The sequence below is a fragment of the Neofelis nebulosa genome, chromosome 3, assembly GCF_028018385.1.
Source record: "Neofelis nebulosa isolate mNeoNeb1 chromosome 3, mNeoNeb1.pri, whole genome shotgun sequence".
NCBI classification, from domain to species: Eukaryota; Metazoa; Chordata; class Mammalia; order Carnivora; family Felidae; genus Neofelis; species Neofelis nebulosa.
Window position 1 is genome coordinate 105,886,529 of NC_080784.1, and position 243,224 is coordinate 106,129,752.

The following is a 243,224-nucleotide window of genomic DNA, read 5'->3' on the forward strand; positions in this document are numbered from 1 at the left end:
TCCCTACCCCAGGACCATGTACCTAATAAACACTCCATAGTAACCAATGAGTGAATAAATATGTTTCTGGTGATAATAGCTATCCTATGAGGGAGGCAGTGAGTGGCATATAAAGAAGGATAATTATATTTTTAAGCAGTAATTTTGCAGCCAAAGAAGGAAATTAAAAGCTGTAATTGTTTATGTTCTGAGTAAAAAGCACAGATGGAGTTTCTACACTCTAATATTCTTCACCTTTTAGAATGGATTGGTTAAGAATATGAGTTAAATATGAGTAAAATGAGAATATGAGTAAAAATGACAAGTCTGAAATATGACAGACACTACCAAACTTAAGACCAAAACTAAAATTACAGTAATTAAGAGACATTCACCTCATAGTTTCCCTTTACCTGCCAACTTATCATTTTCAGTGAGATTAAGATAAGTGTTAGCTCTATGGGAGAAAAACTTTCACATAGATACTAATACACGTGACTTTTCCCTGGAAAAGGCCCTATAACTTTTAAGATCCTTGGAGAACTTTAGTCTTGGAATAGATTCACAAAACAAATCAATCCTAAAGAGTTTAATGTCATCAGTGACTAAGGGGCACCGTCTCAAACTTACCTCCTCCGACATGGAGAAAACAATGCTGCCACAGTCAAGGTCAGAGGCAATAATGTTGGAGCACTAAGTGTCTTTCTAACAAATTTAGACTTGACAGTTATTGTGTCTTTCTCCTGTCCTAGTGGATCAGTCCACAGGAACGTGGCACATTTACTGCAAGCTGAGGGAATACATACGAACCTATCTGCCTGCATTCTGGGATGGATGCCCTACACACCAGGTCGTACGGTATCCTTGTGACAGCTGTTTGGCAACACAGGGGAAGGATGTCCAGAGGAGATTGGGTGAATGCTAGGCCAGACCGCTCAACTTTCTATTAGTCTCCTTTTATAGCCTTGAGAGCTAACCACAAGCAGTTGCATGCTTTGATAAAAGTGGATCATAGAAATGGAAATAAATGCCATATCTGGCACGCCCTGTAGACTCGTTTCTTTGAACGGTTGTAAACAGTTGTCTTTTATGGGGTAGTAATGTCTAGCAGGTATTTTTAAAGGATTTATGTTTTATCTTATAATATAAAATTAAGCCATCTTAGGTAAAACAAGTAACATCTGAATATTGGTATTTCATTGTCACTAACCCATAAAATCATCTAGAATAACTTGCTTCATTTTTAGAACCTAAATTTTCCTGCTTATGAAGACAACAATAATAAAAGTCATCCTTTTGTTCCTGTGTTAACAGGAAAGCTATTGCACAGATAATGTAAAATATCACTTTGTTATGAATTTAGCCCTGAATGAGTGATGTGGGCCTGGGCTGGAAGAGTACAGGACCTTATAGGGTGCCTTCTTGAGAGCTAAAATTAAAAGGCTAATTTATCTTCCTACCCTTGTTTATCTTTTGCTCTGATTTTAGTATTTAGCTCTCTTAACTTGTTATATTATATTTTATTATATATAATTACATATATGTTTTTTAAATATTATATATATAATAATAATAATTTTGTAAGATATCTGCCCAAAACCCTTTTAGAGAAAAAGTGAGGGTATAATTAATCCAATTTTACTGAAATTGTATAATCAGTTGGATTTTCTTGAGCACGCACAAGTTAGTCATGGGGATGATGAAACAAAGGAACGGTACGAAATCCTAATGCATTGCTTAGGAACACCAACTTGTTAGCCACTTAAAATGCATAAATCATATACAGATAAACAAGGCTCACCTTAACGTTTGGGAGAAACTTTGAAATAAAAAAGTGCTGAAAGTAGAATTAAATATTTATTAATACACTTTTATGCTACATTCTAGGTGCCAGACACTAGCCTGGTTGTTTCACATGTATGATGTGTGTTCTGTTGTTACCACAATCCTCATTTGAAAAACTGAGGATCAGAGTGGCTAAGTGCCTTGCCTAAATTCACATTGGTAAAAAGTGGCAGCCAGGATTTGAAGCCAGGCAGTCTAGCTGTAAGGTCTATTATGCCATTATGTGGCATTAGTTCTCAAGATAGCAGAAAACAATTGTGTGAATAGCTCTGTGATTACCAACCCTGGAAACTCAGTAGCATCGCCTTGGGGAGGGAATATGGGAGGCTAAAAACATATTTGAATGTCTGGGACCCACTCAAACTTCATCATGTATATTTTCTAAAAGACCCATAGGTGATTCTCTTCTTGCAACCTGGGTTAAGAACTACTGAAATGGATGAACCATCAACTTCACTTTATAAACTAAAGAGCAAGAAAGACCTTTTTATTTAATGTATTTAGCTTTGATAGAGAAAACATGAGTTGGAAAAGGGCAGATATAGATGGAGAATCCCAAGCAGGCTCCATGCTGTTAGCACAGAGCCCAATGCAGTGCTCAAACCAGGAACCCTGAGATCATGACCAGAGCTGAAGTCAGAAGTTGGATGCTTAACTGACTGAGCCACCCAGGTGCCCTGCAGCAAAAATTTTGAAGAGATAGTCTGTATTCTGAGCAGTCTCTTCAAAAAATTTGGAATAGAGGAAGGATTAAAAAGAGCACAGTGTCATAGTGATAAAACAGTCATGAGAATAATCATGATTTCAAAAAACCAAGTCACATACAGACCCTAAGCTTGTCACTCGTCTTTCAACAAAAGACAACATTTGTAGCTGTGGGGAGTTATTTACCTATATTCAAGAGAATGCAGAAATATAAGTCCAGAATGAATGAAGGCAGATACCGGTTACACTTTCCATTAACAGAGATGGGAAGAAATGCCATTGTAAAAATGCCACCCTTGCAGTTAAAAGTATAGCTGCCACCTACTCCATTTTCACTGCATAAAAAAGAATGTCCTTTGTAACCTACGCTTTGTGGCCAAAGCAATGCAAAATATCTTTAACAACTTTAGGTTTTGACAGAAGATCACAGAGATGAAAGTTAATTTACTGTGTCCTCAAAAATGAGACTTTATTTGGAGGAGAGAGAACACGAAAAAAGGAGCAAGAAAAAGATTAAATGAAAGAAGCTTAGTAAAGTATTACCAAACAATGAATTAAACGAACATGTATTTTTCTTGAGAGGTATTGATTTCACATGCAGACACATACATGATGCAGTGCTTTCGACCCTCCCTTTCAACCTTTTCAATTATTTTAGTTCCTGGAGTTTCCCAGATGGAAAAAGGATTTAGCAAATTACAAAAACCACATATGTGAATTGCTCACTGGATGCCTCATTGTATATCTCATTCACATCAACACTGGATGCCTCATTGTATATCTCATTCACATCAACACTGCTGGGTACAGTCGTGTTAGGTTCCTGAAAAAAAAAAACCAAGTTCCCCCCCCCCCAAAAAAAAAAGGTTGTCCATTTCCCAATAATGGTTCAGATGCCTCAGATCCTTTGTGGCAAGTGGATCTAACAAATTAAATTAATATCATACACCCTCAAAGCCTGCTGATGCTTATTCTTGCACTAACATCAAACTGATTTACTAATGAAGTGACTTCATAAAGTAGTAGTTATAGTTCCTACTTATATTTCACTACCAGGTTCTTAACTTTAGGGAATAAACTGCTGTTTGTGTACAGAAACTCACTCTTTCACCTAATTTTTATCTTGACTGCCATATGGCATATAGTCCTTAGCCCCTGTGTGGCTTATTTTTTTCTATCTCTTTGGGCTTTGTAATTTTATGGAGCTTTTTTACAGTTTGAAACCGTAAAATAGCTCCTCAAGAATTTGGACAACTAACCCCACATGAATTTGAATAAGCAAAAAGGACATCATTCTGTATAGTCTTCTAAGGATTTTCATTTGTGAGATGTTATACTAAGTTGCTTGATGCTAAGGGGAAATCTACCAAACATTATGGAAAGTGATAACAAAAAAAGGAATAATAATAATCTGGAATTACAATAATTTGGACAGGTTGTAAGTTGACATCTTCCCCAACATGACACAAGCAGTTCAAAAAAGCAGGCTAAACAAATTAATACTCTGCATAAGGTTACAGAGCAAATTTCTTTAAAATAAATATTTTTCGGCATTTTAAAAGCAGCTGCTGATCTACAGGGGATGCTGCTTTGAGGGAACTGAAGGGTGTGTCTGACAAAAGTCATGCAAAGAAGTCACCAGGGCTCAGCTTTCTCCCTTAAACTGCACTCTGTGGTGTCTGAGCTTGCCAGGCAGACCTGGGGCTGGCAGGTGTACATGGAGTCAGCTTTGCAGAGGGCTCCAAGGTCTCAATTTTGAGACACAGTTTCAGAACACTGCCATTTTAACCTCATTTCCAGTTGGCTTTTCTTTTTTTTTTTTAAGTTTTTTTTTTTAATGTTTATTCATTTTTGAGAGAGAGAGAGAGCGCGCGTGTGCACAAGTGGGGGAGGGGCAGAAAGACAGGGAGACACAGAACCCAAAGGAGGCTCCCTGCTCCAAGCTGACAGCAAGAGATCCCAATGAGGGACTGGAACCCACAAACCATGAGATCATGACCTGAGCCTAAGTCAGACACTTAACTGACTAAGCCACCCAGGAGCCCCTCCCAGTTGGATTTTCAAATCCAGCTTTACCAGCTATTAATACACTGACTCTCATCATTTTGTTTTTTTTGTTTTTTTTTTTTTCAGTATGTGTGTCCACTTTCTACCACTTAGAACTCAGAGAAGATTCATTGACTCCTAACTTTCAATGGTCACCTTAGGCAAACTGTTTTGCCTCCCTACATTTTCATATGTACAATGAGAGATTGCTCAATACTAGAATCGCTTCCAGCTACTGCATTTACAACTTTCCTAGGTAACACATTTTTTAAAATCCAAATTCAACCGGTTATAATCAAAACTGGCCAAATGTGCATTGCTTTAAAAACAAACACTAAAAATGGGGCACCTGAGTGGCTCAGTCGGTTAAGCGTCCGACTCGGCTCAGGTCATGATCTCATGGTTGGTGAGTTCAAGCCCCATGTCAGGCTCTGTGCTGACAGCTCAGAGCCTAGACCCTGCTTCAGATTCTATGTCTCCCTCTCTCTCTGCCCCCCACTCCCTCTCTATCTCTCTCTGTCTCTCAAAAATAAATAAACATTAAAAAAATTAAAAACAAAACCAAACACTAAAATTATATCCAGGTCTTCAACAGAGATTGTGCAAATTTGTGAGAATTTAAAACTGAGATTAAAAATAAACTTGTCATTTATACTATTTCTCTCTTCTCCTTTAAGATAGATAGTAGATTGGGGCTCCTGGGTGACTCAATTGGTTTAACATCAGTTAAGCATCTGACTCTTGATATCAGCTCAGTTCATGATTTCACAGTCATGAGATTGAGCCCCGCATCAGGTTCTACACTGACAAGCACAGAGCCTGCTTGGGATTCTCTCTCTCTCTCCTTTCTGTGCCTCTCCCCAACTCATGTGTGTGTGCATGTTCTCTCTCTCTCTCTCTCTCTCTCTCTCTCTCTTAAAATAAATAAATAAACTTAAAAGGAAAAAAATATTTTAAAAAGATAGTAGATCAAATATTTTCTTTCCATTAAAGGAATTTTACTAACATCATTATTACTTTATTATCCCATCTAGCTACAGATTCATCTGGAAAATTCAAAAGGGAAAATTCAAAAAAAGGCTGTATGAAAAGATATGTGGATCCAGTACGTATTCATGAAATAAAAATCCCACAGCCTGTCATGTCCAAAGCTGGATTGCTGTGAATAAAAAACTCAAATATAATTGTACACCCCACCCAAAAATAAAACAATCTAGTTAAAAAATAGGCAGAATATGTGAACACAAATTTCTCCAAAGAAGACATCCACATGGCCAACAGACACATGAAAAGATGCTCAACATCACTCATTATGAGGGAAATGAAATGCAAACCAAAACCACAATGAAATATCACCTCATACCTGTCAGAATGGCTAAAATCAACAACACAAGAAACAAGTGTTGGTAAGGATGTAGAAAAAAAGGAGCCCTCATACACTGTTGGTGGCAATGCAAACTGGTGCAGCCACTCTGGAAAACAGCAGTGGAGATTCCTCAAAAACTTAAAAATAGAACTACCCTATGTTGTAGTAATTTCACTACTAGGTATTTATCCAAAGGATACAAAAATACTAATTCAAAGGGATACATGCAACCCAATGTTTATAGCAGCATTATCAATAATAGCTAAATTATGGAAGCAGCCCAAGCCCAAGTGTCTATCAACTGATGAATGGATAAAGATGTGGCATGTATATAATGGCATGTATATAATGGCATGTATATAATGTATATAATGTATATATATACATATATATGTATATATACATATATAAAATGTATATATAATGGAATATTACTCAGCCATAAAAAAGAATGAAATCTTGCCATTTGCAACAACATGGAGCTAGAGAGTATTATGCTAAGAGAAGTAAATCAGAAAAAGACAAATACCATATGATTTCACTCATGTGGAATTTAAGAAAAAAATGAACAAAAGAAAAAAGAGAGAAAGACAAATAAAGAAACAGACTCTTGACTATAGAGAACAGATCCCCAAGGAGAGATGGGGGGAGGAGTGGGTGAGATAGGTGATAAGGATTAAAGACCACACTTACTTATCATGATGAGGACTGAGTAATGTATAGAATTGCTGAGTCACTATATTGCACACCTGAAAGTAATGTAACACTGTATGTAACTATACCGGAATTAAAACTTAAAAACTTAATAAACAACAGCAATTGCAACAATCGCAAACTATTCCAACAATATATTTTTGCATAAGAAAGGAAAAGGATATAAAAGAGAAAGTAGTTCATCTTTTGAACACCTAGAGGTGTTAAATATTATGGCAGAGACATTTATACATTCATGCAATTGAAATCCTTTCAACAGTTTTGTGATGTAGACTTTTTATACTCCCATTTTTATAGAGAAGTCAAGTCGGAGAGGCTAAATACGTGCTCAAGAATACACTGTTAGTAAGATCTAGAGCTTGAATCCCGACCTGATGACCTCGGAACCCAAGTCTTTTCCAAACCATTCCTGCCATGTGCTGCCTTGGGCGGCAATGGGTGGTGGTGGTGGACAGGGCGTGATAAAGTCCCCTGCACAGTGTGGTGACAGGGCGATTTTCCACTTCTGGCAGGATAAAGCGCCTTTATACTCTCATCTTCTGTACTCTTTTTCAAAAAAACATCTATTTAGTCATAGGCCTCACATCCTCAGGAACAAAGTATCCCATCATTCTTAGACTGTTGCTTCCTTAAATGTTAGGTGGAATGAGGTCACACATCAGGCCCATGGCAGCTGCTCTTTGTTTAATGTTTGATAATGCATTTGTCTTAAGGTCAAATGGAATTATTACCAGAACCCTGCTGAAATGTAAAAGACAAATGGAAAAGTGACAAAAATCAGAGGTTTGGGTCAGAACTAAATAAAATAATAATAATAATAATAATAATAATAATAATAATAAATAATACAGAATGGATTTGATGTAGAAAAGGCAAAACCTGTAGACAAAAAAGGCAGTATTAAATGTACAAGAGTCATAAAAATTTGTTTAAAATGGAGATTTCAGTCATTGCTGCAAGGCAAAGGAATCAAATTAAAAAAAACTTGTCTTCTTTGCTATAGAGGGAAAAAAACGAGTAAGAGATGACATTAAAAACACAGGGACTAAATAATTTTACTCCTTCGTACACTTTACTTCTTATCAAAAAAATAACATACATGTAGGAAAGTATTGTTGAATCACATAATGTATACAACATGTATGCATTGGCCTACATATACATAAATACGCATCTCAGTGCTTTTTCATAAACGGAACACACATAGGTAACCACCACCCAGGTCAAGAAATAGTACATCCAGAGCTCTGGAAGTTCATCTTCCTGCCCTGGCCACTTGCTTCTCCCTCCCCTCAAAAGTCCCCCTTCTAATACCATGTATCAGTTTTGCCTGTTTTTGATCTTCATGTAAACAGAATCATACAATGTGTCCTTGTGTCTTTGTTCAACATTATGTTTATAAGATTTCATCCATATTGTTGCAAGCGTCAATTGTTTATTCATGTTCATTGCTAAATAGTATGTCATTGAATGAATAAAACACAATTTGTCTATCCATTTTATGTTTATAGATATTTGGATTGTTCCCAGTTTTGACCACTGGGAAAATGCATATTCATAAACATGACTTTCTGTTGCTTATATATCTGTTACATATATACCTAGAAGTAGAATTGCTTAATCATTGCCTGTGCAACGGCTCAGTTTTAATATTTGTTGCCAAAAGGTTGTCTAAAGTTGCTGTGTTAATTTACATTCCCATTAATAGTATATAAGAGTTCCAGTTGCTCTATGCTTTTTTTGAGTTTGGTATTGACTTTTTTTTAAATTTTAGATCTTCTAGAGGGTGTGGAGGTATCTTATTGTGCTTTTAATTTATTTAAATTGCAATTTAATTGTATTTCAAATGAGGTTGAGAACATTGTCATACGTGACTGGCAATTCAGATACACTTTTTTCCGAAGTGCTCTTGTAAGTCTTCTGCAACATTTTCTTATATGCTTTCCATCTGTTTCTTATGATTTATTGGAATGTTTTTGTGTATATTTTTATTCTGAGTCCTCTTTTGTGGCTTGCCTTTCTACTTCCTTAATATACTTTTAACAATGAAAGTGTTAATACAATATTATTTATCAGTAAGTTCCCTTATGATTAATGTTTTCTGTATCCTGCTTAAAAAGACTTTCCCAGGGAGTGCCTGGATGGCTCAGTTGGTTAAGTGCCCAACGTCAGCTCAGGTCATAATCTCACGGTTCCTGAGTTCAAGCCCTGTGTTGTGCTCTGTGCTGACAGCTCAGAGCCTGGAGGCTGCTTCAGATTCTGTGTCTCCCTCGCTCTTTGCCCCTTTTTCCCACTCATGCTCTGTCTCTCTCTTTCTCTCTCCCAAAAACAAATAATCATTGAAATATTAAAAAAAAAAAAAAAGACTTTCCCTACTCCAAGTTCATGGAGACATTCTCCTGGGTTATATATAAATTTTATTGTTACATCTTTCATTCACACTTAGATCTCAATATCACTTCAAATTGATTTCTGTGTATGGTAGGAGTTTCCTTTGTCTTTTTAAAAAAAATATGAATTATTGTCAATTATCTAGCACAAGAGATAGAAAGATGGGAAATGGCACAAAAATGAGAAAATCTATTTAGTTGTAAAGCAGTCTCAGAATACGATATACATTTGGAATGGTTGGATTTGAAGGTGGGATCCTTATTTATAAAACAGATTGGCAGCTGTCACTATGAAGTCAAAAGCTTTCTTCTGAAAGGATAAGAAAAAGAAATAGAGTGACTTTTTTTGGACACTCGAGAGTACAAAACCCCTGGTCATTCATAGTGCTGAGGGAGTAGGCACCTTCCTATTCAGAATAGCTCAGTAGCTTTAGCCAGGGCTTTGGAGTCAAAAAGGACCGGGCTTCCATTTCGGTTCTGCCGTTACCTGCTGTCACTGCTCCAGGTATTCAACTCACTGTGTGTTCGCAGCTGCACAATTAGAATCACACCCATGCCACGGGCTTAAAGGGTGGAGGCAATTAGAAACCATACATATTTCGTTCATCATTGTGTCTCAGCACATCCAACAGCTTGTATCATGTAGTAGGAACTTAATACTGCCTTCCCATCAGTCTTACGCTATCATTATTAGTTATTTACACTCTGATTAGAATAGATTTAGAAGCTTTGCTGAGGAGGAAGCAGCAAGAGATCACGAGGTAACTCGGAAAACCAGAGACTATCTACTTTACGATCTTGTCAAGACAAAATTAGATGAGACAGCTTAATGTTGACACCCAAGAAGAAGTAGAACATCATCATTTTGAAATGTCCTTGAAAGGCCAGAAATAGAGTAAATAGCATGCCTTTGTAAACTCAAATAGTGTTAGAAAGACCACTTTAATTTCCTGATATATGGCAAAGCAAGATTGATAAAGAGAAAACTGCACATTTAACCTCTTTAATCATCAGTGAGGGCTTTCATTTCATCTCACCAAACATTCCTGGGAATACACTAGATTCTTCTTCCTCAAAGTGCGGTTCTTGGCCCTGGACTGGCAGCAGTATCACCCAGGAGCTATTAGAAACAGACTTGGGCCCTTCCCCAGACCTACAGAGTCAGAACCTGCATTTTAGCAAAGTCTCCAGGAGATCCTTATGCATTTTAATTTTAAGAAGCACTGATACGGACAGTTAAAGTGCTTACTGATCTCATAACCCACATTTAAAACATAAATTTAGGAATGGAAGCGAGGAGAGAAAGGTTGGGGTTTGGGGAGTCAGACTGAAGAAATGGCAATCATCCTACATAAGGTTAAAGTTATTTGCTAAGGTCATTCTGACTGCATATCTTGGGAACTAGGCACTGCATGCTCTTAGCCAAGGTTATTTATCATTCCATTTATCCCAGTTTTTGTTTATTTTCTCCACTGTCTCAAATAAAAATCACAGTGATTGGATCCCACTTCTGCTTTTGATTTCAATCTTAGCAAAAAGAGAACTGCAGACCAAAGGAAGAAGGAAAGGGAGGAAAGGAGGGAGGCAAAGTGTTTAAAGGAAATCTCACCTGACATACAGTCTTGATTTCTCACTCTGCCACAAATTCAGCCAAAAGTCTTTCGCCTTTTCAGTTTCTGACTTAGAAACCTAAACTCTCTATCTATACTTTCTGTGTCCTTCCTTTGAAGAGAAAAACCAGCATGAATGGATTGGGCTGCTGAGTCTCTAAAAGACTGTGTTTTTTGTTTATTATTTGTTTTGTCAGTTGGTTTGTGGAAGTAAACTCTGGTGAGTTAAATAAATGGAATGGGTGGTTCTGATCACAGAAGTGATCTGTTAACTTAACAGTTTGGTAATTTCTAGATGGTTAAGTTTATTCTGTTAAGTGGGTATCCCAAAGACTTACCATTTATGATCAACTATCTTCAGTAGAAGATGATTGTAAAATAATCATATTAGTAACAATCACTAATATGTATGGTTTGATTAATATATGCCAGGCACTGTGCTAAGTGTCTTAGATATATTCCTACATTTTTTTTTAAGTTTATTTATTTTTTTGAGAGAGATGGCAAGGGGAGGAGGGACAGAGAGAGGGCGAAAGAGAGACCAAATCCCAAGCAGGCCCCATGCTGTCAGTGCAGAGACGAATGTGGTGCTCAAACCCACGAACCATGAGATTATGACTTGAGCCGATACTAAGAGTGGAATGCTTAACCAACTGAGCCACTCAGGCACCCCCTACATTTAGATTTCTTAATGATATAATTAGATGAGTTAGGGGGCCCTTATGTCAGTGTTCATTTATTGAGTCCAAATATTAAGAGAAAGTAAAAGTCACTATAGTACAAAATATTCACTAATTAGTTGACTACTTATAGAATGAATTGCACACAAATAAAATCATTTCCATTTAATGCCAGCATCCCTATACAAGAGCCAAAGTTTCTGTTCCTCAGTTTCTTGTTAATTATGTCAAACAACCAGAAACATAGTGAAAGCCAACAACAAAGCATAATTGTAAATTTTGGAAAAGATGCAGACTTCATGAAGTCGATAAAAAAATATGTTGGAACACTGAAAAGACATTAACAAATGAGGACTTGGCAGAATTTAGAGTAGCTAACAACTGAAAAAGAAAATTAACAAACTGTTGGCAGGTTATGTTTTTACTTTTTTTTTTATTATGAAATTTATTGTCAAATTGATTTCCATACAACACCCAGTGCTCATCCCAACAGGTGCCCTCCTCCATACCCATCACCCACCCACCCCTCCCTCCCACCCCCCATAAACCCTCAGTTTGTTCTCAGTTTTTAGGAGTCTCTTATGTTTTGGCTTCCTCCCTCTCTAACCATTTTTTTTCCTTCCCCTCCCCCATGGGTTTCTGTTAAGTTTCTCAGGATCCACATAGGAGTGAAAACATATGGAATCTGTCCTTCTCTGTATGACTTATTTCACTTAGCATAACACTCTCCAGTTCCATCCATGTTGCTACAAAAGGCCAGATTTCATTCTTTCTCATTGCCAAGTGGTTTTCCATTGTATATATAAACCACAACTTCCTTATCCATTCATCAGTTGATGGACATTTAGGCTCTTTCCATAATTTAGCTATTGTTGAAAGTGCTGCTATAAACATTGGGGTACAAGTGCCCCTATGCATCAGCACTCCTATATCCCTTGGGTAAATTCCTAGCAGTGCTACTGCTGGGTCATAGGGTAAGTCTATTTTTAATTTTTTGAGGAACATCCACACTGTTTTCCAGAGTGGCTGCACCAGTTTGCATTCCCAGCAACAGTGCAAGAAGGTTCCCGTTTCTCCACATCCTCGCTAGCATCTATAGTCACCTGATTTGTTCATTTTAGCCACTCTGACTGGCATGAGGTGATATCTGAGTGTGGTTTTGATTTGTATTTCCCTGATGAGGAGTGACGTTGAGCATCTTTTCATGTGCCTGTTGGCCATCTGGATGTCTTCTTTAGAGAAGTGTCTATTCATGTTTTCTGCCCATTTCTTCACTGGATTATTTGTTTTTTGGGTGTGGAGTTTGGTGAGCTCTTTATAGATTTTGGATAGTAGCCCTTTGTCCGATATGTCATTTGCAAATATCTTTTCCCATTCTGTCAGTTGCCTTTTAGTTTTGTTGATGTTTCCCTTGCAGTGCAGAAGCTTTTTATCTTCATGAGGTCCCAATAGTTCATTTTTGCTTTTAATTCCCTTGCCTTTGGAGATGTGGCAAGTAAGAAATTGCTGTGGCTGAGGTCAGAGACGTTTTTTTTCCTGCTTTCTCCTCTAGGGTTTTGATGGTTTCCTGTCTCACATTCAGGTCCTTTATCCATTTTGAGTTTATTTTTGTGAATGGTGTAAGAAAGCGGTCTAGTTTCATTCTTCTGCATGTTGCTGTCCAGTTCTCCCAGTACCATTTGTTAAAGAGACTGTCTTTTTTCCATTGGATATTCTTTCCTGCTTTGTCAAAGATGAGTTGGCCATACGTTTGTGGGTCTAGTTCTGGGGTTTCTATTCTATTCCATTGGTCTATGTGTCTGTTTTTGTGCCAATACCATGCTGTCTTGATGATGACAGCTTTGTAGTAGAGGCTAAAGTCTGGGATTGTGATGCCTCCTGCTTTGGTCTTCTTCTTCAAAATTACTTTGGCTATTCGGGGCCTTTTGTGGTTCCTTATGAATTTTAGAATTGCTTGTTCTAGTTTCAAGAAGAATGCTGATGCAATTTTGATTGGGATTGCATTGAATGTGTAGATAGCTTTGGGTAGTGTTGACATTTTAACAATATTTATTCTTCCAATCCATGAGCATGGAATGTTTTTCCATTTCTTTATATCTTCTTCGATTTCCTTCATAAGCTTTCTATAGTTTTCAGCATACAGATCTTTTACATCTTTGGTTTATTCCTAGGTATTTTATGCTTCTTGGTGCAATTGTGAATGGGATCAGTTTCTTTATTTGTCTTTCTGTTGCTTCATTGTTAGTGTATAAGAATGCAACCGATTTCTGTACATTGATTTTGTACTCTGTGACTTTGCCTAATTCATGTGTCAGTTCTAGCAGACTTTTCATGGAGTCTACAGTGTTTTCCATGTATAATATCATGTTATCTGCAAAAAGTGAAAGCTTAACTTCATCTTTGCCAATTTTGATGCCTTTGATTTCCTTTTGTTGTCTGATTGCTGATGCTAGAACTTCCAACACTACGTTAAACCATAGCAGTGAGAGTGGACATCCCTGTCGTGTTCCTGATCTCAGGGAGAAAGCTCTCAGTTTTTCTCCATTGAGGATGATATTAACTGTGGGCTTTTCATAAATGGCTTTTATGATGTTTAAGTATGTTCCTTCTATCCCGACTTTCTCAAGGGTTTTTATTAAGAAGGGATACTGAATTTTGTCAAATGCTTTTTCTGCATCGATTGACAGGATCATATGGTTCTTATCTTTTCTTTTATCAATGTGATGCATCACATTGATTGATTTGCGAATGTTGAACCAGCCCTGCATCCCAGGAATGAATCCCACTTGATCATGGTGAATAATTCTTTTTATATGCTGTTGAATTCGATTTGCTAGTATCTTATTGAGAATTTTTGCATCCATATTCATCAGGGATATTGGCCTGTAGTTCTCTTTTTTTACCTGGTCTCTGCCCGGTTTAGGAATCAAAGTAATACTGGCTTCATAGAATGAGTCTGGAAGTTTTCCTTCCCTCTCTATTTCTTGGAATAGCTTGAGAAGGATAAGTATTATCTCTGCTTTAAATGTCTGGTAGAATTCCCCTGGGAAGCCATCTGGTCCTGGACTCTTATTTGTTGGGAGATTTTTGATAACCGATTCAATTTCTTCACTGGTTATGGGTCTGTTCAAGCTTTCTATTTCCTCCTGATTGATTTTGGGAGTGTGTGGGTGTTTAGGAATTTGTCCATTTCTTCCATGTTGTCCAGTTTGTTGGCATATAATTTTTCATAGTATTCCCTGATAATTGCTTGTATTTCTGAGGGATTGGTTGTAATAATTCCATTTTCATTCATGATTTTATCTATTTGGGTCATTTCCCTTTTCTTTTTGAGAAGCCTGGCTAGAGGTTTATCAATTTTGTTTATTTTTTCAAAAAACCAACTCTTGGTTTCATTGATCTGCTCTATAGTTTTTTTAGATTCTATATTGTTTATTTCTGCTCTGATCTTTATTATTTCTCTTCTTCTGCTGGGTTTGGGGTGTCTTTGCTGTTCTGCTTCTATTTCCTTTAGGTGTGCTATTAGATTTTGTATTTGGGATTTTTCTTGTTTCTTGAGATAGGCCTGGATTGCAATGTATTTTCCTCTCAGGACTGCCTTCGCTGCATCCCAAAGCATTTGGATTGTTGTATTTTCATTTTCGTTTGTTTCCATATATTTTTTTTTTTTTTTTAAATTTTTTTTTTCAACGTTTTTTATTTATTTTTGGGACAGAGAGAGACAGAGCATGAACGGGGGAGGGGCAGAGAGAGAGGGAGACACAGAATCGGAAACAGGCTCCAGGCTCCGAGCCATCAGCCCAGAGCCTGACGCGGGGCTCGAACTCACGGACCGTGAGATCGTGACCTGGCTGAAGTCGGACGCTTAACCGACTGCGCCACCCAGGCGCCCCTGTTTCCATATATTTTTAAATTTCTTCTCTAATTGCCTGGTTGACCCACTCATTCGTTAGTAGGGTGTTCTTTAACCTCCATGCTTTTGGAGGTTTTCCAGACTTTTTCCTGTGGTTGATTTCAAGCTTCATAGCATTGTGGTCTGAAAGTATGCATGGTATAATTTCAATTCTTGTAAACTTATGAAGGGCTGTTTTGTGACCCAGTATGTGATCTATCTTGGAGAAGGTTCCATGTGCACTCAAGAAGAAAGTATATTCTGTTGCTTTGGGATACAGAATTCTAAATATATCTGTCAAGTCCATATTATCCAGTGTATCATTCAGGGCCCTTGTTTCTTTATTGATCCTGTGTCTAGATAATCTATCCAATGTTGTAAGTGGAGTATTAAAGTCCCCCTATATAAAGGCCTTCAATTACCACATGCTTATCAATAAGGTTGCTTATGTTTGTGAGTAATTGTTTTATATATTTGGGGGATTCCATATTCAGTGCATAGACATTTATAATTGTTAGCTCTTCCTGATGGATAGACCCTGTAATTATGATATAATGCCCTTCTTCATCTCTTGTTACAGCCTTTAATTTAAAGTCTAGTTTGTCTGATATAAGTATGGCTACTCCGGCTTTCTTTTGACTTCCCATAGCATGATAGACAGTTCTCCATCCCCTCACTTTCAATCTGAAGGTGTCCTCAGGTCTAAAATGAGTCTCTTGTAGACAGCAAATAGATGGGTCTTGTTTTTTTACCTATTCTGATACCCTATGTCTTTTGGTTGGAGCATCTAGTCCATTTACATTCAGTGTTATTATTGAAAGATATGGGTTTAGAGTCATTGTGATGTCTGTAGGTTTCATGCTTGCAGTGATGTCTCTGGTACTTTATCTCACAGGATCCCCCTTAGGATCTCTTGTAGGGCTGGTTTAGTGGTGATGAATTCCTTCAGTTTTTGTTTGTTTGGGAATACCTTTATCTCTCCTTCTATTCTAAATGACAGATTTGCTGGATAAAGGATTCTCGGCTGCATTTTTTTTTTTTTCTGTTCATCACACTGAAGATTTCCTGCCATTCTTTTCTGGCCTGCCAAGTTTCAGTAGACAGATCCGTCATGAGTCTTATAGGTCTCCCTTTACATGTTAGAGCATGTTTAACCCTAGCTGCTTTCAGAATTCTCTCTTTATCCTTGTATTTTGCCAGTTTCACTACGATATGTCATGCAGAAGATCGATTCAAGTTACGTCTGAAGGGAGTTTTCTGTGCCTCTTGGATTTCAATGCCTTATTCCTTCTCCAGTTTAGGGAAGTTCTCAGCTATGATTTCTTCAAGTACACCTTCAGGACCTTTCCCTCTCTCTTCCTCCTCTGGAATCCCAATTATGCATATATTATTTCGTTTAATTATGTCACTTAGTTCTCTAAGTCTCCCCTCATACTCCTGGAATTTTTTTTTATCTCTCTTTTCCTCAGCTTCTTCTTTTTCCATAATTTTATCTTCTAATTCACCTATTCTCTCCTCTGCCTCTTCAATCCGAGCTGTGGTTGCCTCCATTTTATTTTGCAGCTGATTTATAACATTTTTTTTAGCTCCTCCTGAATGTTTCTTAGTCCCTTGATCTCTGTAGTAATAGATTCTCTGCTGTCCTCTATACTTTTTTCAAGCCCAGTGATTAATTTTATGACTATTATTTTAAATTCATTTTCTGCTATATTGCTTAAATCGTTTTTGATCAGTTCACTAGCTGTCGCTACTTCCTGGAGTTTCTTTTGAGGAGAATTCTTCCATTTCGTCATTTTGGATAGTGCCTGGAGTGGGGGGAACTGCAGGGCTCTTTCTCTGTGCTGTCTGGAGTAACTTGCATTGGTGGGCGGGGCCTCAGTCAGACCTGATGTCTGCCCCCAGCCCACTGCTAGGTCCACAGCCAGACTGGTGTGTACCTTATCTTCCCCTCTCCCAGGGGCAGGACTCACTGTGGAGTGGTGTGGCCTCTGTCTGGGCTACTTGCACACTGCCAGTCTTGTGGTACAGCTTGGATGGGATCTGGCGTATTAGCCGGGGTGGACCCACAAGGTGCACAGGGGTGGGAGGGGCAGGCTCAGCTCACTTTGCCTTCGGTGGTCCACTTTGGGAGGGGCCCTGCAGCACCCAGAGGGAGGCAGACCCATCAGAGGGATGGATTTGCAGAAGCACAGCATTGGGTGTTTGCTCTGTGCAAGCAATTTCAGTGATGGGAACTGGTTTCCTTTGGGATTTTGGCTGGGGGATGGGCGAGGGGGATGGGCAAGGGAGACAGAGCTTCCCAGCGCCTTTGTTCCCTGCCAAGCTGAGCTCTGTCCTCCGGAGCTCAACACCTTTCCCTCCTGTTGTCCTCTAGCCTTCCCGCTCTGGGAGCAGAGCTGTTGACTTATAACATTCCAGATGTTAAGTCCTGCTGGCTGTCAGAACTCACACAGTCCGGCCCCTCCACTTTTGCAAGCCAGACTTAGGGGCTCTGTTTTGCGGGGGAGCCGCCCCTCCGCTCCGGCTCCCTCCTGCCTGTCCGTGGAGCGTGCACCACCTCTCTGCCCTTCCTAGCCTCTTCTGTGGGCCTCTTGTCTAATGCTTGGCTCCGGAGACTCCATTCTGCCCCTCTTCTGGTGGTTTTCTGGGTAAATTAGGCAGATGTGGGTGGAATCTAAGCGATCAGCAGGGCTCAGTGAGCCCAGTGTCCTCTTACACCACCATCTTCCCAGGCACTCCCAGGTTATGTTTTTCAAAACAGAATGATTTAAATATCAAAACATGATTCTGTTTTAAAAGCCAAGTCTGAAGTGAAGATTGTCTATCATGCTATCATCATTTTATCCCTCCAAAATTGTGTCAAAAATTAATACGATTCATTTTTATTTATGCTAAAAATACCGTATCTTTGCAATGTTAACTATGAATTAAAATGAATTCATTATCAGATAGTTTAGTTTGAATTTTTAAAGATGAATTTGCAAACTTCTTATAATTTGCTATAAAATTTATGGTATTTGAAGTGTATTCATTTTAAGTAGGTTTTTCTTCCAATATCAGTTCTGCTTGGGTAAGGAAGCTCTCCTATTTTTTTATAATACATTTTATATATAGGAAAACTGAGGCTTTACATAACTCTGTAACTTGACCAGTAATGCACCCAAGCATCTAATGTGCAACATCCAGTGTCAGTCCTACAAAGTGTTGGTTCTAAAACTAGCTTTCTAAAATCATTCCAGTAAGAAGAATATGACCAACAAAGTTAACAAAATGGAAGAGAGAAATTTTAAATCCGTGACTTTTAAGATTGTTGAAAGTAATGTGATGATAATATAGAATAGGACCCACTAGAATTCAATAAGAATTTATTATTTGGGGATCAAGATGCCTCTTCTTCCTTAGAGAAAATGGAGGCAACTGGCAATGAAAGAAAAAATTCTAAAAAAGATGGATGGATCATTTAGTTCAAAGCAAATTTGAAAGATTTGAAAACATCTGAAACCATAAAATCATGTCATCCAAGCTCAATGCTACACTTTATTCATATTTATGCACTGTGAATATGACTGATTGCACATTCAAATGGGAACAAATGATGTGGTACCTGTGGGAACTCCAGATACACCCTCCATTTACAGACATACCTGTAAGCCCTAGACTTTGCAGGTGCACAAGCTCATTATAGCAGTGATAAATTCCCTCATGATACAAACTTCATGATAAATGGGATATGTTCTGAGCTTCAACTTCTTTTAATTCCAGTTGCTAAAAACATGGCTTTGTCCATCCCTGCTCATGAATCTGCTTCAAATTTTTAGTTATATAAGCATTATATCCTTGGGGGAGGAGGAAGAGAGAACAATTTTTTATGGCCCATCTTCTGAGTTCCCAGTGGTACAGATTAAACGTAATTTTGTTATAGGCACAAACAATAAAAACAAGAAATTTTACCAGTGAGAAAGATGTACTTGAATAGGGAAAGTGAGTCGCTTGCCAATATCAATCTTATCTTAAGAATCAATGAAAAATGATGGGGCACCTGAGTGACTCAGTCAGTTAAATGTTTGACTCTTGATTTCAGCTAAAGTCATGATTTCACAGTTTGTGGGATCGAGCCCCATGTCAAAGCCTGCACTGACAGTGCAGACATTAAAAAAAAGAATCGATGAAAAATGTTAACCCTCTTCTTAGGAAAAGTCAGTGTAACAGAGAAATTGAAAGACACAAAATAAAGCATTTGATATTCAAAATGCATTAGTAGGTAGAAATGAGACATGACCACCCATTATTGATGAGACATATTTAAAGTAATGTAACTTTCAAGCATTTATCAGGTGAGAGTTATTCTACATAATTTGCTTTGCTTCCTTTTTAAAATCAATGATATTAACAGAAATATGAATGCTTATTACTTTTGACTTCTAGTTTAAAATAAAATAAAGGATTTATACAATTGGTAAGATAAATTATATGGTGATTGATGTTTAGTTGTGCCTATTTGTGAGTGTGAAGTGATACTATTTAAGTTAAATATTCTGCTATGCACTCACATGAGAGTGAAGTTAAAATATTTGATCTGGATATTTAAGGTAACGTTATAAGAAATGGGTAGATGAGGTTATTCACAACCATATAAACGCATGGTAGATCAAGAAAAAGTCAGAGAAGTCTTTGAGGAGGTAATGTTTTAGTGATAATAATAATGAAAATCACACACTAAGGATCCAGGGTGAATGAATTGTGAATGAATGAAGAAAGCATTTACTCAATGACTAAGCTAAAAGCCTCCAAACAAAATTGAGAAATGCTTAAAGTCCATGAACCAAGATCATTGGATGAATATTTTTATAAGCATTGAAAAAAACAAAGCAACAACCCCATAAGAATATGTTTGGGACATGTCAACAGAAGTCTCTCAAAAGCCCTAACACTGCAGAAAATGGCCTGAAGCATCTGGCCACATCTTATGAGCTTGGGAATCTATCTGGGCAAATCATTGTCACTATTTTTTGTATAGTCTCTCTTCAACTAGAGACTGGAGTGCTGGCCATAATCACAGTCACCTCATTTGTAAGCCTCAACCAAAGGAATGTGTGTGTAAAGGTACAAACAGCCACCCTAACAAATGTCATTCCACCCCACTACATGTTCAAACAAATTACCTGACTTCTGAAACCCACTATTATGCTGAATATCATGTTGTGTGGCAGAAAGGAAATTTATAGTACATTTATGAAAAATTTCAAACAATACTAAGTTGAATGGGTTAAATGCAGACAAAAACAAAGTAATAGTTATCAGAAAATCATCGTTAAGAGAAAAATAAGGGGAAAAAGTCTAAAGAGTCACAAGGGAGACAAATTGACTGGGCTAAATTTTCAATATCCCTAATTGTCATATAATGCTTACACATAGGATAGATAGGAGCTAGAAAGTGTTTCCCCTCAAAATTAACATGAGTGAAATCTTAATTAACAACATTTGGGGGTCTTATATTGCCAAAAAATGGCATGTCTACACAATGGAATATTATTCAGTCATGGAAGTATCTTAGGAATAATAAGAAAGAATTTAAAATATGCTAAGTCCTATGAAACATTTTAGGACATTTAAGAAAAATGAATAGTTCCATCTTCTGAGAGGATCACCTCCCATTTATTTCAGAGTAATATAAAATAAAATATTCGTTTATTGGTTTTAAATAGAATGGAAATCTAGATAACCCTTTTACGGGAGGCTGATATCAAACCCTGTATAACTACAATGAGATACCACTTCATACCCACCAAGAGGACTATAATCAAAAAAGATGAACAATGACAAGTGTTGGCAAGGCTGTAGAGAAATTAGAGCTCTTATACATAGCTAATGGGAATGTGAAATAGTACAGTCACTTTGGAAGACATTTTGGGAGTTCCTCAAAGAACATAGAATTATATGACCCAGTTATTCCATCTCTAACATTTACCCAAGAGAATTGAAAACATATGTCCACCCACACAAAAATTTGTACATTAATGTTCATAGAAGCATTATTCCTAATAGCCAAAAAGTAGAAAATCCAAATATCCATCAATCAAAGAATAGATAAACAAAATATGGCATATCTATACAATGGAATATTATTCAGTCATGAAAAGGAAGAAAACATGCTACAATGTAGATGAATCTTAAAAACATTATGCTGCATGAAAGAAGCCAGGCATACAAAGCCACATATTAGATCATTCCATTTATATTAAATGCACAGAATAGGCAAACCTATAGAGGTGGAAAGCAGATTAGTTGGCCTAGAGAGGGAGTAGGGATGGGGAATAACTGCTAATGAGGGACAGAGTTTCTTTGGGGGAGAATGAAAAAGTTCTAGAATTGGGAATTTTCTGGAATCAGATAGTGGTGATAATTTTACAACTTTGTGAATATATTAAAAGCCACTGAATTGTAAACTCTAAAAGGGTGAATTTTATGGTATGTGGGTTATATTTCAATATTTTTAAAAAACCCTATATGAGTAACTCATATTAGGAAAACAGTTATTATGTTTTAGAAAAAAAGTCTGTCTTATAATGTAAACTTCTGCAGTTTAAAAGTATTCATTATATGAGAATGCATATCAGCTCTTTCCTGTTTTTTGCAAACGATGAAACAAAAATTTAAAAATTGAAATTATAGGATTAATGATACATGGTCTCTGCCTGCATAGATTTCCCTGTCCATTGAAGTACACAGACATATAAACAAATAATTACACTATATGAGATTCATGGAAAAAATAAAGATATCTACATAAAGTATCATAACACGGAGGAAGAAGGCCTAATTATGTGGTGTCGGGGCTTAAGGAGCTTCAAAGACAATATAAGTTGATCTGAGTCTTGATGGAAGATGCGTATTCACCAGACATACAGGGTGTGAAAATGTATGCAGAGACCAAAGGTCTAAAAGAACATGTTCAGTTCATAGATCTGCAAGTCATTTTTTGGGGCCAGAACTTTTGAATTTTTGCAGAAGAGCTGAGGAGGTTCATATGGAATAATACTGTGAGCTCTGTTCTGTGGGAGATGGAAAGCCATCAAAGATATTATTCAGAGCAGTGAAATATTCAGATTTCAGTTTAGGTAGATCACGCTGGCAGCAATGTGGGGCAAGAATTGGAGAAATATAAGAACGGAGGCATAGGGATCCTTAAAGAAAAATGCTAATGGCACAAAGCACTATTAGTAGGAATAGAGATAAGGGGACCAGTTACAGAGATACTTAGAAAGTTACTATGAGCTAAAGGAAGAAGAAAAATTGAGAATGAGTCATGTCTGACTTAGGTAGGAAGAGCATTAGCATGTGTGTTGTTTGCATTTTCTTTAAAGATTTTTTAAAAATGGGTTTTACTTATTTTGAGGCAGGGGGCGGGGCAGAGAGAAAGGGAGAGAGAATCCCAAGCAGGGTCCACACTGTCAGTGCAGAGACCGATGAAGTGTTCGATCCCACCAACTGTGAGATGATGACCTGAGCCCAATTAAGCAACTGAGCCACCGAGGCCCCCCTGTTGTTTGTTTGCATTTCTAACACAATTGCATTTAAACTGTATTGTTGAATTTGAAGTGTTTGTTCCAGATATAGAAATCTAGATTCTAGAATTTTGAGTTTGCAGCTTTAGGGAGAAAGTATTTGAGGGCCTGGAGACATGAGTTTGGAGGGGACTTAGAACATGTCTGAAGGATGGGAAATGGATAAAATAGAGTAAGAAGGGAAAAAGAAGGCAAGGACCAGAAACCATTAGAAGCCTAGGTTATGGATAAGTCAGCACCGAGTCTGGCACATGTTGCTCAATAGTATTTATCACATGAATGGACAAATGAACATCATGTTTGATCCCAAAGGGTAGCAGGAGGAATGAGGGGACAAATACAGAATGAAGAAAGAGGAATGCCACAGATTCTTCTTTTCCAGTTGTATATCACAACTAGAAATAAAGGCAGTCTTTTTCTGCAGTGATGGGCATATAATTTTGGAAGTTTTCAGCTCAGAAAGGAGATGGCTGAAGACAAGAGTGTGAATAAAATGGGGGCTGAAGACTGATTCTAGTTAGGAAGAGGAGGCAGATCCAGCAGCTAAGAGAGACAAGCAAGCAGCCAGTAAGAGGGGGTAAGGGGAGATCAGACAGCTGTGTTGAAAACTCAATGAAGAAAATGGAGAAGGGAAGGTCACCTGTGCCAAATGCTGCTGGTAAGTCAGGTCGGATGAAGATTGAGAATTTTATACTGGATATAGCATAGAGGTCATTGGTGACCCCAACAAGCACTCTTTTCTTGAATCGAAACCGAGGAAAGCATAACTGAAATGAGTTCAAGAGACAGTGCCTTGGAAGAGTAAAAGAAGTGGATTTGGGTGAAAGATCCAAGTAGAGAGTGAGGAAATGAAGAAAACAAAAGCAGGGATGGAGCTCCACAAAAGGGAGTAGAGAAATGGACAGAACTACAGTGGGATGTGGAGTCAAGAGAGGGCTTTTTTTTTTTTTTTTTTAAATTTATTTTTGGGACAGAGAGAGACAGAGCATGAACGGGGGAGGGGCAGAGAGAGAGGGAGACACAGAGTCGGAAACAGGCTCCAGGCTCCGAGCCATCAGCCCAGAGCCTGACGCGGGCCTCGAACTCACGGACCGCGAGATCGTGACCTGGCTGAAGTCGGACGCTTAACCGACTGCGCCACCCAGGCGCCCCAAGAGAGGGCTTTTTAAATAAAAGTAAGATGGAAGATATTACAGCATGCTTTTATGCTGATGGGAATAATTTCTTGCAGACAGAAAGATGATGCAGAAGAGAGAAAGGATCCACAGGGCCTCGTAGAAGTTAAAGAGGAATAAGATCTGGCACATAAGTGAAGGGGTTGGAGCCATCTTCCTGCAGGAAGAGCAGACGATGTGGGTCCAGATGTAGGAACATTGATAGATTAGGTGGAATTTAATTTAATTTAATTTCGCAGATAAGAGAAAAAGAGTAATAAATAACTTCCCAAGAACCAGGAAGCCAGCATAGTTAATTTAATTTCTGTCTAAAAGTTAATGTGACATGTTAAAGGTTGGCCTAAGTGGGATATAGCATCATTACTTAAAAATAATGCTATTATTTTTGTAAAGTAATTTGTCTCTTAGGAAGTGTAAGAATCAAATGGTATAAATGTTTGAATATAGTTTGTTTTTATATCCTAAATAATATGAAAGCAATTGCATTGGAATCTATGTAAAGGAAACCCTAACACAACCGGAAGACTTCTAGGGTCACTTGACTAGCTTAACATTAAACAGGAAGCCATCAATAGCAATATTTACTTTAGGAATACATATCCAAATCAAACAAGCTCAAAGGGGTACATTTCCTTGCAAAATAAACAGAAAATGAATGGCCTAGTAGCTGTCCTCCTGGTAATGGTATACTTTTCACAAAACACTTTTGAATAATTACAATTTATTTTACATAGGAGGCATTCAAAAATCTTTTGTCATTGAACACACAAATGGATGAACAAACCTTGAAGAAACAGTGAAGAGTTTTCTGGATCCCATGAATAGTTGAATTATTCTTCTGTACACGACTTAACATCCCCTTGCTAGAATATTGCCAGTGTGGGTCCTAAAGCAACAACAAAACAAAACAAAAAAAGTTTTATAAACTATAAATCAATTAGCTTTTGCGCACACACACAAAAACAATATAAGGGATACATTTATCTGAATAGAGTCAGGTTTAATTAGATATTGTAGAAAGGCTTGAGCAGGCAAGGTTAGAGAGATTTCAAAAGGCATTAGGAAATAGTCTTTTCTAAATTTAACACTTAATGAATGTTTGAGATGATAATCATTATCACTATCCCTGGTTTTTAACTTGTTTTGCAACCAGATTTTTTTTATAGTTAGTGATTAGATTTTCTTTACTGTAAATATAAGCAGTTGGGATACTTGTGTCCACCTCATGAGGTGACGATGCGACTGGATTTTTATGTGCAACAGGGAAAATAATAACATTTAAATATAGCACTTTGTACACAGTGGTCATCCATAGTCAATAAATACTAATTTGGCTTAAAGATTGTAACTATTTTATATGAAATAATAAAAATTCAACATAATAAGCTATCGATCCAAGAACCAGTCAGAAAATTGTAACCATAAGATTAATTGGGGACAATACTGTGTTTATATACAAACAAATTCTGAACAACAAAGCAGATATCCTGCTACTTATTCAATTTTTAAAAAACAATAGAATCACTGTTTTTTTGAAAAATACATAAAGATAAAGCAAATGCAAAATACAAAGAAGAAATCTATCTGAGACTCCAAAAGTCAATCCTCTAGCTTACATAAGAGCTGGATTTGTTTTTACCACTTTACTCCAAATAAATGTGCCATATATACTACTTGGGAAGGTGTAAAACAAGCAAACTTAAAAAATAATTCTTTCATTATATAAAGAGTAAATTTTTTAAAGTTTATAATTTGATCTTAGGCCATAAATAATCACTTAAATAAAACCATTTAAATTTTTGTTTTATTTATTTATTTTAATTTTTTTTATTTGAGAGAGAGAGAGAGAGAGAGCATGAGCGGGGTACAAGGGAAGAGAGAGAGAGAGAGAGAGGATCTTAAGTTGTCTCAGGATGGAGCCTGACTCAGGGCTGGGTCCCATTACCCTGGGATCATGATTGAGCTGAAATCAAGAGCCAGGCACTCAACCAAATGAGACACCCAGGCACCCCAATCATTTAAAATTTCAAACTAGGGGCACCTGACTGCTAGGAATATGGAACCTGTCTCTCTCTCTCTCTCTGCTCTTCCACACTTACACTGTGTCTCTCAAACTGAATAAAAGTGAAAAAAATTAAAATAAATAAAATAAAATAAAATTTCAAAGTAAATTTGGGCTTTATTTTATACTCAAGAGCTTACTTATTCAAGTCACAAACATACTTTTGAAATTTGAGTGTGACTAAAATGATCATTTATATGTTGCTAATTATTCTTTCCTTCTAGGTTTTTAAGCCAAATGGACACATTATTTTAGGTTAATTTTTTCAGATAGTATCAGTTTGAAACCCTACATTGATAGTTTTGTGATAATTTAAATTCACAATGGTTCTTAAAACTTATTGGGACGCCTGGGTGGCTCAGTTGGTTAAGTGTCTGGCTTCAGCTCAGCTCATGATCTCCCGGTTGGTGAATTTGAGCCCCATGTTGGGCTGTGTGCTGACAGCTCAGAGCCTGGAGCCCGCCTTGGATTCTGTGTGTGTGTGTGTGTGTGTGTGTGTGTGTGTGTGTGTCTCTCTCTCTCTCCTTCTCTCTCTCAAAAATAAATAAACATTAAAAAAAATTGAACTTAAGTATACTGCTATCATCTACTCAAGTGTCAAATGTTCTTTTTAAGGTGTAAAGTACCATTACAAACTTGAAACAAATTGTAATGGCTCTTGATTTTAGTGCTTCTCTTTAAATGTGCCTAAAAATTATTTATGGCCTTTTCTTAATTTTTTTGAGTTTTAAAAGCTGTTAAGCTTCTTTTTTTTATTCTAATCAGTTCATGTGGTGTTAAAAATATGCTAAGTTTAGGGGCACCTGGGTGGCTCAGTCAGTTAAGCATCCAACTTCAGCTCAGGACATGACCTCACGGTTTGTGGGTTTGAGCCCTGCATCAGGCCCTGTGCTGACAGCTGAGAGCCTGGAGCCTGCTTCAGATTCTGTGTCTCCTTCTCTCTCTGCCCCTCCTCCACTCTCACTCTGTCTCTCTCTCTGTCAAAAGTAAATAAATATTAAAAAATTAAAAATAAATAATAAAAATAAAAATATGCCAAGTTTCTACAGCAATCCACAACCACATTATGTACCCATCTTTACTCTTTATTTTTCTTGGCCAGGTAAATTATTATTTGGGTTTCTTGCTATCACAGGAAACATGTAATTTCACAAAACATGCAATGTACAATGTCAGAGAACTGAAACTTGATGACTTCAGATGAACGGGAATACTTGAACTGGCAAGTTTTTTAACTAATGTAGTGTTTAGAGAGTGTGTGTATGGCATGGCAGACCCCTAAGTATAGACCTCTGGGTTTGCGAGAGTCTCGTCATTTTGATCCCCTGAGCAAAGACTGTCTTTCGTACTTCTTCTATTGACTCAAAACCGGAATTTTATTTATAGCACAACTGTGGATTAGAATACAATGCTGATGGTGTATAGGTTCGAATACTTTCAACTATAAATGACAGAAAACTCAAACTAGCTTAAGCAATTAGATACTTATTGGCTCAATCAACTAGAAGAGAAAGAGGTGAGGCCTTCGAGGTGACAGTCCTGTCGCACCAGAGTTCTTTTCCTGGCTCTAAATAGAAGTTTCATCTTCAGAGTACTAGCACAGCAGCAAAATCACCACAGAAGAATAATGGTAATGTCTGGAGGAGAGCCACTCTGAGCATATCTCTCCTTGTGATGGTGGGTCTTTCTCAGATGCCCCTGGAGAGACTTTCCTCATGTTAATTGGACCACATGTCATCTCCTGCACCCATCCCTTGCTCTAGGGACGGAATTAGCCTTAGATGTAACAGAGCCACCTCTGGAGAGAGTAGTGAGATCAGATTTTCCTGAGGCCCATGTGAGATGTGAGGAAGGGGAAGACATTTGAATAAGATCTGAGTACTACTGGAAAAAAGAGAAATGAATGCTTGTCAGCAGCAGAAATGTCCATTTCCAAAGGTGATTGGTGAAATACAGACTTCCAAAAATCAAAACCAAATAAAAACATTCAGAGGGCAATACTCTTTCATATGGAGAGGACTTTTGTTTTGTAGCTTTAGGATTATTCAGTTGGGAGATTTTTTTTATAATCCTGTCTTTCAAATTTACGGTATATTTTCAACCATTTTGCCAAAAGGAGTTATATACCAGGTTGGTCATTCTGTAGCCATTATTTTAAAAATCAGTCTGTAACTTTGGAAATTTTCTTTGCCTCTCTTATTTTTACTGTGCATTTCAGATGATGCTTTTGTCAACCTTCTACTCAACTAAACTTTGATGAGCACTTCCTGATTTAAAGTACAGTGCTAGGTTCTCTTTATCCATCTTTTATAGGTTATTAGCATATGTATATTTCAGGTAATTGGTGAAAGAGATGAAGTTTAAGGGGGATATACTGGGCTAGTTGCTGATGGGATTTGTTTGGAGTGATTAATTGAAACAAAATGCGAGATATGTAAACTTTGTTATATCACAGTTTATAATTTATATCTTGATTTTGTTGCTGCACTAAATGTATTTAAGCAGCTTAGTAATATTCATGCTTCACTTGCCTCTTGGTTTAGGTATGATCTTAATTAATGCTTATAGAACCATAATAATATGGTTAGACATCCATCTTTTATAACCAGCTAGAAGAAATTCCTAAACCCTATGAACACATTTCTTCATTTATAAAATAGAAAGAAAATCTACCTCACTGAACTGTGGGAAGATTTAAATGAGATGAGCTATATAAAATCATAATGTGTGATATAAAGTAGACCTTCCCCTAAAGGTTAAGCAACTTCTGGAAAATACTTGTGAGGAAGGCACCCAATTAAAGAAGCTGATTATAAGATGAGGCATATAAATGCAACTCCTATAATTTTATAGAACCATAAGATTATTCCATTTTTTTAAATGGAGAGCAAGAGGGGCGCCTGGGTGGCGCAGTCGGTTAAGCGTCCGACTTCAGCCAGGTCACGATCTCACGGTCCGTGAGTTCGAGCCCCGCGTCAGGCTCTGGGCTGATGGCTCGGAGCCTGGAGCCTGTTTCCGATTCTGTGTCTCCCTCTCTCTCTGCCCCTCCCCCGTTCATGCTCTGTCTCTCTCTGTCCCAAAAATAAATAAAAAAAAAAACGTTGAAAAAAAAAAAATGGAGAGCAAGAGTAAAGAATATAGAAACTGGGGGAAGAAAGAAATAAAAACTCATGTAGTTTAGTTTCAGATTCCCAAAAATACATAAGGAGGAAGCTAGAAATGCTTTTAGTTTTCTAACAGAACACAAACATGTATATCCAGTGTGACCTGCTCCACAAACCTAGAGAATAAAAATGTATGCATATCTGTTATTTTGTCCCAATTAATCCAGTCAAAATAAAACTTATTAGCGGAGAGCCCAGTATATTCCTTTAAACTCCATCCCCTTCTCCCCCACCATATTTACCAAGAACGTAATAGTGATTATTCAGTCCCTATCTGGTCAACCCTTGTATTCTTTCTTCTCTCGTTCTTTCTTTTCTTTCTTTTTTTTGTAATGTTTGTTTACTTTTGAGAGAGAGAGAGAATGAGAGAGAGAGTGAGCAGGGGAGGGGCAGAGAGAGAGGGAGACACAGAATCTGAACCAGGCTCCAGGCTACGATCTGTCAGCACAGAGCCCGATGTGGGGCTTGAACCCACAAACTATGAGATCAGGACCTTAGCCGAAGTCAGAAAGTTAACTGACTGAGCCAGGTGCCCCTGGACAATCCTTGTAGAGAGGCCAGATAGAGACAGAACAGAAGTCCAGTCAGCCTAACAATGTTTCTCACTGCCACACAATGTCACTGTTGAAACTTGGTCCCAAGAGTTCCTCAGATACTTTTTAAGCCTATGAGCTGGTCCAAGCCTATGTCCTGGCTTTAGGGATGCCTCTTACTTGGGTTCCTAGAGTAGAGTTCTCATTGTTTGTCCACAATGACATTGTTTGTCCTCATTGTTTGTCCTTACTCAGCCATTATTCCCTAAAAATGTGGCATCATGTCAGGGGAGCTGGGTCCTAAGGGTCTTGTAGACTAAATCATGCCAAACCCATCCTCTCTGCAGTACTTAGGATTTTATGTTAAGTCTGGGTCAGACAAGACCTTCCCACTTTCCTAAAGAAACTTTGTTTCCAGGCATCCCATTGCTCTTTTATGTGATTATGTCTTGCCCAATACCACCCTACTCTACCTTGACACATCACTCAAACTCCAAATTTCTGGGTGTACGTCTTGGTCCCAATCTCCCTGAGGCTTCTAGACTCTTCATGCAAATTTCATATCTGGGTTTTTAAGGAGTAACAATATGGAGCGCTGGATGCCTCCTCACCCTGTATTCACATAACTAAGGAAACCACTTTTATTAGTTTCCTATGGCAGCTGCAAAAAAATATGACAAATTTAGTGGCTTAAAGCAACACAATTTTATTCTTTTACAATTTTGGGGTTCAGAGGTCTAAAGTCTTATGGGACTAAAATAAATGTGTCTGCAGGGCTGGTTCCTTTTGGAAGAGAATCTATTCCTTGCCTCTTCCAACTTCCAGAGGCTGCCAGCATTTCTTGGTTCATGGCCATATCCCTCCAATCTCTACTTCCATTGTTACATTGCCTTCTCTTAACTGTAAGTCTCTAGCCTTTCTCTTATAAGGGTTCTCTTATAAGGGTCCACCTGGATAATACAGGATAACTCCTTATCTTAAATGCTTAAGTTAATCACATCTGGTAAGTCCCCTTTATCATGTAAGGCAACATTTTCACAGGTCTTAGGGATGGGCACCTTTGGGGACTCATTACTCTGTCTGCCATACCATGCAGTAATTGCTTAGACAACAGAGATCTGCTTTAGGGGCTCTTTCTGTTTCCTCTATGTTTAACAGAAGTAGCAAGATTTTTAAATATATATGTTTCAGTAGACATTCCTGTTTTTTTGTTTGTTTGTTTGTTTGTTTTTTGTTTTTTTTTTTTTTTTTTAGAAAGAGAGCACAAGCCAGGGAGGAACAGAGAGAGAAAGGGAGACAGAGAATCTGAAGCAGGCTTGGAGCTGTCAGTGCAGAGCTGACACAGGGCTCAAACTCACAAACTGTGAGATCATGACCTAAGCTGAAGTTAGATGCTCAACTGACTGAGCCACCCAGGAGGCCTCAGTAGACATTCCTTTTAAGATCCACATTAACCAGCATCTGACCCACATCTTTTTAGTTACATGGCAGTGAGAAAACATATAAAAACACCAGAGTTCCTTTATCCAATAAATTACTAAATAATATGTGATTAGAGGTCAGTATGGTCAAAAGCATGATTTGAAAATGAAACTCAAAACTTGCCATTCCCATGGTCTATCATGAGTTTCTTCTATTTACTGCTGGGCCTCCCTGAAATTCAGGCATCAGAATACCCTTCATAGTTCTCTGCTTGGTTCAAGGCTGTCTGCTACTGAAGGACAAACCACAAGGTAGGTTAAACTACTTCAGTTGGGCACTGAGGTTGAGACTGCCATGACCTATAGTAAGCAACATGCCTACCTCAAAAGTTTTGCTGACTTTATATTTTTATCTTGTCTTACCCCTGAACAACTAAAAAATGTTTGATGCAGTCCAATTAGAACACCTATTCCACTTAAGTTTTTAGGTAGTCCTAACTCAGAAAATAGCCAACAATAAAACAATGAGAAGCAACATTTTCAGTTATCTAATACGAGCATTTTTCCATTAGCAACTTTAACTGGAAAGTACCCAGAATATTGGGTTGAACTGTATGAAATTATCAAATTTTCCAGTTTTTTTAACCTACAAAATGGTCATTTCAAACAATACAACATATTATAAAGTCTGTTAATGGTGACATTACAAATTCCAGCAGAATTCACCTCAGGCTCTATAAGGGACAACTGTTGACCTTCCAAAACACATGCATCACTCCCCACATACCAGGAGAAATATTTTGGTGTGTTGGGTATCTCCTGTTTGCCCTTCCAGGCCCATTCTCTACCTTTCTTACTGTCACTCTACTCTGTGGTCCTGAGGGGCTGACCTATATGAACTGGTCTGGCCATATGTCATCCAGTGGGTTAGATAAGCAGGAGATCAGAGGGCAGGAGGACAATGACACAAAAGTATTTATTCACCCTCTTCCTACTCTACCAACTCATCCTTGGTTATCTGAATTCCTCCTTGAAGGCCACAGCTCTTGTCAGACACTCTACAAATAGCTACCCTCAGAGTTCTGGTAACTTCTCCCCTTCCTTCAGTCCTGGGAGAGATAATGGCTCTCTGCTGTTTCTAGTCCTGGGTTTCTACATAATCCCTTATTTTTTATTTCTTTAAACACTCCTCACACTTTTATAATAATCCTTTTACCCAGATCCAGCTTGCCCTCTGCTTTCTTCAGAAAGCCTGACTGAAACAAAAAATCATTTAAGCTAAGTTTTCCAAAACAGTAACTCCCACACATGAAACCGTATTTCATTTGTGGGTGGCATTTCCTCTAAGCACCCCTGGGACCAGATGGAAGATAATAGTATTCCAGACTGAATACTCAGCTAGGCCCATACAGGACTGAATAAGTCTTCAGATGAGACTCCATGTCTTCTACCTGAGACTCCAGATACAGTGGATTATACATGCTGTTGGACCCTCTCTGAATCCCTGACCTACACTAGCCATGAGACATAAAAACTTATCGTTACTCTAAGCTACTACATTTTGAGGTAATTTGTTACACAGCAATGCATAACTATTACACTTGTCCTCTCTAGTGTTTATGCTCTCAGGAGCTTCCAACCTGTTTCTCTTTCTCATGCTCCGTCATCTCAGATGCCTTCAAGAAGAGAAGGCCCCCGCAATCACTGACTGAATCACACGGTAGACCACCCAGTCAACTCATTTCTTCTGTTTTCTAAATCATTCCCGGCAAGACCTAACAGCGAAACACACTGGTAAAGACAGCACTCTGTAGCTGAACATTGTGGCTTCTAGTGCTAGTGCTTCCGCTTCCTAGCTGTGAGCCCTTAGGCCAGTTATGTAACTTCTACATACCCTGATTTCTTTGTCTGTAAAATGGTGATAATAACACAGGGCTGATAGGGTTATTAGGAGGATTAAATGAGTCATTCTGTGTAAAGGTCTTAGAAGAGTGCTGGAATATAGAAAGTATAATATATAATGACTGTTAAATAAAATAATGCAGTATGCTAGAGAATGGCCATTTCTCTCACAAACAAATTAAAAGGATGAGTAAGACTTACTGAATCCAGAAAACTTCAAGGATGGCCTTAAAAGCCTACTGTTTCCTAAAGTATTTCATTAATGGCAACACACTAATTACTTGATATAAGTACTTGATATAAGTATATAAACATACCATTTTGTTAGGCAAAATTTTCTGCAGCTATCTGAAGCATAATTCTGAACCTCTTTACACACTGTAGCTTTCTCCCCTGTTCTTCAATATGTCTTGAGACATGTGTATCAAGTCTGGCATATGAGCCAAGACCCCAAGGAATCCCAGATGACACTCTTAAACTGGGTAATTCAGGAGAGGTTAATTAAGGGACTGTTTTTAAAAGGTGGACAGGATTCAAGAAAGCCAATAACAATGACTAGTACAGCTAGCGAGGGCTGGGTGCCATTACCTCCTATAGGCTAGAAGGCATGAGTAGCTATATGGAGAGGGCTGTGATGAAGAGACTCTGGCAGCAGAACCCAGCCAACCAGAGATGACACAGCTGGGAGATTACCAGGTGTTTGATTATTTACTGCTGTGTAACGGTACACCCCCAAATGTACACAAACAATTATTCTGTAAAATAATAAGTGTGTATTATGCTCACAATTTTGTGGATCAGGAATCATGGCAGGGCATAGCAGGGATAGATTATTTTTAATGTTTATTTTTGAGAGAATAAACATTATGTTTAATGTTTATTTTTGAGAGAAAATATTTGTAATGTATTTTTGAGAGAAAGAGAGGCAGAGCATGCGTGGGAGAGGGGCAGAGAAAGAGAGGGAGACACAGAATTTGAAGCAGGCTCCAGACTTAGATGTCAGCACAGAGCCCAATGTGGGGCTCGAACCCACGAACCATGAGATCATGAGCTGAGCCAAAGTCAGAGGCTTAACCAACTGAGATACCCAGGCACCCCAGAAATAGATTATTTTTACTTCACAAAGCCTGGAGTCTCAGCTGGGGTAGTTTGAACAGCTGGAAATGTCTCAGTTCTGCTATTGGCTGGGTTTCCTGATTCTTCACAATATATCTGCTGGGGTTCCAATGTACTCCAACTCTTCACTCACATATCTGCCTGGAAAAGCTGGAACAGCTGAGCAATGGCGGGCATTGCTCTCTTTCCATGGGATCTCTCCTGACAGCCACTCCAGCAGGGCAACCTCAGGGTAATCAGATTTCTTATACATCTCAGAGCTCCAAGACCGAGTGCTCCAAGAGACCTGGGCAGATGGGAGCTGCAAGATTTCTTGTAATGACCCAGCCTCAGAAGTCCCAAAATGTCAATTCTACTGCATTCAGTTCTTTAAGCAAATCGCTTAGGCCAGTCTGATGAAAAGGGAGAGGGGAATTAGACTCTACCTTTCAATGGGAGAGGTCGCAAAGAATTTGCCACCATGTTTAGCCCACTGTTTCAAGTTAGTAAAAAATTCTGAGCTCATTCCCCTCCTGCCCCATCATTTCTTACTGATGCAACCACTAGCCAGAGGGCAAAGATGCTTGTTGATGTAGTCTTTATAGGTCAGCCTGCTGGAGAACAGAGTCCCTGGAGGGACAAAGAGAAGATATTCAGCACGTTCAATGACTCTCCTAATCCTCACTGCTGATGTTAGGGTCTTAAGCACTGTGCCAGAGTTATGCAAGGGTATTGTTTTTGAGAACATAGGAATGACTATAAGGAGACAGAACTGTATAATTATCTATTACCTACATTTGTACCTCCCACTCTGGTACCTTTTACAATTGTAGTTTTAATGAGTGTTCACAGAAAGTTTTCGCTTGGACCAAAATTTCATTTCCAGAATACACCCTCCATTTCTGGTACATCAATTTTTCAAAACCTATGGATAAAATAGCCTTACCTCTGGTTGGAATCTCCCCATTGAAATTTTCTTGCGAGTGATTCTCACACTAAGGCAGCTAGCAACGAGCCAGTCTGTATGTGCTGGTATACTGAGGTTTGGGGTGCTGTGTGCTTGTACTCCAAGAGTCTAGCAACACTACATGCTGTGTTTGTCCTCTTCCAGGACAAAGCTGTGAGGTTTGCTTTTCAAAAAAATTTGAAGGTGGGGCGGTGTAGAGGGCAGAGAATGGTGGAGTCTCAGGTGAAGGCCTTAAAAATCTTACCCCAACGTCCTCTTTAGTTTACCTTAGAAATTAAATAGTTAATACCTTCTTCACCAAATACTAGTAAAGTAGGATTTGTCTTATATTTCTTTCAGAATCTTCTGCTAACCAGTGAATATCTGTCCAAAGATTTTCAAACATTTTGTAGTCTCATTTTAAACTAAGTCTCATCACACTTTTCTGGTGATCAGAAATCAGAAAAAAGCTTGTTTCTCCTGAACTAGCTACATACTTCTGATGACAGGTAATTTAGGGCACATTCATGTCATAAGACTTCTGACCCTTCCTGTCCTGAGACCAGGTGATTCTGAAGAGTGAGTGTAAGTCACTTCTATAACAAGGCAGCTAGCAAAAACTTAATGATACACAGAATTGACTTTGACCTATCCCCCTTAAACCAAACTAAATGTTTCCCTAACTCAGCTTCTCTTAGTTGGATCCCAAAAATGTCTTCAGCCACTCCAGTGATTTTACTGAAGAAGGCCAAGGAGGAGGTGTTGAGGTGGAAAGAGTCAGTTGTCACAATCATCAGTTAATATGTATGACCATGAGGACACATTGATAGGAACCCACTCAGAGACTCAGAAAGGGCCCTTTAAATGAAGGATGCTGGAGCTATGTAACTTTGGGGTAAATTCACTTGCCTTTTGGCAGATGATTTTACCTTGAGGTCAGGGAGCTGTTGCTCTTGTCTGTCTCTGTGCCTAGATCAGGGACACCCCAATTCACCCTGACAGACTCGTGCCCACCACATGCTAAATCACAGGGAATAATGACACACATTTAAATTTTTCTCTTCCAGAAGTTCCAGACTCCTTCTGCAAATTCACTTAATTTCATCCTGGAGACCTTTGTTTGCTCACAGGGGATCCAGGGGAATGGCAGTCTTTTGTTTCAACTATCATCTCCTGCTTCAAACGGGAAAAACCTTCTTATCCTACATTTACATAAATAAGGGCAGAACTTCACCTGATTCTTAGCAGAACAAAGATCTGCTTCAGAGAAACTTTCTGCCTCCTTTCCCAGAGGTTGGAGAGGCTCACTTAATTTTTAACCCCACCCCCTTCAGTGGGTACCTGTAAGTATCCTCTGCTTCAAGAAGTACCCTGTTACTCAAGCATAAAGTTACCCCTTTGAAAAGATCCAAAAAAGTAGGTATAAGCTTTTTTAAGTGAGTACAAGCTTGATTTTTTGATTAATTGATTGTAACGTTTTAGGTTAGATGATAGGGAGCATACACAACTTACTGTTCTCAAGGACCTTATAAGTTGGAATTCAATACTTTACCTAACATTAAGTACCCACTATGTGCCAGATGGGATGGTGGAAGCTGGGACTCAGTAATAAAAAACAAATTCAACCTGATAGAGCTTATGGAGATCAAGTAAATAAATAAGTAAATAATAAACATAGCATATAATGTCCAGAATTGACAAGTGCTATGAAGAAAAACAAAGATGTGTTTGCCAGTGAGATGAGTGTGTCCCATTTACTCAGGCGGTCTGAGAAAATCTCTCTGGAATATGTAATTGGAGACACATTAGGTGAAAGGATGAGCTATGTAACTATATGGGGAAAGATACAGGTTTTTCCAAGCAGAGAGGGTAGGCATAAACACCTAAATTTGGGAATTACAACACCAACTCCTAATAACAATAAAAGTTGTTAATGAGTCACAAGAACTCTAAATAAGGCATCAGAAATATCATTCATTCATTTATTCAATGAATAATTACTGAGTCCTGTTACGGTCTGAGGAATCTATGAACATGAGGTCCTAGGAGGGCACAACTAAGATTAGCAGGAATGACACAGTGTATGCCCTCCAAGGAGACATATTCTGATGTGGAAATAAATTTCAAAGAAAGGGGATTACAATACAGTGCAATGAGGGTACAGACACTGTAAATTTACTTAAGGGGGATACATAAATAAGCTGTGGGTGGCAGGTGGGGTCCACACGGGTGCCTGAGAATGTGAGCACTCGGGAGCACCTGATCTCTAAATTAAATCCAGAGGAAACAGTGGGAGTTACCCAAAAGCCAGAGTCACATAGCAAATTTCAGCCACATACAAAGTCCTGGAAAAGCAAGAGCATGCTAGGTTAAAGAAATGTGGAATTGATGCCTTTGCAATAAACCAGGTTCAGATTGCAAATGGCCTTACAGGTTTTACCAAGATCATCCCATACCCAGACAACAATGGGAGAAGTGGCTCCCCTCGGCCTTATACTTTAGAGAGATCACTCTGCCTGCAACATGAAGGATTCACAGGTTCATGGACTGAAGACAAGAAGTAGGGTGAAGGAAAGGGGATGGATTTAAGAGTCATGATGTAAGGTCAATCTTCAGGACTCCATGACTGGTTGAAAAGAGAGAATTACAAATTAGTAACACTAAAGAGGGAGAGCTGACTTCAAAGGATAGATTTGCAGTAAGTTTTGGATAATGTATTAGATTTGAAGAAAGGAGTTTGATGCAGAGTTGAGGCTAAGAGTCCCTTCATATAGCTATTCCTTCAGTAAGAATTATTGAGCTCTCTGTACCGGGCACTCTAATTACTACTGTACATTTATTATATCACTTAATAGTCACAACAAATCTATGTGGGCTATTGTCATTCCTGTTACAGATAAGGAAACTGAGGTATTGAGTAATTGAGTAAATTGTCTTTGGTCACATAGCTAGCAAATGTAAAGATAATACAAACTTCCAATCTAAAGAACAAATATCAGTCCCATTACTTTATAATCATTTCTCATTTTACAAAAAAAGAGAAAAATGTATTTCTCACAAGACCATAGGAGGAGTGACTTTTGGCCATTTGATTTTTTATTTAACATTTGTTCATTTTTGAGAGACAGAGAGGGACACAATGTGAGTGGGGGAGGGGCAGAGAAAGAGGGAGACATGGAATCCGAAGCAGGCTGCAGGCTCCAGGCTCTGAGCTGTGAGCACAGAGCCCAACACGTGGGGCTCGAACCCACACACTGTGAGATCATGACCTGAGTTGAAGTCAGAGGTTTAACCAAATGAGCCACCCAGGCGCCCAGACTTTTGGCTGTTTAAAATATACAAAGAAACTAACTTCCTCTCATCATAAAATAAACAAACCAAAATATTGTCACTAGTGAAGAGACACAAAATGACTAATGCTGGCTCTGAAAGCATTCCAAAGAGAAATTCACCAAAATGTTTTCAGCAATGGCAACACAGTTTATAAAAATATATAGCCTTCCAAGGAAACTATTGCAAAGAGAAAATCACTGGCATTGATAAATTCTTGAATTTTAAAACATTATCGAAATGTTTTTCAGATTCATAGCCCTAACATAAGAAAGATTATGCAGGCCTTACTCTCAGGCTGGAATAGCTTGTGCAGTGCACAATTATAGAATTAGTAATTCTAATTGATGCACTCAGTGATTTAATCGGCAGAGAAGAATGAAAACAAATGAACTTGAAGAAATTGGGGCCTGTGCTATGGATGTAGTTCCTTCTTTCTATTGATTTATTGATTACACGTCTTGGGACTGCTATCATTTAAAGACAGCATTTTCTATGAGCATAGCTGGAAAATTTTATTCTGGAGCTTCTAAATTTGAATGGCTGCAAGTTAATTCCCTTTCAATATGTTGTTAATTTCCCTATAAGAAAGGAATGGGAAAATGGAATCACTGTGACTGTATCTGTACAGAATGAACTCCTAGTTTAGTCTAGATCTCTATACAACCTTTGTTCATTAAAAAAAATGTAGCATTTTCAAGGCATGGATCGAAGTTGAGTGAAAAATTTTGCACAATTTATACTATACCTAGTTTTGGAGGCTTGCATGAGTTTTGTTAAATTGATTTTATTAAATTGAAAATGTTGATTTAAAAAAAAAAAAGAATTAGCTCAAAGACGTTTACCCAAACGCTACTCCTAAAAGATGAAAATTATCACCAGTCATGAGGCTCCTTCTTTTTCTCTGGTTTGATCATTAAATCACACTTTTCCTTAATACTTGGGAGGAGATGGGCTCCACAATGGTGTCTACAAAGATGTCTGAGATTCTTAAAATGAGACTCTCAGCATCGACAAAAAAAAATTTACCTATAATTTATTTTAGAAAATGACAAGTGATTCTCTAGAAATTCAAGATCAATAAACCTGTTTCTCTAGATTTTCTTTTAAAAATACACGTTTTTGTTCCCTCAACCTTTAAAAAGTCTATTTTAAATGACCTACTTTTAAACTGGTTTTTTAGTTAAGTGTGTCATACCTGGATGTAGTTGACTTAAAAGTGTTTCACTCCTTGCTATTTCTTTCTAAACTAATTATTTTATTTTTAGTCATTCTGACTAGTGTGGGATATTTTCTCTAGAGAAAGGAATCTCTTTCAATAGGAAAGTGGATGGGAAGAGCATAGATTTGTTCTGGGCATGAGTGTTTTATGTTATATGCTCTGCGTCTGTGAGCAGTTAATATTATTTACCAATGAACACCACATAATTGCTCTGTTTAACGCACTGTCCATATGCAGGTGAAAGGGTGGTGAGGAACCGAAAGACCTCCTGAGGTCGATCTGTCTCTGATATAGGACTTCAAAGCATTATCAACAGGTGGTTGTCCACTCCTTTTGTAAAAGTCTCCAGGGAAAAATTCCACAGTTGTTTTTCATCATAAATCCATCTGTATTGCATCCCTCTGTCAGGAAAATGTGTCTAGTATCTATCCAAAATCCCTCCGGTTTTGATGTAAGTCCATTTGCTCTATGTGTGACCTTCATTGATACAAAAACAAAAAAAAAAACCCAAAAAACAAAAAACAGCTGCTCACCATCTTGTATGTAATAATCTTTCCACATGGATCAGCCTTCGTATATCAAGCTAACTTCTTGGCTGCTATAAGAACCTTGGGTAGAAAACTGTATGTTTGATTTGGGAAAGAAAATTCTATGTACTGATTGGAGTGATTGCACTATTACACAGCTTTATTCTTCATAAGTTGGCTCTGTCTTTGAATTGGAGAATTATGATCTAATTTAAATTCACCCATTTAAGAGAATAGGCTGATCCCTGTTCGAGGCTGTGCAACAACTTGAAACATGTACTCCAAAACTGTCCTCAGAAAACTGCTATTTGACATGAGCCTAGCACTAAGAGTAAATGGTGATTTTACTTGGTATGAAAAGACTTCCAAAGACCACTAAAAGAAATAATCCTTATTCAAAGATCAGTTGCTAACATATTTACATACAATGCACAAAAGCGCAGCCAAAGCATTCTAACAAAACTTATTTTTTTCAAATTGCTCCCACAAATATCTACTGAATACATGCTATGTCACAGTCACTATGCTTTATTACACAGTATTATTCTAGAAGGATTCCTGCAGTAGCCTCCATGGATCTCCCTCCTGGTGTTCATACCCTGTTGTGATTCCCCTACCCTTGTACAAAGGCAGAACCTTGACTTGGTCCCAACAAACAGAAGATGGCAAAAGTAATGGGGTGTATGTGATTATGTGTATGTGATTGTGTGATCACATACATAAGATTATAGTGCCCATCTTGCTAGAGTCTCTCCCTTGCTGGCTCTAGGAAGCAGGCAGGCATGTTGGATAATGAAAGCAAGGAAATGAAGGTGGCTTCTAGAGGCAGAGAGGGGCCTCCGGCCAAGAGCCTATAAGGGTCTCCAGCCAGAACTCAGCAAGAAAAAGAATCTCTCAGTTCTACAATCACAATGAACTGAATTCTGCCAAAGGCCTGAATGTACTTGGAAGCAGATCCTTCTCCTGTTGACCCTCAGACGAGAACACAGCTCTGGCTGACACCTGATTGCCTGTGAGACCTCCCCTGAGCAGAAGACACGGTTTGGTGGAGCCTACACTCCTTATTCACAAAAACTGGGAGATAACAAATGTGTGTTGCTTCAAGCCACTAATGTTGTGGTAATATTGTTACAAAGTAACAAGTAACTAGGTCCTCTGTCTTTCTCTGTCTTTCTTGACCTTGAAAACTTGGGAGCATGCAGGCCAGTTATTTTGTAAAGTCCCTCAATCTGGGTATGTTTGTTTGGAAATCCCTCAATCTGATCCTCATGATTAGATTCAGATTCAGGAGTAACAGAAGTGATCTTGTATCCTTCTCAGCATATCCTATCAAAAGGTGTATATGCTTTATACATATAAGTGTATTATTGTATACATAAGTGATATTAAATTGATCACGTAGTTAGATCCACAAGTTTTTTCATTGTAAAGATACGATTTTCCCATGATAACTGATAAAAAAAAAAAACTTGTGAGGACATACTTTAAGACTATGTAAACATCCCATTCATCATCAAACTCTCACTTATTAGTTTTAGCAACCACTGATGATTTTCTAACTACATAGTTCCTTTTGTATTTATTAGCTGGCATTCTCTTCTTTCTATTGACTTACTTATCTAGCGATTTATTTATATCAGAGTGAAATCACAGTTTCTTATTTTAGTCAGTGGTTACAATTTGCTATTACTTTATATTTTGATATTCAAATTGATCCAGATTTGTTCATTGGAAGCTCCCTTCAGCTACATCCTCTGTCCTTCTGATATGTTGCCATCATTTTAAGCCTTTCTAATTTTCTAGCACAAGATTTTCCAGGCATATCTTATACGTTTCCTGTCCTAGACCTGGAACTTTTTCTCCAAAGACTCTTGGTTCCTTTTAAAGTGGAGAATGGCATTTAGAAGCCAAAGTCTGGGTACTTAGTGTACTCATTGCTATTGAAATGTTATTGCTGCTAGTACCTCCCAGTGAGAAAGCTGAAGTAGATACAGAGATATATTTAACAAAATATGTGTAAGACCAATGCACTAAAAACTAGAAGATATTACCGGGAAAACTTTTAAAAGACCAGAATAAATGGATAAATATACTATATTCGTGGATTGTAGGACTCATTATTAAGATATCAATTATGAAGATGTCTTCTTAGCATATTATAAGGTTGCAAGTCTATATATTGGCTGGAATTGTGGTCACATCTGAGGCTTGACTGGGGAAATATCTGCTTTTGTGCTCAAAAAGTTTGGTAGCAGAATTTTCTTTGTTGTATTGTGAAGACTGAGGGATTCATTTTTTTTTTGCTGACTAGAGCTCCTTGTAGGCTGTCAGCTAGAGGATACCCACAGTTCTCAGAAACTGCCTGTACTTCTTCATCATGTGGGATTTCCCTGCATGATACACAACTACACCCCCCCCCATATTTAATTTTTAACCTCCAATTCTATTTCAACACTACAATGTATGTTCTAGTCTTCCCCCTTCAATAGTTAGAAACTTAGATATCATTATAAGTGCAAATATATTAATTTTCTCAAGCCTGGAATATACAGGATTGCTGCAAGGGGACAGAGTATACTGTGTGGCACTTGGGGGGGGGGGGAAAGCAAAGCAGGAAAGTTTTTCATGACTTTTATAATTCATATTCTTTTTTTTTTGAAAGGAACTTGATCATAGATTTATTTTTTTTCTGGTTGTATGATCAAAACCTTCAACAGTAGAGGTAGGTAAAAGCCAAATCATGTTGAACTTTGTAAGCCACATTAGAGAGTTTGGGCTTCATTCCAGTATATTGGGAACTGGAGGGCTTTCCGTTAAATCATTGCACATTTATTTGTTGTGAATAGCAGTAACAGCATTTTTGAAGTTATTTCCTGGTAATGTTTGTTATTTACTCAATCTTCAACTCATTCTAAAACAAGATTGGAGATGCTTAGTGCAGTCTGTACCAGTAAGTTAAAACATTAAATAATCTAGCAAATAGGGATAAAGAATAAAATGGAGCTGGGGAACAAGAGGTCAGGGTGAGGTCAATGCAAAATATGCTCCCCTTTAAGAACTTTACAATTATAGAGGTTTTGTTACAAATTTTATCTGAGATTTCTGGAGACTAGAACAGTCTGAAATACCTCATCTCCCAATCCCTTGTGATATGCTCACTTCATATAACAGGCCTTCACAGTAACCCCCAATCTACCATGTACATCACAGAGAATTCAGACCCACTGATGGGAGAATCCCTAAACTGTTTTATTTTGTTTTGTTTTCAAGTAACTTTTCAGAAAACTTCCTGGTTTCTAATAATTTGACCCTTTCGGGTTAAAAGAAAAAATGGACATTTAGATAGTTTATTTAATCAAGACAACCAACAGAAGCAAATATTTCAAGCCAAAAATTCACTCCATCTTTTGTAGGTAAGCAGAATTTTAAATCATAATTGACCTCCTGTTAGGAGAAATGCGTGGATTTCCACAGGGAAAAACTGAGCACCGAGGGCAGTCTCTAGCTCATGAGCACTGTAATCACACATCAGGATCATAGTAACAAATTAGAGCTCCCATTTTAAAATCTGATATAATTTATCATGCATTATGTCGCATTCTACTGCTTTGCTTACTTTTTATTGGCTTGTGGTTACTTACATGCAACAGTGAAGTGTCAGAAACTGAAGTTACAGAAAGACAACTATTTAATGCAGGAAGGATAAACCATTGCATTGGGGGGATTGGAAGGCATTTTCTAAAGTTCTTACATTATCAATTTAATCATGCGTTTCTATGTAGTGAGTAATGTCTTACATTCTTGCCAAGAGTATTTTGAAAGGACTTTGTTAAAAGTATGTCAGCTCGATCACTTAGGGTATATCACTGATAATAGTGTCCTTCACACGTAGTGAAACATACAACTCCTGATTTAATTCTACCCCCAAATTAGGTCACTGCAAAATACCATATTAAAACTGCAAATTGCGGGACAAGAAGATGGAGATGAGAACAAAGCAAAAGGAAGACACCAACTTCCTTCTTGTAAAGCATGATTGGGACAGGGCAAAACAGAGTAGGAAGGCTGAGCCCTTTTAAACGGATACTTTTTTTTGTAGTGTGTGTGTGTGTGTGTGTGTGTGTGTGCGCGCGCGCGCGCGCGTGTTAATTCCTTTTAAATACGACGAATTAATTTAAACTTGGGCTAATCGGCTGCTGTGCACTGTACCCGCGTAGTGCCTGTGCTCTCAAGTTAACCTCATTGTACAGAGGTGCCCTTGTTCTCTGACTTCATACACAAACCATCATAATTATTTCAGTTTACCTTTTCCTTTTCCTAGGAAATCTTGTTCCAGCCATGAAAAGGGAATGTTTGATGCAGACCCCTAATTTGTAACTATTATTGTCGTTAATATTAACATTTTAAACACGGGAATGGCTTTGTTGGAAGTTACCCACCAGGACCCGCAAATCTGTGGCGCACGCCCCAGCTCTCCTTAACCCGCACGGTTGCTGGGGTGCTTCGAACCCCCGGGGCTGACTGGGCTCCGAGGAAGGTCGATGATCCCCGTTTCTCCCAGACCCAAGCCCTGGGTTGGAGGAAAGCGAGGCCAGACGGTCATTGTTCAGTCAGCCCAGAGGAAAAAGTGCCCAGGGTAGCAGCACCTCTTACTTTGCGTGGAAACTTCCCCTAGCTCCAGCTTTCGGGATTTAGGATGGGCGCACACATCGCCACTCTCCCTTTCTGACAGCGGGACATCTGCGAACACACCCACAGTCACCTTTGCGCGCTCCCCTGGATCCCGCTCAGCACACAGCGCACCCCAGCGGTGGCGTGGCCTCCTTCCAGCCGTGGCCACTTAGCTTCCGGAGAGCTCGCCAGTTGCCTCCGCCGCCGCCTTGGAATCTGGGGACCTGAGACACTGCGAGACCCGGTTTCCACCAGACCCCAGGGAGGACGCGCGGCTGCAGCGCCTGCCCCACCCGCCACACCTGGGAGCGGTGAGGACCGGGAGAGGAGGGGCGCGGCAAGAGGCTGGCCAGGAGCCCGAGCAGCTTCGCCGAAAGCCAGCCGGACTGGAGCAAGGCGGAGGGGGAGGGTCTCGGGGCAGAGTCCTGCTCCTCCGAGGGAGGGACCCCAGCTGGGGTGGAAAACAGCACAAACCAGCTGCTGAGACTTGGGGCGCGGATCATGGAGCGGGCCAGCCCGGGGCCCGGGGGGTCGCAGTTGCAGCGGGACCAGGATTCGGTGGAAGCGTGGCTGGATGATCACTGGGACTTTACCTTCTCTTACTTTGTTAGGAAAGCCACCAGGTAAGAAGAGGACCCCCTGGAAGACTCAGTCGGGTCGCTGAGAGTGACCTGGGGGCACATCTCTCTCCCCTGTTGAATTTTCCCCTGCCTTCACCATTAAACAACCTCCGTTCCCAGGCCCTTGGCTTTTTAAGTAGGTCCTTGGTCCTGTTAGGGTATAGAGACCTCGACTTTATGGCAAGTACAGTCGAAAAGCCCAAGCATGGGATTCGATCCAACTTGCTCACAAAGTTCAAATACAAAAATGTACATGCCCCCCCCCCCCCGCCCCCCAGACATACACCCCGGCTGCCCTGGTATTCCCTGAGAGCAAGATTATTTACATAGACCCGCGCTCATGGGCCTTCCTCCAGCCCTTCTCTAGCCTCCTGGTCCCCCAAATCTCCTTAGCGAAACCAAAACAGTTTTTGAGCCCCTTCCCTGCAGCTCCGGAAGCACCATTTCCAACTCGGTCCTAGCGGCTCCGCTCCTCCCCCGTCCCCCCTCGCCCCGGCCCTTGGCGGGGCGGGGAAGCCGGGGTAGGGGCGAGACCACGAGGAGCCCAAAGGCTGCAACATGCCGGAATCTTCCCAGAGTAAGTGCTGTCGCCTTTTGCCCCCTTCCAGTCCTTAGTTTGGCCCGCGCGTTTCCTTTCACTCTCTCCTGCTCCCAAGGCGGCGCCGCTGAAACCGCTCCGCAGAGGGGTTCGCGGAGCGCACACAAAGGGCGCGGGGGAGGCGCGGCGGGAGCGGACAGCTGGGGGCTGGCGAGTCCCGCGGCGGCCCCAGCCGACCCCAGAGGCCAACTCTTTCTGGTCGAGAGCCAAGCGCCGGGCGGCCGCTGCGGAGGGCTGGGAGGAGGGCGCCTGTCCTTTGGGAGGCGGCCGCCCGGGGGCCAGTTGGGCGCGCGTGGGAAACGCTCGCCTTGAGTTAGGAAGGCATTGGGGCTGAAGCCGAGGAAGGAGGAGGTGGAGAGGGGAGTGTGTGGCGGGCGGATCCCTCAAAGCCTGAGGAGTTGGTGGGAAGCCGACTCGGGCTGATTCCAGGACGCACCTCTTCGGAGAAGGGTCCCGTGTCCTCCGCCGCCACATCCAGGCAGCGGCCGTCGGGCAGCCGGCGCTGGCCGCCTCGGCCGCTAGGGAGACGCACTCGAGGCGGTGATGGTGGAGCGGCCAGCTGGGGCACGGCGCTGGGGTCCCACCCGCCCGCGCTCCGTCTCCGCTGTGCCGGGCGCTCCCCGCCAGGGGGCGGCGCAGCGCGGGACGAGCGGGTGGCGGCTGGCAGCGGTGCGGTGGCGGGGTCGGTAGGGGAGCGGGCTTGGAGTCACCGCCTCACCTGGGCACGTCGTCGCCCCCCGGCGCCTTCTGGCATCCAGGGTCTGCGGAGCCCGCATGGTCTGCACTTCGAACTTCCCATGTTTGATATGTTGCCCTTTGGAGACAAAACCAGGTAGTTCCTTCAGCATCCCCTCCCTTCCCACTTTCCCTGGGGGCGCGGGGCCGGGTGCTGGGGTGGTGGCGCCCGGGTCACACCAGCGGAGGAATCTTCATTGAAAATGGACTGTCTGACATTTTTGTTTTCCTTTATTCTCTTGCGGTGTATTACTTTGGTATCTTAGAAGGGACTCTTTTTTTAAGGCTGTTTCTCCTAACGAATTTGTATCGATTTCATTACTTTCGGGGTTTTTTGATAGAGGCTACTGCTTAGGGCAAATCTTACCTCTTCTGTTTAATTACTCCGCCCTCCTTTTAAAGTTGGCTTCCCCATTTTGGCCTTCTTCCTTCAAAATCTTAAATCTGGAGCAAGCGGAGGATAAACCCTGGAAAGAAAGTGGTTTCTTTTCAAAACACACTTTTCTGCGAGTGTAGGGTAAGGCACTAAGACCATCTAGATCTGGAATTGCTGATTGCTGTGGCCGACAGTTTTCAGCGGTCACCTGCTACTCAGAGGCCATCTGCCCCTCGTTTCCTTTCCCCCTTGCACTCATCCACCTTTCTGCCCTCGTTGAACGGGGAGTGAGCAGGAGAACTGGGCTGATTTTTTTTTAAGTGTGTCAAGGTGTTTTTGGGAGGTGGAGTATTATTAATAGTTGAAAGAAAAAAGTGATTTGTCTTATAAATCAACATAAATTGTCCTTTTCTTTTTTTCCCACCTCTCCCTTTAAAGTCAGAAATTTGGGATTGTTTGGTGGTTCTTTTTAAGTAGTCATAGGTAAGAACACCTCACTCAGAGCCTGCCAAAACTTTGAAAAACATTTTACTGGAAAATAAATGGAAAGAATTAAATTTATTTTTCTTTTCACATTACTTCTTCTCCCAAGTAGCAAAAGATTAAAATCCCAATTTCTCAAAATTACACTGCTCTGTGTAAAATTTAGATCATCTGAGACTCTATATGAAGATTTTTTAAGTTAGTTTTTGTATTATAGTTTATATTGACATAGGCTGACCACTTTCTCTGATATGTGTGTGTTGTGTATATATATTCTTATGTATTTATAAGAGCTTATGTTGAATAGGAGTTGGAAAACGAAAGTATAAAATGTTTAAGAGTAGTACAGGCCCTCAGTTTTAAGAGTTATGAAGTGCTGAAAGTTGTCAGTTTAAAGAATATAATCTAAGAGCTTGTGTGTAGTCAGAGGTTCCAGTTTGGTCTTATATTTGGTGGCATTAACTGGAGATTTAAGATTGCGAGATTAGACAGTAGTTGATTATAAAAATGCCAAACTTCTAAACCCAGTGTGAGTCTTATGGTTGTAGTAAAAATTTATTTGCAGACATTTTAACTTTACAGCTAAGATTTTTTTTTAACTAGAAGCTCACATTACTTTGCTTTTTTCCTTTTGTTACATTTTGTAAGTGTACAGTGAATACTGTCAGTGATTCAGAAAACCCATGAAACAGTTCTGTAGAAACATTTAACATGTTTTAAAATTTAAAAGAAATTTGGATACACTTAGATTGGCCATCTGTGAGTGTAGACAGGCATGTGAATGGAACTGTTTCTACATTATTTGATTTGATTGTTGTCATTTGACATTCATGCATGCCTCTTTATCCTATCTCCAGACTGAATGATCTGTACTCAATAGTAGTCATCGAACAGAATGAAGGTTCTGGCATTCCTAAATTCTCATTTAAATACCCATGGGTTTGGTTGACCTCGAAAGCAATTCTGCCGCTGTATTAGATTGTTTCCTGTATCTTCAAATACAAAGCTAAGCACCCAGTTAAAAGCTAAAAGCTTGGAGCACAGATGCTTTTTAGTAATCACAGACTGTTTGATGTGAATTTGAGAGTGTTGGTTGAACAATCCATAACATAATCTTTTGGCATAAAAAAATAATTTGAGATTAGTAAAAGTACAACATATGGAAAATTTCCACCCTCACTATTCTAGACAACTTCCTCAGTTCTACCCGCCTGAGATACTGTGTTAATCAAGGGCTCTAATCTTCATGTATTTGCAAATGAAGTCTTCTGGGTGCTAATGCCACTTAAACAGCTGTTGTTATTCTTGACAGCATATTAAAATAATGTTACTTTTCATTAGTTACTAATCAGCTCTGCCATTGTGGATGATGTTATAGTTTATTTAGCATGGTAGGGGTAACATGATTGACTTTACTGCTTTGTTTTGTACTAGGCTAAAGCTTGAGAATATTTGGCATATAATGAAAATAGGAGTTACTAAGTGAGGACAAGTTTTTATGATCGCTTGGATCAAAGTCCAGAAACAGAAGTTTTACACTCCCAAGTAGCTTTCTGTGATAGACCTTTTATTTGACACTGCAAAGCTGTGCTGAATTACTTGACATTTTTTTCTTCATAATTTTTTCTCATCTCTAAAAGCTTAACATTTTTATTTGCAAGATATTTATTTTAAAACCAGATGATGGATATAAAATAAATATTGCTATCTACTTTTAAAAATTATTGTGTCTGTAATTATATAGGAATATAATTTTCAATTTTCAGACAACTGATTTGTTAAGCATATTTGATTAAGCTGTCGCTAGTGTTGAATATAATAAAACCCTGTGATTGTTGACTCAGTCTGACTTTAATATTATTTATAATATTTTTATGATGGTAAATCTGATGCAATAACGGCCTTTTCTTTTTGTATTGTTTATAACCAGGGTTCATATAGCCAGCTCTAAACTGCTTTTTAGTGCCCTAAGAGTACTCATATGTATAGAATTCCTTTCTCCTAGAAGAAGCTGTAAGAGATGTTTCTCCTGGCCCCTTCTATCTCTAGTGTTCTCAAGGTTTCAAAATCAGACCCATTCTAGAGCCTGCAGTACAAGGTCATGATTCCTAAGAATGTGGTAGAATTAATGCAGTGGCAACTAGTCACAGATGGTATCTCAAAATAAATCTATCTGCTTAGCTAACAAAATCTGAAATAGGCATATAGTACAATTCAGTAGCTTTTTTTCAGATCTGTATTTTCCTAGGATCATGTTTTCAACATCTCAAGATGTGCAATATTTAACATTTTGAATATGTTGTGCAACAAAATTTTCTTTTTAAGTAATTCCACCTAAGTATTTAAATATTTAAAATATCTGAAACTGGCTTTCAAGTTGTACAGGTAAAGTTTCATCCTTATCTGATTACAGGGAATGTGTCTTAGTAATATGCTTCCTTTCCTTTAAATTTGAAAACACAAATTAACTTAGAATTTTGAACTTCCCAGTGCATTTTAATAATGCTCAGGAAAGATTTCTTCCGTCGTTGAAAAGGTTACGCAGAACTGGTTGATGTTTATTAGTTTATTCCCAAAACATTTTTCACATTAATAATTTATTAAACCTATAATTGTTAGGTTCAGTTAGATTTGCTCTTTGTTCTCAGAGTTGATTGTAGGATAAAAACCTCTTCCTAGGATGAAAGCCTTTGGTAAAGACTTAAGGGCAATTAAATAAATCACTGAGTTGATTGATAGTGGAGGGTTGAAAAATGACTAATTTCTGAATTTAGGATGCAGACTAGCTACTGACTTTGCAGGACTTCCTATGAAATTAGTTTAGCTGGACAGATGTAGATTCCATTGACCAGTGTTTACAGCTGATTGATGTGGTTTTGGAAATATCTGTTATATCAGGTTCTCAGCAAAAAGTGCCTGGGAGCTATATACCTAGGCATAAAAATTGAAGAAAGTCTTTCCACATGAGTCATTCATCTGATATTTAGCTCTGTAATCTTATTTACTGACTTGGTATTCTCATTTTGTTTGGAATTATATATATTTTTTCATGATGTAAATGTTGTATTCATTTTCTCTAACTGGTGGGAATTTATACTTATGGCCAACCAAATGTTTCAGGCAGGTAAAGCTAACTGAGTGTTAGGTTTTTAAGAATCATTTTGATAAGTATTCTAAAAAGCTTTCTGAGACACTTGGGACACTCAGCTGGTTAAGCATCCAATTCTTGATTTTGACTCAGGTCATGATCTCACAATTTGTGAGATCTAGCCCCGTGTCAGGCTCTGCACTGACAGCGTGGAGCCTGCCTGGGATTCTCTCTCTCTCTCCCTCTCTGTCTGCCCCCGTTCCCCTCTCTCTCAAAAATAAATAAATAAAAACATTAAAAAAATAAAATAATTAAAAAGCTTTTAAAGATATTTATTTCTCTGGTTTATAGTTTGTACTAAGCATGCTTTTTAAAGTGTCATGTGCCATTATTAGCTTCTGTATCCTTCAAGACTTTCCCCTTGATTCTGAATTCTAAAATCAGCAAATTATATTCTGTGAATAATTTTATTAAATCTAAACTTGGGAGAAAAAAAGATCTCCATCTAATATATCCTTAGTGATAATTATAAAAAAAAATAGCAATCATTATTTCTACTCTCTGTTGAATACCTATGCTGAGGTTGAAAGAAGAGAAAAAAATCCTGACCCTTTAAGCTGATGAAATAATTAAAACACACACACATACACACACGCAGGATTTTTGAACTTTAGATTTAGAAAAGATCTTTAATCCAGTGTTTCTCAAACTTAAGTAATGTTCTCCTGATAAGAAAGACATTCTTATTGATCTGTGGTATGTTAGTTAGAAAACTTCTGGTCATAAGTAGCCCTACTTGAATTTATACAAAATTGTCTTACATAATTAAGTGCCTGGAAATAGATATGTCTGTGAAATTCATCTGATCAAATATTGTCGGGATTCTGTTTGTATGTAAATCTATTTAATCTGTTTGTCCTTCCTTCAGCCCATCCATCCATCCATCTATCCATCCCATCCTTCCATCCATTTTTTGGCCCTATGCTGTGTTGGCTTTATTCTGTATGCTTTCTTTATGTGCTGGAAGCTTTTTCATGGCAACTTTCTGTGGGTCTTAAAATCCTGATGTTAGAGAACTACCGAGTCATCTGTGTCAGTCCTCTCAAACTTTCTCTGGCCTTGCTTGAGTCATGTGCCTGCTCTGGTCCAGTCAATGTATCCAGAAGAATAGGGTCGTCCGACTACTTTCTTGGGGCAGGTAACCCATAATGTGATATCCCATTGAAGGAGAGGGAATTCCTAAAAGAAAGTGATATAGGCATAGCCAGAAATTCTAGGTATCTACCATACCTAGTGTTGGACTTCCTTTTATTTAATGTTGGTTAAATATGGGATTCCTAAGAGTAGGTATAATTTAATCATAATTTCAGCATTTTTCCAATTGTAATACCAAAATAAATTTATAAGCTAACTATGAATAAAAATGGTAAAACTCCAGCCAGATGCAGATTGACAGTATTTATTACATCACCCTTGCAGACTGCATATGGCCCTGACTGCTCAGTAGAGTTTGGTGAGGTCAGTTCACCTTTGCTACAGTTGCCCTAATGATGATTCACTTCTCCCACTGGGTCCGAACAGTCATGAAGCTTTTATTGCTATAGCATAGCTTTTGTGTGTGTGTGTTTTTTTTTTTTTTTTTTTTTTTTTTTGCTTGGTTTGAAAGCACACTTACAGATTAAATTTGTCTCTTTTTTATTTTTTTCTTTATCCTAAAACCATTGAGCTGTTCGTATGGTTGTAAACACAGATATAAATCTGAGTGTTAAAATTGTAGGCTAGTACTTGGTTTGAAGGTGGTCATCCCAGTATTTTAAAGTGTACTTCTTGCACCTTTTTTAGGGATTTTAATTGTCATCAGTGTGCAAACACAAAATTAGAACATTTTCATAGAAAAATTACAGATCTTTAAAGCGTACTTGTTTTGGATTCTCAGGCCTTCTCATACCTCAGATTGAAAAACGGCAATCTAGTGCAGTCTTTCCCATATGCAAAACAAATCAATTTACATATTTACAGCAGAGATGTCAGTTATGATGTGTTCTTTCATATATAAGTAGGTTTTCCTTTAAGGAACGTTTTTCATACATGTGATTGCAAATGCATGGAAAATTACAAAACCTGTTTCTTTTAACTCTCCATCAAATGTGAGTGTGAAACCATATGAAGCGATTCTGCATTTTATTTATATTTGGTCCCAGTCAACTTCTCAGATGTTTTCATAGCTGGAGAAAACTTGGAAATACTAAGTAACTTCAGGCAGAGCGTTCATTTCCTTTTCATACCAGATCCAAGAGAACTGATCACGGTAACATCACAGTAGACATTATGTGAGGATGTCACTTGGAGGTGCTCCAAATCTCCCCAGTTTCATTTAACAGCCTATTATTATAGTATATTCATCTTTTCTTCATCCGAGCCAGTGCTTCTCAAAAGGGATGCTATTGGCATTCAGTGGTGACCTTTTTTTGTTGTTGTGAGAGACTGTTCAACAAATTGCAGGTTATTTAACATCCCTGGACCCCAGAAACTAAATGCCAGGAGCACTCCCATCATTGTGACCCACAGTTCCAAATGCCCCCAAGGACTGGTGCCATTACTTGGTTAGGAGCCACTGTTCTGAATTGTTTAGTATTGATTTTTACTGATGTTGGTTAAGGGCCCTAGGTAGGAGCAGTCTAAGCTTCAACCCTAGAACTTTTTCTTTCAAAGAGTATGAACTTAGGTGCTTTATTTGCCTTTTCTGTAAAATGGAAGCAGCATTTACTTCATAGAAATTTAAAGGAAATAATGCATATTTCCTTCCCTTTTGGAGAGTGAATTTCAGTAGTTTACCCTGAGAATCATATAATCACAAACTTTGATAGTCATTTCTTTATTCTGGTAAGTGGGAATTAGAACAATAAAACAGCGATTTTTATAGACTTTAAGAGTCCTTGGGGTGCCTGGGTGCCTCAGTTGGTTGAGTGTCCGAGTCCGACTTCGGCTCAGGTCATGATCTCACAGCTTGTGAATTTGAGCCCTATATCGGGCTCTGTGCTGACAGCTCAGAGCCTGGAGCCTGCTTTGGATTCTGTGTCCCTCTCTCGCTCTGCTCCTCCCCTGCCCATGCTCTGTCTCTCTCGCTCAAGAATAAATAAAATCTTAAAAAAAGTCCTTATATTTTACATGAATATTAATGATTTGAACAGAGCCATTTGTGGATTGTTGTGCTACTGGAAAGGTAATTGGACCGGGAGTCCAGACCTCCTGGGGTGGGTTGTCCCCAGCTTTGGGACTGGCTCAGGTTAATAACCCTGGGTTTTAAAGTGGGAGTGGAGGTGGGGTGGGGAGGAATCAAGGCAGAAAAATTCATTAATGAGCTGAAAAAGCTCTTTCAACCCTAAGCATTCTTTATTTTCACAAGGAGAGCAGATTATCAGATTCTCAGATTGAATAGTTTCCTTCTTTAAGTACTTTCCAGAAATGAGTGGTGGATCCAGGTCAAATTATGCAAACAGTGTAACTAAAACTGTATAAAATCAGGATCAAAGAGCAGGAAAAATATCTAACATTATACTTTATGTGAGTTACTTTTGTGTTTTTCCTACGGATAATTTTAGCAGATTTCCATATAAGTTATCAACCATCGCTTTCCAGACAGGAAATTAGTACACTCTTTGTAATTCTGGTTTTAAAGTGATTAATTCACATGACCTACGAAATAAAAAAAGCACTGGAGAGAAAGAAAAAGGGATGATGTTTTAATAGTAAACTTAAAAGCATGGGAATGCATTGTTTGTTCTGGATCATTCGGGGCCTGCAGTTTTTTACCCTGTTTCGTTTGAGGCACCCTGCAAATCTCCCCAAATGTTACATTGCTCAAGGACTTGCTGCGTAGCTGTGCTTGAGGCCCAGGCTTCAGCCTTCCAGACTTTCCTCAAGCGAGCCCCTTGGGTAGGAGCTAAAACAGACCAACTTTAGTCCCCAGATCTCTAGCAGAGTGTTAAAGCATTTTTTTTGTCTAGTATTAAAACCATTCTCCAGTTTAGAATTATGGTTACTATGAAATATTGCTATAATGTTCATTATAGGTAATTAGTTATGTTTTCTCACATGTGTTGTCAGTTTTATTTTATCTTTCAATTTTTTCAAAAAGAATCATCCCCAAATCTCTAACTTATTTTTGCAAAAAAAAATTTTTTTAAGTAGTAATGGAGAAACAAACTATGTTCTTGCAATTATTTTTCTCAACTGTTCTTTATTTTTATATGTTATTCAAAAAATTACATCATATGTAAGTGTAGTTATTTGTCTAGGGAGTCTTATGTTTTTTCAGTTATAATTTGAGAAAATACTAACATTAAAGCAACTTAATTTTTTTCCATGTGTTTCTGTAGAGATATTAGTGTTTTAAAACTAGGAGCTTCAGAAGAAGCAATGGCTAACATCCAGTTACTCTGTACAAGCCACTGAATAAATTGTTTTTCCAAAAAAAAAAAAAAACACTTTTGAAGATGTACTCCATTATTTAATAATGTTTGATTAACTTAAAAATAATAATTATTGTGTATTAAACACTGTATTAAACATAACATTTGTATGTCCCAGACTCTATGCTGTCACTTTATATGCATTATTTCCTTTAATTTTCTTAACAACCTGAGAAAGGTTATGTCATTATCTTCATTCATTTTATTGAGGGAGTGAATAATATACCTAAAGTTTCACCCTTACAAAGAAATAGCTGTGGGGTTGAAGCTCAAGTCTGTCCCACTTAGGGCCCTTCCCCACCAGGCTTTACTGAAGTTTAGTGTCAGTGTTAAAGGAAGCAAGGCAAAAGCTCATAGATTTAATATCATGTGGAATCTAACTCAGGAAGAGGTTAAAGTTTCTCCTAGGGCCCCTTAATGTGCATACGCATTACTAAATGATTTGCTTAGAGACTTTGCCCAAGTGGGTTTAGTTTCCATCTATAATTTTAGAGTATTAAAAAGTGGGAACTCTCCAATGACATTTTAAAATAGAGTGGCTGAATATTTAGGTACTAGGCCATCACAATTATATTTTTAGTATTAGAACACAAATACCCTAAATACAATATATTTTCAAAAAATTTTCATCCTTTGGTACATTTTTTTAGGCAAGAGTACAAAATGCATTGAACTAGTTGCTCTACAATTAGGTTTCATCTAATTGTATTTTTAACTCATGAGAATTACTGTGTTTATATCACAATTTTACTTTGCCTCGTAAATTTTCCTTTTTTTTCCCCTTAGGTTTCTAGATGCCAAGAAATATTCTATAAAACCCAGACAGAATATTTTAATCATTTTCCCTTTCAAGACATCTGGAATATTAAATATGCATTTTAAAGCATTTCTGTCTTTTTCAAGATTCATTTTGTAAGATGAGTGAGCACTTCAACTTTGGTGGAAAGTAAATATATTGCTGCATGGAGCCCTTATGGACATAGGCATCTGTGTGTGTGTGTGTGTGTGTGTGTGTGTGTGTGTGTGTGTGTGTCTTTTGCTAACCATATTTGAAATCTCTACAAGAGTTTACATCTGTCTGTCCTGTGAGTAGGTTTTGCATTTCCTATTTAGTACTTTTAGATAGAAGGTATTTGGAAGAAGCTGTGTGTGACATGTCTAGATGAGTGGAAAATTTCTAGAACATAAGCTATAAATTGTAGTTTTCTTTTCTGTCATAGGTCTATAATAATCTTGTGTGAAAATGAGAAATTGAAAAAGGAGGAAAGTTTTGATTCCTAACAGAGTATATGCCTTAAGTTACCTTTCATTTTTTCAATGAGGATTGCTAATCAACTTGTAATATTTTTATAAAGATGAGGTGTGCCTAATATATAAACTAAAACCTATTTAAATGTCTATAAAAAAGGTATTACTAGATTTGAAACATTAAGTTAAATCATTAACTTAGTTGAGTCTATCATTTTAAGAAGTATACTTTTATCTACTTAAAAAAATAGAAGTACACAGGGTTCTGCCATGTGTATAATTTTGAGGAAATAAACTCTGTTACAACTATCATAAAAAAATAACCATTCATCTTCTATGCTTCCCCCCCCACCCTGAATTTTTTTTATCTTTTTTTTTATCATTCACAAATTAATTTGGTCATCCCTCTGTGTATTACTAAAAATGCAAAATGTTCAACACTGGAAATATGCAGCTCAGCCTTTTCCTGCTGCAGCTGCTGGAACCTGGCTTCCTGGCCTTTTGAGTGCATGAACTCATTTAATTTTGTAGGGTGCTCCACCTACTTTGTAACACCATTTTGAAGGGTGTGGTGCTGGCAGTATTGTAAAGAACCCCAGTGAAATCAAAATGCATTAAACAATATTCTTCATGCCACTGATTTTTTATATCAAATTGCCATTGCATGAGCAGTTTGGGCTGCAAGAGTCTTCCCTAAAGTAGGATATGGAGACCGTAAACTCCTAATTGAATTCATTATTTAAAAAGGTTTGAAATTTAAAATTCAGGGCACATGTATGACAGCTCTTGGCAAGTTTTTGGCAGCTGCCATTTGGCTTTATTTCCTATTATCTAATTAATATCAGTCATTTGGGCTCTTTACATGCACAGTGGGGGAAAGGGTCCCTCTGTGCGCCTCAGCAGCATCTATGATGTATACAAGTTTGAAACCACAGATGGTGTTCACATTGTGTTACCTGAGAGGAATAGCTCCCAATGTTGATTTTGGTACCCTCCAGGATCTACTTATTTTAAGACATATTGTAAAAATTAAAAACAAACAAACACAAAATTAAATTTAATCTACCCATTTAAAAATGGTATATAATACAATTCATTTATGAAGTAAGAAATGTTTTGTGTCAAAATAAGGAAGGATATAAGTGACTGGAGGATAACAGATTTTGGTAAGGAGAGAGGGAATGATTTGGATGGGATGTTAAACATCAGGATCTTATCATCAAATATAAACTCTTGGCACCAATTTTCACTGCATTTCCCTGGGCTATGGCTTTACTTCAAGTTTCTGGGCCCTGTTAGCTTTCATTAACAGCCTTGTAAAGTGAAATCAACCAAAAGACTCTAAGAGGGCTGTCCTGCTTTTAAGTGCTCCCAGGTTTGCCAAGCAGTGAGCAAGGACATACTTATCCATGACAGCAAAGTCTCTAAGTTATTAGTGCTTGTAGCATGGGGTAAAAATACCTGTGGAACTTGTGTCTCTTTCCTTTTTGCTCAGATGGTTAGGATGCAACTTGCATAGAATTATGATGTTACTCTTATTCTTGGGGAGGAGGAGGAGCTTCATGGGATTCTATAAAGAATGGCATTCTGCAGTATCTGCTTTGGCCAAGGACTTGAGGACTCAAGCAGTCGTCAGGATGCCAGTAGCCAGCCTGTTTCCAGACCCCATTTAGCCCACTTAGCCTTTGATGTTGTACACCAGAAACACCTTTCTCCCCTCATCCTTTTTCTGATTCTCTTGGAGGGACTTTATGAAGAAATGAACAGCCACTGCACCTTAGCCCAAACCCTGTGTCTCCATTGGAATGAGTATGAAGGGTTCAGGAGATAGCAAAATCTTAAATATATGGAAGAGATTTTGAAATGCTCCTACAAGCATTTTCTAATTTGACTTATGTATCAGCCTTGTGTGGTGAGTGAAGGAGTCATGAGGTCATTCTCCTGTTTAAAAGAAGAGGAAGCTGAGGTGCAGAAAGACATTAAGTGAGTTGACTGACCTAATGATAACCTGTTGACCTGTTGATAAAGTCAGACTTTGTAGGGGGTCTTAGTGGCTTGTTAATACAGCTGCCCATGTTTACACCTGAAAAACTTGAACTCCAGAGAAGTTTTGACTGGTTTGGCATCATATCTGTGTAGTCTTATAGCTGGAACTAGCATTACCTTCTGATTGCCTGTTTGCTATTCTTGATTTCATACCTTGCTGAAGACAGCACCTTGCACTTCACATAAAGTAATCAGAACAGGTGGTGTTTCCCCTGGTTTATAGAAGATGAAATTGAAACTCAGAGGAAGAAAATTGTTTGTCACTGGTCATAAAACTCATTAGTAGCAAGTGCTTAGGTTAGAACTCAAGTCTCCTAAAAACATAGCCCCTTTATGCTTCATAGTCCCAAGAATTTTTAGCAACTAGTCAGTCTCTGTTTTATGAGTCAATTATAATTTGTTTTTTCTCTATGAAAAATACATGGTGTGGTTTTGAGAGTAAACTGAAAGAACTTAGTTTAAAGAGGAATTTTATACTACTAATTATTTATCTCTAAGCTTTCAAAAGGTTCAGTTATTATACGCAGGATCACAGTGCGGTCGTCCTTTGTGTTCTTTTGATGATAAAATTAGTGTTAGTAATTTGATAGTCTGGAGCTCATCAGTATGCTGTATAGAACCCACCTTTTCTTTGTTGTCTATCTGCCAACAATTTCAGTTGGGGAAAAAGAATATAGAGGACTGGCGTGACCACATAAACTACAGGATACTCAATTAAATTTGAATTTCAGATACTACTTACACTAAAAAATTATTCATTGTTTATCTGAAACTCAATTTTAACTGGGTGTTCTGTATTTTTATTTGCTAAATCTAGCAACCGTAAGAATGACTGTTCCCTTGAACACATTCATTATACGGTTTTTCAGTGCACTGTTTTAGATTTATAAAACATGACCTGGTTTCAGAGAAACAGACATGGGATTCAGGCAGATATTTTTCAGGACACTATCCTTAAGAATCTTTATTCTCTGAGTCATTTGAGACAGTTTTTGCCTCAGTGGCTTAATATGCCATCCTTTTATGATCTGAGTATAAAAAATTAAGTTAAAGAATGTGTTACCGTAAGTGATTTTTTTTAAGTTTATTTATTTTGAGAGAGAGAGTGCGCATGTGTGCACAAGCCAGGGAAGGACAGAGAAAGAGGGAGAGAGAGAATTCTAAACAGGTTCCACACTGTCAGCACAGAGCCCGATTAGGGACGCAAACTCACGAACCGTGAGATCATGACCTGAGTCAAAAATCGAGAGTTGGAAACCTAACCGAGTGAGCCACGCAGGCACTCCAGTCTTATTCTCTCTATGCCTGTATGTGTGAATTTGAGTTTGACTTTCAAATGCAGCTAGAAGTTAGGGAGTGTTTCCTTCATGATAAGCATTGATGTTCTGGGAACTTTTTTCTTCTTACTGGCCATAAGACTTGGAAAAGGAGACCTGGATTTGACTCTAGATTTTGCCACCAAATAGAATATCTTTGGTTCAGCCATTTAATTTAGCTTCATAATTTAGAAAGTAGGATTGTTAATGCCTGTCTCACCAGGTTTAAATAAACTGTTGCCCTTTTCTTTTCATTATGTTTCATATAAATACTTTCAAAATCTTACAAAATCAAAGAAGAGACATGAACACAGAGATCCTATCGTAGGCCACAGAAGTGATTTGCCCAGTCAGAAGTACCATCTAGGTTTCTTGAATTCCATCTGGTACTTTTTACCCTTATACCTGACATATTTACAGGCATCTTTTCCATCTTTATTCATTTTATGCATTTGCATTTAACTTTATAGAACAGCAAAATCCAGTATGTACAGAAATAAACTCCTGAATACCATATAAACTTCAATTTTGGAGGAGTGGTCACTGAATGATATGTCTAGGGTTGTTCATTATTATATCTCTGGTGCCCGGCCTAGCTGGAATAGTGCCTGACACACTCAGATCTTTACCTTATGAGAATAATTCATTCTATAAAAAAAAAGGACATGTAAACATGGATCCAATTAAAATGGGGAAATAAATCAGTGAAAAAGTTTTGATTGGAACTTTATCTTGAATATGGAACCACAGATTATAAAAGTAAATTAATCTTAGATTTAATAAAATGTAGATTATAATGAAAATTCCATGCTAAATTTTAGAATGGACAATTTTTGACAAAACTATTTTACAGCCAATTAACTTCACTTTTTCATGTTTGACTTTTACAACAGGAATATAGACTTTCTTTTCAAAAAAACACTTTTTGAAACCGTGAAGGTTTCATCATTTTTCCGAGGACGTTTCTTTTTTTTAATTTATTTGTGGGGGGAGAGAGAAGGAGAGTGAGAGAGAGAGAGAGAGGTGGGGAGAAGGGCAGAGAGAGAGAGAGAGAGGGAGAAACAGAATCAGAATCAGAAGCAAGCTCCAGGCTCTGAGCTGTCAGCACAGAGCCTGACATGGGGCTTGAACTAACAGACTGCGAGATGACCTGAGCCAAAGTTGGACACTTAACTGACTGAGCCACTCAGGCACCCTCCAAGGACCTTTCTTAATCTTGAATATAATTATTTAAATAAATTTCTCTTTTCAAGTATCTGTTATATCATTCCCCTTGTTGATTATTTGTTAGTTGGTCTTTAATTGGGCATAGCCCTTAACTGTCAGTGGCTTTGTATAATATTGTAATGGTTCTCCAACGTTACTTTGATCTACTTGTAGATTTTCTGTATCTTATGTAAGAATTTTAATTTTGGGGGCACCTGGTTGCTCTGTCGGTTAAGCATCCGACTCCGGCTCAGGTCATTATCTCACTGTTCGGTTTGTGAGTACGCGCCCTGCATTGGGCTGTGTGCTGACAGCTCAGAGCCTGGAGCCTGCTTCGGATTCTATGTCTCCCTCTCTCTCTGCCCCCGCCCCTCATGCTCTGTCTCTCTCTCTCAAAAATAAACATTTAAAAAAATTTTAAAGAATTATCATTTTGATTTGCAGGTGATTTGTATTTGTATAAACTGAAATATTAAAAAATCATTGGGAAAGGATAGATGTTTTTAAGAGGAAAGGCCCACTTCATATAGCCACATTGGTCATGCACTGCAGAACTTTAAGGGATGTCTGAAGAGAGAAAGGTGTGAGGAATGATTTAATTTTCTTTGTGGTTGGTTCTTAAGTGAGTGTTTTGATGTTATGATATGATATGATATGTTTTCCTACCTAAGCATATAACTACAGGGACTCAGATAATCAATAATGTGGTCATGAGAAACCCCTTCCCCATCACTCGTGGTTAATAAAAATTGTTGATTGAATGAGTGAATATACTGGATCTGCTTTTCCTGTATAATTTAATATTGTGTTCATCTCTCCAAGAAAATAACTAGAAATAAAACACGTGTGACAAATGTAGTATTAAAAAGCATATGAATAAAGAATTTTTAAGCGCTGACTCTATATGAGACATATCATAAGCCCTGCAGGGTATATGAGGATAACTTAACCATGATCAGTTATGAGGCTTATATCCAAGAGATCATAAATATTGATAGTTAAACCACAATGTTGATTTTCTGTAATGAATATACAAGCATTCAGATATTCAAAAGACTGTTGTCTCTCTTGATGTAGTTAATTTAGGAGCCTTATTTATTGATTCATTCACTGCACTCAAGAATTATTTATTGTAGACACACTATGAGACGGGCATTTTCCAAGTATAGGGGATTTATTGAGGACAGAGTATGTAACAGGCATTTTCCGAGTACAGGAACAAGTTGGACAAGTAGTTCTCATGAAATTTACATCTGTTCGGAGGAGACAGACAACAAAACAACAGATTAATAAACAAGAAAAATATCCGATAATAAGAATTCAGGTGCTGTGAGGTGAGAACATCATGTATCAGATGCCACTTTAGGTGGCAGATCAGTGAAGACCTGTCTGAGTGATCAGCCAGATGTAGGTGCCGGGAGAGCATTCCAGACTGGGGGCAGTTAGAGCTTGGTTGCTTGAGGAGCCCCAGGGAGGCCAGGTAGGGGATTAAAAGAGCTTGACTTTTATTCTCTATTCACTGAGAAGCCAAGTAGGATAATTAAGATGTTAAGATATACTTTGTTAAAAGATTGCTCAGGCTGCTATGGGGAGAATGGATTTGAAAGGGGGCAAGTATAATATAGAAAGACCAGTTAGGTGCAGGTGATCATAGTCCATAGTGAGAGGTGGTGGAACTTGGACCAGGGTGTAATGCAGGAGATAGAAATGAACAGATTGGGATACAAGATTTGGGAGTCACATTGACAGGACTCGGCCTGGATGTGAGATTTGAAGGAAACAAATTTCGAGAAATTCCTAGATGTTGGTTTGAGTAACTAGGGAGGTGATGGTGTTCTTTATTAATATGAGGAATCGCTTCTCGGCCTTTTGGCTAAGATCAAGTGTAGTATTTGTTCTTATCAGTTTAATATTAATATGAGGAAAACTGGCAGGGAGTGAGATTGGAGCAACACAACAGGTAGGGCGTTAGGAATTCTGTTTTCACCCATTGTAAGTTGTCTGTTTAGATATCCACCTCGAGTTGTCAAGTCAGTATTTTGAATTAAAAAAAAAGTTGATCACCATTTTCCAGTGAGAAGGTAAGAAATAAATTGTACTAAATTTTAAGTTGGTAGCTGAAATAATTCAAATGCCTATTTTTATATTGATTTAACAATTTAAGTTACCTGTGCATATTTTTAAATCACATAAAATATGTTAATTTAGACATAGTGCTTTTTTTATCTACATTTTACAAAACAATTTTATTCAAAAGCTTCCTGTACATTTTTGACAGCTTCACATGCATTTTTGACATCAGTTTCTTTGGCACAACTACTGCAATTCTGGGGGGTTATGTAAGTGTTTCTTCTTAAAGGGATCTTTGAAAGGCTTTTATAATAGTATCCAACACTTGAAATTCTGAGGTCATCCTAGTAATATCTGTGTTATTATTTTTCTTACCCATTCCATTCTAGACTGGCATATTTTACAATAATGTATATTTACCAAATAATACATTGTTGTTCAAAATAAAATAATTAAGGCAATATCTGATAAATGGAAAACAACACAGATTCAGAAATAAGGCAACCTTTTCTTTTTCCCTCCGTATCCTTCTTTTTTCACTCAATAAATTGTGGAGATTATTCACAGCAGTACATGTGACCATTTTTCAATGTCTGCCTAGTAATCCATTATATAAATGTATTTAAACAGCCTTCCAGTGGTGATATAGGTAGCTTATTATCTTTGCTATAACAAACAGTGCCATAGTGAATATGCTGGTACTTCTTTTGTGTAAAATCTCTGGAACAAAGGATAAATGCATTTTAAAATTTGTTAGATATTGCCTATTTACCTTCCAAGGAGGTGGTGGTAACAATCTTTCGACTGCCAAGAAGAATGAAGAGTATATACCAACACTCTCCAAAATAGTGCATTGTCAAACTTTTTTTTTGTCCTGGCCTTTTAGTGAAAATAATACGTAATTGTAGAGTAGGTATTGCATTGTTTTTATTATGGAAAATTCTTTTAAATATCCTCAGAGGTAGTAAATTTTTGTCTTTTGACAGGGAATTTGAGTTTGGGAAAAGAAAGCCTTATGCGTAAGAGATATTAAGTTAGTTGTTACTTTAAGGTTTTGTTTGGTTTGGTTTTATTTTGTTGGTTTTTCTTCTATTTGTTAGTTTTGAGAAGAGGGCTTAGTGAAAAGCAAGATCTAACTTTTAGAGAAAATTAATATTCTTATTTATCTTATAAATTTTCTTAGAAGCTAAGTTTCAAAAGAAAAGCTCCAAAATGTCTAAAGTAATGGCACTATCAAATGGTATAAGATTACGTTTTGCCAAGGGGAATCATTTGAATTGAACAATCATTTGGATGTATAGTGTGATCTGAAGTTTGTTTAAAAACAAATCGCCCACTGTGAAGCCTTTAGCTCAAATGGGGTTCTTCCACAGAAAGGTACGTTAAAAACAAATAATTTAAATTTTCATGGGCAGAATTTTTAAAATTAGGTATTGCATACTTTTTAATTTTCTTCCTTTATACCAGAAGTAGATAATCTAGAAGAAGAGATCATTTTTACCATTGATGAACAAGCATTATTTGGATAATATTTACAGAAGTCTATAATTTTTCTACAAAGCAGGCCAAATTATTTATATTTTTCCCTTCTAAATCTAATCTGTATATAGCAATATGGATAAAATTACCTAAAATTAGACATATTAGCTAGCCAAATTTAGTTAAATATTTGTTTTAAATTTTAAAATGTTTCACTTCAGAACAAGTTATGCTTTAAACAGCAAACTGATTTTTGTACTTATGTTTTCCTCAGACTTTGTGAAATTTAGTGTCTTTTACTCTAACACAAACTGCTTTTGAGAGAAGCAGACTTGAAGCTTGATGTGTTATAAATCAGATATCTGAAAATCTATGTATATAGGCATCAGACTTTATTAAAATGTTCATTGTGCCAATTGTTCTCTACAGTTTTTCAAAATGAAACTGTCTTAAACAAACCACGTTATTTTTAGTTTCTGTGAAAAATTGAATTACTATCTGATCAGTTTGCTGTGAGAGAATTTTTAGCAGTTTTCAGGGATAGCACCTTTCTTTCTTAAATATGTAATATGTCTGCATTCTGTTCTTCAGAGAAATGGTCAATGCCTGGTTTGCTGAGAGAGTCCACACCATCCCTGTGTGCAAAGAAGGTATCAGAAGCCACACAGAATCTTGCTCTTGCCCCTCGCAGCAGAGTCCCCGTGCAGATAGCAGTGCACCTGGAACACCAACCAGGAAAATCTCTGCCTCCGAATTTGACCGGCCTCTTAGACCCATTGTTGTCAAGGATTCTGAGGGAACCGTGAGCTTCCTCTCTGACTCAGAAAAGAAGGAACAGATGCCTCTAACCCCCCCAAGGTTTGATAATGATGAAGGGGACCAGTGCTCAAGACTCTTGGAATTAGTGAAAGATATCTCTAGTCATTTGGATGTCACAGCCTTATGTCACAAAATTTTCTTGCATATTCATGGACTTATCTCTGCCGATCGCTATTCCCTGTTCCTTGTCTGTGAGGACAGCTCCAACGACAAGTTTCTTATCAGCCGCCTGTTTGATGTTGCAGAAGGTTCAACACTGGAAGAAGCTTCAAATAACTGTATCCGCTTAGAATGGAACAAAGGCATTGTGGGACACGTGGCAGCATTTGGTGAGCCCTTAAACATCAAAGATGCTTACGAGGTAAGTGGGGAATCATTGAGATGGGGTAGCAGGATGAGGAGAGGAACATGGATGGAACATTGGACAACTGCTGGGAATGGTAGGGATATTTCAAGCTGAGATGTAACAGGATTACTGAATGTAGTAATTTGCATACTTACTTAAAATTGGTACGTATGGTAAGAACTTTCCCATCTTTTTAAATGCCAGGGTTTCTTTATTTGTGGTTGAGTCAAGGATATGGGCCCTAGAGAAAGCTTGTCTTGTTTTCTTCTTGGTGATAATTTAACATAGCTCATCTCATAGTTGTATTCTCTTTTTGACTATAATTATCCTTATCTATTTTATCTCCCAAGGATTTTACTGACAATCTAAAATGCTAGGTCCAAAACCTGTCAAAAAACGAAACCAGTAGTCTTTTTTCATTCATTTGTTCATTCATTTATCTATTTATTCGAATTAATTATATTCATTCATTTGAAGTCCCGTTGACACCAAAATCTGACTTTCTTTCTTTCCATATTTTCTTTCATTTATTTTATTAAACAAATGAATTTATGTCTTCAAAAAAATAGAAATTGTTGTTCTAAAATAGTTCAGAAAGATTTGGTATTTCTTCTACTTTGCTTCAATTATATACAGGTCTTTAATTATGGTCTTAAAGATTACACTATATGATTCTTCAAATTTTTCATTTAAAATTATCTTTTTTATTAATAGAATTACGTTTTTTTAAAGATTTATTTATTTTTGAGAGAGAGAGCACAAGCAGGGAAGGGGCAGAGAGAGAAGGCGACAGACGATCTGAAGCAGGCTCCGCGCTGACAGCAGTGAGCCCGATGTGGGGCTTGCACTTACCAACCATGAGATTGTGACCTAAACCAAAGTTGGACTCTCAATCAGCTGACCCACCCAGGTGCCCCAGAATTATGGTTTTTAAATAAAGCATCTTAGGGACACCCGGGTGGCTCAGTCGGTTAAGTGTCTGACTCTTGATCTTGGCTTAGGTCATAATCTCACAGTTTGTGAGATCCAGCCCCATGTGGGGCTCTGTGCTGACAGTGCAGAGCCTGCTTAGGATTCTCTCTCCTTCTCTGCCCCTCATCCAATTATGTGTGCGCGCTCTCTCTCTCTCTCTTTCTCTCAAAATAAAGAAACTTAAGTAAAAAATATAAATAAATAAAACATCTTAATTGAATCGCACTTTATCAGGTATTTTCAAGCACTGTAGTAGAACAATTGTTCTAGCTACCTACCATGTGGTACACTAAATATTCCGTGGCAATCCCGGTTTGCAATTCCTCTCTGTAATTTGAAGGGTCATTGCTTTTTTTATTCATCCCTGTATTCATGAGAGCTAATGCAATGCCTGGCACATAGTCAAGTCTTTTTTTTTAACATTTATTTATTTTTGACAGACAGAGACAGAGCATGAGTAGGGGAGGGGCAGAGAGAAAGGAAGACCCAGAATCAGAAGTAAGCTGCAATCTCTGAGCTGTCAGCACAGAGGTGGATGGGGGGCTTGAATCCACCACCCGCGAGATCATGACCTGAGCTGAAGTCAGACACTTAACTGACTGAGCCACTCAGGTGCCCCAGTAAAGTCTTTTTTTTTCCAAAAATTTTTAATGTGTATTTATTTTAGAGACAGAGAGACAGAGCACAAGTGGGGGAGGGGCAGAGAGAGAGCCAGAGACAGAATCTGAAGCAGGCTGCAGGCTCTGAGCTGTCAGCACAGAGCCCGATGCGGGGCTCAAACCCACAAACCGTGAGATCATGACCTGAGCCAAAGTCGGACACTTAACCGACTGAGCCACCCAGGCATCCTCCCAGTCAAGTCTTAATAAATATTTACTAAATTAAAATTATATAGTAGATAGGATAGGTAAGTAGAATAGAAAGGAGGAGGTCATAATAGATGCCCAGGAAAATGTGGTAGGTTCAGGGAAGCAGGAGATATCATTAGTTGGGGAGATGAAGAAATGTTTCTTTGAGGAAGCACCGCTTGATATGGACCCTAGAAAACAGATAAGATTTGAATAGATTGGTTTGTGTACATGGTGAAATCCAGATGCAAAGAGAAGTTGAAAGAAGCAACAGGGCAGGTGCACGACATGTCATCGTATAGACGTGTGGGTAATAGTGTAGACATTGAGGAGCTATGGGAGCAGAGCCTGGAGATTACTGGGGTCTTGAATGCCAGGCTGAGGGGTGTGTATGTGGACTAGAACCACGAGGAATAATTAAAGGTGGTTTGAAAGGGGGATTGCTATGATTCATACTGTGCTTTAGCAGGATGAATTTTACAGTGGTCATAAAATGAATTAGAAAAATTCTAGAAACTGGGAGGACAGATCATTGAATAGTGTGAGGCAGTGAGTACCTGAACCAGGACACTAGCCTTATGAGTAAAAGAAAGGAGTGGATTTCCGATAAAGAAGTGGAATCCGTTGGAGTTGGTTGCTAATAGGAGTTGAAAGTGAGGGGAAAGGAGGAGTTAGGATGACTGAGGGTTTGAAGATGGGTGAGTAAATATGGTAGCCAGTGAGGAATATTGAGGGCAGGGATTTAGGGAAAGATGTGAAATCCTGAGGTATTTTCCAGAATCCATTCTATACAAGAAGTTTATTCAATTTTGATTCTTCTTGGAGCTCTCTCTGCAACTTCTATGAGCTCTGGAGCAACGTCACACCGTCGCAGACTACAAGCGGGGTATTAAGGACACAGCTGAAGGATTGCTGCCAAATTTGCAGAATTCCCTTCCTGTCTTAGGTGACAGCTGGGTTTCCACTTTTCAATGGCACTATAGTCCCAAGTACAGTAGGACCATAAATATGCTTCAGCTTCGCTGAGAAAGCCTTCATTTGTCTGCGTGGTTCTAAGTTTCTGCAGCCCTGAGAATTTCTTCACTTATATGCATTTTGTTTAATACGCTTACCATTTTTGACAGTGTCAGTTTTATTTTGCAGTTAGTAATGATTTAATTCTTGTACTGCTGTCTCAAAGGGGTCCATGTCCTTGATTTGCAGTGCTTCCAGGGTGAAGCGTCTTAGCCTGTGGATTCTTCATGTTGCTGCATCACCCTTGGCACCCTTGATCCGTGTTTATAGTGGCCCTGCAGAAGTTATTTGTGTCCCAAGGATTTCATTTAGAAGTTGTGGGGTTGATCTGTGACACACAGTTTACATTGCTGTTGACAGTAGAAGTCAATTGGCTAATGGATAATTCATAATTCATAGCCTTTTGTGAAAGTAGTCAGAATGCATTCTGTTTTCTAAGTCCTACCTCTTTAAACATGCATCTGTGAAAATTACACCCTAAAAACAGTATTTCTTAAAGCTTATTTGACCATAGAACCCTTGAAAAGTTGTGCAAAACCCCGAGGTGGCCATGAAACATAATCATACTCAGATTGAAGCTAAAAACAAAAAATAGTCTCATAGATAAGTCAGTTATAAGAAGTGGTCAACATTTGATTCGTTTTTTAAAACTTTGTGACAGAATGATATAAATGTGAGAAGTCATCTTATTTTATTACTAATAAAATAACACATTCATTTATTTAAAATATAAAACAAGATCCATAACTTAAACCAGTGATTCTCAATCAGACCGCAAATACTAATGAGAGGGTATTTGCTGTCTATAGATAGATGTTTAATCACACATCATCTCCTTCTGCATGAGCCCATCATTCGTGTAACTTTCCTGAATGTGGCACAGCATTTATTGATAATAAGATATTAAAACGTAATCATCGGGGCGCCTGGGTGGCTCAGTCGGTTGAGCAGCCGACTTCGGCTCAGGTCATGATCTCGCGGTCTGTGAGTTCGAGCCCCGCGTCGGGCTCTGTGCTGAGATCTCAGAGCCTGGAGCCTGTTTCAGATTCTGTGTCTCCCTCTCTCTGACCCTCCCCCGTTCATGCTCTGTCTCTCTCTGTCTCAAAAATAAATAAACGTTAAAAAAAAAATAAATAAATAAAACGTAATCATCAGGACAACTGTATAAATGCATTTGGTATTCTTCTATATGAAAACTAGGTATCATCTAGTATCTATATTGGATTGTGTATAGTGAGGGTTTTTCAGAGAAATTGACTCAATAGGATACACATATATATGAGAAGAAGTTTATTACAGAAATTAGCTTACTGGATTATGGAGGCATAGAATTTCCACAGTCTGCCCACTGCCTGAAAGCTGGACAAGTAGGAAAGCCGGTGGTGTAATTCAGAGTCTGAAGGCCTGAGAATTGGGCAACCCGTAGTCTAAGTCTGTTGTGGGTTCGAATCCAAAAGCCTGGGAACCAGGAACTTCAATGGAGAGCAGGTGGGCAGAAGAAGGTAGATGTTTCAACTTAAGTAGAAAGGATGAATTTGTCCTTCCTCTTTGTTCTATTCAGGCCCTGAATGATTTAAATGGTGCCAACCTGCATTGGTGAAGATCTTCTTTGCTCAGTTTATTGATTCAAATGCTAATCTCTTCTAGAGACATCCTTACAGACATATCCAAGAATAATGTTTTACCAGCTATTCAAGCATTCCTTAGCTGAGTCAAGCTGACACTTAAAATTGACCATCACAGATTGCGTTGAACACCTAGTGTCATGCCCTACAGAACCCTCAAGATTCCCCAAGATTTCCTGTCAAAGGATTTGTATTGTCAAAACACTCCTTTTTCTCCTAAGTCAACCAGAATGCAAAACTTAGACTCTTCTCCTGTTTCCATAGGACAGCTACTCCAGGTATGCTATGATTTCTAGGAAGAAGACTTGGAGAGTTTTAGGGGAGGGTCTCATTGCCGTTCATATGGCCTTTACCATGTAGCTACTGTTCTTCCCCACCCCGATGACTTTATTCCTCCTTTTGCATTCCTTATCAAGATAAGTAAGTCTTTACCATCTCTCACTTTGCACATCTCACTTTATCAAGAAGTTTTCCTAAAGAACTATGAGCCCTCTGGGGAGCCTGGGTGGCTCAGTCGGTTGGGCATCTGACTTCGGCTCAGGTCATGATCTCACAGTCCGTGAGTTTGAGCCCCGCATCGAGCCCTGTGCTGTCAGTTCAGAGCCTGGAGCCTGCTTAGGATTCTGTGTCTCCCTCTCTCTCTGCCCCTCTCCCACTCATGCTCTGTCTCTCTATCAAAAAAATGAATAAACGTTAAAAAAATTAAAAACAAAAAAGAACTATGAGCTCTCTCAAAGAATTTCTAATGAGTAAAATGATTTCCAAAATGAATTTTAGAAGAAAGAAGTAACAATATCAACTGTTTTAATCTTGATAAATCTACCAATCTGTCATGATCTAATTGTACCCCAAGGAACATAGTGTGGGAACCACTATATCTGTCTTTGTTTAATGTTCTAATAAGTTTTAGACATTGTCTTAAAAATGCCACTCTGTAAGAGAAAAATAGCTTATAAATTGGCAAGTCTATGTTGTTTTCTGTTATTTTTACTTTTATGTAATTTCAAACTTAAGGGAAAGTTGTAAGTCTAGTAGAAGAAACTTCCATATACATACTACCCAAATTCTCCAGCTGCTTATGTTTTGCCACATTTACTTTATCATTTTTTTCTTTCATATATAATACATGTAAGTAATACGTGTATACTATTTTTCTGAACCACTTAAAAAGTTGGAAATATTTTTACTAAATTTTTCAGTGAATGTTTTCTAACTAGGATGTTCTTTTATATAATTTGAATACATTTGTCCAAATCAGGATTATGATACAATGCTATTACCTAATAGTCCATAGTTCAATTTAGTCTATTGTCCCATTAATGTTCTTCATAGCTATTTTTTCCTCTGATCAAGGGTCTGACCCAGAATTATATAATGAATATGCTTGTCATGTGTCTTTAGTCTTCTTTAAATCTGGAATAGATTCTCTGTTTCTTTATCTATCTGTACATATATTTTGAGAGTACAGGCTAATTATTTTGTCAAATTTTTGAGGAGACTCAAAGTAGGCATTTTGGACAGAACCACAGATATCAATGATGAGACCTTGTTTGGGCTTCCAAACAACAGTCAGTTCTTCATTTTTCCTATACCAGGTGGATATCCTACAACCCAATTCAATTCTGATGCTAACTGCTAGTAGTTAGCACTAACTACCACTCATAACTAACTGCTGACACTATACTGCTACTAGTTAGCACAGACCCCACAGTCTAAAGACTCAATCCCACTAGATTGTCCACAGTTCCCAGTTCAGATACCAGCCACAAACAGGGCCCCCAAGCTACCCACATTTATGCCAACCTACAAATTAGGTGATTCCTCTTTCAGGTTCAATAATTTGCTGGAATGAATCACATAACTCAAGGAAGCACTATATTTACAATTATAGTTTTATTTTAATGTATACAATTCAGGAACAACTAAATGGAAGAGATGCATTAGGGCAAAGAATAGGAGGTGGGGGAACACAGAAATTCCATTCCTCTTCCAGGAGGTGCACCACAATCCTAGCACGTAGATATCTTCACCAACCTGGACACTCCTCCAAACTTCATTGTTTTGAGGTTTTTTTAAATCAAGGTTTCATTATGTAGGCATGACTGATTAAATCCATTGGCCATTAGATTGAATTCAATCTCCAGCTCCCTCTCCCTTCTCTGGAGGTCAGGGGTGGGGTTCAGAGTTCTAACCCTATAATAAGTTGATTGATTTTTCTGTAGCCAGTCCCCATCTGGAAGCTCTCTGGGGCCCACTCATTTATGACTCATCTCATTAGCATGAACACAGGTACAGTTGAAAGGGGCTTGTGTTGACTATCAAAAGACTTTCCTGTTACTCAGGGAATTACAGGGATTTTAGGAGCTCTGTGCCGGAACCTGGGACAAAGACTAAATATATATTTTATTAAATACCCACAGTCTTCTCAACATATGTTACCAGGAAGCATGTGATTTTGATTTATCCCAGTGTTGATGTTAATTTTGAAAACTTGGTTAGTGGTGTCTACTAGGTTTCTCCACTATAAAGGTACAGTTTTTCTATTGTAATTAATAAATCTTATGATGAGGTACCTTGATATTGTGTAAATATTCTATTCTTCATGAACCTACATGTGGTAATTTTAGTATCCATTGATTCGCTAACTCCATCATAACTTCTATATTTTTTAGTTCTCATGTAACGAAGAGTTTGCCTTCTTTATTCATACATTCCTTTATTTATTTCACTATGGACTCACAGATTTTTGTTTTGTTTAATGAGTTATGATCTGTTATTATCTTTATTTATTCAAATTCTCAAATTATATCCAATTCGCCAGGCTCTGTATCTTTTTGTTATGTTGCCATCACTCTGGGTTTTCTTGCTTTCTTGTGGTCTGAAAGTTCTAATTGGCTTAACAATATGTTCCAGGCTTATCTTATACTTTCCCTGTCCTAGCCCTAGAATCATTCATTTCCCAAGGAACTCTGATTCCTTTCATTGGAGGAAATAACCAAGATAGAAGCCAAGATGTGAGCACTAGATGCGTTCATTACTTCTGGTATGTGTTTGTTGCTACCAGTATGTCAGTAGACAGAGCTAGGAAAAAAATATGTAAATATACAACACATGCCTATATTTTATTTATTTTTATATCAAAGAATTCTTAGTGATACCTTCAACACCTCAAGGTGCATTTTGTTTCTCTTCCTCCTTTTTCTATTGGGTGTTTCCTTCTCAAAAAATGAAGACCCAGGCTTCCTTATCTTTACATATTTATGCATGTTCAAACCAAGTCCCAAGCTCTTTACTCCTTTCTGTAGAATCTGGTGTCTCTCCCTTTAGGCTGAACAATTTCCATTAGCACTTCTTATAGTAAAAGTCTGGTGGTGACAAATTGTCTCAGTTTTAGTTTATCTGAAAATGCCTTTATTTTGCCTGTATTCTTGAAAGATATTTTCACTGGATAGACAATACTCAGTTAATAATTATTTTTCTTTCAACATTTTAACAGAATTTTCCCATATTTTTGGTCTTCACTTTTCTCATGAGAAGTCAGCTATCCTTTGTATTTTCATCTTACGTTTCTTATGTATCATTTTCATAATATGTGTGTAAGTTTAAGATTTTCACTAACTTTGGAGAAATTTTGGTCTATGTCTTTAAGTATTTTTCCACTCCATCCTCTTTCTTCTCTTTGGGACTCCAATGATATGTATGCTGGACCACTTGATGATGTCCCAGAAAACACCAAGGCTCTGTTAACTTTCTATAGGCTTTTTCCCTCTCAGTCCTTCTGATTGAGTACTTTCTGTTGATTTGTCTTCAGGTTCGCTGACCCTTTCTTATTTTGTTCTTCATCTGCTATTAAATGCATCGATGAACTTTTCATTTTAGACATTGTAGTTTTCAGCTCTAGAGTTTCCATTTGTTGTTTTTTTAAGTTTTTTTTTATAGTTTCCCATCTGTTCATTATTACCATGTTTTCCTTTAAGCCCTTAAGTACATTTATAATAGAAACTTTTAAGTCCTTGTCTGTTAATTCTAACATCTGAATCATTTTTGAGTCATTGTCTATTGACTACTTTTTCTCCTCCTCACTATGGGTTGCAACTGCAAGTTTTCTTCACATGTGTTGCGATTTTTTATTGTATGCTGGATATTGTGGATGTTTTCTTGCAGGGCATTTGGATCATATCATCCTTCTTTAAAAGAGGGCTGATATTTGTTCTTGTAGGTGGTGAAATTACAAATGATCTTTTTGGTTCTGCCAGACTTGGTGTTATTGTTAAGGTAGATCTATTTTTGTTTTGAATACTGTCTCTACACCCCTTCCCAAATCAAGGGTATGGTCCTTACTCCTAAGGAGTAGCCTTTCTGTGTCTCAGCTGAATGCCTGAGGTGCTTAGTGAGGTCTCTCTTCTGTTTGAGCTGGAGCTCCAGTGCCTCCAAATATTTACCTAATTGGTATCACCATTCTGCTTTCAGCCTTCAACACATAATTTTAGCTAGTTCTCTTAGAGCCTTGCTCTATACATGTCTGAAGTGAATAGCCACTCAGTCTTTTGCCACTCCTTTTACCCCTTCCCCTAATTCCCCAACATAGCTCTCTTATTAGGTACTTTGCCTCGCAAATTTTAGCCACTTTAGAAGCCCTGAATTCCTTTCAATTCCATATGGAACTGTTACTGCACTTGTGTACCACCTACCTTCTTGCCAGCAGGAAAATGCCCCTGGAAGAAAGCCAGAGTATTGCCTGGTTGTCATGTGTATTCCCCATTTTCATGGTCTGTAGTTTAGCTGTCTCATATATTTGTCTAGTCTTATATTTTTCAGTAGGAGGGCATGTCTGGTACCAGTTGCTTTATTTTAGCAAGTGGATATCCAAGGCTTATTTTTTTTTACACTGTTCTCATAAACAGTCAAAGGAATAATCATGATAATAGTACCGCTCCATTTTTTCTTTGGTGTTGGCTGGAGCTAGAGCAGTTAAAAGTTCTCTATGTGTATTGCCTTTGCCCTGAGTGCATTGTTAGGAAAATTCTTTGAGATGACCAAATTCACCTAAGATGATTTTGAAGCATACATTATTCCCACCTCCTTCAATGAAATGAAATTTAGGCTGCTGTTGATTTTAAGCTCTTAGTATGCCCCCAAAGCTGTGAAAGTCCTATTGTCAGTCTGTCAAACTCTATTGCTTTGATTAGATAGTTGAGTTTGGTTCTCTTCTTTATAAATTGGTCTTGTAATTTAAATATTCATTAACAAAAATGCTGAGGATGCATTTTATTCATATTTTGATTATTAGCTTGTAGAATAACCCACTACATAAGTTAATAATTTTTTACCTCTTTAATTCATCAATATCAGTATCCTGTCTGCCTTTTTAGATACATTCCAATATAGTATGTTATTTAAGAAAGATTTTTTTTAAATATTCAGCCAAAGTTTTCCCTGTGTCTCAGTATAACTTTGAGCATGTTTGCAAAAAAAGGCAAAAATGCAGTACTGTTTATTTATAATCTAAAATATTTATACTGATTTTCCACTATTTTATAACATCTGTCTTGAAATTCTCTTTAATGCCAAGTTCGACTTTCTTGGGAAATTTGGCCTCATTTCTGACCCCAGTTGATGGAATCTAGTGTAATCATTTACTTCATTCACAGCTTTGGCTTTACATGACTTGACTAATTAAAAAAATAAATAAATGACTTTCAAAGATGAGGATTTTCCAGTGTGGCTATTCCATGTTCTCTGAAGGGAATTCCAAAAACAGAGCTTTTAGAGCAATGTTGCTATAATTAGGTTGAGCATGTAACTTCCCAAGACTATTGCTTTGAGGGGAACAACACTCATTCTGGTATGTTTGTTTCCATTCTAATATTATCTCATATAGTAGTATCTGTCCATTTCACCTAGTGTGTTTTCCCCCTCACTTACAAGGTTTGTTTTAAACTATAATAACCTAAGAATGATCACATTTGATAACGGTGATATTATTTGTTAATTAAGTCCTTCATTTATTTACCAAATGCTTTGGACTTCTTTTGCTAGTGTTGGGAATACAGTGACAAACCCCCCAAAAAAAATCCCCTCATAGAGTTTATAGCCTAACTTTAATATTCCCAATCTAAAGTTCAACAAAAATAGCCTGTACCCTTCTTTCATTGACCCATATTTAGAACTTTTACACCTCTCAGAAGTCCTTTGTGGTTATTGGATGTGTATGATGTAATTTGTAAGAAGAAAAAAAAATACAAAGATTAAGGAGTTGTTTACAGTCTGATTGAGGCCATACAGCTTGTTTTACGTACACATACACATGAAAATATTTAAAATTCCTATGAACACCTGAGATAAAAGAACAGAATACTGAGGTAAAATATAAACACCATTATATGAGAAGTAAAGTCAATATTAAGCTGGTCACTTTGGAGTTGGTAGGTTTTATAGGAAAAATTTCAGAGCAGAGATGCTTTTCTTTAAGATGGCACAGAAGAATCAGATAGCCAAATGGGAACAGGCAAATTGTATTACAGAGGTGGAGAGTTGCCGCTTTTTTGTGAGTCTAAGGAATGCTATCTAAATCAGTTAATATTTTGAATTTCCATTATTTCTGAACATTTGTTTGAGTCTGTATTTTTTTGGTTCTCATAAACACTAGCTACTAAAAAATATAAATTTATCTTTGTCAAAGATGATATGTACTTAGATGATTTGATGTCTTACCCAATGATAAAATTGTCATTCAGAGCAACAAGGTAAGTTGAAGGTTAGATTTTTCTAATCTTATAAATCAGAAAAATCAAATATGTCCTTGAACAGGTCAGTCATTAAATTGAATTTCTTTTTCTTTACTAGGATCCTCGGTTCAATGCAGAAGTTGACCAAATTACAGGCTACAGGACACAAAGTATTCTTTGTATGCCGATTAAGAATCATAGGGAAGAGGTAAGCCAATTTTCCATTTTGTAAAAGGTCATTTGGAAACACTTTTCTTTTTGAAAAAAACTTTTACTTTGCATGTTTATGAAATAATACTGTAGTGACAAGTTAATTACAAAGAGCTTAAATATTCTCCTAGATTTTTTTTATTTGGACTTTAGATAGGGCTGAATCTTGATAGAGACTTTACTTTGACTTAGAACTAGATTTCAGACTTTTTATTTCCTTACCTCACTACCCCACCACCACCCTAGGGCCTTATTCTCTTTTACAATACATAATTGTGATTGTGGTTAGAATCAATTTATTTCACATTATATTGGAAGCATCTGAATAATGTTCATTTCATAAATGGTTATCCAATTGTAATGGTCATCAGCTGATTTTGTGGGGAGGCATTCAAAATGAGGTTTTGAAAACATGAAAATTGTAGCTAATTCCAAGTACATTTCATTGTGAAATTATAACAAGCAAATGAAATGTTTTGGTTTATATTTCATCTGCCTAGAAGGTTTGGATTCTGTTAGCACTAAATTCCCTCTTCACCCATACTTATTTGAAAAAAAAAAAGTTAATAAATTAACAGTCAAATTGTATGTTTCAGTTAAACGTTTTCAGTCCTGACTGCACATCACAATCAACTGAGGAACTCTAAAATACTACCAATTAAATCTGACTCTCTAAGGGCAGTGTATAGACACTGATATGTTTTTAAAGCTCTCCAAATAATTCTAAAGTGTTGCCAGGGTTGAAAATCACTACTCGAAGTGAAAACAAATACATCGGAAGCACCCACACTGGGGTATCTTAACCTTGGCTGCACATCAGAATCACTTGGGAAATATTGAGAAACTTTAATGCCGAGGCTTCACCAGAAATCAGTCTCTGGAGTTGGGGCACAAGCATCAGTATTTTGACATTCCCAGGTGATTACAATATGCAGCTAGATTTGAGAACCACTACCAAAGATACTAAAAACACTTCGATGCTGCTGCTTGATATATATTCAAATTATGACATCTTTCCTTTCTCTCCTCCATCCGGTCCTTTACCAAGTTCCATTGATTTTCACTGTTGGAATTTTTCTCACTTCAGTTCCTTTCCTTTCATACTTATTGCCATAATTCAGATATTGAAGCAGTGCTTGAACTTTTAAAATATTCTCGTAAGAGGCTTCTGTACTTGCATTCAGTTTCCCTTCAGTCCTCCCTGCTATATGCCCTGGGAATTTTCCTAAAACACAGCATTCTAAACCAGTGCTTCTAAGACATGAATGTGCATATGAATCACATAGGGATTTTGTTAAAATGCAGTTTCTGAATTCTGTAGGCCTAGGTGGGACCTGAGGTTCTTTTCTAACAAGCACCCAGTTGATGCAGACACCCCAAGTCTGCAGATCACAATTTGACTAACAGGATCCTAAACAAGACTATTTTTCAGTAGTCTAAAATAAGTTCTCAGTGTCTTAGAGTTGCTACCTGGTTTTTTAAAGGGGATAGTTAGAGCCAAAGTCACTAAAAGTACTTGCAGTTAAACCATGAATATGAAATTAATTAATTAACTACTCAATTGATTAATTAATTCATTGGTTAATTAATTGGTTAATTATGTGGGTGAATAAATAAAATGGAAAATGCATGGACTAACGATGGGTTGCCATATATAGCAACTAAGAAGTATGTCCCTTGCAATATTTGTGACGTAGTTAAACTAAAAATTACTTGTCGCTCATCTGAAATTAAATTTGACTAGCTTTCCTGTATTTTATCTGATAGCCGTAGTTGTAAACCAAGAGCTAGGATTCTGTGCACTTGAGAAGACTGTATTCAGCTTCTAGTTAGTTAAGTATATGGGAAAATTGTGATCCAGGAAACAACTTTGTACTGGCCAAAGACTCAGCCTGAATCATTCTCTGATTAACTTCTCTTTCTAAATAGTGTGAACAATCTCACCAACATTGGGGATTAGGGGAACCCATGAGAATGTGCAACAAAACCACCAGGGCAGAGTGAGTGGGACCACAGGATACATGTGTTTCTCTCTTTATGACTACCTGGGAAGATGACTTAAATTAAAACAAGCAAAAGGCTGTATTGAGGTATAATTTAACACAATAAAATTCATCCATTTTAAGTGTATGGCTTGATGAGTTTTGGCAAATGTGTATACAGACATGTAATCATCACTGCGATCCAGATACAGAACATTTCTGTCACCTCAGATATTTCCCTGTACCCCTTGCAGTTGATCCCATCCCCCTCCCTCCCTCAACCGCTAACCCCTAACAATCACTAGTCTGTTTCTTGTCACTATTGTCTTTGCCTTTTCTTAGAATGTCATATAAATGGATTCCTACAGTATATAGTCTTGTGTGCCTGGTTTCTTTCACTTAGTACAATGTTCGTGAGATTCATCCATGTTGTTGCAAGTATCAGTAATTTGTTCCATTTTATTTTATTTTATTTTATTTATTTTATTTTATTTTATTTTATTTTATTTTATTTTATTTTTTTAATGTTTATTCATGTGTTTTGAGACAGAGTGTGAGTCGAGGAGGGGCAGGGAGAGAGGGAGAGGGAATCCTCAGCAGGTTTTGTGCTCTGTCAGCGCCGAGCCTGACTGTGAGATCATGACCTGAGCCAAAGTCAAGAGTCCTGTGCTCAACTGACTGAGCCATCAAGGCATCCCAATTCCTTTTTATTGATGAGTGATTTATTCCATGGCGTGAATATACTAGTTTGATTATTCATTCATTGGTTGATAAACACTTGAATTGTTTCCAGTTTTATGAAAAAAGCCACTATTATGAAAGAAGCCACTGTGAGTGTTTGCATACAGGTCTTTGTGTGGACATAATGCTTTCGTTTCTCTTTGGTAAATATATAGGAGGGGACTTGCTAGGTCATATGGTAGGTGTATGTTTAATTTTATAAGAAACTTCCAGACTCTTTCCCAAAGTGGCTCTACCACATGTGTTCTTACCAACAACATAAGAGTTCCAGCTGCTTCACCTCCTTGGCAACATGTGGTATTATCAGTTTTTAAAACTTAAGCTGTTTTAGTAAGGATGATTTGAATTTGATTACGTGAATATATATATATTCATATAATATATTCATATAATATATACATGAATATATTATATGAATATATATATATATATATATATATATATATATATATATATATATATTTAAAAAACCCCACTTTCAACTAGGGCTGTCTGCTTACTTCCAGATCTGATTAAAGTGGGTCCAGCTACAGGTCCCAGATTGTGATTGTCCAGAGCTCTCCCTCAGATTCCTGCTAGGTTCCTGAGCAACCTTAGTCTGCCTGCCTCCATGTCCCTTCATCCTCTCCTGCTGTCTCTGCTTTACCCTGTAATGACTAGATAGGAAGCCAGGGCTCTTCACTGGTCTTCACAAAAGTTCACTCACACCAAGCATTTCATGGAACAAAGAAACCTTCAGTAACTTCACTAGAGACTTAGTAACGTTATCAAAAGGAGGGTTTCCAAACACAGCTTTTAAAAGGTCTTGCTGACTGTCCCCACTCTCTACCTTCTCCCACCTGCTCCCTCTCTCCCATACTGGCACCATGCAGTTCAAAATTATTTCCTGTGAGAATCATTTCTTCAGAGAAAAAGGAATGAAGAGAAACAGAATAGAATCCTCTGCTATGCAAAAGAAAGAAAGAAAGAAAGAAAGAAAGAAAGAAAGAAAGAAAGAAAGAAAGAAAGAAAGAAAGAAAGAAATTTGGCTGACAGAACCAAGGCCAGTAAGAAGATGCAGTATATGACTTTCAGAATTATCTTCAAATTTATAGCTATGTAGACAAACTCAGGGCAATGTTACTTTTGTGTAAATAAAGAAGTACTCTTTTTTCACAAAGTTTTTGAAGTTAAGGTGGAAGGCACAAGTAAAGCTTTGGGAGTAATTGCCTTTTTTTTTTTTTAAGTTTATTTAGTTATTTTGAGAGAAAGAGTTCGAGAATGCGCCCGTGTGAGTGGGGGAGGGGCAGAGAGAGAGGGAGAGAGAGAATCCCAAGCAGACTGCATGCTGCCAGCACAGAGCCTCATGCAGGGCTCAATCTCATGAACCGTGAAATCGTGACGAGCAAAATCAAGAGTCAGTCCCTTATCCAACTGAGCCACCAAGGTGCTCCTGGGAGTAGTTGTTAAGACTACTGGCTCTGGGCTTGAATCCCATTACCACTCACTTGATAAGTACCCAGGTTGCAATTAGTTAATCCCTTTGTTTTTCAGTTTTCTCATCTGTAAAATGGTGTTATAAAAGGACCTAACTCCTAGGGTTTCTGTGAAGAACAGATGGGTTCATGCATGCTAAGGGCTTACAGGCACACTGAAAGTGATCAATAAATGTTATGTTTTAAAAGGAGACCTAGAACTAACAGAACTTTTAGGAGAGATAAGGAATGATATAATTACACGAAGAAGTCATTAGCCACATGGTATAACCAGCCAGCTAGGACCAAGTGATAACCAGAGCAGTCCCTGCCTTAACCTGATCTGTTGCCCCCTAACTTTAAGCTTAAAAGAAAAATGCTTTTCACTGTTTGTGCTCATAAATAAGGTGAAATCAATTTGGTGTTTTCCCTTTTGTTAGTCCAACTGTATTGAGTAAGCCAATGCCAATTCCAACTAATTACCAGGGAACCTCAAATGAGGTGTGATTTTATAAACAGTCAGTAAATAGTTTATTTTACTGATTGTTCACAAAACGTCCTGGTACTTGTTAGTGACCAGTGTCTTAAGGCATAGACACTGACGCTGGAAAGCTGCTTGAATGGAGAAGCTGAATATTGAATACTAAAGCCTGAACTATAACAGAATGCAGAAAATTCAGGAAGAGTTTTATGATTCAGAAAAATATTTAATTTCCTTATTTGCCTTGTCTTCCTTTGAAATATATCAACTAATTAAAAATTTTCTGGAGTTCTTTTCATTAATGATGTAATCTTAATGTGTGATAGAGCAATGCTTTTTTTAGAAATCAGGATCATAGATATTGCTAAACTTCTGTGACAGAAATTTATGAAAAGAATTGTAGTGGGTAAGTTTTTGCAATCTTCCCCTGTCCTGCTCCCTTCTAAGAGAATGGGGTTAATGCACAAAGTGGCGGGGGGGGAGGGTACTGAAGAAGCTTGAAGAGATTAAAACAATTTATTTTGGAAAGGTCAAAGAGCTGTTGGCTAGAGAAAATAAATGAAGATGAGAAGAGGAAGGGTCAAGGGAGAAAAGATAGCCAGCCCAGGCTGTATATTAGAGTGGTTTGAGGACTGTGGGGTAGGAACTTGGAAATAACTGCCTATCCTGTGGAAACTATTCTAAGGACCTGGCATATATTAATTCATTTAATCTTCCTAGCAGCCATAAAAGGTGGTCATTATTTGTTCCTACTTAACAGATGAGAAAACAGCCATGGAACATTTAGGGAACTTACCCAAAGTCACATAACTAAAAACTGGCAAAGCTGAGATTCAAATCTAGGCAATGTGTAAGTGAAGTAAGTCAGACAGAAAAAGGCAAATACCAGATGATTTCACTTATATGTGGAATCTAGAAAGCAAAATTAAACAAACAAATCAGAAATAGAATCATAAATACAGAGAACAAACTGGTTGTCACCAGAGGGGAGGAAGGTGAAACAGGGGATTAGGAGGTTACCAACCTCCAGTTTGAAAATAAAAAAGACATGGAGGTGAAAAGTATGGCTTAGGGAATACAGTCAGCAATATTGTAATAACTTTGTATGGTGGCAGATGGACTACACTTCTGTGGTCAGCATTTCATAATGTATGTAATTGTCGAATCACTATGCTGTGCACCTGAAACTAGTATAATATTGTAAGTCAGCTATGTTGTTGACTGTTCAACAACAACACAGATAGACAATCTGGCTATAGAGTAATAACATGGGAAAGAGGGTTTCTTAAAATTCTGCTGTGAGAATGGGGCATACCTGGCTGGCTCAGTCAGTTAAGCATCCGTGTCTTAGTTTCCGCTCAGGTCAGGATCTCACGGTTCCATGGGTTTGAGCCCTGCATCAGGCTCTGCACTGGCAGGGTGGAGCCTGCTTGGGAATTTCTCTCTCTCCCCCCTCTCTCTGTCCCTCCCCTACTCACTCTGTCTCTCTCAAAATGAATAAACTTAAAAAAAAATAATTCTGCTGTAAGTGATGACTGCATCCACTTTCTTCCACTGCAGTGAAAGGGCTAAGAGAGGGGGATGGGAGGTACACTAGTGTATTTAGTGTCGCTCATGCAGAGGCAGGACTTGAGGGTGAAAACAAGGAGATCTGGCTGTATTCTGATGACTTTTAATGTCAAGTGTTTAAACCACTCTGCAGACAGACTCCAGGAGGAAATTTTCTCCAGGGATAAAAGAGTTACGGGAGCATGTTTCATATTAATCTGGGCCAGCGTGCTCCAGCGGAGAACCATGATGTGCACATGAAGCATAATGAGAAAAATTGCAGCTAACATATGAATTTTAAAGACTGCTGTCAGATTTCTTTCAGACATACTGCAGGATTTTTTTGGACCTGGCACTTGGACCAGTTTTTATTTTTGTCGCTTGGCATTAGTCTTTTCTATGACCAGACAATTCTTTTATGTTTAGTAAAGAAGTGCAGGGAAATTCAACTCTTTCTATCTCAGATGACCCATTTCTCAAATACTGCCCTCCCCTGAAGTATTGCTCATTATGACATAGTAGAGATGCGTGTTCTTTTGTATTTATAGGCATTATGGAAGGCATTGTTGTGAAATAATGCAAGTTCTTTGAAAATTTCCTACTGATCTGAGCTGGAGATTATATCCAATATTGTCTTTCAGGCTCGTCTGAAATACCTGTTTTCTCTGTCGACTGTAGTTACTAAATAGAAATCTAATTTGGAATCACAAATTTTTTTTCCTCCTTTATTTTTATTTTAGCATACTGATTTTATTTTAACACACTTGATGACGTACTTACTACTCTCCGACGCAAATATAAGTTATGAGAAGATACATGGTAACTTTTTTCCAGTGTGATAAAGGAACATTTTATTTTAGCTAACTATCTAAATTTATATCTTCTTTTAAAAAAACCTGAAAATTAAAAAAAACCCTAATTTTTATGAATGTTTTTATGAGATAAATACTTTGATGAATCAAAGAAATTTCATGCCTGCAGAAATCACAAAATAAAGCATTAATGGAATCAGATGTGTATTCCTGCTGCAAACCTAAAGTTTTCTAGAATTTAGGTTCTATGATCTTATCTGCTTATTTTATTTTTTATTTAAAAAATTTTTTTTAATCTTTATTTATTTTTGAGAGAGAGACAGTGTGTGAGCAGGGGAGGAGCAGAGATAGAGGGAGACACAGAATCTGAAGCAGGCTCCAGGCTCCGAGCTGTCAGCACAGAGCCCGACGTGGGGCTCGAACCCATGAACTGTGAGATCATGACCTGAGCCGAAGTCAGATGCTCAATCAACTGAGCCACCCAGGCGCCCCCTTATCTGTTTATTTTAAAGTAATCTCATTTTTTTCCTCTGAATTATCTTGTTTGGACAAATAACTGTTGAATCCCTAAAATATGCAGAGCACTGGTCTAGGCAGTGAGGATATTTAAACAATGAAGCAAGGAAGGTACTTGCTGGAAATTTTTTTCAATTTCAAGATGTAGATCTTGTACACTAGACGTTAACTATCACTACGTGGTAACAAGACAGGTGTTAAATGAGTTCAGTATTCAACTCACTAGGTCAAAGGAATGACTGAATTTTGAGACCTAGAGAAATTAAAGAGGAAAGAAGTAAGCTGTGGTCTCCTGCAGCAGATTCCTGCTGTTTATATCACAGCCTTACGAGAGAAGCACATACAAGCTTTACATGAGAGGGTGGAGGCAGGGGAGACGCTTGCCAGCCATCTCGTGCTTAGACTGCCGACTGGGTCTTAAATTTGACAAGTAAGCTTGGAACAGATAAACATTATGGCTTTACGCATAATCCTTCAATTCTAAGTCAGGCTAGATGAAAATACAGCCACCAAAAAAAAGCAGAGTTTAATTGCAGACTGTCCGTTGATCTAGATCTATTTTAGTCTTAAAGAATTGGCTAGTTTTGTGGCCTTTTTAAAAAACGTATAAATTGTTTATTGCACTTGTTCCCCAGTGATACTCTTTCTCGTGGCCTTACTTTTAGAAACAAAACAAAAGTACTCCACAAAGTTTCCGTTTGTTCTGGACTTGATGTCATGATGGTGATGATCTTTTCTCATTGCTTTTCCATATTGCCTTTTAAATAATAAGCAAGTGTATTTTACAAAGAAGATGGCAAACACTTTCCTAAAGAAAAAAAAAAAAAACACTTGTTAAGAGCAACAGATGCTAATAGGTTAAATTCCTGAGGCTACACTGCTTATCCAGGAGAAGAAGAAAGGGTGAATGAAAGCTTGAGACTGATAGGCTGTCTTTCCCCAAATCTCATTTTTAATGCTCAGAAAATCTGGTTCAGACTGAAGACTATGTTTTATTCAATATGAAGTTTATCTTCATTAGTACTTTCAGGATACCCATTCCAGCACTTGTTCAAATGCATTACATTTTAATCTAATAGATCATTTACAAATTTAATTTTGAGAAGTTTTACATAGGCCCTGAAATAATGACTAGTAGAGGTCTGGAACATGTTGCAGATAAGCATAAACAATTCCTTTGTATAATATCTAACCCAGAACTACATAATTAGGATTTTTAATTATTAAATAATTTTCAGTTTTTCATGCACTCTTAACAGATTAAGGTGGTCGTCAATAATATTGCTACTCTCCATAGATATATGTGCAGACATCTGTATTCATTTAGTAAAAGCTACGATTACATAGGTAAAGTGCTTTATTACTCTATATTCTTTCTTATTATACCTCATCTAAAAATCTCTACTTATTTCACTTCTACCAGAGTGGAAGTGAATAATACAGGCTTAAGAAAAAAAATTTTTAATATTTTTTAATATTTAAGAAGATTTAAAAAAGAGCGAGAGATAAAGATCTTTAAAAATTTTTGAACCATATTTTTCTATTTGCATCACTTCATGGTAGTGAAATAAAGTGAAAAGTAACCTGGATTTAGGATTCCAGATCTGTTTGATTATTACACATTATTTGATGGTCATAAGTACTGTATTCATGGTCTTTTTCAATGTAACAAATTGCCCTAAGCTGAGTGATTTTGAACAACACACATAGATTATGTCACAGTTTCTGTGGTTCAGGGATTGTGGAGCAGCTTAGCAGGCTGAGTGGTTCTGGCCCAGGTTCCCTGCAGGGGGCTGCACTCAGGATACAGGCAGAGGTGTTTGGCTCATGCTTGAGGATCCACTTCCCAGAGAGCTCACTCACATGCTTGCTTGTTGGCAGGAGGCCTCAGTTCCTCACCAAGTGGGGCTGTCCATAAGTTGCTCAGTTTCCTCACCATGTAGCAGAGGGTGGGCAAGAAAGAATCTCCAGAGCCCTGTCTGGCCGAGTCACCAGAGTTGTGCACCTTGGCTTCAAGGTATTCTCTTCTTTAGAAGCCCGGGCATCAAGTCCAGCCCAGACTCGAGAGGAGAGGAATTACGCTCCACGTCTTGAAGAGCGGCGTATTAAAGAATTTGAGGAGATGGAAACCACCGGAAGTACTAGATCTGCTTTGAGGCTTTTTCTCTTTCCTTAAAAATGGCCAGCTGATAAAAGAGGAATTTTGTTTGTCAGTTAAAATTATTTCTCACCCTTTCACGTACTAAACAATGACACGAATCACCAGAAGCAACATTTAAACAAAGGTGGAGAGTCGGTGTGTATGGCTCAGTTGGCATGGGGGAAAGAGAAAAGAGGAAGCAGAAAACTTAAAAAAAGGAAGACTGAGGAGAAACGAGGAAGATGTCTGCTTCTTTGGGCTGTGGCGAATGATTGAGGCATTAAGAGGCTTCTGAAATGTTATGTCACAAATGCTGGTCTATATGAGATCACTGTTTGCATGTAATGTAAATTTAATGTTCTGCTTCATAATATCCACAGGAAGTGCTCACTGGAATATCCTCGTTATCTCTCTGCACCATTGTTTTCTGCATCCGTTGATGAATCAAAAGCAGAGGGAATGTGTCTAGTCCTTTGGCACATTGTTTGCTTGAGTATAAACTGGAAGGAGGGAAGGGCGCAAAGACAAGACTGTGTAGGCAGGCAGAGGCAAGATCATGAAGAGCCATCCAATGCCCTGCAGAGGGGGTGCTGATTTTTTTTTTTTAAGGCGGGAAATATTTGCTATTACTTAAAGATCTGTATGGCCACAGCCTTAATGATGGACAGTTTCCTTGTTTAATATATAACCCAGAGCCACATAAGTTGACGCTTGATAGATCTTGATAAGTAAATAATTTCCGTATTTGTTCATGTACGGATAAAGTTTTGTATCCAGAAGCAGGGAAGTTGGTAAGGAGGCTTTTGCAGTAATCCAAGCTAGAAGTGGACCCAGGCTGAGGCAGAGGAAGCAAGAAGTGGATTTGTTGCACTTCTGTTTGAGAGATAGAGGGATTGATAAAATGGAGGAATAAGCAGAAGAATCTATAATACATTTAGGTTTTTTAGATAGGATGTAACAGAGGAGAGTTGTGATATTCCCTAAAGAAAAACATGTAACAGAAAGTATTGGTTTGTGGGGATCAAAACGATTAGCTCTCTTTTTTGGGATATGTTATTTTACTGTTGAATAGTTTCTTCTCTCTCCTTGAAACTCAAGGCTGCCTCCCCACCCCACTTTCGGCTGATGGCGTTGCTAAATATTTCAGTGAAAAAAAGCAATTAGAAGCATACTTCTATAAGAGAACTTATTCTGTCTCCCTTTCCCGCCCCTGCATCTGAGTCCACATACTCTGTTTTCCCTTTTACTTCTAGGGACAAACTGTCTGTGAAATAGCAAGGGTCAGTCTCACACGTGTGCACCAGATCTCTCTCCATATCGCCCACTCAAGGACAAATCTTGGCAGTTTCCCCCTTCCCAGTGGCCCATGCCCGGAATCAACAGTTTTTCCCTCTCTACAAAACTGGTTTGTCAGTATGCATATATGCTGTTATTTCCCTCATCTTAAAAGCAAAGCACCTACTGGACATCTCCTTTCAGAGACCACCTCATTCCTCTGATCCGTATCAGAGCAGGTCTTGGAAAGAGCTGCCCACAACCAGTTGCCATTTCCATTTCCTCCCATTCTCTCCTGAACATACTCCATCCATGCCTTTGCCGTCCCACTCTGTGAAAACCGTGCTTGGCAATGTCCTGTGACTTCCAGAGGGAGCCAGGGATCGTTCCTCAGTCCTCACCTGGCTGTGCCTATCTGCAACATGTGACATGTGACTGGGTGACCAGTCATTCCTCCAGGACAGATTGTTTTCACCTACTTTCTAGGACCTCAGAATCCCTAGTTTTCCTCCTGCCTCTGACTGCCTCTCTGCCCCCTTGGCTGGTGCCTGCTTATCACACTGCTGCTGCTCAGCTCAGCCCTGGACCCTAGTCTCTGCTCTAACTACATGCACTCCTGCAGTGATTTTATCTACGCTCATGGCTTTAAATACCATTTATATGCCAACCAAACAGATGCTGCAACTGTACAGTTTCTTCAGTTTAAATTCATATGTTCCGGTGCCTGGGTGGCTAAGGCGGTTAAGCGTCCCACTCTTGGTTTTTTGTTTGGCTCAGGTCAAGATCTCACGGTTCATGACTTCAAGTGCCCCATCAGGCTCTGCACTGACAGCGTAGAGCCTGCTTGAAATTCTGTCTCCCTTTCTCTCTGCCCCTTCCCCACTTGCTCTCTCTTTCTCTCAAAATAAGTAAGTAAACTTAAAAAACAATGAAATAAAGTCTTCTGTTCAACTGCTTACTTCTCTGCCTCTGCATGTCTAACAGGCATCTTGAACTTAACATATTGAACACCGAACTCGTGATCCCCCTTCCCACCAAACCTGCTCCATGATCATCCCCACCACACTTAGCGACTTCTCTCATTCTGGCTAAATTCCTTGAAGCCATCTCTGCCCTCTTTCTTTCTCGCACAGTAGACATCTAACTCACCAGTAAACACTGTCGGTTTTCCCTTCCATCACTGTTCTCCACCTGCACCTCCGTCACCCTGGTTCAAGGCACTTGATATGTAAGCCCCTGAGTTACTACTGTAACTCCTTAACTAGTGTCCCCGCCTCAAGCCTTTGAGTCCTCACACTCAATTCTGAACACAAACTTTATAAAACTTGGTAGAGCCCATTACTCCCCTCATCAAAACTGTCTCATACCACCTTATCCCAGAAGAAAAGTTCCACATGCCCTGTCTCCTGATGCTCCTCTTATCTCCTCTCCTGTTATTCCACTTCCCATCCTCTCCAACACACTGGCCAATCTTGCTGTGTCTCAGTAATCAGGTAAGCTGCAGCCCCAGAGCCTTTGCACATACTGTTCCCTCTGTCTGGAAGTGTCTCCCCTCGTTGTCCTCATGGTTCACTCTCTCATCTCCTTTGGGCTTTTACTCAAATGACATCTCAGTGAGACTTTCCTTGTCCATCCTTATTGAATTTAAACCATTACTTCCATCCCTGTTCTGTTTTCTCCATAATACTTAAGCACTTTATCACCATCTGACACACTACATATTAACTTACTGGTGTGTTTCTGTTTCTCCTCACTAAACTGTACGCTCCACCAGAGCAGGCTTCACAGAGGAGGTGATGTTTAAACTGCGTTTGTGGTATGCAGTAATCTGGTTTACCTAAGAACTTCTTTTGCAGAAGTTTTTCTCTGCCAGCTTGATGCATGGTATCCAAAACAGATTGACAAGTTAAAGGATGGCAAGTAGAAATTTAATCAAGGCTACGTGTTAAATGGCATTATGGCTGGGAGCTTCATGCTGACTCTTAAGAGCTCAGTAATAATACTTTTTGTTGATATTACCATCTCTATTTTAATTTTATTTTTTTTATTTTTAAAAATTTACGTCCAAGTTAGTTAGCATATAGTGCAACAATGATTTCAGGAGTAGATTCCTTAGTGCCCCTTACCCATTTAGCCCATCCCCCCTCCCACAACCCCTCCAGCAACCCTCAGTTTGTTCTCCATATTTTTGAGTCTCTTCTGTTTTGTCCCCCTCCCTGTTTTTATATTCTTTTTGCTTCCCTTCCCTTATGTTCATCTGTTTTGTCTCTTAAAGTCCTCATATGAGTGAAGTCATATGATTTTTGTCTTTCTCTGACTAACCAATTTCACTTGCCTAATACCCTCCAGTTCCATCCGCATAGTTGCAAATGGCAAGATTTCATTCTTTTTGATTGCCGAGTAATACTCCATTGTGTATATATACCACATCATCTTTATCCATTCATCCATCGATCGACATTTGGGCTCTTTCCATGCTTTGGCTATTGTTGATAGTGCTGCTATAAACATGGGGGTGCATGTGTCCCTTCGAAACAGCACACCTGTATCCCTTGGATAAATGCGTAGTAGTGCAATTGCTGGGTCGTAGGGTAGTTCTATTTTTAGTTTTTTGAGGAACCTCCATACTGTTTTCCAGAGTGGCTGCACCAGCTTACATTCCCACCAACAATGCAAAAGAGATCCTCTTTCTCAGCATCCTCGCCAACATATGTTGTTGCCTGAGTTGTTAATGTTAGGCATTCTGACAGGTGTGAGGTGGTATCTCATTGTGGTTTTGATTTGTATTTCCCTGATGTACCATGTCCATTTTAGATGAGGAAAGGTGGACTTGGTCAAATACAGGAAATTTCCCAATATTACGTGTCTTCTCTGTGGCAGAACTGGAATATAGACCCACATCATCTTTATTCTAAGGCTGCATTTTTCTTACCATGAAGTAATTACCTTCTTTCATCTTTATTAATGGTTGTACCTGAAAAGCTACCACCCAGCTCTTTTCCTATTTTAGTTTTTGAAAATGCAAATTACAGACTGGGATAATATAATAATAAAAGGCAGAGTTGCAAACAATGATTCCAAATACTGTTAACTTCTTTGTATATTATCTGGCACAGCTGTGTGGGGGAGGGCATGTCTTTTTTTGCCAGCAGCACCTACAATTAGGAGTTTTGCTAGTGAGACAGATGTCTGCATATGAACTTTCATGTATGATTACCTTCGCAGGCTCATCTTCCATGTGAAGGAACAAACACCTAGAAATAAAATTATGTTTTGGCTATGGTGACATAACAGGCTATATTCTCTATGTGAAGGATTTGTTGAATGTAAAAAAAAAAATAAATAAAGATCATAAATATGCACATACATTCTTTTTGCCGTGGATCTGGATCTCTTAAGCTAAATGATATGGGTATCTAGCTTCTCATGGCCGGGAGCTATTAGCTGGACTGGTACAGGTGAGAGCAGGGATGTGAATACTCAGTTCAGCTTTAACAAAGAAGATGGTCTCACAAAATCTTTGATGCCAGCTCTAGTTTGTAAATGAGATTCAGCCTATTTTGTGTTTTGATGCATGAAACTTGCTCTTTTTTTGCCACTTTTGCTGTGTTACTTCTCTTCTGTTTGTGTTTAGTGCACACTATGGGCACACCACTTTACTGTGTAATTATCAGGAAGGTTTATTAGTACAGCATCTTACCAGGCTGTAGAGATGTGGACCTCTTACAAGTGCAGGCAATGGTGGAACAGACTTGACCCTGGTTTAACAGAGTCCAAATCCAACAACACCAACCAGAGGTAAGCCTGTGCTGTGCAGGCCAGCAGCTGGCAGATTACAGGACACCACCCTGAAAATAAATCTTAGTTATCAAATAGATCCCAGGCTCTGAAGGCATTTTTGGCAATATCATGTATAAGGGTGGGCACAAACAGTGGTAGATTTATTCTGACACAAAGTACAGTTATATTATATAATATACATCAAATATATAGTATTTTTTGTTATTTTGGACTTAGTCCCAATTAAGCAGAGAGAGAGAGGGAGAGAGAGTTTGAAAGAGAGAGCTCTGAATTTGTAGCAAAAATGATTTAGTCTTGAGTGCTGGCTTCTGATCAGCGATTCCTTGAGCAAGTTCTTCACCTCTCTGTGCCTTAGGTGACTCATCTGTAAAGTTTCAACATGAAGTACAAACACAGAGGGTGGTTTTAAAGGTCCTAGTGAGATAAGGAATGTGACAGTGCCCACCACTGAGCTCTTCACCTAGTGAAGGTTCAGAAAAATGTCTGTTTCCTCCCTTTATGAAGGGTGGCCAGGCCAGACAAATGGGGGAATGGAAAGTTAAATAATGGTAAACACTGAACATACCCTGCCATGGGAAAGACGGCAGGCTCTTCTCTGCCATGTAACTTTCGTGTCTCTGGCAATTTTTAAAGGCATGTAAGGAGACTTTGCACAGTGGCCATGTGCTGCTCTGTCTCAGGATTGAGTCTCTGTATCCCAAGGGACAGAAAGGTCTAATAAGAAGGCAAAAGGCTCCTGTGGTTCTAGATTTAAGACTTTTGCCTCGTTGCTTAAAAGCTAGTGAGGCAGAGAGTTTAGTATTTGGCAGGGGAGAGGGATTTTTTTGTGTAAAGGGATGAGAACAAACACTAGGATCAAGAATTATGCCCAGCATCCCCTTGTCTGGAAGGAACCCAGTCTCGGGTTGGCACCACTCCCACTGGATGTTCCTAGGGCAGGACAGCTACTGACCCCCAGAGGCCGGATTTGTTCTGGCCCTATCTGGGGAACATCCATCCTGCCTAATAACACAGAGCAAGTGGTCAGAACCTCTGTCTGCTTCACCATTACCAAGACAGCTGGGAACTCGGTTCAAGGACCATCACTTTCATATACCATCAGCAATTATAAATTTACTTTTAAGGGGCACATGGGTGGCTCAGTCTGTTGGGCGTCCAACTCTTGATTTTGGCTCAGGTCATCTCAAGGTCATGGGATCAAACCTTGCTCAGGCTCCATGCTGAGCATGAAGCCTGCTTAAGATTCTCTCTCTCTCTCTCTCTCTCTCTCTCTCTCTCTGCCCCTGTCCCCAGCTCATACTTTCTCTCTACAATTAAAAAAAAATTACTTTAAGACTTTTGAAAACTGAGTTAAGTTTTATATACAGTGAAGTACACAGATCTTAGTGTACAATTTGATGAGTTTGACAAATGTGTATACATCTGTGAAGCTAACACCCCAATTAAGATATCTCACAAACTATGGACAACACTGTGCTGATTTCTGTTACCATAGATTAATTCTGGTTTTTCTTGAAGAATCTACTTATTTTTGAGAGTATATTATATATCCCTGAAATACAGGACCTTTTTATGTTGCATAAGAGGTTCTTGGATATAAAGATATGACATAAGATTTATAATGGAAGTCAAAACAACTTTTGATTTGTCTGCCATTTTGGATCTTTGTTTCTTAAAGTTATAACTTTGAAATTGTTCCATTCCCTTTGGTGAAAATACACATTAACAAGATAAGCATATGTATAGGATTTGCAGACAGCAAATTTCCAAAATCCTTGGTCTTCACGATTCCTTTGAAGAATAGTACTTAAGAACCTGTATTTTATATTAGTGCAGGTTTCGCTTTCCCTTTGGGAGGAGTATTAGAAAGAACTAGGTTTGGGATCACACCTGCAGAGCATCTGGGTCTGCACATTCTTGGACTCCTATTTAACTTTTCCGAACATCAGCTACCTCTGTGATAAAATGGGAATAATTGTGTCTACCTGAAAGAGTTGTGGCAAAGGTTAAATGAATTAACAGATACAAAGTGCCTGTCATATAGCAGGCCCTTCCTTCTCCCTTTTTCAAATAGCAGACTTTTTAGGATTATGATTTTTTTTTGGCTGGGGATAGATTTATTAACTGTATTAGAGATATTGGCCATTAATCATGTATTTCTCATGTCAGTTATCCTAAGGGCATTGCTGTTTATATCTTGTAACTTTCTCAAAGTTTCTTTTCAACTTGGCTGCCTCTTCCTAGCCTCTCGGGCCGTGAGAATAAAGTAAAAGCGTCCACTTCTCCTGTATTCATACTTGTGTTGTCTGCAACCCTGGAAGATCCATAAACGTATTCTTGAGAGAAACGGTAGGTGTAGTGGTGCTTATATGTATAAATGGATAACATGGATCACAAACAAATAAAGTCAGTCTTGCTAGTCATTTAAAAAAAATCAAACCTTGGTTCTCAAATTTATTAATAAAAGCCAAACAACAACAGAATGGTCATAATTCACAAAATTACACATAGGCAACACAGGAGAGCCGATAGATAATAAAAATTTTAAAGCTGTTCATTCTCTCTAGTAATCAGGAAGATGCAAATTAAAGCAACAGTGAAACACATTTGTATAGCTGTCAGATGGCCAAAAATTTAAAAGCCTGGTAATACTAGGGGCTGGTTAGAATGTAAGGTTTACAAAAATTCTTAAGCATTGCTCGTAAAGGTATAACTTCTGTAATCCCTCTGAAGATTTCAACAAAGAAACTCTTAGGTATGTGCACAAGCAGACCCATATAGAGATGTTCACTGTAGATGTTTTTTAGAATTCTAATAGCAAAAAATTGGAAACAACCCAAACATCCATCATTTGGGGATTAGATGAATAAAATTTGGTATGGAATACAACATTATATATAAAATGAATGAACTAGATGTATATATGAACTGACTGAAAAACAACATTGAATATAATAATAGGTTGCAAAATTATGCATTTCTTATTATTTTATTTGAGTAACCTTTTTGAAAGATGAAAGTACTAGGTCTTGTTATAGATTCATATATTTCTTAGGAATGCAATGTTAGGGGTTGACTCTGGGAAGGAAAGACGGGAGAAAGAAGAATGGCCCTGGAAGGAGAAAGTCCAATTTAATTTTCTTAGATTAATTCAAAAAAGGAAACATCCTCAAATATTAACACCTCGTAGTTCTTTATCAGTGATTCTCAAAGTGTCTTTTATCTTTGGACCAGCAGCATGTGGCATCACCTGAGAGCTCTGAGAAATACAGATTCTCGAGCCCCAACCCAGATCTGCTAATCTGAACCTGTAGAGTGGGGCCCAGGAAGCTGTTTAACAAGCCCCACACTGCCGCTGTTCTAGGTGACAGAGATATGGATGTTTACTATCTTATTCTCTGTGATTTTCTGTATTTTTAAAATTAAGTGCTAAAACGAACAATCTTAAGCTTTTCTTTGCCACTCTCCCGAAGTCCTTCTAGGCCCTAAGTTCCTAAGGATTATTAAGAGCATAAACCTCTTACTGCCACATCAGTTCTCAGATGTGGAGAGATCATTTAATATCAAGCAAAAGTCAGAGAAAGAAAATGGACAGATATAATTAACTATTATTCGAATGTGAATTGTTGAGTAAGTACATCACCCTAACAAGTATTTGATCCCTCTGACACTTTCCCATTATCGTCAACAGCAAATCTCCATCAAGCATTGAGTGCATTCGGGACAAAGCAAAGTACCGATGCTACAATAAGGCATAGATATAAATCATGTCCTTAGAAAACAATCTAGTTGGAGAGCCGGGATGAGAGGAGAGAAAACGAGGTTAAAATGAGAATACCTCATTGTGAAATGTATGGCATACCCAGCTGCCACACAGAATTTCAAAAGGGTTTCAAGGGAAGCTTTCTGTAGACTCTGCCTCAGTAGAGAAAGGGGAAGGTAATATTTCAAGGAATGATGTGAACAAAGGTCATCATAGCGTTCTAATTCAAAGACCCATTTAAGTGATCTTGTTTGAAGCTGAGGGTGTGGAATCCATCGTCAGTTTTCATCCTTTAGATGGATGGAACATTACAATGTTTTGAGTAAAAAGGTGATTTGTATGTGCAGAGCAGTGTCCCAAGAAGATAAATTTGGCATGAGTGTCAAAGGTCGACTAAAGGCAGAAAAACAATTAGCAATGATATGTCAGGGCTCTCAAAGAGAGTGAGGATTTAAATGGTGAAGCACAAGATACAGTATGGAGTGAGGGAAAGTGAAAAAGGAATGGAGAATGATTCTAATGGAATGTGTTAGTTTCTTATTGCCTCTGTAAAAAAAACTACCAGAAATTTAGTGGCTTAAAACAACACACAAGTGTATTATCATACAGTTTTGGATGTCTGAGTCTAAAACAGGTCTCACTGGGCTAATATCAAGGTGTCAGAGTATTGTGTTCCTGTGTGGAGTCTCTAGGGGAAGAATCTGTTCTCTTGCCTTTTCCAGCTTCTACAAGCTGCTTACATCCCTTGGCCTGTGGCCCTTTCTTCTGTCTTCAAAACCTGAAGTGAAGCATCTTCAAATCTCTGACTCCAACTCTTCTGCCTCCTGCTTTCCCTCATAAGGATGCTTGTGATTACAGTTGGAGGACCCACCCAGATGAGTCAGGATAATCTCTCCATCTCTAGATCCTTAAGTTAATTGCATCTGCAAAGTTCCTGTTTGCCATTTAAGGTAACATAATCACAGGTTCTGGGGATTAGAAGGAGAACATCTTTGGGGGACATTATTTTGCCTACCACATGGACTATGGCCATAATTTGATGATTGTCTAGGATTTGGAAGAGAGGTGAGGAAGCCCGGATTGGTCATACCAACTCTGTCACTTTCAGTTTGCTTACTTGTAAAACAGAAGGAGAAGGTGGTATATGGGTGAGATTCTCTTCCAAGCCTAATGCTCTAAGTAGAATGTCACCTCCATGAGGACATGGGTTTCTATCTGTCTTGTGCTCTGCTGGGTCTTCATTGCCCAGAACAATCACTGATATATGAGAGACTCAGAGATTATTTTTTGAATAAAAATATTTTTTGTTGGATGAATGACTGAGTCAAGTAAATTTTTGAAAAGAACACTGGGGAGACTCCTCCACTGGCTCCTGTATGTATTAAATTCGCATTTTCTTGGTGAAATAAGGTTTTGGCTCAGGTTATACCTGGCCTAGGGCCCTGTCATTATGATAGTGGCATTCCATGGATGGGAGAGAAGGATAGCTAAAAATTGTAGAGTCTGTTCCTTTCTTCCCTTGCATTTTTAGCTTCCATCCTGAGTGTCCCCTGGAATTGAGAATAAGGAAGTGTATTGAGATTGATGTATGGCCTCAGTAAGTGTCTGGGGCAGCTGCTAATTGAAGAAGAAATTGCTCACTGTGGCAATGATCAGTTGCCCCTGAATTGACCAGCTGTCACATTCCACACTGTTCACTCAGTGAGAGTCAAGTCTTGCCCTTTGCATTCCTAAAAGAACACTTGACCCTGTGAGGACATAATATCCATTTATGCTGTGCAAAGTGCCAGTAAAATAGAAAACAGAAGTTTCTTTGTGCTTAAAAAAAAAAATAGCATAGAGTACTGCCATTTGAGGATCCAGGTAGCCAGCAGGTAGGCAGAGTGATTGGGGTTTCTGATGTGGAAACTAATACTTTTAAGGGTCTTTGCCTCTCAGATATGAGGTCTGACACACACTTGCCATAAAGGCGATCGTTCGAAACTGACATTTAAAAAGCCTATGGTTAGCAGTTACTTGGCTTGAAGACAATGAGCTAATTTTTTTAAAAGGGCAGTAGATGACCGAAGAAGGAAATCAACACAAGGAGGGCAGAAGGTGCTAGTTTTGCTTAGGATCCTTGAAATTCAGAGAATTAAACTCTTTTTGGTCTTTTACTGAATTATGTGATCTTGGACAAATGCTACGCTTTTTCTCCTATTTTTACCTGTTTTTTTTTTTTTTTTTTTTAATCAGTGCTGTTTTTAAAATGTCATCCATCTGGGGATGGAGGCACATGTATGTATTAGATATATGTTCTTGGTCTAATAACTCTTTGAAGAACATGCCTGTGTTTTTAATACAAGTTATATTTAATTAATTGTCTCTTAAATTAACCTTAATATCTGAATCTGTAAAATTATTAGTAAGAGAAGTAATTGGTTACCAGAAAGGTTGAAAAATTCATCATTGGAAATCCTCATTCCATGACATTGCCTAAAAGTAAATATCTTGTCTAATATTAGAGGGGGAAAAAAATTGTGGGTCGGGGGAGTTCAATATAGTAAAGATCTGGTGTTGAAGGAATACAAAGTAGGTTTTAAAGCCTATAAACAAGACTTCTGGTCTGTTGGTCAGACTGTACAGATGCAGAAGAATACCCCTCCACAATTCTGCAAACAAGTAGAAGATAAAATTTTACCAAAAACAAGTTTACAAATTACAGATGCACTCAAGAAAGGGAAAACCCACAGGTGTCAGACACAGAGGGGAACCCAAGATAAGAAACGTGAGCATGGAGTCCTGACCAGATGGGCTCACGAGGATCTGAGATTCAGGATAGTGACGAATGTCCAGGGGTAGCATCCGCAGGCTATGGAATGCATACACTCTGCAGGAATAGCATGGAAGGGCAGGGAGGGGAAGCCTAGATGAGTGATGGTTTCATTCATGAAAATGGGCCTGGCAAATTCCACCAGCAGACAGGAGAAGCCTCAAGGAAGCTTGTCTCCTGCCTGCTGCTGTGAGAGAAAGAAGAGGCACCTGTGAACCATGAGAACATGAGCCTGTGCTCTACACAGGTAAGGAGTTCACATTCACACTCCCAAGGCAGTGCCAAGACAAACAGGAAGTTACTGGGCACAGATGCTTCATGACTCAGGGAAGGTGGGACTCCTGTGGAAAACAGCCCTTGCTAAAGATGAACTCTCAGGCAAAGAGATGAAGGACAGCAGGTATTAGTATTTATAAGAGAAGGAGGAGGAGGAGGAATAGACAGATTTGAAAAGTGAATCTGATAGAAATTCCAGCATGGAAAATAGTTATTGAACCGTGTGAACTGTCTTGTGTTGGTTGAAAATTGTGAATAATGACTGATAGTATGGTTTCAAGGACACTGTTGTTTTAACTACCGAGAAAACTTTTCAGCCCATGGTTAGAAAAATGTTTATCATATAAACAGTTCTGAGTATCAAATGTGCGGATTGAAACTGAGGTTGAAATTGGCATACAAATTTTAATACAGGAAGAGCTGAAGGGATCATCTCCAAGTGCACTGAAGAAGCCTTGTTTGAAGTTCTCTTCTACTTAAATGAAGTTGCCGCAGACACACTGGGAACAGGCCATGCTTTGATCCTGCTTCTCTGGTAGAGGTTGATGCTCACTGACCCAATTCGAAAGTATTTACCCCCTGCCCCTCCCAGCTCTCGCCTACCACCCCAGGTCAGTCTGCAGATCACTGACCAGGTTGAGGGTTATCTGTAGCCTGCAGCCTTGGACCATAGTGAGCTCATTAGCCCACACCGGCTTTGTTCTCATTCTCAAGAGACTCTAGTGATCTAAACTGACCAATGTTATCAGTTTTACTGGTCTTGATTTCAGAAAATACATTATGCCACTGATTTGCCTCTTTTAAGACTAGGGAATTAACTGTTCTCTCACTGTCAATTTATGGTGACATCATGATCGACTAAAACGTTAATACAGTTTGGTGACCATTTAATAAACAACTAGCTTTTTGTGTCTTTCTATTTTTGAATGAGTGGGAACTTTACTTTCTAGCTTGAGTACATTGCCTCACACAGCTCCACATGCATGTAGTGCATTACTACATCCTTTTTTATACTGTGTAATCATCTGAGAATGTTTGCCTAAGACTCTTTGTATCTGTTTGTAAACTTCCCTTCCTTAAAATGAAGATTTAAAATTTAAGTCTTTCTTTTATAAAGCCATTTACTAAAGACAAATGAAAACTCAGATGTTATCATGTCTGAGAAACTGCCTCTTTACCCATATTATGTGCCCCCTTCTGTACTCATAGCAGTCTGTGGGTATCTGTATCATTGAACTGATCACACCATCCTATGTGCTTTAAGTGTATGTTTGTGCATCACCCGTTCTTGACCCAGAGCTCCTTCAGAGTAGTCTTTCTCCCCACTGTTGTCTCTCCTCAGTACAGAGTAGGCACCTCAGTATTTGAAATAACCAGGCTGTACTGATCGCACTGTGTATTAGACCCCAGTGACCCTCAAGTGGCTCCTGTCAGTTACACTCAGGTGAACATGCTAATCTGCAATCCAGACACTTTTGACCATAGACATAAGTTTTTGTATGCATTTAGTCATTGAGATTGGAGCATCTGAACATCTGTTAGCCATTTTCAAGAGCTAAAGGGTACACACAGAAAAAGGGAGAGTTGAATTAAGGACAACAAAAAGGTACAGGACAATTGGAGAATTCTGCTTTTTTTTTTTTTTTTTTTTTAACATCCCTTTACTCTGTCATGGGTCATGGAGGGAGGGTGTTGAGAAGATCAGAAAACTACATCAAATAAAAATGCATTTCCCCTTCCTTGTTCTGCTCTCTTAGCCAAGAGTTTTATATCGTTTTTTAGAGCTAAGGGACCAGAAGGAGCTGAGGAAAAAAGGGTGAGCCACACACACAAAACCAAGGGCTTTATATTCCTAAAGTATAACCATTTAGGGGATAATAGCTGTTCCACTGATATTAAATCACACAAGGAAGGAGAAAGTACAATTCATAAGAGGAAGGAGGAAAAAAAAGGTAAGTTTTGAAGGTCTTTAAAAGACTAAAGCAATTATTCAGACTGAATTTGGAACTAAACAGGTAAGTAAAATACACTTTCAAGCAGAAGGAAGAGAAGGTTGCTACACCTTTTATGGAAACTTAAGACATATTCCCAGAGTTTGAGCTCAGTCTTCTTAAGATACAGTTTACCTTTGATTCATTGGAAGTAAGACTCAGCCTGTTAATTCCTGTGTTGGGTTTTCAAGAAAACCTCTTTTCCCAAAAATAAGCCTATTGAGGGTAAAACAATTTTTAAGGTCAGAAGTTTCAAAGGAAGTTGGACTACACCCCTACATTAGAAATTATTTTTCACCCTAATTGGCCACTGGATCCTGTATCATTTTTAGTAAAAGACTGTGTTTAACTAAACCATTTGAAATATTATATTTAAAGCTAATATAACATGTTCATTTTATCACACATTTAATTTGGATGTGACAGAAATTTACAGTTTATTTTTCATCCAAAAATCTTGAAAAATATTCACTTAAAATGTGATGGCCAACAATATTTCCCACAATGCAGAGTGAAGTCACAGAACCAAATATGGTGGGACCCAAAAAGCTGACAACATTTGAATTCTTATTAGAAAAGACAGGGGCACCTGGGTAACTCTGTCAGTTAAGTCTCCGACTCTTGACTTCGGCTCAGGTCATGATCTCATTATTGTGGAATTGAGCCCCACATCGGCTCACTCACGCTGAGCATGGAGCCTGCTTGGGATTCTCTCTCCCTTTCTCTGTGCCACTCTCCCGGCTTGCATTCTCTCTTCTTTCCCTCTCTCTCTCTCAAAATAAATAAATAAACATTTAAAATATATAAATTAAAAAAAAAGGATGTAACAAATGATACAGAACTAGTTCAAAGCTGAGGGGTTTTGTTTTGGTTTCAAAGTTTATTGCTATTTTAAAGCACACGTAGGGGCGCTTGGGTGGCTTGGTCGGTTAAGCGTCCGACTTCGGCTCAGGTCATGATCTCACAGTCCGTGAGTTCGAGCCCCGCGCCGGGCTCTGTGCTGACAGCTCAGAGCCTGGAGCCTGTTTCAGATTCTGTGTCTCCCTCTCTCTCTGCCCCTCCCCTGTTCATGCTCTGTCTCTCTCTGTCTCAAAAATAAATAAACGTTAAAAAAAAAAAAAAAAAGCACACGTAGAAATCCCACCATAAACACATTTCGGTGAATTTATACCAGTAATTTCAGTCAGTGAAATTGCCACTTTTTTGTCCTTATACCAGGTTGTTGGTGTAGCCCAGGCCATCAACAAGAGATCGGGAAATGGTGGGACATTCACTGAAAAAGATGAAAAGGTACCAAAACTTATGTCTGCTGTGATGTCAGTGTAGGAAGATGTTTTCTCTTTTTAGTGTATATAGACTTAGCTATTGCTGAAATTGTTGATCACAAAAAAATCACCGTTTAAAATGATCTGAAATGTTCAAAAGTGTCTCTTTCCTACGGCTAACTACAGTGCTGACTTTGAGGTCCTAGGGGTAGTAAGTCCTCAGAAACCCCCAACTACCTCCTCACTGTGTCACCAAGTCCCCTGCCCCCCAAGGGCTGTGTGCATGTTGGGGCCATACAGAGGGCGACATGGTATTTTAACTATCTCATTTACCTTTCATCACTGCTATAAATAAATTCAACGCTGAGTAAAAATCCCTGAAGCTCCAAGTTCAGAACTCCAGGTCAGTTAAAAATTGGAATTGCCTCCTGGGGAAGCAAATTTCAGAATGTTTTATAAGCTTTGCACACAGACGGTGGGGCGCCAAGGTGTGAATTCAGGCTGGATGATGTGAATTTAGCTTCAGAAAGAGCGGCAGTCAGCATTATTTTATTACTCTTCCCATCCAACTCTGAAGGAATACATTCCATGCACCACATCGACATGCTTCCCGTTTAAGGACGGAAGCCCCTAAACCTGTTTATAACTTCATTCTGTCAGTAGGTTTTATTATTTCTCTTCCTGAATATGTAATTATATGTATATCGTGGAGCCTACTGAATTCTTCTTATTCAAGACTGTCGCTATTTATGTCCCTCCCCTGAAAATTAGTAGGAACGTTTGGAAGACATTCAAACAAGACAGAGTTATTTTTGTCTCCATGGTGTAGGCCGTACTGGCACTTATGTTGGTCCCCATGTTTTAATTTCTTCAGAACATAGCAAGTACCTTTTAAAATCAGTGTAATAGACATCTAGTCTCCTATTCTGTTAATGACACCTGAGAATATTTGGTGGGGAACATGGTTCTAGAATGGCTTTATATTTATATTTCATCATTTTCGCATTAAGGTAATCCCTTCTTGAAAGAGTTGCATTCGTAGGCTGTATCATCTCTGGGCAAAATAAGTATAATTGTAAATAAAGTATGCCATGGACAGACTTGTTTTAGTCAATAATTAATATAATTGTGAGCATACCACTATAAAATAGTGTACTGTGGATGACGATCCGTGTTAAAAAACATACTGAAGCTAATATTTTATACAACATATGGGACTGTTGCTGCCAGTATTCTCCCAATAAGCATGTTAGCTTTCATTAGCCCCAGTAATAAGTTACAGGCTATTTATATAGTCTCAGCACAGATCCAGCTCTTAATATCATTCAGAGACAACACCAAATTTTGCATAGGGTGAATTTCAGTTTCAAATGGCATAAAGAGATCTGTGTCCTACTCCCTCCCGTTTTCTCCTTGGTAATTTGTAACTAGTGTATGACTTTAGGAGATGGTGTTAATACTGGTCATCTACTTACTGTACCAGTTAGCTAACACTTGCTCTGCATCAGTTCCTAATTCTGTGCAGAATCAACATGCACCCTTTGGGCTTTCTAATATTTATTTCAGCTATAAATACTTTGGGATGCCTTCTGTGTTTCAGACAATATAACAAGACAGTTTTGTAGACAGTTCTTAATTTGGCTGTTGTCTTCCCTGTTTTCTAGGACTTTGCTGCCTATTTGGCATTTTGTGGTATTGTTCTTCATAATGCTCAACTCTATGAGACTTCACTGCTGGAGAACAAGAGAAATCAGGCAAGTCTGATTACTAAAGAGAGCGTATAGGAATTCTTTTTTTAAAAAATTGTTAAATTTTTATCCAGGTAAAATATGTGTATGATTAAAAATCCACTTAATATTTTAGCTGTATCTTCTAATAATTTTTTTCCATTTCCTGTATTCCATGCTCTGTTGCTTTATCACTGTTAGAAAATATTCATTAACTTAAAAGAGGTGGATTTATTTGATTTACATCACTCTATACTTGCCATTATCCTGTTCCACTAGTATCATTACATCTGTTTTAAGTTACTGGATGGGTTGCATTCATAATGTTAGATACGGCTTTTAGTTCTTGCCCTATCAACTAGAGACATCATCTGTTGATTCTATGCTTCGTAAAATGAGGATCTTAGCATCCCTCATCTTTCCTTCCCAACTGCCATGACTTGCCTCTGCTTTTCTCATCAGACCTTTTTCTGTTGCCCACATTGATAACATATATGTTGTTCTACAACCATGGTTAACTTTTAGTAAGCTTTAGTTTAATTCTCAAGTTGTGATTTAAAATAAAGTGTTTATAAGTACCGTGACTATGTAAATGTTCATATTACATTTGTTACACAACTTTCAGTTTTTCATGATGTTTCTGAATTCCATTCCTTTTTTTCCCCCTTGAACTTTTCCCCTGAGTATAGAGTAGCCCTCATGTTGTTAGTTTTTCCCCCATATTCCCCATTATTTAGGCATACTGTTGAGTTATTTTCCTTGGAGATCTCAAAGTTGAGGTTTTCCACCATTTCTCTTCCAAGCTGAACTATATCTCCCCTGCCTGCTGTATAGGTGTCATCATAGAATTTTCCTTCACTGCTTTCTCAGAAGGGCTCCACTGGTTGTCCACTGGATCCGGTAACTCCTTCTTTCTCAGTTTATGCCCTTGTTTTATTGCAACATATTCTCAATTAATTTCTTGAGAAAGAGTATTGATTGGGTAAGTTTTCTGAGTCCTGGCATGTTCGAAAATGCCTATTATATCATCCTACCAGTTTGGCTGGGTATAAAATTATAAACTGAAAAATCACTTTCTCAGAATTTAGGGGTGGTGCTTTTGTCTTCTAACTAGCGTCCCTGTTGTACTGATCCTTGGCTCTGTGTAGGTGTTTTGTTTTGGTTTTTGTCTAAGCTTTTCATATCATTTCTCTATATCTTCTTTTTACAAGTTAATTTTATAATATGACTCTTTTTCATTTGTCATACTGGTACCTGGTCATCCCTTTCCATCTGGAGGCTTAAACCCTTCCTTTCTATGTAATTCTTTTTCATTACTTCTTTGATAATTCCTCTCTCCCACCCTATATTTTCTCTTTTTAGATCTTGTGTTAATAAAGTATTGGATCTTCCATTGCCTTTGCCTACAGTATCTTCCTACCTGGTCTCCCTGCTCTGTTCTTGCCACCCATTAATCTAGTCCCCATTTTTACAAACACAGATACAAGTCTGTTACTTTCTTCCTGCAGTCCATCATAGTCCAAACTGCTTCCAAAAACATACAGGGCTTTTGAGATTCCTTCTCCACTTGAGTCTGCAATCTCATCTCCCCAACTCTCCTCCTCACACTCCATAGCTTCTCTTAAAACTTGATTAAGACCTGTAGTGTATGCTACCCTCTCTCAATTTAGTTGCTTTTGACTGAAATATTTCCCTTTCCCACTTCACCCAAATGATGCCTGCTTATCTCTCAGGGGTCAGCTAGCATAGCATCTCCTCAAATTTTCTTTGACACCCTTTCTTCCTCCTCTATACACAGATATTCCGTGAGATTAGAAGACATTCTATGGAATTCAAAGGAAAGAGAAATTTCCAGGAAAAAACACAAAAGGAGCTCTTCAAATTTTGTCTGTTTTGGACAGTATTAACTGTGCTATGTGAAAATGCTGATAAATGTTGATCTCAGAAGTTTGGAACGACAGCAATGACAGTGTGTTTTATGTATCAGATAGTATTCAAAATGCTTTAGAAATGTTCACTTATTTACTGCTTACAATAATCCTATGATTTGATATTATTATTACTGTTATCCCCATTTTTAAGGAACTGGCCCTACATCACAAAACTCACAGGGAGGGAAAGCAGGATTAAAAACTGATGACTCCTGTTTCAGAGTCTGTGATTGTAATCACTATACTAACTGTACTAACAATCAGTATGGAAGCTCTGGTAGTAAATAGAGACTTACATATTTAATACTTGAATGCAAACTTGGTTGCAACTTGTTAGACTATAAATAAACAACTTATAAATTGTATAAATCATTGTATTGCTTTAATAATTACAAACAATTACTAAATAATAAACTAAATTTTCTTGTCTAGGTGCTGCTTGACCTTGCTAGCTTAATTTTTGAAGAACAGCAATCATTAGAAGTAATTCTAAAGAAAATAGCTGCCACTATTATCTCTTTCATGCAGGTGCAGAAATGCACCATTTTCATAGTGGATGAAGATTGCTCCGTGAGTACAGAGTATGACTTCTTTATTTTTAGAAAGACAGAAACCTATGTTCCTTAAAGCACAGCTTTTAAACCTCATGTTAGCCTTAAATCTCTCGCTAAAACCTAACTGTTTATTGTTTATGCAAAGCCAATCAGAGTATGAGCTGCTCTGGTTGAACAGGGATAGAGGTGAGGTAAGAGGACGCCTTCCATGCACCATTTCACCTTTGTGTCCCTCCACTAAGTGGTTACCATGGGAATATCCGTGTGCTGCTTTTGTCAATGACTACACTACCTTGATGGAGAAATACATTGTCATTATGGTGTGCAGACCTTTTGTGGTCAGGAATAGTGGTGCCCTGGTTGCGATGAACAAGTAGACCCCCATTCTGAGTGGGTTGGGAATAAAATTTTCTTTTTATCAGAAATCGGCTAGAAACCAAAGGGCATGGCCCAATAGAGGCAATATTATTAAAGGTACTTGTTAGTCCTAAATCCTTTACCAGCAATGGAAAACCACTAAACTGTTCTAATTGGCATATTTCAATCCATTGATGTGTAATGTAAAGAAACAGATGTGTGTGGAAAGATGGAGTATTCTCACCGAGTGCTGGTTGCTTCTAGACAGGCCAGTTGAATTCATAGTTAGAATCAGAGCTCCTAGCCTAAAGCAGTTTTCCTCTGTGCAGTTTCTTTTCCTTTTTACCTATGAACCACTACTTCTGGGATATATCTTTTTATGTCATTTATTTTCTTTTTCCTTTAGACCCTGAGAATAGGCTCTTCATTGGTGGGTTAGGAAAGAGAGTGGGGGTCACCACTTGTGTAGTCTGCTGTAATCCATAGATGATATCTGAATTGATGGGATTTGGGGGAAGTAGAATAATAAAAGATATATAATATTTGTATTAAAATTTCAAAAATTGTTTTAGATAGTAAGACTGTACTATATGACTCAACATTTTCTGAATCATTTTGTGGTGTATGGGTGTCTAAGTCTCATTAACTGGATATCAAATGAGAATTTACTGTGGTAAGGTAGTCAGTATTCTCTTAGATACTATTTCATAGTTTCAGTCAGTTACAAAGTCCTTAATTCGGAGATGATTGCAAGTAGCTATCCTTTTAAAGTTCAGGTCAGAACTCATTAATGCAGTAAGTCAATTTACAATTTTTGCTCCGTGACCTGTTCTTTAGCATTTAATTTTTGAAAGTTATACGTAAAACGCTGCTTTTTTAGACAACTTAAATATCACTTTAATTAACATTCAGCTCATGCACCTACCGGTTAACATCTGCCATGGCAGCAACTGACTTGGATCATTGGTGCTTTACAGTATAGCTCAGCAATGTGAACATTAATGTATTTTGTTCACTTTTTAAACCAACTTAATTTGTTGAGTTTGGGAATCAAGTGGCTTGATGTCCATTTATACAATAACTTTTTGTTTAAAAAGATTTCAACATGAGCAAAAATCCAAATGTAGGGAAGAAAGGATTCAGTTCTTCTCTCCCCAAATTAAACTAATATCATTGTTTTATTTGTGTGTTTCCCTCCAATTCTTTATTCAGTTGCAAATGTAGCATGGGTATGAATATGTATTCTGTTTTTTAATGTAACTTCCAAAGTATTTCTCTGTGTTGCTAATCTTCACAATGATTTTAATGATCTCATAAAATATGTCTTTTAAAAAGACGTATCAACAGCAATCAATATATGCATAAAAGCTAAAACGTGGATTTTGAATAATTATGGAGAAAATTTGAAGCTACCATATTCATTAACACCTAGTAGAAAAACAAAAAACAAGTAGTACGCAAATGAGCGTTTTGCAGGTGAATATCAGAAACTGGTAAGAACATGGGAAGGCAACTTGAGGCTGTCAGGAACAGAGTACTTGTGTCAGTTTAGTCTAACTTGAAAAATATCACAAGTATTGTCATCTTTCCTCAGTTGCACACACTTACATGTGTGTATCTAGATAGATTTCATTACATTGTCAAACTTATTTCTCAGTCCATGTTGTCCTCTGTTTTCAGGATTCTTTTTCTAGTGTGTTTCACATGGAGTGTGAAGAATTAGAAAAATCATCAGATACTTTAACAAGGTAAGGTAACTTCTCCTCTGTCTTTATCAAAAGTCCAGCTGGCCCTTGAACAACATGATTGGAACTGTGTGGGTCCACTTATACATGGATTTTTTTCAATAAACACAGTACACTACTATAAATGTATTTTCTCTTCCTTATGATTTCCTTAGTAACATTTTCTTTTCTCTAGCTTATTTTATTGTAAGAATACAGTATAAAGGGGTGCTTGGGTGGCTTCGTTGGTTGAGCATCCCACTCTTGATTTTGGCTCAGGTCACGATTCCAGGGTTGTGGGATTGAGCCCTGCATCAGGCTCTACACTGAGTGTGGAGCCTGCTTGGGATCTCTCTCTCCCTCCCTCTCTCTCTGCCCTTCTCCCACTCATGATCACATTCAAGAGAAATAAATAAACATAAAAATGAATACAGTATATAATACATATAACATACAAAATGTGTGTTAATTGATTGTATATGTTATGAGTGAGGCTTCTGGTCAAGAGTAGTCTATTAAGTTTTGGGGGAGTCCAAAGTTATATGTGAATTTTTTATTATGTGGGGTATTGGCACTCCTAACCCTCCCCCCCCCATCGTTTAAGGGCTAACTGTATATATAATACTGGCTAAATAGTTATTTTGTGACCTGTTTAAGACATAGAAGCTATGGGATGCTTTCCCCCACCCCACCAACCAATAATTTTATTCCTGAAAATACTTCACTCTTTGATGACAAAGTTCCAGTGTTTTTTTCCCCCTACAGTTGACCTATAGGAGAATTCCCAATATAGTGAATGGTGTCAAAATTAGTATAGACCTATGTACATTATTTTTGTGGACTGACTCATTTAAGGCCCACAAGTTTATATTGCAGTTATATTTTTCATTGAATATTGGACACTCACTGGAAATTTGATAGGCTTCTGAACAAACTTCTCTTCAAGTGTGCTGTGATTTGTAACCAGCCACAGGGATTTAACTAGTAACAGAAGGAAGCCTACGATCTCTGTCACACCAATACATATACCCAAAGGCTAGAATCAAACCAGATCTCTATTGTAGCTCATGTGTTTGTCATATTTTCTGTAATTTAAAAATTTGTATTAATTTTTTGTTGTGGTTAATTATCACTTGGATAATAGAAAATATTTATAAGATTGAGGTTAGAGATATCATTGCCCCAATTTTATTTGTGCTTTTTGAAGAATTTTGATAAGGACTTAGAATAAACTACCAAATGTTCTTTCTCAGATTCCCTTTTCCATCCTTAGTAAAAAACTGGTGTTGTTTGCTTAAGTGATAGGCTATTCTGAGGAATACAAGTCTGCAGGGTAAAGTGACTGGAATTCTTAGGTATAGTGTTATTTATCACAGTTTTCATTGTTCATTTGTTTCAAATTATTTCACCCCCTTAAATAACTTATCTCAAATTTCTCAATATTATTTTATCCCTAATTGTTGATGTTATATATAAAAGCTTCATATGATCATGGAAATAGAACATTGTCCTAACTTTACTATTTGATACTAAAACTTTACTATTTGATATTTGATATTTTTTACTACAGTTAACCTATTAGAGAATTATTTCATGTAGTGAATGGTATTGCTATTAGTAAAAGTAAAATTGTTATTAGTAAAAGTGCTATTAGCTTCACTGACCATGAGTCCTTTGAAGATAACCTCTGTGCAAATCTAAACTATAGAACATTCTGTAAGATAACTGGCCTGGTCTCTTCAAAAAGTCAGTGTCATTGAACAAAATGGAGGGAAGTACTATCTTGGATGTGATAGCCAAATGCAATGCATGAATTTTGGTTATTTTGATTAAAACAACTATCAAAAGAAAGTTTTTGAGAAAAATTGGAACTCTGAATGTGGATTGGATTGTAGATGTTGATAGGAGGAATAATCGTTACTTTTCTCTGGAATTAGGAAGATATTGGGTTAGCAGGAAACTTTTTATTTTTGTAAGATTCATCCTGGTGTATTTAAGGATGAGGTATTAGAATGTCTGTACCTTCCTTTAAAATCGTTCAACCAAAGATAAATAAGTAACTGTATCTAAATTTAATACATTTAAACAAGTAAATATATTCACACATACATATGTAGATAAAACAAATGTGGCAAACATTATGAATTGTGGAATCCAGAGTAGGATATTCATTTTATTTTCAACTTTTTTGTATTTTTCAAAAAGTTCATTAAAATTGGAAGAAAATGTTTATAATAAAAATTTTTTGTAATAAATGCAATAAAAAAATTGGAAACGGAAAATCTCTGTAGATCATGTAAAGCAGAATTGCCTGAGTTTACAGCTGTCTTCAAGAACAGAGTACTTCAGTGCACAGCCTGGTTCTGTTCAAACCCTGTTATGACTGACCCCTGGTAGGTCTGAAGACCTGTCTTTCATTCTCTTCTGCCCCTCATGCTCTCTCACGTTTCCTATCCTCTTATGTCTTCCCTCATCAAGATGGAGACACCTTTGACCATGGTGACTTAAAGTTTAGTTGGTTAAGGGATTATATGTATATCAAAACTGATTAGTTCTAGACTATTACTTTTAACAGTGTGATACAATGAAAGACCTTTTCTCTCATTAAAACAATTCGAGGAATTCGCAAAGGGTCGGATGTAACTTAGGGGCAGTTGGGGAATTCATCTGATTCAGAAGGTACAACTGACTTAAACGTTTATTGCTAACTTGGGCCTGGAGTGCGTAGTCAAAGTAGATAAACCATGGTATCTCTCTCTACCTGAGATTTTTCAGCTACCTGGAGTTTTTGGTTCACAAATATAAAACTGACCTTCACTTCCCTCTTGGCATTGCTGGTCATGACAAGTTTATATCCTATTACCATGTGTATTCTTTTCCTAAGCCCATCTGTGCGCCATTATATTTTCTGGCATATTTGACATTGTTTTAGTAACTTTTGGGTCCTTTCTGAATGTGTGATAATAAGCCCATGTCTTGGTGAGTATGTGTGTTTCCCTTTTAATAAGTGCTGGTATCTACTGCCTGGATCAGTTATGAAGTTTCTTATTCTTGGGAAGAGCATTAATATAATTTTGGTTTTATGATGCTATGACATTTTTGTTGCTTTTTAAAATTTTTTTAATGTTTATTTTTGAGAGAGAAAGAGAGAGAGAGACAGAGCACAAGTAGGGGAGGGACAGAGAGAGAGACACACACAGAATCTGAAGCAGGCCCTGGGCTCCAAGCCTTCGGTATAGAGCCCAACGTGGGGCTCAAACTCACGAACTGCGAGATCATGACCTGAGCTGAAGTTGGACATTTAACCAACTGACTGAGCCACCCAGGTGCCTCTTTGCTGCTTTTTATAAAGAATGCTTTAGAAAGCTTCTAGATAAAACACATGTAAATATTTGATTCTTTTACTTTTCAGATTGCATAATGAATTGCTATATATGCAAATATAGACATACATTTAATGTATTTACATATATCCATAGGTATGATACTTTATATTAACAGTATAAAATGATGAAGTGATATGATATAAATGATATGAAAATGACATAAATGATACAATGACCATATGTGGAATTTAAGAAACAAACAAAGAGACAAACCAGAAAATAGACTTTTTAATACAGAAAACAAACTGGTGGTTGCCAGAGGGGAGGTGGGTGAAATAGATAAAGGGGATTAAGAGTTCATTTATCTTGGGGCGTGTGGGTCGCTGAGTCAGTTAAGTGTCCAACCCTTGATTTTGGCTCAGGTCTTGATCTCACAGCTGGTGAGTGCGAGCCCGTATTGGGCTCTGTGCTGACAGTGCAGGGCCTGCTTGGGATTCTCTCTATCCCTCTCTCTCTCAAAATAAAAGTTTTTGTTTTGTTTTTTTTTAAAGAGTTCATGGGGCGCCTGGGTAGCTCAGTTGGTTGAGCCACCGACTTCAGCTCGGGTCATGATCTCGCGGTCCATGAGTTCGAGCCCCGCGTCAGGCTCTGTGCTGACAGCTCAGAGCCTGGAGCCTGTTTCAGATTCTGTATCTCCCTCTCTCTGACCCTCCCCCGTTCATGCTCTGTCTCTCTCTGTCTCAAAAATAAATAAACGTTTAAAAAAAAATTTAAAAAGTGTTCACTTATCTTGATGAGTACTGAGAAGCATATAGAATTTTTGAATCACTGTATTGTACACCTGAAACTAATATAACACTCTATGTTCGTTATACTTGAATAAAAAAAAAAGAGTAAAATAAAAAAGAGCATAAAATGATGAGTTATATACATTTACCTTTGAATATATGTACAGCAGCATATGTCTGTATAATCACATTTTATGTATTGGCATTTTGATTTTTATTACAAATTCAGCCTGGTCCTCTAATTTCTAATGAAAGCTCAACAACCCCAGTGATTTGGTATGATAGTGACCTCTACTGGTAAATATGCATTTTTAAAAAGTGTAGTCTTATTTATTTGATTTATTTTGAATAGTGTGTTCCCTCTCTGTAGGCAAAATGGAAGGTATTTTTCCATTTATTTTTGTCATCATTCCAAGATAGTCTTAGTATAAAGATATTTCTATAAAGGATAAATAAATAGGTCAGTGTGATTACCTTAAAAGAGAGTAATTTCATGGATCATTTTAACTGATTCATTAACTAATTGTATAGCATTTGAAAGTATTCACTGATGCCTTATGTCAGCTAAACACTTAAAGTTAGCCTTTTAGCGGTGCCTGGTGGCTCAGTCGGTTAGGTGTCAGACTCTTGATTTCAGCTCAGGTCCGGATTTTGCTGTTGTGAGATCGAGCCCCGCCTTGGTCTCCAGGCTGGGTGTGGAGCCTGACATTCTCTCTCTCCCTCTCCCTTTGCCCTTTCCCGCTTCCATGCAATCTCTCTCTCTCAAAAAAATAAAGTTAGCCTTTAATTAATGATACAGTAAAAGGCCTTTTGTTGATATAACTCGTCTTTATTTTTATAAAAATTAGACATTAGGCCTAATTTTGCCAAACCTCTGAATTAAAAATGATGTGTAGTGACTTCAGCATTTTGAAAAAGGACTAAACCAATATTGACACTTCACCAGCAGACTCTTCATTATGTTTCTAAAGTTGTTTATTGATAGAATGCAGGACTCTCCAATTCTCAGTCTTAAACACTTTGCCAATCCAAACTCTCTCCCATGAGATGAAATGCTAGGCAATTTTATGATGTCAGCTGTAAGCAAATCGTTCTTTTAGGCGTTCATTTCAGTTGAAAAGCATGACTTAGTATTTGTCCAACCAACCTACTAATTATCTTTTATAAATTAAAATAACACATTGAAGACAGTTTTGAAATGTTAAGTGTAAAATGAAAATAAATATCCAGGGTGAACATTATACATAATTATTAGAATCACATCATCAGTGAGATAAAGTACAGTAAAGCTGTTGTGAGTTGGGTTGCCTAAGAATTTTGGAAGGGAAGCTTGTCTTCAGGTGGTGGGAGGTTTTGGAGTTTCTGTGCTTCGTTTCATAAGAGCCACCCAATTAGAAGGGAAAAAATGGTATTTTAGTGCTATAGTTTCATTGTTAGTTAACTTGATGTTAATTTATAAATGCACATTTTTATCATAAAATGAAAAATGAATAGAATTAATTCTTTAAGCTCACTTTCTTGGAATATATATACAAGTTAATACTTGTTATTGATTTTTGTATTAGAAAACAGAATTATAGTAAATACAGTAACACTATAAAAAGTAGTAAAAAGGTTTTTACAATTTAAAAACCTGTGGATACTAAGTAGATGAAGAGCATACACTCTGAAGTCAGACTGATTGAAATTTAAGTTCCATCTTTTACTAGCTGTAGGGCTTTTTGTAAATGATTTAACCCCTCAAAGCCTCAGTTTCTTCATCTGTAAAATGGGGATACTGATAGCGGGATTATAGTCAGGACTAGATGAGATAATATACACAAATGCTTCAGAAAATTTTTGGCACGCGTTAAGTACCAAGTCAGTGTTAGCTGTTGTTTCCATGTCTCTGTGATGGATTTTTCTGTCTTTGACTTGTATAGCCTGTGATTCCCATTTAGTTCTAAAGCACAGAAATTTCTCACTGTGTCCAAGCTCCGTGTTCCTGTCTTCTCAATAATTTATTCATATACATCCATTGATACTCACTGTGCAAAAAGCAGTGGATGTCACAGTTAGCCCAAGTTCTCCAAGAAGCAAATGCCAAGACTAGATTAAATGTGCAGGAAATTTATTAGGGGAAACTCCCCATGAGGCTGAAAGGGGACAGAGCTAGGAGAACTGTGGACCTCCACACAAGTCTAACCTAGAGTGAAAGAGAGGGGAAAGAAGGGATGCGGGGGGATGGGCAAAAGAGGTGAAGGGGTAGGAGGTACAGGCTTCCAGTTATGGAATGAGTAAGTCATGGGGATGAAGGGCACAGCCTAGGGAATATGGTCCATGGTATTGTAAAACCACCTGTGTGGTGATGGATGGGAGCTACACTTGTGGTACACAGCATAACATACAGAATTGCTGAATCCTGGGGCCTAGGTGGATCAGTCAGTTGAGCATCCAACTTCGGCTCAGGTCATGATCTTGCAGTTCATGAGCTCGAGCCCCACACTGGGTTCTGTAATGACATCTCAGATCCTGGGGCCTCCTTTGGATTCTGTGTGTGTGTGTGTGTCTCTCTCTCTGCCTCTCCCTTGCTTGCACTCTGTCTCTCTCTCAAAAGTAAGTAAATATTTGAAAAAAATTAAAAAAAAAAAAAGAATTGCTGAATCCCGTGTTGTACACCTGAAAGGAATGTTAACATTGTGTGTCGACTATACTTTCAGAAAATTTTTTGAAGAAGATAAATTTTTAATTTAAAAAAGTATCATAAAATATCTCAAAGCAGAAAAAAAGGAAGAGAGAAAAACTTAATAAAATTCTTTCAGGCATGTTTGATTTTCCCCTTGGTTTGAAATGTGTGAACGATTATGGGGGTGGATAAAGCAAATCACTGAGGAAGTAAAACAGACAGGGACTGGACCTCAGTCATTCTATAAGCTGATGAAAAAATAAGACACAGAAGAAAATTTGTATGGACTTTACATAAATGGCACAAAAATCAACCTGCCCATTTAACGGTGGTAATAGCACTACTTACGACATTTTAAAACTTGTTTTAGAAATCTGAATAATTATGGGTCTTTGTCTTTTCAAAACATTTAAATTGTAGTAACTACCAAAGTTGTGAATCATCACTTTTAAAGTGCATTTCCAATTAAGACATACACTTTACCCTATAATTTAAGACTAGTGTATATCTCTTATCATTTATTTAACTCTGTTTTACCCATGTTTTTTCACTTCACGGAAAGAACTCATATCTGTTATTTCCACAGGGAGCGTGATGCAAACAGAATCAATTACATGTATGCTCAGTATGTAAAAAATACTATGGAACCACTTAATATCCCAGATGTCAGCAAAGACAAAAGATTTCCCTGGACAGTAAGTAAACCAGTTTTAAACTTGGAGCTCGAACACTGTTTTCCCATCAGATCCACACTTACAAGGACTCTTCAGCTGAAGGTCTTAGAACTGGCTCTTTCAGAGTGATCTGCTGAAGGAAAATAAAATAGTTCATAACATCTCTTAAGGGATGGTTAGCTGTACTCACATATTTTTCCCTCTACTTGGATCAGTTTTTTAATGTGTAATAATGAACTATCAACTAATTTTGAGGCAATTTATTACCTACTTAATGTCAGTGACATTCCTTAGATAGTGTTGCTATAGTTCTTGAGTTTATCCTAAAAAATTAAGTTCCATTTGGCTCAAACTTATATAGCTGGTAATCTACTGCAGTGAGCAGCTCTGTGGAGAAATGAGTATATTTTCTTTGACAGCAAAGCTACAAAGATCAGTAGTATCTCAGACACTGAAAACTTTGAATTGTCATGTTTTCTGTCTCTGGAAAAGCATTGCACTTTGAGGCAACTGCCTTGATTTTGTTATTTGCAAATCTAGAAGACCCAATATGGGCAATAGAAACAGTGGCAGTCCTAAGGAAACACAAGTTTGTAGCATTGGTATCCCAGATAGTGTAGTGCTTTTTGGATTCTGCCCATCTTGTTAAGTTATTGAGATATCTGCTACACCAGTATAGTAAATAACTGCATAAATATTTGCTTAATATTACCATAAGTTGCTTGGAAAGTTTACAATGAAAAAAAAGAAATATAGGATATTTATTACTTTTAATAATGTAAAGACTAATTGGTTTATATTGCATTTATGTGAACTTCATTGTTATTTGTACATTTTCTGCACTCCAATGTTATCTCAAGCTAATAAAAGATGAATATATTAGTGGTTTCAGATGTCCAGTATAGTTTACATAACACCTAATGGGCAAATCAGTCTCTTCATAATTTGTACCTGTTTTGTTTTATTTTTGTTTTTGTTTAGAATGAAAACACAGGAAGCGTAAGTCAACAGTTCATTAGAAGTTTGCTTTGTACGCCTATAAAAAATGGAAAGAAGAATAAAGTGATAGGTAAACCCTTTTACTAACCCATACTCTGGACTTATTAAAGAAAAAAATGTATTTCCAGAAGCTTTTTTCCTTCAAGTGTAAATTTAAGAAATAAAATGTGTGAAAAAAGATAAAAATTGGAATAATGAAAGACGTTTGAAATAATTTTACATTGATAAATGTTGATAGACATTGTTAAATATCTTAACTGTAACATATTTTTGTAATTATTATAATGCTATTTCAACAGAATATTTGTTGAAAAATGATGTGTTGAAAGTTTGTAGACTGAGAAACATTAGGTCAACAATGTGTGTTGTTTTAGCTATCACTTCATGGCTCTGATTTTCTGTTAAATATGTGGTTTAGAGTTTAGAAGGTATTCATTTGTTCAAAAATATTTATTGAGCACTCTGCTGTTCTAGTGATCTGGAATAAATCAGCAAGCAATGTGGAAATCCCTGCCCTCAGGGAGCTTACATTCTAAGATTATAGAAAAATGTCTACTTCAGGAATGCTGGAAGAATGCATCCTCAGAACAAAATGGAATGATGTTTCCTATTATTGACACTTTTATTTCTTGGCATTACAAGTTATATTAAGAGTAGTACGGAAAATATGAGGTTTTCTATGTCAGCCGTGCATGACTGACACGTGAAAATAGTCTGAACTGTTAACATTGTCCCAAGAACTTGGAAATAAAGGAAATATGAAGGCTTTCTAAAGGCTAAACTTTTAAATCAAAAGCCTAATGAAGTAAGGCTTAGAAATGTCAATTTACCTTAAAGTAAAAGTCTGAATAGTTTCTAGGTTGCAAGACTTAACTATAATTTTATTGAAAGAGGGTATCAGAAAGATGGGGGAGGAGAGGTATTATTAATGAAAATAGAAAAAAAAAAAGACAAATACCTATCCAGATTTTGTCCAGCAGTCAGGGAATTTTTGTCCCTCAAGTGCAGATGGATGTAGTAAGTTGTGTCAGTCTGGGTAGAGTATTCTGACCAAGTGGCGAGGCCATCACTTAGGGGGCAGTGGATGTAGCAGGTTGTAGCCATCAGTGATTCCAGGGCCTTTGCTGGTGCACATCCTTCTTGTGAGACAGATACACCAGGGGATACTATGAAGCATCCCACCAATCAGACTTCCCTTGTTCTGATTATTTTTTTCCCAAGGTAGCTTAACTCATAGGAGGAGAATGCATTATTCATATACTCGAAAATATATGGATGGCTTTGACAGCTGTTTCTAGTTATAAATCAGTGAATTGGACTTGAGTCAATGGACTGGAGTTGCAGGTGCACATACTCCTATTCCCTGGGACAGATCTGTTTCTTGCTGTACGTGAATATTCTGCTGTTAGATATCAGTCTTGTGAACTTAGTTAGAGTGCCTCTACCCCCAGAGAAATGGCTCTCTCTTCAGTCATGGTAATCTAGTTTCTAAGGCTACAAGGCCAGGAGTCATATCCTGACTGTGGTGTGAATTGCCTAGTAAAGTCTCTATAAACCAGCCTGGGGACTCCCAGCCGAGCTGTTTGGTCACCTGAACTCTTCACAGTTCTCAGAGAGAAAAGTAGAGGCTGCTGAATACATAGTATGGGAATTTTCTTTTCAAGATTATCATCCATGAGTTTGCTAACATAAGCAATAAGGAAACTGACAAGGGTGCCTTACAATATGATACCAACTAAATGTTATATTATAAAAATTTTATTTGGTCGGGAGCGCAAGGTGAAAACTACATTGTAAATATTACGCTTTTTTTTTTTTTAATTTTTTTTTTTTTAACGTTTATTTTTGAGACAGAGAGAGACAGAGCATGAATGGGGGAGGGTCAGAGAGAGGGAGACACAGAATCCGAAACAGGCTCTAGGCTCTGAGCTGTCAGCACAGAGCCTGACGCGGGGCTCGAACTCACGGACCGTGAGATCACGACCCGAGCTGAAGTCGGACGCTTAACCGACTGCGCCACCCAGGCGCCCCAATATTACGCTTTTTTAAAAGAATTCTTTTTGATATAAGCTGCCTCTGACCTTTGCAAATGTGAAGTGAAATTCCAGAAGGGATGCATTATTTACTAGCAAGTTTTCATAATGAGGACTGAGTGGCAACTTGCTACATCAGGTCAGATCTTTGCTTTTCCTCAGCAGCATCTCTTTGGAATAATAATTGGGAATGGGGAGTAGCTGGAGGAAGTTCTCCATCAGGCTTTGTCATCACTTGACACAAATGTGAGCTGGTTCAGTGAAGTGCAAACAGCCCCAGGTGGGGAGGGGACTCAGCATCCATTTGGCTCCACTCTTCCTTTAACCATTTAAAACATGAGCACATTATTCACCTCTGCCGAGTTGAACCTTTCAGATCTGTTCACATTCTGTGATTCTGTCACGTTTCCTTCAAGTGAGCAAAAAAAAAAAAAAAAAATCAAAAATACCAGTTGAAGTGATCAGACTTGGCATACATTTTGTGTCACCCTACTTGATAACAGAGCCAAAAGCAAGCAAATGTTATCTTTGGAGAGGAAAAATTCCCTATTAATAAAAAGAAAGAAAAAAATGGGGGTTTTGGTGGGGGCTCAAGTTGATTCCAAGAAAGAGAAGGAACATTTCCAGTGCTCCCTGCTGCTTAAAAGTGTGACAAAACAGAAAATTTGAATTCTTGCCTGTGTTTTGTGCCCACAGATGTGGCATGGAAAATGTCATGGCTGTAGATAATTTTTCTTGCATATCACAGGCCAGATTCCTCTATTATGTAATTCTAATAGAGAATCCCCATAGAGTTTCATGCGGAAAGGCAGACAGGACCATGTGTTTTTTGTAATCTTCCTTCCCCCTCATATTTTTCCGTTACTGACATTTAGATGAAATTATAGACATTAGACCAGTGTGAGGCCTGTTGTATTCCCTGAGGCATTGTTTCATATCAAATGTTTTCTTAGTGCTCTGACTAATAGAGAGTGTTTCTAGAGTTTTGCTTCCAGTGCTATTAAGGAAATATTTTTCTCATTCAATATTCATTTATTTTAACCAATTATTTCCCCTATTTATTAGGCTAAATATGCCTTTTTCCCAAATCATATTTACCAGGAATTCTTACTGCTATTTTCCATGCCCATTTCAGGACAGATTTTGAAGAAATTAGTCCCATTCCCATTCCCCCCCCCCCAAAAAAAATGTTTAGAACATCTCCACTTTAAATAACTTACATTTCATCTCTTTGTTAATGAAAAATATAACAAAAATTGTAGTGTTATATTACACATTCTTGATTGTGAAGTATGGGAAATATGTACAGTTGATTCTTCAAGGGAATTAGGGGGGACTGACACCCCCTCCCATGCAGTCTAAAATCCATGTATGACTTTTAAATCCCACCAAAGTTAACTACTAATAGCCTACTGTTGACTGGAAGTCTCCCCAGTAACAAAAATAGCTGATTAACACATATTTTATTTATTATAGGTTTTATATACTGTATTCTTACAATAAAGTAAGCTAGGGAAAAGAAAATGTATTAAGAAAATCATAAGAAAGAGAACATACATTTACAGTTCTGTACTGTATTTATCAAAAAAAATGCACATATAAGTGGACCTCACCATTCCAATCCATGCTGTTCAAGGGTCAACTGTATTTCTTAACTGAATGTGTGTTCTAAACGGATTGCTACCCTAACCCTCTGCTCATGTCTGTGTTGCAATTTGATTCTAAGGCATAGATAACTATTCTAAAATTATATGTTTAAATTTGACACTGCTTCACTTTATTTTTCATATGAAGTGTTACCATTTGGTAATATCACTAACTTCTCATTTGCTTATAGAAATATTTGCTAGGATTTTCCTAATGCAAGTATAATGAAACTGTGCAGTGTCATCCATGGTACACATTGCCTATAATGCTTAAAGTTATGTGGTTTTTTTCTCAGAGAATTGTAAATTATGCTTACTTATAATAAGTTCCAGGCAATGAGACTGTAGGGACAGTAATAATTGGAAGAAAATGAGAAAAAATTAAACTAAGAATGTATGTTAGAATTATAAAAGTGAAAATATATAAAATAAAAATAAATCAAAGGATTATAGTTTTAAGAAATTATTGCAAAAATAGCAAGAAAAACTTTATAGTAGCACTAGAAAACAGAAGATTACCTTTACTGGACTAGAAATAGTGAGGGAATTTCTGGAAGATATGAGGTATATATCATTTGTAAGAATGCATTTTACACAAAATGGGAAAAATTTGAATAGAGATGACAATAATATCAGACAAAGTCAAATTTAAGGTAAAAACATACTGTAAAGGGTCACTTCGAAATTTATTAAACTTAAAATCCACCAGGACAGTGTAATTGTCATAAATATTTCTAATAAACTAGCATCATTGATATATAAAAGCCAAAGCTATTAAAAATAGAGGGAGAAATGGACAAAATGGAAGTCTTTAGAACACCACATCTCATAGAAAGTTAAACTCCAGGAAAAAATAAGGAAACATTAGCATTACTATAAAAAAATGAAGTGGATTTAATAGGCAAATATAGATTTACTTTTATATTTCATAATCTAAAAATACAAATTCCTGTCAAATATCCATCAGAAACTTACAAATATTAATGATACACACATATATAACACAAACTCGGTCATTTCCAAAACAGAATTGATGACCACTCTCATGAATCACAATGCATTGGAATTGGAAATGCATAATAAAAGGACAAGTGGGAAGGAAAATTCTCACTTGGAAACTGCAAAGTATTCTCCTTTGTAATGATGGAGAAATCAAAAGCCAAAATGAGAGTACCTCATTTTAGAAAATTGATGGTTGTATCAACATAACATAAAAACTCAAGGCATATGGTCAAAGCTATGCTCAGAGGAGAGATACAGCTTTAACTATTTTGTTATTATTAAGAAATAATAAAGTCATTTGAACTAAGAATTCAGTTGAAGAAATTAGAAAAACAGCACCCTCTGTTTCTCACCTTCTATGCTGCCCCCCAATAAAGAAATAAATAGAAAGCAGAGAAAAGTAATTGAAATGATAAATTTATGAAATGGGAAGGGATAATGAAAAAAAGAGATAATGGGGAAACAATAATAATAAGCAAACCTGCAGCACATATAATGAGGATAATAAGAGAAAAACACAAGTAACAATGAATAAAAAATAACAACTATTGCCCAGAGGAAATTCTAGCCAAAGCAGAGAGGAGGAGATGAAACAATGTGAGATACAGAAAAAGAAAAGGCAAAATAAAACAACTTCCAGATGATATGATTGTGAAGTGGAAAACCCAAGAGAATCAGCTGAAAGTATTTCTCTACAGAGAGTTCTAAAACTTCCTGGTTTTAAAATTATTTAAAAATTTTTTTTTAACTTTTTTTTATTTTTGAGAGAAAGAGACAGAGCGTGAGTGGGAGAGGGGCAGAGAGAGAGAGAGGGAGACACAGAATTGGAAGCAGGATCCAGGCTCTGAAATGTCGGCACAGAGCCCAGTGTGGGGCTTGAACTGTGAGATCATGACCTGAGTCCAAGTCGGACGCTTAACTGTGAGCCACCCAGGCACCCCACCTGGTTTTCAGATTATTAAAGAGAAATAACTTTAATATATCCCAAGACAAATCTGTTCAAAAATAATAATGGAAAAAAAATCCCATAGATAATAGTAGCAAAGAATAAATTTAGCCAGAAATATGTAGTAGCGTCTTTATGAGGAAAACTGTAATAGTCTACTGAATAACTTAAAAATCTTTAGTAAGTGAACTGACTGACATAACATTTCCTGATGATAAGAATCTATTTTGTAAGATGTCAACTTTCCCCAGATTAGATTTATATCAATTTTAATACATATCCTCATAGGGTTTTTTTTTTTTTCAGAGGGAAGGGGAATTCCTGACCAACATTTATAAAACTCATCTGAAAGAATATCATATAAAAAGAATCAAAGAATAAAAAAAAAAAGATTTGCTCTATCAGAAATTAAAATAATGTTGCAAGGGGTGCCTGGGTGGCTCAGTCTGTTGAGCCTCGAACTTCGGCTCAGGTCATGATCTCACAGTTCATGAGTTTGAGCCCCACATTGGGCTCTGTGCTGACAGCTCAGAGCCTGGAGCCTGCTTCTGATTCTGTGTCTCCCTCTCCCCTCCCCAACTCATGCTCTGTCTTGCTCTCTCAAAAATAAATATTAGGGGCACCTGGGTGGCTCAGGTGGTTAAGTGTCCGACCTCGGCTCAGGTCATGATCTCACAGTTTGTGGGTTCGAGCCCCGCGTCGGGCTCTGTGCTGACAGCTCAGAGCCTGGAGCCTGCTTCGGATTCTGTGTCTCCCTCTCTCTGACCCTCCCCCATTCATGCTCTGTCTCTCTCTGTCTCAAAAATAAATAAACGTTAAAAAAAAAATTTTTTTTTTAAAAAAAATAAATAAATAAAAAAAAAATAAAATAAATATTAAAAAATAATAATGCTGTAAAAGTAACATAATTAAAAGTATCATATGTGTGCCAGAAAAGATGGCAAGATCAATGGAATGCAATAGAAAGTCTAAATGCACGCCCAATCTGTTACATATATATTAGTGTTATTGTATATAGTAGCGTATATTTCATTGTTTCTAAGGTACCATTGGTTGAAAGACTTCATTTTCTATAGTTCCAAGAAAGAAAAAAAAATAATTTCAATTAAACTATGACAAGCAATTGATTAGGGTGCAAACTGATTTCAAAAATATTAAAATGTGGGGCACCTGGATGGTTCAGTCAGTTAAGCATCTGACTCTTGATTTCAGCTCAGGTCACAAACTCAAGGTTCCTGAGATTGAGCCCCAAGTCAGGCTGAGCCTGCTTGGGATTCTCTCTCTCCCTCTCTCTGGCCCTCCTCTGTTTGCACGTGCCCCCCCCCTCAAAAATAAATAAATACGTATTTTTTAAATTATTAAAATGTGAAAAAAGTACCTAGTAGTTGAAATAAGTACGACTTTAGTGTTTAAGGTGGCAGTTCAAATCATTAGAGAAGGGGTAACTATTCAACTATTGTAAAAATCTAGTAGCCATTTGGGAAAAAATTAAGTTGAATTAAAAAATTAAATGTGATACAGTGAATCTACAAAAATACTACAGGAAAATATAGGTTTATATATAATCTTAAAATGGGGAAGTTTCTTTTAAAAGCAAGACACTATTCAGCAGAAAATCTCTTTTGATTAAGATAATTGACAAATGACAAGTACAAAAAAATATATATTTGCAAGATTGGTAATAAGGGCAGGTCTTACATATTAAGCAAGACAGGATGCTAATTTCGGAGTCCACACTATGTGGTAGAGAGTACATGAGACTATAAGCAGGATATAAGAGCTGACATCCTGCTGTGCCAAAAAACCAGGAAGTAAACTGTGGTTAGTGACAACATCTGATTCCTAGAGTTACAGAAAAGGAAATATGATTGTGTGATTTTAGAAACCATCTAGTCCCTACTGACAATGTCAGTACAAGTACTTTGTGAACTCTAATATTATTAAGTAAACTGATACTTTACTAACTGTTCTCCTTCTTGGTTTTCTCCTAATGTTTTTGAATATTTTATGTTATGATTGTATATATTAATTGATTTTTGCTGAATGGTTTTCTTTTCTTTTTGGCTCTGCATTAAGTACTTTGTTTTTATATATAAGTGATTCTGATTTCATACAGATTACTGGTAGATGTGGCATCTCAGATGACCAGTTTTAAATTTTATTATTATACTCTTCATCCAGTCTTCCAGTCATTAATGAACTTTTGAAAACCCTAGCTGTAAATGTGTCCGAGCTTTATATTTTCTCCTCAAGAAGGACCCTGTTTGTTATAAACTTTCTTCCTCATAGTTTTTTTTTTTTAAACTGGGGTATTTTTGTTTGATAGAATTAAATTTTCTGAAGTGTATAAAGGAATCAGCAGGATGATCAAGGATGCTATAAAAATATAACTGTCCATTGTGCTTTCAAAGGGGAATTAGATTATATGCCTAAACGGATAATTTGTCTTTACCCTTTCCTTGCACTGAGCTTAGCCCTGTCTACACATTGTTATCTATAGTGGTGGCTTGTAAAGCAAACACACTTTAGCTGTTCCGCTCTGAGCTGTGGTTGGTACAGCCAGCTTTTGATGTTTGTACATGTGACATTCATTTCTATACCTTTGAATTCCAGATGAATTAATTAATACTTCTTAATGCACATTCATTGACTTCTGACTAAGGCATAGATTTGAACTGACGTCCCGGAGAGTTACTTAGCTAGGTCATAAGCCCAGCAGCTTGCCTGATACCCACATCTCAACCCCTTCCTGTTGTCGTTTCCTTTCCACACATACAGTAATTCTTATAAACTGGTAAAAAGAGAAATCTTGTTTATGGAAAGTGGCCAGCCAAGCAGGAGACAACTTTAGTAGAAATTGAAAGGCAGTTACGTTGTGATGTGAGGATAAAGCAGGAGGCATGTGACTCTCAAGAAAATGTGATTTGGGAGACAGCCAGCACCTAGATAAACAGTTCCACGTTTATAATTTGGGGATTCACAAAGGTTGGAGGACCAAACCCTTGCATTGTACCATATACGGGACGTGTTCTTTTAAGAGAATGCTATTTTTCTTGCAGTGTCCAAATTCATTATGTTTCACTTGAAGTATTCCTTGATAGTGGAATAAGTGTTAGAGAAGTATTCCCTGCAGTGCTAAGAGACAGATAAGGATGTCTTTACTGTCTAAAGTAGAAAAACTCCCACAAACAAACCAGAATGAGCAAAAATGAGAGTACAGTGAATTTGCAGGGCTAAGAATAAATTGCACATCAATGGCGATAACAGGACTTAATGTGCAACCATGGATCATTGTGGACTCTATGAAATCCTTTTGTGCTCTGGGAAAAGTAACTGATAACACACTCTAGTCTTCATGGGAAAGTAGTTTGGGTGAGAGCTGCAGTCCTGCATTCTTTCATTAACTCAGTAAACATTTTTCGAGTTCCTGCTATATGCCAGGCATTTTGCTAACTGAGGAAGTGGATCTGAGAAAATAAAATCTCTAAGGCCAGAAATCTCTACAGCCTAGAAAGAGGGACAGAAATGAAATCGGCTGTGATACACCAAGCAATGGATTAAGGGCATAGAAAAGAGTAGTGCCTGCCTCACCTGGGAGGTGGGAGGCCTCCAGGAGCTACTGTGAAGGAGATGTGAGTGTCAGCTGGCTAATCGGAAGGAAAGCAGTGGGGAGCAGTGGAGGCGGGTGGAAAAGCACAGGCAACGTTGTGAGCAAGAAGATACAGTCAGGGAACCACCAGCAGTGATCTCAAGGAGGTCAAAGAGCACAGAGCAGAGGACTGTGGTAAAAAGTGCTCTTTGGGACTAGGCAGAGCCGGGCTTTGAATTTTAGACGTGAGCATAGAAACTAGTGGCCTTGAGCAAATGACTTAACTTTTCTGAGACTCAGTTTTTTCATCTGTAAAATGGGGATGGTCATATCTACTTTGCAGTGTAAATTTTAAGGCCCAGAGATTGTGTGTGTACTGAAGCATTTAGCATAGTACGTATCCCATGGTGGGCACACACTGGAACTCTGGTATTAAATATTTAGAGACGGAAGAAATAAGGACTTAACACTTTGTTTTACCCAGAGGTAGGAGGTCACTGAACTCCTCAAAGAGAGGCCACTGGCTCAGAATCCCATTGAAGTAGTTCAGTAAAGACTTACAATGTTGATGTAATTTTCCATTTATATTGACTACATGTTTGACTTCTTTTTCTTTTTTAATTTTTTAACCATTTATTTTTGAGGGACAGAGACACAGAGCATGAGTCGGGGAAGGGCAGAGAGAGGAAGACAGAATCCATAGCAGGCTCCAGGCACAGAGCTCGATATAAGGCTCAAACACATGAACCTTGAAATCATAACCTGAGCAAAAGTCGAAGGCTCAGCTGACTGAGCCATTCAGGTGCCCCTATATGTTTGACTTTCTAAGAGAAGCCAGGACTTGGGAGGTTATGATTTTCTTCAAAGATTAGTTCTGCCTTTATTTCTAAATGGTCATTTTTATTTGCATTTATTTGTAGTATCAAAAGTTGTCTGCAAGTATGATTCTCCTGGATACAGAGGTACTTATTTGAAATTTGAGATGGTCTATGTGAATTAACCTGTTTTCTACGTTCTATTTTGTATGTTACTGTAGTTTTTAACTTCTGGTTTCTCAGTAAGGAAAGGCAATCTGTGTGACCCAAAATTCTGATGTGCATTAAAATTGTTCTCTTGGCAAATGTACAAAAATCCAATTAGTTTCCAAAGGACAAATTGTCTTTGGGGACTCAGCTGATCTAAAATTCGTGACCGCGTCTGGAAGAAAATAGTACTCTAGGATTTTTTTGAACGCAGGCAACATACTGTGTGAAACAAGTTCTCATGTAAATTAACTCGGTTTACTTTTCTAGCTTTTATATTTGTGAGGATCCGTTTGCTTCTTTGGAGATAGATTCCAAGCACTCATAAAAGCATAAGATAATCTTTTTTTGCGGGGGCTGGGTGTTCAAGTCAATAAAACGTATAATAATTAATAATAATGTTTACTCAATTTCTTGGATTGTTATAGGGGTTTGCCAACTTGTAAATAAGATGGAGGAGAATACTGGCAAGGTTAAGCCTTTCAACCGAAATGACGAACAGTTTCTGGAGGCTTTTGTCATCTTTTGTGGCTTGGGGATCCAGAACACACAGATGTATGAAGCAGTGGAGAGAGCCATGGCCAAGCAAATGGTCACACTGGAGGTGGGCTGACAACTGTGGGACTCTCGGTCTCTGCAGCCACACTCAGTTTCTGCCTTTCCTGCCAAAACAACTCGTGGGGTCTGTGTGTTATAGCAGCGTCTCCTCACGAGAATCAGACTGAATCCTTAGTTCCTCATGGAAACAGCTAAGGAAACGGAGACCCAGAATATTTTAGAGACTAATCAAAGGTCTCATGACCAAACCAAAACTCAGGCTGTTCGTCCCTTCACTCTTCTGACCTTAAGAATGCATTCACACAGATGTCTGCTGCCCGTGCAGCCTGTCTGTCCGAGCTCCAGTGCCTGAGCATCCCTGTCCCCTGGTGAACAGCTGTACTCATACATTTTGAAAGACAAAAATAGAAACCCTAAGCACTCAGAGAACCAGAAGTGAGGAAAAGGGAAACTCTTTCAGATTACAGATGTATGGATCCCACTTCTGAATACCCTGATTCATAAGTCTTGGGTAGAGCCTGGGAATCTACATTATTCCAGAGCTTCCCCCAAGGTGATTCTGAATGTGCAGGCAGCTTGTGACCCACTGGCCTGGGGCACTGACCTTCGGCAGGCTCCCTCCCGAGGAGGATTACCCTACCCAAGTGGGGCCAGCCCTTTCCAGGTGTATTTCACTAACTGCCTGAAAATGTTCACTTTGCATAACCCAGAAATTTCTTACATCAGAGACCCAGTTTAAGGAAATAGACTTCAAAAGGGCAAACGTCTCTACTTATTCATACAGTGGCGTGAAGTATGTTTGAATATTTGCCTACTCCTATGTAATTGAGATCAGTGGGAATCCATGTTTAGAAACTAACGTTTCCTCCAATCCTCTAATAAGTTCCTAACCTAAATAGCTAGAAAGATATATAAGTAAAAATTTACTAACAACCAAGATAGTATTAGTAATGATGAATATATAACATGAATAGTTTTGCCATGGTATTATATAAGAGACCTTGGATTATAAGCCAGTGGAAATCTTTTTTTGAAATACACACACGTAGGTATAGGTGCATATATATATATATATATATATATATATATACACACAAATATATGTATGTGTGTATATATATATGCACACATATACCTCAAATTACATCTATACACATACATATATGTACATATAGTGTCACACATATATACATATGTATGTATACATGTGTGCATGTGTGTATATACATATATTTTTAATCAAATTTTTTATAGTTCCCTTGGTTTTGCATTGAATTGAATCTAAGCCAGCTATCAATTAGAAATTATCTCTTGTAAAAATGTTTTATTATGGAAAATTGCAAGCATATACAGAAGTATACTAAGAATAGCTTAGTGAGTGCCCATGTACTCATTAGCCATCTTTAATAATTATTGACCCCTGGCCAATATCATTTCATTCATACACTTGCTCACTGCTCTGCACTCTTCCACTTTAATCCATTGATTATTTTGAAGCAAATCCCAGACATTATATAATTTTGTTCAAAATCTTCGAGTATTTTCCTGATTGAGATTTATTTCTATTTTAACACTATAGTTTTACTTCAGTTAAATATATGAGTAATTAGGCTTTTACTTAGTCTAAACATTTATTTTATTTCAGTTCATTATGGGAAGTCCTATCGATGCTCACAAGTTTAACCTTGAAAAAGATTTTCCTTTCCTTACAAGGCATTGTATAAAAGCTAGGGACACCAATCCCTCAGGTTTTCTTAGGACAGTGAATTATTTTGACCTGGAAGCCATGGTCATTATAATGACCAACAAAACAACAATAATAATAGCTAACCTTTGCCAAATGTTTACTCTGTGTTCTGATGCTCACGTGTATAGACATACCTCATTTTATTGTGCTTTGTTTTATTGCTTGTCACAGATACTGCATTTTTTACAAATTAAAGGTTTGTAGCAACCCTATGTTGAGCAAATCTGTCAGCATCATTTTTCCAACAGCATTTGCCCACTTCATGTCTCTGTGTCACATTTTGATAATTCTTACAATAGTTCAAGCTTTTTCATTATTATTATATTTGTTATGCTAATCTGTGATCAGTCATTAGGGCCTGCTGAAAACTCAGGTGATGGGTTCCATTTTTTTAGCAATAAAGTGTTTTTGAAATAAGGTATCATATATTTTTTTAGAAGCAATGCTATTGCACACTTAATAGACTATAGCATAGTGTCAGCATAATTTTTATGTACACTGGGAAACCAAAAAGTTCATTTGACTCCCTTTATTACAATATTGGCTTTATTGCAATAGTCTGGAAATAAACCCGCTATATCTCAGAGGTAGGCCTGTATTAACAAAATTAATCATTACAACCGTATGAGTAAGGTGTTATTATTATCTCCAGTGTGACAAAATTTATTTTTTAAAACTTAGAATGGTATGTTATTCCTGTATCAATTTAAGTCTGAAAATGGCTTACCTTTTTATCAATCCTGCTAATATCTTTGGGGTTTTTAGTAAATCTATGTTGTCTCTGTCAAAGATGAACTTTAAAAAATATTTTTTAAAAAATACGGTAGATGTTTTAAATATGACCACTGCCCTGATTCAAAAGAATGTCTAAAATATTATCCTATTACTTTGAAGTCATTACTTTTGAATATGGGAATTAATGATTCTTCTGTTGAGTGATGAGAAAATAGTAAGCCTGTCTGTTTAACTCTACTAGGTAAGAGAAAGTGTACTAGTTAGGTATTGAAAGCAGGGTCCCAGGCCCCACTTGTCCCCTCACTGAGTGCCTCACGTCCCCAGATGTTACTGGATGGATTTATGGGGCAGCGCTGCCTGTCTTGATCTGTGTGACATCATGTTCTAGCCATGCCATTTTTCTTTATGAAATTCTAGAGTAGTTACAGCCCTCCCCTGAGAGCTTCTTCTAGACTCCTTGCTTTCCAAATGTCAATGTTAAGTGTCAGTTTACGCAAAAGATTTTTTCGTAATTCTCACAAGTAAAAATAACTGAAGTCAGTATTTTCTAAAAAGCAGTGCAAAAAGAAAAAAGCACAAAATAAATTTCTGCCAACTTTGAGCCAGTAGTATCGCTTATCAATAATGTGTTCATTACATCAACAGTGTCAGAATAAAAGTGACAAGACTTTCTCTAAACACAGAGAGAGTATACCTTTTGGTCTTCTGAAACAAGCAATTGAGTCAAATCTGGGATTTTTCTTTCTGTTGAAGAAAAGCAGCAAACAAGATTTGACATTCTGAGGTGTCTAGTTCTCTCTCCAGGAAGTTTTAGCAGAATCTCGAGCTTGAGATTGTAGTCTACATTTGGTAGTTTTCTCTTGGGTAACCTGTTTTCTTTGGTTTCTTACCCTATAGGTTCTGTCGTATCACGCTTCAGCAGCAGAGGAAGAAACAAGAGAGCTCCAATCCTTAGCGGTAATTCTCTTTCTTTGTAAAAGTGACTGACTACAGACATTTAATTAATACATAAACATGCTTCTCTTAGGATAACTACTTCCAATGCAATGGTCCCAATTTTTTTAATTGTATTATTATTATTTACTTTGAGAGACAGAGAGTGAGCAGGGAAGGGGCAAAGAGAGAGGGAGAGAGAGAGAATCCTAAGCAGGCTCCACACCATCAGAACAGAGCTTAATGCAGAGCTAGAACCCATGAAGATCCCATGAGATCATGACCTGAGCCGAAACCAAGAGTTGGGCATTTAACTGATTGAGCCACCCAGGCACCCCAGCAATGGTCCCATTTAATTAAATGTGGTAAATATTTAGATGGACATTCATAAAAATATTTAATCAGTTCTACTTTATTGTAGGGCTAAAGAGTCACTGATGATCCAAAGCAAAAGATAACATACTGACTTTGTAGTACATTATATGATTCTGAATTTTTTTTTCAATAATGTCACATCTTTCTTAGGCCAAAACTAAATTTACTTTTCAGCTCCTGGGGACAATGTGAACAGGTGACTGACAGTGAGGTGGTTGTTTGGTTAGGGTAACGACAACAAAGATTTTATAATTTGTTATCAATAATCTGCTCTGCATTATTGAGAATTGAGAGTGATTTTGATGTCTGACCACATGGCCTATGGAATGTTACTTGAAATTGGGTTCAAATAAGGTCAGCTCCTGAATTCTTATTACATCGTTATTTAGTATGCTATGAGAGAAAAAGCACACTGATAATGTAAGTAGAATGTTAAATGTTCTAGGTCGTGGTTGAGATTAATGAAAATTTGAGGCACTTACACATTTACAGCAAAGGCTCGCCTTCTGAGTTGAAATTTACTTGAGACAACACGGATGAGGTCTATGTGAGATGTGACAGGAGTCTGTAAAGAATGAGAAGGGTGTGAACAGATCACTGAGATTCTTTTTCATTGTCCTCATCATCATAGCTGGCCAAATGCCAACCCTCTGTGGCCTTACCTACATTTTCTCACGAAAACTGCACAGCTATATTATGAGGGCCACACTGAAGTTAGAGAAGCCAAGTGACTTGCTCAAGGTCACACTGGCAGAAAGAGGGGAAGTCAGGATACACACTCACACAGTCTATCTAGTTCCAGAGCCTATGCATACAACCACTGTGCTGTCTGTTATGAGCTGTTAGGGACAGAGAAGATTAAAGATGATTGAAATGTTTTGACCTCCACCATTAAAAAAATGATGGTGCCATGAATTAACTAAAGTGGAAATATTAAGAAGGAAAACTTGGCAGATTTGACTTAGAACGTGGTAAGTGTGAGGTGCTGGTGGAAGGACTCAATGGACGTCTTCAGTAATCATGAAAGGCAGGACTGGAGTGGGGAGGGGCTGAACAGAGGTGGCGATTTGGAGGTCCAGCCTTGCGGTTTGGGGCAGTCCCATGGGGGTAGAGCGGTTGGGAGAGGGGCCTGAAAGACTGAAGGCAGAACTTTTGGGAATCTGGGTTTCTGTGGAAGGAATGGGAAAAGAACCTGGCTGAGGTACAGATGTGGTCATTAAACAGGGAGGAAGATTTAGGATGGGGCAGTGGCACAGAAGGCAGAAGTTTCAAAAAGGAAGGAGGTCCTGTTGGTTGTAGAAGGTTGAGAAGTGGGACTGAGGAAGGCTGCTGCATTCTATGATCATGTGATTGTTCAGACGGCAGCTTTAGGAGTAAAACCGCGAGAGTTAAGAGTAAATGGTGACAAAACGGAGGAATGAATATAGACTTGTTTTAAAAGATAAGTTTTGTATAAAGCAAGGAGTGGAAAAGTAGTTATTAAGGATGCTGGCTGATGTTTTTGTTTTGGTTTGCTTTGTGTTGTGCACAAGGCTCACTCACAAGGAAGAGAACCAGCATGTTGTTGGATGGAGGGCAAAGGTACGGCAATGAGGGAGTGCAAGGCAGGGAAGAGATCTGGACCTTGGAGCAGCCTAGGCATTGAGCGAGACAAGAGGGAAGCGATGATAGTAATAATAATAAGAATAGCTGCATTTATTGAGCACTTACCTCATACACGGCATGTTGGAAGTTCTTTGTGTGTGTTCACTAAGTGTATTTAGTCCACAGCAGCCCCATCAGGTCGGTATGGTTAGCAGGTGGAATGTGAGGAATTTGAGATTGAGAGGGTTTAGGTTGTCCTGCTCGGGATCTCCCCGGTCGTAAGTGATGGTGCCAGTACTAACTCTGGGCAGCCCAGATCCAAAGCCCAGACTCCCCTGTGTGGCACTGGAGAGGTAATGAGCTGGAAAAGGAAGGCTGAGGACTTACAGGTGTTCTCAGTTAAATCAGTGAGTAGAAAGCAGAGTCATTTATTTGCCAAGAACAGTTTAAGGAACTTGGGATGTTTCACCTGAAAGGTTAAGCTTCTTTTGGGGTTAGCCTCATTTGGGATGGACTTTATTTATTTTGTTCATGGCGGTATTTGAAGAAACGAACAGTTCTTCAATTATTTACAGAGGTTTATAGGTTATAAATATCTTTCACATCAGGCTTAATTGGCCTGTTGGTCTCATCCTTCCAGAATGATGAAGTTTTTAACTAAATGCATACTGTGAGTTGGACATTATCACATGGAAAGATACATCTTGAAGTGCTTGCGAGCACTGCAAGAGTATTAAATTAGTTCTAAAATGAGGGCAAGGTTACACTCTGCCATGTGTTGTTTTAGATAAATAAAAACTAGCAAATAGAGCAATTTCTAAAGATAATGCTAAAAACATCACTAGGATATTAAACTTTGCTTTCACTTTGAAAATAGCAATCTTTCAGAAAAAATCTGAAAATTATTTTCTCAATTATTTTTATAATTTTAGCAAGAGAAAAACGCTTTGGAATAACTGAAAATTGCTATATTGCAGTATTGTTCAAAACCATCTGTTGTTTCATTTGGAAAATAGATTTCTGGCAGCTGCACTGGGAAATTTAGGGTTACGTCACTTATAGGTCAGCTAATTTATTTAAATTGGTTGAAATTCAGCAACTGAATTCAATACTGGTTTTCCATCAGCCTAATAAAAATTCCTTTACAGCCCCGACTGCACAGGTGTCTGCATCATCCAGCGACTACCAAAGTTGCTTTGTCGTGTATCTGATTATTTATCTCAATTTAAGACCTAAAATAAATTGAAAAGCTGCCTAATGTTTTCTTCACTTTTATTTTTACAAGTTAGTTCTGGAGAGAATTAAATAATATATTTAAGTATACCAAATATTTATGCCTGTTTCCAGAAAAGTTCTCTAATTATAACAAAAGTATAACCAAGTTGATAGGAAACTCAAAATCCTTATTTTTTCCCCTTTGTTTTACTTGAGTTTTTAATCTAATTTCTCTTGACTTAAAATTGGGTATAGCAGAAATAAGGCCTTAAACTAAGCATTTTACCATATATCTTTAATGATCCTTAGTCACAAGTTGTTGAGATAAAAATAAATGAACCCCAGCTACCTGGCAATGGTTATTAGAAAATTATTAGTTAAGATATCAGAATGAAATCAGTATTTATTACCAGTAACTGAGTATTTGATTGACTGGTTTCCTTTTCTGCTTTCCTCTTTTGTTAGAAGAGTAGTGAGTAAATATGTATTAGAGTTTAGTTTTTTGAAATAAGCTCAGTTTTGTCCTGGGGTCACTGCTTATTCAGTTTATCTCTATAGCTTCTGCTTTATAGCAATTTCTGAATCATATGTAATGTATATAAAAGCAAACTCACCCTTTTGTGATCCTGAAAGGTTTCTGCATCAAAATAGTGAGATAGGGAGAAGCTGACCTCTCAGGCAGGATTTCCTAGAACAGAATTTACTTCATCTTGACCTTAATCTTTCAGAGCCAGAAACGTCATGTGAACTTTCTTGATCAGGAGTGTGTTCCTGCTGCAGGTGACAGCAGCAAAGGGCAGAGCCATGTTCCTGACTCAAATCCCTGATGCCCAAGTCAGTGGTAGAGTATAGATCTAATTCCTTGTATCAAGATGATCATCACATTCCCCACTTTTTGAGAAAATCTATATATGGATAGTCAAATTATAAATAGAAAATTTTGAGCCAATAATAACAAAGAGTTGATGTTATGATCTTGATAACCAGTGTCGCTGAACTGTAGTAACCTACGGCATCCAGGAAGGCACATTCTTCCTCAAACAGTGCTAGAATGACCCTGAAACCGTCTGGGTCCTTTGGACTTCCTGTATACCATCCGTTGATACATTCGTTTTTATAGATGTCTATAACATTAACTGGGCTGTGTCTTTTCCACATTGGCAAGACTTAGTAAATTCTGTTTGATTCTTCCTGCTTTCCTTCGGCAAGCTAATCTTATCTTTTCTGCTTTGAATTCACTAGTACATTACTTCCAATGGTAATCTTAGCTCCAGAATATAGTGGCACCATTCTTCAGCTTCTTATATACTAAATAGATGTTAACCAGACTAATTCCTCATTTAGTCATAAATTTACCCTGAGAGTTTTACTTATAAGCATATGTACATATTATCAGAATCTTGACATTAGCATGTGCCATCTTTGCATGGTTTTGAAAACTGTATGCTCATTAGTTTTTATATTCTGTGCCTCTTTGCCATTGAGATTTAAAAGATGACATTTAGGGACACCTGGGTGGCTCAGTTGGTTGAGCATCCAACTTTGGCTCAGGTCATGATCTCACAGTTCGTGGAGTTCGAGCCCTGTGTCAGACTCATTGCTCTCTGCAGAGCCCACTTCGGATCCTCCGCCCCCCAATCTCTCCACCCCTCCCCAGTTCATGCTTTCTCTCTCAAAAGTAAATAAAAACATTTGAAAATAAATAAATAAATAGTCACATTTATATAATGTTAGAAAGAAGGAAAAATCATAAAACATGTTGATATCGTTATTGAAGAAAATATGCTAATCCAGCCGTGCTGTGCCTTATTCACTTCTTTATTCTCTGTAAGATTCGGTTCCACATACTAAGTTGGTTATTTACTTCCCTTTGTATAAGTAAGATTTCTTTTTCATGTGTATGTGGATTCACTTCCCTCTTAGAGAAAGATAAATTCTAACAGGCTTGTAAGTGGTATGGATTTTTTCTTTAAAAACATGTTTTCTGTGCATGTTAGAAGTAGGGAAGAGAGACATTAGCCTTCTGTAAAGTATAATGTGATGGCTGTCAAACTGGCTTTATTCAAAGACCTAGAAACAAACTGCTCCGCATAAAATGGTGCCCCAATAGGTGGGGGTAGTGATCAGGGACTGATAGGGCTTAAAACACCTAACTGAGGCTCTCTGCTTGTAGCTACCAATGAACCCATGAGATATCTTACATTAATTTTATGCCTGAAAATAGTTTCCTTCAATAATTGATCATTGAGGAAAACCTCTTTTCATCCTAACATTTATAATGAATAAACGTCAGGAGTAATGTAACAAAATGCCTTTATACAATACTGAAGCTAATTGGAAGAATTTGACATTTTATGGATGGCCAAGTTCAGTGTCTGCTCTTCTTTTCAAACTTATTTTAAGAAATGACTTTCTGAATAACGGAGCCTTGCCGTAACAGTTGGCAGTTAGGAGTTATTTTGTAATTTTTATTTTAGCTCTTGAGATTTGATACTTCAGACCTAAGGCGGGTAGAATGCCTTTGATAGCAGTGTGACCTTTTTTTGTATTAAGGTTATACAGTCGAGCAAGTTGTGTAGCCATTTGGCCACATGTCTTTATTTTCTTCTGAGGTGACCAGAGACTTTGCCACAGGCTAAATATAAACCTTTTTCATGAGGCATCCACCCAAAATAAGAAACTCAATAATTTTTAAATGATCCTTTTATTTACCTTACCCAAGTATATTATTTTCCATGAACACGTGCTTTTTGGGTTTCAAGGAGACTATACACTTTACAAATAGATTATTTCCTATAAAGTTTTATTTCTCTATTAAGTAAACAAAGAGGCACCCACCCTCTACACTTGTGTAGAGGCCTTCATAATGAGAAACAGTTGAATTTAAAAAAAAAAAAAAAGGTTGTTTGTCTTATATAAAGTTCAGGATAGATTCTCTTTGACTTTATTTATTTATTTTAATATGAAATTTATTGTCAAATTGGTTTCCATACAACACCCAGTGCTCAGCCCAACAGGTGCCCTCCTCAATGTGCATACCCACTTCCCCTCCCTCCCACCCCCCCATCAACCCTCAGTTTATTCTCAGTTTTTAAGAGTCTCTTATGGTTTGCCTCCCTCCCTCTCTTTTTTTTTTCCCCTTCCCCTCCCCCATGGTCTTCTGTTAAGTTTCTCAGGATCCACATAAGAGTGAAAACATATGGTATCTGTCTTTCTCTGTCTGACTTATTTCACTTAGCCTAACACTGTCCAGTTCCATCCACGTTGCTACAAAAGGCCGGATTTCATTCTTTCTCATTGCCAAGTGGCTTTCCATTGTATATATAAACCACAACTTCTTTATCCATTCATCAGTTGAGGGACATTTAGGCTCTTTCCATAATTTGGCTATTGTTGAGAGTGCTGCTATAAACATTGGGGTACAAGCGCCCCTGTGCATCAGTACTCCTGTATCCCTTGGGTAAATTCCTAGCAGTGCTACTGCTGGGTCATAGGGTAGGTCTATTTTTAATTTTTTGAGGAACCTCCACACTGTTTTCCAGAGCAGCTGCACCAGTTTGCATTCCCACCAACAGTGCAAGAGGGTTCCCATTTCTCCACATCCTCGCCAGCATCTATAGTCTCCTGATTTGTTCATTTTAGCCACTCGACTGGTGTGAGTGGTTTTGATTTGTATTTCCCTGATGAGGAGTGACGTTGAGCATCTTTTCATGTGCCTGTTGGCCATCCGGATGTTTTCTTTAGAGAAGTGTCTATTCATGTTTTCTGCCCATTTCTTCACTGGATTATTTTTTTTTCAGGTGTGGAGTTTGGTGAGTTCTTTATAGATTTTGCATACTAGCCCTTTGTCCAATATGTCATTTACAAATATCCTTTCCCATTCCGTTGGTTGTCTTTGACTTTAGAAAAATAGATGACTATATTCAGGTTCTCCAGGGAAACAGAACTAGTAGGAGAGAGATTTATTCTGAAGAATTGGCTCACACGGTTATGGGGGCTGAGAATTCCAGCAGTGTTATGTCTGCAAGGTTGGAGACCCAGGAAAACCAGTGGTATAATTCAGTTTGAGTCTAAAGGCCTGAGAACAGAGGAGCTGATGCTTGAAATCCAAGTCCAAGGGCCTGAGAAGATAAGATGAGATATTCCAGCTTCATAGGAAGCAAAAAAGGCATGTTCTTCCTTCCTCTACCTTTTGTTCTATTCAGGCCTTGGACAGATGCATGATGTCCACCCACAATGAAGAGGGAAGTCTACTGAGTCCACTGATTCAGTGCTCATCTCATCCAGAAATACAGAAATACTTTCACAGACATACACAGAAATAGTGTTTAGTGTGTCTAGCCAAGTGAGACATAAAGTTAACCATCACAAGTGACTAAAAAAAGTAGTTAAGTATGTATTTTCATTATCTATCGTTGTGTTATTAGGGAGCATGTGCAAACTACTAACATCCTTGTGTCATTAAACTTTAAAAACTATGTATTTCAATTATTTATGTGCCTATCCTCTCCATCAGGCTATTAGTTCTTGAGTCGTCATCATCATAGCTACCATCTAGTGATTGCTGAACAAAAACCTGGTTTACATATCTTGTTAAGTGAGTGAATGAATCATTCAGTAGATTCTGGAAAATCTAGAGTTTTAGAGAGCCTATAATCTAGCCTGAAATAACATAACCTAAACTCCTTCAGTATCCAATAAGATTTTGCTTTCTTTCTTCTTAAAATGATTATGAAACTAAAAACAACTTAATAGTTGATGAAATACATAAAGAAGCCTAGGGCTAGAGAGAAACCAGGTTCAACTTCCAGCTCCATGATCTCAGGCAAATCTGTGACTTCTCTGTGTCTCAGATTCTTTATGTATAAAAAGAGGATAATAGAAGAATTTACCCTGCAGAGTTGTGACTGCAGTTCCTGGTACCTATGTGCCCAGGAAGTATTAGTTGTTAGTAGTGGTAACAGTGGGAGGAAAATCAGTTCTCAGTCTAGTAGTAGCAGCATCAAGATTTTGATGTACCTTGTCATGTTCCAAGTCTTTTTGCCTGAGCCCTTCTAATAATGTGCACTTCAATGAAGTGTACACTCATTTTTTAAATTAGTCTAAGTGGAAGAGGTAGGTGGACTATCTGGAAGAAAAATGTACCATGTGTTGTAAGAACAAGTGTAAACCTTTGTTTAAAGTTTAACCAGTTTTCTACTCGAGGGCAGTAATCTAGAATTGACCATTTTGAGTAACTTCTTGCCAGAGTTGCTAGGATATTGGTCATCGCTTTCCCATCATGAGTTTCCAGTGTTCTTGGAAGTGAATGAATCAAACTTTAATGAGACTTAAGACAAGCTGAAGCTGATTGTTAAAAAACTATAGTAATGAAATATTTATTGTGCAGACGAAAAGAATTCAACTATACTTAAAAATTTTTAAAGCAAATAAAATTCATAATTGAACTATAGGGTAAGAAAGCATATTCTATAATATATCTGTTGTTTCTGACACAGCATGGTTCATTATTAATGTTAACATTTGTATTATAACTCTTTGCCAAATTAAATTAAATTAAACTAAATATTATGGAGAACTGGTTAGGTGCTTGATGATATCAAAAAGATTTTCATTCACACATTTATATTTACCTTCTACTCTATGTGGGCTCCACATAACAATAAATAAGTCTCTACCCTCTTCGAACTTGAATAGTGAAGGACTGTATGTATAACATAATTATACAATATTATATGATTATAATCAGAAAAAAGGCTATAACTTTAAAGTGTAGGGCATTGTGAAATTATATAATATAGAGACATTCTAGAATATCTAGAATGGTCTGAGGTATATGTAGTAATTCACATAAGAGATGTGGCAAGTCTGTGATTTCATACTACACTGTAATTCAGCAACCTGCAAGGTAAGATTGAATCTAGGTTTTGGCTACATTAATGCTTCAAGAAATAGAATGTTTAGATTTGCAGTTAAGATCCAGAGCTCACTGCCTCCCATGGACACACCAAAACTACAACTACATATAAAACAACTTATCAGGGTGCCTGGGTGGCTCAGTCGATTAAGCGTCTGACTTCGGCTCAGGTCATGATCTCATGGTTTGTGAGCTCAATCCCCATGTCAGGCTCTGTGCTGACAGCTCAGAGCCAGAAGCCCACTTTGGAATCTGTGACTCCCTCTCTCTGCCCTTCTCCCGCTCACATTCTGTCTCTCAAAAAAGAAATGTTAAAAAATTGTTTTTGTTTAAAAACAACTATCTCCAAGAACAACTTGAAGACTAGCAGACCTAAGATTTTACATAACTAAGGATATAAAGAAATAGTCGCATCAAGATGACCAGGAGTGGCAAACAGGCAGAGACAGTCTACTAAACTCAGGACTCACACCTCCCCAGCATGGCAACAAATGGGAGGATATCATGACTGCAAAGGCCCTCTCTGAGGAACAGGGATCCAGTACTCACATTGGGTTCTCTGACCCAGGAAACCTGCACTGGGAAGATGAGCTCCCATAACATCTGGCTTTGAAAACCAGTGGGGCTTAAGTCCAGGAGAGCCAGAAGACAGCAGGAAATCAAGACTCCACTCATAAAGGGCATGTGCACAGTCTCACTTGCTCTGAGTCCCAGAGCAGAGGCAAGAATTTGAAAAGTACCTGTGTTACATGTGAATGAGATTCATTGACTAATTTAATTGACTAAATTTAGGGCACAGAACTAATTTGGGATCTGTTGGAACTTTATCCAGGGATAGAAGTACTGTGAATGCCATTTTCTTTTTCACTCCTCTTCTACCTACTTGTCCTGAGTAGCTGCCCTACCTAGCAGGTGCTGTTTCTGACACTATCCATCTACAGTGCTAGCACTGCTTGCCCTACCCTGGCATTTCCCTGAAAATTGCCTCACCCAACCCACCAGCTCTGGCCAGTGCTCCTCTCAAGTGGCTGTCTGCCCCACCACACCTGATGGGTGGCCTTGGTGACAGTGGCACTGCCCCAGGTAACCTCACCCCACCACAACCAGTGATTGGCCCTCCACCCTGCCACACCCAGAGGGTGGTGTTGGGTGGGATGGGTAACCAAGAGAGTTTCCACGACAGGGCCCCACAGGATAGTTTCTATATAGAGCTACTCCTTTGAGACAAGGAGACATAACTGATCTACTCAATATATAGAAGCAAACACAGAGAGTCAGGGGGCAAAATGAAGAGACAGAAAAATATGTTCCAAATGAAAGAACAAGACAAAACTGCAGAGAACAAATAAATGAAATGAACAATCCACCAGATAAAAAGTTCAAAGAAATGGTCATAATGATGCTTATTGATCTTGGGAGAAGAATGGTTGAATACAATGAGAACTTCAACAGAGAGATAGAAAATACAAAAGAGAGCCAATCAGCTGAAGAATACAATAACTGAAATGAAAAGCTAGAATCAACAGCAGATGCAGAAGTACAGATTCTCTAAGATTAGGGTAGGGGTAGGGGAGAATCACCCAATGAGAACCAAAAGAAAAGAAAATTTTTAAAAGTGACAATAGTTTAAGGGACAACATTAAGCATACTAACACTCACATTATAGGGGTTCCAGAAGGCGAAGAGAGAGAGAGAGGGACAGAAAACCTGCTTGAAGAAATAATGCCACAAAACTTCCCTAACCTGGTGAAGGAAGAAAACACTCAACTCCAGGAAGCACAGAGAGCCCCAAAAAGATGAACCCAAAGATACCCATACCAAGACACATTATAATCAAGATGTCTGAAGTTAAATATAAAGAGATAATTTTAAAAGCAGCAAGAGAAAAACAACTAGTTACATACAAGGGAGCCCCTATAAAATTATCAGCTGATATTTCAGCAGAAACTTTATACGCCAGAGGGAGTGGTATGATATATTCAAACTGCTGAAAGGAAAACAACAACAACAATAATATTCTACCTGGCAAGGTTATCATTCAGCATTGAAGGCGAGATAAGGAGATTCCTCAATAAGCAGAAGCTAAAGGAGTTTATCACCACTAAACTGACCTTACAAGAAACTTTAAAAGATACTTCATTAAATGGAAAAGGAAAAGCCATAATTAGCAATAAGAAAATTATTAAAGAAAAAAAATCTCACTGGTATAGGTAAAGATATAGTAAAGGTACTAGGTCAACAACTTATATAACTATTATGGGGTTTAAAAGACAAAAGTAATAAAAATTTTCTATATCTACAATAATTATTCAAAGAATACACAAAATATGTGTAAAATATGATGTCAAAAAATGTATTGGGGAGAGTGAAAATCTAATGCTTTAGAATGTGCTTGAACTTTAGTGACCATCAACTTAATACAGACTGGTATATACCTAGGAAGTTATATATGAACTTTATGGTAACCACAAATGAAATCCCTACAATAGATATACAAAAAATTGAGAGTAAGGAATAAAAACATAACCCTAAAGACAGTCACAAAATCATATGGGAAGAAAGCAAGAGAAAAAAAACAGAGAACTACAAAAACAACCAGAAAACAATCAACAAAATGGCAATAAGTACATATCTACATATCTGTCAGTAATTAAATGTAAATAGACTAAATGCTCCCATCAAAAGAAATAGGGTGGCTGAATAGGTTAAAAAAAAAAAAGACCAACTTATACATTACCTACAGAGACTCACTTGAGATGTAAAAACACAGATAGGGGTGCCTGGATGGCTCAAACAGTTGAGCATTTCAAGTCTTGATTTCAGCTCAGGTCATGATCCCAAGGTGGTGAGATTGAGCCCTGCATCAGGCTCTCTGCTGAACGTGGAGCCTGCTTAAGATTCTCTCTCTGTCCCTCTGCCCCCTCCCCTGCTCTTTCTCTCTAAAAAAATAAAAGCACACATAGAGTGAAAATGAAGGAATGGAAAAAGATATTTCATGCAGATAGAAGCAAAAAAAAAAAAAAAAAGCAAAATAGACTTTAAAACAAAGATTGTAACAAGAAAAAGAAAGGCATGACATAATGATGAAGGGATCACTCCAACAAGAGGGTTATCAAGTGTCTTTTCCAACCACAACTGTATGAACTAGAAATGAATTACAAGAAGAAAAGTGGAAAAAATACAGACACATGGAGGCTACACAATATGCTACTAAACAACCAATGGGTCAGTGAACAAATCAAAGAGGAAAGAAAAAAATTCCTAGAAATGAGTGAAAGAGTCGGACACTTAACTGACTGAGGCACCCAGTCACCCCCAATGGCATTTTTTACAGAACTCAAACAACTAATTCTAACATTTGCATGGTACCACAAAAGCCCCCCAATAACCAAAGCAACCTTGAGAAGGAAGAGCAAAGCTGGAGGAATCACTCTTGCTGTTTTCAGACTATACTACAAAGCTGAGTAATCAAAACAGTTTACTACTGGCACAAAAACAGTCACATAGACCAATGCAACTGACTAAAGAGTGCAGAAATCTGTGGTCAGGAGGTTTGAGGTCAGGAGGTCAATCAATGTATTGACCTATGGTTAATTGGTCTTCAACAAAGAAGGTAAGAATATACAACGGTTAAAAGACAGTCTCTTCAGTAAATGGTGTTGAGAAAACTGGACAGCTACGTGCAAAAGAATGAAAATGGGCCACTTATACTATATACAAAAATAAACTCAAAATGGATTAAAGACTTAAAGGTCATAGTGGAAACCATAAGACTCTTAGAAGAAAACATAGTCAATAAACTCTGACATCATCTGTCTCCTCAGGCAAGGGCAACAAAAGCAAAAATAAACAAATGGGACTATATCAAACAAGAACAGTTTTACATAACAAAACCAAAACAGAAAGGCAGCCTACTGAATGGAAGAAGATATTTGCAAATAACTTGTCTCTAGCTGTGAAAGTCCTAGATGGCATCTTCTTCCAGTAGAAGGTGCTTCCTCTCTATTGGAAACCTGTTGTTTAGTGTAGCCACCTTCATTAATTATCTTCACTAGATCTTCTGGAGAACTTCCTGCAGCTTCCACATCAGCACTTGCTGCTTCACCTTGCACTTGATGTTATGAAGAATTTTCTTTCTTTAAACCTCATGAGCCAACCTCTGCCAGCTTCAGACTTTTCTTCTGCAGCTTCTTCACCTCTCTCAGCCTTCACAGATCTGAAGAGAGTTAAGGTCTTGCTCTGGGATTAGGCTTTGATTTAAGGTAATGTTGTGGCTGGTTTGATCTTCCATCCAGACTACTAACGCTTTCTCCAAATCAACAAGAAGGCTATTTCACTTTCTTATCATTTGTGCCTTCGCAGGAGTAGCACTTTTACCTTCTTTCAAGAATTTTTTCCTTTTCATTCTCAACTTGGCTAACTAGAGCATGAGGCCTAGCTTTTGGCCTACCGTGGCTTTTGACATACCTTGCTCACTAAGCTTAATCATTTCTACTTTTCGATTCAAGTGAGAGATGGGCAGCTCATCCTTTCACTTGAACACTTAGAAGGCACTGCAGGGTTATTAATTGACCTCATTTCAATATTGTTGTGTCTCAGGGAATAGGGAGGCCTGAGGAGACGGAGAGAGAGAGAGATGGTGGAACAGCGGGCTGGTGAAGCAGTCAGAACACATACCACATTTACCGACTAAGTTTACCATCTTATGTGAGCACAGTTTGTGGTACCCCAAAGCAATTACAGTAGTAATATCAAAGATCACTTATCACAGATCATTATAACACATAGAATAATAATGGGAAAGTTTGAAATATTGTGAAAATTACCAAAATGTGACACAGAGACATGAAGAGAGCAGATGCTGTAGGAAAAAAATGGTGCTGACAGATTTCTCGATGCAGGGTTGCCATTAATCTTCAACTGTTTAAAAAAACAGACAAACACAATGTCTGCAAAATGCAGTAAAACAAAGTATGCCTGTAGTTCACTGAAGAAACCAAAACTAAGCTGGAACCCTGGCCGTAAAGGGAGCAGAGAAGTATATTTTTGAGTTTTCTAAACTCTTCAAAAAAATGAAGGCTCACCAGTAGAAGGTTGAAATAGATGCTGATGGAGTCTGATATAGTATCTCCCAAAGGGATGTACCAGTGAATGTTTCCCTGGTGCAGCTGGGAAGGATAAGAAAAGAACTAGCTATATGAAAACTTGGGGGGATGCATTCTAAGCAGAGGAAAAACAGTTAAAGAGGCCTGGAAGTGAGAAAGAGTATTAATCAACCTTAAAAACAAATGGCAAAAGTATAGACCTCCTCCCCCCACCAAAAAAAAAAAACCATGGTGATTTCAGGAAACTCAAATTTTCATTTAGAGCATTAATTACTACAGTAAGTAAAGGGGCTGCCACATACCCAGTCTAATCCTCCTCTACACTCATGCAGAGAGTGGTCCTCTGTTTAGCCAAGAGTTGTGGAAGATTCCTTTCTCTCATGTGTCAAGAAGCCTGACAGTGACACGAATGTGGAATTGAGCATGAAAAACACAACAGAGCCACAACAGCTACGGTGCATCCATCCATTTACCTTAAATGATGAGAGGGTCAGAGAGAGAGATTGAGCCTGGTACAGGAAGGTCAGTGGCAAGATTCAGGTGCCCCATACAGGGTGGCTTCTGGTTCCAAAAGAGAAGACAATAAGAGGTCCTGGAGTCCTGTGGCCAGAGAGAGAAATATACCATAATTTCAGAATATTAAACCTTAGAGACACTCTAATCCACCCCTGCCCCTTCATTTTACAGGTGAGAATTTGACAGAGTGGTTGAACATCTTGTTGAGGGTGATAAAGTCTATGGAACATCGGGACTAGAACCCCTTAATAGCAAACATACCGTTTTACCATGTGCTTCACTTAAAAGTCCCGCTTTTCATGGTCATTATCTAATGCTGAAATGCAAATGTGGTAGCTAATCTAGGATTTTGTTAGCTGGTGGTCAGTTTAACATTTAGCTCCATATCCGTCAAGATGGTGTTCAGAACAACTGCTTTTGAGTAACGATGGCAGAGAAATTAAAGTATTTTAAAAATTCTGAATACTACTACTTCCTTTAACCCAATCCAGCCCTACTCCCAAAGATATGTTTCATTCCACCCTTAGTGAATTTCACTGCCAAAGTTGGTTGTGTTTTTTAAAAATTTTGCAAAAATGGTGAAAAAGAGCCACAGCTTTAGAAAGAGGGTCATAAAAAACAGGAGGTCATAAAAACGTGACTTAAATGAAGAATCCCCTCTAAAGTGTCATGAAAGCTAGCCTAGTTTCTTCATTAGTTTGAGTGGCAGATCCAATTATAGAAGAAAAAAGATATTATACTATTGACCTTTTTACCAGATTGAATCTTTAACCCACTGGGCTTCGTGTACTTTTGCATTCCATATTTGGTTATTTTTGACACAGATTAAACTCCCAACTCTAGAAGAGCTCAACGATATTTGAATTAAGCAATAAAATATCTAAACACTGTTGCCTGGGGAGTCACAGACATTACGCTTCCATGTAGAGGAATAACCGGTATTTGTTGGGATTAGATGGTATGATAGTTGAACTGGATTATGCAACCAGAAGACACATACACGTTTATAAAATGTGCTTTATAAAATCTTTTTAAAAATGTTATTTCTGCTAGTCTTCAATACCACGATGCAATAAGTTATATTATCCCCTGCAGTCACTTAACAAAATAAGGTGTCACTAAAAGAAGCGATTGTGAAAATCCAGAATTATATATAACATAGCCTATCCCAGAAATACCACAAACCCTATTCTCTGCTATTAGTAAACTATAGAATATCTTGTTTTATAAAATGGGAAGTAATATTTACAGGTAATATGTTTTATCTAAAGTCACCTTTATCCCAAGACCTTTCGAGAAAAACGGAAAGTTGAATTGTCTTATGATGGTCAAAGAAGCAGTTTACAAGGGCTATAAATGACATCCAACTTTCTTATGGCTTGTTAGCAATCAGTTCCGAGAATTCTGAACCCATGTATCACTGACCACCATGTTCTGAAGGAAAATGTTTATACATCCCCACTGGATCATCTCTGAAAGGTTGAGTCCGTGGTGTGGTGTGATAGAACAAGCAAAAGATTCTTTTCTCTCACTAGAGGGTTTGGGAATCAGAGTGTCAAGGGGAGAGGCACAAGCTGTGTTGGCTGCCTTTGTCCCATAGCTTTTAGAATATCCTTTGTGGAAGGAAAGAAAACTTCTTCCATAAGAATAATGGTGCCCTAAGGAAAAAACATCTGTTCTCTTGTTGAGTGCAGTCTGTTTAAGGGAAACAGCAGCAATCTGCCTCGGGTTAAAAGGTGGGCTTATTCCCACCTCCACACTTCTGAGCTGCGCTCCAGTTGCCTGCTCCAATCTCTGATGTCGGAGGCGGAGGCCGGTGTAAACAATGAAGCCCTTTATCTAAACATTTAAATCCTCCTCTCTTCCCCTGTTTCAGCCCATGCAGTAGCCTGTGGAATTGACTTAAACAGAAGGCATATTTTCTTGTGAATTTTGGGCTTGGGAAAAAATTCTTAGTTTGGAATATGAAGAGGGGGGCATTAACTTAAAGTTTAAACATGCCTGGTATACAAGAGTACAATATAAAGGTCAAGCGAGCAGGAGAATGGGCTAGCACCCCAAGATTGGTTGGGGAAAGCTGTGGATTGCTTCATGAGATTTTATTATTTTGATCTTTTTACTTCCCAAAAGATGGAGGTAAAGTGGAGTAGTGATATCCTAGATACTCATAGGAAAAGTAAGGGGTTTGGAGGGAGATGAGGAAAAGACATTAAGGGGAAGAAATTGGGTTCAGATTTCCTAATTTGTCTTCTCTCTGCCTGGCACCAAGTTAAAGCCTCTTTTCATCAGGTAGATTGCAGTCCAATCTGGCTAAAGCAGTTGAAGTGCTGGGAGGGAATGGTCAAGGGGGTGAAGGAATGGGGTTCCTGCATGTTCTGATGCCCACAGGGGCCTGATAGGAAATCTAAGAGACAAGCCTGAAAGTTCTGCTCAGTCTGAGGGAGGCAGGTGCCCTGGCCTTGGCCAGTGTTGCTTCATGAGAATTGGGGCTCGGAATGGCCTGATTTTTCCGAAGCCAGAAATCCTTTTTTGCTGTCGTTGTTAAAATCTCCCAAATTTTTAAATAGTATAACAGATTGGAATGTATTTGCCAGGTCGGCTAGTTTTCCAACTCAAGTTAATGGGCTTCCCCCTCTTTGGAGGTTTTGGGACCTTAAAACTGGAACTTATGACTCATAGAAAGTGAAGGGAATAAAATTTTTCCCTCTCACTCATTTAATAAATGTTCATGTCAACAAATACCAAAGCTGTATCCATCAGTAGTCACAGTGGATACAAAGATGGGTACAAAGATACAGTCCTGCCTATAGATCCCACTGTACTTAGGAGACAGATAAACGGGAAATTACATTATAGTGAACTTCCTGTAATTAAACAGGTATTCCCAAGGTGGGGTCCGCTCTGAAGGGCATCCAGTCTTTTTTTGGATGGGAGCTGTGTCTTAAAGGAGTCCATCAGTTAAAGAGAGTAGGTACTTTATCGGAGAAGCAGGAGGTACAAAAAGCAGGTGAAAAAGAGCAAGGTATATGTGAAGAATTCAGGGGTGTTTACTACAATTAAATGATAATCGAATCAAAACCAATGATACTAATTAAAAAACAGATCCTCCTCCAAAAAACAAAACTGGCTTCTCAAGACCCATCCCAGATCTCCTGAGTCAGAATCACTGAGGTATTTTTTAGTAGGCACTCTAGGTGACTCATGATCAGGCTTGGGTGACTTCTTCTCAAGTAGAGATGGTGTCAAATCTGAAAATAGCATAGTTCGCCTGGATTCGAAGCTGGGCTCCATTCCTTAACTAGCTGGCTATTATGGGTAAGGCAGTTAGCCTCTCTGTGCTTAAAGCTTCTGTACTTGAAAAATAGAGCTAGAGTGTCAACTTAATAAGATTGTCTTGAGAATTCAATACTTAGAACATTATCGTTATCCTGCTCACCACTTGATTCCCAGCCCATAGTACTGGGACAGGTCCAGAATAATTACTCAGTAAATATCTGCTGAATGACTAAGACTAAGTGGATATAAACGGGCCAGATCACTGGAGTCCTTAGTTTTGCTTATTATTGTAGGTACAACCTCAGGGTAGTCACCGTCTCTCCTCTACCTAATCTTCCTGGAACCATATTAGTTACCCACACCTCCCCCAGTGATTCATTTGAAAAACAAAACCAAAAAACAGAAGTAGCTCCTATACCAAAAGATTTCTAGAGTACACATTAGAAAGAAAAAATAAACACAATGTACTATTTCCCTGTAGTAAAGTGAGAAAACTTTGTGAACCACTGCTGCTTTATAAAATTAACAGCTTTATTTCATTTTGTTCTTCTCTCTTCACCTAAGGTTGCTGTTGTACCATCTGCTCAGACACTTAAAATTACTGACTTCAGTTTCAGTGACTTTGAGCTGTCTGACCTAGAAACGGCACTGTGTACAATTCGGATGTTCACTGACCTCAACCTTGTGCAGAACTTCCAGATGAAACATGAGGTAGGAATAAGTCATGTCCTTTGGAAAAGTGAAAAGTGTGTGTTTGTGTGTGTGTGTGTGTCTGTGTGTGTGTCTGTGTGTGTCTGGTGTGTTAAGAGAGAATTAGTATGAATAGGGATTTTTAAGTCTCAGCAATTAATATACTGTCACCTAATGCATCCCTGAGATTTTCAAAGAAAAATGATCAACCCTAACAAGACACGTATTGGATTTTTACTATGCATCAAACACCAGGTGGAAGAATAGGGGACATTATCCCCAATAGTGGGAGCAGGATGTACAAAGCCAGGAGGACAGAGTGGGGATGGGCTGGGAGCCTTAGTGGAGGGGGAGTGAGAGTGGCAAGGGAAGCAAGTGGAGAGGAAGGTTACGATGCAAATCATATGTAACCTTGTAAGCTGTTCAGGGGAATTTGGATTTTATTCTGAAAAACAGTGGTGAGTCACTGAAGAATTTTAAACGGAAGTAACTTGATCTCATTGCAGAGGTTATGATCACACAGGCCAGGGAAGGACCAAAACAGAGTGAACTCCTTTGGAAATAAGGGAGTACAGGCGCTTGATGTGAAGCCAAGCTTGTGGTTCGAACAAGAGGGGTTACCTCTGTGGGGTGTGGATGAAAACCGATTTTAACCCCTGTTGATTACTTATTCACCTCTCAGAAAACAGCAAGACTTCAGGCAGAATCTTCTAATACCAGCTGCAGAGTGCAGGGAAAATCTTCATAATGGCTATGTGTATTAGCATCAAAGAATAAGGGAGAATAGAAAGGATTGTTTGAAAACAAAATGTAGTAATTTACCTTTAAAGTTGTTTTTTTTTGGTTTGTTTGTTCTTTCCCTGGTCAGTTGAATTTCTAGTCTTCTTATACAGATTTCCTGTCTGGAAATTTAAATACCTTGAAGGCCTCTACTATTTAGCAATCCATTAATTCATAAAATGAAAATTTATTAACATAAACAGTGTACCCAGCACTGTGCTAAGTATTCATTTGAGCGAAGAGCTGTCCTGCTCTCAAAAGCCTCACACAGTTAGGAATGAAAACTCAGGACTAATAGAGCTAACGGTAATATAGTGTCATTTATGGTATTCTTGGGGTATTCTTTCTTAAATTTAGCCAAAGTTTCTATTACTCTTGGATGAAAACAAAGAACTACTATCTGTGAAGTCTAATTAATACTTCACTCTTGCTAGAACATGTTGATTAAGGGATATCATGTCATTTGATTATTTCAAGAAGCCCTCAAGAAAGGTTCTCTGGTTGTTATTGTCTCTGTTTTCAAATGAAGAAATTCAGATAGCATGATAAGAGTAAAAAGGTCATGAATTTTGAGTTATAGCCCTACTAGTGAGTAGCTCTTATTTCCTTAAGCACTTAATCTCTCAAGTTCTCGGTTTCACAGTCTGTTAGTTGGGGATAATGGTATGACTTCCTTATGAGGGTCTTGTGAGAATGACACATGCATCGATGTGATTGTCTGTTTGTATGCATGTGGATGTGTGTAGATGGTGTTTTGCTGCTTAACACAGTACCTAAGACAGTTGTAGAGTACATGTCACTTCTTCCTTCCTTCAGCCAAATTTGACAATGGTTGTATCACCCCATCCAATTTCTCTACTATAGGTTATAGGCTCATTTAAAAAAAAATTAATGTTTATTTTTGAGAGAGAGAGAGAGAGAGAGAGAGAGAGAGAGCAGGGGAGGGGCAGAGAGAGAGGGAGACACAGAATCCAAAGCAGGCTCCAAGCCGTCAGCACAGAGCCCGACGCGGAGCTTGAACCCACCAACCATGAGATCATGACTTGAGCCCAAGTCGGACCCTCAACCCACTGAGCCTCCCAGGCGCCCCTTATAGGGCTCATTTTTAATAGCCTTTTCTATTAATGGAATAAAGACCTCATTTAAGGCCAGTTCTAAATGTGAATCTCGGTTCTGCTTCTTACTAGTTACAGGACCTTAAAAAGCAAGATAGCATTTCAAATCCCTTTCCATTCTCAGATTTCCTTACTTTAAACTAGCAATGATGCTGTTTAAAGGGCCTGGCCAGGACAAAGGAATGTGATCCTTTTACCTGTTTATGAAATTCTTATAAGTTGACTTATTTCTTAAAAACCCATACGTTTTCAGATAGCATTTGAGTGTCGCATATGAAGATAGTCACTCAGAATTTCTTTAGCAATCTTTATTCTTACCTTTCCTTCAATTTTTTACTATTAGGCAGATAATTTTCCTCTGTATCTCATTCATTTACTCTCCTTTTCTGTTTGATTAACTACTATTCTGATTCTGGCAAACATCAATTTGAATAGCAGTCATTCTGATTGACCTTCCTGCCTTAGTGACTCTTCTGTCATGTTTATTTCAGATATTCTTGTCAGTATAGTTTTAGGATGATAAAATTAAAACGTTATTGCTGGTGAAGATGTTAGCATCATGACAAAGAATATTTCCTACTGAAAGATATGTCAAGTCTTCATGTCTCTTCTTGGCTTCCAGATCTTGAGTCACTCTCCTATTAACATCACAACCATTGCTCTTGCTCATCTATGAAATGGACTTTTGACTCAACTTGAACAAATCTGCATGTGCTGTGCTTATTTTCACATTCTGTCTGTTACATGTCATTCCTCCTGAATGGACTGTCCCACTTGAAAGTCTGCCCCACTTCCTGCCACAACATGCTTTTCTCTTCCTCAGAGCCTGATTCAACCTTAGGTTTAACTTCACTCCACTTGGAATACTGTTGAAAATTTGTTTTCTCGATTGGATTTATTTCCTTTATATGTGCACTTTTATTATTTTCACTACCGATTGAGCTTCTTGAAGGCAGGAACTGAGCTATTTTGTTTCTTCTCTTTCTCCCAGAGCATTTTGAGTCTGCCACCCAGGACTTAGGAAGCCTCTGTAATTGTTGGAGACTGATTCAGGGTATTGAGCATGCTCCCTAGAGTCATCCAGATTGCACATAATTATTCAGTAGTCCTGTACAAAAGACTGTATTTCAGATTTGAACATGCCAAGCATATCCATCAAGCACTGAGCCGATCTGACCATAATTTTCCTAAATGCTGTTAAGAACATCCTGATAGGCCTATAAATATAGAGAGCAAACTGCTGGTTGCCAAAGGGAAATGGGTTGGGGGGATGGGCAAAATGGGTGAGGAAGAGTAGGAGCTACAGGCCTCCACTTAATGTATGGAATGAATAAGTCACAGGAATGAATGGCAAATCATAGGGAATACAGTCAGTAATGTTGTAATAGCATTGTGTGGTGACAGATGGTCGCTACACTTGTGGTGAACATAGCATGACATATAGAGAAGTACTATGTTGTGTACCTGAAACTAATGTAACATTCTATGTTAACTAAAATTAAAAAAATGTTTTTAAAAGATCTCCTGATAACAGAATCTAAAACTGTATTTAAATCTAGTTTCTAACTATTATATCCATTGGATGACCCAGTTCTCTTAGGCCCCTCTTGTTAGAAGCATAACTGAATAGTCCATCAGGAATTGTATTTCATAAAGTCATTTTGGTCATTATTTAACATTATATGATATGTGTGCATATTTAGTTGCATCTACAGATTTATGATTAGTAAAGAGATATGTTCATAGGTTAAATTTCTGCGTTTTCCTGCATATTTTCCTTGAGTATTTAATTAATCACCAGTAATTTTCTGTAACACTTTACAGTTTCTAAGCATATGAAAGAAAGTTTAGAGCTCTTACTTAAAGTTCTGCTAATAAGATGAAGCTATCATCTTTCTAGCTGATTTTGTTCAGAAATGGTCACGATGAAAGAAACTGCAATATACTTGGTATTAACACATGTCAGTCGTAGTCACACAGAAATCCTCTGCTAAGTATGGTGACTTGGAGGTTCAAGAGCTATGGGACATTCGGGTTGCTTGTTATCAGAATTCCCTGTGAACTGTGTTATAGAACAGGAACAAAAAGACCAAAAAAGAAAAGGAAGGTTATGAGAGCGCAGATTTTCTACCAAATCCCATGTAAGCAATTTCTACCAACAATGAAGAAACCTTGTTTTTGGCCTGCTTCTGCAGCCAGTCATTCTGTGTTGAATATTGTTAAAGCAACATTCTTTTCCCTGGTACTTTTTCCATATCCCAGGGCAATGCTTTTTGTGTTTGAAGTATCTCCAGGGATATACGTAGGAAGAAGTACATATTTATTTTTACGGATCCCCCAAAGTATAGTAAATCATTCAGAATTGAAGAGAGGCAGACTCTGATGCTAACACAAACAAAAAATAACCATGCTCAGGGCCCGTGAGTCCCTGGGGATCTTAATGAATACACTACTTAGAAGTTGAATTAAACCCAGCTTTTGAGATTTCCGAGGTCTGTCCCTTTTTTTCCATCTTTTAAAATATGTCTTTTTCATATGGACCCCAGGGCTTTATTTTACGTATATATTTAAACATTACTTCTTGGTAACCAAGCAGTAACTCTGCCTGAATATTTAAGCGTAGTTTAAAAGGGACAAAAGACTTGCTGATAGCATCAGGACTTGGAGCTCCATTTTGTCCTTGGACGTGTGCTGTATATGTTAGCCCCCAATCCACCCCTGGCAGCCTTGCTCTGAATTGAAATTGCAGAGCAGAATTAAAAATTGTTGCAGAATTAAAAACTGGGAGCATGAAAAGAACTTGAGAGTAGCTGTTTCCATGGCTCTCTAGAAGTGAATTCATACATAACGGACCATTTGGACTCTCCTAATTGATGGCACCTGAACACAATATCTTTTAAAAAGCTAGTCAGTGCCCTCCCTACCCATGCCAAAAATACCTTAGAGCTGTCTTGCATTTTACATCTCATTTAGTTAGCATGGTGGTTAACATGGTGGGCTCTGAAGTCAGATTGCTCAAAATTGAATTTTAGCCCCACCCTTTGCGAGCAATGTGACCTTGGGCAAGTTACCTTTCTGAAAGTCGGATTCCTCACCTGTAAAATGATCAAAGTGGTAGTGCCTCCCTCGGAGTTATGAGGGTTAGATGTAAATGCTTTGGAACATAGTAAATGTGTGATAGATGTTAACAAGTATTGTTACTGCTTATGCTTCATTCCCTAAAGGTTCTTTGCAGGTGGATTTTAAGTGTTAAGAAGAATTACCGGAAGAATGTTGCCTATCATAATTGGAGACACGCCTTTAATACAGCTCAGTGCATGTTTGCTGCTCTAAAAGCAGGCAAGATTCAGGTACTTTTGAGAGCCATTTTTATATTAAAGACCTTTTCTTGCTTTAGTGGTAAAGTTTACAACATATTCTTTCAAGTTATTTTTTTTAATGTGCACTAATGATGATTGGAATATTTATTGCCAGATACAAAATAAATTACATCTTATTAATTGAAGAAGACTAGCATGGCAAAATACTTAGTTATTAATTTTCTTTCATATGTAACCTACATGGCATATTTTTTTAAATCTTTAAAATTACTTCACGTTAAATTTAATGGTCTTCGGGCAAAGAAATACATTCTCCAGAGGAAATTTCTACCGTATAAGAAAAATAACCAGATTTCTCATGTCCACATTCAACCTGTTCCATAGTAGAATTCCTCAAAATCCACCCACGTGACTTCATAGATAGGTCCAGGGTTCTCTATCGCATTTTCTCTGGAGCCCTCAGTTAAATCTTCTAAGTACTATGTCGTGGAAAGGGTTTTCATATCATATACATTGACCATAGGCTGTTACAAGGAAGATCAATGCAGGGAACATTCAAGTAATTCATTGCTTTCCAGGCCAAATTTTATCCATATCTCTGTCCTTAGATTCTAACTTCAGTGGGAATTGACTAGTTATTCTAGGTAAGTGATTCCAGGCATCCATCATATCACTGCTTTTAATTCAGAGCTTCCATGCTCTTTTTTTTTAAAGTAAATTCTAAAAATGGTATCCTCTGTCTCTACTTCCCTAGGGTGCACACTGGCTAGAGCTAAGAGAAGGAATTGTTGTCCAAGAAGCCATATGCAATACCATAGTAGTATTTTCCTGCCATAGCAACGTTTGTAAGAAATAGGGTAAACTTCTTTTGAGCTATGGAAAGGTCATCAGGATTATATCACTGAAAACTATCCTTGCTTTTTATGAAGAATAACAAAATCAGGATCTTTTTCTCTGTCATCAACATACAACATGGCGAGTTGAGAGTTTCCAGCAGAGTGGAGCTGATAATTTCAACTTATTTTCTTACTGATGAAGAACAGTAGTGTAAATAATACAAATGGCAGATATTACAAAAATAACCTATGTTTGACTTTAGAATATATTGTTCAACTTTTTAAAGCCAGATTTTCATTCCCAATCCTCTTACTTTCTATTGTTTTGCTTACTGTTCACATTGTCTGTGTTCCTTAGGGATACGACAACTGCTGGCAGAGAGTGAGAGCAGCAGAATCTTCAGGGAACCAGAAGGCAGAGAGACAACAATTATTTAGTTTATTTTGATTATTCCACATACATGTAGATAATTAAGAGTTAATGGTATTTACTAGAGGTGGACAGATTATTGATTGTTGGAGGCATTTCAGCTTCTTCTGGTGAGAATGACATTTGTAATAATCCCATTCGAAAGACAAAGTACCACTTGCTGCCTGCAGACTAGGATTTCAGCATGAGTCCTTTGCAACCATAAATAAGCATATATGAAAAGCTAGTCGAAAACACAAATACATGATTGGTGAGAAGAGGTATTCTAATGAACTTCACCAAATTGCCTTTCTCTTTCTTTCCTCTGACGTCTTTGGTCATGTAGAACAAGCTGACCGACCTAGAGACACTCGCCCTGCTGATTGCTGCTCTCAGCCACGACTTGGACCACCGTGGTGTGAATAACTCTTACATACAGCGGTAAGGCGCGTCTTCCCCAGTAAAAGAAGAAAATGTTTCTTTTAAATTGTAGGGATGTCTTTTTTAAAGTAAGAGCAACAGCAAAATTTGATGGTACCACACTTCAATTGATTGGGGTCCTACAACATACTCTGGTTGTATTCGAGTGAAATGGAAAAAAAAGTAGTGTGAATCCAATGTTGTGTTGGTAACATTTCTGGCCCAAAGCTTAGAAAGTATGTTTGTTGAGAATCTTATTTCATTAGATAATTACCAAGAGTTTTGCTTTAGTGTATGCATACCCAGCTTAGGAGCTTCATTAGAAAACTAAGTCTGGTTCAAAAGAGGTGGAATTTCATCCTGGACTAGAAAAGATAATATCTGAAAAGTGCTTAGCTCAGTCCTAAGTACTTAGTAAGCACTCAGTAGAAGGAGGATTTTGGTGTTAGTGGAGACAGTGCAGCACAATGTTGGCAATTTGGGGCTCTGCATTTAGGCTGGATTCGAATCCTGCCTTTGCCATGCAGTTCCCGTGTGACCTTGGGCAAGGGAACTTATTTCTCTATTTTTCTCTTGTTTTCTCTATTATTCTCTATTCTCTCTTATTTCTCTCTTTGATTTCCTGATTTGTAAAGTGGAGATGATAGCGAACCTACCTCGTAGGGTTGATGTAAGTTTTAAGAAATAACGCATATCAATATGAGGCGGAATGTGCAGTGCATTTTTTTTATTTCTTTTAATGTTTATGTATTTTTGAGAGACAGAGAGAGAGAGAAAGAGACAGAGTGTGAGCAAGGGAGGGCAGAGAGAGAGGGAGACACAGAATCCAAAGCAGGCTGCAAGCTCTGAGCTGTCAGCACAGAGTCTGATGTGAGGCTCGAACTCACGAACCGCAAGATCATGACCTGAGCCGAAGTCAGATGCTTAAGCGACTGAGCCACCCAGGGGCCCCTGTGTGGTGTATATTTAAGTGTTGAAGTCTTAGCAGCAGATGCTAGTGATACTCCTATCACCATCAGAAGCCTGCTTTCTGGCTGGTTTTGAAAGTAGATACTAACCCTTGACGCAAGTGTTTCAGGCTCCCTTATGGGCCATGCTTAAAGTGACATTTGCAATGACAAATGAGATGATAAAGGTGACATCACTTTTCATCAGAGTTTTGAGCCCCTGTGACATGTTTATTTTCTTGTAGCAACTTAGTTGAAAAGCCTACATCTTAATGGCAGGATCTCTTACTACTTAGCATTTTTCTAAGTATGCAAGTGATTCAACTAATGGATAGATCTCTTAAGGAAATTCCAGATGTCTGATATCTTGAGGGAATTTCAGAGAGCTCTCTAATCACATTCCCTTTATCTAAATAAATGGAAAACTTCATGTAGAAAGAATTGTAGTGATGCAGCAACTGTGTCCTCTGCTGACCTTTGATGGGAAAAGATATCAAGCTCTTGCCTGAGTGTCAGAGACTGGCTGTTTCCTCTCTTAAGATCTAACGTTTTGGAGAACAGATTGGATGACATGTCCTTTGTCCTCTGTGCTTTGTCATATGATTGTGTTCCTGAGCCTGACGTTGACATGGGAGTAATTATGAAAGGGAACAATGACATGAAAAGGTGTATAAACACAGACGTAGCAGCCTAAAGATCCAAGCCAGCAGTGCTATGTTCCCTCCATACCTCAAAGCTGAACATATTATTATGGTCGCTCTAAGATGCTATGTTGCATTGCTTTAGAGTGAAAAAAACACTCAGCTATATTTTACTTTGTTTATTTAAAAACAATTACCCGGAAAAACATCTGGAGAAACGTCATCTTCTCTTCAAAAAAAAAAAAAAAAGTCCTGGGAAAAATTCATAGACTGCAGAATCTTGCCTTTACACACACCACAAAGCAGACTTCCACCAAGTAATAATAACTTTAAGAAAAAAAGTTAAAGGAGTTTCAGAGATTTTTATTTCTTCCTACATCTCTGTGGTTTGAGTAGACGAAACCAAGAATTTTCCAGGGATGTTTCTTTTTTTTTCTTTCCTTAGTGGTAAATGAGTTATATCTCAAGGAGGAATTTCTTCACCAGGGGACTCGGGAGATTCAGAGTGCCATAAACATTCCCGTATAGAGAACTAACTTGCAAAAAGGTGTGCAGTGTCCAATTTCATCAGTATTCAAACACTACATAAAGAAAACCACCACAATAAAAGAAGGCACAGAAACAAAACTAATACATCAAAAAGAGAAAAAAAGCCCTCATGTGGTAGCAAAGTTAGATGCTAAACTTCCCCTGTCATTCATTCTTCTTGAATGTCTTTTCAGAAAATTAATTTAGAGTAAGATGTAAAGCAGACTATGTTTTGATTCATTATTGGTTATTTTTTGATTCCTTCCTTGATTAGGAAGACTGCCATGATGAGGAGTACGGCTACTATGCCAGTGAAATATTTGGGGAAAGAGTTCACTGCTGTGCTTTCTTCTCCCATGTGGGTGGGTAAAAGAGGGAGTGGTTTCGGATAGATGTTAGATGATTACTTTAAAAACAGGCAAGAATAGGACAAAATGACTGAAGTACAGACATCTACTAAAGAAAGCACAATGTGACACTCGGCTTAAGTAGAGAAACCTCTTGCAATTCAGCCTGCAGTCAGTATAAGAAGACTGTATGAGTGCATTTATTTGGTTAGATTCATTCAAGTTTGGTGTTTTATAAAATAGAGTGAAAGTGTCCTACATTTTGGACAGCTGGCTAATGGGCAATTACTAGGGCCTGGTATTTTGCTAGGCAGAAAGAGAGCTATAAAGTATAAAATGTGGTCCCTGCTATTAAGGAATTTTCATAGCCTCATGAAACAGTGGTGATCAATACAACAAGGTACTTAGTAAGTCCTGAATTGTTTAGTAATGTGGACTGTAAATGTTCAGCAGAGAAGGAGATTGGTTAAGACCAGTGCAATCCCATCTGCACTGTTAATGGAAGAACTGAGACAAAGCGGATCCCAAAGAGTGGTAGGATTTGGAGAGGAGAGAGGATGAAGATATACCAGAAACACAATGAGGTAGGCGGGCATTCTCATGGAACAGTGCTGATGGCTGGCCTGTGCAGAGTCAGAAGGCTCACTGACCAGGGATGAAAAGTAAGAGAGTGAACGAGTAGTTGTAGGACTCTTTAGAGACAGCTATAAAACTAAGCATATTTGGTGTAGTGAAGAGACAAGGAGCCATTACAGTGAGTAATAAAGACATTGTTTAGGAAGGAAACACCCAAAGGAAGATACAAGGTATAATGGGTAGTAAATAGGACCCCAGAGTTCAGCTAGGAAGCTGTTACAGCAAGCTGAGTTTTGGTGAAAAACACATACTGACTACAGAGAGGAAGAGATGGAAGGAGAAATGTTTTTCAATTTAATATTGAACAGGGGGAAGGGATCTTGTTCAATATTGTTCAATATTGTTAATATTGAACATGAAGGAAGGGGGAAATCATGACTCCTGGTCCAAGAAACTGCAACACTGATGGAGCCATTGATGACAGTAGAACTGGGAAGTGTGTATGCACTTGTGTGTGTACTTAGGGAAGGAGGGACAAAAAGGACAGGAGGTAGAAGAGAAAATAATAAATAGGATGGTAGTTAGAAAAGGTAAAATGATCAAAGGAATGTTTTTTTTTCAAGATTAAGGTTCCATAAAATCAGAATAAAAGAAATTTCCTGGTAATCACACTCAGACCATGTGTCTTTGTCCTGGGAAAACTCATTCTGTACCTTGGTCTTCTCTGCTGTCTGTTAGAGGAACAGCTATAGTCATGGGCTGGCGTGGTGGCAACAGAATGTCAGCAGGCACTGAGGGACCCAACAGGGCAGTAAAGACAGCACAGGAATCACAATCTGTGAAGTTCAACTGAGTAGAGTCTGTATTAGCCAAGAATGACATCATCCCTGATAAGTTTGGAGGGCTTGAGAGACTGGAGATCCAAACATGAAAAAAGTACAAGTTCGAGGAGTCCTAAAGTCACTAGCTAGTAATAATAATAATAGAAGTTAACACTTTATATAGCCCTTACCATGTGGCATTGTGAACTCTTTTTAGTACTTCATATACATGAGTTCAACTAGTCAGTCCTTTGACCATGCCACAGTGGCTATGATAGTTATGGTGGTTAAGGGCCAACTTGAGTCAGATGCCTGGGTACAAAAGCAAATACTGGCTTCTCCTCTTACCATCTGACCTTGAATGAGTCATTTAACACCCCTCTTTCTATTTTCTTCTCTGTGTAATGGAATAATGACAGTATCTATCTTGTAGTTTGTTTCTTTGTTTTGGTTTTTTTTTTAACAAGGATTAAAAAGTATAAATAAATGTGAAGTACTTGGAACAATACCCAAGATATATTAAATGCTCTCCAGGTTTTAGCTTTTTCAAAGGGGATCCTATTAAGGACATATTAAGGATATCCTATTAAGGACTCAAGATCTTGCTTTGTCCCAAGGTGAGATATGGATCAGGGAGTAGCAAAAATGCTGTGCCTGGTAGCACCTAGAAGCTGTGGAACAAAGAAGGGAATATCCATTGTTGACATGAAAAGAGACTATCCGTAGAGGAATATCCATTGTTGACATGAAAAGAGACTATCCATAGAGTCAAGGAGGTTAAGGAAGTAGGGTCAAAAGGCCAAATGAATCATCACCTTGAATACCTGTGGCATCTAATGTGATTACAGAGAATGCAGGGTAAAATAATCCCTGACTGATAGAATACAACAGTGATGATTTGGAGAGAAGTGGTCAAGTGAAGAATCAAATGGGGTTTACATGCTTACAAAGAGTAGTTAAGAGATGTGAACCCAGAGCAATATACATGTATGAGAAGCAAAATCAAGGATGGTTGTTAAGAGTCTGTAAAAGGATTCCTGGGGTGGCAAGAATTGTTTTTCTCAGAGAACTTGCATTTTCTATTGATTTCTAAGGCTTCTTGTCCCTAGAATGTTGTTCTGACCTTGGCACTGACTCCTAACACCACTCTAAGAGATGGACAGACTACTGCAGGACGATAGGAAAATGTAGGGAGGGTGTAAGGTCCATACGAATAGACATCATTGTGGGAATAAGATTCAGTGGAAGCGGTGGTTTAAGTGGGCCCTTCTGACAGGCTCTCATATAAAGAAGCAAGAAATAGCCTTGTGTTTGAAACAGTAAAAAGCAGTAGAATGGAGAACACATTGGTGTCCACTAATATTTCTGTAAACAGGAAACTTGGGGTATTTATGCCCTTTTATGGATTCATAAATCCATATTTTTAGAATGTAAGTAAAGGCAAACACACATAATTTGCATTCATCTCTCTCATAAGCCAAGAAGTTTTTTCTAATGGGAAACAGTCCTGTCTGCATTGTCTAAAAATGTAATGTGCGCCTGAAATTTTAAACATGTTTGTGTTGTATGCACTTAATTGCATCTCGGTCCAGCCTCTAACTAGGTCAGTAAGTGGATGCTGTGTGCAAAGTGCTGTGGGGTCAGGAGCCAGTGTGATGCGGTGAGAGGATGTGTTTGAATCCCAGCCCCGCCATTTGTGTTGACCTTGAACAAGTTAGACAGTCTCTCTGAACTCTTGGTTGTCTAAAAAATAAATGCTAAAATGCCAATTTTAGAGAGGTGTCAGCCTGGGTCACTCTGGAGGCACAGCCTGAGACAAACACTGGTGTGCACATAGCCTATTTGTGCATTTGATCCCTGGGAGCGGGAATGGAGGCCTGGGAGTGGGAAACAGGGAAGAAGGGGAAACCAGGAAGAGGATGAGTTACCAGCAGTCCACCCATCCAGGCACCTGGTGCTCAGTCCTGCCAGGTGATTCAGAGAAGTCTTAGGAAATGAGACCCAGAATTGTACATAAATGGCCAGGGACAAAGTAGGGAGGGGGGCAGAGATCCACAGGTTCCCATTCCCCATTGGTCAAAGATGGCCTCCATGTGCCTTGACTCCTCCATAGCCCAGGCTCAACAAGGGTGAATGCAGCAAGAGAGGTCTTGTTGGCACCAGCAGAGGGCAGAGAGCTGCAGGGCAGACATGGTGGGCCACAGCAAAGTACCTTCTAATTGGGCCCTGCAGGGAGTCTATTAAATTGTGCTTGAAACTGGATGCTGCATCAGTGGCTGGAGTCCGAGGTGGGGCCAAGGATTTTGATGTGGTGAACAGAGATGTCCCATATTAAATAAAAATGAAATATAAACTACTTAGTGCAGTGCCTGACACGTTAGAGGCTCTCAGTAAATGGTAATTATTATCACTGGGGAAAACAAATCTGGCCAAACTCAAGAGGTTTATAGTCTAACAAGGTAATAGACTTATAAACAGCTAACAACTGGCAGAACAACATGGATATTAAACTAATACCATAGGTCCTTGAATTTCTTTTTTTTTTAATGTTTTATTTATTTTTGAGAGACAGAGAGAGAGAGAGAGAGCAGGGGAGGGGCAGAGAGAGGGAGACACAGAATCCTAAGTAGGCTCCAGGCTCTGAACTGTCAGCTCAGAGCCTGACACGGGGCTCGAACTCATGAGCTGTGAGATCATGACCTGAGCCCAAGTTGGATGCTTAACTAGCTGAGCCACCCAAGCGCCCTGTCCTTGAATTTCTTATGCAAATGAAAATAACAGATACTCTAGATGCTTTTCCTTATCTAAGTGAAGGGAATGAAGAAGGTTGCAATTATCATGTTGAAGTTGACCTTAGCATAGCTAGTCTGAATGGTGAGAAAATGCTGTTGAGAAAATAGAGAATATAGAATGCAAGCCAAAATTCAGAAGGGAGGCCATCATTCTGTTTCCCTGGGCCCTCCATTATCCTGCATCGTCTCATCTGCTCCTGTGGCTTGGAGATAACCAGATATCTGCAGGTTATTGTGTTCTAAGTCTACATCTCCAGCCCAGACCTGATACAAACTTTTATATCCACTTGGTGGACCTCATTCACTTTAAAATCAACAGATCCAACACTGAATTACACATCTTCGCCTCCTTTATCTCCCTTTCTCCTCTCCCTTTCTCCTATGTCAGTAAATGACAAGGCAGAAATGTGGCATTCATACTTTTCCCCTAGGAAAATCCCTACTAGGTCCCAACATCAAGATTCTTTGCCAACTCTTACCTCCTAAACAGCTATGAGGCAACTCTACTTGTCTGTATGTGGGATTCTGTCACCCTGGTCCAGGCTGTCTCGTGCCTACATTACTAGAACTAGGACTATGAGCTTCCCAGTAGTCTCCTAACTACTTTCCAGTATTTTCCATGCATCTCCAGTTTTGATTCCAGCAAATTTATCTTTTTTTTTTTTTTTGTAAATCTGCTCATTTTACTCCATCCATTGTTTTCCCATTGTCCAATGAGAAGGACAGTATCTGGTCCATTGTACAACTTACTAAACATGGAGGAGCAAAGAAGACAGGCAGGAGTTAATTTGATAAAGTTTACAACACAAAGAATGGCCGTTTGGGGGTCAGCAGTTATCAGTGGAAGATTAGACAACTGGAATAGATGAGATTGCTCATTCTCTTACCTTTATTTCCCTTGTTTTATTTTTGTTTTCCCTTAAGCTTCTCTTACTGCACTCATTTTCTTCCCTTGTTATGTTCCTCCAGTCTTGGGCAGCTTCTCTAAATTAAATGAAAACTCAATTAATGACTCGTATAGTAGTACAAAGAAATAAGTCAGCTGTGTTATCCACACTTGTATTGTGCTTTACAATTCATAAATCCCTGTCCTACAAATTTTAGGAACAGAGACTTTCAGGAACTCTCACGTTTTCTTTTTCTTTTAAAGAAAAACTAGTGAAAATTGTGCTTTATATTCACATGCGAAGGGTCGTGAGAAATAAGAGGTGGAGGACTGTACTTGACATGCTTTGGACCTTGATCTGTGACTGCCTGTTACATACAGTGAACTGAGTATAACCCCCCTTCCATTCCCTTTACTCAGCCAGACAGTCTCCTCTGTTTGTCCCCAAGTTCAAGTTAAAAGAGCTACCAGGACATCCTACGCTGAAATACTCTGGATCCCACATGCATGGGGAACTTTTTCTGACTCAGCTGTCTCCTTCTTCCCTTCAAAGGAGGGTGGGCACCAACTCTGCCCCCTTTCTTTGCCTTTTGTCCCTCCTACCCATTCGTTCCATCGCAGTCCATTCTCCTTGGATATACAGGCACATGTGAATATGCTGGCCCTCAGCCTTATTGCAGAGGAGTAGACTAGCATTGCAATTTGTTTCAGATTTTAAACTAATTGCAGTTTTGAAATTGAAAAATATCATTGGTACAAGTATTTCAGAGAATTTTTTTCTCATGGTTAGAGAAATTAGTCCTTTGTGCTTACTCCTACTATTTTATCAATATTAAAACCAATGAAATTGTTCATACTTTGAACAGGCAGTGGTTACCCTGGTATTTGAAAATAATTTGACTGTTTTTTCCCAGAGATCATCTCACTCTTTTCCTCAGCAAAAGGAGAGAAAATTGTTAGTCTGATTAATTTTGTGAAGTAGCCTGTTTTTTCATTGACTAATATGAAGAACAAATTAATGTATTGGGGAAACTAGTAATTTTTAAGCCTTTTTTCTCTCTTCCACAAAATATTTTTCAGAAGTGAACACCCACTTGCTCAGCTCTACTGCCATTCGATCATGGAGCATCATCACTTTGACCAGTGCCTGATGATTCTTAATAGTCCAGTAAGTACCTACTTTATGGTTGTGGAATTTTAAAAGAGAGCTTTATAAATTCAATTTTATTTTTAAGTTTTGGACTTATTCCCAGCATCATAAATTCTTGAGCATGCTTTATTCCTTTTTGGGTAAGGAAGGCAAAGCCAAAACATTTGGGATCTTCCCAGCCTCACTTCTCTGGACAGCCCAAACTGTCTAAATGTTGCCTGATAAAGGATATCTGGTTACACACCTCTATTTGGTTATGGCAAACTGGAAACAAACAAAACTAGTATTTTTTGGCTCTTAGTTAATTCTCCCCCCCCCCCTTTTTTTTTCTTTTGGTCAAATGAAATGGTTTATACAGCGCTCAAAGGTTTGCTTTCACAAGACCATGCCTGTTCCTCTTTTCATGGAAACTTCTGACCATTAACAAACTGCTATGTTAAGAAATAAAGCTATTCAATAGTTTGGTTAAATGAATATTCATCAGTGTAAGAAAACATATGATATGCTATGCTAGACAAATAAATGCTAAGGAAAATAAAATTAAAATAATGTATGCCAAAAGATTAACAAAGGTTTTCTTTGTCCAGTTATGAATACTTTTACATTCTCATTTTGATTTGTTCATTATTCACAGTATATCTGCTATATGCATGTATTACCTTTATAGTAAGAAAAAAGTCAAAGTTGTAACTACTATGTGGAACAAGCACAATGCGTGGTATATAATCTTAAAGCAATTTTACCCCCATCTTTTTATGTTTGCCCCGTGTGGCTAGTCTTCTCTGAGCCCTAGAAGAAAACTTGGGAGGCCCATGACTTTTCTGGTTATTCTTTTATAAGTAAAAATTACGTCAAGTACTAATTACATCAAGTCCCAAAATAGACTATGCAATTCTCAATTTAGAAACCAAAATGTCCAGTTCTGTGTAATACTCTGGATTTTGGATTTGGTTTAAAGTTTCAGGTTCTCCCCCTACTGCCTGGTTGGCTTCTCTCAACCCTATCTTGTGCTTCTTCTAACTCCTTCCTCATCCCTAACCCCGCATGTAGTTTCCTTCCCCTCCAGACTTGGAGATTAGGAAGAGAGAATAGCTAAGAAGAGGGGCAAGAAATTTCTCAACACACTGGTACCGTTAAGAGTGTCTCACTCTTGGGGCGCCTGGGTGGCTCAGTCGGTTAAGCGTCTGACTTCGGCTCAGGTCACGATCTCGTGGTATGTGAGCTCGAGCCCCGCGTCGGGCTCTGTGCTGACTGCTCAGAGCCTGGAGCCTGTTTCAGATTCTGTGTCTCTCTCTCTCTCTGACCCTCCCCCGTTCATGCTCTGTCTCTCTCTCTGTCTCAAAAATAAATAAACGTTAAAAAAAAATTAAAAAAAAAAAAGAGTGTCTCACTCTTTGTGCCTGGCAGGAGTTTAAACCAAGTTCTTTTCTTGTGGGTAAGTTCATGATGCCTGCCAAGTGCCCTCATTGTGGGGCTTTTCTACCAGATGTTCCTTTAATGATCATCTCTGCCTGCCTTACTTATGGCTCCTTCCTCTGCTCAGGAAAATCTGATCGTTCACTTTCAGCTCCTTTCTGCTAAGGTTCTTTGGCCTTCTTTGTCATCCCCTTTGAAAAGGACAGGACTGAAATCAATCCCATGCCTCCAAAACTTGGAGAGGGCAAGCCATCCCATATAGTAGGAACTTCCCCATTGCTGCTAAAGTCAGAGTGACTAGTCAGCCTGTGTCTTGCCTTTTAGATTTTCCAGACAGGAATTAGACATGAGACCACTGTGGCCCTTCCCACTCTCACTACACTACAAGAGACATATGTAGGGACTTCATGCCCCACTCTCTTATTTGAGATGGAAGGGAACACAATCTCACCTCTCCCTAAACATCTCAGTGTGGATGAAGGGTTGAGTTATACAGCCAATTTGGTAACCTCATTATAAATTCTGTACACAGTGGGTGCCTGGGTAGCTTAGTTGGTTAAGTGTATGACTTCAGCTCAGGTAATGATCTCATGGTTCATGGGTTCGGACCCCATGTCGGGCTCTGTGCTGACAGCCCAGAGCCTGGAGCCTGCTTCGGATTCTGTGTCCCCTCTCTCTCTCTGCCCTTCCCCTGCTCACACTCTGTCTCTCCCACTCTCAAAAATAATAAACATTAAAAAAATTTAAGTTCTGCATACTTAAATTGACTTTAGATTGATAAAGTATGCGATTAGTATGAATTAGTTCATGTGTGACTGGTAATTGAATGACGTTAGTGTAAGTGTACAAGTTGTATTCTTTCATCCACAAGTTCTCTTGGGTAAGGTACAAGAATTATGAGAGTTGAATTTTTGACCTTATACAAGAAAGAAAAAAATCCCTCTACTTGGCTTTGCTCAGGCACCCCTTCTGCTCTATTTCAAGAATATTGAAAATGGGCATTTGCTCCCTTGCTTTGGACTGCTTGCTTTAGGCTCCTAGGAGGTTGCTCCTCCTTCGGTGCCCACCTTAATAGCAGCCCCAATGTCTCAGTGATCCAGTCCCATCCACGTTGTCTCTGGGCCCCACAAACCATTGCTTCCACGCCATCGTTTTGTGTGTTGACTGTTCTCAAAGGACCTCCAGACTGGCTAGCCTGAGATGACTGGGTTACCTGCAGATGCACCAATTTTCAGTTTGGTTTATGCTCTGGTTATAAAGTTTCATGGGCTTTGTGCAATCTGCCCCAGCACTAATTTTTCCCATAAACCATGTCATTTTTAGTGTGTAGTTTATCAGAACTGAGATTTCTCAGGAATTATATGCTGTTTTGTAGTAGAGAAATCTGTACTTTCCTTGGGATTTGCTATCTATATGCCTCATTTAAAACTATAAAACCTTCGGGGCGCCTGGATGGCTTGGTCGGTTAAGCGTCTGACTTCGGCTCAGGTCATGATCTCACGGTCCGTGAGTTCGAGCCCCGCGTCGGGCTCTGTGCTGACAGCTCAGAGCCTGGAGCCTGTTTCAGATTCTGTGTCTCCCTCTCTCTCTGCCCCTCCCCTGTTCATGCTCTGTCTCTCTCTGTCTCAAAAATAAATAAACGTTAAAAAAAATTTTTTTTTAAAAACTATAAAACCTTCATTTTAATATCTTGTTTAGTTTTAAGGAAAGAAAATATGCTAAGCTTTTTATGAAGCCCATATTTAACAGTATCCCTATCATAGATACCTATGTTATTAAATAACATAACTTACGGGGCGCCTGGGTGGCGCAGTCGGTTAAGCGTCCGACTTCAGCCAGGTCACGATCTCGCGGTCCATGGGTTCGAGCCCCGCGTCGGGCTCTGGGCGGATGGCTCAGAGCCTGGAGCCTGTTTCCGATTCTGTGTCTCCCTCTCTCTCTGCCCCTCCCCTGTTCATGCTATGTCTCTCTCTGTCCCAAAAATAAATAAAAAAACCTTGAAAAAAAATTTTTTTTTAAAATAAATAAATAAATAACATAACTTACTAAGTAATACATTATTACTTATAAGAAATTTGGTCGTATAGATGGTTGGTCTCAAATTATAAGACCATATAAATACTCTGTCTTTGTAAGCACCAAAACATTACTTAGTATTAGCACCAAAACATTTACAGAGAATTTACAGTCTCTGTTTTTGAAAGCAAAAATAAAAATATAACACCAAAATATATTTCCTTTTCTTTTTTTTTAATTTTTTTTGAATATTTATTTTTGAGAGAGAGAGACAGAGCATGAGTGGGAAAGGGGCAGAGAGAGAGGGAGACACAGAATCTGAAGCAAGCTCCAGGCTCCAGGCTCCAAGCTGTCAGTACAGAGCCCGACGCAGGGCTCAAACTCACGAGCCGTGAGATCATGACCTGAGCCAAAGTCAGACGTTCAACCGACTGAGCCACCCAGGCGCCCCAAGATATTTCCTTTTCCATTTGAAATTGTTTTAGCTTAAAACACATAGAAGTATCAGTTATTTTCTAAATAGTTTCCTTTCTGGCCCAGAATCTAAAGTGATTACATATTTTAAAACAATGTTTATGGTTGTAATCACAGATTCATTAATTAGATACATGCCACAATTTTGGCATCTAGTTATTCTCTAACCGGTGTTTTGGCACTGGCCTACCACACTCGGCAGTTTCTCTTTGTTCAGAACAAATCCTCTGCCTCCAGATCTCATTCCCACTCCTCTGGGTTTTTCTTGGCCTTGAGATTTAGGAAGCACATCTGATTCAACTTATAGATGTTGTCCTGAGTGTATGCTGAATACCCAAGGAATGTTTTATGTAGCTCAACATCAGAGAGCCACTATGCCTTAAATTACAGACAAGAAATAAAAAACGGTTACATAGCACCTTTTCAATATTTCTTTTTTTTAATGTTTATTTTTTATTTTTGAGAAAGAGAGGGAGCACGAGCAGGGGAGGTACAGAAAGAGAGGGGGACAGAGGATCTGAAGCAGGCTCTGTGCTGACAGCAGAGAGCATGAACCATGAGATCATGACCTGAGCTGAGATCAAGAGGGGAGGCTTAACCAACTGAGCCACCCAGGCGCCTTCCAATATTCCTTATAGATGTTTCAACCATACTTGCTTTTTTGTGACCAGTAAGTACACCTTTGGCTCATGCCCTACAGGGCCACCATCTACATTCACATGTTCCTAAAGAACACACACTGTCTGCCATATTGATTAAGTTAAATTATAGAAATTTGCACCCAAAAAATGTTATTAGATTTATGACAGAATCCATAGAGAAATGATTCTTTAAATAATCAATGGTTAAAAGTTTTGCTACTCCATTCTAGATTTCCATTAATATGGCTTTGATTTGGGAGCACTATATATATATGTATATATATAGTTATTAGGTTTTAGGCCTGGACTAAGGCCTAGGGAGTATAAGATGTGGAAAAACATGCATGTGTAGGTAGGTGCACCATTATGAAGCCGTATTTTCTTATAGGACAGGGTGGTGGGAAGTGGAACGTAGAGGGGAAACATCATTTCATGGCATTAAAGTAAGCAGCTGTCCTCTGTATTCACGAGTTTAGAATACTAGACATGTGTTTAAGATATGTCACTCTACCTTCAGATTTTGTTCTTGTCAGCAGCCTCTCCAGGCAGAGTGCTAATGATGGTTTTCTTTTTTATAAAGGGCAATCAGATTCTCAGTGGCCTCTCCATCGAAGAATATAAGACCACGCTGAAAATAATCAAGCAAGCTATTTTAGCTACAGACCTAGCGCTGTATATTAAGTAAGTTTTAAGAAATATTATGAGATCAGTAGGTCTTGGAAATGTTTGCATTGTTTCAAACTTTTCAAATGCACTTTGGGAGGTTTTAAGATTATAAAGACAGATGTCCTGGCAAATCAAATGTCTTGTTTTTCAAACTATGGTGCAGTTTCTTAAAGGAAGCCAGAAAAGTCTACTCCTTTGGCATATGACTTAGTGCTAGAAATTACAGAATACAGAGTCATTTCTGACGTGTAACTACTCCTGTGCCTCTGAAGTTGTGTACAAGGTAAATAACCATGCCAAGGTCATTCCAAGGCTGCGTTGTCCAGCCCGAAGGTTATAGAGCCCATCTGCTTTTCCTTCACCCCCCTCCCCAGCTTCTGACCACATTACAGTCCCTTTATACTATCATCTAAGCCTAAGTGGGCAGGAAAAAGAGCTAAGTGCCAGACACATAAGTCTTGTTTCTTTTTATTTGATTTTGGCAGAAGGGTATTAATATAGAACTTTAATTAGTGAAGTCATTGACTCAGAAATTAGAGTGTGCATTAGAGTAGTGTTTGTCATGCATGTATGCATTTCCCTGTAATTAAACTGCCTTTCTAAAAGCGAGAAAAGACCTTGCTGCATTTGGGCAGGCATTAGTTTCCCACATACAGACCAAGATCTTTTGCTGCACATGTAGGAGTGAGGGGAGTCTGGCGGTCACACTTGTGGGATTTCCCTGAAGCACAGGCCTCTCTCCTTCTGCACAGGGATTCATATGTGTGGCTTTCACCACTCTTATGACAAGTAAAACCAAGTAGAACGGATATACAAAAACACATACCCAGGTACCTACTGTTGTACGTCTAAAAATAGCTGCACCTAAAAGTGTCTGTGTCTAAAAGTGCCGTGCCATTGGATTTGGCAGCACTTTAATTAGGATAAAAGAAAACATGGCAAACTTCAGTTTAACTTAAAATGATTACAGAATAAAGATGATCAGATTACCAAGAATTTAAAAATACCTGTAACCACAAAGACTTCCCAGCCTTTCCAGGCCACATGGGTCTCTCCTCTGAACCCTTTTGCAACGTATTTTTCATTTTTGGTACTCAAGTGACATACATTCAGTTTTGTTATATAAGTTTTTCTTATCTTTGGTTTGTGTCTCTGACTAGATTTTAAACATTGTGAAAAGGACTCCTGTCTTATAACTTCCCAAGATGCGTAACAGTATTGGGCACATAGGAGGCATTCACTATGCACTGAGTGAATAATAGTATATACTTTTTACCTTATACCATAATGTATATGAATAAGATATATGAAATTGAACTGAAGCCATATAGATCTCATTATGCCATACACTTAAATTTTCAAGTCATTCTTGGCATCAAATTTTAAATTTGTTTTATTTTCTTAAAATCATGCTTAAGAATTGAAATTACCATTATTTGTGATCTGTAGTTAAAAACTAGGTGAGGTGTTATTGTTTTACCCAAAGAAAATGGCACAAAGGAAAAAAGTGAGGTATTTTTAGCTTTTTTTTTTTTTTTTTTTTTAATTTTTTTTTTTTTCAACGTTTTTTATTTATTTTTGGGACAGAGAGAGACAGAGCATGAACGGGGGAGGGGCAGAAAGAGAGGGAGACACAGAATCGGAAACAGGCTCCAGGCTCCGAGCCGTCAGCCCAGAGCCTGACGCGGGGCTCGAACTCACGGACCGTGACATCGTGACCTGGCTGAAGTCGGACGCTTAACCGACTGCGCCACCCAGGCGCCCCGGTATTTTTAGCTTTTTAAATGATGGTTTCTATATCGGATTCTAAGATGGGAAAAACCATTAGAGATTTTTTTTTCCCAAAAATTTACTCCATGGGTCTTTGTTAGCTGAAGAAATAAGAGCCTGGGGACTCATCATAACTACCATATGTTTTTCTTTTACTTTCAAGGAGACGAGGAGAATTTTTTGAACTTATAAGAAAAAATCAATTCAACTTGGAAGATCCTCATCAAAAAGAGTTGTTTTTGTAAGTAGGTTTTCTGTCCTTAACACTGATGTTTTGCTCTCCAGTTAATTTTATAACTATCAGATTTTATTGCAAGTATTTGTTACAATGTGATGATCTTAGAGGCTGTCAGAATTATCTGGAGTGTTGTATAAAGGGCTGAATATGAATATTTATTTGAAAAGAAATGCATTTGCAAATTCAAGTCAGTAAATTACTCCTTTGTCTTAGAAGGAACTTTAAAATGTGGTGGAATATGAATACAAGGCTCTAGGGTTCCCCCTGCTCATATTCCCAGTACTTTGGAATAGCTGAAAATAGCATCCCAAAGATTGTGGGAGCAAGAAGGTGGTTGGGAAGTGTTTACTTCTCTTGAGTGATGGGAGAGTAACACCATCAGAACCTCAAGATTTCCCTTTTCCTCACCTGTAGGCCTGTCCCTCCTTTCTAGCTGTAGATGCCATCTCTTTGCTGTTACTATCCCTACCTTTACCATGGCTAGAACCTGGATCCATAAAAAAGAACAAGCGGTCAATAATTTTAATAAAAGGATGACACAGAACACCAAAGACAGCGCTATTACACTTCTGAAATCAACATTTCTTTAAATGGATTGATACTACTTAGCATGCAAACAAAGATGCAGATTATAAGAAAACAGTACACAAATGCCTGGCTGTCTGTTCTGTGTAATCATGCTTTATTTCATGGCCTCAACATGTTTTTCTTAATGGTCCCTTAGAAACGTATAGACAGATAGGGGCAACTGGCTGCCTCAGTGGATGGAGTATGCGACTCTTGACCTCAAGTTCAAGCCCCATGTTGGGTGTCGAGATTACTTAAAAATAAAAATATGAAAGAAAGAAAGAAAGAAGAAAGAAAGAAAGAAAGAAAGAAAGAAAGAAAGAAAGAAAGAAAGAGTAGACAAACTACTGTAGTTAGGGAACAGTTTTTCCCAGTAACAAAAAGGAAATCCAACCTTGGCTCCAAGTCTGCACCAGTTTCCGCTGCTCCATCCATCCTAAGCCATGAACCTCTTGCAGAGAAGTACTCATAGTTCTAGTGCTCAGTGTCGCCACTTGAACTCATGTGTCTGATTTTAATGAAGCTCATTTAGGAGCATTGTCTTCTTTGGGGGAGGCAGTTTATACTGGCAAGCACTGAAATCTTTTATGAAAATGGGCTTAAACAGTGATTAAAAATATCTCTGGTGCACTCACTTTTTCCGAGAGAGTTGGTGTAAGACGTAGAGTAGGGGCAGGAAACCATTTTCTTTTTGCCTTACGTAGTTACGGAGAACGTGCTTTTAGGTTGGGTTTCCCAGCAGGGACGAGGGTTACCATCCTTTGCTATAAGTGTTTCTATATGACAGTGACTGGACTTTGTTTCTCCAAACAAATTATTACAAACAGGTATCCAGATCCAACATGGGAAAACACGGTGCTAAATACAGAACTATTTTCATACTGTAGTTGTGGTACCGAGCTATAGAGCACCTTGTCACCGACTCCAGATTCCGTCCTGCATGGTTTTTACTTCTCTGAACAACAGAAAGACTAAAGAGCTCTGTCCTCTCATATCCCTCCCTCCCTTTCTCTGGCACATACTGTGTATAAGTAAGAGCTTTTCACACAGAAGTCACTGCACATGTTGAGTGTATTAGGATGACCCACCTTAATTCTTGCTCTTAGAGGCCTTATGTCAATAGAATATCTGATGTTATCCTTTAATGGTTAATTATTAGTAATCAATGCGTTTTCATCTTACTACCACTGAGAATGGAATACCAAGGTGAAAAAAAATAGCAACAGCAGGCAAGTTCTTACCCAGAGGTTAATAATTTCTCTCGTGCCAATCTGGAGCTAAATGAGGCGTTTTTAGGGCAAATTCCAGTAGTTCAGTGGGCAACCAAAACAGTGACACTCTGCTATCCCTGAATCAGCCACACTTCCATATAAGTTGTTTCTGTTTCTTTTGTCTTTGTAAACTGCCATCTTCATAGTTTAGGGAGCTTTAATTTAACCTTTTTACCAGTAACTATTTACTGAGAGTTTATGTTCACATAAAAAGTAAACAGTAGTATTGGGCTTCTTTTTCCCTGAACAGAGCGATGCTGATGACAGCTTGTGATCTCTCTGCAATTACAAAACCCTGGCCTATTCAACAACGGGTATGTTGTTTGCTGACAGTAAAAGTAGTAATTAAAAAGTCAAAGTAAGAAAAGTCTGTATTCTTAAAGGTAGCTTCTAAAGTATTTGTGGAAATTTTTATCCAAATTTTAAGTAGCATTAAAAGCAGAATTGGACATAAATAGGTTTTCTTTCTTAGAAGGTTCATTAGCATTTGCTAATATTTATAACGTATTAAGAAAGACAGCATCTATAGTAACACAGCAAAACCTAGCTGCTGATAGTCTTTAATTCCAGTACTACTTCTGGCTCACTTAGGAATGCTTTTTAGCACATTTCCTTAATAAGTTTGAAAAACAGAAAAAGCGAATTATTTTTCTTCTTATGATTTTTCTTTATGGTTAGCCTACCATGCTATAACTCAGCTCTAAGTAGGCATTAGCGAGTAGAACCTAAACATTTCCTGAGTCTTAAAAATATAGGAAGTGTTGATATAAGGTGTCAGGAAGGATGTAATCAGGACCTGTGGCTAGGAGGCTAGAAATATATCCTTCTCTCTAAATAAGTAACTGCCATAACATTTTGCAGAGGTAGTAAAGGCCCTAGGCTCAGAAAAGAGATGGCTATACATGCAATGATGTGCGTATTGTGCTTTTGTTTTTTGAGACTGCATTTTGAATCCTGAATGCACTACCTGAGGCTAATGACAGTCTGCTGTTGGTCAGGGCTCTGATCTGCAGAGTCATGGAGCCCAACGACAGGTTCATCTCATGAAACATACATGCTGAGAAAACAAGATCAGAAGTGTGCTATCCATGTGCCAAAGCTGACATGCTGTAAGCACTCAGGAAAGGTGGTCTTTACAGAGTGTGCTGCTCTGTAATAATAAATGGGACTGTATGCCCATTTCCAAATAGGAAAGGGAATGGAAGAGGGAAGAATTTGTCTTTTCATTTATCCTTTCTTCTTAATCAGATCCCCAAAAGGTTGAGCAATGAGGTGAGAGTCCAGACATAAAAAGCAATACTATAAAGCCTCTATAATTAAAACAGTTTGGTATGGTTGACAGACCAAGGGAACACAATAGAACTTTGAGAATTACATAGAACGTTTAATATATATAATAAAGGTAGCATTTCAAATAACTGGGGGAAAAGAGAGACTTTTTACTGAATAATGTTAGGGTGACTTTCACATCTTCTATAACCAAATGGAAAAAGACACAACTGTATCTATTCCACATACTTAAATTCCAAATGGAACATACAGTTCAGTCTAGAGAATTAAACCATAGAAGTACTAAATAAAAACATTTGTGGATTCTTCTATAACTTAGGAGTGAGAAAACTTTCCTATTGCAGAAAGAAACAATAGAAACAAACAATAGAAAGAAACAATAGAAAAGACTGGTAAATTTGATTACATGAAAATTAAAAAAAAATAAAACTTTTGCATATCAAAAGACACCATAAGCAAAGTAAAAGTCAGTGAGAAACTGGTAAAGATATTTGCAACTTATATTTGGTAGATACCCCAAATATTAAATAAATTGTAAAAAATAGAGAAGGAAAAGGGCAACAACCCTACAGAAAAATGGGCCAGAAATTTGAACAAAAAGTTGATGGAATGTGAATGGCTCTTGCTATTTGCAAAGGTTCTCAGAACCTCATTCATAAGAAAAAATGCAAATTAAAACTACACTGACACACGCAAAAAACTTGTATAGAATCTCATAACAGCTTTAATCCTAATATAGTAGTAATACCTGCAGCAGACACATTCCAAGACCCCCAGTGGTTGCCTGAAACCAGGAACAGTACTGAACCCTTATATGTACTATGATTTTTCCTCTACATGCATAACTATGGTTAAGTTTAATTTATAAATTAGGCACAGTAAGAGATTAACAACAATAACTAATAAAATAGAACAACTATAACAATACTGTAATAAAAGGTATGTGAATGTGGGGTCTTTTTCTCAGAACATCTTATTATATTTTACTCACCCTCCTTGTGATGATGGGAGATGATAACGTGAGAGGTAGTGAGGTGAAGGATACAGGCGTTGTGATGTAGTGTTAGGACCTTCTGACCATGTATCAGACGGAGGATCACCTGCTTCTGGACCACAGTTAACTCCAGGTAACTGAAACCATGGAAAGCAAAACTCTGCAAAAGGGGGACTACTGTAGTCAGAACTAGAAACAACCCAAACGTCTTGTCAGCAGAACAGCTAAACATATTGTGGTCCATTCCTTATTCAGTGGAGCACTGCTCAACAATAAGAAGGAAGTAACCATTGATACCTGTAACCACATGGATGTGTCTCATAAACACTATACAGAGCAAAAGAAGCCACACAAAAGACTACGTTCTGTGATTTCATTTATAGGAAGTTCTGGACTAGGCAAAATTAAAGCACTACAGTGAAAGAAATAAAACAGTGATTGTGAGGAGAGGGAGGAAAGAAGGGGCAGGAATGGACTGAGAAGGGTCATAAGGGCAATAGAAATATTCTATATCTTGGATGGGGTATTTGTCACATGGTTCTATGCATTTGTCAATACACTGAACTCATGATCTATGCAATTCACAGTATATAAATTCTACTTCATTTAAAAAAAAAATACCATTTCTCATTTGGCAAAATCCAAAGGTTTTATGATATACTCTATTGGGGAAGTTGAGGGAAAACAAGGAATGAAAAATACTGTAACTCTTTAGAAGTTTATAAATATACATATTCATTATTTACCATTACTTCTAGGAATCTTATCCCAAAGATAGACGGGAAAGAATGTAAAAAGATATTTATACAAGGCTACTCATTTTAGTGCTATTTGTAATAGCAAAGACTGGAAGTAACCCAAATACTCATCAGTAGGTTACTGATTGAATAATTTGTAGTACGTTTACACAGTGAGTTCTAGGCAGGTATATAAAGAAATGAAGATTATCTGTATACTACTATGGAGTGATTACAAGGATCTATTTTTAAGTGGAAAAAAAGCAAGGTAGAGAAAATGTATATCGTACTCTACCATTTATCTAAGAAGAGGGTAAGGGCGTGCCTGGGGGGCTCAGTTGGTTAGGCATCTGGCTTCGGCTCAGGTCATGATCTCACAGTGAGTGAGTATGAGCCGCACATCAAGCCTTGTGCTGTCAGCACAGAGCCTGCTTTGGATCCTCTGTCCCCATCTGTCTCTGCCCCTCTCCCATTCACACGTGCGTGCGCTCTCTCTCAAAAATAAATAAACTTAAAAAAAAAGTAAAATATGAATATATGTACATATTTGCTTAATATTTAAAAAAACTAGGATTAACCACAAAAAAGTTAATGATCCCCTTTAAGAGAAGGAAGGAACAGAATTTAGTGAACAGAACCATGGAACCATGTAAATAGTTTAAAATCATAAGGTTGAATTCTCAGCATTAAACCTTAAAAATAAAATGAAACAAACCTGATTTCAGTTGCAAAACCATAGTGACAGAGACTATTTCATTCCAAGTGACATTAAAACAGTAATTTGACCATGTATCTCTTAGTGGGATGTACTCTAAAAACAAAAAGGAATTATAAATCCTTTAAAAAAGCCTTTAAAACTGTTTTCAATAATGTTATTATTAGTGGTAACTTTATATAGATATTCAATCACAATTGTAGATGATGTGGGATAAAAGCAAATAAAAAAATTGTATTGATATCATTGAGGACTGTCAGTGTGAGTGGAAAGATAAAGATCTAAGGTGGATTAGGTTATGCAAAAACACTGTAGTCCTGAATTTGAACTGAAATGTTGTATGAACTTCTGTTGTGTCCTAGCTCCATCCTCTAAAAGGGCTTACAAATACTGGTAGTAATGAACAAACCTAGTGCCCATACTGAGGTTTCTAAGTATCTCATTAAAGGAACAAGGGCTCCAACAAAGAAATGGCTGATAGCAGTTTTAAAGCAGGAAATGTATAAAATGAGCCTAGAACATCTTATTCTATCCGAAAGCAGGGAAGCTTTCAAAGACTGATAGGATTCTGTCAAAAGAACAGAGATGCCAACTTTATAGCCTCCCAGTGGCCAAAATGGAACAATATGAGTATCAGTAAGGATTGAAATACATTAAATATGTTTAAATTTAAAAGTTCAAAATAATAATAAAAATAATAAAATAAAACCTTCCCTGATCATCTTTGATAGTTGCTTGGTAGCCATGTTAGTTTTTTAATGGTAATTAAAGTGGAGAAAATCAAACATTTCTCCTGCTTTGCTTTGCTTTGCTTTGCTTTTTTTTATCTCCTGCTTTTCTTATACAAATTGTACTTTAGGGAAACTAAATAATTGATGTGGGGAACTTCCTTTTTTATTGTATTTCAACTAATAAAACAAAAAGGAATGACTGCTTTGAATATCACCTTTTTGCAGCCCTTAAGGTAGCGGATCTACTAGACAAAGATCATTAATGGTCTCTAATATCACAAAAAGAGAGGCAGCCGGGCATTGTATAGCTCTTAATGGAAGTACACAGCATTGCCTATGAAGTAGTCAAAAAAAAAAAAAAAAAAAAAATTCGGTCAGTCTTATCAAGCCTCTAGATCTCATTACCACTGTGTGTAAATAGGGCACAGAGAAACAGTAATTGTCATCATAGGAATGCAGTCAGCAAAATCCAGATAGTGGGAAACTACAGGATAAACAACCAGTTTATTTAACAACAACAAAAAAAAATTATAAGGAAATTTTTTTAAAAGAGAAGAGAATGTACGTGTAGATTAAAATTAATTTAAAAGGCACAGCAATCAATCACAATATATGCAGCTATTTGATAACTGGTTTTCACAGCAGCTGGTATAACAGGTGCTTAATAAATATCATTGCTTATGCATACTGATGGGCATACACGGCCTTTTCTCCACTAACTGCTGAAGTTGAAATAACATGTTGCTTTTTTCTGCCTAATTTCAGATTACAAACTCTAGCCTTTGTGATTAGATACATATTTAAAAGCAAATAAAATATAATTTCCATTACTCATTATTGTTCTATTACAATTTTGCTAATGTGGTTGAAGCTAGATTTGATAGATTTTATTATCTTTACTCAAAGTCTCTATTCTATTCTCTGTTCTAGAGTTATATGCTTTTAACCGCCAAAACTTAATCGGTCATTTATTTCAGATAGCAGAACTTGTAGCAACTGAATTTTTTGACCAAGGAGACAGAGAGAGAAAAGAACTCAACATAGAGCCTGCTGTAAGTCTGAGACCTTGTTGGTAGGAATTATTTCAATACATCTGTGAGTGTGGACTTCTTAACACTTTTATGAGATCTTTCCTTGAGAATACAATTTCTTTTCATTTTATTTTTTAAAGCATTTTTCTTATTAAAAGAATTTTACGTGTTTATTACAGAAAATATAAGCAAATAAAAGAAGACTCTTTGGTTCATCATATTGTACCTACTTTTTTTGTAATTTGTTTTTTCTATTTAAATTTAAATCATAAGCTACGTTTCATTCTGACAAATGGTCTTATGTATATTATTTCTAGTGATTATCTGAAATAGATGCAGCCATAGTCTATCCACTACCTTTGGGGTAATGTTTGCAGTGTTCACTATTACCAGTAGCACTTTGATAAACATCTATGTTGCTAAGTGTTTCTGTGCCATTTTTCATTATCTTGTTAGGATAAATTCCCAGAATTGCTGTGTTGAAGGGCACAGATTTTAAAGGTTTCTGATACTGCCTTGTTCACGTAGAGTTTGGATCTCACAGACAAGAAAAAGACCCTTCTCAAACCATCTCTAGCTTTTGGAATGAGTTTTTCCCGAAAATGAAGCACAGCCATTTTTTTTTAATTCAAATGGACATTTATTGAGCCCATATTGAATGGGACATGGTTATGACCCCCTTTCTGTGTGTACAGTTTCAGCCACTCTGCTCTTTAGTCTCAGCTGGGCACATCTTCTGTCTCACTAGCCTTTCACAATTAGCTCAGTGTCCTATAATGTAATGGTAGGCTCGTTCAGAAGCTCAGAATCTTCTTAGAAAGTCGTGGGTAGCACAGTAATGGTAACAGCTAATGGAGAATTTGCTTCATTTTAAACAAGTACTGTGACAGACTCATTGCTTCCCATGGGAGTGCTGGGCTTGTCTGGTGCTCCAGCCATGACCTCCTGGGAATAAGCAGAATGACATCTGCATAATCGTCACTAAGAAGGCTCTCTGTGTGGATTGAATTGTAATCAGCTGTGGCCTGAGTGGCTTCCCCCACAAAGCTGAGGGTGTTTGATTCCACATCAATAGACAATTCAAAGCCTGTGTGTTCTCCAAATACACGTCAGTGGTCAACTCTAGGGCAGTGGTTGACTCTAGGTCGGTGGTCAGCTCTAGGTCAGTGGTTGACTCTAGAGTAGTGATGAATTCCAAGGGTAGTGTGGGAAAAGTCAGCCAGGATGAACAAGACAGAATCAGGGCCTTTCTGAGCACAGTGCTGGCAGGGAATGCAAGAGGCTGACAAAGGAAGGAGACAAGCAGGTATCAGGCCTTCATCAGCTAACCTGGTGATTCATGTTTTCGGAGCCAACTTGCATTGTGTTCTTTAAGTAAATGCAGATATGTGTGTTATGTGTGTGTGTATGTTTCTGTGTTTGTGTTTTCAGGATCTGATGAACAGGGAGAAGAAAAACAAAATCCCAAGTATGCAAGTTGGGTTCATAGATGCCATCTGCTTGCAACTATATGAGGTATTTATACAAAAACGCTAGACTTGCTAAACTTAGACCGTGTTATGAATTAAAACCTCAAGTAAATTGAAGCGATTAACACTAGGCCTTTTTCTTTTTTTTCTTTTTTCTTTTTTCTTTTTTTTGGCTGGTGAACATGCTGTTTGCATTGAACAAGGAACACATTTTATATTTGATTTTTTTCAAAAACGTTAATTCATCAATGCATAACTATCTGTTGAGTGCCTACTGTGTGCTAGACTAGCAGATTGGTGTAGTCTAATCTGCTACTTATATGCCAGTGCTACCTTAAGGAGGTATACTGTGCATACATTATGTCAGCATATTCTTCTAAGTTTAGGCCTCAATAAAGAAAAAAAAGTATCCAACTTTTTCTCATCATATAGTGTAGCTTTCATATTGTCAAGGAAAATTTTATAATGATGAAAAGAAGGTAGCTGGAAGACTATTACAGGGTCCCATTTCCTTGCACCTACTGGCTTGGAATTTTTATTTTTTAGGTAAAGATATTCTCCCAAAAACATCTGGTTTACTAGTTTAGATGTTCTTGCCCAAAATACAGAAAGCAGACACTATCCTTGTTTTTAAAAGTTTGAATAGGAAACTGTCTTCAGGTTTAATTATTTGGGAAGACAGCATTTATCATAAAGTTATCATAGAATGTCGAAACTCAACCCTAGAATCTTCTAATCCAGACATTTTCACAATTCAGTGATGGTTTAATCTTACATTTCATATGTGTGCAAGGATTTATTTCATTTGAATCTGCTGTTAAATTCTATGTAATATTGATTTGTGCTTTTACTACATTTATTTATAAGTATTATATTATAGAAGTAATAATATTCTCACCATAGAAAAGTCAGAGAATTATAATTCTACTACTCAGACACTACTGTTAATATATCACTGTATATGCTTTATGACATTTTCATATTTTTCACTTAAATTTGCTTTTTGTAATTCATATTACATCATAATGTATTTTTTATTTTTTTAACATTTATTTATTTTTGAGGGACAGAGCGTGAGTGGGGGAGAGGCAGAGAGAGAGGGAGACACAGAATCTGAAGCAGGCTCCAGGCTCTGAGCTGTCAACAGAGAGCCCAATGCGGGGCTTGAACTCAGGAACCGTGAGATCACGACCTGAGCTGAAGTCGGACACTTAACTGACTGAGCCACCCAGGTGCCCCTTCATCATAATGTACTTTTGAAGCCTGCAAAATAGTAACATAATATACCTAACCCTGTTGTTGAGTATTTATGTTATTTTCAGAGTTTCTCTATTTCAAAGAAAACTGCAGTGAACATTCTTGTATCTAAATATGTATGGCATTATAGTTGGTAAAGAATAATACCATGCGGAATTATAAATCAATCTTTATTATAATCTTGAATACAAGTCTATTTAAATACACTGTATAAAACTATTTTATAGAAAACACAAAACAGGGTGCCCGAGTGGCTCAGGCTGTGTCCACACACTTGTGAAAACCCCAGCAGTGGGTCTGCTTCTGAAATGAGTGTGAGATGTGACTCTTTGAAATAGGCCTGGGGAGAAGGCTTATTTCCTCGCTGCTTTCTAGTTTGTTTTCTTTTTCTTCTTTAGGCCTTGACCCACGTTTCTGAGGACTGTTTCCCTTTGCTGGATGGCTGCAGGAAGAACAGGCAAAAATGGCAGGCTCTTGCAGAACAGCAGGAGAAAATGCTGATTAATGGGGAAAGCAGCCAGGCCAAGCGGAACTGAGTGGCCTATTCAAGCAGAGTTGAAGTTTACAGATGGTGTATTCTGCAGTATGTCTAGTTTTGCCACACACTGTACAGATTTAGTGTATACTTTGCCACTGCTGTATTTTTATTTTTGCACAACTTTTAAGAACATAGCATGAAATGTTTTTAGGGGACTATTACATATTTTCTGTATATTTGTTTTATGCCACTGATCTGAGATTATCAATGATAGCCACTCTTAGCACATGGATAAGAGCGCTGTTTGTGATACTTTGTGTACTGCAAAGTGCAAGTTGAATTCTTGCACTGAGATTGTTTTGTTATTCGTTGTTTTGGGGGTTTTGTTTTCTGTTTTTTGGGGTTTTTTGCTTGGGGATTTTAAATAATTGTTTTTGTGTTTTCTGAATTATCAATCTTGTAAAGAATGTTTGGAATCTTTTTTTTCTCAAAAATAGGCTAGGAGAAAATTGAATGTATTCTGTGACATTTAAAACTTTCAAAAGATAAAGTGTTGTTGGCTGAGTGGATTTTAAGGTGAAAGGATACTATTTGTCAGCAATGTATTGCATTAACAAAAAAAGCTAAAACTCTGAAACAGATGGAAAGTACTAGAAGGCAGTATTGTAAAGAAAAGGTATTGTTTAATTGATTTGCTGTTTTTGTTAGTGAGCAGGAAGCAGGAAGGGGAGAACTCTTTCATTTCACGTACATTTTATCCAGGGACTACCCATAAAATCTGACCCATCTGATGGAAAGCAGGGGAAACCTTAGGAGAAGACACTGATTTCACTGACTTCACGGTCACTGACTTTACTGACGGATGAATGTGATCGAGAAATGGAATGGCCGTATCTGTCAGTGAAGGGAAACATTCTGTTGGAAGACTCTTATGAGTCAGTGAGTGTTTTGAATACTGAACTTCCTTTTTTAAATAACTTATTGTTTTTCTTACAAACCATAGTTTATAAGTGAACAGTTTAAGTCTCAACAGAAAATTGAGAAAAAAAAAGTGATAACTGGAACACTGACCTGAGGTGAGATATGACTGCAGATAAAAGGTAAAATGAACCATTATTTTTCTTTGTCAGAGGAAGTATAGAGAATAGTTTTAATTATATAAACAGCAAAGGGCCATCCTTGATATTGGGGTCAAAATTAAATTGAGGGAGCACTGTAAGGTAAGAAAGCTTAGGCCTGAATAAACTTAAGAGTATTCAGTTTGCAGTTGAGAAACTGCCCAATTTCAGTTTATAGGACTAGTCAGAATCACAGAAGTTTGGCTATGTATGCTAATTGTTGACACTGAGATTATAGTTGTTGGTATTCACTTCATTTAGCTTTTAGCACATTTAGAAAATGTTAACATTGTCTTAGATTTGAGCCCTTTTGAATGGATTCCCATTGAACACGTGTGCCATAAATACACATCTATTCAGTACTGGAGAAGTAGATAATGAATTGAACTGGTTCAAGAAAGGAAAATCTGTTCCAAATACGTGGAAATGTTTGGACTGGGGCAGAGTAAGAAGAGAAATATTTGTCTGAATTGTTAACCACCCCCCTTCCCAAAAAACAGGTTCTGATTTTTTAGCTATCACTAAATTGGATAGCAAATCTCTTGGGGCCATGGTTCAGCATTCTGAAACACCTTTTTTTTTCTCTAAACTGCCTAAAATTCAACTTATTCATTAAGTTTTGAAAATTCTGAGAGTGTATCTTACATAATGTGACTTACTTCTTACCATTCAGGTAAAAAAAAAAAAGGGCAAAACAAATTGTACTGCCATTACTTTGTAGTGGTAAAGGCTAGTATAGAATGTTATCAGCTGTTTGTTTCCATATGTATTATTGTTGTAATACTTGTATTTTCAGGATGTTATTCGATTTTTATTTGATGTCATATAGGTGAGATCTATAAGATTGCCTCTTGGTGGCACTGGTGTGTAAATTACACAGGCTGTTACTAAAATAACGTATCTATATACTGGTATCCCCCTATGCATGCATACATAATTCCTTAGTGTAGAAAAATTGTTTAAAGAATAGCAGTCTTTAATGACCTTTACATCATACACATTGTGATTTAGCAGTTATGCTAAAATCTGTAATCATATACTTTAGTAGTTTGTTTAGCTCCATCTAATCTATGCCACTGAGATGTATGGAGGTTTTGTATGTGTGTCATTTTAACAAGCAAGAAGATATATTTAGATTAGAAATTGGTTTACCTTTAGACAGTGGTTTATTTTACTTTATTAGTTTAGCAATTAAAAGAAGTTGGGTAGTACCATGCCTATTTTGTTGTTGGAAGTTTTAGTTCTTATACGAAGAGTACTTCTTTAGGACCAGTTAGTTGGTGCAAATAATTTTTAATTTTTAGGAAAATCATTCCATACATAGATTAATACCTAGTACAGGGGCAAAATCAAAGCTTTAGTTCTTACATGAGTATTTTTCCCAGTATCTTCTCTCTCTCTCTCTCTCTCTCTCTCTATATATATATATATATATATATATATACACATAGTGGGAATATATATATATATATATATATAGTCCTCCCTCATCCTGCTCTATATTTCTGTTACCCATAACTAGCAAGAAGTTATTCTTTTTCTGGATTAAAGTAGTTTTGTGATAGTTATAACTGAATGACATACCATTTCATTTCAATTTTTAGCTCCAAAAGTCCCCACTATTATACTAAGTTGTTAAAAAATCTCTATAAAATTGTCTGGCCTTCTATTTTTCACAAGACTGGCCCTTGCCAGTCGCAGTCCTGTGTGAACTTGTGTAAGTCACTTAACCTCTGTGTGCCTGAACACATTGGGCTGTTAAAGGAGTTATGTTTGGGTGAAGCCTTTGTCTTCAAGGAGAATGTCACAGAGGGCAGCTACTGTGTAAGCCCTAGCGGGTCTTGGAGACCAGTGTCAGAAGTGGGATATTGGGCTACAGAGCATGGTATCTCATTCCACATGTCATTTCCTGTTTTGAAGATTGAAAACAAGACAATACATTTATTTGGCTTCTCATGTGCATCACCAGTGACTGTGAGATTTTGAGCACCTTGCCTCAAGGTACAAACTCTGGACAGTGGTGTTGTCACCACTGATCTCTTAATCATAAAGAATAGTTTCCTTCAATAAGAGTACTGAGATAAGAAAGTGTATGAAAATATACTCAAAATACTGGGTTCTGGGAGGAAACCCGTCACAGATGTATTCTTGCCTAGCAGTGGAAGTGCCTTTATTTTTAGCATAGAGCACAAATGTTAGACCTACTCCAGTTTGACTTTCAGTTTTCCTGTGTTTTCCACCAGATTTTACTCCTAACACTTTATAGGTCATCACAAGCAGTGCTCTTGTTTTGTTTTGCTTTGTTTTGTTTACAAGAGTGATTTTAAGAAGAGAGGAGGAAAAGGTGTAATTGCTGTCCTCTCCTGTGAACAACTGTAGTTAAAATGAGGTGGTATAATTTAACGTCTCAGTATTAGACATGCAACAGTCCACCTTTTATCGAGTCCCTGCGACATGTCAGGCACTGTGTTCAGCCAAGGAGACAGAGCAGTGACCTCAAGGAGCTCACAGTCTGCAGGAAGTGCTGGATAAGAGACTTACCAGCTTCTGATCCTGCCAGTTGAACATGAAAATATAGGGTACGCTATATCACTTTCATTTTCATCTATAAAATATGTATTATACAGTTTTCTGAGGACCTTCTTCCGCCCTGCCCCTGCACCCTCCCCCTCAAGGATCTTCTTTACCTGGAACTTACTAAGAATCTGTCCGTGAACATCCTGCCTTCTAACAAGTATGGATCATTTAGCCCGTTGATAGCTTAAAGAACACCTTAAGTAAGGAGTCATGTATTCTACTATATAGGTTTTTTTCCCATTTGCTAGCCAGGTAGAGCTTACTCAGAGTTCTCTTAGATTGTTAAATTGTGCACAGTTTTGGACCCCTTCTGCTCCACCACAGGGAGCAAGGAAGAAAGTATTAAAGCTCACTTGGCCCTTCTATATGCTTCTCAAAAGCCTGTGTAAACATGTCTTAATAAATGTCATTGAAAGCAGTGTAAATAGTTGAAAATATAAATTTCTATTACGGTTTAAGAAAAGAAAACCTTATGGATCATCACTAGCCACTGTTAATATCTATTTGTATTCTTATACCTTTTTCAATATATTTGAACAAATATATAGTTTCTGGCACTATTTTTGTACTAGGATAAAGGAGTTACTGTGTATATTATGTTTAGCTTTAAAGTCATTTTAAATAATTGTGAGTGTTGATTTCTAGTCTTTCCTCTCCCCCCACCATGAGAACCATGTCAGATGACTCTTCCATGACAAAATCACTTTAAAGGAACACTTCCCTACCTGTGATCCCTATAAAATCAAGAGATGGTCAGAGTGATCTTCTGTTGTGCAAACTCTTCACCTGTCATTGTTTACTCATTTTGCTATGCTTTGTAAGAATAAAAAGAATGAATAAGTAGGTATGACTACTGTGTGATTATTAGGGGAATTTTAGGCAGGGAGGATGGGTCCAGTGCTTTGAGAGACTGTAGGCAAGCTAGCCTTTGGTCATATTAGCTGAGAAAATGTGGTTTAATCAAACCCTTTCCTTAGTCAAGACTCCTCTCAGTAATACTCTTCTTTTTATTAACATCCTTTGCTACCAATTTGAAGGCAACATTTTCCATACTTCCTGTGCTTCAAGTCGGTAACAGCTCTCTGGAGGGTGATGATTACCTGCTTACTGTTGCATAAGGAGCTAAGACTTAGGAGTTAAATACTTGACGAATGGCGTGAGCTGGATTCGAGCCTAGACCTGTCTGGTTTCAAAGCAGGTATTTATTCCATTTAGTTCTTTCTTTGAATTTTAATTGTAAAAGTTCCAAAATCCATTCTTAGTGGATCAAATGGGCTATCTACAAGCTTTAGAGAGAAGATTTACCTCACCCAGCAGGTTTGGTTTTGCTTGGGTTTTTACTGTTAATTTTCCTATAGTTCATCTGAATAGCTAATGTCCCACCTTCACAAAATCCCAGATACCACCCTGTTTCAGTACTGCTAATGTGGAGGTGTGAGGGTATAATTAAATTCAGAATATCTGATTCATTATTTAGTTTTGCTAATATGACAAGCCCTAGACAAGTCCTCTTCATGTGGGACATAATATCTAGGCTATACCTAATTCACAAAACTAAAGACAAAAATAAAATGAAAGCTCATGTAAAATAATAGTTTAGATTTTCTGACCAGTAGGAGGCATGAGAGTTTCCGTTTTATTTAAAGTACTCCTCCCCTACTGGGTACAATGAAAAAAACTGTTTTTTTTTTTTTTTTTAATTTTTAAAAATGTTTATTTTTGAGAGAGAGAGCATGAGCAGGGAGAGGGGCAGAGAAAGAATCCCAAGCAGGCTCTACACTGACAGTGCAGAGCTTGAAATTGGGTGTGAGATCATGACCTTAGCTGAAATCAAGTCAGACACTTAACCGACTGAGCCACCCAGGAGCCCCTAAATTTTTTTATTTTAATGTTTATTTGTGAGAGAGAGAGAGAGAGAGAGAGAGAGAGAGAGAGAGAAGAGACAGCATGAGCCAAGAAGGGGCAGAGAGATGACACAGAATCTGAAGCAGGCTCTAGGCTCTGAGCTGTCAGCACAGAGCCCAATGTGGGGCTTAAACTCACTCAGGAACCGTGAGATCACGACCTGAGCTGAAGTCGAACACTTAACAGACTGAGCCACCCAAACTGCTTTTTAAAATATTTTTACTAGCTAAAGAAAAACAAAATGGAAATAATAGAGAATTAATTCTTGGTTACTGCTCTTTGTTCAGTGATCATTTCATCAAGATGTCCTCCAAACAATAACTGATCATCTGAAGGCTCTGACTGATACTCAATATTCCATCCATGGAGACAGTCATCCCATTTTGCAGAAAACGAAAGCTGTATGACAATTCTCTTCAACTCACATTCTTGCTATTAACTGTGCTGCCTTCTCAGCAAACCGGGATTCCTAGGTTTGATATATGCAAGTGTCACAACATGATTTTTTATTTTTAAGGCACATGACATTAAATTCACAGAAACTCTTTGAACTTGCAGAGAATAATCTCTGATTTTAAGCTATGTTCAGCCTTGGCAAACAAACAAAAACTATGTTTCCTGTTCACAAACCACTTCCTCAAAATAAATATGCACAAAAGGTATGAATGGAATCTAAATAATTATTTGAAACCAAAAGAAATCTGACGAATTAATTGTATGCATGATTTCTTTCTGGCTTGCCTTATTTTAAGTGTATGTGTGTGTATGTGTAAAATATACAGGAACTAAGTTGACTTTCTCAATCACCTAACAGCAATCTCAATGGCACTTTTTAGGATTCTTCTTTCTAAATCACCATGTAAGGGACAAGATTGCATGGCCAGACAGTGGGGGGCAGCAGGGGGGGAAGCAATAAATGTAGACTGCCACAATAGCTTTCAATCTTAATATCCCCAATATTGATTACTTTTAAAGCCATATTTCACTTCATATCACTGTTTCCCCTTACCCAACAGGAGTGTTTTTAGGCTTTATCTGACATATTCCTGTATGTCTATCTAGCATATTACTGTAAGAAATAAGCTTCTCCTTTTACCAATCAGCTCTCTGAAATTCAGGAATTCTCTGGTCTCACTGATCTGCATAACCCAAGGAAGAAAGGCATAAAACATGGTTAATGACTGCTTCAGCTACAACTGCTTGCTCTGCTCACATGTGCTCATGCTCTCTCTCTCCCCCTCTCTCTCCCCTCATTCACACAAGCCAATAGGAGTAGTTTCTAAGAGTGCTCTACTGAGTCTGTTAGAATAAGTTACAGATCTCTTGGGAGATGAAGGGACGATTATGTCCTACATTATTTCCTCTTTCTTGAAACCTCTCTTTCTCTTTTTTCTATTCTAGCTCCATCCCCTTGGCCTTCAAACATATTTGATTCTCCTGTGCCCTAAGACACCTTGAATCACACAGCCCTCCTAACCTACCAGCATCTCTGCATCTTCCTTGTACTTTGAAGGTACTCAACAAATACTGAGTGAAAGAACAGATTTCCATAATTTTCCATCTGACATAAAATTGATATTTTATAAAGAAACAGGAAGGTAATTCCACTGAAGGGAAACAAAAATCAATATAGTGTTTTTAGACATTCTCAGCTGGACAAGAGCTAAAATTTAACATGAAAAAACAAGCTGAATAAAACAATATCTTAGGAAAAAAACACTTGTTTCCTGCTGTGAAAAATAAGTTAGCTACCAGACTTTCATTAATAAATTGATAACCATTGGTGGCATTACTCCCAGTGGGAATTGTACCATATTGCTACAAAGCTAAAGTCATAAAGGCTAGAGGCCAACGGTCTTATGGAGGAGAAAGGATTTGTACTTAAAAATAAATAAGCAAACAAAAGTCAACCAAAGATGTTCCTTCATTCACTCACAAATATTTCATTCTCAACCCAAGCAGGGGTAAACTAAAAGGCCTGGCCTCACAGGCTTCTAGTCCAATGGAAGCTACACACAAGGGACAATGATCTCCGGTCTGTGCATTGAGGGTGGGAAGTAGAGGTACTTAATTCAAACTTGAGGGTTCACAGTTGGCTTCCTTCAGAGTATAATATCTGGTTTAGCCAAGTGAAAAGGGAGAAGAACATTCCAGGCAGAAGAAACAGTATGTGTGCAGACCTAGAGGTAGCTGACTAGGGAACTTGAAAGTTTTCCCATCATTTATTTATTTATTTAAATACTTACTGGTTTTATAGTTATGAATGATGAAGATTAAAACTATTTATAACGTATTGATATGATGTATAGATCTTTATAAATGTATAAAATAAAGCAAATGTGCTTCAACAAATGTATGTTTGAACTCTTAAGAAAGAGAAATCGCCAGAGGCCAAAATAAAGCCAATTAAAAATCAAATGAGTAAGCATGTGAACTGATACTTTGTCAGACCAAGGAATATTTGCAGATATATATAATGAAGGGTATTTAATGCCCACGCAAGCAGGAAACAGGGTAAATGGGTAATGGTTCTCCAAGAAAAGCTTAAACTTTTGAAAGAAGTGAATTGAAGCAATTCACAATGCCTGAAGTCAGAAGCCACAAGAGTAGCATCAGATCCCCATGAAATTCAGACAATAGAGTTCTTTGATTGAGGCTGTTGGGAGGAATCAATTTTTTACTCTTGTCTTTCCAAATGAAGGAACACCTCTAAAATGACACTTTTAGCCTCTTGTTCCACCTCTAACTCAACTCAGTGTCAAATACCCGACTGGAGGGTCATAGACCTCAGTCCACACCCCTTAAGTGGGTGAAATAAATCTCATAAAAAGCAGTGAATGCTGGAAATTTGTTTCTTTTCCTTATCTTTCGAACCCAATATAATCCAATGTAAGTTGGAAATCCTAGGTAAAAGTGTCTGGTTATGTGGCCTGTTTCAAGATCTAGCTTGCTAAAGGGGTGGGGTTTCAGGCAGGGAATGTAACTTAGCAAACCCATTTAACCAAAACATGTTCTCCAACCTATACGTGTTCTTCAAACACCTTATTTACCTAACTATCTCTGCAAAGCTCCACACCAGCCAGCATCACATGGTTTTCTCAGAGTGCTATGCCTATCTCCTGTAAGGTCTTTCTAGACTGTCATTCTGCAATATCAGTGGGCCACTTCAATCAATGGCCTTTCCTGCTTCTGATCAATGTAAATCTGCGCTTTCCTGAGTCTGTCCATCTGCTGTTTGAGGGACATAATGTACAAGTCAGAGCATTCTTCTTACTTACGTGCTAGTGGCTGTATAGAAGGCAGGAGCGAGCCAACATTGAATGAGATCCCAGGAATGCAGTGATTACGGCCTAAAGACTTGAAGAAAAGCATAGTTGTAAGGTATGTTGTTCTATTTTGTGTTATAAAATCCTGAAAGGTAAATTTAACATGACGAGAAACTATCGTTCATATTTTTCTTCTGCCTATTCTAAGACTTGCATTTATGATGATCATCACCTGATGACCATCAGCTCACTGGCAGCCAGTATTCATAGGCAGCACAATGGATGTGGCATCGTCAGAACTAATAATATAACCAATATAAATAAATGGTATTAGGGAACTGCAAAAGCAAGAAGATACTATTTTCACACCAACAGGTTCTAAAGAGCCACAACATTGTGAGTATAACAGAGTTGCTCTTTTTTTCTCTCAGTGGAAATTATGAAATTAGGGAGGAGGAGCACATTTGACAATGAAATATACAAGAAAATTGTTCCTGAACCTGAATAAGAAGAGATGGTACCTAGACACTGCTAGTGTGAACTGATTTTCACATGCGCTGCCTGGACAATGAAAAATGTAAACATCACTTCTGTACCCAATCTTCTAAATTTTTCATTGAAAATTTTAATTGTGTTAGCCTCCTATTGCTGGTGTAAGAAATTACCAGAAATGCATGCACTTAAAACTTATCTTACAGTTCAGGAGATCCGAAGTCTAAAATGTGTTAGCACCGCTGCATTCCTTCTAAAGGCCATTTCTCTGCCCTTTTGAGCTTTTAGAGACTGCATGCATTGCTTACATCGTAGCCTCTTCCTTCATCTTCAAAAAATAATGTAAATTCTGACTCTATTCCTTTTAGGAAAGCAAACATTTATATGATAAAATAGATTTTATGGGGCTTTTGAAAGATGTAAACAAAATGTGTTAAGTGCCTAGCACAAAAAGTACACAAGTGGGAGACTGGGAGACATGGTTATTGTTACTATTTTCATGATGATGATAACGATGAAAGATTTCTATCCCAGAAGTTAAAATCTTAAGAAGAAAAAACTGACTACTGAAAGCACATCCAGAACAAGTTAAACTTAGATTGTACTTTGCCATTTACCAAGCTCTTTCACACACATGATCTTATCTCATCTTACCCGCAATTCTGTGACACAGGCATTATTTTCATTCCTGATTTTATGATGAAACTGAGTCTTGAAAACTCAGTTGCTTCACCACTTGTAGTCTGCATTTTGCCACTTGAACCCAAGACTCCCCCCATCAAATCTGCTATACTTTTCATTACAAAATAGTTCTGCTCTCTAACAGTTCCAAATGCTCAGGTGTTTATTATGTATGTCAGTAATTTTCAAAGCCGGGTTCTGGGCCAGCAGCATCAGCATCAGCATCACCTGTTAAAAATGCAGATGCTCAGGCACCATGCCTGAAGTGCTGAGGGTCAGGATGGGCAAGATGAGTTTTGTATTAGCCCTCCAGGTTATTCTGATGTACTCTAAAGCTTGAGAACCACTGATCTAAAATATTGCTCTCTTCTTCTAACTGCTTACAATCCCGAGATTAAAGCGACACAAACCCATGTAAAAAATGATTCAGTGATTAAACTGACACTTTTATTAGAGAGAATCCTAGAAGTTTGAAGAGCAAACTCATTGAAAACTTTGTTCTAATTATTTGGATTTTTCACCTCAACAAAAGTACAACATATTCTGTCTGTGTATGAAAGAGAAAAGTAAAAACCTGGGGGCTTTAAGATTGAATTTCAATAGTGACAGAAGTAGGATAATAATGATGGCTTCCATTCATTTATTAATCTATTGATGGACAGTTGGGCTGCTTCCATAGTTTGGCTATTGTAAATAATGATGCAATAAACATCAGGGTGCATGTATCCCTTTCAAATTAGTGTTTTTGTGTTCTTTGGGTAAATACCCAGTAGTGCAAATTCCTGGATCCTAGGGTAGTTCTATTTTTAACCTTTTGAGGAACCTCCATACTGTCTTCCACAGTGGCTGTACTGGTTTGTGCTCCCAGCAGTGAACAAGGGTTCCTTTTTCTCCACATCCTCACCAACACTTGTTTCTTGAGTTTTTTATTTTAGCCATTCTGACAGGTGTAAGGTGATAATTTGCATTTCCCTGATGATGAGTGATGTTGAGAGCATCTTCTCATGTATCTGTTGGCAATCTGTAGCTCTTCTTTGGAGATATGTTTGTTCATGTCTCTTGATCATTTTTTAATTGGACTATTTGCTTTTTTGGGTGTTGAGTTTTATAAGGTTTTTAGATATTTTGATTACTTCTCCTTTATTGGATATGTCATTTGCAAATATTTTCTCCTATTCAGTAGGTTGTCTTTTAGTTTAGTTTTTTGTTTCCCTTTGCTGTGCAGAAGCTTTTTATTTTGATGCGGTATATATATATACAATGGAATCTTATTCAACCATAAAAAGAATGAAATCTTGCCATTTGCAAAAACATGGATGGATCTAGAGTATAATGCTAAGCAAAATAAGCCAGTCAGAGAAAGACAAATACCATATGAGTTCACTCATATGTGGAATTTAAGAAACAAAACAAATGAACAAAGGGGAAAAAGAGACAAACCAAAAAAACAGACTCTTAACTGTAGAAGACAAGCAGATGGTTACAAAAGGAGTGTGGTATGAGGGATGAGTCAAATAGGTGAAGGGGATTAAGATACATTGATTTCGATGAGCACTGAGTAATATACAGAACTGCTGAATCACCATACTATACTAATACTGAACCTAATGTAACTCTGTATGTTAACTACACTGGAATTAAAAATTTTAAAAATATGTTGTGGGGTGCATACATACATACATAAAATGATGGTTTCCAGAATTTCCTCTCCTATATTATCTATGATTGCTTAAGCAGGACCTTGAAAGATTAGTCTATTATCAGTCCTCCTCCTCTTCCTCATTGATCATATGCTTTGAGAACACTTAATTGCAACAGGCCAGAATGACGAGATTACGTCCTCTCACAGTTGGAACAAAGACAAATCGTATGTGGCATGCCACAGGCCGAGAGGGGCAAAGGGAGAGCTGACATTTTATATGTTATAAATACTGCTTACTCGTAGTTCATCAAATTGTTTCTAGATCTGGGAGTAAGGGCAAAGGCTCTCATTCTGATTTACCATCTATGTCCTGATGGGTTGAATCAATATCCAGGAGCAATTTGGGAGGGCAAAGATCCCTGCAGGTTGCCACACCAGAGGTTTATTAGCAGAAGCTAGGGATCGATCAAGCTTTGAAAGAGGCCCTGGGGAAGACTTGCAAAAAGCATCCCTCAGGTAAAGCAGTCTGCTCCAAGTCTACCATGGAGAGTAAGCATTTCAAAGGAGATTTAGAAGAGAAGGTGAGGCTAGCAGTGCTTTCATCAGAAGCCCAGATCTAGGGTAAGGTTGGTTCTCTGCTCAGCCTTAGGCTTTCCTTGTCCCTCTAGTTTGGAGCCTCTTCAAAACCTGGGGTATACTCCACATGAGAATGGGGTTATTCCAACTCTTCAGGGAAAGAACTCTACCATGGCCAGGGAAGAGACCCTGGCATCCGTCATGTCATAGGTACAGTGAAACATCTTTCTGCAGAGCCCTGCACCTTAGTTGGCCCCCAAGAGCCACGAAGCCTGTGTCCTGGGCACAATTGGCAGGTGATTTCATGCCTAAAGAGGACTTTTCTATAGAATCACCAGAGGTCAATTCCCTGCAGCGTAACAAGGCCTTCTAGCGGGGTAGAGGGAAGGAGGCGAACATTTATTGAGCAATAACTATGTGCTAGACCTTTTCCATACACTAACTCATTTTATTCTTACAACAATCTCATTTAGTAGATAATTTTATCCCCATTTTTCAGACCAGAAAACAAGGCAGGGGAAGTTAGGTTACTTACTCAAAGTCACACAGCTTGCAGGTGGCACAGCCAGAATATGAACTCGGGTCTGGCTTCAAAGTCCCTGCTCTCCTCACTACAGTGCTATCACAGCAGAAGGAGCCCAATGAGCTCACCACCTGTCTCTGAGCAAAGGGCACTTCAGGCCTTCCCGTGTGGCTGTTTCCAACAGATCAATGGAGGTCACAGTGTAGACATCACCTGTGACATCTTTGTTGGCCCACACACATACATCCTAATTATGTTGTCTTGAGGGAGGATCATTATGCACTTTTCCTACCATCGAACAAGGAGATGGGGATCAAAGGACAGCTGAGTCCTCACGGATGATCCCTATTTATTGTACCTATTCCTCTTTCTCCATCCAAAAACCTCTTTCCTCCATGTTACCCCCATACATCCCAATTAAACAGAAAGCCATCATCAATTTTTTTGCTATCTCTTACAAGAGGAAAAAAAAGGCTAAGAAAAACATTTTATTGCAAAGGCCAAACAGCATTTGCTGCAATCTGCTTATTTCAGCACAATCTTCTAAGTGCTGTTTTATTTGCCCTAAACAAGCTTGATATACAACACAGTCATAACCTTAATGATATTTCAGCCAGTTAATCATTCATTAGGCTAAGTCAGAACAGTCTTCTGCGAAGTTTGTATTCCTATTTTCAGGTTGGCCAAACTGACCTCTTTTAGAACAGACTGCTTTCTTCTTGAAATATATAATGTATTATTCCCAAGTGGAGATTTTAACTATCATGGAATAGTGCGGTATTTACTGATACTTCACTCTGTATTCGCCACCTACAATTATATCCTTCATTTTACAAGCTGTTTGCCAGGACAATTCCATGACAGAATCCATTCCTCCATACTAGGGCAAGGTTCCTTGGAAGCACTAACTTAGGGGTGCTAATTGCCAGGCAGAGCAAACAATCTGGAATGGAATAGGAGAAAAGCATTTGTAAACAGCCCAGGGTATTTTTGCCATGGCCTAGATAGATGTAGGAAGGAACACTTACTCTCATCTTTGTAAGCTGATTTTACTGTGGCCATTTGGTCAGCAAATCTAAATTCGGAAATTCGCCTAAGGAATAAAAATGGGTATACACTGCAAGAGTGAGGCATCAGCCTCCGGGATACAATGTCTACTTACTAAGAACCATCCTATGGCGTTCTGTCTTCAATGAGCAGAATATATGGGTCTGAGAAATAAAGAGTAAAGGTAAAAGTTGCCCTATTGCCACCACTTCCCACTCCAACTCTGGCCTCTATGAGTTAGGAAATCCTATTTCCCAAGAGGCCAATAGGCAAGGAAAGAAGTTACCATCCTGGCAGGAATAATTAACCCTGCCAGTAACAAAGGATAGGGTTGCTCTTACACCGTGGGAGCAGGAAGAAATATGTTTGGTACCCAGATTCATTCACTGGAGCATCTTTTAGTATTTCTTTGCCAAATTTCAGAAGAAAGTGGGTAAGTACAGCCACCACAGTGTGAGCCAGAGTCCTGGGCTTCTCAGGGAAAGCCCTTAAGGCAAGGCAAATCTAGAATGAGAAACAGAAGAGAGAGATTGTAAATTCTCATTTGTGACCCCAAGGATAGCTGCCTTCCTGGGGCTAAAAGTTCATCCCACTAACCTATTTTTCCTCAGAAAAAGAGACCAATCAGAATCCTAGAGGAGCTGGTCCCAGATGAAGTAAATTTATTATATTAAGCAAGTTGACCCAAGCAGTGCAAGAGGTGGATTTTAGTGGATACTGTGGTGTACTGACAAGAGTCATCTCCTACCAGAGCCACCTCCACCCGAACCCTATACATGACACACCAAGGCACAAGGCACTCACTGTCCAGGCTGTCCCGACTGTTGACTGCTGACAATGTCAGCTCACAGCTGGGCCAATAAATTGTCCCAGGCTGAAGGTCAAGGTTACACTCTCTCTCCAGGGGCAGCCTGCATCCTATCACTGGACAGTGAGGGTTCGAACAAAGATCCAACCCCCTTGTCTGAGTGAGATACAACTCTGAAGGGCTACTCCAGTTCCAGACTTCCTCAGAGGATTGGCCAAGGACTTTGCTGCTTTTGCATAGCAGGCTAAGTTCCTCCCCCATCCCCCACCCCAGCCACCCACCCACCCACCCAGTCCTACTGCCTTCACTCACTCACAGGTGGTTACCCAAGAGCACTTCCCAGTAAACTGCACTGAATTATCTGTCTTCAAGTCTGTTTTTCAGGGAACCCAACCTAAAATGAATGTGAATAGTGGCAATTCTTAAATGAAGGGATTATTGAAGGTTACTGTCTCCTTTTTGCATATCTGCATGTTCAGATTTTCAACAGTAAACATAAATTATATCTGTAGTAAGAGTTACATATGCATACATACACACTACATATATATAAAGTTTCTTAGAGTCTCTAAGTGCAGAGGAAAACAGCCATTTTGGTGTGACCTACAACATACAAAATGAAGACAAGACATTTGGAGGGAAGAATATTTCATCACATTGTCATTTGAATTTGCAATTTTCTAGTTATTGGTGTGTTTGAATAAATATGTCATGTTCAATGACCAAAATGAAAAAAAAAAAGAAGAGGAGACAAAACCAATACAAATAGATTAAATATATTAGTGAAAAAAATCTTGGTAACAGACAAAAGGAAAACACCCTAGAAACAAATAATTCATTGAAACTGATTCAAAATATAAATATGTATAGTATTATAATTAAAGAAATTATAGTATTATATATAATATATACATTACATGATATTATTATATACACTATATTACATTATATTTATACCACTATATTGCATATATTATTATAATTAAAGGAATTAAATTGCTCTTTTAAAATTTTCCCATAAAGAAGAAAAAAAAATCTGTCAGGCTTAGATAGGTTTACAATAAATCTCATCAAATTTTTAGAGAAAAATAATTATTGATGAAAATGAGGTCTACAGCAATCTTATATACACTGGTTTAGGGAGATATACGACTCCGAAAAAGGTACTTGGTATTATTTCCCCTCATTTTTTAAATCCATTTTAAGGTGTGTTTTTTTTTAATCTAAGTTTTAGATGCACATTTGGTCCTCCAACAGCTTCTTAGGATGTTTATGAAATAATTTTTTTTACCAATAACTTTTTATTTATTCATTGGATTTTCCCAGGGTAAAAAGAGAAGGGGAAAGGGTCAGGATGTGTGTTAGAAAACAATAGCAAGTGGGAAAGGAAGTACCCGGCACAGCAAAATCAGCCACATAAACACCCCCCAGAGATGTAGTCACTAAAGACCAAGGGGGGTCAGTCTCCTGCAGTTCAGAAATGAGGGGAAGGGATCAGGGAAAGAACAGATAGGTACAAGCTTTCCTACCCCACCCCACCCCCATAAGTTCAAGATTTCACACAAAGCTTTGGTTTCTAGCAGTAAACATGGAGTTCATTAGTTCATCTCCTATTAAGCAATCTTGTGCCACTTTGACATATGTTTCTTGCACCTGCATAAAAGTTCCTGAGTGACTTGGATTATACATTCATCTTCCCTTCCTTGGCCTCCAGACCCTATTTCTACATGGAAGGCTCCCCTCATTGCTTCTGCTTCTCTCTACCCTAAGATTAGAGATTAAAGTAGGGTTGATCCATCCAAATACAAGTGTATTAGTATGAATCACATCAAGGAATGGTCTTGACACAGGATATTAGGAACGAGAAATGGAGTGTTTACAGCTTTTTCATGGTTTAAAGGTGTATGGGGGGGGGCTTTTGTGGGGAGGGGGATAGGGTAGGAGTCAAGTTTTTAGGATAGAAGATCTTGCCCAAAATAGGAAATAGGGGAAGGAAACGCAAAAGAAAGGATGGTTCAAGACCACCACATTTTAAGACAGGTCACCAAGCTGTGTTCCAGATTCTCTTCCTGTGAAATAAAATTTTTGAGATGTGTATAACAGGAAAACATCTGTAGTCTATCCCAATATTCAGTTGATAGTTTGGATAGGCTAGAATTCAAAATTAGAAAAATAAGCAATAATCTTGTTTATATTTGGAAGGCAATGCTCTTTGATCATCTAACTTCCAGGATACTGTTGAGAAATGTAAACCCATTATGGCTGTGATACGGATGTCACCTGTCCTTGCCATCTCACCCTATCCCCCAAAATCACAGCAATTTAGAAAATTCTTTCTTTTTCCCCACATACATGAAATTTCACTTTGTGCCTGAGTGTTGTCCCATTTTCACCCACTCTACTAAGCACTTGGTGAGCCTGTTCAATGTAGAAAATAATCAGCTTTCAATTTGGGGGATTTTCTTGTGACTTACCTGCCTTATGATTGATTTCCTGTCTTCTGTTTTCCATTTTCCATTCTGAACTTCTGTTTCTCAAATGTCATAACTCCTGGACTACTCCTCTAATTTCCTTATCTTTTCTTTGTATTTTTAATGTTTTCTGGGGTGTTCTTTTACCATCCAACTCTTTTATTAAGTATTTCATTTCCTCCATCATATTTTTAATTTCTAAGAGCTGTTTCTGGTTCTGTTTAATTTTCACGGCATCGTTTTTGTTCCAGAAAAACATATATTCTCTTACATCTCTGAAAATATTAATGATAGGTACAGTTCTATTTTTATTTTTGAGGTTTTATCCCTCCCACATATATATAAAATAATTTCATCCATTTATTTTGCTCTTTCTTTCATATTAGAGATTTCTTTTCTCAAATGTCTCGATTAAATGTTCATTTTTAAAGGTCTATGACTAAAGTCCTGGTGAGCTTGTCAACTGTGAACTTCCCTGTAGTGTGACCTAGGTGGGCCATATATTGGGGAAGGTGCAATGTCATTTTCTTTACATCTTTCTACGGACTGGTCAGATCCCCCAGAGAAGACTCTTCCAAAATCTTGTATAGAAAGCAAAGGCCTGGCTTCCAGTGTTCTAAAAAGTGAATAAGGTGGATCTCTCAATATTTAAAAGGCACACATTCAATTAATCTTCCTATTTCTTTACAGTATATGTGTTCTCAACTGTATCTACTTTTCCTCAGTCAAGTTCTGTTTTAGCTTCTCTGGAGAATAATTCTGCTGGGTGTGAGGGATAATTACTCATGGGTTAGTATAGAGAAGGTGATTTGAGAATTTCACTGCTTTTTAAAACACTTTCAATCAGTTCACCATCTTTCAGCTAGCTCTTTTTATCCCGTCTTCCAGAGATACCTATTATGGAGTCTTTTGAAGATTCTGCAGTATACATTAAGTTGGTCTGACCCCTCACCCTATCTTAGGTTTGGCTTTCTCAGTTCTACCAAGTAATTTACCATTCATCCATCTACTTTCCCGATTTAAAAATTTTATTGATACTGTCTCGTCTTCTCTTTTCCCCATCGCTGTGGATTTTTGCCTTCCTAAAAGCTTTAGTGAGATTTTAAAAGGAAATAAAAGTAGACACATGTATTAGGACTACTGTCTTTACTAGGAAATGTGACTTTAAAAAAAATGAAGATGCACAGAGTCTATTACTCAGTAATTTCACTTCTGGGTAAACTCTTGACATGTGTACCAGGAGAGATGTACAGAAATATTCATAGCAGTATTAACATATCAATAAAAAGTAACTCATGGATGAATCTTAAAAACATAATGGCTTGTTGTTTAAAAGTTACAGAAACATATATACAGTATAAATTTGTTCAGTTGAAAAACATTAAAAAATCCTAAAAATGTATTGTCAGTCACTAGTATCTTTAATATAATAAAACCATTTTAAAAAGCAAAGCAATGATAAACATAAAAAAATCAAAGCAGTTACCCTTGGTTGGAGAGAAACAGAGTTAAAGTTGGGAATGAAAATGAGCTTCAACAGTATTGGCAATTGTTAGAGTCCCCACAAGCAAACCCTGATGTGAGAACTTAAGTGTAAGTAGCTTATTTTGGAAGGTTATCCCAGCAAATACTGGTAAGAGAGTGGAGAAGTAAGATGGGAAGGGAAGGAAAGGCAAAGAAAGGAAGTGAACACAGGGTAAGTTATAAGCAGATTCTTACTGTGGACAACTGAGGCTCAGTATCACTGGGGACCTCTTGAAGACTGTATAGAATACAAGTCAAAGTCATCCTACCTGTGGGACAAAGAAGTTTAGATATCTAGCTCCCAGCTCCCACCCATTATTAGTTGAGGTATGCTCCTGATGGTCTTAACTCCCCCTATGTCCAGCATGCCCTGCTTCTGGGGCTGAGCATCTTTCTTGACCAGAGGAAAGCCTGCAGGCAAAGCATCTCAGGTGCTTAAAACAGAGAGCCATCAGTGCTTTTTGGGAATAGTGAGCACTGAGGGGGTAAGCCTGCCACAGTACTATTCTAGTTTTTCAACTAGGAGTGGCTAAAATGGGATTTATTTGGTTATTCTTCATACTATATATATGAAATGTGTTCTTTCATATCAATGCTAATGTTAATTAAGAATATTAAGTAAACTTTTACATATGTCTTGAATTCCCATTTTCTTCTTTGGGCAATGTTTGTTAGAAATGTGAACTTCAAAATATGTTTCATTTTCACTGACCTTCTGCTCATTTGCAGTAATGGGGCCACAGATTCCCTGGTGTCATTGGGCCCTAATTCATTCTCTGAACAAGCTGGTCTTTCACTGAAGGAGGGCCATTGTAATTCAGTGTAAATATGGTCATTTATAAAGCAGCAGGAACTGATTTGCAAGAACTCTTCAGACAGTATATTTTAGGAGAGCAACATGGTGTGAAATTCAATTCAATTCATGTCTCTGTTTTTGTATTATATGGATAATTTTTACATAGTAAGATTTTGGCTTTAGGGGTTTTAGAACTCGTATACCATGGGCTAAGACAAGTTTTTGGATTATAATTAACTCAAATCCCAATATGCTATTCCAAGCAAGAATGGTTCTTTATAATCCTCTTTTCTGGGACCAGAATATTACAGTTTAGTTTCTTGAGCCAGATGCATTTTAGACTGTGCTTATGGAGCAGGGCCATTTAACTAACCAAGACAATAACAGCTAACAACTGGATGTTTTATAGAATAATACATTGCTGTTGGACTCAAGGGGGAAACTTACTAATTTGTATTGGGTTACACAAATAAGCCAAAGGTGCTTAACTGATTTTAGAGAATTATCTCTGACAACTCAAAATCATTGGAGCCAACATCTCTCTATGAAGTCAGTTACAGAGACAACAAAGTATTTATTGACTAAATTACCCTTCTAATACATCAGCTTAAAAAAAAAACTCTGAAAAGAGGTTTAAAAAAATCTCAGTGCAGGGGCGCCTGGGTGGCGCAGTCGGTTAAGCGGCCGACTTCAGCCAGGTCACGATCTCGCGGTCCGTGAGTTCGAGCCCCGCGTCGGGCTCTGTGCTGACAGCTCGGAGCCTGGAGCCTGTTTCGGATTCTGTGTCTCCCTCTCTCTCTGCCCCTCCCCCGTTCATGCTTTGTCTCTCTCTGTCCCAAAAATAAATAAAAAACGTTGAAAAAAAAAAAAAATCTCAGTGCCTACCATGACAGGCATAACTGTATTCTGTGGCACCAAGTTTGACTTAATCCACTAGGTGAAAACAATTTCCTCTAAGGCAGTTGAAGGGTAATAAAAACACTCTTTACAAAGGAAGTGACAATTATTAGCTTGAAGGTCCTTAGTTTTTCTCTGAACAAGACAGTCTCATCAGTCTACCTCTGAAAGCGAGTCTCTATTTACACTGACAACAAACTGATCAGAAATTATGGAATGAGCTGTTTCAGAACAGCTCATAAAAAATGGACTCTATAGAGGTGGGGATGTAAGAAGAGAGCAGTTGGTAACATGACATGTTTTAGGGGACATTTCTAACAGGAAAGTAAAATACACTGTGACTCCCTTTAATTTTACACATCAATCTAGCCTCAAGGCCTACTTGGTGAGGCAGACCAATTTAGTATTCCTTTTGTAACTGTAAATGCATCTCTTAAAATGAATTAGTCATTAGTTTTTGAAAAATTATTTAAAAAATTTTTTTAACGTTTATTCATCTTTGAGAGACAGAGAGAGACAGAGCATGAGCGGGGAAGGGGCAGAGAGAGAGACACACAGAATCTGAAGCAGGCTCCAGGCTCTGAGCTGTCAGCACAGAGGCCGATGCGGGGCTTGAACTCATGAACTGTGAGATCATGACCTGAGCCGAAGTCGGACGCTCAACCAACTGAGCCACCCAGGCACCCCTGTCTTTTTTTTTTTTTTTAAGTTTTATTTATTGAAGTGATCTCTACACCCAACATGGGACGCAAACTCATGACCCTGAGATCAAGAGTCATATGCTCTTCTGACTGAACCAGCCAACCTCCCTGAAGATTGTCTTTATTCTCCTTCATATCCAACCCCAGTAAATGAGTGGATGGATTGATGGGTGGATGGGTAGGTAGATGGACAGATGGATAACTAACTTAAGTTGGAAGGTTTGACCATACAACAGTACACAAAATACATTTCAAAGGGAGTTGTTAGACCCCAGAGCCTAAATTTAAACATAGGTATGAAAGATGATGGCAATGGAGAGAATTTTTTGAGGATTATTTCATTGGAAAGAGAGATGTACTGTGGGTGAACAATGATACAAGTTGTTTGCGGTGTACCTCATGACGATCACAGAATTCAGTAAGGATCTCCTGCACTAACCCTGTCTTCATCGAAAACTTTGAGATCTTGCCCATCATATTTTTTGCATTAGTATTTATTTTTTAAGTGTTTCACTAAAATATTGTTTATCTTGATTGCTGAGCTTTTTGGCATCCCCTTTACTTTTGCTCTTAAGGTGAGTGCCTTACTGGCTTCACCCTAGTCCCAGTACTGATTGAGGGGGACCAGGTGATGATGTCTGACCCTCACCTGTGCTTCTAAAGCAGCCTATTACAGCAGGATAGAGGTCGCTCGCCAAGGAAGGTACCCTCCTCTCAGAGTGGGTCAAAAGTGTGGGAATTCTAGGAACTAGATGAAAACTAATGGTAGGTATAGTAACCTGGGATCGTTTAAAAAAGTATCCTGTCCAAGAGGATAGTCTGAGAGAATTGAGGGCGACCTCAGAGCTGGCAGGGCAGAAGCCGAGGGGCACTAAGAGTGACCCAACTGAAGGTAAGGCACTGCTACATCTGGAGAGTGAGACTGAGGTCTGCCTCTCTACCCTCCACTCTATCCTCTATCCCTAGAGATGACAAAGCAAGAAGGTTTAAGGCATACTCTCCCCAGAAGACTGCTGGCCTGCCTGCAGCCAAGCCCTAGAACGAAGGTAGGGTGTAGAAGAGAAGCCTTAACTTTGAACGAAGAGTAAAGTATTCTTAATATGTTAGACAAAACATTCCTAAAAACTGAATTAAAACTATAATTTTGATATTAAAGTGGCCTTAGGACTCAAGGCCCTGTTGCAAAACTCCAGGAGCATTATTCCCATTAGAATCTATTGGAGCTAAACTCCAGGAGACTCATTTACAAAAATTATAGTGCCAATGGTGCCCCCTGGAGTTGTGTGACTTGGAGGCTGTGATAGAACATTTTATTACTTGAATAGGCAGGAAAAACAAGGAACTGACTGGGTTTTTAAGCAAGCACAGGAAAAAACTTCTCCCAGTGAAAGATAAAGACAAAAATAAATTTGCATCTTAGTTAAACTCCGCAAATTGTGCTCATTCAACTTATGGTTACAGAAGGATGAATAGAGGAATGAATGGATGAATAAACAAGCAGATTGTAAAAGGCCAATTTAAGTTATTGAAGAGCGTGATTCTATTTAAATTAATCTCTTTCTTTAACAGGGAGATGATTTAAGAAGCAAATTCCTATTGAAAAGGGTATAAACATTCATTGGGGGCAAATTTCAATGTCTGACTGCCTGATGTTATTTAGGGACTTTATCTGTATTTCAAAGGTTGGCCTTCCAGATAGATTAGCTCACTGAAAAGAGAAGCCTGTACCCTGATGCCCTTGTGAGATACTATACACATCTGGTACAGCTGGCATCTGCTGTTTGCTCATCAGTCTCTGACAGCCACCTGGGGCGTTCCCACATCACTGTGGTTCTCTTTTTTCCAGGCTCACTTTCCTTATTTTCAGTTCTCATTTCTCAGCAAGGTTACAACAATATTTAATTAGCCTTTTCTCCCAGATGAGCCCCTCAAATCCCTCCCACATTTGGTGCCAGATGAAACCTTCTAAAGTACAAATCTTGATCAAATGAAGATACGTGCATGGGTATCTACACACACAGCAATTTATATGAGTATACACATATCCATGCTTATGTGTACATACACATACATATGTATACTAGAAGTGTATAAAAATATATACATACACATATGTATGTGTACAAACATACATATAAACTAAAAACTAGATGAATAATACATAAATATTACATTAACTATGTACAGTTGGTAGAATTATAAGTCCTTGATCAATATTTTTTCTTTATGCCTTTTTGTATTTTCTAAGTTATCAGCATTCACTGCTCATTAACCTATAATTTAAAATTTTTTTCTTAGGGATGTAGAGAAGTTTTTAAAAATTTTAAAAATATTTATTTTTGAGAGAGAGAGCCTGAGCAGGGAAGGGGCGGCGGCGGGGGGGGGGGGGGTGGGGGGGCGGGGAGACGATCCGAAGTGGGCTCTGTGCCAACAGCAGCGAGCCTGATGCAGGGCTTGAACTCATGAACCGTGAAATCATGACCTGAGCCGAGGTTGGACACTCAACCAACTGAGCCAACCAGCCACCCCTTATGTAAAGGAACATTTAATGAAATTGAAATATGTTGACAGGGTTGTTAATTTTTAAAGATTTGTATAAGCCCACGTATTTGTGTAAAATGAATATTTCATATGAATGAATGGTGTGTGTGTGCTAGTACTGACTACCGTGGGAGATGAGACCTTGAGTAATTTTTATTTTTCTTTATTCTTAGCTATATTTTCAAAAATTTCTATAGTGATATATACAGTCATGATAGTTTCCCCAGTAAGTGTGAGTCTCTGTGGCAAGGATGCAAAGCTATGCTAGAAGGTATAGCAAAGCCAACTGATGCTTTTCCTAAAACTGGTAACATTTTCTTGATTTCTAGAGGATTACTTCTGCCACGCCTAAAAAGTAGTGCTTTGGCAACACTATTCTTTCACTCTGAGATAAGTTTGCTTCATTTCATCAAGGAGCCAAAGTCCCTGTAGTATTCTGCCAACCAGAGAGCTTTGAAGCCTATTATCTACAATTAATTTTCCTCTGAAAAGCCTGCAAATGGAGGCTCCTTAATTAGGCTGAAAAACAGGGAGGGAGTCAAAATATTACACTGGGTAAACCCATGACCCTAGTACCAAAATAGAAGGCAGTAGGGTACGGTTCACTATTAAACAACCTGCTAGCTGGTCAAACACTCACATGCTGAACCCAGGCTAGGAAACAAATGACACTTCTAAATAGGCAACAAAGTCTTTAATTAGGATACATATGGTTATTTTGTACATATTTTGTACCCATTTTGTATTGTCTCTGCCCTCAAATCTGAAAATCTCTTAGAAGAAACAAGTTAATATATACTACAATCAGTACAGTAAGTGTAAAGAAAAAGGGTCATTATGATGGCAATACCGAGCACAGGCAAAGAGCCCAGCAGGAAGGAGGAAGGCAAGGCAGCTCGTTAAACAGGTGACACTGAGCTGATTCTTCAATGCTAAGTGGGTGTTAGGCAGAAAGAGTATGGGGTAAGACGTGGGATTTGCATGCAGAGTTAGGAAGATGTACAAAATACAGAGATGTGAGACATCATAGCCCTTTGGATGGGGGAAGAGTAAAGCTGGGTGAACAGAAGTAAGGAATATAGAATTTTATGCTGATGGCAAAACAGAATCACTGAATGGTAATAGGCAAAGACAGGACATGGCCAAATGTGCATTCTATGAAGATAATTCTCTGGACAAAATAAATTCTGAGAGACTGAAGGAGGGCAACACCATTTAGATTATTGTAGTAATCTAGGTGAGAAATAGTGGCTATTGGAAAATACAAAGAGGGGATACATTTAAGTGATAATAGGGAGTAAAAGTTAATTTGTTGATAAAATGTAAAGCCAAGAATAGAGGAGAGGGAAGACTTTAGAATTATCCCTAGGATGGCAGGACCAAGCACTCACGTAGGAAATATAAGAGGAGAAAACAAGGGTGATTGGAAAGTTAAGCTCTTTTCTGGTTTTGTGGAGTTTGAGGTGCTGATAAAGCATGCAGGTAGAGAAACCTTGTCAGAAATAGGTACCCAGTAGGAGAGAGATCTGGGTTGTAGCTCTAAATTTTGGAGTCACATAGATAGAAACTCAAGACATGGAAATGAAAAGAGATCTTAAGATGCAACATTTTTAAAATTTTTTTTTTTACATTTATTTATTTTTGAGACAGAGATGAGCAGAAACTGGGGAGGGACAGAGAGAGAATGAGACACAGAATCTGAAGCAGGTTCCAGGCTCTGACCTGTCAGCACAGAGCCTGACGCAGGGCTAAAACTCACAGACCATGAGATCATGACCTGAGCTGAATTCAGACGCTTAACCGACTGAGCCACCCGGGTGCCCTAAGATGCAACTATTAATATAAGGTGACAAATGAGGGAGAATTGCCCATGGAAGAGCCTAAAAAGGAGCATTCAGATTAGTAAGATGAATATCAAGAGAGAATAAAGTCAGGAAAAGAAAAGGAGAAATTCCAAAGGCGGAAGAGTCAATGGTCTGGAATGCTGCAGTGACATAAAGGCCAAGATGTGTGCATAGTGTTTGGCAACAAAAAAGTCATCTATAACCCCAGTCAGTAGTTTCAGTGGAGTGGCGAATATGAAAGCTGGTATTGCAGTAGATTGAGGCAGTAACAGAAGAAAATAATGTAGAGACAAGTATAGGTCATTTTCTCAAGAAGCCTGGCTATAAAGGGAAGGAGAAAGACTGATTAGTTTCTAGAAACATCAAAAGAATCTAGAGAGAGTTTTTTCACATCTTAAGATGAGAAAGACTTGACTGCCTTGATGTGGAGAAAAGATTCCACCTCAGCAAAATAAATAAAAGAGAAATAGAGAGGTGCTGGGGCGGGGGGGGGGGCTGATCTTTGCATGCACCTTACTATTATATTTTCAAGTCTTGCTTCCTCTTGACTGAAACTGTATGTATTCATTCTTCTACTTCCCTACTTTAGCATAGTGCTTAGGTCACAGTAGAAATGCTAGTATCTGTTAAGTGAATAAGTTGGTAAAAGAACTTAGAGGAGTAAAGAAAGTAGTAACAGGTAATATTGAAAATAAAAAGGCATAAATTGAGGGAATTATAATTTGATGGTTTATTTCCACTGTGGAGTAATATATAGGTCATCTGCTGAAGGCAATGGAAGAAAAACTATAGGAAAATGATTAAACTCAACACCAAAAAAAAAAAAAAAACCCAAAAATAATCTGATTAAAATGGGCAGAGGACCTGAATAGACATTTTTCCAAAAGAAGACATACAGATGGTCACCAGACACATGAAAACATGTTCAACAACACTCATCATCAGGGAAATGCAAATCAAAACCACAGTGAGATACAACCTCACCCATGTCAGAATGGCTAGTATCAAAAAGACAAGGAATAATAAGTGTTAGTGAGGATATGGAGGAAAAAAAAAAAAAGAACACTTGCACACTGTTGGGGGAATGTAAATTGGTGCGGTCCCTGTGGAAAACAGTATGGAGGATCCTCAAAAAATTAAAAAATAGAAATACTGTATGATACAGTTAATTCCACTACTGGGTATTTACCCAAAGAAAACAAAAACACTACTTTGGAAAGATCTATGCACCCCTATGTTTACTGCATCATTACATACAGTAGCCAAGATATGGAAGCAGCCCAAGTGTCCACTGAGTGATGAACGGATAAAGATGTAGTGGTGAGGATGGTGGTGATGGTGGTGGTGGGGGGGGGGGGGGGCAGCGGTGTGTTTATATATACAATGGAATACTACTCAGCTATAAAAAAGAATGAGATCCTGCAATTAGAGGACATGGAAAAACCTAGGTGGTATTATGCTAAGTGAAATAAGACAGAGAAAGACTAATACCATATGATTTCACCTCTATGTGGAATCTAAAAAAAATACTCTTTCTCTGACCCTCCCCTGTTCATGCTCTCTCTCTCTCTCTCTCTCTCTCTCTCTCTCTCTCTCTCAAAAATAAATAAATGTTAAAAAAAAAAAAATGGGCGCCTGGGTGGCTCAGTCGGTTAAGTGTCCAACTTCGGCTCAGGTCATGATCTCGCGGTCCGTGGGTTTGAGCCCCGCGTTGGGCTCTGTGCTGACAGCTCAGAGCCTGGAGCCTGTTTCAGATCCTGCGTCTCCCTCTTTCTCTGACCCTCCCCTGTTCATGCTCTCTCTCTCTCTGTCTCAAAAATAAATAAATGTTTAAAAAAAATTTTAAAAAAATAAATAAAATGAAACCAAAAAATAAATAAATGAACAAAGCAGAAACAGACCCATAAACACAAAAACCAAATAGGTGGTTTCCAGAAGGAAGAGGTTAGAAGGATGGGAAAAATGGGTGAAAGGGAGGTATTAGCTTCCAGTTAGAGAATGAATAAATCACATGACTAAAAGGTATAGCATAGGGAATACAGTCAGTGGTATTGTAATAGTGTTGTATGGTGACAGATGGTAGTTATGCTTGTGGTGAGCACAGCATAACATATAGAGTTGCTGAATCACTAGGTGGTACACCTAAAACTAATGTAACTTTGCATTTCAACTATACTTCAATAAAATAATTTTAAGAAAGGATAAAACTCCACTTTTAATAGAAAAAAAAAGAATGATTAAAGATACAGTTACCATCACGAAATGAGAAGGGAATTGATTGGGATACAGAGAAGTCTTGCCAGGCAGTGCGGAAGATTCAGCTGAGACTAGAAACCATGTGTGTAATAGCACCTGGCCTAGTGCAGGGAAAATGTGCAAGAGAGTTTTTCTTTTAACTGGTAACAGGATATTGATTAGATAGAGAATGTAAATAAACCAGATAGGGACTCCAATTTGGAGAAAATAAAGAAAACTGCTGTTCTCTCCAAGCCATTTTCTCCCAAGAGATGGGAGAAAATGAAGGAACCGAGAGGACAGAGTTGTGGTCAGAGAGTCGCATGTTAAATTTTACAGAAGGAACAACTCTAGTGAGGACAAAACACAGGTCATAGCCCTGGATGTAAAGAGATAAAGTGCAATCAAAGTAAAGGTTACTAGAGATGACGAAGTTAAGGAACTGTGAGGCCAGAGTGACAAATGGCTTATCTGTGTGGACTTTGAGGTCACTCAGGATGATGGCAGGACACAGGAGATGATGATGAGCCAGGTGCCAAGATCTCCAGTGGTAGATGGTAGACAGCAATGTTACATGGGAACAGATGGTAGATAACGACAGATGGGGTAAACCACAGATAACTGTGGTGAAGTAGGCTGGAAGGTGATAGCCAAAAGGAAATGGCCTCAAAAGAAAAGACAAAAAAAAAAAAAAGGCAGAAACATGGTTTAGATGGGGAAGTAGAGAGCTGAGATTAATGCAAACCCATCTTCCAATGTCTGTGGTATGAGGGGCATAATAGATGAATGATCTTCCATTCAAAGTGCTTGAGGGAGACTCATTATTTGGGGGACAGAACTAGATTACAAATAAGTCAGAAAATGTGGGATGCCTGGGTGGCTGAGTCGGGTAAATGTCCAACTCTTGATTTCAGCTCAGGTCATGTCTCACAGTTTGTGAGTTCGAGTCCTGCATCAGGCTCCTTGCTGACAGTGCGGAGCCTGCTTGGGATTCTCTCTCTCTCTCTCTCTCTCTCTCTCTCTCTCTCTCTCTCTCTCTCTGCCTGTCCCCTGCTCACACTGTCTCTCTCAAAATAAATAAACTTAAAAAAAAAAAAGAAGGCAGACAATTAAGGAGTTGTAAATCCTTCATGCAAGACCATTCAACTGACACATGTAGATCCCATAAAATGGCTGTCCTGGTATTAAGGACAATCAGCAAGCCACACTCACCATTATATGGTAAATGTCCTGCTATGCACTGCTATAATTCTACAGTCTTTGGAAGAAAACCAACCAGCCGTGTCAAGTGCAAAATCTAAGACATAATTTAACAAGTCTTAATTATTTCTAAAATTTAGAAGATTATGGTTAAAACATAATGAAGTAGTCTCTGTAGGCAAACATTAGAATTCTTTCTCATACCCCATTCATTGGTTGGGGCTGGACATAAGTCTTTCCTTTTTTTAATTAATTAATTTTTTGGAGAGAGTGGGCACATGCACAGGAAGGGCTGAGAGACAGGGGGAGAGAGAATCCCAAGCAGGCTCCACGCTGTCAGTGCAGAGCCCAACATGGAGCTCAATCCCACGAATAGTGAGATCGTGACCTGAGCCAAAATCAGAAGTCAGATGCTTAACTGACTGAGCCACCCAGGTGCCCCAGGATTGGACAGTAATCTTAAAACTTCTTGTTGCTCCTTCCACAGGTCCCTCAAATCCTTCTCTTATATGGGCCTGATAGAGATGACTATTTTTCTCTGACATGTGAAAGTTAAACAAGTTGGGATTGAAATCCTCAGGTGATTAGAAAAGGCCTGAAAATGCTGTTTTCCATAAATGATACATATGTTTTAAATACTCTAGAAAAATGTTCCCTCCTACTATACAATGGAATAAAAGGATTTCTCTGATATCTAGAAAGCTATTCCTTTGTGATGAGCTTGAAACACTGTACTGCCCTTCCTCATGATGTCTCTGGTCTTCATGATGATACTAATATTTCCTTGGCTATCATGAATCAGCTGCTTTTGTCTGTTATGACTTTTATGGGACCTTTAGAAGATCATTACATTTGGGAGAAGTAGGCTTACCTGACCCACTCTTGGTAGTTCAGGACAGGCTTCTTAGACCTATCCCAGTGGCCAAGCTGGGACCTGAAGCAACAGAAAGCATGCACATCCAGGAGACTGGAGACTGAAAGAGGTTTAGTATGCTTGGACCTTGGAGGAAACAGTAAGGAATGTCAAGAGACTGGAGATATGAGTAGAGGCTTCATAAGCCACAGTAGGAATGCAGTCTACATAATCCCCTGAAGGAATGGGATAGGGATCAGCAGGAGCTTCTGCTGATTTCCTTTTCTTCCATACCATTCAGTAGCTGTTGTGGACTACGAAACTCTGAGAGAGACAGAGCACAGCTTTACCTCCATAGCATCTGCACCCACATGCAATGCATACCCAATCCACCCACTCTCCCAAGCTGCAAGACCCTAAGTCTTCTGGCATTATCAGAGAAGAAAATAAAGAACTGGGTCTGCCATCAGCTGGGGGGTCCAATTATATCATCAGTAGGAGAAGTCTGTAGGGAACTTGGTCTATAGGTTCTGTATAATCTTTCCTAGGTGGTGTCAGGTAAGTGATAAGAATTGAGAAGCTACAGAGTTGGGAAGCTGGAGAAGGAAAAGTACAACGTTAAAAATTTGATCTAGTCATTTAAAAAATCCAGTGATTCCAATCTATAGACAAGAGACTCCTAACTGACTTTAAATTAGGATACTAACACTGATAAATGGAAGACTGAAAAGTTTAACATGTTCATTCTGTTAGTAGGTTGGCCTGAGTCCAAGTGCTATTTGCTTACCTGATGCTACTCTGCTCCTTCTGGAAAGCTCAAATGTGGCCAGGATACAAGATCATGTTCCGAAGGCACTGTTAGGTGAACAACGGTAAGAAGCCACTTCTTGCTTTTTCCTGCCTACCTTCCTAACTGGGTCAGACACTTTTATTTCAGCCATGAGAGTACAGAGTAGACAAATGTATTCCTGGAGGGAGCTATATGGCATCATGTTATCGTTAACAGGCAAATCCAAGTCATACCCAATCCCAAGTTAGTCACCAGTGAAGTCACTAAATACTTAAACAACTTTAAGGTGACTTTCTAATAAACAGCAGAAAGACAAGGATTTTATTTACAAAAAATTAAAGTGGCTTGAGACCTGGGAAAAATATAAAAGTTTATTAATACTGTTGGAATTTCTTTCTCAGAGAATGAGGAGAGAAAGATTTACTGAGTACTTGATGTCTACCAGTTGCTCAGGTGTACGTTTTATATAATTTGTTCACACAACCCCATGTATTAGGTATTATTATCTTCATTTTATAAATGAAGAAACTGAGGCTTAAACAGATTAAGTAATTTCACCAAGGTCCTATATAGTAATGGGTGTTCTAGGCAGTATTTTTTTTAAATATGAAATTTATTGTCAAATTGGTTTCCATGCAACACCCAGTGCTCATCCCAACAGATGCCCTCCTCAATACCCATCACCCACCCTCCCCTCCTTCCCACCCCCCATCAACTCTCAGATTGTTCTGTTTTTAAGAGTCTTTTATGGTTTGCCTCCCTCCCTAACTTTTTTTTTTCCTTCCCCTCCCCCATGGTCTTCTGTTAACTTTCTCAGGATCCACACAAGAGTGAAAACATATGGTATCTGTCTTTCTCTGTATGGCTTATTTCACTTAGCATCACACTCTCCAGTTCCATCCACGTTGCTACAAAAGGCCATATTTCATTCTTTCTCATTGCCACGTAGTATTCTATTGTGTATATAAACCACAATTTCTTTATCCATTCATCAGCTGATGGACATTTAGGCTCTTTCCATAATTTGGCTATTGTTCAAAGTGCTGCTATAAACATTGGGGTACAAGTGCCCCTATGCATCAGCACTCCTGTGTCCCTTGGGTAAATTCCTAGCAGTGCTACTGCTGGGTCATAGGGTAGATCTATTTTTGATTTTTTTGAGGAACCTCCACACTGTTTTCCAGAGCAGCTGCACCAGTTTGCATTCCCACCATCAGTGCAAGAGGGTTCCCATTTCTCCACATCCTCTCCAGCATCTATAGTCTCCTGATTTGTTCATTTTAACCATTCTGACTGGTGTGAGATGGTATGTGAGTGTGGTTTTGATTTGTATTTCCCTGATGAGGAGTGACGTTGAGCATCTTTTCATGTGCCTGTTGGCCATCTGGATGTCTTCTTTAGAGAAGTGTCTATTCATGTTTTCTGCCCATTTCTTCACTGGATTATTTGTTTTTCGGGTGTGGAGTTTGGTGAATTCTTTATAGATTTTGGATACTAGTCCTTTGTCCAATATGTCATTTGCAAATATCTTTTCCCATTACATTGGTTGCCTTTTAGTTTTGTTGATTGTTTCCTTTGCAGTGCAGAAGCTTTTTATCTTCATGAGGTCCCAATAGTTCATTTTTGCTTTTAATTCCCTTGCCTTTGGAGATATGTCAAGTAAGAAATTGCTGAGGCTGAGGTCAGAGAGGTGTTTTCCTGCTTTCTACTCTAGGTTTTGATGGTTTCCTATCGCACATTCAGGTCCTTTATCCATTTTGAGTTTATTTTTGTGAATGGTGTAAGAAAGTGGTCTAGTTTCATTCTTCTGCATGTTGCTGCCCAGTTCTCCCAGCACCATTTGTTAAAGAGACTGTCTTTTTTCCATTGGATATTCTTTCCTGCTTTGTCAAAGATTAGTTAACAGTACTTCTGTGGGTCTAATTCTGGAGTCTCTATTCTATTCCATTGGTCTATATGTCTGTTTTTGTGTTAATACCATGCTGTCTTGATTACAGCTTTGTAATAGAGGCTAAAGTCTGGGATTTGTAGGCAGTATTGAAACCCAAGTCTTTTTGTTTCTAAAATACATCTTCATTTTACTGTACCACATTTCTATTCCAGTGACCAGATACATCTATTTTTCTAACCTAGAAAGATATATTGGATCCATCATTCATGGCCTTCTAAATTCTCAAATGACCATAAGCAGTGAATTACCTGAGAGACTAGTCCTTGGCTTTAGAACTTTTCTACTGTTCTCAACTTGAAAGTATCCCAAATGATGAGGTTTTCAGTATCTTTGACAAAAGGGAGAAAAACAAAGTTGAGGTAATCAACTTTTTTCCATAAAGCTAGTTACAAATGTAAAAGACTTCTATTATTCTAAAACTACAATCTCTCTCCCCCAACACCCCTCTTCCTCTCCCCGTCTCTATGTTCTGATGTCTTTTTCTCTTTTAATGAAACAATGGAGCCAGTAGAAGGTAGTTTGCTTTTTAACATGCTTACTTGATCAAATAATAAGTGCCAAGTCCACTGAAAGAGTGTGTCCAATGAATATAATCAAAATTACAAACTTAATTCTGTTCCCCAATTTCCTGTTCAAATGTGTTAGTTATGTCCTTCCTCTAACTGTGAATGAAATTTTGGACATGCTCTGTAGCTTCTCTATTGACCTTTAGTTAATAAAATGTTCTCAGATCACATTCACTCACAGTAATAGTCTCTTTTTAGTAAGTGATAAGTTCAGGCTAGTTAATAATCAAAACTCTGATCTTCATAGTAAGTTAATGGGTTTCCTCTACCAGCCCAGTCCTGCTCCAGACTGAAAGCCTACAGTGGGGGAAGGGAGAGATATGGTGACCTCCTTGTCTTTTTTCCTTTTTAGCTGACCTCCATGGCCTCGCCCTACATACATACTGAGTTTTAGCTTCTGATTGCACCAGGATTGGGAATGAGGGGGAATAAAACAAAGATATGGTTTTAATTAATGGCACAGCTAACATCTTGCTTTTGTTTTCTCTGCCCATGGCAGATGTTTGAAACTGATTCTTTCTCTTATAGAAGCTTTCATGTAATCTAGCTACATTTCTACCTCTTAAAATTTTTCTCAGTGGCCTATCACCATTCAAGACCAAAACAAAAACTTAGTGAGTACTTACTCTGTGTCATGCACTGTATCAGGTGCCAGGATATTTACCAACCCAAAAGCACAATGTGAAAGAACATATTAGTAAAATAAATAAATCTTCAGTCTCAATATCATATTAACTTTTTATTTAAATTTGGTCATAAAGTCTTACTTTACAAGTTAATTGCTATTGTAAAAAAGGGATAGGTCATTAATAGTCTCATTTCTCAGATGTTATTTGATATATGTTCTGAATTGTGTTACCTCCAATGCAGTGTGCACTTTGAACTTATAAGCAGAAAATCTATTTTCAAAGAGTATGCATTCGAGTTATTGAAATAAATGTGCTCACAAGTTGTAGTTTAAGACAGAGTAGGCATTGTTTATCATGTTTTACAGTTGACTCCTAAATAACATGGGGGTCAGGACCACCAACCAGCCCCATGCAGTCAGAAATCCTTGTGTAACTTTTGATGCCTCAAAAACTTAACCATTAATAGTCTAATGTTGACTGGAAGTTTTACTGATAACATAAACAGTCGATCACATATTTTGTATGTCACATGTATTATATACTGTATTCTTACACAATTCTTATTTCTCTAGTAATCTAGAGAAAATACTTTAAAAATACATTTAAAATACTGTGCTGTATTTATCAAAAAAAATCCATATATAAGTGGCTCTGTATAGTTCAAACTCATGTTGTTCAAGGGTCAACTGTAATTCAGTTGAATTTCAGGAGAGGAACCAAGAAATTTATAGAAAGATAAACTATGATGGGTTGGCATTAGTGTAGTTAGGTGACCTTTTAAACTTTAAACTTCCACATCACAGTATGAAGTTGGTTCTGAGATAAGAAATAGAATAAATTGTCCCCTAAGGACAGACCTGAATCTCTGACTGCCTAGAGGCTCACTCAACCGGAGATCATGGCTTTTGATGGTACTTGGAAGATAGACCGGAATGAGAACTATGACAAGTTCATGGAAAAAATGGGTAAGGACTTAATTCTTCAGTGGCTTATTTTATTCCTCACAGATACTTTCCTTTCTAATTCTGTCTAAACCTCAGGGTTTAGGGAATGGCTCCTGTTCTGGTGGTAAGGATCCAGAATGTATGATGGTTCAGAGTAGGGAAAATAATATTTTCACTTCTTATATTAGGAAGACTACACTGTCTCACTAGTAGAAGCAAAGATTCTTTGAGTTCTCTGGAACAAAAAAGATCCAGGTAGGTTTCATTCACTCTTTAACTAATGATTGTGCTTATACCATTGAAAACTGACTTTTGTTTTGTTTTTTTTGTTTGTTTGTTTTTGCTTAGAGAGTAAAAAAGGGCAGTGTGTAATGAAAAGCTCAAAACTTTGAAACACTGAATTCTAGAGGATGGAAAAACAAAGATCATATAGAAAAGCAATGGGGAAAAAAAAGTTCTATCAAAATTCACAATTCTAAATAACTTAGACTTAATTCTCATTCCTCTGACATGTAAAATTGGGGGAATAATCTCATGATTCCATGTGGTTTCTGTGTGAGTTTTAGCTAACTTTAATATCTATTCCAATACTCTGGAAGTCCATACATTGTACAAGATGTGCAAACAAACTTGTGTCATTCCTCAAAAAATAAAACCTGTATCAATTATGTCATATAGTTCCAGAATTCCATGTTGAAATTTATGGAATTTGCACATTCTTACACTAATGAATTTGACTGCAATATTTGCCAATTTTCTCATTTTTGTGACAGTCAGAAATGCTACAAAAAGCAAGGAGAATTATGAACTTCAAAATTTGAAAGCTATTATGGAAAGTGAAAAAACGTTTTAAAAACACTGTTTTTGCAGAATTAAAGTTCCTTATAAATATATGAAAATATTTAATCCTTCATTTGACATTTCTGGAATTTAGTTTACTTAACACTGAAACAAAAAGTTTGATAACTGTATTAAAATTATTCAGTTCTAAGATCCTACAATTCTAGTTTTCATTTAATTTTTCTTAAATTTTGGAAAAATAGCTTGAATCACTACTCTTGATCTAAGCTTGAACTTTTTCGGCAAGAGGCATTTTGAATGTTCTTGTGCAAAGACAATGCTATCAGGCTTTCTTCCCCACCCTCAAAACATACATAAACAAATAAGTAAAACAGGACTTGTTAAAATAAACACTTTCAATGGCATTTTGACTTTTTCTCCAACATCTTTTGCTTTGCAGGTGTTAATATGGTGAAAAGGAAGCTTGCAGCTCATGACAATCTGAAACTGACAATCACACAAGAAGGAAATAAATTCACCGTCAAAGAATCCAGCAATTTTCGTAACATTGATATTGTTTTTGAGCTTGGTGTCACTTTTAATTACAGCCTAGCAGATGGAACTGAACTCAGTGTAAGAAACTTTTTATAAGCAATGCATTCTTGATTTTTTTACACAATACTAAAATAATCTGTTTTCTTTCATTGGATGTGGTCTAATTAAGTCTCCTTCATTTATTGAAGCAGCCAATAGTTTATCCACATTGTATCTTGCACAAATTGGCAGAATATTTAACTATAATGTTTTTATTTTCATACACATCTGTAAATAGTCTGGATTGAACAATAAGAATTAGAAAAACATCCTTCAGGTGATTAAGTATAGACCTATTATTCATAAAGAAAATGATAGCTCAGTGTTTTCAACTTATTATATAACTGATAGCAATAAAAACTTTCATATTTCTCTAACATAAACATAATAGTAATTTAATAAATATACCAAAATAGTAAAATAAGTGAATAAATTAGTTAATGGATAAGTGACAAAATGGGAAAGTCTAATGGTACATTGTAGGTCATTGGGAATATACCTTTTAATGTTTAAGATAAAAAATTTTAGAAAGTCATACATTCAACTGATTTTTTAAAAACATTTTTGTCCTCAGGATTTTGTAGTTAAATTATATGCTGGTAATGACAAACTGTGAAATATCTTATCACTTATGGTCATTTTTATTTATTATTTATTTTTTAAAGGTTTTATTATCAAACAATCTCTACACCCAGCTTGGGGCTGGAACCCACAACCCAAGATCAAGAGTTGGATGCTCCATTGACTGAGCCAGCCAGGCACCCCTATGACCATTTTAAAATTATTACAACAATTATAAAATTAAAGAAACACAGGGTTGTTAGGTTCTCCATGAAACTAACTTGAACTATGACTAAATTTAGAACACTCGTTGTAACATGAAACATTGAGAAAAATGCTGTTCATCTACCTTAAAGTTTAGCATTTGGAAACAATTGAGTGAGACAAGCATAATGGTTACCAACACATACTCTAGAGCCCCCAAACCTAGGCTGAATCCTGGCTCTGTGACTTTAGGTGAAGTACTATGCCTCAGTTTTCTCAACCATAAAATGGAGATAATAATATCTACTTCACAAAGTTATTGTAAAGATTGAAAAAGTAGATCTATAAATTCAGAACAGAGGGCACCTGGGTGTCTCAGTAGGGTAAGCATCCAACTCTTAGGCTCAGGTCATGATCTGTTTATGAGTTTGAGCCCCGTGCAGGGCTCTGTGTTGACAGCACACGGCCTGTTTGGGATTCTCTGCCTCTCTCTCTCTCTCTCCCAAAAATAAATAAACATTTAAAAATAAACAATAAACTCCCAAAAAACCCCACCTCAGAACAGTGTTTGACATACTTAAGACCCTAAAAAATATTATCATTATTATTTGTTGTGGTTACTATTATTATTATTTTACTTATTATTATTATTATTATTGTTATTTTACATATGTAGGGTGCTTGGAGCCTAGAGGGAAATAAACTTGTTGGAAAATTCAAACGGGTAGACAATGGATGTGAACTGAATGCTATCCGAGAAATTGTAGGTGGTGAACTAGTCCAGGTGAGTTGTAAAAATATTACAGCTATTTCTTAAAGACAAAAATAATTACATAACAATAATTTTATTTTGTGATTCCTGAGTTATAGCTTCAACAAATAAACTAATACTTTTCTCATAAATCTTATTTTAAAAAGATACATATTTTCTGATGCCTATTTATTGAAGAGAGCTTATATATATGCCAAACATATCATTGCCTATTGATAACCAAAAAATGTGTTTTAAAGTGGGCATATCCTGTCTCTGTATAAAATGTTGCTATCAAGACTAAGAAAAAAAATATAATCATTTCAAAGCTATAATAATACTAATACTTTTCTTAATTTAGCCTTAAATCTTAATGGCAAATTCTTCTATGTTTGTTAATACCTTTCAGACTTATACATATGAAGGAGTAGAAGCCAAGAGGATCTTCAAAAAGGAATGAGCTTCGTTTTTGGAGCACAGCCCAGAACACAAATTGAATAGAAAATCTATATTGTATTAAAACTGTTTTTCTCTCCCTGATTAGTCCTTTTGTAAACATAACCAGCGACTTATATTTCTAGTCTTGCCAAGGCAAAAGAAGTAAAAGCTAATTAGGATTTAATTTGTTTTACATTCTCTAAGATGTACATTTATTGCTGTATTCCTGTTGGAAAAGAATTTGTGACATGTTTTAAAACAGATGAATAAACTTTGTTCCCACATTGCTTTGTAAGTAGCTTTTCCTTTAAAAAAAAAAAAAAGAAAGAAAGAAAGAAAAAGAAAAAAGAACAAAAAGGAGGGGCACCTGGGTGGCTTAGTTAGTTAAGTATCCAACTCTAGGTTTCGGCCAGGGTCATGATTTTACGGCTCGTGAGTCCAAGCCCCACAGCAAGCCCCACATCTGGCTCTATGCTGACAGTGTGGAGCCTGCTTGGGATTCTCTCACTCTCACTCTCCCTCTCTCTGTCCCTCCCCTGCTCTCTCTCTCTCTGTCTCTTGGTCTCTCTCTCTCAAAATAAATAAATAAAACTTAAAAAAAATTTTTAAATAAAGATTAAAAAATAATTAAATAAATAAAGTTATGCAACATATGCATTGATAGACTATACTTCCCCCCACCCCCACATTTGGTAAACTGAAAACACAGACTGGATTGGGGTCTTTAAAATCTTACACTGGTTGTGATTTTTCAGCAGAAACTATGCAGGCCAAAAGGGAGTGGCAGGATATATTTAAAATGCTGAAAGGGAAAAATGTATAACCAAGAATACTCTACCCTGCAAGGTTATCATTCAGAATTAAATGAGAGATATAGTTTCCCAGAGAAGCAAAAACTAAAGGAGATCATCACTAAACCAGCTGTACAGGAACTGTTAAAGGATCTTCTTTAAGTGGAAAAGAAAAGTCCACAACTAGAAATAAAATATATGAAAGAAAAAATCTCCATTGTAAAGCAAATATATGATCAAGGAAGTGCATTTGCTACTTAAAAGTTAGTATGATGGTTAAAAAACAAAAATAGTAAAAACACCTATAACTACATAAATAGTTTTAAAATACACAAAATAAAAAGATATAAAATATGACATAAAAACAAAACGTGGGGAGGGGGTTAAAATGTAGTGCTTTCAAATCCATTCAAACTTAAGTGACTATCAGCTTAAAATAGACTGCTATATAAATAGATCAATATGGAAAAACCTCATGGTAACCACAAGCCTAAAATCTATAATAGATACACAAAAAATAAAGAGAAAAGAACCCAAACATAACACTAAAGAAAATCATCAAACCACAGGGGAAAAGACAAAGAACGGAAGAAAAAAAAAAAAAAACAGAAAAACTACAAAAACAACCAGAAAACAATTAACAAAATGGCAATAAGTACATACCTATCAATAATTACTTTAAATATAAATGGACTAAATGCTCCAATAAAAAGACACAGATTTGCTGAATGGATAAAAATAGAAGACCATCTATATGATGCCTATAAGAGACTCTATTTTTTTAATGTTTATTTATTTTTGAGAGAGAGAGAGACAGAGAATGAGCGGAGGAGGAACAGAGAGAGAGGGGGACAGAAGATCCAAAGCAGGCTCTGTGCTGATAGTAGATAGCTGAATGCGGGGCTTAAACTGACAAACCCTGAGATCATGACATGAACCGAAGTTGGATGCTTGACTGACTGAGCCACCCAGGTGCCTCAAGAAACACTCTATCTAAAGACACACACAGGCGGAAAGTGAAGAGATGGAAAAATATTTTACATACGAATGGAAATGAAAAGTAAGTTAGAGTAGCAATAGTCATATCAAATAGACTTTAAAACAAAGACTGCCACAAAAGACTAAAAAGGACATTACATAATGACAAAGGGGTCAATCCATGAATCAATTAATTTGTAAATATTAATTCATCCAACATTGGAGCACCTAAATATATAAAGCAAATATTAACAGACATAGAAAAATTAACAGTAATACAATAATAGTAGGGGACTTTAACACCCCACTTACATCAAAAGATAGATGGTCCAGGCCAAAACAAAAAACAAAAAACAAAAAATCAGTAGGGAAACAGTGGCCTAAAACAACACACTAGACTAGATGGACTTTACAGATACATATATATAACATTTTATCTAAAAGCTACAGAATACACATTATTTTCAAGTATACATGGAATACTCTCCATGATCAACCACATGTTAGACCACAAAACAAGTCTCAACAAAATCAAGAAGATAAAAATCATATCAAGCATCTTTTCTGGACATAACATGAAACTAGAAATCAATTACAAGAAGAAAACTAGAAAAACCACAAACATGTGTAGACTAAACAACATGCTACTAAACAATCAATGGGTCAATAAAGAAATTAAAAAGGAACTAAAAAAATACCTTGAAAATGGAAACACAAGGCTTCAAAATTCATGGGATACAGCAAAAACAGTTCTAAGAAGGAAGTTCATAATGATACAGGCCTACCTCGAGAAACAAACAAAAAATCCCATATAAACAATCTAACTTTACAACCTAAATAAACTAGAAAAAAAAATAAAAATAATAAAGCCCAAAGTTAGTAGGAAGAAGGAAATAATAAAGATCAGAGTGGAAATAAATAAAATAGAGACTAAAAAAAAAAAAAAAAAAGAAAAGCAATGAAACTAAAAGCTGATTCTTTGAAAAAATAAGTAAAATCAATAAACCTTTTGTTAGTTCCATCAAGAAAAACAACACAGGACCCAAATAAAATCAAATGAAAGAGAAGTTACAACTGACACCATGGAAATCTAAAGGATCCCAAGAGAATACTATGAACAATTATAAATCAACAAAATGGAAAACCTAGAAGAAATGGATAAATTCCTTGAAACACAGAACCTTCCAAGACCAAATCACAAAGAAATAGAAAACCTGAATGGACTGTTTACAAGTAATGAAATTGAATCAGTAATTTAAAAACTCCCAACAAACAAAAGTCCAGGAGCAAAAACTGTTACAGATGAGTTCTATCAAATATTTAAAAAAGAGTTAATACCTCTTCTTCTCAAATTATTCCAAACACCTGAAGATGAAGGAATGCTTCCAAACTAATTTTACAAGGGTAATATTATTCAATACTGGAACCAGACACCACAAAAGAAGAAAATTACAGGTCCATATTCCTGAATGACACATACGCAAAAATCCTCAACAAAACACTGACAAACTAAATTCAACAATACATTAAAAGGATCATATACCACAATCAACTGGGATTTATTTCAGGGATATAAGAATGGTTCAACTTCTATATATCAATCGTGATACATCACATTAACAAAACAAAGCATAAAAATCCTATGATCATCTCAATAGATGCAGAAAGAGCATTTGACAAAATTCAGTACCCATTTATGATAAAAAGTCTTGAAGTGGGTATAGAAGAAATGTATCTCAAAATGACAAAGGCCAAATATGACAAACCCACAGCTAACATTATACTCAAAAGAGAAAAGCTGAACGCTTTTTCTCTAAGATCAGGAAAAAAACAAGGATGCCTACTCTTGCAACTTTTATACAACATAGTATTGAAAATCCTAGCCACTGCAATTAGGCCAGAAAAAGAAACAAAAGGCATCTAAATTTGAAAGAAAAAGGGGCACCTGAGTGGCTCAGTCAGTTAAGCATCTGACTTCGGCTCAGGTCACGATCTTGCAGTTTGTGGGTTTGAGCCCCTCATCAGGCTCTGTGCTGACAGCTCGGAGCCTTGCGCCTGCTTCAGATTCTGTGTCTCCATCTCTCTTTGCTCATCCCCAAGTCATGCTCTGTCTCTCTCTCTCTCTCTCTCTCTCTCTCTCTCAAAAATGATAATAAATAAATAAATACATAAATACATAAATAAATGTAAAGAAAGAAGTAAAACTATCACTCTTTACAGATGACATGATACTATATACAGAAAATCCTAAACACTATTGGAGGTAATAAACCAATTTAGTATACTTGTAGCATACAAAATTAACATACAGAAATCGTTTGCATTTCTATACACTAATAACAAGCTACCGGAAAAGAGAAATAAAGAAAATAATCCCATTTATAACTGCATCAAAAAGAATAAAATACCTAGGAATAAATTTAACCAAATAGGTGAAAGACCTGTACTCTGAAAAGTGTAAGACACTGATGAAAGAAATTGTAGCAGACACAAACAAATGAAAAGACATACAGTGCTCAAAGACTAGAAGAATTAATATTGTTTAAATGTTGGTATTAGCCAAAGAAATCTATAAATTCAAAGCAATCACCATGAAAAATGCCTTTGCGTTTTTCATACAACTAAAACAAAATATCCTAAAATTTGTTTGAAACCACAAAGACTCCAAATAGCCAAAGCAATCTTGAGAAAGGAGAACAAAGCTGGAGGTATCATACTCCCTGATTTCAAAGCTTTATACTACAAAGCTGTAGTAACCAAAACAATATGGTGCTGCCACAAAAACAGACACATAGATTAATGGAATAGAATAGAGAGCTCAGAAATAAACCGATGCTTACATCGTCAAGTAATCTATGACAAAGAAGGCAAGAATACACAACAGGGAAAAGATAGTCTCATCAATAAATGCTGTTGGGAAAACCGGATAGCTACGTGCAAAAGAATGAAACTGGACCACTATCTCACACCATGTTTTCAAGACTTGAATGCAAGACCTGAAGCCATAAAACTCCTAGAAGAAAATATAGGCATAAACCCTTTGACAGCAGTCTTAGAAATATATATATACTTTTGACTAGTCTCCTCAGGCAAAAGTAACAAAAGCTAAAATAAATAAATGGGATTACATCACAGTAAAAAGCAGAGAGAAGAAAACCAACAAAATGAAAAGGCAACCTGTTGAATGGGAGGAGATAACCTGCAAATCAGACATCTGATAAGGGGTTAATATTCAAAATATATAGAATTTGCAAAACCTAATATCAAAAAAACCCCAAATAACCTGATTTAAAAATGGGAAGAGAACTTAAATAGATATTTTTCCAGGGAAGACTTACAGATGGCCAATAGTCATATGAAAAGATGCTCAACATCAGGGAAATGCAAACCAAAACCACAATTTTACTTCACAACTGTCAGATCGGTTATTATTAAAAAGACAAAAAATAAGTGTTAGCAAAGATGTAGAGAAAAGGGAACACTCATACATTGTTGGTGGGAATGTAAATTGGTGCAGCTACTGTAGAAAACAGCCTGGAGGTTCCCCTAAAAAATTAAAAACAGAACTACCATATGATCCAATAATTCTACTTCATGGTATTTATCCAAAGAAAACAAAAACACCAATTTGAAGGGATACATACACTTCCATGTTCACTGCAGCATTATTTACAATTACCAAGATATGGAAACAACCAAATAACCTGTCTATAAATAGATGAGTAGATAAAGAAAATGTGATGTACACACACACACACACACACACTCATACACACACACACACACACACACACACACACACACACACTGAAATATTACTCAGCCATAAAAAAGAATGAAATCTTGTCATTTGTGACATGGATGGACCTGGAGGGCAGTGTGCTAAACGAAATAAGTCAGACAGAGGAAGATAAATACTATATGCTTTTACACAAATGTACAATTTAAGAAATTAAACAAACAAACATATAAAACAAACAGAAACAGTCATGGATACAGGAAATAAACTGTTGGTTACCAGAATGGGAAGGTATTGAGGGGTGGGCAAAGTAGGTAAAGAGAATTAAGAGGTATAAATTCAAGTTATAAAATAAATTTCATAAGAATGTAATGTACAGAAAAGGGAATATAGTCAATACTACTGTAATACTTTGTATGGTGTCAGTAACTAGACTTATTATGGGGATCATTTCATAATGTATAAAAAATACGGCATCACTATGATGTATACCTTAAAATAATAGGATATTACATGCCAATTATGACTCAATGAAAACAAATCTTTCACTGGTTGTAAATATTTTCCTTAGAAACATCTATTATTACAAAAATAATATACATTCAATTAGAACTCAGAAATAAGAAAAGCAATTGCAAAATAAATATTTCCATAAACCTACAATCCAGAGATTATCACCATTCTGATTTTGATAGATATCCTCCTAGTTCCCTTCTCTTGGTGTAGATATGTATATTTCCCCATTAATATCACTCAGAACAATATGATAGGAAATAAATGAAATACTAAGTCAAAGAACTATATTTTTCTACACTAGTGATTTTCAGATCTGGCTAAGAATCAGAATCACCAGAGAAACTAAAAATTTTTTGCATTTTTTTAAATGTTGATTTATTTATTTTGAGAGAGAGAGAGAGAGCTTGAGCAGGGGAGGGGCAGAAAGAGAGAGGGAGAGAGAGAGAAAATCCCAAGCAGGCTTCATGCTGCCAGCACAGAGCCCAAACTGGGGCTTGAACTCCCAAACCATGAGACCATGACCTGAGCTGAAATCAAGAGTTGGATGCTGAACCAGTTGAGCCACCCAGGAACCCCCAAATTTTTGCATTCTTCATCTCTACTGTTAACCTACTGGATAGAATCTCTGAAAACAGAACCAGAGATCTTGGAAAGCTCCCAGTAGTTCTGCTGCAGCAGGTCTACTAACCAGTCTTTGAGAACTGGGCCGTCAGACACCAAAAGTGTCACCTTCAACTGCCACCTCCTCCTCCCTTTTTTTTTTTTTTCATAAACACTGATTCTGACAACTGGCTAGGGCCCAAAAAGTTTTCTTTTCCTCGTATTCTCACATGATGTACTATTTTATACACTTCAAGCAATTATATTTTAAGAAGGTGTGTATTAGGGGGTGGAGAGGGGAATCAACTTTTTCAGTATTTAACTATGGACTTTTGTTTTGATTAATTCTTTTTCACAATGATGAAAATAGCAGCTAACATTTATATAATTCTTACTACGTGTCAGGCACTGTTCTAAATGGTATATACATATGGCAGATACATTATAGTGAGGGAAGAAAACCACTTGAGTACGGGATGAAAAGAAATAGATTAGGGTATATGTAATCATTTGCAAAAATAAGAACTTAAATCCACTGTTAATTTTATAACTGCATGAAAAACTTCACATAGAAAATAGCAATTATTGGGGTGCCTGGGTGGCTCAGTCGGTTGAGCGTCCAACTTTAGCTCAGGTTATGATCTCGCGGTCCGAGAGTTTGAGCCCCGTGTCAGGCTCTGTGCTAATAGCTCGGAGCCTGGAGCCTGCTTCAAATACTGTGTCTCCCTCTCTCTCTGCCCATCCGCCACTCATGCTCTGTGTCTCTCTCTGTGTCAAAAATAAATAAAAACATTTTAAAAAATTAAAAATAAATAAATAAAAAGAAAATAGCAATTACTTAGATTTTCACTTTTTAAAAAAAATAAATGTTCAAAGTACTTTTATCTCTCTAATCTTATTTGTTCCTACTTTTGTATATATTTGAAATTTTCCATAAAGAAGTTAGAAATATAATACTTAAATACATATATAACTCCAGAAACCCACCCCTTCCCGTCACTTCCACTGAATCACCATTATCTTTCCCTTGGATTAATATAACTCCCTTAAAAAGCCTCCCAATATCTACCTTCCCTTCCTTACCCTGTGTTTTTCAACACAGCAGCCAGAAGGATCCTTTAAAATCTAAATCAGATCATGTCACTCTGACAAAACACTGAAAGGTCTCCCATTTCATTCAGAGAAAAAGCCTGTATCCTCAGTGGCCTACAATCAGATCCCCTATTTAGCTGACATGCATTCCTGTTTTCATGGATTGTCTGGGAGAAATAATTCCAAGTGGAAAAAATACCCTTCAGCAAAGGCCCTAAAACAGGAGCAAGCTTGGTAAAGCTGAAGAACACAGAAAACCTAGTATGAGTCCCCCAAATCTTCTATAGAGCTGACCAAAAATAGAAGCAATGTTCAGGAAATACAAGCTGACTCAGCATTCCTAGAACTCAGAAATGATGTGGTAAAAATAAAATGGGTTTTGGAATCATACAAACTTGCTTAAACTCTTGTCTTCCCACTTACTAAAAGTCAAATTCAGATCCTTAATTTTTCTTACTTAAAAAATGGGGAAAATAGTAATGATTTTCTGCAATTGTTTTTAATTGAGGTGTGATAAATATGTAAACCATCTAACGTGGTGCCTAGCATATAGCTGATATTTCAGTAAAGTAAGTAATAACATAAGAACATAGGTAAGAACGTGTACCCTTCTCTTACAGAGAAAACAGAACAAAGTAGTCTTGATTGAATAGACAGGAAAACTCTTTTCTCAAAATATCCCTCACTAAGCCTATGTGGTAGAGTAAGCCTTGGCCTGGCAGATGAGAACTCTTAGTTCTAGTCCGGTCTATGATAGAACTAGCTAGGGACTGTGGGTGAGCCACTTCATTTCTTCAGAATTGAGTTCAATCATCTTTTTTTTTTTTTGTAGGCTCTGTGTCCAATCATGACCCCTAGATCAAGAGTCACATGCTCTATCTACCCACTACACCAGCCAGGTGCCCAATCATCTTCAAAATAAGGCAATTGGACTAGATGATCTTTAATAATTCTCTCACAGTACTAAGATTCTATGAAATCTGAATAACAGTGATTCTTTAAATAGCCCTCTGGTATGCGTCATCAGAAGGCACTGCAATAACAGAGAGTGGGCTGGGCAGAGGGAGATATCTCTTAAGCTCATAAAAGCATGGCTAGCTTCATGCAGGTGCACGTGCGGGCTCAGAAGGGCCTTGTGTTTGGTTTAACGTGCTGCTGTTACTGTGTTAAAATTCTCAATAAATTTTGAACAAGAAGCTCACATTTTCATATTAAACTGGGTCCTGCAAATTATGTAGCTGGTCCTGTTCCTATGAGCTGACTATGAATAAGTATAAAAGATATTTCCTGTGAGCAAATAGAGACTGGCAGCAAGAGATCCCTGGGAGCCTGAAGAGAAGTGACTGGGTGAGTAAGATAGTTGTCTGGGGTAGAATGTGAATGGGAGGGGGTTTTATGGGGATCAGAAAGGGAGGAAGTTCACTGTGGATGAATACTTCAAACTAAATGTTTCTTTACCTTCTGCAACTACTTGCTTTCTCTGAACTATAGTATAAGACTGCCATCTACTGGTCAATGACAAAAGTCTTTGAAAGACTTCCAATTCAGGGTCTTTACATTTCAGTGTCCAAAGGGTAATCCAGAAAGATTTAACATATTCTGCAGTTTAAAACAATAATTATTAAGGGCTTCCTCAGTTACAGCTTCCAAACTAAAGTAATAACAAAGACCTGTCCACTTGAACAATCCCTTACACCTGCTTTTCTTTATTCAACAAAAAACAATTTTTAAAAAGCACTATGCAGCAGGCATCAAATGGTCAATGATGAACACCCATCAGTAGAGATATTTAGGTCATTAAGAGCTTCATCGAATGAATTCAAATGTTCAGGTTCATCTTCGGTCTGAATCAGAACACCTAGAATATCATCATCATCTTGTAGGGGTAGAGTTATACTTTTATATTCAGTGTATGCTAATATGCAAGATCGTATATATCTATGACCTTCAGGCCCAGTGACCTACGTTCAGCCTATTGGGTAAAGCAGACATTCCTGGAGGATTGACTGGGAAAAAAAGAGTAAGCAAGGCAGTGGCAGAAGATGAAGAAAGTTAGGGGACATGGAACAAATTAATAGTCACCAAAAAAAATTAGTGTTCCAGGGAGGTTCTCATCATAGAGTATCTACCCCCACTAAGAATTCTATCAAAATAAAGTATTACCAGAAGCACTCCCTTCTACAATATCTAGATTACCAGAAAGAAAAAAAGGGAATTTAGCATGATGTATAAATTTGTCAAGTCACCAAGGTGTATACCTGAAGCTAATATAGCACTGTGTGTCATCTATACTCAAATTAAAAAAAAGCGGGAGGTCGGGGGGGGGGGGGCTTAAATACCTGTCCAATAATTGCTGGTGAGGGCTGCTGTTAAGGGAGAAGAATAACAGAAATTTGAAATCTGGAGGAGGAGGAGGAAGTTCTCCCCAGATCTCAGTCCAGTTTAAGGCCACATCACTCAGACTACAGGGGTCTAACTGGTTATTTTCAAACAATTCTTATACACTCATTACATTCACTGGAGAAAATATCTGAGAGCCAAAGACTCTGTTTCTTCACTCAAAAACAAACAAAAATCCAGGGCCTGGCTGAGCCTGGCTGGCTCAGTCAGAAGAGCATGCAACTCTTGATCTTGGGGTCTTGAGTTTGAGTCCTATGTGGGGTGTGGAGATTATAAAATAAAATTAAAACAACAAAAAAACCCAAAAGTCCTTTTAGTGAAAGAGTTTATGCTTAATGCCATTTCTTGGTTTGCTTTAGATAATTTTTTATACAATATATCAAGATTAGCAAGGGTATCAAAGGACATAAATATGACACAGGACTTCTCTTCAACACATCCTTAGAACAGAAAAACCTGAGTGAAGACGGAGCTTATTTCACGTTCCCAATCCCCACTGGCTGTTGGTTCTGTGATTCCATAGCACAATGTGCTCACCAATATCATTATTTTGTATTAAATTTGTTTGACTGTCTCTTCTAGTCTGTGAGGTTTGGGAGGGCTAGGATAGAGAGTTACATCTATACTCCACCACACCCCTTTAACACAACGTAAACTTCAACAATTGTAGTTGAATAAATAAATGGGACCTGCTAAAAAGAATCAGCCTCAGCAAGCCAGCCTTCACCATCCTGTGTTCTGAGAACTTATATATGGAAGCTCTACAGAGGGAACCAGTTCTAGTTATTCCTTATATCCAGATAACCTTATTCTGAACCAGGTCACCAGTACCCTGGTCACTTATTAGGCTAGCTGATGCAAGGACAGTCAATCTATAATACTTGAGAGCAGCCTATAATATGAGAATTTTGTCCAAGATCAATAATACTAATTAATTAAACAAGTTAGAGTCTCTCTTGGAAACCTGACTTCAATATGTGGAAAAAGTCATCAGCTAGTAATGATGGGCAAAAGTTCAAAGGCACAGAAGAAAAGGCAGACAACAGAGGCCATGAGGCAAAAAGGGTCATGAGCGAGTTCCGATAAAAAACTAGATAGAAGAAAAGAGTGTGAAACAGTAGGTTTTTAGAGGTAGAAATGATGAATTCTTGCTTCTGGTGGATGAAAGTATAACTTGTTCACCACAGCATCGTTGGATCCTGGGTGGCCAAGAATACATACTTCTTTAACCAAATATGAACTACGCACCTACTATGTGACAAATATGACATGCGTTTCAGTGGTGAACAAGAGAAATCTATTTTGTTCCCATGGAGCTTTGAATCTAGCTTAGAAGCTTAGAACCTAGAAGTAGAATACTGACATTGAACAAGTAAAAACAACTGTGATACATGTTATAAAGAAGTAGTGTAGATTCTCATAGAAACATGCAACACCTTAGATTATATTTTCTATTGGTCTATTTTTTGCCAAGATGACTGGTTATATAGGCCTTCCTGAATTCAAAGAGGCCTAACACACACTTGAGATTCTTTTCATTCTTATTTTCATTTGTAACCATACATGAAAATGCTAGTTCCCAGGGCCTACAAAATCTTCACAATACAAATTTGCTCCAAAATACAAAGAAGAAACTGTAAAATCTAAACAATTGTTTTACTCACAGAATACATTCAGATGCAGTTCAATGCAACTCTTACTACCACAAGTCAACACATATGGTGTTTAGAATATGCTAGATGTTGTTCAAAGTGCTTTATAAAAATCAGTTCACATTAATCCTCACAATTCTATACAATAAGAACTAGTGTTACTATACTCATCTTATAAAAGAAGAAACTGAGGCAAAGAATGGTTATATAACTTGGCTAAGGTTAATAGCCAGTAAGTGACTATACCAGGATTTGAACCTAAGCAGTCTGGTTTTAGAGTCTAGAGGTTCTGGAATCCAGATTCAATTTAATTTGATGTGATTATGTAGGCAAATTTTCTTCCAAAATATCATTCAGCAAATATTTATTGAACATTTATTATATGTAGGTGTTTATCTAGCTGTTAGAGATACAACAGTGAACAACAACAACAAAACCCAAAAATCCCTGTCTTCATGAAGGGGATACAGATAATATACAAGAAGTAAAATATGTGGTATATTAGATGGTATAAATGCTATGGAGAAAAAAAGTCAGGAAGAGGGATGAGGAGGAGTGCCAGGGGTGAGATGGTGGGTACAATTTTAAATAGGGTGTTCGAGGACCATAACCTGAATAGGTGATGTTTGAGCAATAACTGAAAGAAGTGAGGGAATGTGCCATTCTAAGTGTGCCCTATATGATATTAGGTAGAGTAAGAGTCCTGGGTTTGGATCCTTGGATGCATGACAGTATTAAAATAGCCCTGGAGTTACATTTAGTGACTTTCTGGGATTTGCAATATAAAGGGCCTAACTAGCACATTCTATGAGGGCTCCAAGTTGCTAGCTTAGGAAGAGCAGAATAATGAAACTGGGCATTATTAAAAGAGCCAACAGCCTCTGCATTTATTTTGAGCTGGAATTTGTGTAGGAATACTTTGTGAGTTGGCAGTGTTGAAAACTTCATGAACTTTATTCTTCCCAGTTTCTAAAGTTGATACAGTATTCTACTCTGCCTGGGTTAGAACTGATGTAGTATATTCTATAGCTGTTGAGTGGAGTATCCCATATATGTCTATTAGGTCTAATTGACTTATGGAGTTGCTCAAAACGTCTATTTTTTTAAAATTTTTATTAAAAGAGAGAGAGAGGGGGGCGCCTGGGTGGCTCAGTCGGTTAAGTGTCTGACTTCAGCTCAGGTCACGATCTCACACTCCGTGAGTTCGAGCCCCGCGTCGGGCTCTGGGCTGATGGCTCAGAGCCTGGATCCTGCTTCCGATTCTGTGTCTCCCTCTCTCTCTGGCCCTCCCCCGTTCATGCTCTGTCTCTCTCTGTCTCAAAAATAAATAAACGTTAAAAAAAAAAAAATTAAAAAAAAAAAAAAAGAGAGAGAGAGCAGGGGAGGGGGGCGGGGGGGTGGGGGAGAGAGAGAGAGAGAGAGAGAGAGAGAGAGAGAGAGAGAGAGAGAGAGAGAATCTCAAGGAGGCCCCATGCTTAGCACGGAGCCCAACACAGGGCTGGATCCCATGACACTGGAATCTTGATCTGAGCCAAAATCAAGAGTCAGACACTCAACTGACTGAGCCACCCAGGTGCCCCAAGACCCCTATTTTCATACTGATCATCTGTCTAGATCTTTTACCCATTATTGAAAGTGGGATATGGAAATTTGTTTTTTTTTTAATTTTTTTTTAACGTTTATTTATTTTTGAGACAGAGAGAGACAGAGCATGAACGGGGGAGGGGCAGAGAGAGAGGGAGACACAGAATCAGAAGCAGGATCCAGGCTCTGAGCCATCAGCCCAGAGCCCGACGCGGGGCTCGAACTCACGGAGTGTGAGATCGTGACCTGAGCTGAAGTCAGACGCTTAACCGACTGAGCCACCCAGGTGCCCCGGGATATGGAAATTTCTAACTAGTATTTTAGAACCATCTATTTCTCCCTTTAATTCTGGCTTTGTATTCTTCATATATTTTGATTAAACATGTGCTTGGTTGTTGTAAACCCCTGACTATTTCCCAGAGTTCTGACAAACTCGTTTCAAATAGTTTCTGCCTATTTTTAAATGTTTCTGGAGGCTTGGCATTGCCTACTCCACCAATTTGAACACGGGTCTCCCAAGGTGACTTTTTGACTCTCACCAGCTCTCACCAGAGCAGAAAAGAAAAAAAAAAAAAAGTAAATATGTCTTCTAACAGGACATATTTATATATGAACATAAAAACTGACCCTCTCTAGTAGGGGCTTCTCTAGCAGGGGTCATTCCTGCATCCATCTCTTCCATTTCATATCAGCCCCTGAGGAATCATAGAACTCCATGAAAAGTAGTTTGAAAAGCAGTATTATAAGCCATTATACCCCTTCATAGTTATGTGTCTGTTGCTTATGATCTGATGTTAGAAACAGTTAAATAATAATTAATTTGGGGCTAAGTTATCTCTTGCTTATTTTTAAACTTACTTGTTTTCAAAAAACCTTCTTCCCAACTTCTAGTGCATTTTCATTGAGAAAATTTGGAAAATACGAAAAAGCACAAAGAACAAAATGATCTGTGATCCCTTCGTCCAGAGATAACTGCTGATAATATGTCAACATTTTTCATGTTTACAAAATAAGTTTAATAATGGTTAACATTATATATATAACATATAAATGGATATATATAGCAGTTATCACCTTGGCATCCATTTACTTAACACTGTTATTCCATTCATGCCTATGTTAATATCACCATGTCTACTCTTGGAAGCCTATTATATAATTTTATAAGAAAAGACTTGTCAAGTATTGACTAATCTTTCAATCTCCAATTAAATGCCTGTCCCTTCTACACCTTTCAATGAAACAAAAACAGGTTGATCACTCAGTTGATTAGTATAATGAGATTTCTAGGTTGTAGGTTTCAACATCTTTGTCATCTATGCCTACCAATTTAAGCCTTGCCCTACTGAAGTTGTTTTGAAACTTTAAAAAGAAGCAGAATGCCTTCTTTATATTGAAATGAAATCTTTCATGAAACTCTAAAATTTAAATAAACAAAACTGAGCTTCTGTGACTGAAGTGTGCACCTGTGTGAGAAGGTAGGTGGAAGACGATAGGTAGTTTGTTCACAGCCAATCCTGCTCAGACTTCCTAACACCAAAACCATGATGCAGGACCTCAGGACTCTGGGACAGAGTGAACATCACATTGCTCTGCTAAATGTCCTCAGTCAGTACTGCTAATGAATTAAATGACTACTGCACCTAAACCTTTGGCTGCTCAGACAGAGCCTGACACACAGGAGGCATTTATTTAAAGAGTATTTATTGAAATTAAAGACAAGAAATCCAAAAGGGGAGAATGGATTAGTGCATATCCATTACTACCACTGGAAAAAAACCTCAGAAAGCATCCCCACTGAGAGTGGTAGATCAGTAGTGACATATCTTAGTGGTATCATTATACTATTATGTTAAAACAGAGTTAATTCCACAAGTATTTTTTTTTTACCAGGATTGTATCAGTGGTTGCAGAACACAACAAAATATAATTGAATAAATATTTAATTTTTCTATGTTCAAGGTACTGTTGAAGGACTGTGGAAACTACAAAGCTGGTAAAAAATATAGTTTCCCTTCTAAAGGATACTTAATACTCTAATAGGGGAGAAAATTTATATAACGTTGTGTTATAGAGCAAGCCAGTGTGCCAGACAATATGTCAAGAAAATTTTGACGTTTTTTGAGTTGAAGGTAAAAAAAATTTGGAAAAATGATCAGCCCAGGGGATAGTCTCATCAACAGGTGGTTGCTATACAATGTAGAGGATAATAACTAATGCAAAAGGAAGGTAAGAAAAGTATGGAAGTAAATACTTTACTGCCTTGATCTTGAGAAGTTAACCCTCTCCCCAAGAAGAAAGCATGGTATATGAAATAGGTGGAGACAAATTAAATGTGAAGTTTTCACAATTGGTATGTTAGAAATACTGAGAATGGAGAAACCAATGTGATTTCTAGAGGGAAACTTTATGAAGTTGGCATTTGAATTGAAAAAGGATGCGGAGGATTAGGATAGAAGGGGAAGTATTACAGGTTAATAAGTACACACATCAAAGGCCAAGAGGAGAACAGTTTCTCTGAGAAAGAAGGAAGATAGCAATCTGGCTACAGCAAAAGGTGTTTGCTGGACACGAGTTTAACTGAGTAGGGTGGAGACAGACTAATGGTGGGATACATGGATGGGAGCTGCTGAAGGCCAAGATGAAGATAAAAGGGAAGCTGCAACAAATAGCAATTAATTGTGATGACTATACAATGCCCAAAGGAAACGATAATAGAAGTGAACAGCAATGATGGTGGAAAAGAAAAAAACAGACAAAATTCCCCAGAAGACAGAGAAATAACTTGGTGTACCAATCCACAGAGTTATTGGAACACTCATTCAATTTGGAAAGGAGACAAAAATGCAATGAAGAAAGAGGTAACTTAAGAAAAATCCATGTTTTCAGATGACAATTAGCAAAGTATTTATTTATTTATTTATTTATTTATTTATTTATTTATTTACTGTTGGAAAGGTTACTCTATCTATAAAATTAGTTTAACTCCTAGGATAATCATGAGGATGATTTATTATACGGACATACTAACTCAACAGCTGTCTGAAGAAATCTGTATTATCACCTTAGGTTAAAGCATAATTTATCACTCCCTCTTAAGAACTTACTACACTTGAATTTCAGAAGTTTGGAATGTCTTCCTAAAAAATACCTATCTTTGGCCTGATGGTAATGGCATGCTCATACACTATCTTCTCTACCCTAGCTCCAATCAGATTAATTGTGTTGACAGTATTGTGAACATGACGGACCACGGTTGCAGTATAATAACTCATTCTGTAGTTTCTGGTACATATTTTTCATGGACATATCAGGCAGAAAGGTTTAAGGGAAAATGCTAAGCTCCTACCTCACTAACAATGTATCTGAATTTCAGTAAAGTACTTTCTTTGAAATTAAATTGCTTATAATTTAAGGAACATAGTGAATTCTACCACCATACTCCATATTCATTTCTGTCTATCAGGTAGAATAATCAAGAATCACTGGAATTTTTACAGGGGTGAAGTCTGAACAGGTGACAGACTCTTTCCAATGAATTTAGTCTGCATGACCCCTCTCTGTTTGTATTAATTGTTCTCCCAAATGTGACAGACCTTCCTACTCAAGAAATCAGACCCTAGTACCAACATCCTCTCACAGATGAACATGTGACTCTTTGCTAAGGACAAGTTTCAAACCATTTCAGAACTTGTTCAGTTTATGTCAGGCTATTTCTACATTTACAATTTCAATGATTTTTATCAATCCTATTTCAATAATTAGAAGTAGCTGATTCAATCTTGCCACTGAAAAGAATGCTTCCATCATTATATGGGTAATAGCTCGCTTGCCTCCATTAATTTTTGTAAAGTCTCAGTGTCACTATGATCAGGGTCTTTTCCAACCTATTACCAGCCTATAATCTGGGCTACATCACACAGTCTAGCTAATTTTCAGATGACAGTCTTCTCATTCCCCAAAGCTACAAAGCAAAAGGACAATGGTATTTTTCTTTAAGGTAGCAGACTATGTTTGTCTCTGTTACTGGGTAATTGATTTGGAGGCAAATTAAAGCAAGTGTAGGCATCTGTAGAACAGCATTAAAAATGCTGGATTTGTGGGGCGCCTGGGTGGCTCAGTCGGTTGAGCGCCCGACTCAGGTCATGATCTCGCACTCCGTGAGTTCAAACCCCGCGTCGGGCTCTGTGCTGACAGCTCAGAGCCTGGAGCCTGTTTCAAATTCTGTGTCTCCCTCTCTCTCTGACCTTCCCCCATTCATGCTCTGTCTCTGTCTCAAAAACAAATGTTCAAAAAAAAATGCTGGATTTGGAATCATTTTTAGGCTTTATAATTTTTTTTTAGTAACTGTAGACTCTGTACCCCTTTTGTGTCTCACTTTCTAATTCTGTAAAATGGAGTAATCACAGCTTCAAAGAGGTTTTATCAAGATTTAGTGGCACACAGCCATACCTTCATTCATACTGTACGAAGAGAACCACTAATACATACCTGCATTTTCTGAACAATCCAAGATTCATAACATGACAGGGGAGAAAATATTTAAAATGGGAGCCACCAGGGAAAATCCAGGCAGTATAGTGAAGGAGTTCAGAGCATGTCACCCCAAAATATGCTGTTTTAGCATATTGATTATTTTAAGTTAAAGGAGCTTGAGAAACAGCAGGTACAAGAGGGGCACTCTGACCTTCCTTATTCTTCCTGGCAGGAGATAAAACTCCCATGTGAAAGATCCCCTCCCTCTACCAGGAGGAAGAAAATCAGTCCCCTCACCAGAGATGGGGAATCAGGCTGAGAAATCTGTACAAACAAGACTTGTTACACTAATGCTTATCCTCCTAGTCATTTCTCCACAGTTTACTACCCCTGGCCCAAACTCCTTGGCCTTACTTGGTTCTTTGTCTAAAAGATATAAAAGCGTTCTGTTCTGGTCACTTCTTCAAGTCTTCATTCTCTTGTGAAGGTTCTCATGTACATGTAAAAAAAATAATAATAATAAAACTTGTATGCCTTTCTCCTGTTAATCTTGTTTTTCTTTCTTTCTTTCTTTCTTTTTCTTTCTTTCTTTCTTTCTTTCTTTCTTTCTTTCTTTCTTTCTTTCTTTCTTTCTTTCTTTCTTTCTTTCTTTCTTTCCTTCCTTCCTTCCTTCCTTCCTTCCTTCCTTCCTTCCTTCCTTCCTTCCTTCCTTTCTGAGAGAGAGAGACAGAGAGACAGAGAGAGAGAGAGTGCATGCAAGAGGGGCAAAGGAGCAGAGGGAAAGAGAGAGAACCAAGCAGGCTCCACATTCAGGTCAGCCTGGAGCCCAGCTTGAAGCTTGATCCCATGACCATGAGATCATGACTGGAGCCAAAATCGAGTCCAATGCTCAACTGACTGAGCCACCCAGGTGCCCCCCTCCTGTTAAACTTTCTTATGTCAGTTTAACTTTTAAGCCCTGCTGGAGACACAAAGAGGGTAGGTAGAGGAGCATTTTTCCTTACCTACAGTTTTGCTGACAAGGATGGGATGTCACTGGTTGTACACTGCTCACTCCAGGGCCACTGCAGCTGAGAGATCCTGGGATCTCTGACACAGCCAGCACAAGGTAAGAATTCTTACCAGTTAGTCTCCTGGATCTCTGCCTGCAAGATCCAATCCAACAAAAGTATTAAGAGTCTCTCCTCATGTTTTACCTTTTCCAAATTTAGATTAGCAGAAGAAAACACTGGTGTGAACTAGTTCTTTAGGCATAGTGATTTGATATTTTCTGTTATGAGTATTCTTGTTTTTGATTTCCAATAGCCATTAAAAAAAAAAAAAAAAAAAGGAAACAATCTCTCTAGACCCAGCACCCTCAGAGGGTTCACTCCCTTCTCCCCTTCTGTGGGGCAATACCCTCCTGATAGGGTCAACTAACCCCAAGGTGCACCCCAGAGCTCACCACCAACGTCATAGTAGAGGATCAGGAACTGGTTCTTAATTGACACTGATGTGACTTTACCATCTGTTCAGAGGATTTTATCTCTACCTGTCACCTCTGATTCTATTCAAGCTTTCAGTCTCTGGGCAACCTATTTCACTGTCTATATCCTAGGCCTCCCGGATACCTTTAGGCCCTCTTAACACCCATCATGCCTTACTGTTTTCTGACTCCTCCCCAGCAAATCTCTTAGGTAGAAATTTGTTATGTAAATTTAATGCCACCATACAGTGTAATGAGAAATGTGTTTTTATTTTCCTGCATCTGACCAAACAGCAAACTTTTTTACCCTAATGGAAACCCATCTCAACTGAAAATCTTCTGAAGAAGATGCAATCTTAAAAGATATCCCAACTAGCACCCAGGCCTCAGTGTAGCCCAGTGCTGCCCTCGTTAGTGCCCTCGTTAGTGCGCAGTGAGGCACTGAACCTACTCTCTTTTACAGCAGGATATTCTCACTTCCTCGCTTTGTAACACTACAATCTTACCAGTAAAGAAAGAGGGAAACTGGGTTCAGACTAGATTCAAATCTATTAATTTATTGAACATCTGAGAGCCATTAATGCCTTTGTAATTCCTCATCACTCCATAGTCCCTAATTCAGCTACCATTCTTATCTCAATTCCTGCTGACCCAGCCTGATTTACAGTAATTAACCTCTGCTCGGCTTTCTTTTCAACTCCATTGCACCCTAACTCACAATTCCTCTTTGTATCTACATTTAGAGAGAGAGACAATTAACATAGACTGGTATACCTCAGGGACATTGCAAGTTTCCCTCAATATTTTCCCAAGTCCCTAAAGCCAGGGTAGATTCCAAGGCTCTACTCTTGTTCAGTATGTTTATGATCTTTTACTTTGTAACCAAACTAAGCAGCATGCTCTTATAGTAGCTGAAAGAGGCCATAAATCCTCTTAAACTAAACTTATAGGGGTACAAACAACTGTTACCTACTAAGGACATGAGATACCTCAAGTCATTCAAAAGCTCACTCTCAAATGCCTTGAGTCAGTTTTGCCCATCCCTCTCCCACAAATGAAAAAAACAGCCACATAAATTTCTAGAGGCAGCTGGCTACTGCCACAAATGAATTCCTAACTTTGCTGCCCTGGCTAAATCTTTAGAAGACTCCTCCTAGATACTACTTCAGAGCTCATTTCCGGGCCCTCATTAACCTCCTTGGAAGGCTTAAAATTAGCACTGTGAACACCCACAATTCTCGGCCACCTAATTTTGACAACCTTTTTTTTTTTTTTTTTTTTCCTATAGTGCCACAAAAATACTAGGATTGCTATGGGAATTCCAGGAAAATCTTTGCCTCTCAGGTAAGTCCTTCCTGTCAGCTGGATCCTGTGACAGCAGGCATGCCCTCATGCCTGTGTGCGGTAGCCACAGCTGCCTCCCTAACTGACAAAGCCAGTTCCCTGAGATCAGGCTCCCCATTCACCTCTATGTTCCTTTATGTTCATAAGACACCACACCTCTCTACGTGGTGGCCTCTATTATCCAACCCTTCTTTCATCTTCCATCACTGTAACACTTTAAATCTGACTACTCTATTATCCCTTCCTTGATAATGGAGAACATCACTCCATTCCACAGAATTACTTTACAAATATAGAAATTGTCTCAGGGTACCTGGGTGGCTCAGTCGGTTGAGCAGCCAATTGCTTTTGGCTCAGGTCATGATCCCAGTGTTGGCAGATCAAGCCCAGCATTGGGCTCCGTGCTGAGTGTGGAGCCTGCTTCAGATTTTCTCTCTTTCCCTATGCCCCTCTCCCCTACTCACATGCTCACACACTCTCTCTCTAAAAAACAAAAACAAAAATTATCTGAAAGCCATGAGAGGATCTCTTAGATACCACCCCCTTTACACAACCGAGACTTAAGTTCTATTTTGTGATCGTTCCTACAGAGGAAATTTCTGGGGAAACATAATAACTGGCTGTGCCATAGTTTCCCCACATAAAACATCTGAGGCACACTCTCTGCCCACTGTAAAGTTAGTTAGCCCAAGCTGCTAAACTCATCAGGCTGTTGACACAATCTGGAAATCCTGTGGATTCTTAACCTCTCTTGCTGGTACTCCTCTCGCCAATGGGCATATAATTGCTGCCCTATACATGCTATTCACTTCCCTGCTAAAATTGATATTGTTTGCTGTGTAGCCATACTAAGGAGACAGATATTGTATCTCTAGGGAATAGCAGGGCTGGCAAGGCTGCTACCTGTGCAGCCCCAAATAGAACCCCTTTTCTTTTTCCACCCAATTTAAAACCCTGCTTTTATCCCTGACAGTATTAACCATTCAGGCAAATACCCCACAATCTGAAAAAGACAAATGGATACAAAAGAGTGCCAAACAATTAGATTATACATTGGGTCAAACAGACTTCCTGTGGTCCCCTTTCTTTTGACCTTTTGGCTTGCACTCATCTCCCATCAGATGGGACATATGGGTAGATGGGAGATACTTAAGGAGTAAAAGAGAATTCGTTCTTCCCTGGCATCCACAAAATTTCTGGCCAAATTATTTCCCACTGTACTACTTACAAATCTCACCAAATTTAACCAACGTACCTCAGGAAATCCTCCAAGACCCACATTGTCCCTTGTGAAATCCCACAAGAGATACCATAGATTTATCTCCAGTATCAGGCTATTCCCACTATTTGGTTATGTCTGTATACTTAGTGGGCGGACTGAATACTATCCAGCTAGAAGTACCAATGCCACAGCAATGGTGAAGAATTAATAACTGAGAGTATTCCTTGTTTTGGCATTCTTTATGGGTTGGGTCATATAAAAGGACTAATTTTACAGCAGAAATTAACCACTTTCTTGCAAAAACTTTGGGGTACTCATTAAAATTTCACACTTTGTGCCATTCTTAATCCTCAAGGCAAAGTGAATATAAAAATCTAGACGTCAAAAGAACTTTAGAAAAAGTCTGTTAAGAAACTGGACTTAATGGCCAGAAGCATTACCTCTGGCCCTTATAAAAATCTGGAATACTCCAAAGGGAAGACATTATTAACATCTTTAGAA

General features: G+C 37.9%; 3 protein-coding genes and 1 pseudogene across 7 annotated transcripts; 3 read left to right on the forward strand and 1 right to left on the reverse strand.

The window, feature by feature from the left end:
• Positions 1 to 6,774: 6,774 nt before the first annotated feature.
• On the reverse strand, positions 6,775 to 105,336 carry LOC131508029 (uncharacterized). Its single transcript, XM_058723318.1, has 4 exons — positions 105,144 to 105,336; positions 46,495 to 46,757; positions 24,752 to 24,853; positions 6,775 to 7,201 (listed from the first exon to the last, which is right to left on the reverse strand). The coding sequence occupies exons 1-4, from the start codon at positions 105,334 to 105,336 to the stop codon at positions 6,998 to 7,000; spliced, it is 762 nt and encodes a 253-aa protein (XP_058579301.1). The 3' UTR covers positions 6,775 to 6,997.
• On the forward strand, positions 44,993 to 187,501 carry PDE5A (phosphodiesterase 5A). 5 transcript variants are annotated; one of them, XM_058721503.1, is made up of 21 exons: positions 44,993 to 45,151; positions 65,169 to 65,757; positions 77,048 to 77,137; positions 101,950 to 102,021; positions 103,661 to 103,750; positions 106,087 to 106,224; positions 108,246 to 108,313; positions 115,655 to 115,763; positions 116,724 to 116,811; positions 127,408 to 127,583; positions 130,917 to 130,976; positions 149,505 to 149,651; positions 154,750 to 154,875; positions 156,437 to 156,531; positions 165,129 to 165,216; positions 170,326 to 170,426; positions 172,345 to 172,422; positions 174,508 to 174,571; positions 179,702 to 179,776; positions 181,187 to 181,270; positions 182,880 to 187,501. In XM_058721503.1, exons 2-21 carry the CDS (start codon positions 65,173 to 65,175, stop codon positions 183,015 to 183,017), a joined length of 2,472 nt encoding a protein of 823 aa, XP_058577486.1. In that variant the 5' UTR covers positions 44,993 to 45,151; positions 65,169 to 65,172; the 3' UTR covers positions 183,018 to 187,501. The 5 variants fall into 5 exon arrangements, with proteins under 5 accessions (XP_058577486.1, XP_058577488.1, XP_058577483.1 ...); XM_058721500.1 differs by lacking the exon at positions 44,993 to 45,151 and adding an exon at positions 45,159 to 45,463; XM_058721502.1 differs by lacking the exon at positions 44,993 to 45,151 and adding an exon at positions 45,809 to 46,037.
• Positions 62,882 to 63,097, forward strand: LOC131508278 (U2 spliceosomal RNA; annotated as a pseudogene).
• Positions 187,502 to 217,444: 29,943 nt separating the features above from the next.
• Positions 217,445 to 221,151, forward strand: FABP2 (fatty acid binding protein 2). Its single transcript, XM_058721506.1, has 4 exons — positions 217,445 to 217,557; positions 218,777 to 218,949; positions 220,352 to 220,459; positions 220,836 to 221,151. Exons 1-4 carry the CDS (start codon positions 217,491 to 217,493, stop codon positions 220,884 to 220,886), a joined length of 399 nt encoding a protein of 132 aa, XP_058577489.1. The 5' UTR covers positions 217,445 to 217,490; the 3' UTR covers positions 220,887 to 221,151.
• Positions 221,152 to 243,224: the final 22,073 nt, after the last annotated feature.

What these genes read in the sequence shown, in the direction of transcription:
- PDE5A (XM_058721500.1), top strand. Translation starts at nt 45,342, where the DNA reads ATGGAGCGGGCCAGCCCGGGGCCCGGGGGGTCGCAGTTGCAGCGGGAC. An exon ending in TGATGATTCTTAATAGTCCA is followed by an intron (nt 165,217 to 170,325) that starts GTAAGTACCTAC and finishes TTTTTTATAAAG; the next exon opens with GGCAATCAGATTCTCAGTGG. An exon ending in CATCAAAAAGAGTTGTTTTT is followed by an intron (nt 172,423 to 174,507) that starts GTAAGTAGGTTT and finishes TTCCCTGAACAG; the next exon opens with AGCGATGCTGATGACAGCTT.
- LOC131508029 (XM_058723318.1), bottom strand. Translation starts at nt 105,336, where the DNA reads ATGGAGTGTGAGGAGGAGAGTTGGGGAGATGAGATTGCAGACTCAAGT. An exon ending in GAACAGAGCAGGGAGACCAG is followed by an intron (nt 46,758 to 105,143) that starts GTAGGAAGATAC and finishes GGTGACTCCAAG; the next exon opens with CCCGCTCCCCTACCGACCCC. An exon ending in CGGGACCCTTCTCCGAAGAG is followed by an intron (nt 24,854 to 46,494) that starts GTGCGTCCTGGA and finishes TTGTTGCTTTAG; the next exon opens with GACCCACACTGGCAATATTC.
- FABP2 (XM_058721506.1), top strand. Translation starts at nt 217,491, where the DNA reads ATGGCTTTTGATGGTACTTGGAAGATAGACCGGAATGAGAACTATGAC. An exon ending in CAGATGGAACTGAACTCAGT is followed by an intron (nt 218,950 to 220,351) that starts GTAAGAAACTTT and finishes TTACATATGTAG; the next exon opens with GGTGCTTGGAGCCTAGAGGG. An exon ending in TAGGTGGTGAACTAGTCCAG is followed by an intron (nt 220,460 to 220,835) that starts GTGAGTTGTAAA and finishes AATACCTTTCAG; the next exon opens with ACTTATACATATGAAGGAGT.